The 246,032-nt window shown below is 47.2% G+C and overlaps 8 protein-coding genes and 1 long non-coding RNA gene across 17 annotated transcripts in view; 3 read left to right on the top strand and 6 right to left on the bottom strand.

The window, feature by feature from the left end:
* Positions 1-4,606: 4,606 nt before the first annotated feature.
* CLCN6 (chloride voltage-gated channel 6) lies at positions 4,607-38,016 on the bottom strand. The gene is made up of 23 exons (XM_081202981.1): positions 37,865-38,016; positions 34,695-34,754; positions 33,269-33,334; positions 32,156-32,221; positions 31,199-31,265; positions 30,298-30,404; positions 28,771-28,897; positions 28,573-28,640; positions 27,307-27,365; positions 26,327-26,459; positions 24,844-24,957; positions 22,962-23,128; positions 21,646-21,772; positions 21,059-21,188; positions 18,642-18,795; positions 18,363-18,522; positions 16,959-17,065; positions 16,671-16,857; positions 16,242-16,399; positions 14,083-14,239; positions 13,081-13,188; positions 8,938-9,063; positions 4,607-6,595 (listed from the first exon to the last, which is right to left on the bottom strand). The coding sequence occupies exons 1-23, from the start codon at positions 37,943-37,945 to the stop codon at positions 6,515-6,517; spliced, it is 2,610 nt and encodes an 869-aa protein (XP_081059107.1). The 5' UTR covers positions 37,946-38,016; the 3' UTR covers positions 4,607-6,514.
* Positions 38,017-47,831: 9,815 nt separating this feature from the next.
* On the top strand, positions 47,832-90,503 carry MTHFR (methylenetetrahydrofolate reductase). Of its 2 annotated transcripts, none has more exons than XM_081203057.1 (12): positions 47,832-47,988; positions 62,621-62,887; positions 65,017-65,255; positions 68,560-68,670; positions 70,179-70,372; positions 72,983-73,233; positions 76,755-76,889; positions 78,101-78,281; positions 83,445-83,627; positions 86,120-86,221; positions 87,574-87,693; positions 89,658-90,503. In XM_081203057.1, exons 2-12 carry the CDS (start codon positions 62,631-62,633, stop codon positions 89,853-89,855), a joined length of 1,971 nt encoding a protein of 656 aa, XP_081059183.1. In that variant the 5' UTR covers positions 47,832-47,988; positions 62,621-62,630; the 3' UTR covers positions 89,856-90,503. The 2 variants fall into 2 exon arrangements, with proteins under 2 accessions (XP_081059183.1, XP_081059184.1); XM_081203058.1 differs by lacking the exon at positions 47,832-47,988 and adding an exon at positions 59,720-60,064.
* Positions 90,504-96,213: 5,710 nt separating this feature from the next.
* LOC308591886 (uncharacterized protein C1orf167 homolog) lies at positions 96,214-129,904 on the bottom strand. Of its 3 annotated transcripts, none has more exons than XM_081202982.1 (15): positions 129,776-129,904; positions 128,211-128,430; positions 126,138-126,307; positions 125,023-125,120; positions 121,326-121,512; positions 119,787-119,968; positions 117,651-117,807; positions 116,940-117,153; positions 115,580-115,863; positions 113,962-114,214; positions 106,500-106,608; positions 105,064-105,295; positions 101,750-101,885; positions 98,029-98,139; positions 96,214-96,520 (listed from the first exon to the last, which is right to left on the bottom strand). In XM_081202982.1, the coding sequence occupies exons 1-15, from the start codon at positions 129,793-129,795 to the stop codon at positions 96,446-96,448; spliced, it is 2,448 nt and encodes an 815-aa protein (XP_081059108.1). In that variant the 5' UTR covers positions 129,796-129,904; the 3' UTR covers positions 96,214-96,445. The 3 variants fall into 3 exon arrangements, with proteins under 3 accessions (XP_081059108.1, XP_081059109.1, XP_081059110.1); XM_081202983.1 differs by having other exon boundaries at positions 117,651-117,804; XM_081202984.1 differs by having other exon boundaries at positions 121,326-121,509.
* Positions 129,905-130,427: 523 nt separating this feature from the next.
* On the bottom strand, positions 130,428-158,142 carry LOC308591499 (uncharacterized protein; the record flags this gene model as incomplete). Its single annotated transcript, XM_081202261.1, has 4 exons — positions 158,013-158,142; positions 156,753-156,905; positions 130,868-132,594; positions 130,428-130,469 (listed from the first exon to the last, which is right to left on the bottom strand). Exons 2-4 carry the CDS (start codon positions 156,811-156,813, stop codon positions 130,428-130,430), a joined length of 1,830 nt encoding a protein of 609 aa, XP_081058387.1. The 5' UTR covers positions 156,814-156,905; positions 158,013-158,142.
* Positions 158,143-160,048: 1,906 nt separating this feature from the next.
* AGTRAP (angiotensin II receptor associated protein) lies at positions 160,049-183,506 on the bottom strand. The gene is made up of 5 exons (XM_081203288.1): positions 183,349-183,506; positions 169,051-169,085; positions 168,470-168,581; positions 166,890-167,088; positions 160,049-160,893 (listed from the first exon to the last, which is right to left on the bottom strand). Exons 1-5 carry the CDS (start codon positions 183,373-183,375, stop codon positions 160,781-160,783), a joined length of 486 nt encoding a protein of 161 aa, XP_081059414.1. The 5' UTR covers positions 183,376-183,506; the 3' UTR covers positions 160,049-160,780.
* Positions 183,507-190,134: 6,628 nt separating this feature from the next.
* On the bottom strand, positions 190,135-216,725 carry DRAXIN (dorsal inhibitory axon guidance protein). Of its 4 annotated transcripts, XM_081203172.1 has the most exons (7): positions 215,768-216,725; positions 204,025-204,046; positions 196,904-197,386; positions 195,725-196,024; positions 194,022-194,105; positions 192,712-192,801; positions 190,135-190,784 (listed from the first exon to the last, which is right to left on the bottom strand). In XM_081203172.1, exons 3-7 carry the CDS (start codon positions 197,367-197,369, stop codon positions 190,672-190,674), a joined length of 1,053 nt encoding a protein of 350 aa, XP_081059298.1. In that variant the 5' UTR covers positions 197,370-197,386; positions 204,025-204,046; positions 215,768-216,725; the 3' UTR covers positions 190,135-190,671. The 4 variants fall into 4 exon arrangements, with proteins under 4 accessions (XP_081059298.1, XP_081059296.1, XP_081059295.1 ...); XM_081203170.1 differs by lacking the exon at positions 204,025-204,046 and having other exon boundaries at positions 215,768-216,724; XM_081203169.1 differs by lacking the exon at positions 215,768-216,725 and having other exon boundaries at positions 204,025-204,345.
* Positions 216,726-218,122: 1,397 nt separating this feature from the next.
* MAD2L2 (mitotic arrest deficient 2 like 2) lies at positions 218,123-231,020 on the top strand. Of its 3 annotated transcripts, none has more exons than XM_081203269.1 (9): positions 218,123-218,275; positions 219,338-219,431; positions 219,763-219,881; positions 220,761-220,832; positions 221,050-221,150; positions 222,921-223,015; positions 226,950-227,023; positions 228,288-228,380; positions 230,491-231,020. In XM_081203269.1, the coding sequence occupies exons 2-9, from the start codon at positions 219,392-219,394 to the stop codon at positions 230,530-230,532; spliced, it is 636 nt and encodes a 211-aa protein (XP_081059395.1). In that variant the 5' UTR covers positions 218,123-218,275; positions 219,338-219,391; the 3' UTR covers positions 230,533-231,020. The 3 variants fall into 3 exon arrangements, with proteins under 3 accessions (XP_081059395.1, XP_081059396.1, XP_081059397.1); XM_081203270.1 differs by lacking the exon at positions 218,123-218,275 and adding an exon at positions 218,292-218,446; XM_081203271.1 differs by lacking the exon at positions 218,123-218,275 and adding an exon at positions 218,453-218,571.
* LOC308592096 lies at positions 230,802-232,883 on the bottom strand. The gene is made up of 2 exons (XR_014010372.1): positions 231,936-232,883; positions 230,802-231,899 (listed from the first exon to the last, which is right to left on the bottom strand). It is a non-coding gene; the product is annotated as an uncharacterized lncRNA (long non-coding RNA).
* A 5,628-nt stretch (positions 232,884-238,511) lies between these two features.
* LOC308591987 (F-box only protein 44-like) overlaps positions 238,512-246,032 on the top strand; it is a 12,254-nt gene continuing 4,733 nt past the window's right edge. Inside the window, exons 1-3 of the mRNA XM_081203225.1 lie at positions 238,512-238,668; positions 242,688-242,957; positions 244,518-244,683. Coding sequence (XP_081059351.1) covers positions 242,714-242,957; positions 244,518-244,683 — 410 coding nt within the window. The 5' untranslated portion in view covers positions 238,512-238,668; positions 242,688-242,713. The remainder of the gene's footprint in view (positions 238,669-242,687; positions 242,958-244,517; positions 244,684-246,032) is intronic.

Raw genomic sequence — 246,032 nt, 5'->3', positions numbered from 1 at the left:
TTTTAGGGCAAAGAGAGGGGATGCTATGTGAGATCAACACATTAGGTACACTGGAAGTCAGATAATTGGTCTATCCAGTTCGGAAAACCTTTCCCAGACCTGCCTGAAGATGCCTGGGATTATAGCTGGGACCTTCTATAATAAAACAATAATAATAATAACTTAATAATAGTTTATTATGTATACCCCACCCATCTGGCTGGGTTTCCCCAGCCACTCTGGGCGGCTCCCAACAGAACAATAAAACATTAAACATTAAAAACATCCCTAAACTGGGCTGCCTTTAGATGTCTTCTAAAAGTCAGATAGTTGTTTATCTCCTTGACATCTGGTGGGAGGGCGTTCCACAGGGTGGGCGCCACTACTGAGAAGGCCCTCTGCTTGGTTCCCTGTAACCTTACATCTCGCAGGGAGGGAACCACCAGAAGGCCCTTGGAGCTGGACTTCGGTGTCCGGGCTGAGCAATGGGGGTGGAGACGCTCCTTCAGGTATACTGGGCCAAGGTCGATTAAGGGCTTTAAAGGTCAGTACCAACACTTTGAATTGTGCCCGGAAACGTACTGGGAGCCAATGTAGGTCTTTCAGGACCGGTGTTATGTGGTCTTGGCAGCCACTCCCAGTCACCAGTCTAGCTGCTGCATTCTGGATTCACTGTAGTTTCTGGGTCACCTTCAAAGGTAGCCCCACGTAGAGCGCGTTGCAGTAGTCCAAGCGGGAGATAACTAGAGCATGCACCATTATGTTCAAAGCAGGTGCTCTACAACTGAGCTATGGTCCTTCTGCTAACATGTAACACAAGATTCTAGTCCTCATGGCTCCAGGTAACAGGCTGATTTAAACAGAACCATGGGAAGTTGTGTCATACCATGAGTCAATCTGGCTCAATATTCTCTACGCTGACTGGCAGAGGCTCTCAAGGTTTTCCATCTGCCAGGGATGAAACCCAGGACCTTCTGTATGCAAAGCAGGTGCTCTAAGCAACGAGCTACTGCTCTCTTCTATGTCCAGGTGGCCGAAGGAAGCCAAGCAACTAGAAAGGTGATGCAGAACAGAAGGAAATAGTCATCACAAAAGATCCTTGAAGACAGATGCACGGGAGGAAGGGAGGAATTTAATTTATTTTCTTTCTCCCCCCCCCCCACAAAGAGGATGGCCATGGTTAAACACTACAGGTGGTCAAATACAAATAATAATAATTATTATTATTATCTCACTCATTTTTTAAAAAAATAAAAAATAAAAATTATATACACAACAGAATTAATTCCCATCATTTGGTCACAAACAGTCCCCTCAGGGGAAAAAATAAACACAAATTAGATTGGAGGAAGAAAACATTGAGAGGGTTTACCAGGGGAATGCACTGCGACATGGAGGAACGAGATAGGGGTTATGCCTTGATATGGCAATTTAACACTGTTTAAGAGGTCAGAGCGGGCAGTGAAAAGGAGAACGCATGAATATTTGCCCCAGATTTCTCTGCCCTGGGCTCAAGCTTAACACTGATCTGAGGGTTTAAGGGCCTTGTGTCTGTTTGGGAGTCTAGGCTTGACCGGGGGGGGGGGTGGAGAGAGAAGGGGTGGGTACCAGGTTTTGGCCAAGCCATCAGCAGACCTCAAGCAGTCTGGGGGGACCATTTCGGAAATGAGGGTTTGAGTGGCACATTTGAGACAGGGAGGCTAGCAAGTCTGCATCACTGACTTTCAATCAGCCAGACGGAAACAATCCTCTTGCAACGTGGGACAAAAGTGTTGCTTTCTGGGCAAACCAGGTGTGAAGAACCTCTGGCCTTCCAGGCGGTTGCTGAACAGCAACTCCCCATCACCCCTGGCCATTTGCTTGGGCTTATAGTTTGTCAACATCTGGGGAGGGGGCAAAGCTTCCCCACATCTGTGATAAACCCTTTTCTCCCCTGTAGTTTAACTTCACAAAATGAAAAGCACTGAGTAAAAATTCTGCCTGCTTCCTCCTCCTTTAAAAATGAAAGAGTTGAAGGGGATGAGATGCTCCCAGAATTATTCGGGAGGGAAGCAGAAAAGCAAAACCTTTCCTGTTGCTTTGTCCAGGATAGGAGGCATTTGGCGGTGGTGGGAAGTGGTCAGTGCCAAATGTGTGTGGATGTTGGGCTACGCGCATTTTTAAAATGTGCATTTAACTAAAGGCAAGACATGCCCACACCTCAGTGAACTGCAGAGGCCACAGAGTTCGGCGGTGGCAGGCATTAATCGGCATAGATTCCATCCGTTCAAGACTCTCCCAGGTAACATAGGAACACAAAGCCATTGTTGCATGGGTTACACACACACACACACACACACACACACACACACACCCTTTTTTAAAGCATGGTTGAATAGACTCAGAAGGCACGACCTGAAAGTAAAGAGACAAAGAATGGGCGTCTATCGGAGGGAAGTGAATAGAGTGGAACCAAGCCCAGCTTAGGAACTTAAGCTATGGTTCTTTGGACAACAGCGTGGGAGCAAAAACTCACATGCCCTTCCCCTACCACGCACGCCAGCAAATGCACACCATCATGATATACCCCTTTCCCCCCCAGACGCAAACGCACACACACCCTACAACCCCCCACCCACAAAATTCCCCCTGCACAAAAATCTCAGCGATCTCAAGCCCACGAGAAGCCCAGCAAAGAGAACAAGGGCATCACCTAGCAAGAAACCGAGACGCGCTGAAGCTCTGTATCTTAGCTCCGCTAACAAGCCCCTTGTTGGCATGTGCGGGAACAGTGGAACATCATGATAGAGAAGAGGAAAGATCCCTTAGAGAGAGAGAGAGAGACAGAGAGAGCACAGCTGCCCTGTCAGGATAGCTGACACTCCTCAGGATAGGAGTCCTAAAGCCACTGGGGCAAGTTTAGGTTTCGAAATGAAGCAGTACTTGATCTGGGCATCGCCAGGATGCCAAAAACAAATAAATCGGCTCGAAACACAGAAATGTATTGTCAAGCTCCTTCGAGCCAACAGCTCTGGGGAGCTGGGGAAGACAGTCCTTAATTGGTTCGACATCTTACGAGATCGCAGTGAAGGAAAAAAACCCGACACGTTCTGGGCAAGCTTTGCAGAGAAGTGGCAAAGCAGCTCACTTAACTGGCTGTTAAGTCAAGATGTCAACGATGCCGCGGCTGTTAGGTGCCAGGCTGCTGGACTTCGGGGGGGGGGGAGAGGAGTCTGCCCCTCCCCTTTCACAAGGGGGCAGCACAAAAAATCACACATGCCCCCCAACAAACCACAGACTTGTCATTTGGTGGCAATGAAATCTTCAACTCTCCCACTTTTTAACACGGCTTGCAGATCAATAAGTATCAGAGGGGTTCAAACTTGTGGCAACCTTTTTTTTTTTTTTTTTGTAAGAGCTTAGCAATTTAAGAGTAGTAGTTGCCGTCAAGGACAAAGGCTTAGGAAGAAAGTTGATTATGCCCCAGCTAAGAGAGAGAGAGAGATAATAATTTTAAAAAGTGGTTTGCAGAGCTGAGCTGATACCTGCTGCAACCAGAAAATGCCAGGGCCAAATTAAGGTTTAAAGATGTGGACTGCCCTCCTTCCTTCTTCCTCAAGGGGTCAAAGGAATAAAGCAGTGGGTTTGAGAAGCAGAAAACAGCTGGTCTTTCAATGGATTTAGAGGGACAGAGAGGAGGACCTGGTTCTGATTTTTCTGTCCCTTAAAAAAAAAAAAAAAACCCACACGCACCACCACACAATCACAAAGAGCTATGAAGAGACAGACTTTACACATTGTAAACACACATTACACATTTACATACACACACACACACACCCTTAATTCCTGGTTCAAGGAGATGAAATCAGAACTCGAAACCAGGCAATTTTGTGTCCCACCCCCCAGCTATACCCCGGGAGCCCAAACACATAATATAATTTCGGAAGACAGGAAACTGAGATGCCTGAATTAGCACAGAATGGTTTAAAAGAGGGAGGGGGCCACAAACACAGGGGTTGGCATCCAGCTGAGAGTAGACCCACTGAAATTCACAGGCCCGAACTTATTAATTTCAGCAGGACTATTGTAAGTAAAACTAACATTGGAGACAGCCCACGTTTTGGTTTTAAAGACACCGACAAGGCTGTGATGGGGTGAGACGCTCGACGCGATTCTTTCCCTGCCTGCCTTGTGGCACAGAACAGGTTTTAACAGGTGGGGTTACATGGAAGGAGGATTTTGTTTGATTTTTGTGTGCAGGCAGAGCTGTAGGGGTCCTTTTCTTGGAATGCGTTTTCTCTCCGGCTGTTCGGCCTGGGAAGAAAAAACCTGCAAAATCCACACTCCACAACTGTGCTTTATCAGGACCATCAGCATCAGGGCTGTCACCTTTCCAAACCGGAGAGATTTAGCAGAAGCAAGAACGGGGGGGGGGGGGGACCTACGGAGGCAGGAGTCCGCTGGAATAACTGCGAAGGGGGCAGCCGAGATGGGGCTTGCGAGAAGCCCGAGACCGGCCTGGGCTGGCTTGAGGCGACTCTGCAATTACATGAACTCTCTCAAGTGCTCCTGAAACTGCTGCAGACAGTCCCCCACCCACCCACCCTTTGCAAAAAAACAACAACACACAACCTATTTCGGTGTCACAATTGCAACTTTTCAAGACTTGCTAGTTAAAGGGAGGTCTTTCTATGAAAACTGAATTCTCAGGGAAACCCCTGGAAATCTACTGTTCGGAGGACTGAATTCCCCAGCAGTCCTTACAATCCCTTGCAGGAGGAAGGGAAAGATTGGACATCTGCTGTGGGGTGTGTGGGTGTCAAAAAACCCAACCAGATGTGTCACAGGTAGATTTGAGGGGACATGGCAGGGCCACGCTGCAAATTGGCGCCTCTGTAGAGACAGAGCTGTTGTCCCAATGTACACGACCCTCTCAGGTTTGCTTAGGGAATTGCTGCTGAATGCCTAGCGCATGCAGGAGAAAACCTTTAAACACTCCAGAAATATATTTAAGTTTGGTTTTCTATACAGTGGCAGCAGCCTGGTATGGAGCAACCAGCTGGTGGCAGTTTAAGGGGCTGAGACAGGTAGGAATTATGGGCACCGATCACCGGTGGGTTTGATTAGGGGAAACTTTCACCAATGAGTTTGATTTTCCCTGCAAAATATCTGCAGCAGGGTGTCAGCCAGCCACCCGCAAGGCAAGTGGCTTCTCAGTGATGCTGAACCGACACCGGCCATCAAGCCTACTGTGTACTGGAAACCCTTCAGGCAAACTGGTTCAGCTCAACTCCCAATGTCTCTCTCCCTCGAGAGCAGGGTTTTGCCCTCCAGAGGCCACTGGACTCCCAACTCCCATCAGCCCTGGGGCCAGAGATGATGGGAGTTGTAGTCCCAAGATCTGGAAGGCCACCGGTTCCAACCCTCTGCTCTAAAGCTTCCATACTACAATGCCAACCTAAGATGGCCCGGGAAAAGATAATGTGAGGTCCCAATTTCCAATTCAGGGTGCTGTCTTATTCTTTTTTTAAAAATTAAGCTTTTAGAGAGCTGGGAGACCTGAATCTGTTCTGTATGCCCATACCTGTTCCATCTTGGGTCTTCAAGGCAGGGTTGGTGAATCTGTGACTCCCTTCAGGGGCTGGACTACAAGTCCCAGCAGCCAGCAGTGGTCAGAGGTGATGGGAGTCGTGGTCCAGCAATGCCTGGAGGGTTGTAAGTGCAAACAAACCCACAGCACTCCAGCTGCCAAACCCTTGCAAAACTGACCCATGTGGCTTTCCTCACAGAGGCAAACGCTGCCTTTCACTAACACACACAAACACACCCCAACATACACTTACTTTTAGTGGCACGATTGTTCGTTCCCTTCCATATGCACCTATAACCTCCCCCTCCCCCCCAAAAAAAAAGATAATTAAGGATCAAGGGTTTGATTCACTCAAGTGGAGACTTTTCCCCACCCCCAAACATCAAGGATCCCAGCCTCTAGCCGAGAAAAAAACAACTCAAAAGTGCAGTTAAGTGGAATGAAAATGAAAATTCTACACAGGGAATTCCAGAGTCTCCGGTAAAAAAAAAAGAGAGAAAAAGTGTCTCTTCTTCTTAGCCTTACTGAAACTACGAATGCGAAATAGGAGGAAATTGCTGGCCCAAGCTTGAGATATAGCGGCTAAGTGCTGCGTTGGTCTTCTGAGTCTTTCGAGATGGTGAACACCTGGTTTTAGGATAAGGCAAGGAGAGGAGAAAAGGACAGGTGTTCCTTCCATCTGGAATATGGCATAGATATGAATCATGCCAGTGGGGCGATGAAATGTCGGGACGATGCCGATCGGAAGCCAATCGGGGCAGCAGGTGAGCGAGCCCCTAAGATTAGCCGGCGAGCGTTCAGACCACAACTCCCAGAGTCTTCCGGCCCCCCGAGAGGTCACTGGGGGGCCTCCCCCCAGTGAGAAAGAAGCCGGTCCGCTTTTGTTGCCTTTAAAGTGCACGAAAGTGAGCCAGGGGCCACGCGGGATCCGAAGCGGCGGCTTGGGAGGCGGGAGCAGAGGAGTCAGACGGTCCGGTAGTGCTGTCGTAGCCTGGCCTGCAGGAATTCGTGGGTCAGGTTGTGGCGCGTGATGATGCCAACGATCTGCGAAGAGGCGGCGGGAGAAAAAGAGGGCAGGGTAAACCAGTGTTACGGAGGAGGCTGGATCAGAGCAAAGGCCCATCTCGTCCATCTTTTAGTGTGGCAGCATCTACACAATGGAACTCCCTGCCTATTGATACCAGGCATGCGCCTTCGCTCTTTTCAGCCCTTGCTAAAAACGTTTTTGTTTAGACAAGCCTTCCGGTAACTTTGTTTTATTCTCTTTGTAAACTGGTTTAGGTTTTCGTTCTTTATTTATTTTTTTGTACAATCAAGCAATGCATATATTTTATTAAATAAACAGTCTAGAAGCCCATGACCTGAAAACTGCAATGTGCTCTCTGTAGAGCCGCCCTCGAGCCTGGCCTGAACTCTCCAGACATGGAAGTTCTGAACACGGAAGTTCTAATTTGCCAGTGCAAGAGCATTTTGCCTAGAAAGATAGAGACAGTCGTACCTTGGAAGTCGAACGGAATCCGTTCCGGTAGTCCGTTCAACTTCCAAAACGTTCAAAAACCAAAGCGCAGCTTCTGATTGGCTGCAGAAAGCTCCTGCAGCCAATCGGAAGCCCCATCAGACATTCAGCTTCCAAAAACAGTTCGCAAACCGGAACAGTCACTTCCGGGTTCGTGACATTCAAGAGCCAAATCGTTCGGGAACTAAGCTGTTTGACTTTCAAGGTACAACTGTAAATGCATCTGGCCCTCCCTCCATGAATCTCTTGGACTACTGAAATACCGTATTTTTTGCTCTATAAGACGCACCAGACCACAAGACACGCCTAGTTTTTGGAGGAGGAAAACAAGAAAAAAAATATTCTGAATCCCAGAAGCCAGAACAACAAGCGGGATCACTGCGCAGCGAAAGCAGCGATCCCTCTTGCTGTTCTGGCTTCTGTGATAGCTGCGCAGCCTGCATTCGCTCCATAAGACGCACACACATTTCCCCTTACTTTTTAGGAGGGAAAAAGTGAGTCATATAGAGCATAAAATACGGTATGTTGGCTGAGGCTGGTAGGAACTGAAGCCCAAAAGACCCAGAAGACAGGCAGACTTATGCCTCCAAACACCTGCTAGCTCATTGCACGATAACCTAGTGTATTGTGGTATAAAAAAGCATTATTCAGAATAGTGGTTTGCATGACCCACTAAGGAAGATAAAGGTAAAGGTAAAGGGACCCCTGACCGTTAAGTCCAGTCATGGTCGACTGGGGTTGCGGTGCTCATCTCACTCTATTGGCCGAGGGAGCTGGCGTACAGCTTCCGGGTCATGTGGCCAGCATGACTAAGCGGCTTCTGGCGAAACCAGAGCAGCGCAGAGAAATGCCGTTTACCTTCCTGCTGGAGGGGTACCTACTTATCAACTTGCACTTTGACATGCTTTTGAACTGCTAGGTTGGCAGGAGCAGGGACCGAGCAACGGGAGCTCACCCCGTCGCGGGGATTCGAACCGCCGACCTTCTGATCAGCAAGCCCAAGAGGCTCTGTGGTTTAACCCACAGCGCCACCCGTGTCCCTACTAAGGAAGATAGCAACACAGTAAAACAGTTAATTGCACATTTACTCAAAATCCAATAAAATATATTTTGTTTAATTTATTCAACAACACTGATAAGCTTGATCTAAAGGTACCAGCGTTTCAGAGTCAGATAGCCACTTATACCTCCAGCAACCCCCTGGGTAATCCCACCAACCCCCATGGGGCAGTACTGCCCACGTGGGGGACCCACTCCTTGGGAGAGCCGCCCAGATTTTTGCCTCCATACATCTGCTAGCAGTTTATGCCAGGATCATCTAGCCCAGGGTTTTGCAAACTTTGGGTCTCAAGCTGTTCTTGGACTACAACTCCCATCATACCTGGCTGGCAGGACGAAGTGTCAGGGATGATGGGAAGTGTAGTGCAAAAGCTGCCAGAGACCCAAGTTTGGGAAACACCAATAGCCTGGCATACTACAAACTGGCCCTCCTATGCTCTGCACTGTATGTTGGGATTGTTTGTTCTGGAGCACAGCAACATCTAGTGGTGGTTATTAGGCAGACACATTTGCCTTAAAGCTCTGGATCAGGCATCCCCAAACTTGGCCCTCCAGCTGCTTTGGGACTACAATTCCCATCATCCCTGACCACTGGTCCTGTTAGCTAGGGATGATGGGAGTTGTAGTCCCAAAACAGCTGGAGGGCTGAGTTTGGGGATGCCTGCTCTGGATTCTCCAGCAAGGCGGCCTCTGGATTTTAAACTCTTGGCACAAACCTAACTAGGTGGGAGAGGAAGTGGTGGGAGAAAAGTTACACCCAGACCCAGCTGCAAAATTCTTCCCAAAGACAGTATGTACAGGTTAAACTCACCTCCCCAACAGCATTCACCACGGGCAAATGCCTGAGCCCCATCGTCCGGAAGAGGTTGAAGACTTGCGAGACGTGAGTATTCGGCGAAACCGTGAAAGGGGAGGGATTCATGTAAGGCGTGATGTCCTGCCAGAGGAGTTAAGCAGACATGGGGGAAGATCATCAAAAGCAACCCAGCAATAATGCAGAAATACCGTATTTTTCGCACCATAGGACGCACTTTTTCCCTCCTAAAAAGCAAGGGAAAATGTGTGTGCGTCCTATGGAGCGAATGCAGGGGGGAGGCAGGCGGGAAAAGCCCCCAAGAGCCGCACACAAGCTCCGTGCGCTCTTGCGGGCTTTTCCACAGGAGGGAGAAGGGACTGACTGGCCGCATCAGTCCCTTCTCCCACCTCCCAGGAAAGCCAGGAGAAGCCGCGCAGCCCCTTTAAAGAGCTCACGGCTTTTGCAGGCTTTTGCGAGAGGTGAGGGAATTCCCCCACCTCCCAGAAAAGCCAGGAAAGCCCTGCGCAGCGTCTCCCGGCAAGGAGAGGCTGTACGGGCTAAAGGGAAAGGCAAAACAGCGAGCGGGATCCATCCCGCTCGCTGCCTTGCCTTCTTCCATAGCTGTGCGCAACCCCTCCGCAGGGAGACGCTGCGCGGGGCTAAAGGGCAAGGCAAAACAGCGAGCGGGATCCATCCCGCTCGCTGCCTTGCCTTCTTCCATAGCTGTGCGCAACCCCTCCGCAGGGAGACGCTGCGCGGGGCTAAAGGGGAAGGCAAAACAGCGAGCGGGATCCATCCCGCTCGCTGCCTTGCCTTCTTCCATAGCTGTGCGCAACCCCTCCGCAGGGAGACGCTGCGCGGGGCTAAAGGGGAAGGCAAAACAGCGAGCGGGATCCATCCCGCTCGCTGCCTTGCCTTCTTCCATAGCTGTGCGCAACCCCTCCGCAGGGAGACGCTGCGCGGGGCTAAAGGGGAAGGCAAAACAGCGAGCGGGATCCATCCCGCTCGCTGCCTTGCCTTCTTCCATAGCTGTGCGCAACCCCTCCGCAGGGAGACGCTGCGCGGGGCTAAAGGGGAAGGCAAAACAGCGAGCGGGATCCATCCCGCTCGCTGCCTTGCCTTCTTCCATAGCTGTGCGCAACCCCTCCGCAGGGAGACGCTGCGCGGGGCTAAAGGGGAAGGCAAAACAGCGAGCGGGATCCATCCCGCTCGCTGCCTTGCCTTCTTCCATAGCTGTGCGCAACCCCTCCGCAGGGAGACGCTGCGCGGGGCTAAAGGGGAAGGCAAAACAGCGAGCGGGATCCATCCCGCTCGCTGCCTTGCCTTCTTCCATAGCTGTGCGCAACCCCTCCGCAGGGAGACGCTGCGCGGGGCTAAAGGGGAAGGCAAAACAGCGAGCGGGATCCATCCCGCTCGCTGCCTTGCCTTCTTCCATAGCTGTGCGCAACCCCTCCGCAGGGAGACGCTGCGCGGGGCTAAAGGGGAAGGCAAAACAGCGAGCGGGATCCATCCCGCTCGCTGCCTTGCCTTCTTCCATAGCTGTGCGCAACCCCTCCGCAGGGAGACGCTGCGCGGGGCTAAAGGGGAAGGCAAAACAGCGAGCGGGATCCATCCCGCTCGCTGCCTTGCCTTCTTCCATAGCTGTGCGCAACCCCTCCGCAGGGAGACGCTGCGCGGGGCTAAAGGGGAAGGCAAAACAGTGAGCGGGATCCATCCCGCTCGCTGCCTTGCCTTCTTCCATAGCTGTGCGCAACCCCTCCGCAAGGAGACGCTGCACGAGGCTATGGCTTCTTTAGCCCTGCGCAGCGTCTCCCGGCAAGGAGAGGCTGCATGGGGCTAAAGGGGAAGCCAAAACTTGGCTTGCTCCATAGCTGCGCACAACCCCTCCGGCAGGGAGAGGTTGTGCGCACCCTGTACGCTGCTCTTTGGGGCTGGGGGGGGGGAAGATTTTTTTTCTTGATTTCCCCCCCTAAAAACTGGGTGCGCCCTATGGTCCGGTGCGCCCTATGGTGCGAAAAATACGGTAAGCACTTTTGTAATAAGCTAAGGAGAGCCAGCTGGATCAGACCAATAGCCCATCTATTATTATTTTTGCCTGTTTATGTATTTTTTTCAATTTTGTACTTTTCAAGTTTATACATTTCACTGATTTTAGAATCATTCTGACATTTCAAAACTTGACTTCCTTCCCCCTCTTTCTGCGGTTCCTCTGCATATCCAAATTAACTTAATTTGCTCATTTATTCTTCTTCTCTAAATATATACTCTTATGAAACTGCAGGTTATTACAATAATCCTGCCAACGTTCTTATCTGTTTATAATTTATCTGCAACTATTCAATAAACTATTTCCATTCTTTTATTTAAAAAACTGTTATCTTGATTTCTTATTTTTTCCAGTAAGTTTTGCCATTTCTGCATATGCCATAAGTTTTTGTATCCATTCTTCCTTTGCTGGGACTTCTGTTTCTTTCCACTTTGGGGCAAGTAACGTTCTTGCCGCTGTAGTAGCACACATGAATAAGTTTCTATACATTTTAGGTAGTTCTGTCCCTAGAATTCCCAAAAGAAAAGCTTCTGGGTGTTTTTTTTTACAAAGGTTATTTTAAACACCCTTTTCATTTCGTTACGTATCATTTCCCAGTAAGCTTTAACCTTACCACAAGAGCACTACATATGATAAAAAGAACCTTCTTTCTCTTTACATTTCCAACACTTCTTTGATTTAGATTTATATACTCTTGCCAGTTTGCTCCATGTTAGATACCATCGATATATCATTTTCGGGGGGAGAGAGCTCTTGGGTTTGAGTCCTGCTTGTGAGTCTCCCCCAGGATGATGGATTAGATGGTCCACTGGCCTGGTCCTTCAGGGCTCCTGTTATGTTCTTATGTGTTTACCAGCCAGCTAGTTCTTTGTCCCATTTCCTTCCACTGCTGGAATCTCTCAGTCCGCTTGTGGAAGCCGCTTCCCCAGAGAGATAAATAAAACGGGGAACATTTATTTGATTTAGATTTATACATTTTTGCCAATTTGCTTGGTGTTTGGTACCATCTAACGCAATAGCCCATCTAGTTCTGTGGCCCAATGGAAAACTCGCAAGCAAGATCCCTCTCTGCTCCTCTGGTTTCCAGCCACAGGTATTCAGATGCATTGCTGCCTTTGACTGTGGAGGAAGAGCACGGCCATTGTGGCTGGTAGCTATTGACAGCCTGACACTCCACAAATTTGTGCAAGCACACCCTATAATAATAAAATAATAATAATAATAATAACAACAACAACAACAACAACAACAACAACAACAACAACAACAACAACAACAACAACAACAATAATAATAATAATAATAATACTTTATTATTTATACCCCGCCCATCTGGCTGGGCTTCCCCAGCCACTCTGGGCGGCTTCCAAAAAAATATTAAAATACTGTAATACATCAAACATTAAAAGCCTCCATAAACAGGGCTGCCTTCAGATGTCTTCTAAAAGTATGGTAGTTGTTGTTCTCTTTGACATCTGGTGGGAGGGCTTATCACAGGGCGGGTGCCACCACCGAGAAGGCCCTCTGCCTGTTCCCTGTAACCTCACTTCTCGCAGGGAGGGAACCGCCAAAAGGCCCTTGGAGCTGGACCTCAGTGTCCAGGCAGAATGATGGGGGTGGAGACGCTCCTTCAGGTATTCTGGGCCAAGGCCGTTTAGGGCTTTAAAGGTCAGCACCGACACTTTGAATTGTGCCCGGAAACGTACTGGGAGCCAATGTAGGTCTTTCAGGACCAGTGTTATATGGTCTCAGCGGCCGCTCCCAGTCACCAGTCTAGCTGCCGCATTCTGGATTAGTTGTAGTTTCTGGGTCCCCTTCAAAGGTAGCCCCACATAGAGCGCATTTCAGTAGTCCAAGCGGGAGATAACCAGAGCATGCACCACTCTGGCGAGGCAGTCTGCAGGCAGGTAGGGTAGATCTGACCTGCGCCTCCATGGACAGCTGTGAGTCCAAAATGACTCCCAGGCTGCGCACCTGGTCCTTCAGGGACACAGTTACCCCATTCAGGACCAGGGAGTCCTCCACACCAGCCCACCCCCTGTCCCCCAAAAACAGTACTTCTGTCTTGTCAGGATTCAACCTCAATCTGTTGGCCGCCATCCATCCCTTACCACAATCATCCTGGGGTTCAGAAGCGTGAGGTCCAGATCATGGATGTCGGGATAGCGAGGGTAATCTTCCGCCATCTCGCCGTACGAAAGGCGAGGCTGGCTGGTGCTCTGGAAGGCAAATCTCAGTCAGGCCTCAGTCAGGCGGACACAGATCAAATCCTACGGCGTATCAAAAGTGGAGGAGAACAGGAAATCCTGGACTGTGAATTTCTATTGCAAGGGAAGCTGGGGGGATACTGGGGCAGGACCAGTAGGGAATTTCTGATCTTTGAATGAGAAGAGTCATCCCCACTTATTTGTAAAAATATGTACGTACCACTGTTGATTAAATAAATAACTAAATCAGAACAATGTACCAATTACAGTACAATAAAACTACAGTCATACCTTGGGTTAAATATACTTTGGGATGAATATTTTTGGGTTGCGCTCCACGGCGACCCGGAAGTAACGGAGTGCGTTACTTCCGGGTTCCGCCGCTAACACATGCGCAGACGCTCAAAATGATGTCACGCGCATGTGCGGAAGCAGCAAATTGGTTGTGTTCGCTTCGGGATGCGAACTGGGCTCCGGAACGGATCCCGTTCGCATCCAGAGGTACCACTGTACATAAAAAAGTTAAAATCAGATTATGCAGTGCGGAGGCACACCCGTCATTCATAAGCTACTCCCAATGAGCTGAAAAAAAGAACAGCTCTTTTAAGATTAAATTTGGGTTCTATTTGTCTTCTACGGATGTTTCAAACATATCAAGGCAGGACAGGAGAGGAATTTTCTTGGGAAACTCAATAAAAAATGTTAATCGTTTAAATAAAAAAAGGACAACTATCCACTGGGGAGGGGGGGGCCAGGAACATGGGGATATTTTCCCTTCAGGTGCAGGTGAGAAGGGAACACCTCCGTCAGGGACGCTGTCGATGCAAGGTCTCTTCCACACTACACAATAATGTCGCCCCAAGCCCTTCGCAGGCCCAAGTAATCCAATAAGCGGAACTGACTCACCGACTGATTCTCTGCGTAACAGACTCCTCGCACCAGCAAGGTGACCAGCTGCGAGCGCAGGATGAGGCCGTGGAAGGTCAGGGGCCGGAATCGCTCCTCCATGGTCCACTCTTCGCTGGGCGACTGGTCCGGGTAAAGGTTAGGATATGGGGTGTACCTGGAATGGGGGGGGGGAGAGTCGATCAGGTAACATACAGGTAATTATTGAGCAAGCCATTCTGGAGATGGATTGCAGGGGTGCCTGCAGGAAAAAGGGGCCGTCTCAGGCCAGCCAACCAGTCAGCTCCTGAAACATTTGCACGCTTTCACTAGCTCCCTAAGTGTCTGGCGTTGAGATGAAAAACTCACCGGCCTGGCACCAGCTAGATGCTTTAGACTACAGTAGTACCTTGGTTCTCAAACTTAATCTGTTCCAGAAGTCCATTCCAACACCAAAGCGTTCCAAAACCAAGAAAGTAATGCAAAATGGATTCATCTGTTCCAGACTTTTAAAAACAACCCCTTAAACAGCTATTTAACATCAATTTTACTATCGAACGAGACCATTGATCCATAAAATGAAAGCAAGAAACAATGTACTGCAGTCACACAATCAATCAGTAGCTGTACTGGGTTCCACAGTGTCAAAAAAACAAAACAAAAAGAGCCGCAAAAACGCAAAATAAATAGCAAAAACAGACAGACCTCAGCGTAACTCTCAAATCGGAAGCCCAACACTCAAAACGGAGCATGTTCGGCTTCCGAAAAGAGTTCGCAAACCGGAACACTTACTTCCAGGTTTGCAGTGTTTGGGTTCCAAGTTGTTTGAGTACCAAGGCGTTAGAGAACTGACTGTACATCTTCCATCAGAGGCGGGGGACGTAACGTCCAAGCCTTGCATGTGGGGCTCTCCCCAAGGCCAAGCCCTCTCTCTCCCAGAGGCGACACCCCTCACCCGCCCCCCTTGATGCTTTTGTCTGGCCTGAGTGAGTCCTGGAACTCTGTATGCCTCTTGTTTGCCCAGATGGGGGACAGAGAAGGGTATGCAAGTGTGTGCGTAAATGCTAGTTTGCTGCGTGCAGGAGAAATTGCTCCACCCAATTCTACCTCCAGCCCTGCCCACCACTGGCATGCCACAGCCCCAGAGGGCTGCTTGGGTTGGAATACTGCACTCAAGGCACCTTTTATCATATGTGGCGGAAATGTAAGGTAGTAAAAGATTTTAGGAAATGATATATAACGAGTTGAAAAAAAAGTTTAACATTTTCTTTTAAAAACCTGAAGCTTTCCTTTTAGGAATTCTAGGTGCCGAAATCCCAAAGGAGCAGAAAGGACTATTTATGTATGCGACCACGGGATACATTGCAGGGATGTTATTGGCCCAGAGATGCAAAGAAGATAAAGTCCATACCAGAGAAGAATGGCAGATCAAGTGGATTATGCCTAAATGGCTAAAATGACCAGACGAGTCAGAAATCAGGAAGACCAAAATTCTAATAAGGAATGGGGAGAATTTATAACTTATCTTAAAAACCATCGTGAACAGTTAAAGTCGTTAGTAGGATTGGAATATCAGTTGTAGTTTAAGAGTGAGTTTTGGACACAATGGAGAGATAAAAGACTTGGATTGCCATAAAAGATGCAGGTAAAAGGTAAAGGGACCCCTGATCATTAGGTCCAGTCGTGGCTGACTCTGGGGTATTGGGGCACATCTTGCTTTATTGGCCGAGGGAGCAGGTGTACAGCTTCTGGGTCATGTGGCCAGCATGACTAAGCTGCTTCCGGTGAACCAGAGCAAAGCACAGCAATGCCGTTTACCTTCCCACCAGAGCAGTACCTATTTATCTACTTGCACTTTGATGTGCTCTTGAACTGCTAGGTGGGCAGGAGGTGGGACCGAGCAACGGGAGCTCACCCCATTGCAGGGATTCGAACCGCCGACCTTCTGATCAGCAAGTCCTAGGCTCTGTGGCTTAACCCACAGTGCCACCAGGAGGAAATGATTAATAAAAGGACCCACAAAGGGAAGTCCAGGAGATTGCTTGGAATCTTGTTTTTATGTTGTATATCTCTTGACTGCAAAACTTTGATTTGGAAAACCAAATAATTTTTTTAAGGAATGTTGCACTCAGCCTGAAAAAGATGCCCCCCCCATCCCGTCCCGTTCTGTGTTTGCTCACCTGCGCTCCAGCATCTGCTGCAACATGTCCTCTGTCTCCGGAGGCTCCTCTGTCGCGATGTGGTCGTCGCAGACGTTGCGAAGCTCGCTGGATGGGTAGGACTTCATGGACTGGCTGCGTTTACGCTGCTCGCCGGCCCGCGTGAGGATGCTGGATTTCTGGCAAAAATAAATCACCACTGTTTCATCAGGTCCATCGTTACTGACTTCCAAGAGGAATTTGAAAAACATTGCTCTTCCCCCAGGCACTGGGTGGCCGAGGAATTAATACCACGAGATAGAATCATGTGAATTGTAGAGTTGTAAGGGAACGCCTCTAGTCCAACCTGCCTCATACCAATGGGCAGAGAGTTCCAAAGATCTAGGGGCTGCCATACTCAAGGAAAGCACTCCATTTGTTCCCCACAAGGGACTCCGCGCCAGAACCCACCTTGAACTTGATGTTGTTGCTGATCAGCTGGTCCCACTTCATGAACTCCCTCTCGTACGCCCGGTTTTCGGTCACCACCGGGAAGGCGTGGTGAACCGTCGTGCGCAAGATGCTCACGAGGGACTGGATCCGGGTGTGGGGGTAAACGTACATCAGGTTGGGCTCCATGATATCGCTGGCTCTCAGCCTGGGAAACATCAGAAAGAAGCAGGCTTGAGAGTTGCACACACACACATGCACAGAGAGCAAGCAATTTTAACTTAAAGATTGTTGAGATTGGGGACTGACTTGTCCATTTCTGCCTTGGTTTCCCACTCGAGAAGCGGCACCCCTCTCAAGTTGACGTAGATGTCGTAGATACCCTTGTTGAAGAGGTCTCCAGTCCATTTGGCTACCTGGAAAGAGGAGGATGAGGAGGAGCTGGTACAACAAGCTCCTACACACAGGAGAAAAACCTCCAGATTAGATCACTGCAATGCGTTCTACATGGGGCAGACCTTGGAGACGACTCGGAAACCTCCATTGGTTTCCACAATGGCCAGACTGTTGGCTGGGCTCCCTTTAGATCTCATATAAGGTAAAGGTAAAGGACCCCTAGGGACACGGGTGGCGCTGTGGGTAAAACCTCAGTGCCTAGAACTTGCTGATCGTATGGTCGGCGGTTCGAATCCCCGCGGCGGGGTGAGCTCCTGCCGTTCGGTCCCAGCTCTTGCCCACCTAGCAGTTCGAAAGCACTCTTAAGTGCAAGTAGATAAATAGGTACCGCTTTATAGCGGGAAGGTAACGGCGTTTCCGTGTGCTGCGCTGGTGCTGGCTCGCCAGCTGCAGCTTTGTCACGCTGGCCACGTGACCCGGAAGTGTCTTCGGACGGCGCCGGCTCACGGCCTCTTGAGCGAGATGAGCACACAACCCTAGAGTCAGACACGACTGGCCCGTACGGGCAGGGGTACCTTTACCTTTAAAGGACCCCTGGATGGTTAAGTCCAGTCAAAGGCGACTATGGGATTGCTTTCAGGCCAAGGGAGCCGGCATTTGTCCACAGCTTTCCGGGTCACGTGGCCAGCAGGACTAAACCGCTTCTGGCACAACAGGAAACTGTGATGGAAGCCAGAGATCAAAGAAACGCCATTTACCTTCCCACCGGTGGTACCTATTTATCTACTTGCACTTTGACGTGCTTTCGAACTGCTAGGTTGGCAGGAGCTGGGACAGAGCAACAGGAGCTCACCCCGTCACGGGGATCGAACCGCCGACCTTCTGATCAGCAAGCCCAAGAGGCTCAGTGGTTTAGAGCACAGCGCTACCCGCATTGCTTCTAGATCTCATAGAAGAAATTTTAAAGCAGCTACAGTGGTTTGCCAGTTCATTTCTGAATTAGGGAGTTCTGCTTTGCGAAGTCCTCAGGGTAGCTGAGGAGGCTTTCTGTCCAGCAATCCTCATTTTGTCAATTTGTGGTCTGATGCAAACCACACCTACAAAGGGGCTTGGCACAACTGCCGAGGTAGCTCCACGGGGTGGTGGTGGAGGATTATAGAACTGGAAGGGATCCCAAGGGTCACTGAATCCAACCCCCTCCAATGCGGGTATCCCAACACACAGTCCCCCATCCAATTTGAAACCGTACCGAACCCTGCTTAGCTTTGCAATTGCGCTGGCCGTTGGGAGATTCGGTGCCGCTGCTAACAGGCTCACCATAAGCGTGATCATGATGGGGAGTCCGTAAGTGATCTCGTTCGTGGACTCGATCAGGATGACAGTGAGGCTGATTGTCATGCGCACCACCCCTCCCAAGAAGGCAGCTGCCCCGATCAGGGCAAAGGTCCCCGAGTAGATGTGGTCCAGGCCGATGTAACTAGGGGAGAGGAGACAAGTCGGAGGTGTCAGGATGCAGCGGAGACAAGCAGGGAGGGTCTGGGGACAGAGGGAGGGGGGTCCTGCCCCATAGCGCCATGCGCGAAGCAGAGGAGGCACCTTTTGAGGAGGTTGGCCACCAGGCGTCCGAAGGCAGCCCCGCAAAGCAGCGATGGGACAAAGAGGCCGCTGGGCACAGAAATCCCGTAAGTCCAGCAGGAAAGGAGGAAATAGAGGAGGAAGAACAGGGAGAGGGTGACTGGGCTGAAGGTACCTGCAAAGACAACAGGGAAAGAGGCTTGGGTGGCAGCCCACAGGAGCCCTGCCCACTGACACGAGAGGCCATGCCCCATTCAGGAAGAGCTCTTCCCCCTGCCCCAAAAGAAGCACCCTGCCCACAGAAGCCGTCTTACAGCACTCCGGTTATTCTGAGTGGCTGGGGAAAAGAGGCGGTTTAAGTGGCAGCCAGCAGGAGCCCCGCCCACTGAAGTAAAAGGCCACGCCCCTTTCAGCAAGAGCTTTGCCACCCCAAGAAGACTCCCACCCACAGAAGCACCCTGCTTTAGGATGCTAAAGCACTCAGGTTATTTTGATACTGGGCGTTTATCGCTCTATAGGAAGGCTGGAGAAGATTCAGTGCCTCATGGTGTCGTGAGTCCAGCTCCTGTCGTACCCTTCCCATTAGAGCCCAGCAACATCCGGGGGACCCTCAGGTGTTCCCCAGACCCTTATATATATAAGGAAGAGCATTTGGTTTTGTTTTCTAAATCCCTGGAGTCAGGTGGGGGGGGTCTATGTAAGGCTCCATGAGAAATTGCCCTGGAAACATCCTCTGCTCTGGGCAAAAAACAGACACCCAAATCTTGCCCTGAAACTGCAATGTTGTAATGGCAACTGTGCCAACCTATCTCCATATCAGCCTTCTCAAAGACCCCATCTCAACTGTGAGCTTCTAAAAAGCAGTTTTTGCTCATGAGAAGAAAAGGTTCTTAAGTTCTTCTCAATCCCTCTCTCCTGTGCACCAGCACAGTTACATTCCCTTCCCTTGCAAAAAAATTGCAGAAAGGGTATCATTCACACCACCTGCCATTCCCGGCATTATCTTCAGCCTTGATCAGCTACTACCCAAGGACATGGTAATGTCTTTGTGTTTATGTGAATATGTGTGTGGACTGAGAGCACCCGGAAGTGGACACAGGTGGAACTGCCGTAGCGACAAAATCCTCACTTTCAGAAGAGCTGTTCTAGGGCGGTCCATGGCAGTTCTGCTTTACTAGCTTACAGACTCACTGGACATTACCGTAGATTCCGGCGTATAAGACGACTTTTTAACCCCGGAAAAGAGGTTTAAAAGTTGGAGGTCATCTTATAACACTTATACACTCCGAAGCAGCAGCAGCAGCGGGCAGCGGGCTCAGCTCTGCACTGGGCGGCTTTCTCCTGACGTGGAGCTGCCCAGCGTATTAGGCGACTGGGCTTATAAGACAAATCCCCAAATTGCAGCTGCCAATTTGGGGGGGTCGTCTAATACGCCCAGTCGCCTAATACGCCGGAATCTACGGTATATGTAAGTTATTAGCAACTCCAATAGTAAATCCACAGTAGCAATGGTAGCTCTTCTTGACACAGTAAGTCTGTATGCTAGTAAATTAGTAGTACAGTGGTACCTGGGGTTACAAACACCTTGGGTTACAAACTCCGCTAACCCGGACGTAGTACCTCGGGTTAAGAACTTTACCTCAGGATGAGAACAGAAATAGCATGCTGGCAGTGCGGTGGCAGTGGGAGGCCCCATTAGCTAAAGTGGTACCTCAGGTTAAGAACAGTTTCAGGTTAAGAACGGACCTCCGGAACGAATTAAGTTCGTAACCAGAGGTACCACTGTAAGGCTAATCGTCTAGCTGAGAAACAGCAGATCTGCTTTATGCATAACACCCAGTAAGTTATTAACATAAGCTACTAGTCTAGTAAATAGCAAGTAACAGCAGCAGCTGTCCAATAGGAAGTTTAATAGATAAAACAAGAGCTAAAAAACTAAACTAATGGGAGATGTTGCAGTGTAGAGTCAGCCATGACAACCCCACTACTTCTCAGCTAGCCAGCATCCTGTTGGTCCTTCCTGTGCTATTCTGGGGTATTCTGCTTGAGAATTACCATATTTTTTGCTCTATAAGATGCACCAGACCACAAGACGCACCTAGTTTTTGGAGGAGGTAAACAAGGGGAAAAAATATTCAGAATCCAAAGCCAGAACAGCAAGAGCGATCCCTCTTGCTGTTCTGGCTTCTGGGATAGCTGCGCAGCCTGCGTTCGCTCCGTAAGACGCACACACATTTCCCCGTACTTTTTAGGAGGGAAAAAGTGAGTCTTATAGAGTGCACTGGTTTTCCTCCCCACCCCCACCCCTTTTTGGCTACAATGACACTCACAGCCTGAGCACCCAAAAATATCCAGGGTGTGGTTTTCAAGAAGCCAGCAGCAGCCTTTTTCGCTGCACTGCCAGCATGCCCTCTGCGCTCCTCACAGCGACCACTCACCCTCCTGGTGGAAAAGCTGCAAGATGGCGGACTCCTGAGGGTTAAAGAAAAGGGTTGCCATGTCGTTGTAAGTGTCGTTTGGGCAGAAGAATGTCTTAATGCTGGAATTCACTTCGTCAGATGAAGAATCCTAACCCGTAACAAGACAGCAACAGTTAAAAATAAAATAAAAAAGGATGAATTAATATGTTTAATGCGGAATTGGAAAGAAAGAAAGATGTTAAGCGATTAAGTTAATTTTATAAGAATATTGGTTTTGGAAAACCGTTAAAATGATATACACTGAAATTCAACGAGGGGGATATGAGGAAGTCACTTAACAATGTTACTAAGTTTGGTTTTAATACAGTTGAGATTTATGTTTATTTGTTTGTTTAAAAAATTTTTTTGGAAAATCAATAAAAAAATTGGGGGAAAAATAAAAATAAAAATAAAATAAAATAAAAAAGGAACGGCACTCACACACTGAGCGTCGGTAGTAGAGGGACCGAGGGATGTGCACTTCAAACTAAGGGCAGAGGAATGTGTTCACTGTCATCATTTTTACCCCTCTCTTCAAGGAAAGGGCCTACGGCTCTCGCTCTTACCTGCAGGCCAAGAGAGCTGTTGCCCCCGTGGTTGGTGGAAGACAGCGGCCGGCATTCCCCTAGAACCATGGAAGCGACAAACACCACAAGGGTGGTCGTTAGACACACCAGCAGGCTCTCCAAGACTCTGCAAGCGAGAAGAGGCAAGAGAAGCGTGCAAGGGAATTCGGTGGCTCAGAACCGCTCGCTGCTGCTGCCCAACCTTCCACACTGCTGCCGCCCACCACCGGTCCCTCCACAGGGAAGCCACAGAAATCCCTGCCACAGGCTGTCCCAAGATAGTCCAGGGGTGGGGAAATGGGAGATGTAGTCCCAAACATCTGGAGGAGACCAGATGTGGCTCCCCAGGCCTTCCTATCTGGCCCTTGGGCGACCCTCCCCAGGCTACGCCTCCCGACCACTGACCCTGCATCACATCTTTCCCAAAAGACAAAGGAGCTTGTGGTGGACTTCAGGAGACAGAAGAGCAACATCCAGCCACTTTTGATTGATGGGGTCTGTGTGGAAAGGGTAACAACGTTCAGATTTCTGGGCATTGAATTACAAGAGGATCTGTCCTGGAGTGTCAACACAAGGGGGGCTTGTGAAGAAGGCGCAGCAGAGACTGTACTTTTTGAGAATACTAAGGAAAAACCATCTTCCGCAGAAACTGCTGCTTGCCTTCTATCACTGTGCCATTGAGAGCGTGCTCACTTATGGCTTATGTGTGTGGTACGGAAGCTGTACTACCCAGGACAGGTTGGGGTTGTGCAGGGTTGTTAAGGCAGCAGAGAGCATTGTTGGCTGCCCACTCTCCACCTTAGAGCAGATTTATGCCACAAGGTGCCATAGGAAGGCACTGGACATAGTAAAAGATCCATCGCATCCTGGTCACTGTCTCTTCAAGCTCTTGCCGTCGGGACGGAGATACAGGATGATGAAGACAAGAACGAGCCGTCTTAAGAACAGCTTCTTCTCCAGAGCGATCTCGGCCCTGAATGGGAAGCCCGGACTTTGAAAGTCATCTAATCTCCCTTGGTGTATTATACTGTATTGTTTAATTAGTGTTTTTATGGAGCAGTCAAGTAATTTCGTTGTCCCCGAAGGGGGCAATGACAATAAAGATATTCTTATTCTTATTCTTAAAAACTCTTGTCTTGCTGGTAAGTGCCCTTGGCCTGTAATAATGCGCTCGTTTTCCTGGATGGAGAGCATCCAATATGTGTCAAGGCTCCCACCCCTGACCCCCTTCTTGCAAACACACACACACAGCAGCAGCAGCAGCAGCAGTGGAACAAGAAGACGACAACGACAGGCAGGGTAAAGGGGGCAGGTACCTGACCAGCTTGGGCTTGGGGTGGACGTTCCGCATGCGGTACTTTGCAAGCCTCTTGTTGATGCAGTTGAAGGTAGCCCCCAAGAGGCCTCCCAGGATCCCCATCAGGATGAAGATGCCCAAGTCCACGGCCGTCCACAGGTGGCATTTTTTGTCAGATTCCGGGCACTAGAGGGAGTGGAGTCGAAAGGAAGGGAAACAGGTGAGTCGACGGGGAGAAAATGAGGCAGGTGTAGCGGTTTCATTTTATGCTTCAAGGAGGGGAAAAATCAAGAAGCAGGCACATGGTGAAAAAAGAGGACGCAACCTCTTTTTGGGGCGAAAGGGGTGGGTTTTCCACTCCGCTTGCTTGTTAACCGTGTCATGTTATGTTAAAGCCTCACTCTGGGTTGCTAGTAAGTTATGCTCGTTTCTTTCCTGCAGAGGCTAGAGACAGCCTGTGCTTTATGTACTGACATGCTGTTAATTTTCATGGCCACTTTTAATAACTGCACTGTTTCTAAATAAGAACCTAACTTTAAAGCCCTAAATGGTCTTGTACAGTGGTACCTCAGGTTACATACACTTCAGGTTACATACGCTTCAGGTTACAGACTCCGCTAACCCAGAAATAGTGCTTCAGGTTAAGAACTTTGCTTCAGGATGAGAACAGAAATCGTGCTCCGGCGGCACAGCAGCAGCAGGAGGCCCCATTAGCTAAAGTGGTGCTTCAGGTTAAGAACAGTTTCAGGTTAAGAACGGACCTCCGGAACGAATTAAGTACGTAACCCAAGGTACCACTGTATACCTGAAGAAGCGTCTTCACCCCATCGTTCAGCCTGGACACTGAGGTCCAGATCCGAGGGCCTTCTGGCGGTTCCCTCCCTGGGAGATGTGAGGTTACAGGGAACCAGGCAGAGGGCCTTCTCGGTAGTGGCGCCCGTCCTGTGGAACACCCTCCCATCAGATGTCAAGGAAATACACAACTACCTGGCTTTTTGAAGATATCTGAAGGCAGCCCTGTTTAAGGAACCTTTTAATGTTTGATGTCTTACTGTGTTTTTAATATTCTGTTGGGAGCCGCCCAGAGTGGCTGGGGAAACCCAGCCAGATGGGTGCGTTGAATGGTCTCTTTAAATTTGAAGGTTCATTATTGTTCCACAAGATGTGTATTTCTTTAAAGGCCAGAGCAGATAACGTGACCTAGTTTCACAGCTGTGAAGCAGTATAGCAGGTGCTGCTAAGTTATGTTTATTAATCTGTTGGTTACGGTCTATAAGGAGCAGCATGTAGCTCTCTCAGTACCCTGGTGGATGGGTCATGCTTATTGATATATTGTAATTTAGTGTAAAAGGAGTTTTTGTTTTTGTTATTAAAACCTAGCAAAAGTTACTTTTGCGTTTCTTGAAATGTGTGATCTCCCCAGCAAGCCTTCTGCAGCGCAGCTAATCTGCAAATAGCCAACAGGGTGGGGTATAAATAATAAAATTGTTGTTTTTGTTGTTGTTGTTAAGGACCTTCTGGAGCCAGCCAGTGGCCCATCTAGTCTAGCATCCTACTCTCACACTGGCCAATCAGATGTCCACACACAGGACCCGAGAGCAAGCGCACTCTCCCCTCCTGTGGTTTCCAGCAACTGGTCTTCAGGACCATGACTGCCTCCAATCATGGTGGCAGAGCACAGAAATCATGGCTAGTACCTATTGATAGCCTTCTCGGTGACCATCACTGCCTCCTGCAGGAGTGAGTTCCATAGTTTAACTATGTGCTGTGTGAAGGACTTTTGTTTATCTGTCACAGATCTTCCACTGGATACCCACAAGGTCTAATGTTACAAGGGAGAAAAACCTTCCTTGCTCTGATTTCTCCATGACGCGCATCATTTTATGTCAAGCGATACCTACCTTGAACTCCCCAAAATTCAGCAATCCCGGGAGCTGGAAGGATCCCCAACTTCCAAACTGGATCCCGGAGCGGAAGAAGTTCAGAGTGAAGGTGGCAGACATAGAACAAAAGAGCTGGGGAAGGAGAGAGAAGGTAGCATTTGAAAGGGGTGGTGTCTATACCCGAGGGTCTCAGGGCGGATCACAGAAAAGATCACAGCATGTCTAATCAGAATAAAAGCAACAATCTAATAACACGTCCCCCCTCCAAAAAAGTCACCTGTCAGGGGACGGCCATTGGAACAGGGGAGGGAGGCAGGGGGGCCGCAGGGATACAGAGAGCCTCCAAAACTCCTGAGGAGCAGTTCCTCCTCCAGCAGTGGGAAAAGCCACACCTCCAGTGGAGAAGAAAAGGAAGGGGCCAGCCAAGCAAGGAAAAGGCTCAAGGATGCTGCTGAGAGCCCCAGTGCCTCACCTAGCCAGGAGAGACGCACGCCCCTTCCATCGCCCAGCATGCACAGAGGGGTGAAACGCAAAGGGGGGAAGTGGAGGCTTGGGGTACCGAAGTTCTTGTGCTGGGGGAGAAGCCGGAAGGGGCCACTCCCGGATTCTGCAAGTGACTAAGACGGACATGAACTTTGTGGTTCTGTGCTGTAAATAGTTTGCACAATAAAACCTGTAAGACAGGTCGGAGTCCTGCCTGGTTACTCACGAGCAACCACCACCCGCACCTGACAGTCACCACATTTTTAAAGGGCATAGGATGTCAAGCAAGTCAACCAAAGGCCTGGTTAAAAAGGAATGTTTTTGCCTGGCGCCTAAAGGTGTATAATGAAGGCACCAGGTGAACTTCCCTGGGGAGGGCATTCCACAGATGGGGAGCCACTGCAGAGAAGGCCCCGTTCTTGTGTTGCCACCCTCTGGACCTCTCGAGGAGGAGGCACATGAATACAGGTCTCAGAAGATGATCTCGGGGTCTGGGTAGGTTCATATGGAAAGAGGCGGTCCTTGAAGTATTGTGGTCCTGAGCCATTTAAGGCTTTATAGATCAAAACCAGAACTTTGAATTAGAATCATAGAATCATAGAATCATAGAGTTGGAAGAAACCACAAGGGCCATTGAGTCCAACCCCCTGCCAAGCAGGAAACACCATCAGAGCACTCCTGACATATGGTTGTCAAGCCTCTGCTTAAAGACCTCCAAAGAAGGAGACTCCACCACACTCCTTGGCAGCAAATTCCACTGTCGAACAGCTCGAATTGGGCCAGGAAACTAATTGGTAGCCAGTGCAGTCGGACCAGGATCGGTGCAATATGCTCAAACCATCTTGCTCTGGTGAGCAACCTGACCGCTGAATTCTGCACCAGCTGAAGTTTCTGAACTGTCTTCAGAGCCAGCCCTACCTAAAAGATTTGGTACAGTCTTCCTCCCAGAGACTCATTTTCAGTACAAACTCGTTTTTCAACCAGTAACTTGTGAGATATCATCCCTTTAGGGCCTCACCACTTTCCACGTCAGGCCCTGGTTCCAGAAGGACGAGCCCTCTTCGAGGCTGAAGAGCGTGCCACCAATTGGGGCCCCAAAGGCTGCGGCCACACCAGCAGCAGCTCCAGCAGACACAAAATCCCTCTTGTCCCTAAGAGAGAAAAATTGAGGGAGAAATCGGGAGATTGTTTTCCTTTTAAAGAATGTTTTGATCGGTTTCCAATTGAGCTTCAGATGCCGCGAGAACGTACGCCAAAAGTAGAATATAAACAGTCATTAGCGAGATGCATTATCCCACAACTGTTTATGTGTTAGTGGAGAATGCTCAGTCATGCATGGACTTTTAGTCAAAAATGTAATAGAAAGGTAAGCACTTGTATAAAGTCGCCAGAGTCTCGCATTCCATTTAAAGCTTTCACACGCTTAGTGAGCTTTTCTTAGGAGATGTTTCTTAACAAAAGAGGCTGGGGCAGGGACAGGGAACCTTTTTGTTCAGGGGTGGGGATCCATCACCTCACATCATAGTGAAATCAGGCAACGGTGTGCTTTGAAGCCCCAATTGTTGGGACTTCAAAGTGCAGCGTGGGGCTCTGGAAATCTGGAAGTTCAAAGAACAGAGCAAGGCTGTTTGCAAAAGGGCTTTCAAGCAGCCCCGTGCTGTGCTTTGGGCTGCAGGTGCCTGTTTGCAGCTGGGGAACAGGCATGCACAGCCAAGCTGTACAGGATTTAACCCCCATTTGTCAGCTGATGAATGTGCATTAGACCCAACTTCTTTGACTGTGAGCGCCAGTTCCCATGAGCATGTAAGAATAGCTCTCTCCTTTAAATGTGAATCAGGTTTTCTCCAGAAACTAGCCAGCGATTCGCCATCAGTCCACCCACTTACCTCCTTGCCCAAGCGTGGCATAAACCACAGATATGAAGATGCACCTCTTAAGATAGAACATTTGAAATCACCACCACCACCACAACATCCCCACCCTGATTTGGTAATGTACCTATCGCTGCGGAAATAGGGAAAGTTGAACTGGATCTTCCTCAAAGAGATGCTCTGGAACTGGGCAGAGAAAGAGAGAAATAACAATTCAGAAGCTGAAGAATACAGATACAAACACACACAATTACTGTAGACCGTGCTCTGCATATAAACCGTGATACCCTTTGAGGACACACACACAAATCACAGTAAATGAACTAGCTCAGGTCCTTAGAGGCAAGCACAAATTAATGAGACAGAATTCTAAGAACAGAGTTCCACTTCTTGGAATCTTGAAAAGGGTTACGTCTCTAAGCTCTCATGAGACTTGAAAGCCTGCAGGGAATCCCTGTTGCAAGCTCAGAAATGGGCACGGACTGACCACCTGTATGGGCAATCTATGCGGAAGATATTTGTAATTTCGATGAGTTTAGTGATCTGACATGGTCATCTCTTCCTGCCCGTTTCATTCCTGCATCTGTTTACTTCCTCTCTCTATCTCGTTAAAGTTCTTTGATGGCTGATAGCAGTGTTTAATGTATAATCTGGTGGAAGGAAGAAGTGATAATGTAGGGTACCTTCTGACCTTCTCTGATGTTAGACATTGCTTGGAGGAACATGCAGTATTGGAAGAGGGGGCTACCTAATTAATAATCTGCAGTAGCTAGTTGGGCAAGGCATGTAGGCTAACAAGTTAGGATCTACAGTGGTAGGATCTACAAGACGAATGCCTCGCAAGACGAAAAACCCGCTAGACGAAAGGGTTTTCCGTTTTTCGATGTGCTTCGCAAGACGAATTTCCCTATGGGCTTGCTTCGCAAGACGAAAACGTCTTGCAAGTCTTGCGATTTTTTTCGCTCCCCCCCCTTTTTCTAAGCCGCTAATAGCCTTTTAGCCGCTAAGCCTTTAATAGCTGCTAAACTGCTAATCCGCTAAGCCGCTAATAGGGTTGCTTCGCAAGACGAAAAAACCGCTAGACGAAGAGACTCGCGGAACAGATTAATTTCGTCTTGTGAGGCACCACTGTATAAATCGGATGGTTTGGGGACATAGTTCTTTGTAAAGCTCGTGTACGAACTCCTAGCCAGAGGGTTACCTGGGAGTCACTTCACCACTTCTTGAGGGCTTCCCAGTGGCAGATCAAAGTGCTTGCTTGGTAATGTACATAATGATTGCTGTTCAGAATAAAACCTTTAATCTTCTCACTCACTTGTGTTTGTATTGCTCCTGAATCTCATTAAAGGAGCCGCCTTGCATTTGGCAAGACACCACCTCTGCTGGCACTCACCTGAGGCAGACCGGCTCCTACCACAGCACCGCTGTGGATCATGGGACCCTCCTTCCCTACAAAGAGACCTGGGAAAAAGAGACAGGTAGGTGAGTTCTCTAGACAAGCCAAGATCTGGGAGCTGGAAGGATAAGAGACAGAATAAAAAGTGTTGTGCGGGTGGGAGCAGAATCCCACAGGGGACAGGTCCCCTCTTACCTCCGGCGACGCTGAAGAGCACCCCGAGAGCTTTGCACACCAGAGTCCGGAGGCGAACAATCCCAGGAACCTTCACTCCATTCAAGTAACATTTGATCTCTGGAATCCCAGAACCGGCAGCCACAGGCTGAAAGGAGAAGGACCACAGCTCAGGAGCAGGGCACTTGCTTTGCACGTAGAAGGTCCCAGGCTCAAACCTTGGAAGCAACCTCCAGGGAAGGCTGGGGGTAACCACCCTTGCCAAAATCCCTAGAGCGCCAGTCAGAGTAGAGAACAAAGCGCTAGGTAGACCAGTGGTCTGACTCAGTATGATGAGCTTCCTAGGTTTCTATTTAAATCAGCCCTCTGCTCAGAATCATGAGGACTAGGATCTTAGTTTTTCTTTAGGGGAAGGACCAAAGCTCAGCCGCACATCACCTGCTTTGCACACAGAAGGGCCCAGATTTAATTCAAGGCTTTTAAAGGTAGGGCTGGGACAGAGAGCCCAATCTGAAACCCTGGAGAATCGCTGCCAGTCAGGGAACCAAGGCTGAACCGGATTTGACCACAGGGACCTCAAAATAAGACGGCTGCCTATATCCCTATGTACCTATATTTGTGTTCTTTTTCAAGTGTTCTTGATTTTGGTTTGTTTGTCTTTTTAATGATGGTGGTTTTAGGTATTGTTTGTTTTTAATTGGTTTGCGGATTTTACCCAGGTTTCATTTTACCATTTTGTTGGCAAGCTCTTTGATCAAATGGCGTATTAATCTTCCAAATGAATAAGGCGGCGTAATGCTTGAGACCCAGGCAAAATATGAATCAAAGGAGGTTCATATTTCTGACCCACAAATGTACTTACAATGGCACAAGTGGTGTTCTTGAATCGTTTAAGAGCACAATTCAAAGTGTTGGTGCTGACCTTTAAAGTCCTAAACGGCCTCGGCCCTGCATACCTGAAGGAGCGTCTCCACCCCTGTCATTCAGCCCGGACACTGAGGTCCAGCCTTCTGGCGGTTCCCTCCCTGCAAGAAGTAAAGCTACAGGAACCAGGCAGAGGGCCTTCTCGGTAGTGGTGCCCTCACCATCAGATAGCAAAGAGATAAAGAACTACACAACTTTTAGAAGACATCTGAAGGTAGTCCTGTTTAGGGAAGTTTTTAATGTTTGATGTTTTATTATGTTTTTTATGTTTTGGAAACCACCCAGAGTGGCTAGAGCAAACTAACCAGATAGGCGGAATACAAATAAAATAATAGTAATAGTAATTCTGAAGACTGGGCTCGGCCCAAGAGATGCCTCAACAGCTTTCCAGAGAAATGTGCTGGTAAAAAAGGTTGCTCAAATCCCTTAGTTTTAGTCCATGCTTGTAATTCAGGTGTAGGTAACCTATGACCCTCCAGATGTTGCTGAACTACAACTCCCATCAGCCTCAGCAAATGTATCCAATGGCCAGGGATGATGGGAGTTGTCATTCAGCAATAGAGGGCCTATAGAAAATTCTGCACACTGGAGAACTTTCAAGCCCGGCTGGCTCCTCCATATTACCTGGATCAAGACGAGGAGGCTGGCCAGGAAGATGAAGGTCATGTTAAAGCCAAGGAGCTCCAGTAGGGACACCGCAAGGCAGCCTTTCTCGCTGCACTCCTCCACCGCTGCAGGCCGAGAGTCAAGGAAATGGACGCAGCCAGCCTGGGAAGACCTCTCTGCTTTATCTAGCTGACCTATGCAACAAGAGTTCCTATTTATCGGCAAGGAACAACTGCTTCAACCTACGCTGCTTCAGGGACAGAGCCACAGAAATGGGCACGGCCAGCCTGGCCATGTTACAGGGGCAAGGAACTTGTAAATCAGTCCGAGGGCCACACTCCCTTCTGGGCAAGCTCCTAGGGGCCATGTGCAGGGCGGGGCCAGAGGCAGAAGTCAGCTGAGCAACCAATGTGCATTTTACCTTTTTATGGTAGGCTAGTTTCTACACGGGACGCAGGTGGCGCTGTGGGTTAAATGGCAAAAACCACCATCCACTTCACTTGATCCTTAAATCATTCTTTGGGGGAGTTGCTGCCAGTGGTGCTCTACAGCTCACAGCCACCAAGAATCATGTATTCAGTACTAGAGACATTTTAATTCCATCATGCATTTTGATTTTGAGTTTGGTTTTACAGTCTTAACTCGTTTTCATTTACCTGCACTGCTTTAAGAAATAAAATAAAATATTCTGTTAACACCGACCACCTCATTGGCTTACCCCAGTTTGGCAAACATGCAAGAAGCATCTCTAGGTGATCATTACTCCTTCCCACCCTGAATCTAAGTGATGTGGGCAGGTCAAATAAATCAAGCGTCTCAATCGAAGCCAGCGAGGCTTCGCAGACCAACTCTCAAAAATATTTCCTTGCCACTGCCTCAGTTAGAGAGGCCACTGAAATGACAAAACCAAGGTGGATACAATTCTGCACGATGTGGAACTTGAGTTTGGAGAAGAGTCGTACAAAGAAGTCCACAAAGAGACCAACCTGCGAGAGGAGAAGAGGAGGAGGGAGGTTAAGGAAAAGAAGACCAGTGCCATTACATTGCAGCAGAAAAGGGAAGGTTCTTCATCCTACCGGGGGCCGCATGGAAGTGTGGAATAGTGTGGCCTAGTGCCAGCCTAGGACCTTGGAGACCTCAGCCATGAAGCTTGCTAAGTAATCTTAGGCCTGTCACTGTCTCTCTGCCTAACCTACCTCAAAGGGTTGTTCTGAGAATAAAACAAGGAAAGAGGGGTGGAACCGCGTACATCACAATGAGATCCTTGGAGGAAATGAAAGATATAAATGCAATAATAGATTTCTAAAAATAAACAAACATGAGTGGTGAGCAGGTCCAGAGGCAAAAAAATGGGCAAATCAATACGTGTATAGTAGGATATGTTCAAGCCACACAAAAACCAGACGATTCTACTTCCCCCAAAGCATCCTGGGAGGTGTAGTTTGTTAAGGGTGCTGAGAATTATTCAGAGACCCCCTATTCCCCCTCACGGAGCTACAATTCCCAGAGCGATTTAACATATAAGTCTTCTTCCCCATGCCACGACATCATTATTAATAAAACAAATGCAAAGCAATAATGCCCTTTGAAAATGTGTGTGATGGAGAAGAATCAGTCCCTCTCCCCATGGAACTCTGGGAATTGTAGTTCTGCAAGGGGGAAAGGGGTCCCTTAGCACCCTTAACAAATTTCGGTTCCCAGGATCCTTTAGGCAAAGCTGCGGCTGTTTAAAGTGGCATCCTAGTGCTTTAAATGTATAGTGTAGACAGGGTCTACTCTGTGGAGGACAAGCACGGGATATAATGGGTCTACTCTGAGTAGGACTAGCACTGCATCTGCCCTTCACTGGAGGAAGCAAGCTAGCGAGGACCCTCACCATCCCAGTGCAGACTCCAATGGCAAAAACCACCATCCACTTCACAGCTTCATACCGCCAGCCTTTCTGTGAGAGAGGGGAAAAAAGACAGTGTTGGGAATCGTGTGTCGTCACCACTTCTCTGGGCTGAGCTACATACACACACACACACACACACACACACACACACACCTCTTTCAAAGGATTGGGATAAAAGCAGGGTGGATAAAAATCCATTATTTTTTTCATTTAAATCGGATTTTCAAAATAAAATGCTTTTGGAGGGAAAATCTTTCTAAAGATAGTTTTCTATTTAAGTTACATTATAGTCCAAAGGCTATTCATCAGGAAATAAGGATTTGTTATAAGTTTTTCATGTGTGCTAAAACTCAATCTAAGTTTTCTTTTTTAAAAAAATGTTTAACCACATCAGTTAACAAACATGGATAAGTATACTATAATGTTATTGTTTTAGTTAAATGGCTTAAATTGCTATTAAGGAAATAACTATTTTTCTCCTTCCAATAAAGTACAGCAGAACAGTTGTCCAAATATAAACAGTTAACTTATTAAACCTCACAATAATTTCATAATTATCTATGTATTTCTAATAGTATAACCAAATCAGTTATTTTTGATGTAACTGTAAAAACTACTCTGGAAATTTATTATTCCAAAAATGAAACCTCTACCTGGTTGTAAATATGATGATTATACCAGCAAGAATGAGTCTTTCTGTAAAAAAAATTGATTTCAATCAAGTCTTACTGACTAGTGATTTAAATCAGTTTGATTTAAATCAAATCTACCCAGAGCAAAAGTCAGATCCAGTAGAATTAATCTGAGCATTGAAAAGTCCACAGAACTGAAAGAGGAAGTGGGAAAGAGTGTCATCCTTCCAAATTCCTTCTGCAACTCTATTGCACTCTTCAAGGAAGGAAAAGGTAATAGCCCTCACCTCCTCATGACCAAGAAGGAAATGAATGGAGGATCTCTGTGGCTTTATGTGTAACTAAGGGGACACCTCAACTACAGCAACAAGTACCATGCTGGCAAGCCCTAAACTAGCTGATCAAGACTAAAACAGCAGAAACTGATTATTCCCATGACTGTAACTTCCCTACACCATCTTACCTTGCTGTCAAGGCTTTCCAGAACTTCCAGGTAGGGTTCGTTGATGCTACGATCATAGTCCAAACTCTGCAGGTGGGTGGGAAAGCAAAGCAAACACATTTGAACACAACCCATAATACAGGAGGAAGAGAGCAAAAACCCCTACATTCACACTCACATTTCCGAAAAGAAATTTCTTACTCCAGACAGAAGTTGCCGGGAGGGAGAAACTGTGACCCTCCAGAGATCATTAGACTCTGTTGACATGGCCAATAGCCCCCATCCTGCGTTAAAGATAGTTAGGGGGAGTAAAGTCAAGCAATGGTCTAAGTTCAGAGAAGGGTTTAGAAATTAGCCAGGCCCCCTCTTTCCTTTTGTGATGGAACTCCTATTTGGGGACTCCCCTGGCTTTTTTCTGGCCCACGTAGGACCAGTCTGAATAGTTGGCCTTGGTGAAGATTTGACGTTTTCATCCCCAAAACGTTTTTGATTTGAGTTTCTATTGAAATGAGGCTGTGTTTTAATGTTGTATTTTAATCTTGTTTTTAAGTGGTATCTTAATCAATTGTTTTTTATCTGGTGTTAGCCGCCCTGAGCCCAGTCTTGGCTGGGGAGGGTGGGGCATAAATAATTTTTATTATTATTATATTACTGGCACGGGGTACAACTGCAATTACGTGGAGATTTCCAGGCACCAGTTTGGCAACCACAGTCTAAGAAGCTCTGCCTTAAAAGGTAAAGGGACCCCTGACCATTAGGTCCAGTCGTGGCCGACTCTGGGATTGCTGCGCTCATCTCGCTTTACTGGCCAAGGGAGCCGGCGTACAGCTTCCGGGTCATGTGGCCAGCATGACTAAGCTGCTTCTGGTGAACCTGAGCAGTGCATGGAAACGCTGTTTACCCTCCCGCCGGAGCGGTACCTATTTATCTACTTGCACTTTGACATGCTTTCAAACTGCTAGGTTGGCAGAAGCAGCGACTGAGCAACGGGAGCTCACCCCATCGCGGGGATTCGAACCACCGACCTTCTGATCAGCAAGTCCTAGGCTCTGTGGTTTAACCCACAGCGCCACCTGCGTCCCTAGCCTTAGTTCATGGTTAATCTCATTTCCATTTCTTCTGTGTGCATTTCTCCTTCTTGCATCCTGGGACAAGTGAATTGTCACAAGAGCAAGCTACAGTCAAGCAATGGAGTTGAGGCCATAGAACCATAGAATTGTAGCGTTGGAAGGGACCCTGAGGGTCATCCAGTCCAACCCCCTGGCAAACAGACATCCTGTTGTGGCAACTGTAACCTAGATTTAAGGTGCTGTTTGGTACCTGGCTTATATATCCAACATTTGTGGATGCACACATACCCTTCACAGGAGCCTATGCGTCTTAATCCCCACTCATCTGTTTCTTTTAATTCTTTTAATTGCCCATTGACAACACCGTCACTGCTCACCTCATAGTCCTTACGTGGGAGAATCTCGTCATCTTCTTCCTCAGTTTCTCCAAGGATAGTCTGGGAAACAAATCAAAAGTTTCAGAAGTGAATGAATGAAATTTATCACGGTCCCAGACCAGATTCACATACCGTACTGAGCGAACATCAAACACAACAGAATCAAGTTTGAATTAATAATCGAATATGACAATAAACAATACTAATATGACAAGTCATTAGAAATGTGATTTAGGTCTTAGTCCCTAAATTATTATCTATAGTTTGCATCTGAGGCCTTAGTCTTTGTAACAGCACAGCTTGTTCCCTGAGTTTTATGGCAGCCGCGCAAAATTTGGCCACCCTTAGCGTGATCTCTGGATCCTTATCCTCGATCAGCGATTTTAAGCATTGAGGTTCAGACCCACTTGGATTTTTTTGTATAACAGGGGTGATAAAGACCGAACACATATCCTCATAAAAACATCGTAGCAAGACATGAGAGACGGTTTCCACCTCTATCAGCTCCGCATATGGTTTACCCACATATCTGCCCTGTAATAAGGCAGGTGGCAGCATGTTGAATATAGCGATGGTGAACGACCATCTCTATTTAGATATTTGTAATTTTGTCAGATATACTGCTGGGGTAAAACCTCTCCCATTGTCTTTGATTGCTGGGTGCTTATTCCTCTCACTCACATGACTCTGAAATTCCATGTCCCAGATTCATTGGCAAATGGTTGCTCTGGCTTTCTCATATCCTGTGGCTATCAGTGCCTATGGCGAAAACCCCAGCTTTTTATATAATGTAGCTTTCTATTTTGATTGATAGGGATCCAGTAGGGTTAAGGGTACTAAGTCTCAGAAGTAAATGGAAGTCAAGTTGATCCACAACAATTCTTTTTCAAAGCATTGTTGTTTGATACTGGGGTAATCCAGTGGTCCCCAACTTTTGGGAACCTGGAAGGTACGCTGGAAAAATTTGTTGTGGGCACCCATTTCACAGAAGGAAAACTGAGTAATAGTCAGAGCTTGCTGCCCCAAACAGGCAAACCACCTGCAGTCTCGAACTCCCCCAAATGGATAAAAAAAAAACACCAGGAAACACTTTCCACAACCCCTGTGGTGTAATGGTTAAGAGTGTCAAGAACTAGGTCCTAGGAGACCAGGGTTCAAATTCCCAGTCAGGCATGACGCTTACTGTGAGACCTTGGGCCAGTCACTGCCTTTCAGCCTAACCATAAGAACCATAAATAAACCATACCCTGCAAAACGCCTCAGTTTAAGAACAAAATAAAATAGGGAGATCAATATGCAACAAGGAGACAATAAAATGCAACCTCTTAGCCACACACACACATATAAAATTATTAATTAATTAGTTGCTTTTTGCCATGGCAATTCAAAGCGACTTACAATATTTTAAGCAAACATATAAATTAAAACCAGCATTTTTGTTTGTTTTTTAAAAAGGAGCTAATATATGGAACAGCCAGTATAGTTTGACAAACAGGTGGTATCCAGAAACTTTGGACTACAACTCCCATCAGTCCTGGACAGCATTTGTAGCCATGAACATCTGGAAGGCACATGGGTGGTACCCTAAACTAGCTTATACGGTCTGTGCTGGTGTAGAAAGACCTAAATTGCTTGGGACTCAAGTACTTAGAGGAGCAGATCTCTCACAGTATCAACTGTGTGTCCAAGACACATTGCATTGCCAACAGACATCACCATTAACTCACACAGCTTACAAACCAAACCACACATTTCAGGCTGCCCAGAAAATTCTTAGACTCAGCACTGACAATGAATTGGCAACCCCGGATCTAAGACAATCAGCCTTTAATTTCCTGTATTTTGGGTTAACTTTAAAAAAGAAAAGAAAAAAGAATGAACTGTGATAGTAAGGCCCCATCTGCTCTACACATTTAAAGCACTATTATGCTTCTTTAAAACAACGACTCCCTGAAGAATCCTGGGAATGTAGTTTGTTATGGGTGCTGAGAATAGTGAGGAAAGAGACCACTCTCCTCAAACAGCTACAATTTCCAGAGTGGTTTAACAGTCATTCCCATCTTCCCAGGGAACTCTGAAAATTGTAGCTCTGGGGGGTAAATAGAGGGTCTCCTAAGAACTGTAAGAGATTCAATAGACTACAGCAAAAATGTTTGTCAGGAACCTGCATTCTGACACCCCAGAAGGTGACATCTGTACATTTACCAAAGGTGCTCAGTGGATTCTCAACTGGTAAATATCAGAATTCTCCAATATCACCCTCCAATATCACTGAATGTATTTCCATTACTGCATACCCCCATTTAAAAGTTTGCATCTTTCAAGAAAGCACTAGTTCTTTATCAGGGTGTAAACAGTCGCAGAAATGTTTAAGTACATGCTGTTCCATACATTTGAAAACAAAAAAGGGCTTTCAAGTTATTACATTAGATGCTGCAGACACCTCACTCCAGTACCCAAGATGGGCTGCTTCCAACAACAGCCTATTGAGAGTAAACCCATTGAAACTAATAGGCTTCTAGGAAAACATGCCCAACGATTTGAATGGTTCTGCTTTGACTAGAACTAACGTGGAATATATTCCTGTCTATACATGTGAGATAAACAAGTATTATTGCAATGACCCATTGGAAAGGAACTCTGTACATGCACAAAAGCATCCCCCTTAAGAGATGTATGCTCCAAGACAGAATATTTATATAGACATGACAAGCAGGTGCCGTCTCTGAGCATGTAGGGTGCAGTTTTCCAATGAGTCACTGCAATGCCCCCTCCCAGTGCCAATACATATAGAGAAAACCCTCAGATATATTGGGGGGGGCTTCAGAGTGACCCATTGGAGAAGCACTCTGCACATGCACAGAAGCACCCCCTCCCTCAGACATGCATGTCTCAAGGGACAAGATTTTACAGCTGCAGCAACGCAGGTGGGCTGCCTCTGAGCATGCACAGAGCGGTTTTTCCCTTTCCAGTGAATCGCTGCAAACACACCCACGTGCATATCTGCAGGAGCTGAGGGTTTTACATAGAAGAGGGAAGTCCACTCTGCCCATGCTCAGAGGCTTTGCTACGGCCACCTCCCAAGACCAAGCACACTGCAAACAATGGAGACAGGCAAGGGTGTTGGCTGCAGCCAGGCTCTCACGGCCCCCCCGGCGCCCCTCCCTCACCAGCTCCTCCGGGGTGCGGCTCTCCCTCTCCCCGCAGCAGCAGCAACAGCAGCAAGCGCCGGCCCCGCAGCCGGCCGCCATCTTCCTCGTAGCCCCAGGCAGACGCCAGCCGGAGAACCCCGCGCATGCGCCCTGCCGCTCGAGGAGCAAGGAGGGGCGCGGTCGAAAAACGGAAGTGCTAGTAGCGAAGCCCACAGAGATACGAAACTCAGAAAAAGTAAGAGAGGTCCAACTTTTTTTTTTCTCTGCATGGGAGATTTCCGGGTACGCGGCAGCCCTGTTCAGGGGAGTTTTTAATATTTAATGCTGTACTGTTTTTAACATTTGATTGGGAGCCGCCCAGAGTGGCTGGGGAAACTCAGCCAGATGGGCGGGGTATAAATAATAAATTATTATTATTATTATTATTATTATTATTATTATTATTATTATTAGCCCCGACCACCTGCAGCAGGGAAAGCGCGGCTCTGCTTAAGCGAGTCCCTGAGGACTAGGATCTTGCTTGCATTCATTCCTAAGGGATGGGCTGCAACTCAGCGGCGAAGCATTCGTTCCCATCTGCTTTGCGCAGTGGTTTAGACTGAGGCCGCAAGCTGCCCTCGACTTTTAAAGCACCCCGCCTCCCAATTTTCATGGGAATCCTAAGGTCTCCATTGCAGTTTAATGGTGAATTTTGGACACAATGGAGCGGTAAAAGACTTGGATTTTCATACAAAGAGGCGGGGTGAAATGATTAACAATAGAACCCACAAAGGGAAGGAGGGAAGTCCCAAAAGGTTCCTTGGAATCTTGCTTTTATGTTGTATGTTGGATATGTGACTGTGAAATTTTAATCTGAAAAACCAAATAAATAAAATTTTTACAAAGGAATTCTAAGGTCTCAGATATAGAATAAATGTTGATAATTGCACAAGGTAAACACACATACATAAGTATATAAACCACATGTCTAAAATAGTACAGGAGAGCAACCCAAAAGAGACTCAATATTTCCTCTGCCTCCTTACACTTGAGAACAGATAGGGAGATAGCAATTCCGGGAAGTTCCTGAAGGGATTCCTCTCCTATATATATAAACCTCCTTTGTATTAATTGTCATCGTTTGTCCAGATGTTCTGCATTGAGGGATGTCTGACGGGCATCCTGATTGTCATATCAAATGCAAATGTTTTCTTCTTCTTCTTCTTCAAATCCAAATGCAAATGTTTTGTGTAAAATGTTTCTGGAACTATGTAAAACTTGCTCAGTCCTCAGGAATATCACCCCTTGGCCTGCCTGAGCCACATCAACCCCACCTTATATGTGATTTCTGACTGTTTGTAGAGGAGGGGTGCCAAAATGCAAACCCTTAAAAGAGATGTTTCTTCTTGGTTCTGGATCTCTCTTGCCTTCTTGCCAGGAGGGGAGAGAACTCTGTTGCAACAGAAAAAATAAAGATCAGCCTTGCTTTCACTGCATCCTGCCTCCATCCATTCATCTCCGACTGATCGTGGACTTAGGGGACTCAGCGGCATTGCAACGGGGGGGGGGGCGTGGGAGCCATATGGCGCTGGAGCGTCACCGCTGCAAACCGCTATACAGCACATGTGCGGCATCGCTACATACGCACATGCGCCCTACGTAGCGACGCCTGCCCCGGGTGTCACAACGCCTTCCTTCACCCCTGAGGACTCAGTCTCTTGGGGAGTTGAGCAGCAAAAACCAACCACCCCTATTTTTTCTATATCACAATTAATCCTGGCAGCTGTAAGGTTTTCCCCTCCTGAACCACCTTTGCTTTTGACACCTAGCGCCTAACACTTTACAGTACAGTAATTACATTAAAAAATAAGAATAATCTGTGGTTGTACGTCTGCTTCGCCACAAGGGGGCAGGCTCCAATAAGAGAGAAAGGAAATTTGCAAAAGAGGTAAGAGATGAACTGTAGCCTGTGGGAGTTTTTAGAGAAACAGCAAGATCAGCTTTTGCAGGGATTTTATAAGCTGAAAAAGGGCAGATCCTGCCCACCTGTCCAAGGTGGTTTGCAGAGTGTCAGGAAACAAAGATCTAGCCCTCTGAGCCATAAAATTCCCATTCCCCATTTTTGTAGGGTAGAGTAGCTTTTGTTTTTTGAGTTTTTGGGGGGATTTTATGGATTTGTTAGATGCTTTGAGACATCTTTTTGTAAAAAGTGATGAATAAATGGAATAAATAATAGTGAGGTGCGGGGAGAAGCTGCCTATGGGAGGCCTGAAAATACATATTGAAAATTGCTGTGACCCCCCCCCCAAAAAAAAAAACCCTGTAGCAACTTAAATTAGCTACAGGCAAAGCTAAAAAGATTTGATGTTTATTTGTTAGCATAACAATTTTATCTTGCATTCAAATCAGGGACATGTGCAAGAACATTAACCCAAACCTTCCCACAGATTAAGAAATGTTTAATTACCAAGTATAACATTATGATAACGTATACAAGAAAATCTCCAAATTGCCAGTGGATCTTGCATAAATCCTTACACACATGTCTAAAAGCATCACCTTCTCTTAGTCATTTTGTGTGGTTGTTTCTTTTTGTATAGAAAAAAACACACTGGAGGAGGTGCACCTAATATTTTCAAGCCACTTCCAACCGTGGGAAAATTTTTATAGGAGCTGGAGTAGGGCAGGGGGCAGGGGAGATATGTGAGATTACCTGTTGCGGATCCAAATGACTGATATCCTTGTATTCTCTTAGGCATCCCTAATTATTTTCGGTTCTATTAAGAGCCTCCAAAGTCTCTACTGGGTGAAAACTGCCCCGGAAAACCTGATGGACAAGAATTGTGTGTGACAGAAGTTAAGAGAGTTAACCTTCACTCAGGTGACACTAGTGACTGTATGACATACAGAATGAACAAGACTCAATTCCTATGGAAATTGTTGTGTTATTGGTTATTACATTTATATCCCATCTTTCACTGGAGCAGAGCTTTCCAAACTGTGTCTCATCGCTCCTTCCAGGGTTGGAAAGGGGTTAGTTTAACCTCCAGTTTGGTAGGAAAACTGATTTACCGTGTCGCGAAATGTTAACGGAGAAATCTGAGGGCTCCCTTGGACAAAAAACAAGGACACCAGCCAGGAATACCAGAGCAAAACAGCAGCCAGTAGGCTTGGTCTTTATTGAAGACTGTCGCGACAGGACTCCCACCTGCCACAAGGTAGAACAAGATGGAAGCCCCGAACAAAAGAGCCCCCCAAACTTTTATTAGCTGCTAATCCCCATGTTACACCCCCCCAAACTACATCACTAATACATCATGAAAGGGGAGGTCTGGTGGCAGTAATCTGAGCATCCTGGATCCTGCCCCATGCTTCTCCTTGCCCTCCACCAAACACCCATCAAGTGTAACAAAATAGATATTTACATTTCCCTGTTTCCCAGCCAAGTTAATCACACCCTTTTGTCTTCATCTGGGTTTGTTATTTCTGGAATGGCTACCTGTCTGGCATCGGGATGCCAGGGATTATCACTCAGGCAGAGGGGTTGCTGAGTAGCTGAGCTCACAGGTCTATATGAATTTCTGAAGTTTTCCCAGTGAGCCAGTACATAGACACATCTATCAGTGAATTGCTACATTTGGTATCGTGCAGCAGAGGCCCTTTGAATAGATAGGAAGAAACGGTGATGAAGTGTTTTGTGGGGACAAATCACAAAAGTCACAAAAGCGATTGTGCTGATTTTGGTAGTGGGCTGCACGCGCATGATATCTGCTGGAGGGGCAACCCCCCCCAACCTATACATAAATTCCTGCAACTGAAATGATGCTTGTCTCAGAAGTGTGTCGCCAACACGAAAAGTTTGGAGAGCTCTGCAACAACTCTGTAAGGTAGGTTAGACTAGTGGCGGAGTGTTTCTTGACGCCGCCCGAGGCAGGCATGTCACGGGGTGGGGAGCGCTGCCAGAGCGACCCCCGCCCATTGGAGCTAAAGGGGGCCATGCTGCACCCGCTTTGCGAGACACACAAAAGCAATGCAAGGCTGGCAGGGTGCATGCCTGTTGCGTTGTTCTCAAGTCACCCTCCAACTAGAGGAGTGGTTCCCAACCTTTTTTGGCCATGCCCCACCTAAAGGTAAAGTTAAAGGGACCCCTGACCATTAGGTCCGGTCGTGACCGACTCTGGGGTTGCGGCGCTCATCTCGCTTTATTGGCCGAGGGAGCCGGCATACAGCTTCCGGGTCGTGTGGCCAGCATGACTAAGCCGCTTCTGGCGAACCAGAGCAGCGCACGGAAACGCCGTTTACCTTCCCGCCGGAGCGGTACCTATTTATCTACTTGCACTTAGACGTGCTTTCGAACTGCTAGGTTGGCAGGAGCAGGGACTGAGCAACGGGAGCTCACCCCATCGTGGGAATTCGAACCACTGAGCTTCTGATCAGCAAGCCCTAGGCTCTGTGGTTTAACCCACAGCCCCACCTAAGCATCTCTAGAATCCTGATCCCCACTCCCACCCCGCTTGACATATAATTCTTCTTATTCAAAAAGTGAACTCCTATTCACACAACAGCTCTCAACGTCCTGCCCTAAGTCCTACTCAGAGAAAATCCACTGAAATTATTGGACCTATGCTAGTCAACCTCAATGGGTCTACTCTGAGCAGGCAGAGGTTTGGTTGCAAACCTTTGTCGTTGTCCCAAAACAGGGACAATTTGCAGGACAGGATGACTGCAAGTTCAAATGCTCGATACCGCCCACCGAAGAGGTTGCCTCCAGTTAAAGAGAGATCAGAGGCTCCAATTCCTATGTCCATATTCTAAGAAATGGTCGGTGTGCAGCTTCTAAGGCAGAGCTTGAATGCAAGAAGCTGGATAAAACCAGAGAAATATCAATTTCTTCCCCATTTGCACAAAATATGAAAGAAAACTAGGTGGCTTCCTTGAATACCTCTTCCTCTCTCTCAAAATCCAACCAAAACACAGAGGTATGGCGGTGGAGACTAGCCAAATTTTTGCCCCTGGTAAAACCTCCAGAGGGGTGCCATTGAGGCTCCCAGCCTCTGTGTGTGTGTATGTGGGGTGTGTGCCAAACTGGGTCTTTGACTCGGGTGAAATAAAGCCTAGTTTTGCACCTGCAGAACCAAGCCAGAGATTCCCACTTCTAAAAATAAAGCACAGCTGTTCGTAACACCAGCCCTTGAAAGCCAGCCAAACAAGATATTGCAGCATTCTTGGAAATCCCTAGAAATTGCTGTTAGGGGTTTTGATACTGCCTCACCCTTTCCACAGTGACCTGGTTTCCTCCCCCTCGGCCCCTCCACCCGCCTGCCAGATAACCACCACTGCTCATGCAATTGTCACAGTAACCCTGTAGGGGAGGTCACTGTGATTTCAGCCTCCCTCCCTTTTATTAAAAGGATGGAGGCTTTCAACTGGCAGAAGGGGCCCCAGGGAAATCTATACATGTTCAGAGTGGAATAAATGCCTTTCAGCACCAGGGTGGCAATCTCTAGGTCCTGTGCCCACTAGTGCATTAAATTCATGCATGTGTATGTGTCACAGAGAGAGAGAGAGAGAGAGAGAGAGAGAGAGAGTCCAGAGGGTGAGATGTCTTACAAATACATCTACCAATGCTACTAGGACACCTTTTTAACTGGTAAGTTAATAGCAAGAGCTCCCTGATGGAACCCACTGAAGATCCATCTCTCCCAGTAGCCCACAAACAAGGTTTGAAAAGACAGCATCCCTCTCTTGCCTATTTATCTCCAACAGCAGAGAGGTAGACTGCTTCTGAACATGAAGGTTCCATTTACACCACCCTAGCTACTTGATTAGGCTGTCCTCCATGGATTTGTTTGACCCCTTTTAAATACTGCCTAAGCTAGTTTGTCCATGGTTTTCCCAGTAGTGATGTATGGAAGTGAGAGCTGGACCATAAAGAAGGCTGATCGCCAAAGAATTGATGCTTTTGAATTCTGGTGCTGGAGGAGACTCTTGAGAGTCCCATGGACTGCAAGAAGATCAAACTTCTCCATTCTGAAGGAAATCAGCCCTGAGTGCTCACTGGAAGGACAGATCCTGAAGCTGAGGCTCCAATACTTTGGCCACCTCTTGAGAAGAGAAGACTCCCTGGAAAAGATCCTGATGTTGGGAAAGATGGAGGGCACAAGGAGAAGGGGACGACAGAGGATGAGATGGTGGGACAGTGTTCTCGAAACTATGAACGTGAGTTTGACCAAACTGCGGGAGGCAGTGGAAGACAGGCGTGCCTGGCGTGCTCTGGTCCATGGGGTCACAAAGAGTCGGACACGACTAAACAACAAGAAAGCTACCGGTAGTTTGTGTGGTCACACAAACCCACCCACTCTGTATCACCTCTCATGCAAAATCTTTCTTGTTGTGGTCATTTAGAAGGCGATTCCTACTCACCAAAGGTCCAAAGCCAACCAGGAAAGTGGTTGTTTGGAAACTGCAACCACAGACTTTCCTAGAGGATAGACGATCCCATTGATGAAATCCAGAACCCCTTTGGAGCACAAGATAGGAGCATCCACGTGTTACTTTCAATGAGTGCATAATCTGTGTACCTGTGTATAGAAATAGTTAAGCTGTTCACTCATGCAGTTATTTAAATGTAAAGACTTAATATGAATGTATAGTCTGTGTACCCGACAGTAAGGGGGTACACAGCCGAGAGTGCAAATCAAGGGCACACAGTTTCACACAAACCCTTGTACGTGTGCAGAGACACTTCATACCAGTGCAACATGTGAACAAGCCCAATCTCATGATATGAATTAATAACATGCAAGTCAATTTTACCTGTGAGATTGCCTTAGACCACATATGCCTACACAACTGCTCCAATCTGAGCAACTGGCAGCATTAAAGGTCCTGCATAAAGAATACTCATTCTACTCATTCTGCATTTGCATTTGCAATAAATCAGTATTTTAGTGTGGCAGCACATACACTTTGTATCTCCCTGCCTATTGATCTTCACTGTTCCCAGCACCTGCTGAACCTATCCAGACCTGTAGAATGTTGACATGTGTTTTAATCTGTTTTTTTAGCTTATGGTTGATATCTTTTGAAGATTTTATATGGCTGTTTTTCACTGTGTTTTACTGATAATTTCATTGTTTCATTCTTTTTGTAAACTGCTTGAGTTTTTGTTTGTTTGTTTGTTTTTACGATCAAGCAGCATATTTAAAAAAAATTATGGTTTATTTAATGCGGTCTCAGCATGGGGAAATAATCAGAAAATAGACAGAAAGTTCCAAGTGGTTTGTTTTGCTTCCTTGCAGACACAATAACAGAATATGAATGTTGCAACGATTGGCGTCTGAGTTCAACAAGTCTTGTTAATAAGTAACCACCATGTATTCAACAGGCTTGTGATGACCTAGGGTTCAGGCAGATAAACGGGCTTATGTTTCACCGCAGGCAGAAGCAACTATTTTAGCGCCACTTTTAGACAAAGGGAGCTATTTTAAATCCACTATTTTTAGATCTCCCTGGCAGTGTCCGTCAGACACGCTCAAGACACTGGACACCACCGTCTAAAAGAGCTTTCGTCTCTGTGATCACCACAAGACAGAGCGCAATATTATGCTAGAACTTTTCTTATTTTTATGCAATGAACTCATGTGCATAAAATTTTTTGAAAAGTAATTCTCATGGTGGCTAAGCAAAGAAAAAAATTATTTAAAGTACAATGCAGAGTAAATGGGCCTAACACATTTTGTTGGTTGAGGTGGACCCATCTCTTCCTTGTAGCAGGAACCCCCCCACCCCAATCATTCTGTTTGTACAAACTTCACACACACTCACACTCACACATTACATACGCCACATTTCTGTTATAAATTCATAGAAAAATCAACCATACATCGGATTTGCACTGTTCCATTTTTATTTTACTCCATATGACAAGGACTATCAGAGGGGGGTGGCTTGGTTCTGGTCAGCCATAATCCCTTCACCATCCCAGCACATCCACAGGAGCCCTGCCCAGTTGCTATGTCAACCCTGATGATCCCAGACAGAAGACCATCAGGATCACAAAGAACTTGCATATGGGAGTGGATTCAGCACGGACTGAAACAAAGGACAATGATCAGATCTTCCCTCTGGGGGCAGGAAACTGCCAACTCCACTTTGTCTCCTGGAAGTGACTCATGGGCAGGGGGAAAGGAAGAACCAGCCAGGTGACAGGACACTCAGGTTACCACCACAACTCCTCCCTCAGCCCCTCCTTTCTGTAATGTATGCATGATGTCAACCCCTTCTGTAATGTATGCATGATGTCAACCCCTCCTTTCTGTAATGTATGCATGATGTTTCTGGGGGTGGGCTTGAGCTAGAGGAGGGGAATTTCAAAAAGTTTTTATAAGGTCTTGCACACCATCTTTCTGGGTCTTTCCTCTCTCCTGCAAGTGAGGGGAACACCCTGTTGCAACAGTTCAATAAAGGCCAAGCCTACAGGCTGCTGTTTTGCTCCAAGTTATCCTGGTTGGTGTCTTTGTTTTTGTCCAAGGGAGCCCTCGGATTTTTCCAGTAACATCCTGAAGCAAAAAGTGTTTATTCTCGTGGCTGTAATTTTTGAACCTATATATATAGGTTCCGTCTTAAAGAACAGCTTCTTCCCCAGAGCGATCTCGGCCCTGAATGGGAAGCCTGGACTTTGAAAGTCATCTAATCTTCCTTGCTGTTTTATACTGTATTGTTTTAATTAGTGTTTTTATAGTTGATTTGATTTTGTGTGGAGTGCCCTACCTGGGTGGATGGAGCAGCCAAGTAATTTCGTTGTCCCCGAGAGGGGGCAATGACAATAAAGATATTATTATTATTATTATTATTATTATTATTATTATTATTATTATTATATATATTTATTGCTGTAACTTACTCTGGGAGCTTATGGTGAAGGGCAGGGAATAAACGGAAAATAATAAAAATAAGAATACCATAGCCTAGGCTGACCAAGCTATTTGGCAAGTCAAGACAGAAAATCCAGGAAAATTCTCTTCTGGAATGTAGGAAAGATACAACCCTTCTGTATCTATTAATTTGTGGCCCTTTTCTGATGCTCAATAAACAGCCACCTGAGGCGCCCTTTGGCCAGATTATAGTGAGCTTGCCGCTTTATTTAAAAGCATGACTCTTAAAAGCAACTATTTAAAAGCATATATACCGTTTTAAAGTTTTGCTCACTTAAGAGATATTTGAAATATGAAGCACTAATGTTTTAAAAGTCTGTAAGTGGTATGCAACTTAAAAACAAGAAGCAGTATCATCATTAAAGAAGACTGTTGGTGTTCGAGTCTGCAAGGAAGTCAAAAACTTTGCAGAAATAAAAAGTGTGTGTGTGTGTGTGTGTGTGTGTGTGTGTATGTATAAGTATATATGTATATATGTGTGTGTGTGTGTGTATGGGATTGTAAAAAGACAAGCAGGCACTAGGCAAAAAAACTTTCTTTTTTTCTCCTGTCAGGCCTTTGGCTTTTAATTTTTCTGTGGCCTCTTTCAGTGAGTAGGATGTTAGTCCTGCCTTTTAAAAATATGAACGTTAGATTTTTTCTGGTTTTGTTGCTTTTTATCTACGTGTGGCTTGGAGTTACTGTACTTTTGTATAATAATAATAATAATAATAATAATAATAATAATAATAATAACAACAACAACAACAACAACAACAACAACAACAACAACAACAACAATAAATTTAATAAAATAATAATGATGACAGGAGAGAAATTAGACCCTGCTGACCAAGTTAAAAGGAATTGTTCCTGCATTGATTATTATTGTTTGTTTATGTGATTGTGATGAAATTGGGCAGCTGAGAGAAAAGCGAGGCGTTTGGGGCGGTATCCAAGCAACGCTATAACGGCTTCCATCTTTGTTGTGGCGTGAAGCCGGGCGGGGCGGGGCAGCCCTTTATTGGCCGCCATCTTGGAATCGGGCACAAAGTAGCATTTAAAGGAGGGCGTGGCTTCATAAATTTTCAATGAGGAGGGAGGAGCGAGGGACCGAAATCGTGCCTGTGTGCGTGCACGTGTGGGCGCGAGAGCAACTTTTTCCTCCTCGCCCCCCCCCCCGCCTCGGATCGAGACCCAGACAACCCTCCGCTCCCCCACCCCACAGGGGGAGACGCCGGAGAAAAGGTGAGTGAGGGAAAGCGAGCGAGCGAGCGCGGGGGTTGCGCGCGCGCGTGTGTGGAAGGGTCCAACTTTCAGGAAGAACGGGGGGGGCGGCTCTCGACCCGGAGTCCCCTTTTCTCATAGCGGTTTTTAATTAATGGAAGAGACCATTTTGGGAAGTAAAAAGGGGGGGGGGAGCGAGGAGCCTAAACCCTCGTTTCCTCTCCCCCCACTCTTATAATATTTAATATATTTAAAAATATTAAAATAGCAACACATAAGCACCACAAAATATGATATAATAATTATAATGTAATAATTACATTATTTTATTATATTGTACAGTGGTACCTCGGGTTACATACGCTTCAGGTTACAGACTCCGCTAACCCAGAAATAGTACCGCAGGTTAAGAACTTTGCTTCAGGATGAGAACAGAAATCATGCTCCGACGGGGCGGCAGCAGCGGGTGGCCCCATTAGCTAAAGTGGTGCTTCAGGTTAAGAACAGTTTCAGGTTAAGAACAGTCCTCCGGAATGAATTAAGTATCCCTGTACTAATTATAATATTGCAAAGTAAGGAGGGAATACAGACTTTTCTTCCTCTTGTAAATCCGTCGAAACTTTTTCTGCAAGCCAAAAATAAGCAGACCTCATGGCCAAACTTGGCCCGCCTGCTGTTTAGGGACTACAACTCCCATCATCCCAAACTAACAGGACCAGTGGTCAGGGATGATGGGAATTGTAGTCCCAAAACAGCTGGATGGCCAAGTTTGGCCATGCCTTTATGGGAGAAGGCTTTGCCCCCCCCCCCTCAGGAAATATCTCCGCATAGCTTTTTATAAACCCAGGTACAACTAAACTAAATGGTGAGCCTTTATAAAAGGATGCTGTGATGACTGAGAACCAGCGTGGGCTTATCAAAACAAGTCATGCCAGACAAATCTCATTTCTTCTCCTTTTTTTAAAAAAAGAGTTACAAGCTTGGTGGATTAGGGGGATGCTGTGTGCGTAGTGTATCTTGATTTTAGCAAGGCTTTTGACAGAGTCCACCCACCCACCCTCGATATTATTGTAGAGAAGTTGGTAAATTGTGGACTGGATGAGGTTGCTGTTAGGTGGTTTTGTAGCTGGTTGGCAGACCAAACCCAAAGAGTAGTCATGAATGGCTCCTTTTCATCCTGGAAAAAAAGTAACAAAGTGGGATGCCACAGGATTCTGTCCTGGGCCCGTTTTCATTCAACGTATTCATAAACCAGTTGAATGAAGGAATTGAGGGGATTCTCCTCCAGTTTGGAGATTGCACCAAACTGGGAGGGGTAGCTAATGCCGCAGAAGACACAATCAGGATTCGGTATTAACAGATTGGAGAACTGGGCCAAAACCAACAAAGCGAATTTCAATAGGGACAACTGTAAGGTTTTGCACTTAGGCAGGAAGAACTGGCTGCCCTAAGATAAGGGACACCTGGCTTTCCACAATTTAAGGAAGGATACTGATAAACTGGAACATGTGTAGAGGACGACGACCAAGATGATTAAAGGTCTGGAAACCAAGACTTTTGAGAAACAGTTGAGGGAGTTGGGTATATTTGCCTGCAAAAAAGAAAAAGAAAAGAAAGGTGACTGAGAGGGAGATATGATAGGTAAAGGTAAATGGACCCCTGAACATGAGGTCCAGTTGTGACCGACTCTGGGGTTGCGGCACTCATCTCGCTTTATTGGCTGAAGGAGCCGGCGTACAGCTTCTGGGTCATATGGCCAGCATGACTAAGCCGCTTCTGGAGAACCAGAGCAGCGCACAGAAACGCCGTTTACCTTCCCGCCAGAGTGGTACCTATTTATCTACTTGCACTTTGATGTGCTTTCGAACTACTAGGTTGGCAGGAGCAGGGACCGAGCAACGGGAGCTCACCTCGTCGCGGGGATTTGAACCGCCAACCTTCTGATCGGCAAGTCCTAGGCTCTGTGGTTTAACCCACAGCGATAGCCACCTTCAAAAGGGCTTTTTCATAGCTGTCATAGGGAAGAAGGAGCTTGTTTTCTCCTGCTCTGGAGGGTAGGACTCGAACCAGTGGCTTCAAGTGATAAGGAGATTCTGACTAAACATCAGGAAGAACTTTCTGGCTGTAAGAGCTGTTCGACATTGGAACTGTCTCTCTCAGGGGGTCATAGACTCTACTTTGTTGGAGGTTTTTAAGCAGAGGTTGGATGGCCATCAGACATGGATGCTTTAGTTGAGATTCCTGCATTGCAGGGGGTTGGACTGGATACCCCTCAGGGTGCCTATGATTTACTGAAAAAGCTTTTTAAAACCCCCCACAAATTATTAGGAAATGTTACATGGCTGTTTATACAGTATTTCTGTTTCTCCTCAGGAAATGCCTCCATATTCCCCTCTTACCGTAATTCTCCTCTGCCATATTTCTTCATTCCCCCCTTTATAGTTTGCCAACTTTAAAGAAATATTTTGCCCCATCAGCCCTATCCTACAAGTTTTAAGTATCTTCCCTCATAATCGTTGCCCCTTTGGTTTATTAATTTATACATATACTTTGATCCAACATATGCAGTTCAGTTTCACTTTTCCTTGTGGGCTGTGCAGGAGCAACTCTCATATGTATAAATGCAGGGCTGTATCCTTTATTAGACCTACTCAGAGTAAGCCCACTGAAACTGACGGACATTACTGACTTCTGTGTGTAAATTTCAAGGGTTCTGTTCTGAGTAAAACTTGGTTGGTTACAACCTGTTATCTTGAAAATGCTTATGACTTTTAAATGGAGAGAGAGTCTCCAACAACCCTTGTTCTGCCTCATTATTTTCTTCATAATTTTTTATATATTCCCATATATGGCTGGGCTGAGAGGTGGAAGGGGCAGACTGGCAGCATCTTTGGGGGTGAGGGCAGGGAGCTGAACATAAATATGACTCTTGGATCCTCCTAGTTTGAGGGTAGGGGGCCATATTCTGTCAGAATGATGCAAAGCACCATTATGAAAACTCTGCAGGGAAGGAGGTGATTTTACACTCCAGTTTTTCAGTCTGGCAAATGACTCCTGCTGTGATGCATGAAAGAGAAACTATCTTATTTATTCAAGAGATGTATGCTTCCTTTGTTTGCATTGCCCATAGTGGCTTGCAACAATTAAATGCAATATCCCATTGTTATTATTATTCATTTCTTATATTTTGCACCTCATGTTGAGCCCAGAGTGCCTAACAACTTACTGCTATTATTGAGAGCATCTGTACCCCGCTATTCAACCAAAAAGGCTCCCATGGTGCCTTGCATACAGTCAGTTAAAATAAGACAGTTCCTGTTCTCAGGCTTACAGTCTTAAAAAAACAACAACACAACATGCAAGGGAAAAGGGACAAGGAGGGGAGAGGAAAAAATAAAACTCAGGCCCTAAGCTCTTAAAAATATGGAATGGAAACAGAACAACTAACTTCATATAAAAACACAATTAACAACTCTTAAAACTGCAGCATTAAGGCATTAGACACTGACACCAGTACCGATAAAGACAGGATATAATTATAAAAGTTAACCAGGTGACAATAAACAGATGGACGCAGGCTTTTTACATTAATTTTAATGCAATTAAAGGGAGAGCTGCCACCCTCTCCAAAACTCTTCTTTTTATTTGAGAGTGGGATGAGACCTTTTCAGCAATGGTGCATAAGAAGATATGCTGCAGAATCTATGGCTCTCCAGATTGCCAGATGTTTTTTTTTTTTTTACTGCAGCTGCCATCATGCTTGACCATTAACCATGCTGGCTTGGGTTGATGGGCAACTTGAGTCTATAAAGGTAAAGGGACCCCTGACCATTAGGTCCAGTAGTGACCGACTCTGGGGTTGTGGCGCTCATCTCGCTATATTGGCCAAGGGAGCCGGCGTACAGCTTCCGGGTCATGTGGCCAGCATGACTAAGCCGCTTCTGGCGAACCAGAGCAGCGCACGGAAATGCCGTTTACCTTCCCGCTGGAGCGGTACCTATTTATCTACTTGCACTTTGATGTGCTTTTGAACTGCCAGGTTGGCAGGAGCAGGGACCGAGCAACGGGAGCTCACCCTGTCATGGGGATTCGAACTGCCGACCTTCTGATCGGCAAGCCCTAGGCTCTGTGGTTTAACCCACAGCGCCACCAATTTGAGTCTAGAGAACCGTAAATGCTCTCAGTGCTTCCTACAGTGGAAAAGCTCCCCCAGCATTTCAGTGTGAAAGAGGAGCCCCTTCATTCTCTAATCGGAGGAGCACATCATCTTATGGTAGCTGAAATGGGATGGACATCTCATAACCTGATTTTGATCCTGTGGGGTGCAGGGAGAAAGTGTGTGTATCCTGACCACCAGGCAATGGATGTAGACTTTACCCTTCATGAAATTACAGTGGGAAATTCCCCTGAAATAAATACTGGAGCTATATGAGAATTATCATTATAGTCCTTGGTGTTTCTTATTTTGAGGAAACCTGGCACGAAATCAGCACCTAAGAAAGACCACACAGTACTTTTATTTATATATATTTATAGTCCCATCATCCTGGCTGTAGTTGCAAACATCAAAACAGCTTGCGGGTGTAAAGAGATTTTAAGATACAATGTATAATTCCCCCTCCCCTAATTTTAAAATATTTAAAGCACGAAGCAGAAGAATAGGTTAACAAATGCAACTTTGATAACCATCGCCACATACCTGACTTGTTTCTGAAGAAGCTTGTTCTGCAACTCAGCCAACAAATCTGAAAGTTACTTGGCCATTGGTCTTGCAAGCTGGGGCTTGATGAAGTCGCTGGACTCTAACTGGAGGATTGCATGTTAGCCATCCCCAAACTTCAACACCAGTAAAAACATTAGTAAATGCAGAGACTTGGTCCACCATGCATTTAAAACAATATGATAGTAGTTTAAACAGGCATGACTTCCCCCAAAGAATGCTGGGAGCTGTAGTTTAAGGGTGTGGAGAGTTGTTATGACCTAGCACTGAGATGGCTCAAACTCTTAAAGCACCATTAAGAAACCTTAAGAAGAGAGTGTTTTTAAGGCCCATTTAAAAAACTCGTCGTACCTTGCATCCCGACCGCCTTGCGAGTCGAACGTTTTGGCTCCCAAATGCCACAAACCCGGAAGTGAATGTTCCGGTTTGCAAACGTTATTTGAAACCTGAACGTCCTCCATGGCTTCTGATTGGCTGCAGGAGCTTCCTGCAGCCAATCAAAAGCCGCGCCTTGGTTTCCAAACATTTTGGGAGTTGAATGGACTTCCGGAACGGATTCCATCTGACTTCTGAGGTACCACTGTAGTAACTTTGGTGTTCAATTTGCAGCTTTGCTTGGGACGGAAGTGTGGCAAGTCTGCATACCCTCCAAGTCTGAGTTGTTGGGAACAAGGGCAGCGGCAATTGGCTCCTCTTTCCACCTCCTTCTCTCATTTTTATTATACATTTTTATTGGGGTTTTTTAAACATATCATTTCCAACAATCATTTAAGATAACTTCTTATCTTATACAATATTTTAGACTTCTGTCAACAACTTCTGAAGATTTTCCGTTCTTTATCACTTGTTCTGCATTTCTTAATTTCTCTATTACTTTTAATTATCCTTAACTAATAATTCTCATCATAGTCTTTCTTGCAATATTTCAAATAGTCCTCCTTACAGAACGTCTTGCAGTCCTACTAGCGTAATCTGACTATTACAATTGCTTTTCAAATAGTTCAAATATTTACTCCAGTCTTCTAAGAATCTCTGATCCCGCAGATTTCGAATCCTTCCTGTTAATTTATCTAATTCTGCATAGTCCACTTTCCACATCCTTCTTGCCAGCTTTCCAGTAGCATTTTTTTTTGGAAGCTGGCAAGAAGCCCTGCTAAATGGACGTTTGGTCTATCCATCTCAGCAATTCTAATGAATTAAAGCTAACCCCTCACCCTGTTCACTGCTTCTGTTACAATTGCGGTCCATGCATTTAGAAGAAGTTTCGGTCACGATGCCACCACCTGAAATTAGATTCGGGAATGAGAAACAGGATCTGGGTGTCTCCTCAGCAGAGCTGCTGCTCACATAACCCTTTCAGAGCTGGTTTCTGCTCCAGTTGTAATTGCTCTTGGCTTTTCTTGGCACCAGTACTATTTTTTTTCTCCAGAGTGGCTGCCAGCTGGAGAGAGTCCCAGTCACGGAGCCAGGATCAGGCTCCCTCCTTAGCAAACTTTGATCCGTATCAAAAAAACCAACAGCCCTAACTTTGATCCATACCCACAGTGATAACTCCAGCAGGAATGCAGTCAGGCTGCTAGGGGTTAGTTGAGGTGACGGAGCAAGTGAGTTTCTCTGTCTCTGTCTCTCTCACGTCCACACAGCAGAGGTGAAGCTCGGGTGATAAAGATGACTAAAGCAGTGAATGTGTGTCTGTGACAAAGATGTTTGTGCAGTTTGGACTCGGAACCTGCTTGCTATCCTTCCCGCTGCTAAGCAAATCAGTCTCTTAAGCTTAAGCCAAGAAATAGTATTCTCTATGAAATTGAATATCAATATACGTATCAAGGCTTTGAGATTAGGCCACTGAAGAAGCCCGGAAAACTACCTTGGGAGTGTGCTACCTGCAAGCCCCAGTAAAAGGGCCTCATCGGGGGCGAACAGCGGCCTCTTGATTACTGGGACTGCCAGGGTGAAACAGGTGCAAAATGCCGGCACCCTGTCTACAACTTCGTTAACATCCATCTACAACTTCACTAGCATCTCTCAATATTGTGAACAACACCAGACTTATCTTTTGTTGGTATCACTTTGAGAAGCCAAGTTACAGGGAACCAGGCAGAGGGCCTTCTCAGTAGTGGCAGCCGCCCTGTGGAATGCCCTCCCACCAGATGTCAAATAGAAGAACAACTACCAGACTGTTAGAAGATATCTGAAGGCAGCCCTGTTTAGGGAAGCTTTTAATGTTTAACAGACCACTGTATTTTTATACTTTGTTGGAAGCCGCTCAGGGTGACTGGGGAGACCCAGCCAGATGGGCGGGTATGTATGTATGTATGTATGTATGTATGTATAAATAAATAAATAAATAAATAAATAAATAAAATATTTATTATTATTATTTATTATATCTTCATGAACTTACCTAAAAAGATAAAGAAAACAAAAGACTGAGTTAAGCATTTGAAAAATCTGTTGAAATCAGACATTGTAAGTTCATCTGGATCCAAACTACAAGAAAGAAGATTCCACCTAAACATTAGGAAGAACTTCCTGAGAGTAAGAGCTGTTCGACAGTGGAATTTGCTGCCAAGGAGTGTGGTGGAGTCTCCTACTTTGGAGGTCTTTAAGCAGAGGCTTGACAACCATATGTCAGGAGTGCTCTGATGGTGTTTCCTGCTTGGCAGGGGGTTGGACTCGATGGCCCTTGTGGTCTCTTCCAACTCTATGATTCTATGATCTTAGACTTGGCAGTTCGCAAGTTTCTGTGACTTTGCGCAAGGTTTTGTATTTTTCTCAAAAGATTGATAAAGAACGTGTAATTATTTTGGTAATGATTGTGTGTATATTAGTCGCCAATGCGTCGCAGGAGTCGTACTACATCCTTCCTGCTCCAGGTTAGCCACTGTGAGAAGAGGATGCTTCCTTATAACAGCTAACAGATTGAGGTTGAATCCTGACAAGACAGAAGTACTGTTTTTGGGGGACAGGAGGCGGGCAGGTGTGGAGGATTCCCTGGTCTTGAATGGGGTAACTGTGCCCCTGAAGGACCAGGTGCGCAGCCTGGGAGTCATTTTGGACTCACAGCTGTCCATGGAGGCACAGGTCAATTCTGTGTCCAGGGCAGCTGTTTACCAGCTCCATCTGGTACGCAGGATGAGACCCTATCTGCCTGCTGACTGTCCTGCCAGAGTGGTGCATGCTCTGGTTATCTCCCGCTTGGACTACTGCAATGCGCTCTATGTGGGGCTACCTTTGAAGGTGACCCGGAAACTACAACTAATCCAGAATGCGGCAGCTAGACTGGTGACTGGGGGCGGCCGCTGAGACCATATAACACCGGTCTTGAAAGACCTACATTGGCTCCCAGTACGTTTCCGAGCACAATTCAAAGTGCTGGTGTTGACCTTTACAGCCCTAAACGGCCTCGGTCCTGTATACCTGAAGGAGCATCTCCACCCCCATCGTTCAGCCCGGACACTGAGGTCCAGCGCCGAGGGCCTTCTGGCGGTTCCCTCATTGCGAGAAGCAAAGCTACAGGGAACCAGACAGAGGGCCTTCTCGGTAGTGGCGCCCGCCCTGTGGAACGCCCTCCCATCAGATGTCAAAGCGATAAACAACTACCTGACATTCAGAAGACATCTTAAGGCAGCCCTGTTCAGGGAAGTTTTTAACGTGTGATATTTTACTGTATTTTTGGTTTTTATGGAAGCCGCCCAGAGTGGCTGGGGAGGCCCAGCCAGATGGGCGGGGTATAAATAATAAATTATTATTATTATTATTATTATTATTATTATTATTATTATTATTATTATTATTATTATAAGGCAATCGTTCTCCTGATCCTACAGGCTCCCCTTAGGACTCCAGCCCTGGCACTGACTACATCTCTGGGTAGGACAAGTGAAAATCCAGTATAAAATGTGCCGTGGGTCACCTCAGCTGCTTTTACTGTTGGGTATTGATTTGGTAGGGGACGCTGTTGGTGCTGTGGGTTAAACCACAGAGCCTAGGACTTGCCGATCAGAAGGTTGGCAGTTCGAATCCCCGTGACGGGGTGAGCTCCCGTTGCTCAGTCCCTGCTCCTGCCAACCTAGCAGTTCGAAAGCACGTCAAAGTGCAAGTAGATAAATAGGTACCACTCCAGCAGGAAGGTAAACGGCGTTTCCGTGCGCTGCTCTGGTTCGCCAGAAGCGGCTTAGTCATGCTGGCCACATGACCCGGAAGCTGTATGCCGGCTCCCTCGGCCAATAAAGTGAGATGAGCGCCGCAACCCCAGAGTTGGCCACGACTGGACCTAATGGTCAGGGGTCCCTTTACCTTTATTGATTTGCAAATGTTCCTGGCCTTCCAAGATCCACCTGCTTCTAAAATGACTGCCAGCATTCTGACTTGGAGGTTGCTGGGGGCAGCAGCTGGCTGTGTTCCTAAGATATGGGGCTGTGTGGAGGGAGCGAGTGGAAAAAAGAAGCCCTAGCAACCAGCAACACGGAAATTTTCATCCTGTGCTAAATCCTCTGCAGTACCAACTTGTTAGAATTTGCAAACATCCCCCCCCCCCCAGCTCACCTTAGATGGCTTTTGTTGCTTGGAAGAAGGCATGAGGGTTGAGGAGGTATTTGTCAGAAAGAACTAGTTAGCTCAGCCAGCCAGGGCATTGCTCGAAAGACCTTGAATCTTTGCTGCTCTTGTTTTTTTCGAGATTGGAGAAGGCTAATCTGCTGCCTTGGGCTACAACTCCCATCAGCCACAGCCGGGCCAGAGGCACCCTGTGTACACTCCTTTGGAAGGCTTATGCCCAGGCCCAGACAGAGGGGGTGGGTGGCCATAGGGGCCATTTGGCCCGGGCCTCCGATTCCAATGGCGACCTCAGTCAGCATATTCACAATCGCAGGGGATGCACTGGGGCAGAGGCGCAAAGGCGGTGGGGGCGGTGGGCAGAGGAGCGCGGAGCGGGCGCCGGGTGGGATGAGCTTCAATATATTAAATTAAGTCTTTCTTTCAATCAACAATGGCTCAAGAAATCCTAAATGGTTTAGCAATAATAAACATAAACCACGATAAGGCGAAGTTGCTTGATTTTTCCTTCGTAATTCAAGAATTCGCAGAAAAGAAAGCCAGGAAAGCATTTTTAAATGTAAATACTTAAAATAATCCTTTTTAAAAAGCACTACTGTATATCTATCTTTTCCATTTTGTCTTTATATGCAGATAGGTTCAAGCCTTGAAATAAAATTATTTGTCAGCATATCTTTTGTGAAAATTATTTATATACCGGTACTTATTTATAAGACTTCAGTTATCCCCAGGGTAAAAAAAAGGGGGGGCACATTATCTACTTGTCCCAGGCCTCCGCCTGGCTCTGCAAGGCCCTGCTTATTCCATAACAAATAAGCCAGCCCAGGGATGTGTTAGCCCAAGGGGGCTGTTATTCCCATCAGGGCAGCCTTCTGAGGGCCACGTGCCCGTAGTGGGTGGGGCCAGAGGTAATAGTGGGTGGGGGAGCCAATATAAATTTTATCTTTGCTGCTAGCAACAATCACTTTGCTCTGCCTCCACAGCTGGATGCAGTAAGTCATCTTCATCCCAGTTGCTGGAAACTTAAGGAGGGGAGAGGGCTCTCGAACTCAAGTCCTGCTTATTGGGGCTTCTGGGTGGCCACTGTGAGAATGCTGGACTAGACGGGCCATTGGCCTGATCCAGCAGGCTTTTCTTGTTTGTTCAGTAGGCCGGTTTTTGCATGTTCACCCCCCCCCCTTTCATCCAGACAAGCCAAGCAAAATGCATTACAGTGATACCTCGAGTTACAAACGCCTCAGGTTACAACCTCCACCAACCTGGAAGAGTTGCCTCGAGTTGAGAACTTTGCCCCAAGGATGAGAACGGAAATCGTGTTCCGGTGGCGCAGCCAGTGGCGTAGCGTGGGTTGTCAGCACCCGGGGCAAGGCAAGTAATTTGCGCCCCCAAACCCGTGGATTTGCGCCCCCTAACCCTAACCCCCAGGTGTTGCGCCCGGTGCGGCCAGCCCCCCTGCACCCCCCACGCTACGCCACTGGGCGCAGCGGCGGCAAGAGGTCCCATTAGCGAAAGCATGCCTCTAGTTAAGAACAGTTTCAGGTTAAGAACGGACCTCTGGAACATATTAAATTCATAACTAGAGGTACAACTGTATTGGGGTTCAAAGACAACATTCCAGCCAGGTCAAGGAAAAATTGGTGTGTGGAGAAGCAAGGCCAGTGATGGGTGTGGTCTGCAGAGAGTTTGAGGGCCAGGCAGAGAGATGCAGGGGCCACATTTGTTCTCTGGGAGCCTGAGGTTCTGCACCCCAAGTTAGCCTTTTGGGTGCCGCAAAGTTCCTTGCCGGTTTTGTGGCTGTGTGATTCCTTCCTTCCTTCCCTCCCTCCCTCCCCTTCCTTTTTTATTAAAAATGCCGTAAAATGGCTACATACAAATTCAATAAAACCAAGAATACAGCACAAAGTGATACATAGTTTAGCAATTTCAGTTCCAGAGCCACAATGTGTTGACTAAAACCTGAGAAAATAAAACAGTTTTCTGACCACCTGCCTATATTATACGAAGCAGGTGCCAGGCAAATGTCATTTTACATGGTCTTAAGTCAGTCCGTATAGGTTCTCCACGGACGGGTTTGTCAGGAGGAGAACTTTCCTTTCCTCTTCTCTTAAGTATGAAAAGAAGGGAGACACTGTGCGGTTCCTACGCATAACAAAAGTACCTTTTTGGTGACGTTGTCTTTACTGTAAAAAGGAGGAGAGGCCCTAATTTTGATTCCTTTTGAGGGGGTCAGCAGGGAATATATGGCTCTGCTCTCGGAACTGAAAACGTTTTGCAAAAGAGAGCACCGTGCACAGCAGCCCTTGTTCAAACAACGGAGCATTCAGACTAGGCAATCAAAGGGAGCGTTTATGCTTGACAAACAGAAGGCTTTCTGTAGAGGGCTGGATCTCCACTGCCCATTGGAGCAGCGGGCAGAGAACCCTGCCCCTCCGATTGGAGGGAATGCCAGGGCCGGCCTCTCATTGGCAAGCCAGGTCTGGCATCCGGCAGGTCTGGGCTGGGCTCTGGTTGGAGCAGGAGGGAGCCTTTGAATGCACACCTTAGTTGGCTTTGTATGTGCAGTTACTGAGAGCCCAAGCGGTGTCTCTGTTTGCATAGCTATAGAGCGGAGGCTTAGAGTCTGCTGCTGTTGTTGGCGGGAGTCCATTTTGGAGAGTGGCTGTGCACTTGATCCAAGCGAGGTCAGCGAGCCTGAGAATCTCACTGTGTGTGCACGTGGACAGCTGCAGGAAATAACCTGGAGCGCAGCAAAAAGCCTGTCCAGCTGGAGAAACACTCCAAGCTGCAGTGGACAATTGCATGGAAGGATCACTCCACCAGGCAAGTGTTGCGATGGGCCTTGCAGGTTTGGGCTTCTCCCTGCCTTGCTGCTTGCCCAGCCCTGATCTCCGCCTTGGAAATATCCTTTATTGTAAACGACCTCCTGCTCCAACTCCCTTTGCTGAGAAAGTCTCGCCTGGAAAAGGCAAGCGGTTTCTTAACCCTTGTTCCCTTGCAAAACCCCTGAATGTTTAGATTTGTGTGCGATTTGTGACGGCTATGGAAAGGGAAGAGTCTTAGTTCGGTGGTGGAGGAAATCTTGCTTTGTGTCCCAGGTTCAAATCCCCAGTGTTCAAATCCCCAACCATCTCCTGGTAGGGCTAGAAATGTAGGGCTGGAAATGTTCCGTGCCTGAAGCCCTGGAGAGCTGCTGCCAGCCAGTGTTGACAGTCCTGGGACTGATGGGCTGAGTCAGCCTAGGGCACCTTGCTATGGGGGTCCTGGTCTCAGGGACTCCTTGGCTGATGTGTGTGGCGAAAACGAGGCAAAGTGGCTCTGCAATGTATGTTTTTATTAGAAGTAAGGTTGTCAGCAACTATACCTGACTCAGAGTAGACCCACTGAACTTGGCCATGTCCGTTAATGTCAACGGATCTGCGCAGCTCATAACGTTTGTCTAGCTAACAGCTGAACAACTTTCCCTGAGGAAAGGATCGCGTATGGAATTACTCATTTAATAACAATTACACCTTATCAACCTTGCATCTTATCTGCTGTAAATATGTGCCCTATTTTTCTTTCTTTCCTGGATGTGTGCGAGATAGTTAATTGCAATTAAACCTGTTAATTAGGTATGTGTTTGTGTAGCTCTTGGATGTGGATTCTCCTCTCAGCTGAGCAGCTACTAGGTATTTTCATGCCACTCGTCAGTCAAAAAAGGCTTACAAATGTCGCTGAGAACACAATCCCCTCCCTCGCAATCTAAGGTCACATCCAAACCAGACATGATTTAAATCCCATTTCCCTCCTCCAAAGGATCATGGGAACTGCACTTTGTTTAAGGGTGCTGAGAACTGTGAGGGGTGAACTACAGTTTCCAGGATCCTTTGAAGGAAGCAACATGCGTTTAAATATATGGGTGTGGGTGTGGCCTATGAGACATGACACAAAAGGAAAGGGGAGTGGGAGGGAAGAGGTGGTGAAAGCAGGTCCAGGCTCTAATTCTTAGTTATAGTCAGTGCTTTTTCGAGGGGGGGTATTAAGGGTACCTTTTCCCCTAGCTTAGAAGAAAAGCACTGGTAACTTGCCGCAGCCAGAATGTCAATGGTTGCAGTGAATAAAAAATCAGAGGGAGAGGAGCATAAAATTGCTGGTCTTTTTAGCCATATTAATAGAGCAACCCTCCTGTTCCAACTCTCTTCCTTTGCCTGATGGAATGGCTGCTGAGCTGACTGCTCTTGTAGTCCCTGACCATTGGCTGTGCTGGCTGGAGCTGATGGGAGTTGTTGATAAAAATGGGTAAAAAGGTAAAGTCCAGTTAAGTCCAGTCAAAGGTGACTATGGGGTTGCGGCACTCATCTTGCTTTTCAGGCCGAGGGTGCCGGCATTTGCATGGCGAGTTCCCGCCTCCCACCAGTAGAAATAAAGACACATGACACCATTATTTTAGGTAAATGGGCTAAAATTGGCCACAACTTTATTGGTTACAGGTAAAGGTATTGGCTTAGGCATTGGTCCTATCCGGCTTCAGCCTGTTTGCTTGAAGACCGGGAAGGGTTAACACCAGCAGAGGGGTGTTCGGACGTGGCTTCCGACGAGGCCACGCCCCCCAGAATCCTTTACCGGACTACCCTTCAATATTTGGGGGAGTTGATGGCGCTCCTCCCCCCCCCAACTCATCTGCATAACAATACCCCTACCAATGCCTAACCGCCAAAACCGAAGGAGTTGTGACGATTTGCTATGAGGTAGGCGGAAAAGTAAATGGCCTGTGCCAATTTGCCAAGTGGAAAAAAATCCTACCAGGCCCCTTGACGGCGACCGAGGTCCATAGCAAGGTCAGAAGGGGAACCTTAAAGGGTGGGTGGGTGGGAAAACCTCAACAGCTGAGCGGAACCAAAGAGGGAGATCCCGGGGCTGCGCTTGCCTTAAATGAGCCGATTGGCTGGCTCAGGGGATGACACGGCCCGAGGATTCCCCTGATCACGCGGGGGCTCGCATGTGTTGGGGGCGTGAAGCCCGCAACACCACCACCTCCCGAGGTCAGAAGTGGCTTTGTCCACAGACAGCTTTCCAGATCATGTGGCCAGCATGACTAAACTGCTTCTGGTGCAACGGGACACTGTGACTGAAACCCGAGCAAACAGAAATGCTGTTTACCTTCCTGCCACAGTGGTACCTAGTTATCTACTTGCACTGGTGTGCTTTCGAATTGCTAGGTTGGCAGGAGCAGTGACCGAGCAACAGGAGCTCACCCTGCCACGGGGATTCGAATCACCAACCTTCGAATCGGCAAGCCGAAGTTGTTGATAAGCAGCTTCCAGTGGGGGCACCTCAGGCTAGCATATGTGGCCTCCTGCTTGCTTAACCTTTCTCCCCACTTCCTGTTTCCCCCAGGTCTCTCGCCATGGTGAACGAGTCCTTCGGCGCCGGCAACGGGGTGGCCGTCCTCGGCAACGGGGCAGCCATCGTGAGGTCTGACGGCAGCAGTGGCAGCGACAGCTCTAAGGACAGCTCGCGATGCTCCACCCCTGTCCTCGACACCGAGCGGCACGACCGCCTGTGGGAGAAGATGCGGAGGCGGCAGGAGTCCGGGGACAAGTGGTTCTCCCTGGAGTTCTTTCCTCCGAGGACGTCCAACGGGGCTGTCAACCTGATTTCCAGGTGAGGGGGGTGCTCCCGGGCAGGCTGTTGAAATCCGAGCGTTGTGTAGAAGCCACCAGTGGGAGAGGGATGGCAGGAGCACGGGGTTAAACTATGGAACTCGCTAGAAACACCATAACCAGACACTGGAGAGACCTGTCAGGAGTAAGCATGGACCAGTGGTACCAAATAGTATGGGAAACAGCCCTACTAGAAAAATTAACCAGTAAACTGACACGGGGACAAACAGAAGAAGACTCCTTCACCCCGGTATGGCTCCCCTTTATCACATACACAGCCCAACAAGACAAAGACAATAATCCACCAACAGCATACAGTATGGCTAACCTGATCCAAAACACCCACCCACCCCACTCACACATGAAAACAAAGATCACCACAGCCATTCACAAACAAACAACCACAACCTAGGCCAACCCCAACCTCTCTCACCACCAAAGGAACACAAGTGAACAGCACAAGCAACGCTCACACCAAACCCTACACACATTAAGCAAAATAGAAACATCGCCACCCCACCCCCACCCATCTTCCCCCTCCCCCCTCCCCCTCTAATATCTCAACAAATGAAACTGATTTGTAAAAATGTTACATGGAAAAAATACGAGAGACATTACACATACTTCTATAAAACAAGAAAATCTTTAATAATAATAATAATAATAATAAAAGCTTAGGGTTTTTTTTAAAAAAAACAAAAACCCAACAACTATGGAACTCACTGCCACAAGAATGTATGGTCGCCTTGTGAGAGCTTAAGAATCAGACATGTTGGCCCATCTAGTGCACCATCCTCATCTCAATGGGAAGCCCAGAAGCAGGACCTGAGCTCAGCAGCAACTCAGCTCACCACATGTGGTCTCCAGCAGCTGATAGGGTGGCACTGTGGTCTAAACCAGTGTTTCCCAACCTTGGGTCTCCAGCTGCTGTTGGACTACAATTCCCATCATCCCTGACCATTGGTCTTGCTAGCAAGGGATGATGGGAGTTGTAGTCCAAAAACAGCTGGAGACCCAAGGTTGGGAAACACTGGCCTAAACCACTGAGCCTCTTGGGTTTGCCGATTGGAAGGTCGGCGGTTCAAATCCCCGTGACGGAGCGAGCTCCCATTGCTCTGTCCCAGCTCCTGCCAACCTAGCAGTTCGAAAGCATACCAGTATGAGTAGATATTTTTTCTTTTTCTTTTTTGAAAGAGTTGCAAGCTTGGTGGATTGTGGGGATGCTGTGTGCTGTAGTGTATCTTGATTTTAGTAAGGCTTTTGACAAAGCAAATCACCGTGACGAGGTGAGCTCCTATTGTTCTGTCTCAGCTCCTGCCAAACTAGCAGTTCGAAAACACGCCAGTGCAAGTAGATACCGTATTTTTCACTCCGTATTTTTCATTCCATAAGACACACTTTTTTCCTCCTTAAAAGTAAGGGGAAATGTCTGTGCGTCTTATGGAGCGAATGTGTGGTCCCTGGAGCCGAATTGCCCAGGGGCAAAAAGCAGATCATGGTTCTTCTTTTTTAAAAGAGGGAAGTAGGTGTTGAAACAAAGCCACAAATCTGCAAGCAATGGGGGAGGGAGATAAGGGAGGCTAGCGATAAAGGAGGCTGCCTGGGAAGTAAAAGCCCATGTATCCTCAGGATTTTTGCATTGGGTCACCCCAAATTCACCATCAGATCACATAGCATGTCCATGGCTACAGCCTGCACCAAAAAAACCACACGCATCCACTGTTTCGTGGGGCCGCAATGGCGCAAAAATGCGGTTACAAAGCACGGATCCACATGGATTCGCAGGATTTTTGCAGTGGGCTACCCCAAACTCACCGTCACTGTCTGTGGCCACAGCGTGAACCACAAAAATCATACATCCACTGTTTCGTTCAGAATATTTTTTTTCTTGTTTTCCTCCTCTAAAAACTAGGTGCACCTTATTGTCAGGTGCGTCTTATGGGGTGAAAAATATGGTAAATAGGTACTGCTACTAGCTACCACTAATACCTAGTAGAAAAGCCTCTGGCTTTCCCCCAACCTTTAAACATTTTTTTCGACTCATTGTAAATCATTCCCCGGAATGCTTTTGTGATCTTTCACGTCCACCACAAACTTTTTTATTTGTTTCTGTTGGGTGGCCATCTGCAGGCTTGACCGCATGGGGGTGGGCGGCCCTCTCTTCATCGACGTGACCTGGCACCCGGCTGGCGACCCAGGGTCCGACAAGGAAACCTCCTCCATGATGATGGCAAGCACAGCGCTCAACTACTGTGGCCTGGACACCGTCCTCCACATGACCTGCTGCAACCAGACCAAGGAGATGATCACGGCGCACTTGCAGAAGGCCAAGCGGCTAGGTCTCAAGAACATCATGGCCCTGCGTGGAGGTGAGTTGCCTCTGGGCCCGCTTGTAGTAAATCGAGGAAAGATGGTAGCTAGATAATCAAGCTAGATAATCCCTCGGGTCTGAGAGTGATGGGGTTGTGGGGCCTCTCCATTGGCTCTCTTCAACCTCTTTTCTGCTGGTCATTCCACAAGTGAGGAGGAGTGCCCGCATTTTCTGTTTTTCCTCTTCCCTCCTCATCCATCTTCCTTTTGTGTCGAGTCTGTTTTAGACATAACAAAGAACAAGTGCTCGCTTTGACTTTCCGCCCTCCTCCATCCCCATCTTTCTTTCATCTTTGGTTCAGATTGTAATAATTATTTTAACGGAGAACGAGTTTGTTCCCCTCCTCCCAGTTCCTTTTTGTGTTGTGTCTCTCTTTAGTTTGTAAATCTGGGAGCAGCCTTATTGTTGGATCTGCTTATTCGGCTCTGGGAGCCTAATTTGCTTTATTTGTTTTGGCCGAAGGAAGAGGTAGTGATAACAGGACTAAAACCAGGCCCATCAGGAGCAGACATGGATTTCCATCTGGGATGGAATTTTTCAATGCACTGAGCCTCTGCTGTCTGTCGGAGGGACCAGAAAAGCAGTAGGCAGAAGTTCCTGCTTTGTTGATCCATATCAGGGGTAGGCAAACTAAGGCCCCGGGGCTGGATGCAGCCCAATCACCTTCTCAATCCGGCCCATGGATGGTCTGGGAATCAGTGTGTTTTTACATTAGTAGAATGTGTCCTTTTATTTACAATGCATCTCTGGGTTATTTGTGGGGTGTGTCTGGTGTTTTTACATGAGTAGAACGTGTGCTTTTATTTAAAATGCATCTCTGGGTTATTGGTGGGGCATAGGAATTCATTCATATTTTTTTTCAAAATATTGTCCAGCCCCCCACATGGTCTGAGGGACGGTGGACCAGCCCCCTTCTGAAAAAGTTTGCTGACCCCCTGATCCATATGGAAGGAGGAGGCCTAATTTTTAATACACATCCATGTTTACTGGATGTCTTGTCCAGGGCTTGTTTAACCATTAAGGAAAATAAGTACAGCGGTACCTTGGGTTGAGTACCGTACTTACCGTATTTTTTGCACCATAACACTCACTTTTTTCCTCCTAGAAAGTAAGGGGAAATGTCTGTGCGTGTTATGGAGCGAATGCCTACGGATGGCAGGGGGATCTGCTGCAGTCGCGAGCAGAGGATCCATAGTTCCCCTTCCTTCCCTCCTCCGTGGTTACAAAGCATGGATCCACATGGATCCTCAGGATTTTTGCATTGGGCTACTCCAAACTCACTGACAGATCACATGTCTGTGGCCACAGCATGAACCACAAAAATCATATATCCACTATTTCGTTTAGAATATTTTTTTTCTTGTTTTCCTCCTCTAAAAACTACGTGCGTGTTATGGTCTGGAGCGTGTTACAGAGCGAAAAATACGGCAATTCGTTCCGGAGGTCCATTCTTAACCTGAAACTGTTCTTAACCTGAAGCACCACTTTAGCTAATGGGGCCTCCCACTGCCGCCGCACCGCCAGAGCACGATTTCTGTTCTTATCCTGAAGCAAAGTTCTTAACCCGAGGTGTTATTTCTGGGTTAGCAGAGTCTGTAACCTGAAGCATATGTAACCTGAAGCGTCTGTAACCCAAGGTACCACTGTACGTGCTTAGAGCATCAAGGGACAGGGGGCATCACAGAAAATTTCCGTTGTCAGATTTACCATGGACCATAAGGTGCAGCTGAAGCAGCTTCCACAAAAAAAGACTCTCTCTCCACATACACACAAAATGAGCTGAGCGTTCATTTTCTCAGTTGAAGTATGTTAAAAATCCCAGCTGAGCAACTATGTAATGAGGCCGGCTGGACGCCTTATCTCTGCTAAGTACAGAAGCAGGTGCGTTACGTAAGATTAATTTTGAGGATCTGATCAAAGACTTTGCAAAAGCAGGAGAAAATTCTTTTCATATATATATAAATAAAGTAGAAGTATACAAAAATGAACATAATTTTCCATCTTACGTTACGTTTCCTTTCATTTCGAAAAATAAATTTTTGTTTTATGGTTTATGGTTTGTATTTTGGATTGGATATACCGTATTGGCCTGAATATAAGCCTCACTTTTCTTTTCTTTTCTTTTCTTTTTTTGCAAATTCCAACCGTGAAAAGTTAAAGTGTGGTTTAACTTTGCAACCTTACAAAAATTGGCTTTTACAATATTGCTGCTGAAATAGACATATGGTAAAACGGAACAGGTGTGAGTGCCTGCGGAATTTTAAGGGAGCAGCTTATATTTGGGTATTGTCTCCTCCCCTCCTTGATTTTTAAAGGTGCAGCTTATATTTGGGTGCAGCTTATATCCGGGCCAATACGGTGTGTGTGTGTGTGTGTGTGTGTGTGTGTGTGTGTGTTTGTAAGTATGTATATATATATGGGGGGGACACCCCCAAACCTTATAAGTGCTTAGGGCTTCTAAAGGGTTTAATCCGGCTATGGATCTTGTCCAGGAGAGAGCGAGAGAGAGAGAGAGAGAGAGAGAGAAAGGTAGCATGAATGAAGTAAAAGAGATTATTGTGGGCTTTAGGAAATGTAAATTGAATATTCAGCCACTTATTATTGAGGGGAAGTGCATGGAACAGGTCTCGGTGTTTCAGTTTTTGGGAATGGAGTTGAGAGATGACCTAACCTGGGGAGAAAACAGCAAAGACCTGAGGAAGAGAGCACAGCAGAGGTTATATTTTCTGAGAATCCTCCAGAAAAGCAATCTCTCAAAGGACCTGTTGATGGCATTTTACCAGTGCACTGTGGAGAGTGTATTAACATGGTCTATGTGTGTGGTTTGGGAGCTGCACGGCCAGGGAAAAAACAGTGCTGTCCGGGGTTGTAATGACTGCGGAGAGAATAATTGGCTGCACTCTTCCCACCTTGGATCAAATCTATGCTTCCAGGTGCCATAAGAAAGCTGCAGAGATAGCGCAGGATAGTACACACCCCGGAAATGATCTCTTTCAGCTTCTGCCTTCTGGAAGAAGGTTCAGGGTTATAAAGACCAGGACTAGCCGCCTGAGAAACAGTTTCTACGCAAATGCAATTCTGGTTCTAAACGCAGCATAAGGAGTCTCTATAGTATATTGTACTTTAAATTGGGGTTTCAGAGTTTTTAGGGGTTTTTCAATGTCTTGTAGATTTTTCAATTTCATTGTTCTGTATGGGACAATGACAATAAAGATAACGTATCGTATTGTAAAAGCTGGTACTGTGGGGAGTGTGTGTATTTACAAAAGTGTTGACCTGGCACTTCCTGTCTCTCCCCACAGACCCCATTGGGGAAGAGTGGCAAGAGGAGGTTGAGGGTTTCAACTACGCTGTTGACTTGGTGAAGCACATCCGCTCTGAGTTTGAGGATTACTTTGACATCTGTGTGGCAGGTAAGAGAGAGAGAGACTGGCAGTGTCTGTGCACACATAGTAATAATAGTAATAATAATTTTTATTTATACCCCGCCCTCCCCAGCCAAGGCCGGGCTCAGGGCGGTGAACAAGCAATAATAAAAACAAGTTGAATGAATACAACTTAAAAACAAGATTAAAATACAACAATTAAAATATTGAAATATTAAAATGCAGCCTCATCACAGGAGGAGAAAGGAAAAAGAAAAAGAGGGAGAGGGAATCAAATTGGCTCCAAGCCAAAGGCCAGGCGGAACAACTCTGTCTTACAGGCCCTGCGGAAAGAAATCAGATCCTGCAGGGCCCTGGTCTCATGAGGCAGAGCGTTCCACCAAGCCGGAGCCAGTGTTGAAAAGGCCCTGGCTCTGGTTGAAGCCAATCTAACTTCCTTAGGGCCCGGGACCTCTAGGGTGTTGCTATTTATGGACCTTGAAGCTCTCCATGGGGCATGCCGGGAGAGGCGGTCCCGTAGGTACGAGGGTCCTAGGCCGTGAAGGGCTTTAAAGGTCAAAATCAGCACCTTCAATCTGACCCTGTACTCCACTGGGAGCCAGTGCAGCTGGAAAAGCACTGGGTGAATATGCTCCCATGGCAGAGACCCCGTGAGGAGTCTCGCTGCAGCATTCTGCACCCGCTGGAGTTTCTGGGACAGCTTCAAGGGCAGCCCCACATAGAGCAAATTACAGTAGTCAAGCCTGGAGGTGACCGTCACATGGAACATGCCAGTTCTGAAAGGATTACTAAAGGAATGTGAGAATCTGAGCTAGATAGAGTACGTTTCCGAGCACAATTCAAAGTGTTGGTGCTGACCTTTAAAGCCCTAAACTGCCTTGGTCCAGTATACCTGAAGGAGCGTCTCCACCTCCATCGTTCTACCCGGACACTGAGGTCCAGCACCGAGGGCCTTCTGGCGGTTCCCTCACTGCGAGAAGCCAAGTTACAGGGAACCAGACAGAGGGCCTTCTCGGTAGTGGCGCCCTCCCTGTGGAACGCCCTCCCACCAGATGTCAAAGAGAAGAACAACTACCAGACTTTTAGAAGACATCTGAAGGCAGCCCTGTTTCGGGAAGCTTTTAATGTTTGATGTATTATAGTATTTTAATATTCTTTTGGAAGCCGCCCAGAGTGGCTGGGGAAGCCCAGCCAGATGGGCGGGGTATAAATAATAAATTATTATTATTATTATTATTATTATTATTATTATTATTATTATTATTATTCGCTCTGTGAACCGACTTTAACTCTGGTCTGGGTACATAAGAAAAGCCTGCTGGATAAGGCCAGTGGCCCAACTAGTCCTGTTCTCGGATCCCTGTGGGAAAACGGCAAAGCAGAATTCGAACACAAGAGCAACAGTATTTGCCTTTCATTCACGAGCCACACTTTTGCACAGTTGGGTATCATCCGAATAATTTGTAACCTTTGGTAAAAACAAAACAACCAACCTCCACCCCTGAATTCCCTTGTCTTTCTTGTTGGCCCTGAAGGTTACCCCAAGGGACACCCAGAAGCAGAGAGCTACGAGGAAGACTTGAGGCACCTGAAGGAGAAAGTGTCCGCAGGAGCCGACTTCGTCATAACGCAGCTGTTCTTTAGGTCGGAGACCTTCCTCAAGTTCTTGAAGGACTGCCAGGCTATTGGTATCACCTGCCCTGTCGTGCCCGGGATATTCCCCATACAGGTGAGTTGTGTTTGGGTCATGCTTATGGGATTCTCCCATCAGGGCATCTAGTTGGCCCTTGATTCTCGAACTTAATCTGTTCCAAGAGTCCGTTCGACTCCCGAAACCATTCAAAAACCAAGGCACGGCTTCCGATTGGCTGCAGTATCTTCTGCACTCAAGCAGAAGCCGCGTCGGACATTCGGTTTCCGAAAAATGTTCGAAAACCGGAACACTTTACCGTATTTTTTGCTCTATAAGACTCACTTTTTCCCTCCTAAAAAGTAAGGGGAAATGTGTGTGCGTCTTACGGAGCGAATGCAGGCTGCGCAGCTATCCCAGAAGCCAAAACAGCAAGAGGGATTGCTGCTTTCGCTGCGCAGTGATCCCTCTTGCTGTTCTGGATCCTGAGATTCAGAATATTTTTTTTATTGTTTTCCTCCTCCAAAAACTAGATGCGTTTTGTGGTCTGGTGTGTCTTATAGAGCGGAAAATACGGTACTTCCGGGTTTTCGGCATTTGGGAACCAAAATGTATGAGTACCAAGGCACGACTCTCTCTCTCTCTCTCTCTCTCTCTCTCTCTCTCTCTCTCTCTCTTGTGTGTGTGTGTGTGTGTACAGTGGTACCTCAGGTTAAGTACTTAATTTGTTCTGGAGGTCCATTCTTAACCTGAAACTGTTCTTAACCCTGAAGCACCACTTTAGCTAATGGGGCCTTCAGCTGCCACCGCGCCGCCGGAGCACGATTTCTGTTCTCATCCTGAAGCAAAGTTCTTAACTCGAGGTACTATTTCTGGTTAGTGGAGTATGTAACCTGAAGCGTATGTAACCTGAAGCGTACGTAACCCGAGGTACCACTCTGTGTGTGTGTGTGTGTGTGTGTATTGCTGTTTTTTGTGTTTTTAACTTTTTGCTTTTTTCCCCACTGCCTTGAGACTTGAAACAATTGTATAGAGGGTGATTAATAAATTGATGATCTGAGTAGGGCTGGGCGATATACAGTGGTACCTCGTGTTACAGACGCTTCGGGTTACAAACTCCGCAAACCAGGAAGTGGTTGTTCCAGGTCAAGAATTTTGCCCCAGGATAAGAACGGAAATCGTGCGCCAGCGGCAGCAGGAGGCCCCATTAGTGAAATCACGCCTCAGGTTAAGAACTGTTTCTGGTTAAGAACGGACCTCTGGAATGCATTAAGTTCTTAACCCGAGGTATCACTGTATCAACATATCATCCGAAGCCAGTAAGAAGTCTATATTGTGATATCGATTTCATAGCTTTTGACCTGGCAATATATCGCGAATCATGATGCATGTTAGCGCTAGCCAATACGTTGTCCAAAATGGGTTTCCAAGTCCGTATCATGAGACCAGTTTCATCATTTTTGACCTGGCAATATATTGTGAATCATGGGGTGTGGGGGTGTGCTATGCAAAAAAATGGCAATGCAAGAAAAACCGTGAAGCTGGCCAATGCCTCTAAATAGTTCCATCCTTATTTCAGACATTGTGATATATCAGTATATTGCCATGTTCAGATGGGGATATATTGCGATGTTGAAAACCACATGTCAGAAGCAGAAGTCCCAGCAAAGGAAGAATGGATAAAAAACCTGATGGAATATGCAGAAATGGCGAAACTTACTGGAAGAATAGGAAATCAACATTTTTTAAATAAAAGAATGGAAATGGTTTATTGAATATTTACAGATAAATTATAAACAGACTGGCAGGGTTATTGTAATAACCTGCAATTTTATAGGAGTATATATTTAAAGAAGATGAATAAATGAGCAAATTTAGTTGATTTGGATATGCAGAAGATGTTAAAAATAAATTTAAGGAGCCACAGTGTGCTGGTCCCGAGGGTTAACCGTGCGGCGAGGTCCAAGTCCAGTCCGAGGTCGAGGGTGTGGTATGGAGGCTGTCCGTCAAAGCTGAAGCAGGGTCCAAGGCAGGGAGTCGGGTGAGGTCAGGAACTCTGGCAGAAGAGCAGGACAGGGTGCAGGCAGGAACAGGCTACCAACAATGTTGCTCCCGCAACCAGGGACTTGGCTGGCTGGCTTTTATCTGCTCTGAGGCATAGGGTGGCCCCGGTCCACAGGTGACTCGCCTCTCCTGGCCTGGAGGCGAGCACTCCTCCTGCGAGAACTTAGTTCCCTCCGCCTCTCTGCCCTGAGCGTCTGCAGCTCAGGAGAGGCTGGAGGGTTACCGGACCCAGAGACAATGTCAGCTTCCCCTGACGGGGCTGAGAGTGGAGCACCTGCAGGCAATGGGTCCTCCATCATCTCAGGAGCCAGAGCAGACTTAGCTGATTCCTGTACCTGAGGATCCAGCATAGGTGAGGACCCCAGCCCCGGCTTAGCTGGTTCCGGAGGCAGGGACTCCTGTGCAGGCTGGGATCCCTCAGGTTCGGCCTCCGAGTCCGAATCCCAGGCCATCACACACAGAAAGAGGGGGGGGGGAGGAAATCAAGTTCTGAAATGTCAAAATGATTGTAAAATCAGTGAAATGTATAAATTTGAAAAGAATGAATGAATGAATACCAGACATTGTCCAGCCCCAACTCTGAACAGGGCTAGCATTCGATCCAACCCATAACCTCTCTCTCTCCCCCCGCCTTCTCTGCTGTAGGGCTATCATTCCTTGCGCCAGCTTGTGAAGCTTTCGAAGCTGGAGGTGCCGCAGGAGATCAAGGACGTCATAGAGCCCATCAAGGACAATGACGCTGCAATCCGGAACTACGGCATTGAGCTGGCTGTCACCATGTGCCGGGAGCTGCTGGACAGCGGTCTGGTTCACGGCCTGCATTTCTACACCCTGAACCGGGAAGTGGCCACCGTGGAGGTCCTCAAGCACCTGGGTCTCTGGAAGGAGGACCCTAGGTGAGCAGCTCCATTTTTTCCTCCTATTCCTAAAAGAGCCAATCTGTGTAAAGCAGGTTACAAAAGCTAACCACCGTATTTTCTGCTCCATAAGACGCACCTGACCATAAGACGCACCTAGTTTTTAGAGGGGGAATGCAAGAAAAACAATATTCTTTAAAGGGAGCGCTGAGCAGAGTCTGTATGCACCCCAGGCTCTGCTCAGTGCTCCCTTTCACGAGCCGCGTGGAGCGTGTGTGCGGCGCTTGCAGGCTTTTCGACGAGGAGGAAGAAGGGCAGCCCGTCACTGATGGGTTGCCCTTCTCCCTCCTCAGGGAAACGCCCCCAACATGCTCCACGCAGCTCTTTAAAGGGAGCGCAGCTCTTGCAGACTTTTCTGGGAGATGGGGGAAGGGACAGAGCGTGACTAAGCCAGAAGCTAGAACAGCGAGAGGGAGCGCTGCGCAGCGATGTCTCTCACTGTTCTGGCTTCTGGGATAGCTGCGCAGCCTGCATTCGCTCCATAAGACGCACATACATTTCCCCTTACTTTTTAGGACGGAAAAAGTGCGTCTTATAGAGCAAAAAATACGGTAGCTTGCAACATCTTTTTTAAAAAAAAGGAAAACCAACTTATTTATTTGTGTTGCTGTAAACAATGCAAGTGCAGGAATGGAAACAAACAAGATTCCGGTCAATAATTGCACAGTTTTGCAAAGATGCATCAAGGTTAAACAAACAATTGCTGTCACAATCCGAAATCGAGTATGTGCAAATGGGAAATAAAAAAGTGAAGGAGAGGGAGGGAGAAAAGGGGGGCGAGGAAAGAAGCCAGCAAAGTAATAAGGAAAGGTATCTGGTGGAATCAGAGAATTGTACAGTTCGAAGGGACCCTGAGCATCATCTAGTCCAGGGGTCAGCAAACTTTTTCAGCCGTGGACCGGTCCACTGTCCCTCAGACCATGTGGGTGGCCGGACTATATTTTTTTTTGGGGGGGGGGGATGAACGAATTCCTATGTCCCACAAATAACCCAGAGGTGCATTTTAAATAAAAGGACACATTCTACTCATGTAAAAACACCAGGCAGGCCCCACAAATAACCCAGAGATGCATTTTAAATAAAAGCACATATTCTACTCATGTAAAAACATTCTGATTCCCGGACCATCCGCGGGCCGGATTTAGAAGGCGATTGGGCCACATCCGGGCCCCGGGCCTTAGTTTGCCTACCCATGGTCTAGCCCAAACTTACAACTTACAACCTTGGCATTATCAGCACCACAATCTAGCCAACTGAGCTATTTAGTGGGTGGACCCTTTTCATTTATATATTTATGATCTTTAAGGACAATATTCATATGCTCTCAACAGAATTTCAAAAGGATTACAGTGGTACCTCGGGATGCGAACCGAATCCATTCCGGAGCCCCGTTCGCATCCTGAACAGAACGTAAGATGTGTCTGCGCGTGCGCGGGTCACATTTTGCCGCTTCCGCGCATGCGTGCGACGTCATTTTGATCGTCTGCGCATGCGCGAGTGGCGAAACCCGGAAGTAACGCGCTCTGTTACTTCTGGGTTGCCGTGGAGCACAACCCGAAAATACTTATCCTGAAGCGTATTTATCCCAAGGTATGATGGCAGTCATGAAATTAAAAGACGCCTGCTTCTTGGAAGAAAAGCAATGACAAACCTAGACAGCATCTTAAAAAGCAGAGACATCACCTTGCCAACAAAGGTCCGTATAGTGAAAGCTATGGTTTTCCCAGTAGTGATGTATGGAAGTGAGAGCTGGACCATAAAGAAGGCTGATCGCCGAAGAATTGATGCTTTTGAATTATGGTGTTGGAGGAGACTCTTGAGAGTCCCATGGACTGCAAGAAGATCAAACCTCTCCATTCTGAAGGAAATCAGCCCTGAGTGCTCACTGGAAGGACAGATCGTGAAGCTGAGGCTCCAATATTTTGGCCACCTCATGAGAAGAGAAGACTCCCTGGAAAAGACCCTGATGTTGGGAAAGATGGAGGGCACAAGGAGAAGGGGACGACAGAGGACGAAATGCTTGGACAGTGTTCTCAAAGCTACCAGCATGAGTTTGACCAAACTGCGGGAGGCAGTGGAAGACAGGAGTGCCTGGCATGCTTTGGTCCATGAGGTCACGAAGAGTCAGATACGACTAAACAACAACAACAAATAACTGTATATCTAATCCCCCTCTGTCTGACCTTCCAGAATTCTTTAAACATTGCCCATCCTTGCTAGAATCTGTTTATCTTCTTTTCCCTCGTTGAACCCAAAGGAATCCATCTTGCCACATTCTTTACGAGCTTGTGGGAATTGTTTCCATGCTGGCTGCGGGGTAAGGGAAACTTCCTCCTCTGCAGCCTTCATGGATGTGAAGGCTAGAAATATCTTTCTAAAAAATTGTCCTTCTAGCCAGCAGACTGGCAAAAGAGGAGCAGAGGGCGATTCTCTACCACCAGGTGCTTGGTGGCCCAAGCAAGGGTAGGCTGGACAGGCAACAGCACCTTGGAGAGCAGCCTAAGGTTTGGGTTAAGGACCACGGACAGCTCTCCTGCAAGTGGGGCCAGCCATACAAGTTGTCTCAGCGAGAGATTGCTTTGACTAGCAAACTCCACTGGCCTCCTCCAGTCAGCCTGTGCTAGGAATGTGTAATTCTCTGGAGTGTTCAGTCACTCCCAGCACAAAGACAGAACAGGCAATCTCCATGGATGGGAGGTTAATTCTTCTGTCTCTGTGCCTGCCACTGTTCTCCCCTGAGCTTAGCTTCTCCCAGTTATGAGGCATGCTCAAAACAGTCATACATCTCCAGAGACGGAGAACTTTAAGGTGTTAAGATCAGAAGGCGGAAAACATGTAAACAACAAGAAGAGGCAGGAACGAAGATTTGGAGATATGCTTCGGAGGTCCAGACTATGGGGAGCCCGGAAAAATTAATTCAGAGGTCCAGACTATGGGGAGTCCGGAAAAATTAATAATTACAATTTGGACTACAATTTGGCCATTTTTTATTTTAGTTTATTGTTTTTAATCAGATTATGATGCGGATATGTTGATTGGCTGTTTTTATTGGAAAATTAAGAAAAATGATTTTAAAAAAACAAGTCATACATCAGGGTGCAATTAATTCTTCCTTACTTACATGCTGTAAAAGTAAATCTCATTTATTCACTTGTGTATATATTCCAATTTTTGCACACAGTTCCCCCCCCATTTAATCCCTACAACAATCTTGCGAGGCAGGCGAGGCTGAGAGACAGTGACCAGCCCAAGGTCCCCGTATGAACTTCAGGGTTCCAGTGGGGATTTGAAATTTGGCCTACCACATCCCAGTCCAACCACTACAACCACACTGACTCACTTGCTGGGTATAAAAATGAGCCACCCCTTCAGTTTTTAATTAGGGGGGGGGGACAAAACACGTGTAAGCTACCGGGAAGTGTTTAAAAAGATGCAGCACGCAAGTATAGGTGCAAATAAATGTTTTAATTTTCTCTCCTTCCTTCTCCCTCCCCTGCAAGGCGTTCCCTGCCCTGGGCAGTCAGTGCTCACCCCAAACGGCGAGTTGAAGATGTCCGACCCATTTTCTGGGCCTCCAGGCCGAAGAGTTACATCTACCGAACTCAGGAATGGGATGAGTTTCCTAATGGCCGCTGGTGAGTGTGGCAGGGGGGTGGCAGGTGGATGTATCCCTCTGGAAAGAACTGGTTGAACTGGGAAGCAATGGGAGGCGTATCTGAATTAAAACAGAAGATGCCAGAAAGATGCAATGGTTATAGACCCGCTGAGGTTGTTATATATAATTTTTATTAAATGTTACATTTCAAAATATTCTTTTAAACAACCTTAAATCAGTGACATCCCTTCTTCTCTTTCCGTGGTTCATTTTGCATATCATACATCCCTGCATATTTTGCATGAATTGAACCATTCGGTAATCCATTGTTACATCCATCCAAACTTATTTACACTTCTGAATTTATCTTAATGCTGTCAGCGTTTTTAAATGAACACAATTTTCACCCATATATTCAGTAAACATTTTCCAGTCTTCTCTAAACGTATGTTCTTCTTGTTCTCTTATTCTATATGTTAAATCTGCAAGTTGCGCATATTTCATCAGTTTAAGTTGCCATTCTTCTTCAGTTGGGACCTCGTTTGTTTTCCATTTTGGGGCTAACAAGACATGGGCTGCAGTAGTAGCCTACATAAATAGTCTTTTTTGACACCTGGGAATTTCCCTCTACTGATAGGTTAATGGAATGACTTATCTCTTGGGCCTGTTAATTTCAGCGGGGCTACCCTAAGTAAAACCTAGTTGACTGAAACCCATAGGATTGTCTCCTCCCAAGTCCAGAAAAGACCCTATACTTTCTGGGCAGATTTCCTTGTTTCGTTCCCTTGTTCGATTCATTATTTCATGAAATGGATACACCACTTAACTATTAAAAAAAGCAAACGAGCCTCAAAGCGGCTTATGAAAAAGACAAAACGATAAAATTTATCAGTAAGAAAAATGTAACAGCAATAATGTAAGACTTTCAAGAGCTCAAGTTCACAACTGACTAAAAACAGATGGAAATCGGCATCAGTTTTCTAAACCTCTGGGTGGGCTTCACGAATGATTCTAGCACAGAGTGCAGTGAAGGCACCTGCTTGATGTCAGTAGGCAGGAAGTTCCAGGGTTTGGGTATTGCCACACGAAAAGGTGGACTTCTTATAAATTTAGAACAGGGATTCTGTGGTCCCTGCAACAGTTCTGCTGATGGAAGCAGTCAAGTGGGCGAATGTGGGGGGAGGCCATCTTGCCCGTAAGGGGGCTTGCTCCTGCCCTGCCCTAACACGCCTTCTCTCCCGCAACCCTCAGGGGTAACTCATCCTCCCCCGCCTTTGGGGAGCTGAAGGATTATTACCTCTTCTACCTGAAGAGCAAATCTCCCAGGGACGAGCTGCTGAAGATGTGGGGAGAGGAGCTGACCAGCGAGGAAAGCGTCTTCGAGGTGTTCAGGTGTTACATCGCCGGAGAGCCCAACAAGGAGGGGCACAAGGTGAGAAATTCAGGGAGGACCCTGGCCCACGAACCTCCACATAGGGGGTGAACAAGTGTGGGCATCTGGTCTCTGGAGTCCTGACACAAGTCTCACGTACCCTCCAATATTTCTCCAGTGAAAATGGGGGTGTCCTATTCCGTTGTTGTTGCTGTTGTTGTTATACCCCACCCATCTGGGCATCTTCCAACATAAATAAAAACACAATAAAACATATATACACACACACACACACACACAGTGGTACCTCGGGTTAAGAACTTAATTTGTTCTGGAGGTCCGTTCTTAACCTGAAACTGTTCTTAACCTGAAGCACCACCTTAGCTAATGGGGCCTCCCGCTGCCACCGCACTGCCGCTGCGCGATTTCTGTTCTCATCCTGAAGCAGAGTTCTTAACCCAAGGTATTATTTCTGGGTTAGCGGAGTCTGTAACCTGAAGCGTCTGTAAACTGAGGTACCACTGTGTGTTTGTGTGTGTGTGTGTAAATATAAACACACACACACACACACACACACACACACACACACACATATATATATTCTGATTTACAATTTAGAATATTCAAACCACCTTAAAATATCAATGGCTTTTCTTCTTCTCTTTCTGTGGTTCATTTTGCATAACATAAATCCCTGCATATTTTACATAAACTAAACCATTCAGTATTCCATTATTACATCCGTCAAAACTTATTTACACTGGTGAATTTATCTTAATGCTGTCAACGTTTTCAAGTGTACACAATCCCACCCCACCCCCCATATATTCAATAAACATTTTCCAATCTTCTTTAAATGTGTTTTTCTTGTTCTCTTATTCTGTATGTTAGGTCCACAAGCTGCGCATATTCCATCAGTTTTAAACTGATAAAATATTTTTAAAACTTCCCTCTACAGGGCTGCCTTCAGATGTCTTCCAAAGGTTGCGTAGTTACTTATCTCCTTGGCTTGGGGGAGAGGGTTGCATAACTCCATACCCTCCAACATTTCTCTGAAAATTTTGTTGTTTAGTCGTGTCCAACTCTTCATGACCCCATGGACCAGAGCACGCCAGGCACTCCTGGCTTCCACTGCCTCCCGCAGTTTGGTCCAACTCATGCTGGTAACTTCGAGAACACTGTCCAACCATCTCGTCCTCTGCCATCCCCTTCTTGTGCCCTCCATCTTTCCCAACATCAGGGTCTTTCCCAGGGAGTTTTCTCTTCTCATGAGGTGGCCAAAGTATTGGAGCCTCAGCTTCACGATCTGTCCTTCCAGTGAGCACTCAGGGCTGATTTCCTTCAGAATGGAGAGGTTTGATCTTCTTGCAGTCCATGGGACTCTCAAGAGTCTCCTCCAACACCATAACTCAAAAGCATCAATTCTTCGGTGATCAGCCTTCTTCTGATGAAAATAGGGACTCTCTAAAAGGGGGACATTCTGGAATCAAATCAGAAACCAGGGCGGCTTCTGTAGATCCAAAACTGCCCCTGGAAAATAGGGACACTTGGATGGTCTTGTTTCAGGCGTTGCTTTCTGCTCCTCAGCTGTGAATTGTAGGAACAGAACCAGCTGCTTTGTTCAAAGTCTGAACTTTGGTTCCATCTACCTCAGTATTGCCTACACTGACTGGCAGCAATGGCTCTCCTATTCCCAGCCCTACCCAGCCAGGGATTGACCCAGGGCCCTTCTGCATGCTGAGCAGGCCCTTCTCTACTGCTGAGCTACAGCCCCACATTAAAAGGTGCTTGAAGGGACTTGGAAAATCAGGTGTCAGGGAGATGAGTAACTGTACAACCTTTAGAAGACACCTGAAGGCAGCCCCATATAGAGAAGCTTTTTAATGTTTTTTTTGCCCTCCTTCGTGTGCCTCCGCCTCGGGAGGTCCAGAGGGTGGCAACACGAGAACGGGGCCTTCTCTGCAGTGGCTCCCTGTCTGTGGAATGCTCTCCCCAGGGAAGTTCGCCTGGCGCCTTCATTACACACCTTTAGGTGCCAGGCAAAAAAGTTCCTTTTAAACCAGGCCTTTGGTTGATTTGATTTGTATCCTATGCCCTTTTAAAAGGTGTGGGGGTTTTTGTTTTTGTTTTTTGGAGGGGGGGGACTATTGGGTGGTTGTTTTTATTTTTTATTTTGTGGTTTTATATCTTGATATTTTTCTGTGAATCACCCTGAGACCCCTGAGTATAGGGCGGTATATAAATTCAATAAATAATAATAATGCTTTTAATATATGTTGGAAGCTGCTCAGAGTGGCTGGGGCAACACAGACAGAAGAAGAAGAAGAAGAAGAGTTTGGATTTGATATCCCGCCTTTCACTCCCCTTCAGGAGTCTCAAAGCGGCTAACATTCTTCTTTCCCTTCCTCCCCCACAACAAACACTCTGTGGGGTGAGTGGGGCTGAGAGACTTCACAGAAGTGTGACTGGCCCAAGGTCACCCAGCAGCTGCATGTGGAGGAGCGGAGACACGAACCCGGTTCCCCAGATTACGTGACTGCCGCTCTTAACCACTACACCACACTGGGCAGAGTACAGTGGTACCTCGGGTTACAAACGCTTCAGGTTACAGACGCTTCAGGTTACAGACTCCGCTAACCCAGAAATAGTACCTCAGGTTAAGAACTTTGCTTCAGGATGAGAACAGAAATCGCACGGAGGCAGCGGGAGTCCCCATTAGCTAAAGTGGGGTACCTCAGGTTAAGAACAGTTTCAGGTTAAGAACGGACCTCCAGAACGAATTAAGTATTTAACCTGAGGTATCACTGTACAAATAAATTATTGTTGTGGTTAACACATGTGTGCGTCTGCTTGAGGTATAACGGGGGAAGGAATTTTAAATTTTTTTTATATATATATATAAATTTTTATTGGTTTTACAAAAATTTTTAAAACAATACAAACATATAAAAAGACATACAAACACGTATAGTTTCATGACCTTTTTTTCATAAACCTTGTTTCTCGGACTCCCCCATACCTCCCCTTTCTGCATCCCAATGTCCAAAATTTTCCAGCAACTTCTAAGTAGTTCTGTCAAGCATGTGTCTTCTTAATCTTTCCCTCAGTCTAATCTTATATCGCTGTAACCCTTTCATTCTCCAAACCTCGACATTCTAACATTCATCAAGTTTATAATAGTCCTTAAGATAGATTTTAAATTTCTTCCATTCTTCTTCCGCCGTCTCCTTCCCCTGGTCGCGGATTCTGCCAGTCATCTCAGCCAATGTCATATAGTCCATCACTTTCATCTGCCATTCTTCCAGAGTAGGTAGATCTTGTGTCTTCCAATACTTTGCAATAAGTATTCTTGCTGCTGTCGTGGCATACATTAAAAAGATTCTATCTTTCTTTGACACCGATTGACCGACAATGCCCAAGAGAAAGGCCTCTGGTTTCTTAGGGAAAGTACATTTAAGTACCTTTTTCATTTCGTTATATATCATTTCCCAGAAAGCCTTAATCTTCGGGCACGTCCACCAAAGGTGGTAGAAAGTACCTTCAGTTTCTTTACACTTCCAACACTTATTATCAGGCAAATGATAAATTTTTGCTAGCTTGACTGGGGTCATGTACCACCTATAGATCATTTTCATGATATTTTCCTTTAAGGCATTACATGCCGTAAATTTTATACCGGTGTTCCACAACCATTCCCAGTCAGCAAACATAATGTTATGACCAATGTCCTGTGCCCACTTAATCATAGCCGATTTAACTGTTTCATCTTGTGTATTCCATTTCAGCAGCAAATTATACATTCTTGACAAATTCTTGGTATTGGGTTCTAACAATTCAGTTTCTAATTTTGATTTCTCCACCTGGAAGCCAATTTTTCTATCTTGTTTGTAAACCTCCATTATTTGATAATAATGGAGCCAATCTCGTACTTTAGGTTTCAATTTCTCATGACTTTGTAATTTCAGTTTATCTCCATCTTGTTCCAAGATTTCCCAATACTTTGGCCATTCGGCCTCCATATTGAGTTTCTTCAATGCCTTAGCCTCCAAGGGTGACAACCATCTAGGGGTTTTGTTTTCCAACAAGTCTTTATATCTTATCCAAACATTAAATAGCGCTTTTCTGACAATGTGATTTTTAAAGGCCCTATGCACTTTGATTTTATCATACCATAGATAAGCATGCCAACCAAATGCATTATTGAAACCTTCTAAATCCAAGATATCTGTGTTCTCGAGGAGCATCCACTCTTTCAGCCAGCAAAACGCTGCTGCTTCATAGTACAGTTTTAAGTCCGGCAGGGCAAATCCCCCTCTTTCTTTTGCATCTGTAAGTACTTTAAATTTTATTCTGGGCTTTTTGCCCTGCCAAACAAATTTCGCAATGTCACCTCTTGAAACAGTCCATCTTGTCAAGAATCTGCAAAGTTTGAAACAAAAATAACATTCTAGGCAATACATTCATCTTGATAACTGCAATTCGGCCTAACATTGACAATTTCAAATTTGACCATATTTCTAGATCTTTTTTAATTTCTGACCAACATTTTTCATAGTTGTCTTTATACAAGTTCAAATTTTTAGATGTCAAGTGAACCCCTAGGTATTTCACCTTCTTAACCACTGTCAAACCTGTTTCTTCTTGAAATTTCTCCTTCTCCATAACTGTTAAATTTTTTTCTAAAACTTTAGTCTTTTGTTTGTTCAGTTTGAATCCGGCTACCTGGCCAAATTGTTGAATTATCTCCAACACCCTTTTCGTACTAGTGTCTGGCTCTTGTAAAGTCAATACTAAGTCATCTGCAAAGGCCCTTAACTTGTAATGTTTAGCTCCGACCTGTACACCTTTAACCTGCTGGTCATTTCTAATCATATTTAGCAACACCTCCAGAACAGAAATGAAAAGCAATGGGGAAATTGGGCACCCCTGTCGTGTTCCTTTTTCTAAAGTTCCTCTGTTATCACATTATTTACAATCAGCTTAGCTTTTTGTTCGGAATATATCGCACCCATACCATTCTCAAATCCTTGGCCTACCCCCATCCCATGAAGATTCTTTTTCATAAAACTCCAAGAAATATTGTCAAAGGCTTTCTCCGCGAGGAATTTTAAAATTTAAGGGGATTTGGAAACATGGGAGAAAGCTGTGCATTTGTGTGCACACACAACCTGCCCTTTCCAAAATATTGATAGTTTTTTTCTCTCTCCGCCCCCCCCCCCATAGGTGACCTGCCTGCCTTGGAACGATGATCCTCTGGCGCCAGAGACCAACCTTATGAAAGAAGAGCTTGCCAAGGTGAACAGGAGAGGGATTCTGACCATCAATTCCCAGCCGAATATCAACGGCAAGTCCTCCACCGACCCGATTGTGGGCTGGGGTCCCGACGGAGGCTACGTCTTCCAAAAGGTAACATGGCTGGGGACATTATGCTCTTCTCTCCTTCCCTTCCATCTCTCAGTCCAAGCAGTTCCGTCCTCTTTCGTGGATTGTGAGTGTTAACTTCAAGCTTGCCTTTTTCTGTGAAAGGAAGAACCACACTGCCTTTCGTGGCAAAGCTTTAGGCACTTCCGGGGGTCAGGCTGGATGACCCCTGGGGGCCCTTCCACTCCACAGTTCTGCGATTCCAAGTCTTGTGCTATGGCAAATTAGGAAGGTAGATTTGTTTGACATGTTTATAGGCTGCTGCTCAGGGTCCGGTTTCAGGAGATGGTATACATTGCTCAGTAGGGATAGGAACACAGGAAGTTAGTTGTCTTTTAACATGAAGTCATATACAGTGGTAGCTTGGTTCTCAAATGCCGAAAACCTGGGAGTAAGTGTTCAGGCGGCTAGTCCTAGTCTTTATAACCCTGTACCTTCTTCCAGAAGGCAGAAGCTGAAAGAGATCATTTCCGGGTAGCGCACTATCCTGCGCTATCTCTGCAGCTTTCTTATGGCACCTGGAAGCATAGATTTGATCCAAGGTGGGAAGAGTGCACCCAGTTATTCTCTCCGCAGTCTTTACCACCCTCGACAGCATTGTTTTCCCCCTGACTGTGCAGCTTCCTAACCACACACACAGACCATAATACACTCTCCACAGTACAATGGTAAAATGCCATCAACAGGTCCTTTCAACCCTTCTCTTTAGACACAGGAACATAGGAAACTCTGTTCTGCTTAGTGAAGCCATTGCTCTGTTCAGCTCAGTCTCATCATACGGACTGGTAGCAGCTCTCTGACGTTTCAGACCAGACTCTCTCCCAGGCAGACCTGGAAATGCTGAGGGTTCAACCTGGTCCCCGAGGCCTTCTGCATGCCAGGCAAGTGTTCTGCCACTGGGCTGTGGCTCGTCCCCTTGTCCTTTAGCTTGAAAAGTTGATCTGTAGCTGCAACTTGGCCCAAGCAATTCTCAAGCGGCAGGGCGTAGCCAAGGCCGGCTAAATCAAAGAAGTCTGGCCGCTCGGTGCCGGCAGGTGTCAGAAGCAGTAGAGGGAAAGAAAGATTCCCTGCCTCAAAAATACTGAAGTGTGGGGACAGGGCGGTGTGTGTGTGTGTGACAAGCCCCTTACAATGAGCGAGTAAATAGTGGGGGGAGCTGTGATCCTCAGCGCCAGCTGGCTACAAAGCAAGCGGTGGGGTGATTAAGCAATGCTAGCAGGGGGATAGCAGATCTGCCGTTTGCGAGACAAAAGGCTGCAGGGCTGCGGATTTCAAAAGCTCTCATTATGAGCCCATGGGGCGCTGTGTCACCGGCCCCCATTAAACGGGGACCCCCGCTGCGAAATTGCTCCCCTCCCAGTGAGCCACCAGAGCACTTGTATTATTTGTCTTGCTTTCGAAAGCAGTCTCTTGATCTTCGCCACACACCCCTTCCCCCCCCCCTTTTAAAACTCTGACCACAATGAGAAACCCAGTCTGTCTAGTTTACCTTTCCGTTGAAACAAAAAAAGCATTACTAATAATATCCAGGTTTTGGATCAACTAGTTCATTTTTTATTTTTTATTGATACCGTCTCCCTTCTCTCTTAATCCAAATAAGATTAAGGTCAAGTGAGACTTTTGCTCAGTGCCCCAAAGCTAATCCCAATGTGAACTGGGGGGCGGGGAGGGGGGTCTTTTTCTTCAGAGAGGCAACCGGCGTTGCTGTTTCTAAGCTGCTCTGCTCCACATGGGAGCAGAAACACTGAAGTAGAGCAAAATCGATTTAACACAATCACAGACCAATAAAGGGACAGCCAAGCAATAGTAAAATTTAAGGTCTTATATATATATAAGAAATGTTCATAAATGTACCAACCAAGCACATACATAGATCAGCACAGGAAGACCGTCCTGAAACCATTTTGACTCCCAAACTGACCAAATGTTTTCTCTGCAAGGAGGGAGGGGGTGAGGGAACCTTCCCATTGTCTTAGGAATTGAGAAATTACCATCTCAAAGGAATGGCCAGACTACCAGGAAACGCAATCAGATGGGGCATTATCAGATAACCTGGCAGACAGGAAAAACAACAGCATTCAAATTTCTGTTGTAGACCACCTTTTCTGTGATGTAGACATGATGTTTGTGGGGGGTGGGGTCTTGGGTTACACCCCTTCTGTGATGTATGTATGATGTATGGACGGGTGGTCTTGAGTGACAGGGCAGGGAATTTAAAATGTCTATATAAGGCCTTGCACGCCATTCTTCTGGGTTCCCTATTAGGGACTTTGTCTTCTTTCCATCTCTGGGCCAGTAACAACCGGGTGGCTGTCATCGCATACATAAAAAGTATTTTCTGCTCCCTTGGAATATTGGCACCTACAGTTCTTAATAGAAAAACCTCTGCTCCCCCCCCCCAAGTTAATTTAAACATTTAAATTGTGCCATTGCTGGGATTCTTTGGTGTCAACATCTCCTCTCTCGACTCCTTCCAGGCTTACCTGGAGTTCTTCACCTCTAGCGAGAACGTCAGAGCCCTCCAAACAGTGTTGAAGAACTACGGCCAGCGAGTGAATTACCACATTGTCAATGTCAAGGTGCGTCCTTCCTCAGTGCCAGATTACCAAACAGACAGACTGGGCACTGGCCTAGGGTCCCCTCAACAACGGATCAAAATAATATTGATTTGATCTTGAAAGAAAATTGGGAGATAATTTGTGAGGGGCCCTGCGAGATTCTGACTGCCTAGGAGACTCCACAGGGTTTAATCCGCCACTGGTCCTTCCTCTGGTAGGCTGGCAGTGAAAATGTTTCCGTGGAAACTTGGGATGCTTGGACTGAGAGCGTATGTGGGGAGCAAACCCTCTGCTTGTGATCTCTGAAGAATATTTTGAGAATTGTTCAGCCTCTGCTAGGACAATTGGCACTGGGTTCATGGCTCCTCCTTGTGGCCCAGTTTCAATGCCTCCTGTTTAGCCAGAGAATCTGATCAGCTGAGCATATCGTTCCCTGGAGGAGTTTTCTGGGTTTACTTCGCCCAGCTGGATGCAGGGAGGAATAATAATAATAATTATTATTATTATTTATTATTTATACCCCGCCCATCTGGCTGGGTTTTCCCAGCCACTCTGGGCAGCTTCCAACAGAACACTAAAATACAATAACCTATTAAACATTAAAAGCTTCCCTAAACAGGGCTGCCTTCAGATGTCTTCTAAAAGTTTGGTAGTTATTTTTCTCTTTGACATCTGGCGGGAGGGCGTTCCACAGGGCGGGTGCCGCTACCGAAAAGGCCCTCTGCCTGGTTCCCTGTAGCTTTGCTTCTCGCAATGAGGGAACCGCCAGAAGGCCCACTGGCACTGGACCTCAGTGTCCAGGCAGAACAATGGAGGTGGAGATGCTCCTTCAGGTATACTGGACCGAGGCCTGTTCAGTTGGGCCTGAGATCTGTGAAAAAGAAAAAGAAAAAAGGTAAAGGACCCGTGGACGGTTAAGTCCAGTCAAAGGCGACTATGGGGTTGCAGAGCTCATCTTGCTTTCAGGCTGAGGTAGCCAGTATTTGTCCGCAGACAGCTTTCCGGGTCATGTGGCCAGCAGGACTAGACCGCTTCTGGCACAACAGGGCACTGTGACGGAAACCAGAGCGCACGGAAACGCCATTTACCTTCCTGCCGCAGCAGTACCTATTTATCTACTTGCACTGGCGTGCTTTCGAACTGCTAAGTTGGCAGGAGCTGGGACAGAGCAACGGGAGCTCACTCCATCGCAGGGATTCGAACCACTGACCTTCTGATCGGCAAGCCCAAGAGGCTCAATGGTTTAGACCACAGCGCCACCCGTGTCTTGAGATCTGTACAGGCCTGGCAGCAAGTTAACAGGTGTATACAAAACCGTGATGCAGGTGCTTCCCTCTCTTCCTTCTAAACACCTTCCTGTTTCCCATCGGTAGGGTGAGAACATCACCAACGCACATGAAATGCAACCCAATGCTGTAACGTGGGGCATCTTCCCCGGCAGAGAGATCATTCAGCCGACGGTTGTAGATCCGGTTAGCTTCATGTACTGGAAGGTAAGAGGGTTATTGTTTCCTGCCCTGCCCCGAACATCCAGGAAACTCTTAGCCTGTTGGTACAGATCTGGGGCTTTGGTAAATTTCCGTGGAAAATGTATGTGGACAGAAGTACAAGGTGCCAATTACTATCCCCTAGAACTTGTGGTACCGGGGTACCTCTGCTCCTCTAATAACAAGTTGGGGGTACAACCCCCACTTTTGCCTGCACAGGTTCAGTGAACTCATAGGTCTGTATCAAGTCATAAGAACATAAGAACCAGCAGGATCAGAGCAGTGGCCCATCGATGATGGTGGTGGTGGTGGATAGGCAAACTAAGGCCTGGGGGCCGGATCCGGCCCAATTGCCTTCTAAATCCGGCCCATGGATGGTCCAGGAATCAGTGTGTTTTTACATGAGTAGAATGTGTCCTTTTCTTTAAAATGCATCTAGGTTATTTGTGGGGCATAGGAATTCGTTCATTCCCCCCCCAAAATATATAGTCCAGCCCCCCAAAAAGTTTCAGGGACAGTAGACCGGCCCCCTGCTGAAAAAGTTTGCTGACCCCTGATAATGATGATTGATTGATTGAGTTTATATACCGCCCTATACCCGGAGGTCTCAGGGCGGTTCACAAATATAATCAGAATAAAAACAGCAACCCAATAATACCCTACTCAGAAAAGAGCCACATTTTAAAAGGGTATAGGATAAGGTTACCAGACGTCCTTGTTTTCCTGTGGACAGTCCCCAGATTTACAAATCAGTCCCCTGACAAAATCGTATCATTCCTATTGAAATTGAAAAGTGTCCCCAGATTCATTGAAAAAAATCTGGTAACCTTAGTATAGGATATTAAACAGATCAGCCAAAGGCCTGGTTAAAAAGGAACATTTTTGCTTGGCGCTTAAAGGTATCAAATTGAAGGCACCAGGCGAATTTCCCTGGGGAGAGCATTCCACAGACGGGGAGCCACTGCAGAGAAGGCCCCGTTCTCGTGTTGCCACCCTCTGGACCTCTCGAGGAGGAGGCGCACAAAGGAGGGCCTAAGAGGATGATCTCAGGGTCCGGGTGGGTTCATATGGTCACATCTAGTCACACTGGCTAAGCAGGTGCCTCTAAGGGAAGCCTGCAGGTCCTTTTCTGAATGCTAAGGGCCATAGCTCAGGGGTAGAGCATATGCTTTGGCCTCAGGTTCATTTCTCAGCACCTCCAGGTAGAGCTGGGAAATGTCCCTGTTTATGCAACACTGGAGAGCTGCTGCCAGTTAGTAGAGGCAGTTCTGAGCGTGACAGACCAAATAGTCTGGCTCTGTCTAAGGCAGCTTCTTCTGCCTGTAGCTCAGCGCAAGGGTATCTGCTTTGCACGCAGAATGCCCCGAGTTCAGTCTCTGGCATCTCCGGGTAGAACTGGGGGAGAACCCAGCCTGGAACCCTGGAGAGCCACTGCTGGCCATAGCAGGCAACACTGAGCGAGTTGCGCCGATAAGTCTGAGTCTCCATAATGCAGCCTCCTCCATACGCTCATCCTCTGAGACCCTCCTTTGTGCGCCTCCTCCTCGAGAGGTCCGGAGGGTGGCAACACAAGAACAGGGCCTTCTCTGCAGTGGCTCCCCGTCTGTGGAATGCCCTCCCCAGGGAAGTTCGCTTGGTGTTTTCATTATACACCTTTAGGCGCCAAGCAGAAACGTTCCTTTTTAGTGCAGGCCTTTGGTTGATCTGATTTGCATTCTAGGCCCTTAAAAATTTTTTTTTAATGTATTTTGTGGTTTAATATCTTGATTTTATTCTGTGAACCGCCCTGAGACCCCCTCGTATAGGGCAGTATATAAATTCAATCAATAATAATAATAATAATAATAATAATAATAATAATAATAATAATAATTAATTTGTTTCCCATAGTTCCTCCTGCACTCCCACCCCCACCCCGAGTTGTTTTTAAGTGTGACCCGCTTCTCTCTCTCTCTGCCCCCCTCGGACAGGATGAGGCCTTTGCCCTGTGGATCGAGCAGTGGGCCAAGCTGTACGAAGAGGAGTCCCCCTCTCGCATGATCCTCCAGTACATGCACGACAACTATTACCTGGTCAACTTGGTGGACAACGACTTCCCCCTGGACAGCTGCCTCTGGCAGGTCTTGGAAGACATGCACACACTCTTGAACTGTCCGGCAGAACCGTGAATGGGAGAAAAGGCACGCCACCTCCCAGATTTGGCTGGCAGCACGGTCAAAAACCTTAGGGATGCGAGGTTGGAACCACAGTGGCCCAGACACTCCTCTAGGGGGCGCCGTTGGCTGAATTTCCCCCCATTGCCTTCAAAGCGGGAGGCCGGTTAAGACAGGCACATCTCCCTTCTGATCCAAAAGACTCTGAGGATGTTTTCGAGCCCTTCTTGGGTTATTACAATCCCTTTTCCCCTTATACTAATGGCAGCTAGAAATCCTTATCCCCTCCACCCCAAATCTCTGTCTGGCCCACCCCCCCTTGTTTCTGGGTTGCACTCTAAAAAAGAAAGCTTTCAGCTGCTGCTTCAGTGCACACCCTCTGATAGATGGGACTGATGGCTTCACAAGCCTCTAGTTCAGAACTGGAGTTGCAGAAAATCAGGATGAGCAGAACCTCCTGCGACGCAACTGCCCTCCTCTGGGGAGCCGCAACGTGTGGGCGGCTATTTATTTTGTTTTTATTTTATTATAAAGGCGCAGGATCGTGGTCTTCTTCCTGCGTCTTCTCGTTTTCTCTTGCAGGGGAGGGGGAAGTATTTAAAATGCTTGTAAAGGGAAGTAGAGAAGTGAAATCGAAATGAAATAAAATGTAGTTGATGCCTATGTGACTTGCCTTTTAAAAAAGAACGAGAGGAAGAGCTTGGGACTTACTAGGGACTCACGTTGTAGCAGTGTGGCTGGGCACAGCATGGTGAATGCAGGGAGTTATGGTAACGTGGTCCCCCCCAAAAAAATCACCCATGGCTGGTGTCCATTGGGACTTGTGGGGCAGAAACACATGGGCGCCGGGCGCCATTTTGAATCAAGATGGCGGAACAAAACATGACGCCGGCATGACACTACCCATTTGGGGGCATAGTTTCTTGTGATATTGTTGCCAAACTTTACATTAGGGGTTCCTGGAGGGAGTGGGGGCACACTTTTTTAAGCTGTTGGAAAGCTGGGCACCATTTTGCAACAAGATGGTGGACAGAAGAATCACTTTTGCACGGCTTAGGCCACAGGTTCAGCGGCATCTTGAGATAATACAAGAGTTCCTGAGGATTGACGTCAATGTTTGGGTGCCTTTTTGAACCAACATGCCAAACGGAAACATAACTTCAGCACACCTTTGCCTGATTTTTGTGTGGCTGGTCCAAACTCAACAAATGACACTATCCGTTTATAAAAACATCTCTTTTCATTTTTTAAAAAAATTCCAAGCACTTTATGCTAGTCTGTAATAATCCGTTTTGAGGCTTAGGGTATATAAACTTCATGAAATATAAATAAAATAAGAAGGGCTATGAACTTTTTCTTTCTCTCTTTTAATGTTTTATTTTCAGTTTTTAAACATTATTATACATTCACATAATTTTCAATTTCTACACTTCTGGGATCGCCCCCTCCCCCATCTAATTACATTTTTCTAATCCATTTTATCTCCTTTTTTACCTTAAAAAAAAAAAGGTAAAGGACCCTTGACAGTTAAGTCCAGTCGCAGACGACTCTGGTGTTGCGGTGCTCATCTTGTTTTACTGGCCAAGGGAGCCGACGTTTGTCTGCAGAGTTTTTCTGGGTCATGTGGCCAGCATGACTAAGCCGCTTCTGGCGAAACCAGAGCAGCACACAGAAATGCCGTTTACCTTCCCGACCTATTTATCTACTTGCACTTTTTGGTGTGCTTTCGAACCGCTAGGTTGGCAGGAGCAGGGACCGAGCAACGGGAGCTCACCCCGTCGCGGGGATTCAAACCACCGACCTTCTAATCGGCAAGCCCAAGAGGCTCAGTGCTTTAGATCACAGCATCACCTGCCTTAGCTTGGCTATAAACCTTTCCTTTCAACCTGAACGTAAGCTGAAAGTTTCGGTGCCCTCAAAATACGTGATGTCTGTTACATTGCATTCTTGAGTATTAAGCCAAATTTTGCACAATCCTTTGTCTTCCAGGTGCAATCTCCCTCAGTCCCCTATTTTAAGGTCCTTTTGGGATTTGTAGGCGCTTATCCACCTTTCTGGTCCGGATAACAGAGCAAGCATGAATTTATCTGGTACTTTTTCTTTCTCCTTCTGCTCAGTATCTCCCCCTCTCAACCCTAGAGTCCAGGAGCAAACGGCTGATGGCACAAGTTAATCCCAACCCGATCGATTACAGGCGGGAGCTAATGAGACGAGAAGCATGTCCCTGAAGACGTAGAAGGAAGCTTCACTTTTTGGGGGTGGCAAAGGCTCAGCTGTTCCCAGCAGGCTCCTTCATCATCAGCCTAATCAGCGGGAAAAGGAACCCAGGGGTGTGAGGAAGAGGAGGCGGAAAGGTCGCCTGCCTATCCAAGCATTTAATGAAGAGGTGATGGATGTCACAAAGAGAAGGGAGTTGGGGGTGAGGATTTCCAGCTGAGAGGCAGGCCCTGCAAAAAATACACACATACACCCATCATCTCCCTTTGTGCCTTGCTGCAGGCAAGTATTCTACTAAATACAGAAAAGCAGCAAGCAGGCCTTAAGTGGGAGGTTGGTGCAGGTGTGAGAGAGATAAAGTCTCGTTTCGTTCTTTTCCAAGGCTGTGTGGGGACACAGGTGGCGCTGTGGTCTGAACCACTGAGCCTAGGGCTTGCCGATCAGAAGGTCGGTGGTTCGAATCCCCGCGACGGGGTGAGCTCCCGTTGCTCGGTCCCTGCTCCTGCCCACCTACCAGTTTGAAAGCATGTCAAAGTGCAAGTGGATAAATAGGTACCGCTCCGGCGGGAAGGTAAACGGCGTTTCCGTGCGCTGCTCTGGTTCGCCAGAAGCGGCTTAGTCATGCTGGCTACATGACTCCCTCGGCCAGTAAAGTGAGATGAGCACCGCAACCCCAGAGTCTGCCACTATTGGACCTAATGGTAAGGGGTCCCTTTACCTTTAAACAATGCAGGTGCAGGAATGGAAATAAACAAGATTCCGGTCAATAATTGCACAGTTTTGCAAAAATGCATGGCGGAGCTTTAACGAACAATTGCTGTCACAATCCAAAATAGAGTATGTGCAAACGGGAAATAAAAAAGTGAATCCCTGTGACGGTGTGAGCTCCCATTGCTTTGTCCCAGCTCCTGCCAACCTAGCAGTTCGAAAGCACACCAGTGCAAGTAGATAAATAGGTACCACTGCGACGAGAAGGTAAGCAGCATTTCCATGCGCTCTGGTTTCTGTCACGGTGTCCGCCAGAAGTGGTTTAGTCCTGCTGTCCACATGACCTGGGAAGCTATCTGTGGACAAGCGCCGGCTCCCTTGGCCTGAAAGCGAGAGGAGTGCTACAACCCCATAGTCGCCTTTGACTGGACTTAACCGTCCAGGGGTCCTTTACCTTTTATACCTACCAAGGCTGCATAAGAACCTAAGAGCAGCCCTGATGGATCAGGTCATTGGGGCATGAAATAATTGAAATACTTTGTCACTTGTACAACTTGTATACAGTGAGATTACATGAGCACCCCCCACTCAGCTCTCTAAGTCTTAATTCCCCACAAACCCTAAAGTCAGTTGCCTTGTTGTTATCTTTTCATTCAGCAGCCCAACAGCCCACGGATAGAAGCTGTTCTTTACCCTGTTGGTGCATCTAATCCTGCTTCTATATCTTCTGCCTGAGGGCAGGAGATCACGAAAGTGCCGGCCAGGGTGTGAATGCCTCTCCTGAGGCAACGTTCTTCTGCCGTTTCATCCAGCGGATTCACGGGACAGCCCATAATATCTTGTGCTGTGTTCACCACCCTCTGTAGGCACCTCCTATCAGTTGATGTCAAACCAGCGTACTACACCGTGTTGCAGTATGAAAGGACAATCAAATGTTGATTGGCATCGTTCTTTCGCAATACTCTGAGGAGATGGAGTCTCTGTTGGGACTTCTTAACCACCTGGGTTGTATTGATTTTCCAAGAAAGGTCTTCACTGAGATAGAAACTCCTAGGAATTTAAAGGAAGAGACTCTCTCCATTCAGCCCTCCCCGATGTACAGCGGGGCTAGTTCTCCTCTCTTCCTCCGAAAGTCCAACACCATCTCTTTTGTCTTGCTTTAAGCCCACAAATAAGACCAGGGCACAGTTCCCAGCGACGGGCATTGAGAAGCACAACTGCCTTTGACTGTGGAGGCAAAGCATTGCCAGAATGGTGGTTAAGTCAATAGCTTTCTCCTCCATGTATCTGTCTGGTCCTCTCTTAAAGCCATCCAAGTTGGTGGCCGTCACTGCCTCCTGTGGCAGTGAGTTCCATAGTTCAACGGTTCCACAGCTGTGTGAAAAAGCATTTCTTTCTCTCTGCCCTGACTCTTCCCACATTCAGCTTCGCTGGATGACCATGATGTTGTGAGAGGAGGAGAAAAACTTCTCTCTTTCCACCTCCTCTGAACTGTGCATCGTTTTATAAGCTTCTATCAATGTGGCCTCTCTTCCTCACTTTTCCTCTGAACAAAAAAGTCCCAAAAGCTACCCCAAAGGAATCCCAAAAACAGAAGTTTATCCCTCACGCAACTATAATTCCTAGCACCCTTAAACTACTGTTCCCAGAATTTTTTGGGTGAAGCCCATGCTTTAAATGTAGGCTGCCATCACAGCCATGGGTTAAGTATTTAGGTGTATGGGCAACAGCAAACAATATAAATTTGTTTAAAGATAATTATTTGAAAACCTGGGAAGATGATGTTGTTGTTTAGTCGTGTCTGACTCTTCGTGACCCCATGGACCAGAGCACGCCAGGCACTCCTGTCTTCCACTGCCTCCTGCAGCTTGGTCAAACTCATGTTCATAGCTTCAAGAACACTGTCCAACCATCTCGTCCTCTGTCGTCCCCTTCTCCTTGTGCCCTCAATCTTTCCCAACATCAGGGTCTTTTCGGGAAGATATTAAATTTGCAAATTTGGAGCAGAATGGATCTTTCACTACTAGGTAGAGTGTCGACTATAAAGATAACTGTATTGCCAAGAATATTATTCTGTTTCAATTGATTCCGGTGATTGGCTAGACAGATGGTTTCAACACATGGCTAAAAGGTATTTCTAAATATATTTGGCAAGGGAAAAAACCAAGAATAAAATATAAAAGAATGATAGATGCAAAAGAAAGAGGTTTTTCCCTGCCAGATATGAGACTATACAGTGGTACCCCGCAAGACGAACGCCTCGCGAGACGAAAAACTCGCAAAACGAAAGGTTTTTTCGTTTTCGAGTTGCCTCGCAAGACGAATTTCCCTATGGGCTTGCTTCGCAAAACGAAGCTTGCCCCGCAAGCTCCGGGAACAGCGGGTCTTCCCCGCTGTCCCCGGACCTCTTTTGAAGCAAGGGGCGGCGTGGAGAAGCGATCTTCTCCCCACAGCCCCAGGTCCGGGGACAGCGGGAAGCGCTTCCCGCTGTCCCCGGACCTCTTTTGAAGCAAGGGGCGGCGTGGAGAAGCGATCTCCCCGCAGCCCCTTGCTTCAAAAGAGGTCCGGGGACAGCGGGGAAGAAGCAATCTTCTCCCTGCAGCCCCAGGTCCGGGGACAGCGGGAAGAAGAGAGAAGTCTCTGCTGTCCCGGGGAGATTTTAAAATGCTGGGGGTCGGCAGCGAACGCTTCGCTCCCGCCCGCCAGCATTTTAAAATCGCCCCGGGACAGCAGGGGCTTTTAAAATGCTGGCGGTCGGCAGCAAAGCCCTCCTGTCCCCGGAGCTTACGGGGCGGGAGGTGGGAAGAAGGGCTTTTCTTCCCACCGCCAGCCTTCAGAACAGCCTTCTGAAGGCTGGCAGTGGGAAGAAAAGCCCTTGTTCCCCCCCCCAGCCTTCAGAAGAGGTCGGGGGACAGACTGTCCCCGGACCTGGTCTGAAGGCGGTTTCCCTAGGAACGCATTAATTGATTTTCAGTGCATTCCCATGGGAAACCGTGCTTCGCAAGACGAAAAACTCGCAAGAAGAAAAAACTTGCGGAACGAATTAATTTTGTCTTGTGAGGCACGACTGCACTATGAGGCATCCTGTCATTGTTGGTTGAAGGAATGGATGACATTAGAGAATTCACATTCTAGACTTAGAAGGTCATGACAATATTTTTGATTGGCATGATTATTTATGGTATGAAAAGGTGAAAGTTCATAAAGGATTTACAAAGGCCTGACAAAGTAGGGATGCACCAGGTGGCTCTGGGCATCATGTCCTCGGTTTGCTACCTATAAAATGGGCACAGGAGTGCAGGGGACACAAACAGCACTGAATTCCAGCCATCGAGAGAGGGGAATGTGCTTTAATGTATAGCAGCCTATGACTCAGTTGCCCAGCTGTGATTTGAAGGCAAGCCGATTGGCACTGTTCCTTTGCAAGGAAGGAAGAAAAAAAAAGACATTGAGGCTGCTAGTGTTTATTGAGCAATAGAAAATTGACGAGTGCTCGTTCCACCAGAGAGAGAAGAGATTTGTGATGGGAAGCTCATGCTTCCTATAAAGGTTCTGGGCTTTTCCAAGTGGTAATCTTTTAGGCTGGAGAATTTTCAGTTGCCAAGGCTTTTGCAGGCAAAATGGGGGTGGAAAGCTGCCGTTTCCTTTTGCCTGCAGACTCACTCGCTGCCCCGGAAATCTTAAAAAACATGTTTAGGCCTGTCACCTCTGCCCTCTGAACGGGAGGCTGTCAGCTGCCGCCACCTTCCAAAAGCCTAAGGGGGGGAAAGGATGGAAAGGGTCAGAGATAGCAGGTACTCTCACTGCGGAGTTTGGGGGAAGCAGCTGACTGTGACCCCAAGGCAGTGGCATAGTGTGGGGGTGCAGGGGGGCCAGCCGCACCGGGCGCAACATCTGGGGGGGGGCACGCTCACACTCTCAGGTCTCTGCCCCTACCTGGCTCTCTCTCTCTCTCTCACTGCAGTGCTGGCTGTGCGAATCCGATCCGAGCCGCCAGGTCGTCGCACACTGTGGAGGGGGTGGGTGCCAGGCGTGCGGAGAGAGAGCGAGGGACTATCTGGGGGAGGGACAGTGCAGCGGCCACCCAGCGCAGCACTGAGCGCGGAAGAGAACCACACCAGACCAGACCAGGCAGCAGCAAGAAGAAGCTGGCAGCGGTGGCAGGTTAGGGGTTAGGGGGCGCAAATTACTTGCCTTGCCCTGGGTGCTGACAACCCACGCTACGCCACTGCCCCAAGGGGCCAACATTCCAAGCCCTATTGTCAAATATGCTCCCCTGAGACACAGATGATCCTTTTCTTTCCTCTTGGCCAGCTAGATGGGACAAAATAGCCTGACCTCGTTGAATAAGTTTTTCTTAACATTTCTGTTAACACTTCCCTGCTTTGGTATCTAGAAATTGAAACACTAAAACTGCCCCAGCTTGGATAATGGGGTCTTTCTCTGCATCCGATTTACTTATTTCATAACATTTATATTCTGCCTGATTGTTTAGCTGTGATTAATAGCAATATTTATACCCCGCCCATGTTGGCTGGGTCCCTTCCAACTCTAGGATGCTAGGATTTTAAGATTCAAAGCGGTTTACAAAAAGAATACAACAAGGGAATTTTCAAACAATTCTTTGCAACGGTCAAAAAATAAACGATAAGCTAAACCAGGGTTTCCCAAACTTTGGTTTTCAACTATTTTTGGACTACAACTCCCATAGTCCCTAGCTAGCAGGACCAGTGGCCATGGATGATGGGAATGGTAGTCCAACAACAGCTGAAAACACAAATTTGGGAAACACAGAGCTAAACGGATTAAAACACACATCGACATTCTGCATATTTGGGTAGGCCTGCCTAAGCAAAAATGTCAATAGGCAGGGAGTTCCATAGTATATGTATACAAGGCTGAAAAAGAACTGTGCTTCTGCCCAAGTCACCGAATGGCAAGAGTCTGGGCCCAGAACAGTGACTCACTACAGAGCTGCAACAGCCAACCTCCAGGGGGAATTGCTTTGGGAGCTAACTCAAGACTCCTTGGCAGAGGCAGGAAGAGCATCCGCCAAAACCACAGCGGGGCGCAATGTTGGAGGAGCGTCGTGAAGCATGCAGAGGCACAGCGGGCAACCTCTTCTGAGGGAAGTTGTGCTTTAGGTGCCTGGGAGGGAAGCTTTTGCTTGCTGGACTCCTGTCCCGCAGCACACCACCGGTGGTTTTTGGGTGAAACCCTAGCACTCCCCCAGCGCCCAGTTTGGGAAATCGCTCGCCCTTACCTGCTCAAGAAGCCGCCTCTCTTCGCCCGCCAGGAAACGCTCAGCCACCCAGCTCTGCAGGCAGCGCCGCCTCCAGACTGCCCAGCTCCACTGCACCAGCCTCTGCCTCACCTGTGGGGAGAATTCAGAAGGGGCTTGGACTCCACAACAATGGGGCCTTGGAGTCCAAGGCATCTTGCAGCCTGCCTCCCCAAGATGGATCCCAATCTTTCTTCTTCCCAGCTCCTCTTGCTCAAAAAATCTTTTCTCCTGCAACCTCAAACACACAGCCCATCTTGGCAGCATCTGTCAAAAGGATTCCTCTGGGATGGCCCCGTCAACTCCTTTTGTTGTATTAACATGATTCACCCTTTGTTAGGCCAGCCAGGGTTTTTTGCCTAAGCTAGCCTAGGGATGCGGGTGGCGCTGTGGGTTAAACCACAGAGCCCAGGACTTGCTGATCAGAAGGTCAGCGGTTTGAATCCCCGCAACGGGGTGAGCTCCCGTTGCTCAGTCCCTGCTCCTGCCAACCTAGCAGTTCGAAAGCACGTCAAAGTGCAAGTAGATAAATAGGTACCACTCCGGCGGGAAGGTCAACGGCATTTCTGTGCGCTGCTCTGGTTCGCCAGAAGCGGCTTAGTCATGCTGGCCACATGACCCGGAAGCTGTACGCCGGCTCCCTCGGCCAATAAAACGAGATGAGCACTGCAAACCCAGAGTCGGCCACAACTGGACCTAATGGTCAGGGGTCCCTTTACCTTTACCTAGCCTAGGGATTCCCTGTCCGGCACAGCTCTACAGTTTGTACTTTCATCATCCATATCCCAATTAAATCAAAACCCTACCATTTATCAATTTCTAGAGTTTGGGTTCCATGATCACTGCAGATGGTGACAGCAACCACGAAATTAAAAGACGCCTGCTTCTTGGGAGAAAAGCAATGATAAACCTAGACAGCATCTTAAAAAGTAGAGACATCACCTTGCCAACAAAGGTCCGTATAGTAAAAGCTATGGTTTTCCCAGTAGTGATGTATGGAAGTGAGAGCTGGACTATAAAGAAGGCTGATCGCCGAAGAATTGATGCTTTGAATTCTGGTGCTGGAGGAGACTCTTGAGAGTCCCATGGACTGCAAGAAGATCAATCGTATCCATTCTGAAGGAAATCAGCCCTGAGTGCTCCCTGGAAGGACAGATCCTGAAGTTGAGGCTCCAGTACTTTGGCCACCTCATGAGAAGAGAAGATTCCCTGGAAAAGACCCTGATGTTGGGAAAGATGGAGGGCACAAGGAGAAGGGGAAGACAGAGGACGAGTTGGTTGGATAGTGTTCTCAAAGCTACCAGCATGAGTTTGGCCAAACTGCGGGAAGCAGTGGAAGACAGGAGTGCCTGGCGTGCTCTGGTCCATGGGGTCACGAAGAGTCGGAAACGACTAAACAACAACAACAACAACAACAGAGTTTGGTGGTGGTGGCGGGAATACTCCCCAAATCTATAACAATACTTAAGGCTTGGGGACTGCATGCCAGATGTGAGAAGATGGACTCGCCTTCTAGTCCATCCCTCCCCAAAGCCACCCCCTTTGCACCCTCCTCAGGTGTTGTTGCCTGACTGCAAATGTGTTCTCAAACTCGGATCGTGCCCCTCAGTTGCCTGGATGGAGCTTAGAGGGGTGTGTAAGGCAGAAAACAGCCTACTGTTCAGCGGTAAAAGTATATATTCATTGCTCTGGCACCCAGCCCCATGGAAGGGAATCTAGCCCCAGGGCTGGGAAAGGTTAATCTGTAAACAGTGTTCAAAACTCAAATATCCTTTATTGGGTATAGCAAACCACACGTTATCAAACAGACACCGTATACAAATTGTGCAAAATGCGAGCTCAGCATAACAAGGTTTGTCCCAATCAGATCTTTAACTCCAGAGAAAATCAATTTGCATAAATAATATAAGACAACACTACCACATCACCGATCAATTAAGAAGCACTAAATCTCTTTATAATGACCCAGTCTTTCTACATGGACAGCACTCAAAAATTCAGCCACTATTAAAGTAATTTGATCATTCCTGTCCAAAAGCAGGTCCTAAACTGTTGGTAGCACAGAAATCAGCCTATTGAGTTGTAAGGCCTCTAATAATTGTCTTCTGTCATAAATCCCAAAATCACAAGAAAAGGAAATATGCTCCAAAGTATCAGGTTCCTGATGACAGCAGCCACGAAATTAAGAGACGCCTGCTTCTTAGGAGGAAAGCAATGACAAACCTAGACAGAATCTTAAAAAGCAGAGACATTACCTTGCCAACAAAGGTCCGTATAGTAAAAGCTATGGTTTTCCCAGTAGTGATGTATGGAAGTGAGAGCTGGACCATCAAGAAGGCTGATCGCCAAAGAATTGATGCTTTTGAATTATGGTGCTGGAGGAGACTCTTGAGAGTCCCATGAACTGCAAGAAGATCAAACCTCTCCATTCTGAAGGAAATCAGCCCTGAGTGCTCACTGGAAGGACAGATCCTGAAGCTGAGGCTCCAATACTTTGGCCACCTCATGAGAAGAGAAGACTCCCTGGAAAAGACCCTGATGTTGGGAAAGATGGAGGGCACAAGGAGAAGGAGACAACAGAGGACGAGATGGTTGGATAGTGTCTTCGAAGCTACAAACATGAGTCTGACCAAACTGCGGGAGGCAGTGGAAGACAGAAGTGCCTGGCATGCTCTGGTCCATGGGGTCACGAAGAGTCGGACACAACTAAACGACTCAGCAACAACAACATCAGGTTCCTGTTTACTACATTTGCAGAGATGCTCTGATTCTGGGAGAGCTAAATATCTTCCTCTCACTATCATTGAGGGAAACATATTAAATCTGGCTGTAAACAGTGATCGAGATTTGCCAGTGGCATTTTGCAATCGAGTGAAGGTGCCTGAGCGCCAGGATAGTGCCTGATGTCGCCTCCATCTGGAAGTGTATGCCTAGGGATCCCCAAGTCTTGCCTGTTTTCACACACCAGCAACACATCCTGTAGAATTCTATCTGCGATATTTTATCCGAACAAATTTCAGGAACCAAAAAAAAAGCACTGAATAACATAACTTTCGAGCTGCCTGCTCAAAAAAGGCTACTGGGCCTTCCGTTTCGGCGACTAACCCTGGTTTAAGGAGCCTAGCTTATATATCTGAGTTTCTAACTCTGTTGCAGACTCCCAGCACATAAGCTGCAATGACTGCTCAGCGGACAGCAGGTGTTGTATAACCTTCCCACGAAAAGAATAATCTTCCCATCTGAACGCAACCCTGGGCCTAAAAAAATAATAGTGCTAATTACTTTTCCACCCTAAGAAAGAGGCTGCAGGTGCTTATAAACACCTCACCTACATCGTCCCAGCAAGTATTGACAACAACAAAGGCAAACCAGTATTACCTGCGCCCATTCTACAGATGGAAACCTGGAGAAAGGCAGTGGGGGGAATGATTTGCTGTGCGGTGGGGGGGGGGGAGGCAGAGATTTGGACTGGGAGACAGCAGCCCAGCTCATTATCCTGACTGCTGCACCACCCATGATTTATCAAGCTTTTTATATCCCTTATGGACTAGAAACTTAAAAACAGTGGGTTTTTTAAAAAAACAACACCACACCACTGAAGTTCCTTTTACTGCAGATCGCTTCCCAGGAAAAGAGTGGAGGTTGAACAAAAGCGACAGGGTTATTCACTTCATCCCGCCTTGAGTTTCTCATACACACTCACCAAAGCTTGCACTGCCAGCTCTGTTTGGCAGCTATCCTTCCAAACCACCCATGCCCTTGCCAGGCACCGCTTCTCCCTTCTGTGTTGGAACCGGCGCAGGAGGACGTGGTGTCTCCACCGTGCCAAATACTTCCTCCTGCAGCAGAGAGGGAAACCGCTTATTCTCAACATTTATAACTGCGTATTATTATTCCATAACCTATATTTTCTATCAATCCGTATTATCCATGGTTACATTACAAGTGAGATTAAAATCCTGCTAATGTTTCCATCTGCTTGCAGGCGGTCTCCTAAATAACTTATACATTTTTCCCATTCTTTTTTAAAAGTTTTTATCCTCTTGGCTCCTGAGTTTTCCAGTCAGTTTTGCCATCTCGGCATAGTCCATCAGCTTAGCTTGCCGTTCCTCTCTGGAAGGGACTTTGTCTTCTTTCCATCTCTAGGCTAGTATCATCTGAGCGGCTGTTGTCACGTACATAAAAAGTATTTTCTCATCTTTTAGGATGTAGGGACCTATAATTCCTAATAAAAAGGCTTCTGTTTTTTTAACAAAGGTAATAATTTTAAAAGTTTTTTCCCCCATTTCATTATATATCATCTCCCAGAAAGCTTTTATTACCTTACACGTCCCCCACATATGATAAAAGGTACCTTCTTTTCCTTTACATTTCCAGCAGATCTTTGTACCTGTTCTAAACATTTCTGCTAACTTACTAGGAGTCAAACACCACCGGTACATCATTTTCATATAATTTTCTTTCAGCGTACAACAACATGCCGTGAATTTCAGGGTGCCAGAATTCATATATCAACACAGCCTTGCAGATTTGCCGTATTTTTTGCACCATAACACTCACTTTTTTCCTCCTAGAAAGTAAGGGGAAATGTCTGTGCGTGTTATGGAGCGAATGCCTACGGATGGCGGGGGGATCTGCTGCAGTCGTGAGCAGAGGATCCATGGTTCCCCTTCCTTCCCTCCTCCGTGGCTTGCTTTGAAACAGCAAAGCGGGAGAAGAGCTGCTGAGTGGGGAGGAGAGAGGGACAGAGAGCCTGCTTGCTTTAAAGGAGCAAAGCGGGAGAGGAGAGGAGCCGCTTATACGGGTCACCCCAAATTCACCAGCAGATCACATAGCATGTCCATGGCTACAGCTTGCACCAAAAAAATCATGCACCCACTGTTGCCTGGGGCCGCAGTGGTGCAAAAACGTGGTTACAAAGCATGGATCCACATGGATCCTCAGGATTTTTGCATTGGGCCACCCCAAACTCACCGTCAGATCACATGTATGTGGCCACAGCATGAACCACAAAAATCATACACCCACTGTTTCGTTTAGAATATTTTTTTTCTTGTTTTCCTCCTCTAAAAACTACATGCGTGTTATGGTTGGGTGCGTGTTATAGAGTGAAAAATACGGTAAATGTCCTTTTCCTCCAGCCTCTCACCAGCGGGAGGCTAGCAGCCTGCGTTTCCATGATCCTAGTCCTCATGGTTCTGAATCAAGGGCAGGTCCATCTGGCCCAGTATTGTGTACACCAGTTGGCAGCAGCTCTTAAGAATTTCAGATTGGGAGATGCCAGGAATCAAACCTGTGACCTTCGGTATGCAAGGCAGGCGATTTCCCACTTTGCTAGAGTTCTTTCTCCACTGAGGCCAGCACAGAAACGAAAGCTATTACCCTCGTAGAAGGCATGTTTCCCCACTAGACTTCTACCAAGTAGCGACAGAGGAGTGGCAAGACGTTCTGTTCCCCACCAGCATTTCTGTGGAGGAACAGACGCCCTTTCTAGTGCTCTATGTGGGGCTACCTTTGAAGGTGACCCAGAAACTACAACTAATCCAGAATGCGGCAGCTAGACTGGTGACTGGGAGCAGCCGCCGAGACCACATAACACTGGTTCTGAGAGATCTACATTGGCTCCCATTATGTTTCCGAGCACAATTCAAAGTGTTGGTGTTGACCTTGAAAGCCCTAAACGGCCTCGGTCCAGTATACCTGAAGGAGCGTCTCCACCCCCATCATCCAGCCTGGACACTGAGGTCCAGCTCTGAGGGCCTTCTGGCAGTTCCCTCACTACGAGAAGCAGAGGTTACAGGGAACCAGGCAGAGGGCCTTCTTGGTGGTGGCGCCCACCCTGTGGAACGCCCTCCTGTCAGATGTTAAGGAAATACCGTATTTTTCGCCCTATAGGACGCACCGGCCCATAGGACGCACCTATTTTTTGAGGGGGGAAATCAAAGGAAAAAATTTGATTTCCCCCCAGGTTTGCGCAGCCATCCCCAAGCTAGAAGAGGGAGACGGAGTGCTCCGTCTCCCTCTTCTGCCTTCAGGGACAGCTTGGCCCGCTTGCTTCTCCCACCCCCAGCCTCCAGATCAGGTTGGGGAATAGCGGGATGGCGGAGCGCCGCCATCCCGCTATTCCCCGACCTGATCTGGAGGTTGTGGGGCTGGCGGGGGGGAGAAGCAGGCTTGCTTCTCCCACCCCCAGTCTCCAGATCAGGTCGGGGAATAGCGGGATGGCGGCGCTTCGCCATCCCCCTATCCCCCAAGCTTGTGGGGCTGGCAGGGGGGGGGAGAAGCAGGCTTGCTTCTCCCCCCGCCAGCCTCCAGATCAGGTCGGGGAATAGCGGGGTGGCGGCTCTGCGCCTCCCCGCTGTCCCCAGCTTTTGGGTGCAGGCTGCTGCCCGCAAGCCTTGCGAGCCCGCGGGACATCCCGCCGGGCTTGCAAGACTTGGGATAGCTTCCTGAAGCCTGGAGAGCTAGAGGGGTTGGTGCGCACGGACCCCTCTCGCTCTCCAGGCTTCAGCGAAAGCCTGCATTCGCCCCATAGGACGCACCCAGATTTCCCCTTCATTTTTGGAGGGGAAAAAGTGCATCTTATAGGGCGAAAAATACGGTAAACATCTACCTGACTTTTAGAAGACATCTGAAGGCAGCCCTGTTTAGGGAAGTTTTTAATGTTTGATGTTTTATTGTATTTTTAATATTTTGTTGGAAGCTGCCCAGAGTGGCTGGGGAAACCCAGCCAGATGGGCAGGGTATAAATAATAATTTTTATTATTTTTATTTTTCTTCTTCTTCTTCAGATCAGATGGAAACCAAAGGAGCTGGTGAGGGAGGAGTGGCAAGATTCTTTCCACCTCCCCTGCCTGCTTACTCACCTGCACAGAAATTCCTGATCACCTCTGGCGACCAGGCAAGATTTCAAATGCGAGGCTACGTTGACCCAGCTGAGGGGTGCGCTCTCTCTCTCTCTCTCTCTCTCTCTACTGCCTCTTTGCACACTACAGACTTGACAGCTCACAGCCTTACCCAAGCCACCTCCTGCCCACCACGGATGGGGTTGTTTCGGGCCTCGTCTCCTGGTTCCACCCACATATGCTGACTTGTCCTACTGCCTCCGGATGCATGGGGGTCCGCTGTGGCCCCAGGGTTTTGCTTTGGCATCTGTAGAGCGTCAGCCAGATGCGGAAAGAGCTGGAGGTCAGCCTGGAACGGAGGGCTAAGCCTGGCTGAGGAGCCTCGTCGCTCGTCCGCCTGCACCCTTAAAAGAGGAGAAACCCGGTTAATGCACAATGGATGAGCTGGGTTCAGCCGGTGAAAGGGTGGTGGAAACAGGGGGCAAGGAGAGAGGATGCCCCGCCCACTTTCTGCCCTGCCCCTGCTAACCGCTGACATAAATTCAAAGTGCTGGTTTTGAGCTATAAAGCCTTAAACGGCTCAGGACCGTAATACCTCAAGGACTGCCTCTTTCCATATGAACCTACCTGAACCCTGAGATCATCCTCTTAGGCCCTCCTTTGTGCGCCTCCTCCTTGAGAGATCCAGAGGGTGGCAACACGAGAACGGGGCCTTCTCTGCAGTGGCTCCCCATATGTGGAAGTTCGCCTGGCGAACTGTTTCCTGTTCTGGCTCCTTAATAAAACTACTAACTGAAAGCTAGCTGGTGTAGCCCTGTCTCTCTCCCTCTGATCCGCGCCAAACTGTGCTACATAGCAATACTCCCAGGGGGGTCACATTTCCTTTTGCACTTTTTTTTTTTTGCAAATAAGTTTTTATTATTTTTCTAAAATTCCCCCAATAATAGCCATCTTATAGCAATATCAATTATTATATTGCAAATAAGTTATAATTATTATTCCAAATTTCCCCAAATAATAGCCAGTTTATAACAATATCAATTATTAATTTGCAAATAAGTTTTTATTATTTTTCCAATATTCCCCCAATAGTCAAATTCTAACAACGTCAATTGTCATCATGATGATTATACAAATAACTTTTATTTCCCCCAAATACCCCCAATAACAGCCAAATTATGACAAGATCTATTATTGTTAATAATATGCAAACAAGTCCCCCCCCAAAAAAATTCCCCCAATAATAGCCAAATTATAACAATATCATTAATTGGGGGGGGGGGTCCCATTTCCTGCTCACGGTTGCTTGGACAAGCGGCAAAAGCAGGCAGAGCAGGAAATCCCAATTTTTAATTTTCCACGGCATGCTAGTTTCCACAGACTCAAACGCTCTCCTCTAGCCCTGTCCTCCATCTGGGCAGGTAGGAGGCAGGCCCCAAATTTAAAGTCCCATTTCTGGCCGAGCAAAAAAACCTCAAGGAAGGGCGCAAAGGGGGGTAGGCTGGAAAAGTCTGAGAGAAGCCCAAAGGGCATTGCCCCAGCGACAAAAAAACTTTCTGTGCACCTGCAAATTCCCCAAGAAAACAACAGACATGGGGAGTTCCTTACTGCTTGGCCAAAGAAGGGGCGCTTTCAGGAATTTCCGGGCTCCGATGAAGCCGCTCTGCCGCCGGACGCACTGGCGGAAGGTGGCCGCTCTCGTCCAGTAGTTGCTGTCCTGGAAAGAAGGAAGGGATAAAGTCAAATTTGATCTCCTTACAAGAAAACAGGGTTAGGATCAGGGTGGATTTGATTCACCATATTTTTCGCCCTATAAGACGCACCAGACCACAAGACGCACCTAGTTTTTGGAGGAGGAAAACAAGAAAAAAAATATTCTGTGTGGGAAAATGATTGCTTGTATATGAGAGCATGAGCAAAGTTCTTATTGTTGCAGGGTGATCTCATAGCTAGAAGCATCCTTGGAGCATGAACAGCTCGTGCTGTCCTATATGATTGGCTAACGTAGCATGGCCTGATCGCTCGCACGGTCTAGTACGAAGGTCTTTATCTACTGGCTAGAACAAATTGCTTGGCTTGTATTTTGTATCTTTCCTTGGCTTGTATCTTTCTGATTTCACACAATAAAAGCTGTGCTGCATTAGCCCTAGGAGCAGCCATATTAGCCCTAGGAGCAGCCATATTTCGGAACCCCTCTTGGTGTGAGACTGATTTTTCCCTGGATGCCGAGCTGCAACTCGACATTTGGTGCCCCGTGTGAGGCAACTCGACATTTGGTGCCCCGTGTGACTGCCTTCGGACTTCACGTTGTTTTTCATTATTCAGCACTCACCAACACGTCGTTCATCCACGCAGTGGATCCCTGGTGAGTGCTCCCGTGTGACTGCCTGTTTTTCATTATTCAGCACTCACCAACACGTCGTTCATCCACGTAGTGGATCCCTGGTGAGTGCTCCCGTGTGATTTCTTTCGGACTTCATGCTGTTTTACAACGTTCAGCTCTCACCTCGCCCCGCAAGGGCTGCAGACGCGTCGTTCATCCACGTAGTGGATCCCTGGTGAGAGCTCCCGTGTGAATGTGATTCTGGACTACGTTACGGACTTATCAGCACTTATCTCCGCCCGGACAGGGCAAAAAGGCGCCTCCCTCATCCTCCTAAGGATCCCTCGGTAAGTGCTCCCTGCCTTTTTTGCAACTCTTGCAATCATGGGAAAATCTCTCTCTGCACCACAGAAAAAATTTTATAAAGACCTTAAATTCCTTTTGGCCAGTAACAACCTTGCTGTTCGGAAAGCTGACCTTAAGTCCCTTATAAAAGCCCTGGACACTCACTGTCCGTGGTTCCCCCAGGACGGAACTTGGGGGTTTGATGATTGGAAAAAAATTGGACACTTCTTTCAAAATCATCCACAAATTGATGTCAAGGTTTTGCATGCCTGGTGTAACGTCTACAAAGCTATGTCGTGTTTAACTCCTTCAAACATTCTTCTGGCTGCTGCGACAGCTTCTTCGCCCGCCCTCCCGGTACCTGTTTTGCCTGCCTCAAACCTACCTCCTAAACCGCCGGACATTTTCCCTCCGGCTCCTCCAGTCGTCCCTCCCCTGCATTCTCCGCATTCTTCACTTCCTGCACCTCCCGTTACTACTCCTCTCCAAGAATCTTCGCATTCAGCACCCCCCACTCTTCCAACTCCTGCGCCCAAGGCCTCTGGCACCGCTGTTACTACTCCTCTCCAAGAATCTCTCCGTGCCGCTGCCCCATTGTTGGGTTTTGACTGTGCAACTCCTAATCTCTTCCCTGTGATTGCTCCTGCCGCGCCAGGGGGAGGCCCAGCCCGGCACGAACAGTTTGATTTGAGATTCATAAAGGAACTGCATTCCTCTGTCAAGGACAATGGTTTACAATCTCCTTACACCCTGGGCTTGTTTGGCACTATTTTTCAACAAAATTTGATACCAGAGGATGTTAAGCTGTTGGCCCGCACTGTAATGCAGCCTCATCAAATGATTTTGTTTATACAAGCTTGGCACTGGGCCTGCCACCGTCGTGTTGATGGGATTCGGAATAATCTTAATAATGTTGCATTGGCTAATCATCAGGCTGCTTTGGCTGCTGCCGCTGCTGGTGCCGCCCCACCCCCAGCCCCCGTCATGTTAACCCAAGCTGATGTCCTCGATGGGTTAACGGGAGGAGGCAATTTTCTTACTATTGCCCAACAGCTAACTCTCCATCCTCAGTATTGGGCAGCCACCACTGCTGCCGCTCAAGAGGCTCTGGCCTCTGTCCCTGATGACAAGAATGAGCGCGATGGCCTATTGGGAAGCATCAGACAGGACCCTACAGAGCCCTATGGACAATTTGTTGATCGCTTGTACAATACCTTCAAGCGGCAAGTTCAGGACCTGGCAGCACAAGAACTGACTGTACGCCAGCTTGCATTTGCTAATGGAAATGAGGACCATAAGCAAGCGCTGCGCCTTCTAATGGCAACATCAAATATAGCCATTGCTGATATGCTTAAAGCCTGCCAGTCAGTGGGCACTGCTAGCCACGGTCTGCTAGCCACGGCCTTGTCCTCCGCCGTGTCCAAAAATCCTGCAAAGGCTACAACCTGTTGGATTGACAGTGGCTAAAGAAAAAATCCAGCGGACTTTACCCATTACGTACCTGGGACACAAGCTGACAGCATCTGCAGCCATTCCAGTTACGCCTCAACTACAGTTTCCTGGTTATCTTAGATTGGTGGATTTACAACAAATTCTTGGACAGCTGCCCACCTCTACTTTGTCTCCACTATTTTCTGCCCTTAAAGGACATAAGGATCCAGCAGACAAGATCACAGTCATTCCTTTTGATGCAGTCAACCCTAGAGGCCTGCATCCCCTGGCAATTTGGCAAATGGATGTCACCCACACGCCTTCTTCGGCTCCATTTTCTAAGGTACATCTCACTGTGGACACTGCCTCTGTGTCACCACGTTTCATTGGGCTTGGACTTTTGACTCAGCAGTACAAGGAGCAATACATCAGACTTATTTACAGCAAATGGGCTCCTGTATCTGCAGAAATGGTTGTGTGACTTCTTCTGGATTGTGGATTTTACATGCCAATAATCGAACCACGAAATATCACACAGGTTGCTCGGAAACAACCATTGGACTAATTTACCATTCTCATCCTTATTGGCATCACTTGGATTTTACCCCCCATATTTTTTTTTCTCCTCCCTCAGGAGTCCTGCCTTATGATGTGTTCCCCTGAGCATGTACAGAGGGCTGTCTTGGAACTATTGTGGACTCTTGGCAAGGGAGGGGGTGAGGGGATTTTAGTGTGTTCCAGTTGTTTCATTTTTGTGCTTTGGCATGGTTCCCGGACAGAGAGCGGGTTGCAATGTGGTTCTTTAACAGGGCCTGAGAAGACAATGGGCTCTGTTCTCGACCTTGTTGCAATCTTTTTAGTTACAGCAAGTGGAATATGCTTAGCTAGTGCCTTTTTGCTGCTGAGAAAAATGATTTTAAAAAGCTTCTCAAAGCTTTGAACCTTTTTTTTTTGGTGATGCTATTCTAGCATTCCAGTAAACGCTTCATATAAGATTAGCAATAATATGAAGGACAATCGTATAAGTTTATCGCCTGTGTTTTGTTGCTTGCAGAAATAGCTCCTTATTGTTTTCGTTTTAATCATAATAGCAAAAAAATTTTAGGTCATTATCCATATTGTAATTGGACCTATGAGTATGTTAATGGATCTTCTTATTTTTTTTAATATTACCACTGTGAGTGATAAGCCTACAAAGAAATAACCTTTGCCTTTTCTGGAACCTACACTCTAGGAATACTGATACCCCTGATAGATAAAATGTATAAGCTCCCAGAGGTTTGTTTGCGTAACAGAAGGGAAGTATAATCACCTATTTCTCATTATACAGGAACAGCCATTTCTAGATCCTTTTTCCCTCTTTAGATGTAGGGATGAATTACCGTGATTTGCATAGATTGGCAAATTGCACTGAAGCCTTGTTTAATTCTACTATCTTGGCTTTAAAAATGATTAACACAGAAATGTCAGAAATAAGAGAAGTTGTTTTATACACTTTTTATGCTTTAAATGTAATCTTTGCCTCTAAAGGTAGAATTTATGCCTTAATTCATTCTCATTATTGTATGTATATAACTGATCAATCGACCAATATCTCTGCTACTATTGATTATATGGAACAAATGATAACCATAATCCTTTGAATCCGCCTGAAGGTTTTGATCCATGGGATTGGTTATTTTCTTGGTTACCTAATGGATTATGGTTAAGAAAAATATTATTGATTGTAATTGCATGTATTGCTGGCTTCATTATGGTGTGTTGTTGCATTCAATGCATACCCTCTTTGATTTCCCAATGCACTGCATGGTGGTACCGACCACGGCCCACCACAGGGGTTACAAGAGGAATTTATGTTGCAAAGTGTAGACGCTTAGGCAATGAAGTGTACGATTTGGACTAATGGTCCCTCTTTTTTCCTCTAACAATATAAACAAGAAAAGAGGACATGTGGGAAAATGATTGCTTGTATATGAGAGCATGAGCAAAGTTCTTATTGTTGCAGGGTGATCTCATAGCTAGAAGCATCCTTGGAGCATGAACAGCTCGTGCTGTCCTATATGATTGGCTAACGTAGCATGGCCTGATCGCTCGCACGGTCTAGTACGAAGGTCTTTATCTACTGGCTAGAACAAATTGCTTGGCTTGTATTTTGTATCTTTCCTTGGCTTGTATCTTTCTGATTTCACACAATAAAAGCTGTGCTGCATTAGCCCTAGGAGCAGCCATATTAGCCCTAGGAGCAGCCATATTTCGGAACCCCTCTTGGTGTGAGACTGATTTTTCCCTGGATGCCGAGCTGCAACTCGACAATTCTGAATCTCAGAAGCCAGAACAGCAAGAGAGATCGCTGCACGGTGAAAGCAGCACTCCTTCTTGCTGTTCTGGCTTCTGGGATAGCGCAGCCTGCATTCGCCCCATAAGACGCACACACATTTCCCCTTACTTTTTAGGAGGGAAAAGTGAGTCTTATAGAGCAAAAAATATGGTAAATCATATCAATTTAAATCATGATTTAAATCACTAGTCAGTAAGACTTGATTTAAATCACTAGTCAGTAAGACTTGATTTAAATCATTTTTTTTACAGAAAGACTCGTTCTTGCTGGTATAATCTTAATATTTACAACCAGATGAAGGTTTCATTTTTGGAAGAATAAATTTTCAGAGTAGCTTTTAAAGTTATATCAAAAATTACTGATTTGGTTACACTATTAGAAATACATAGACAGATAATTATGAAATTCTTGTAAGGTTTAATAAGTTACGGTAATATTTGGACAACTTTTCTGCTGTACTGTGTTGGAAGGAGAAAAACAACCATTTCCTTAATAACAATTTAAACAATTTATATAACTAAAAAAATAACATTATAGCATATGGATATGTTTGTTAACTGAAGTGGTTAAACGGTTTCTTTAAATAAAAAACCTCCAACTGAGTTGTAGCACACATGAAAAACTTTAATGTAACTTAAATAGAAAACTATCTTTAGAAAGATTTTTCCTCCAAAAGTATTTTATTTTAAAAATCAGATTTAAATTTTAAAAACTCTGATTTTTTTTATTAATTTTTTATTAATTGTTGATTTTTATCCACCCTGGTTAGGATCCACCCAGGGGTCAAGAGGTCATGACAGGATTTGCACAGGGAGCCAAATCGGCAGAGGCTCTCTGGGATTTTGGGCACGGGGTCTTCCCCATCCCTGTCACAAGATGCTGCAGGAGATGGAACCCAGAACTTTCTGCATGCCAAGCAGGGTCCCTGCCCCTGAGCTTCCTAGTGGATAAACTCTCTATCGGAAGAATCATTGCCAGTGGCGTAGCGTGGGTTGTCAGCACCCGGGGCAAGGCAAGTAATTTGCGCCCCCTAACCCGTGGATTTGCGCACCCTAACCCTAACCCCCAGATGTTGCGCCCGGTGTGGCCGGCCCCCCCTGCACCCCCCACGCTACGCCACTGATCATTGCCTCCAGCTGTGACTCTGCTCTCCTTCCACAGCTGGAAACTTATAGCGGGGAGAGGGCTTTTGTGCTCAGATCCCGCTTGACTACTGCAACGAGCTCTACGTGGGGCTACCTTTGAAAGTGACCCGAAAACTACAACTACAGTGGTACCTCGGGTTACATATGCTTCAGGTTACAGACTCTGCTAACCCAGAAATAGTACCTCGGGTTAAGAACTTTGCTTCAGGATGAGGACAGAAATCGTGCTCCGGCGGCAGCAGGAGGCCCCATTAGCTAAAGTAGTGCTTCAGGTTAAGAACAGTTTCAGGTTAAGAACGGGCCTCCAGAACGAATTACGTACTTAACTTGAGGTACAACTGTAATCCAGAATGCGGTGGCTAGACTGGTGACTGGGAGCGGCCGCCAAAAGCATATAATACCGGTCTTGAAAGACCTACATTGTGGTGGTCACGTGGGATTGCTATGAGGAATTATGGAAAATGAAGCAATGCTTTCATCTCTCACTTGGACTACTGCAATGCGCTCTACGTGGGGCTACCTTTGAAGGTGACCCAGAAACTACAACTAATCCAGAATGCAGCAGCTAGACTGATGACTGGGAGCGGCCGCCGAGACCATATAACACCGGTCTTGAAAGACCTACACTGGCTCCCAGTACGTTTCCGAGCACAATTCAAAGTGTTGGTGCTGACCTTGAAAGCCCTAAACAGCCTCAGTCCAGTATACCTGAAGGAGCGTCTCCACCTCCATCGTTCAGCCCAGATACTGAGGTCCAGCGCTGAGGGCCTTCTGGCAGTTCCCTCCCTGTGAGAAGCGAGGTTACAGGGAACCAGGCAGAGGGCCTTCTTGGTAGTTGTGCCTGCCCTGTGGAACACCCTCCCATCAGATGTGTAGTGTACACAATTAGCTGACTTTTAGAAGACATCTGAAGGCAGCCCTATTTAGGGAAGTTTTTAATGTCTGATGTTTTATTGCGTTTTTAGTATTCTGTTGGGAGCCTCCCAGAGTGGCTTGGGAAACCCAGTCAGATGGGTGGGGTATAAATAATATATTACAGTGGTACCTCAGGTTAAGAACTTAATTCGTTCCAGAGGTCCGTTCTTAACCTGAAACCATTCTTAACCTGAAGCACCACTTTAGCTAATGGGGCCTCCCGCTGCTGCCGCGCGATTTCTGTTCTCATCATGAAGCAAAGTTCTTAACCTGAAGCACTATTTCTGGGTTAGCGGAGTCTGTAACCTAAGGCGTCTGTAACCTGAAGCGCATGTAACCTGAAGCGTATGTAACCCGAGGTACCACTGTATTATTATTATTATTATTATTATTATTATTATTATTATTATTATTATTATTACTACCATAAGGGGCATCTGGTCATCCACTGCGGGAACAGGATGTTGAGCAAGATGGGCCTCATCCTGCAGGCTCCTCTTACGTTCTTGTTCAAGCTCTGGAACCCCAGATACCATCCGCCTGTGGAACCCCCCCACTCCACCCCCAGCTCACCTGGCTGACGGAGGTAAAACGCAGAGCCCGGGATCCCCTGATCACTTTCCTCCATCGCCACATCGCCCCGTACCCCACCAGTCTCCGCCGTGGGCGTCCGTCTATCCGTCGCCGGTCAGCTCTCAGGAACTCCGCCTTCCACCTCCCGAAGCAGGACGCCAGAAGACGCTGCCCCCTGGCACTCTCCAAGCACACTAGAGTCGTGCGCCAGGTAGAAAAATGGGCGGCTGCTGCAGACCAGGAAGTGAAGGCCCTGGTGAATTTCATATAGAGAAAGGGATGAAAAAGCCTATCCATTTCCATTCTCCGTCTTCCCAATCTTAACTATCCACATCTGTAATTTAAACAGGCCATCAACAACCGAGTGTAAATTTCTCCTTACAAGTGCATTTTTTGCAATTTTGCCCATTTTTTAATACAAAGCAACGTTCCCTAATGTTGTTGGAAGTTTAGATGCAACTCAGGGGTTTGCATGGGGCTTAAGCAGATAGAGTAAGAGACCTCCAGATTCTCAGACTATCCCTTTACCTTCAACCTCTATGCTGACTACTCTCTATTCCTTTGAAGTTTTGACTGATACATTTTACGTCGCTCCCTGTTTAAATTTCTTCCTCCCCTCTCACCCTTCCTCCGGACTTCAATGTAATTCTGGGTGGTTTCTTGGTTTCTCCAACTAGACAGCTAGGACTACAGAACTTTCCCCTGTAAACAATGTACAGTGGTATCTCGGAAGTCGAACAGAATCCGTTCCGGAAGTCCGTTCAACTTCCAAAACATTCAGAAACCAAGGCGCAGCTTCTAATTGGCTGCAGGAAGCTCCTGCAGCCAATCAGAAGCCCCGTCAGACATTTGGCTTCCAAAGAACGTTCACAAACCGGAACACTCACTTTTGGGTTTGTGGCATTTGGGAGCCAAAATGTTTGACTCGCAAGGCGTTCGGGATCCAAGGTACGACTGTACTTCCCTAAGCAAACACAAATTTCTGTATTTTATACCGAGTCTCAACCTGAATGCCTTCCAATAAACGGAATCCCTGCTTGCTCAAAGCAAGGATTCAGCTCACTAAAGGTGATTTCTGCGGTTGAATGCAAAATCTATACATTAACAAATATAATACATCTTTGGATGCCTTTTTTAAAAAACAACAACTAATAAATGCATTTTAATGCCTTTCTCTAGCCCGACATTTGCATTTCTTTTACTTGCCTGGAGAACTGCATTGCAAAATTCAGAGAAAGGCAAATGTCAAAGGAAGGCTGGATTTTGATCCCCGTATCGTTTGAAAAATTGTGAATTAGGTAGATTCGCCTTCAAAGGCGAACAGTATCAGATTTCGCCCCCATCCTTCATTGCCCAAGACCAGGGGTCAGTAAGGTTTACCTCGCCTGGGCTGGTCCACTCCAGCGGAGATTCCTCCCTGGGCTAGATCGTGCACGCACATGTGATTTTCGGTGTCTGCACAGACGTGATTTCCGGTGCGGCGGAAGTGAGTCCCTGCGTCGCGCTGCTTTAGTGCAGCGCGCGGGGACTTGCCGAGCGGGCGTACAGTTAAACGACCCCCGTGGGCCGCTTGTGGCCCGTGGGCCTTAGGTTGCTGACCCCCGCCCAAGACTCTTACCTGGAGAGGAGAGCCCGCTTGCGGTGTTGTTCTGCCTTCAGGTTCTGCACCGCCCTGGCCGACCAAAACGCAAAGCATTTTGCCAGCAGCTGCCTTCGATTCTGAGTGTGGCCATAACCCAGAGGGAACGGAGCTTGCATGAGAAGATCTGCGGCAGCGAGATCTTGCGAGGCACTGGGGAAATGGCTGGGAGTTGGGGAACCGTGAGGAGGAAGGTGCCCCGAGACTTCAATCGTCAACGACGAGGAGATGCTGGCCTGGCTACTGTCCTCCGAGCTGCCTTCCTATTCCCAGTCATGAAATGACAGACGTATTAATTTTGTGCTTCTAAATGCTGCTTTATTTAAGATTATATACAGAGAGAGTGAGTCTCTACTGCTAGTCCTACCCGGAAGAGACCCACTGAATAATAATAATAATAATAATAATAATAATAATAATAATGATAATAATAATAATTTATTATTTATAGCCCCCCCATCTGGCTGAGTTTCCCTAGCCACTCTGGGCAGCTTCCAACAAAATACTGAAATACAATCATGCAGCAAACATTAAAAGCTTCCTTAAACAGGGCTGCCTTCAGATGTCTTTTAAAGATAGGATAGCTGCTTATTTCCTTCACATATGAAGGGAGGGCGTTCCACAGGGCGGGCTCTTTTTTTGGAGGGTGTGTGTGTGTATTATTGTTAGAATTCCTGCTCCATGATTGCAGTAATGGGATTGTTGCCTATCACATGACGGTATATGTTTTGACTCCACAGAGTGGGAAGCAACAGAGACAGGATGGCTGTGCTACTGTGTTCCGTGAAGTGGGACTATTGTCCTTTCTCTTTGCTCTCTGATGCTAGAGAGAGGGAGCCATGTTGCAGTGCTCCGTGTGTGTTTATATGTAAATAAAGTAGATTAGCCAAAATGCTGAGTTGCTGAGGTCTGTTACGCAACTGTGAAGACTCTGCGGATCCCTAAGTGTGCCGATGTCTGCTGGCATCAGTTGCTGTGATGTTCGGGCAGAAGAAAGCTTTTGAAGCTCCTGAATGATCGACCAGGAGGGAGAGAACATGCCAGTCGGGCATGTGTCCCTGCCGGGGTCCTACTCGAGTGTAGGCAAAGCTCCTGACAGTTATTGGGTTATTGTTATTGTTTTTATTTCGCCCTGAGACCTCCGGGGTTAGTGCGGTATATAAATTCAATCAATCAAGCAAGCAAGCAAGCAATCAAGCAATCAAGCAATCAATCAATCGTGTGTGGGTAGATGTGTGTATATCTATCTATCTGTTGCCCCTGCTTGTTCCGCTCCCACCTATGCACCAAAGCATTGGCCCCGGGGTCAGAGGGAAGCCTGTCAGCGAGTTGTCCTCACCTTGTCCAGCGAACCGCTGGAGAGAGGCGGGGCAGGCACGTTGCTATGGAAACCAGAGGACAGGGAAGACTCCTCGGAATCCGGCAATGCAAGGAGAAGGACCTCAGTGAGGTCCCCGGGGCCGAGTCCAAGAGGATGCGGGCAGAGGGTCTTCAGGCGCCAGAGCCCAAGAGCTTCTCTCAGCTGCTGCCTTTCCGAGACTCGGCGGAAAGCGCTGTAAGGGAAAGACCTTTGTGAGCTTTCGGAGAAAAGTACAGTGGTACCTCGGGTTAAGTACTTAATTCGTTCCGGAGGTCCTTTTTTAACCTGAAACTGTTCTTAACCTGAAGCACCACTTTAGCTAATGGGGCCTCCTGCTGCCGCTGCGCCACCGGAGCACAATATGTCCCCAAAATAACTGGTATGGGAAAGAGGAAGATCCTGCCAGGGCCTTTTGCCTACTCCAGAAAGAAAAAGTAAACAAAAAATTTCTGCAACCAGAATTCTGCAACTTCCCATACGGCTAGGCATGGGAGGGGGAAACCAGTCCCTCGCAAACCGGATTCAGCCGCCTCTCTCTGGCTTCCAAAATTTCGCCCTCTATCAATGAGGACTAGAAGCTTGCCTTTTCAAAACAACGAAACGTGAAAGCTGTGGTTTGGATACAAAAAGACCTCTCTGTGCCTGTTACCCCCGACTGCTTTGCTCTTAGGTCAGGGTCTGAGCACTTACGTCGCCCGCTGGGATTCCCGCCACCTCAGTTCCCAAGTCCGGAACGCCTGCTGCAACGTCAATGCGTGGTAGAAGTCGTCCAGGGCATCGGAGCCACTCTTTTGGGACCACCTTGCGGGGGCTGCAGGAACCTTTTCAGCTGCATCCATGTTCTCTGCTTATTTAAGTGCGGGAGGGAGAGGGAGAGGGGGGGGGAAAGCATTTAGAAGGAATTTCAAGCATAGCTGTCAACCGTCCCTTATTTGGCGGGAAAGTCCCTTATCCCAGCACCGTGTCACGCTGCTGTCCCTTATTGATGATGTCCCTTAAATTTCCCGGGTTTCAAGGGAAGCAGCTCCTCTCCCTCCCTCCCTGCCAGCCAGGGAAGAGGGAAGCTCCAACAGTGTTGCTTGGCTGCCCGCCCCCCCGGCCTCCTCTCACCAGCCTCGGCCCCCAGGAGCCCCTCCCCGCCGGGACTGAGGAGCCTTGAGATGAGAGCGAGGGCAACCATAGAGAAAGCAGTTCAGAGAGAGGAGGAGGAGGTGGAGGTGTGGGCAGGTGTTCCAAGGGCTAACCATAGAGGGGGAAAGCGGAGGAAGGACCGCAAGCGCTTCTCCCATAGATTTGTTGTGGTAGACTAACATAGATGGTCTGATCTGTGGGTTTACTTCAGGCGCTATTCCCCCCTCTCTTCCTCCTGCCCCACCTGATGGAACTGAGAGCTGCAGATGGAGCACGAGAGAAAAGATACAGAACTGCAGCAGCATCTTCGTAGCTTGGACTTCGTTTTGCGCGAAAAGTGGTTGCTGCTTGTATTTAATTGCAGTGTTTCATCAGTTGGAAATGAAAGGCTAAAAACTGGCACTGCTCTCCAAAATTATCTGGTCCCTTTTAACTTCGTATTTCAGCTGGCTGACTAAAATCCCTTATTTTGGCTGCCGATCCCTTATTTTCAAGGCTGCTGGTCCCTTATTTTCAAATCTGTAAGTTGACAGCTATGATTTCAAGTACAGGAGATGCTCGGGTTGCAAACATGATCCGTGCAGGAGGCATGTTCGCGACCCACAGTGCAGCGTCTGCGCACACGCGGGTCGTGATTCGGCGCTTCTGCGCATGCACAAAGTGTGATTTAGTGCTTTGCACATGCACCGAAACGCGGAAGTAACCCGTTCCGGTATTTCCGGGTTTGGTGTGGTGCGTAACCTGAAAACGCAAAACCTGAAGCATCTGTAACCCGAGGTATGACTGTACACAAATGATGAGGTTTTTCTAAACTTCCAGAAAGCTGCCCTGGGAGTAGCTCAGTGGTAGAGAACCTGCTTTGCGTGCAGAAGGTGGCAGGTTCAATCCCAGCGTCTCCAAGGAAACCTGGAAACCCTGCGGAGCTGCTGCCAGCCAGTGTGGGCAACGCTCAGCTAGATCATAGCTGTCAACCGTCCCTTATTTGGTGGGAATGTCCCTTATCCCAGCGCTGTGTCCCACAGCTGTCCCTTATTGATGATATCCCTTAAATTTCCCGAGTTTCAAAGGAAGCAGCTCCTCTCCCTCCCTCCCTCCCTGCCGGCCAGGGAGGAGGGAGGCTCCAACTATGTTGCTTGGCTGCGTTGCTCACCCAATAAGGAGTCTAAGAACGACTGGAGGGTGGAGCTTGCATGCCTTGTGCCAATCAAATCGGCCGTGTTGCCTGGGGACTCGCCTTTGCTCAGCGCTTCCCAGCGGAGAGGTGACGGTGGTTTTCCTTGCTGCATCCCCTTTGCTGGGTTGCTGCGCTGTGGGAACCACCGCTTGAGGCTTCGTTTGGCTGCTGGCTGGGCTTTCTGCCTTTGGCTTGGAGGGGCTCAGAAGGTGAACATACCTGTGCTCTGAAAATCCCTTATTTTGGCTGCTGATCCCTTATTTTCGAGGCCTTATTTTCAAATCTGTAAGTTGACAGCTATGAGCTAGATGGAACAAGGACCTTTCCTTGTAGATTTCCTAATGAAAGCCAGCCCTTTATTCAAAACCATGAGGACTAGAATCTCAGTTCCTTTTTTCAGGGGGAAGGCTGCAGCTCAGAAAGAGGAACCTCTCTCTGAAACCCCAAAGAGATGCTGCCAGTCAGTGCAGGCAATCCCGAGCAAGTTGGACCCGATGGCTTAACTTTGCTACAGTTCTCACCGTGGGCTCTCTTCCGCTTCAAGTCCCACAGCTCCAGCAGTGTCTTCCTGGCCTTTTCCCGAACTTGCAACATCAGGGCCCATTGATGGAAATGCACCCTCAGGGATTCGAGTCGCAGGCGTTCCCTGCTGTGTCTGCACAGCGCCTCCCGGTCTGCCACGGACTTCCAGGCCTGGAAACAGCTTGAGGGGGGTGGGGAAAGGAACAGAACGGCTTAGGAAGAGCCTGGCAGCAGGACCCTGTTTAGGGAAGCTTTTAATGTTTGATGTACAGTGGTACCTCGGGTTAAGTACTTAATTCGTTCTGGAGGTCCATCCTTAACCTGAAGCACCACTTTAGTTAATGGGGCCTCCTGCTGCTGCCGCGCCGCTGAAGCACGATTTCTGTTCTCATCCTGAAGCAAATTTCTTAACCCAAGGTATTATTTCAGGGTTAGCGGAGTCTGTCACCTGAAGCGTATGTAACCTGATGCGTATGTAACCCGAGGTACCACTGTATTACAGTATTTTAATATTTTGTTGGAAGCTGCTCAGAGTGGCTGGGGAGGCCCAGCCAGATGGGCGGTAAATAAATAAATAAATAAATAAATAAATAAATAAATAAATAAATATTGTTGTTGTGAAAACTGCAGGACAGCAAATACTGGCCTTCCTTGCAAGGCTCTTGTGAAGAATGCAGAACTGCATCATGCAAGGCTAACTTTTTTTTTTTAAATTTTAATCTGTAGCAATAATACAAAACAGAGACACTGACCTACCTCACAAGGTTGCTGTGAAAGCTGCAGAGCAGCAAACGCTGGCCTCCCTTGCAAGGCTCTTGTGAAGGCTGCAGAGCACCCTCTGGCAAACTAATCATGCAAAGACGTAGAGCAGCATTGCGTGGTGCTAATGCCTTGTTTCAGAAACTTGGGTCTCCAGGTTGTTTCGGGACTACAATTCCTGCTAGCTAGGGATGATGGGAGTTGTAGTCCAAAAGCAGCCAGAGACCTATTGAAAAGAACATGGTACCAGCAATTTAGTTGATACCTGAGACTAAGTAATGTTTAAGAAAAAGATGAAATTTGAAGTAATATTATGTTTGAATTATATTGATAAGTATTGGACAAAAGTTATTTGAAGTTTGAGACATAATACTTGAGAAGCACAAATTAAGAGCTGAAACAAGGTAATAAATTGCTGTTTATAACTTTAAAATTGAGAACGCAGGGAAGGGAGATGTGAGGAAGTCCAGTTAGTTATGTAAAAATGTGTTAGGAATTGTTATGTTGTTTTTTATTATAGATTTATGTTTTTGTTTTTGTATGGGTTTTTTGTTGTTTTTGTTTGGTGAAGGGATGGTATATGTTTGGTGACTTTTTTCTGTTGGAAATTTGCAATAAATTTTTTTTTAAAAAAACAACAAAAGCAGCCAAAGACCTGAGGTTGGGAAACACGGTGCTAATGCAAACCTACCCTGGAAAGTTGTCGCAAAGAGGTAAAGAACGTAAGGTGCGACCAAGAAGCCCACATATAAAAATTATCATCACTGTGCTCTGCTCACCGGCTTAGCAGCCCTCTCTGCAACTGAGCCACCAGCGGCAGGATCCGCCGGGCTGCCTTGTAGCGGAAACGCCAGGCCTCAAATGCGCTCACCAGCCTCTTTTTCTCTAGGAGGGCGAGAGCTTCCTGGGCGCGAATCTCCTCTTTCTCCAGACGCTCCTTCTGAAGGCGCCACAATCTGAAAGCTGCTGCGTTGCAGGGGAAAAGAAGGGGGGAGACAACGGGGGTGAGGAGAGCGCCAGGCAGGTAGATTTTCGTTTCCAAGCACAATTCAAAGTGTTAGTGCTGACCTTGAAAGCCCTAAACAGCCTCGGTCCAGTATACCTGAAGGAGAGTCGCCACCCCCATCGTTGAGCCCGGACACTGAGGTCCAGTGCCGAGGGCCTTCTGACAGTTCCCTCGCTGCGAGAAGCCAAGTTACAGGGAACCAGGCAGAGGGCCTTCTCGGTGATGGTGCCTGCCCTGTGGAACGCCCTCCCGTCAGATGTCAAGGAAATAAACAACCACCTGACTTTTAGAAGACATCTGAAGGCAGCCCTGTTTAGGGAAGCTTTTAATGTTTAACCGGCCACTGTATTTTAATATTTTGTTGGAAGCCGCCCAGAGTGGCTGGGGAAACCCAGTCAAATGGGTGGGGTATAAATAATTATAATTATAATTATTGTTCTAAGCTTGGGGCAAATACTTTGCGTGCTGTAAGAACGCCTAAGAAGACCTCTTACGGCCCCATGAGTGGGGAGCGCTTTTTCAGCCCGGGGGCCGTATTCCTTTCTGAGGGCCATTGGTCGGTGGAGCCCGAGGCACAATGGAGGTAGCGATTCTTGAATTGCAGCAGGTTGGACTGGATGACCTTTGGGGGGTCCCTTCCAAATCCACAAATCTATAAAATTTTATTTGAGGGATCAGAGTACAAGGGCATATCCCCATCGCACACACACACACACTCAAGGAGGGTGTGAGACAGGGCCAGTAAAAGGTGTGGTTATGGCAGTGGCGTAGCGTGGGGGGTGCCAGGGGTGCCAGCCGCACCGGGCGCAACATTTGGGGGGGCGCGTTTGGCCGGCTCTCCTTGAGGAAGCAGGAACCCCACTGTCCAGGCGGAGAGACCTCCTCCCGCCGCCAGCCTTCGGAAGGCTGCTCCGAAGCCTGGCGGTGGGGCGGAGAGCAGTGGCGTAGCGTGGGGGGTGCAGGGGGTGCACGCCGCCTGCCATGCCGCCCTGGCTGCTTCAACCGCGTCCGACAGCCGGCTCGAGGCTCCTTCCGGCCGGGTCTCCCGACGGGGCGCTGCGGGCGGAGGCTCCGGCACCAAGCGCCACGCCGCCCAGGCTCGGGTCGCTGTCTGGACGCGCGCAGCCCGCCAAACGCACCATCGGCGGCGCTCTAGTGCCTGCGCGCCCAGACCGCCCACCCGCCCCGACGGCCCCCCCCACCCGCGCCGGAGGCCGGCCGACGCACTGGCCCCAGAGCCGCCCCCTCCCCGCGCCAGAAAGAAGCCCCCTCCCCGCGCCAGAAAGAAGCCGCGTCGGGACTAGCCGGGCCGGGGAGGGAGACTGAGAAGGCTGCGCCGCGACGCCCAAAGATGCGCGTCTTGACGCAAAGGGGCCCGCGGCACCCAGACGCGGACGGGACCCTCTCCCCCTGACCCGCCACTGAACTGCAATTTCCAGCTCCCTTGGCAAATCCCAGTCCCCAATCCCCAAGATGCTTTATTTGAGGCAGGGGTCCTTTAACTGCAAAAACAACACCACGGAGGGCAGTAGTCACCACGACGTTTGCCCCAGAGTAGAGCCGTCAGTATTAATGACCATGGTTAGGGGTTAGGGGGTGCAAATTACTTGCCTTGCCCCGGGTTTGGGGGCGCAAATTACTTGCCTTGCCCCGGGTGCTGATAACCCACGCTACGCCGCTGGGTTATGGGGAATTTTAGGGATGGGGGGGACGGGGACTGGAGGGTCACTTTTGGCCTCCAAACCTGAGATTCACCCACCCCGATCTATGCAAACAAGTAGCCCAGGGGGAGAACTTCTGAAATAACAATGGAATATTAGCTCTGCCCAACGGCTGGGAATAGACAGACGTAACATTTTAGAAGGACAGGAAGGAACACCATAGACAGAATAATTGTCACACACAGAAGGAATAAGGATATAGTTTGAATGGTTCACCTATGGCTTTATAAATCATTTAATGTGTCAAGGCGAATGGATGCAGTTGTCGTATAAGGGATTATTTTGACTGGAATGTAACTGAGATGAACAAGGTTTTGGAACGCGGAAACAAAGCAAATCACCAAACCATCCATTCTAGCACGCGGGAGGCCACCCAAATTATATAATTTGGCATCTGAATGACTGAGATTAGTAATCGCATTATAGTTTGGCACTGTTATAACGAGGCTACCATTGGATTATTCTAAGTGAAAACTAATAAAAATTATTGCATTTTAAAAAAAGTAGTCCGGGGCATCTCAAAACTTGCAGAAGTACAAAATATCTGAGGTTGAGGTGTGTGGGGGGGGGGAATTAAGGGAGGGAGAAGCCCCCCCCCAAGCAGCCCATGGAGGAAGGAGCATGCTCAGTGGTCCGCTGTCATCGTCGGTGGGGGGGGAACGGAACGGAACACCTTGGGAAAGGGTGTGGCTGGCGGAGCAGGCATCCTGCACAGAGGGCACCCCCACTGCAAGCTTCCTAACCGAAGTGAAGGACATGAGGCAGGAGTTGATAATACAGGTGAGCTGTGCATAAGCAAGCTGCCAGCTAGCTCTGCCGAGGCTCTTTTTATTAGCACAATACGCAAAACCAGTCAGATACATTTTGGACTGTGCCCTTTACACGTCTTCCAATCACCCAATTGTGGTGTGGTACAAAGTTATTTTGGCACCTGTTTCCACCGCGTCACTTTCCCTTTGCACAATGTTTAATCAAAAGAGTCAGGGCACAGCAGACTACTAAGAGAGCAAAAGGTTAGACAGCTGTGGCTTGTCTGCGGGTGGAAGTGTGCTCTCTTCCTTCTCTCTCTAAGGAAGGGGGAGAGAGGGAGAGAAGAAAGAGAGAGAGAGAGAAGGAAGGGGGAGAGAGAGAGAGAGAGAAGGAAGAGAGAGAGAGAAAGAGAGAGAGAAGGAAGGAAGGAAGGAAGGTAGAGTGATATGGAAGAGAGAGAGAGAAAGAGAGATGAGAGAAAGAGAGAGAAAGAGAGAAGGAAGGGGGAGAGAGAGAGAGAGAGAAAGAGAGAGAGAGAAGGAAGGAAGGAAGGAAGGAAGGAAGGAAGGAAGGAAGGAAGGAAGGAAGGGAGGGAGGGATAGAGTGATATGGAAGAGAGAGAGAGAAAGAGAGATGAGAGAAAGAGAGAGAAAGAGAGAAGGAAGGGGGGAGAGAGAGAAAGAAGAGAGAGAAGGAAGGAAGGAAGGAAGGAAGGGATAGAGTGATATGGAAGGGAGAGAGAGAGAGAGAAAGATGAGAGAGAGAAGAAAGGGAGAGAAAGAGAGAGATAAGGGGGAGAGAGAGAGAGAGAGAAGGAAGGGAGAGAGAGAGAGAGAGAGAGAGAGAGAGAGAGAGAGAAGGGAGAGGGAGAGAGAGAGAGAGAGAGAGAGAGAGAGAGGCTTGTCTGCTGGTGGAAATGTGCTCTACACCTGACAGTCACTCCTTCCCAACTTATCTCGAGCCACTATATAAGCAGCTGCTCAGGGGCAACAGCCTTACCAGCCAAGCGCCTCACATCCCGCAGAGCCACAGCCTTTCTGAAGCTCTCGCCCCCTCCCTGCTGGCGACGAAGCTGCGTCCAGAGATTTCCCTCCGCCCTGAAAAAAAGGAGAGGTGGAAAGAAGGTAAAAGTCCCTACCAGAGAAAAATGGCAGATCAAATTGATGGATTATGCCGAAATGGCCAGAATGACCAGAAGAATCAGAAATCAGGAAGACCTAAAATTTTAATAGGGAATGGGGAAAATTTATAACTTATCTTAAAAACCATTGTAAACAGTTAAAACCGTTAGTAGGATTGGGATATCACTTGTAGTTTAAGGGTGGATTTTGGACACAATGGAGAGGTAAAAGATTTTGGATGATCATAAAAGTTGCAGTAGGAAATGATTAACAATAGGACCCACAAAGGGGAGGAGGAAAGTCCAGGAGATTCTATGGAATCTTGTTTTTATGTTGTATGTTGGATAAAAGGTAAAGGGACCCCTGACCATTAGGTCCAGTCGTGGCCGACTCTGGGGTTGCGGCGCTCATCTCACTTTATTGGCCGAGGGAGCCGGTGTACAGCTTCCGGGTCATGTGGCCAGCATGACTAAGCTGCTTCTGGCGAACCAGAGCAACGCACGGAAACACCATTTACCTTCCCGCCAGAGTGGTACCTATTTATCTACTTGCACTTTGACATGCTTTCGAACTGCTAGGTTGGCAGGAGCAGGGACCGAGCAATGGGAGCTCACCCCGTTGCAGAGATTTGAACCGCCGACCTTCTGATCGGCAAGACCTAGGCTCTGTGGTTTAACCCACAGCGTCACCCACGTCCCTCTGTATGTTGGATATGTGACTGTAAAACTTTAATCTGAAAAACCAAATAAATAAATTCAAAAAAGAAAAAAGGCACGGTGGTTCTGTTTATCCTCCCAAAGTGCGTGTCTGTGTGCAGCGGCCAGTTTCAGACTGAGGAGGCCGGGATGCAGATTCCTGCTCACCTACAGAGATTAGATTGGCGCCATCTCTCAGAGCCAGCCTACCTTGCAGGCGTGTTGCAATCTATTTAATGCTACAATCCCGAGCAAACTATCCGAATCGGGATTCCTGTCTTTCTCCTCTTTTACGTACCTGCTATACCGGGCAGCGTCTTCCAGGTGTTCCGCAAGTAGGTGGCATAGGTTGGGGGACATCCTTACGCCCCCTGCTTCTGGGGTTGTCGGAGGGCCTCTGCTGGGGCTCGCTGCCTCCAGTTGCCGGGAAGGTTGTGCCTCCCGCTGCTTCGCCAAAGCATCCTGCCACTAACAAAGAACCAGGCTTGGAATAATTAATAAACAACAACAACAACAACAACAACAACAACAACAACAACAACAACAACTTATTATTTATACCCCACCCATCTGGCTAAGTTTCCCCAGCCACTCTGGGCGGCTCCCAACAGAATATTAAAACCACATTAAAACATCAGTCATTAAAAACTTCCCTAAACAGGGCTGCCTTCAGATGTCCTCTGAAAGTCAGATAGTTGTTTATTTCCTTGACATCTGACGGGAGGGCGTTCCACAGGGCAGGCGCCACCACCGAGAAGGCCCTCTGCCTGGTTCCCTGTAACCTCACTTCTCAAAGGGAGGGAACTGCCAGAAGACCCTCATAGCTAGACCTCAGTGTCCAGGCAGAATGATGGGGGTGGAGGCGCTCCTTCAGGTATACAGGACTGAGGCCGTTTAGGGCTTTAAAGATCAGCACCAACACTTTGAATTGTGCTCGGAAACGTACTGGGAGCCAATGTAGGTCTTTCAGGACCAGTGTTATATGGTCTCGGTGACCGCTCCCAGTCACCAGTCTAGATGCCGCATTCTGGATTACAGTAGTTACATTTTCCGGGTCCCCTTCAAAAAGCGCACTGCAGTAGTCCAAGCGTCCAGAGCATGCACCACTCTGGTGAGACAGTCTGCGGGCAGATAGGGTCTCATCCTGCGTACCAGATGGGAGCTGGTAGACAGCCGCCCTGGACACAGAATTAACCTGCGCCTCCATAGACAGCTGTGAGTCCAAAATGACTCCCAGGCTGCGCACCTGGTCCTTCAGGGGCACAGTTACCCCATTCAGGACCAGGAAGTCCTCCACACCAGCCCACCCCCTGTCCCCCAAGAATAGTACTTCTGTCTTGTCAGGATTCAACCTCAATCTGTTAGCCGCCATCCACCCTCCAACTGCCTCCAGACATACAATCATAGAATTACAGAGTTGAAAGGGACCCCCAGGGGTCATCTAGTCCCCTGCAATGCAGGAATCGCAGCTTCAATTTCACGCTTCATAATTTTTTCACATAGTTCTAGCCTTCAATAAAAAAATATACCTGAAAAAAATAACCCTACATCACCCAGGAAGGACTGAGGTGTGGTTCGTTCTAAAACAGGAGCAGGAAAGCAAATGAGTAAATGTCAACTACGGGATTGGTTCTTCTGGATACAACCCACAAGGGACCTGCAACTAATTAGGAACACCCAATTGGTATCCTCTCTTGAAACACAGATTTTGGACCATAAAGAAGGCTGATCGCCGAAGAATTGATGCTTTGAATTATGGTGCTGGAGGAGACTCTTGAGAGTCCCATGGACTGCAAGAAGATCAAACCTATCCATTCTGAAGGAAATCAGCCCTGAGTGCTCACTGGAAGGACAGATCGTGAAGCTGAGGCTCCAATACTTTGGCCACCTCATGAGAAGAGAAGACTCCCTGGAAAAGACCCTGATGTTGGGAAAGATGGAGGGCACAAGGAGAAGGGGACAACAGAGGACGAGGTGGTTGGACAGTGTTTTCGAAGCTACAAGCATGAGTTTGACCAAACTGCGGGAGGCAGTGGAAGACAGGAGTGCCTGGCGTGCTCTGGTCCATGGGGTCACGAAGAGTCGGACACGACTAAAAAACAATTGCCTTAATACAAGTTTGACATGGCCTTTGGCTAGAAAAAAATACTGGCGAACTTGGAAACTTGAGGAACTTACCATCTGCAGATTGGCATATTCATGCATCTAACTCATGATCGGCTGCTCTGACTGACAGCAGCTCTCCAAATTTAATGATTTATCAAAAAACCAGAGAGGGTGTGTGTTCTACCAGTGAGGCGTAGCTGGACCCAGAGGCTGGGCCCATCTTGCTTGCACCCTGCTCTCTTAACGCACCCCCAAGCCCTCTTACCTTGTGGAAACTGGCAGCCAGCGCCACCAGAATGTGGTTCCTCTGGGCAATGCCTGCTTGAAACTTCCTTAACTGCACGGCCCACCGCAGGGCAGCAAGACCCTTGCGCAACAGCTGGTGCTCATACAGAGCCCGGGCAGCGGCCGTCTTCCCAAAGACGTGGTTGCGCCAGGCCACAAAACATTTCTCCAGCTGGGGGTCCACCCTCTGGGGCAAAGGCCTGGGAGAGAGGGGATGGAAGGAAACAAGAGCTAGCGTTTCGTTTAACCAATTAACCCCCACAAATTTAAGTTGATTAAGTGATCAGCTCGAGTTGATTAATCTAATCGGATCTCTTTAAGGGAATAGGCGATACTTCTAAAGAGAAAGCAGGTTTTGGAGACAATGTGCACATCGCTTGGGATGGACAGGCGTTCACCCCACCTACAGCTTTTTAAAATACATGCTGCTATTAAAAAATATTTATTTACTACAGCGGTACCTTGGTTCTCAAACGCCTTGGTTCCCAAATGACGAAAACCTGGAAGTAAGTGTTCCAGTTTTGGAACATTTTTCAGAAGCCAAACATCCAATATGGCTGTCTGCTATTGTTTCTGGGGCGCCTGCACCAATCAGAAGCTGTGCCTTGGTTTTCAAACATTTCAGAAGTCAAACAGACTTCTGGAACGAATTACGTTTGGCGCTTTTGATTTTGCTATTTGTTTTGTGTTTTTGAGGCTTTTTCGGTTCACTTGTTTTTGTGACTGTGTGGAACCCAGTTCAGCTACTAATTGATCGATTGGTTTAATGATTGAGTGACTACAGAAATGGATAAAAGCCCCCCATCCAAACAATGACTATCATCAGTGCTGGTAAGAAGAAAATTAATTTTAATTTTTAATCATCTACAAAACTGTCTTATTTATTTTATACTACAGTACATTGATTATTAGGGACACGGGTGGTGCTGTGGGTTAAACCACAGAGCTGAGGACTTGCCAATCAGAAGGTCGGCGGTTCAAATCCCTGCAATGGAGTGAGCTCCCATTGCTCGGTCCCTGCTCCTGCCAACCTAGCAGTTTGAAAGCACGTCAAAGTGCAAGTAGATAAATAGGTACCACTCCGGCGGGAAGGTAAACGGCGTTTCCGTGCGCTGCTCTGGTTTGCCAGAAGCGGCTTAGTCATGCTGGCCACATGACCCAGAAGCTGTACGCCGGCTCCCTCGGCCAATAAAGTGAGATGAGCGCCACAACCCCAGAGTCGGTCACGACTGGCCCAAATGGTCAGGGGTCCCTTTACCTTTACATTGATTATTGCTTTATGGCTCAATGGTCTCATTAGATAGTAAAATTCATGTTAAAAAGGGGTTGTTTTTAAAAGTCTGGAACGGAAGAATCCATTTTACATTACTTTCTATGGAAAAGCGCGACTTGGTTATGGAACGGGCTTCCAGAATGGATTAAGTTTGAGAACCAAGGTACCACTGTATTTGATTTAAATGGAGGAGGGGTATCTTTAAAAAAATGTAAACACATTTGGTAACATTTACAACACCAAAAGCGTTTAAAGACGGGAAAAAGCATTACCTGTTTCTCTTCTTCTCCATCAATTCCAGGTCCTGTAAGAAAAGAAAGAAAAATCAAGACAATATGTTGGAAGAAGCTCATCCTGCCTCTTATGGAATCTCTGGGCACCACGCAAGGCTTGGGACATTCCACACCCACAAGATTCTAAATTCTGCGCCATGGTAACCTGAATTGGACTGAAAAAGCCTGAGGAAAGCAGAAATCTACCACCTGAATCCACAGCGCAGATCGAAATAAAATAACATACACACCCTGGCATACATCAGCTTATCTCACACAATTTAGTTTTGTTTCCAACTAACTTGTGGAACTCACCGCCACAAGCTGGGAGTGAAGGCCACGAGCCACAAAACTCAATGTACATCCAACATGCCGCTCCGTTAGCTGATAAGCAGAATGGCTGTATCAATTTGGACTTCAGGTGGTTGGCAGGAGCGGGAGAAGGGGGGATCTCTACGTTTAGGGCATTGCTCCTGAATCCAATAATAATAATAATAATAATAATAATAATAATAATAATAATAATAATTTATTATTTATACCCCGCCCATCTGGCTGGATTTCCCCAGCCACTCTGGGCGGCTTCCAACAAAACACTAAAATACAATAACCTATTAATCCAAACTTTAATTTTTTAAAAACTAAGATTTTATTAAGACTTTTCATAATACTTGACAATAAAAAATGAAGTAATCTAGACAAAAAGAAAAAAAAACAGAAAAAGAAAGAAAAAGAAGAATACAAAGTCTTCTCTCACAGGTAAATCTTAACTCTTACCCCACCCAGAAAGAGGTGGATTCTCCCAGTTCTCACGTGGGAGCTTCTCCTTACCCCAGAGGACATAACAAAGACAAAAGAAGTCAAACAGGAAAAGAAAAACAGAGGGAAACAAAGCAAGGAATGAAACGAAAAAATCCAAGCTTTAGTTTCAGGCATGGGCAAACCTCCAGAGGTTTTGGAACTACAATTCTCATCATCCCTAGCTAACAGGACCAGCGGTCAGGGATGATGGGAATTGTAGTCTCAAAAACATTGGGAGGGCCGGAGTTTGCCTATGCCTGCTTTAGTTAGTAACAGACAGACTGAGCTCACCTTTTGCTTATCATCCATCCTGTTGTTGCTTTCCTCGTCGTACAACGCTGTGGTCCTTTTCTCGGTCTCTTCCGTTGAAAGCCCTCCTCCCTGACTATTTTCCGCATCAGGCCAACAGTCGTCGGGCACGGAATTTGAGGAGCCGTTGCCACTTCTCCCAACAACGGCCGCACCTATACTATTGGCAGCCTGCCAATGTTCTCCAAAGTGGCTGAGCTTCCAATGGGGCAGATCTGCAGCGTGCTCCCCTGCGGAGAGTGTGGGGCCCCCGCCGTCCTCTCCTAGTTCGCCCCCAGCTTCATGGACGTCAGAATCCTGGGCGCCGTTCCTAAACCGGCATGCAGGAGAATGCACTGCCAGGCTGACGCACACAGGAGACCCCAGGTTTGCCGGAGAATCGGCGCACAACGTCTTCAGGGAGACCTCCAAGCTGTCGAAGGAAAGGAGACTCAAGGCATGGTCTGAGAGACTCAACTCCGAGCGACGCAACGCTCCGGAGGCGAGCTCTTCCGGATCAGCCGCCTTTCGGTGGCAGCAGGTTTCGGAACAACCCGTTCTTTCTGGAGTCCGCCATCCGCCGCCCAAGCAACCTCCGAGATAGCGAATGGAGGTTTTGGAACAGAGGTCTTCTCCCCGAAGGGCCAGCGAGGTCAGATCAATGGCGCCACGGAAACCTGACTGGTCCAAGGCCTCCGTTGGGCACGTCTGCAGTCCAGCGTTGTCGCACCTGTAGACAACGGAGGTGGGTTTGCCCACGGTGGAAGTGCCGCCCCAGTCCCTGGGAAAAGGGGCTCGCCATTTGACGCTGGCCTGCCTGGCGTAGCTCTCTCCCACCGAAAGATGCTCCACAGCACTCAGCACGGTCGAGGCAGAGACCTGAGGATTGCGGAGCGGGTGGCAAGGGAAAAGAGGACGTTTGGATTCCCAGGGGGAGGAGCCCAATGCCCCCATTGAGGTGGCGGCTTCTCGCTTGAGCTGCCTGATGGAGCGGTGCAGGTCAGCAGACGTCCGGGAAGACTTCAAGAGGGTCTGGAGCGCTGCAGAAGACCCAGCGCTCTCCACCAAAGTTGAAGAGTTCAAATGGTCCAAGGTAAGGCCTGGCCCACGATGGAAAGAGTCGTCGCTCCTGCCAGGGCTCGTAGGAGGACACCGGCAGGAAACGGAGCCAGGAGGCGATGTCACGGGCAATTCGGCCGGAGAGAAGCACGCTCCGCAGTCCCTGAGATGCCCGCAGATTCTTCTCGACGCACAAACGTGGCTTGGTTTTGACCCATACTGGTCCTCGCTTCCCATCCTGTTCTTTGGGAGGGTGCCGCAGTCATGAGAGACATTCTGGCTTCTACTCGAGAGGTGGCTGGGAGGGTTGCCCTTTAAACCGAGCTGCTCTGAGCATGAGCAGAGAGAGGGGCAGGAAATCGGTGCATCGCTGGTAAATTTGGAGTCTCCAGATGCACCCCTCTGCAGTTTCGATGCAAGGTTGCTTTGCCGTTTGGGTAAAGAGCCTCCGGTGGCGTCCTGGAAAGGCCAATAAGGGCAAGAGAGGTTGGTCTGAACCGCACGGTGTTGCTGCAGGTCATTGCTTCCCTTTCCCGTGAACGCAGCCCGTTTCCCCCCCTGGACACTCGCTCCTCCGCAGTCTGGCCTGCGGACAACGGAGTCGGCTGCTACATTCCTTTCCGTGGACAGGTACAGATTGATGTTGATGTTTCTCTGGACGTTTGTTTGCTCTGCAGAGGAAGAAAGCTGTTTGTGTTAGGGCTCAGCATGCATGTCGCATACCTTTCCATTCCTTCCAGTGCCTGACGTTTAACCATGACCCCACATCAGATCCTTCAACTTTGCAAGTTGGGATGTGCGTGAACATTCCGTGACTTCACAAAAGCAAACAAGGATTACCGACGTGCTGCAATGTCTAAAAACAGGGAATCTGAGCCGAAGGAGGAAGAACGTGTGGAAAACTGACATACATTTACTGAATGCCACATCCGTACTGCACATTTAAATCGCATGGCTTCTTTCAAGGAATCCTGGGCACTGTCATTTCTCCCTCACAGAACCACACTTCCCAGCACCTTTAACAAACTACAGTTCCCAAGATTCCTGCGGGCAGCCATGTGCTTTAAATGTGTGGTGCAGGTGCATTGTGGGAAAGCAAAGCACACTGTTACAGTCGTACCTTGGAAGCTGAACGTAATCCATTCCGGAAGTCAGTTCGACTTCCAAAATGTTTGGAAACCAAAGCACGGCTTCTGGTTGGCTGCAGGAAGCTGCTGCAGCCAATCGGAAGCCGCGAAAGCCCCGTCGGATGTTTGGCTTCTGAAAATCGTTCGAAAACCAGAACGCTTGTTCAGGAGCCAAGGTGTTCGAGATCCAAGGTACAACTGTATTCTGATAATAATAATAATAATAATAATAATAATAATAATAATAATAATAATAATAATAATAATAATAATAATAATACACTTACAATGAACACTGTAAATTGACGCAACAATCGAGGAACATTTAAGTTTCTAAAAACGGCGAGAAAGTGAAACATTACAGAGGTTTGTAAAATTACGCTGTGTTTGCAGAAAGCGAATAAGGTTTCCCCCTTCTCTCATAGTACTGGAACCTAACGGGGCTAATTTAATGAAGCTGAAACCTGCAAGATTCAGGGCAGACATTAGGAAGGACTTATTCACGCCGTCAACCCCTGGGCTTCAAATGCACGCCGTGATTCTCTAGGTGTTGCACGGGGCTGACTCTGTCCTAGAACAGTCCGTCCCTGGATTTCAGATTAGCGAGCAATACACAGCCAATCCCCAGAGAGGCTGTGACAAACCCACTCCTTCTCACAGGCTCAGCCACAAATAAGAGTCTTTGGCTATGGTTCGCCCCTCCCTTTAACAGAAAACTCAGGTGCTCGGTGCCAACCGAAATGGAGCAAAACGAGGCTAAGTATAGACCTGAGCAGGAAACTCCCCAAATATAGGTCGATAGAAAGATGGGGAAGATATATACAGTGGTACCTCGGGTTACATATGCTTCAAGTTACAGACTGCGCTAACCCAGAAATAGTACCTCGGGTTAAGAACTTTGCTTCAGGATGAGAATAGAAATCGTGCTCCGGCGGTGCGGCGGCAGCAGCGGGAGGCCCCATTAGCTAAAGTGGTACCTCAGGTTAAGAACAATTTCAGGTTAAGAACGGACCTCCGGAACGAATTAAGTACTTAACCCGAGGCACCACTCTACGCGGGTGGCACTGTGGGTTAAACCACAGAGCCTAGGGCTTGCCGATCTGAAGGTTGGCGGTTTGAATCCCCGTGACGTGGTGAGCTCCCGTTGCTCGGTCCCTGCTCCTGCCCACCTAGCAGTTCAAAAGCACGTCAAAGTACAAGTAGATAAATAGGTACCGCTCCGGCAGGAAGGTAAACGGCGTTTCCGTGCGCTGCTCTGGTTCGCCAGAAGCGGCTTAGTCATGCTGGCCATATGACCCGGAAGCTGTATGCCGGCTCCCTTGGCCAATAAAGCGAGATGAGCACTGCAACCCCAGAGTCGGCCACGGCTGGACCTAATGGTCAGGGGTCCCTTTACCTTTACCACTGTATATTCATTGAGAACAAGGCAACCTCAGTAGCTGTAGGATTCTGAGCGCTGGCTAGGGCACCAAGATACTCTGCCACATTTTGCTGCAGTTGCCACTCGTCCCTCTGCTAAATTGAGCAGAGGGTGCCCACCTCCCCAGCCAAACACTATTTGCCTGTGCCTGAGCTAAGCTGCCGTATGCCTCTCTCAGCGCATCGTAAGCGTGCGGCTTTAAGACGCACCTCCTGCAGCCAAACTGCCTCTCTTCCCGCAGCGGCCTTACTCACTCCGATCGGCACCGTGGGACATGCTCCCGGCTCCGTCCGGATCTGTGGGGTAGGGTGTGGGGCAGAAGCAGATGCCCCTTTGTGTTTGCTTCTCTGACCTTGAAGGGTTGGGGCAGCGGAACAACGAGAACACCCCACCGTGCTGACGGCACGCTTAATGCTCGAAAGCCGAAATGTGCTAGCCAGCTGAGTCGCTCTAAGCAGCTTAGACCCCACGATTTAAGATCCCAGTTAGTCATTGTGGAACCAGATGTCCAGCATGCAGGGCGGTGGAAAAGAGGAGCAAGGAGGCTTTGATCCACTTCTAATTAGAGCTCCGTCCTCAAGACGAGCCGGGCAAATTAGCTCCAGAACAACCCAGTCTGTCTGGCCGGCGGCGGCAGAAGAACCGCATGCTGATGTCTTGCCTGTAGAAAAATATCTTCTGTGAATTATTTCCAGCAATTCTCAAATGCCCGCAGTACAGTGGTACCTCGGGTTAAGTACTTAATTCATTCCGGAGGCCCGTTCTTAACCTGAAACTGTTCTTAACCTGAAGCACCACTTTAGCTAATGGGGCCTCCTGCTGCTGCCGCTCCGCTGGAGCGCGATTTCTGTTCTCATCCTGAAGCAAAGTTCTTAACCCGAGGTGCTGTTTCTGGGTTAGCGGAGTCTGTAACCTGAAGCGTATGTAACCCAAGGTACCACTGTAATCATTGCTCAAGAGCAAAGACATACAACTTCAGGGATCCACACCCTGCCTCTTTAGCCAAACATGGCTCTCACCAGAGTGACTTACGAAAATCAACGCTAAGCGGGTCCCTGCCCTCAAGTTTTACAGTCTAAAAGGACATAACGTACAAGGAAAAAGGGAGGAGGAGGGAAGAGGGGAAGCGAGCTCAGGGGACACCCTTACACAAATATTTTTCTGATTCTAAGGCAACGCACTCCTCAGGACACACCATAATCGTGCATCTTACCCCATGTCAAGACGTAGAAAGACAAATAACATATTTAATTTCTAATTCTCATTACTTCCTCAATATATTTTTTTTAAAAACCTCCATCCAAGTATCAACAGCTGCTTGCTGGGAACATTGCTAATGTGCCAGAACATCTGGGGCTGTTTCGTTTAGGAAAAAAGTGAACAAGGGTTTATGAAATTATTCACAATGTGTAAAAGCAGACAGAGAGATGTTTCCCCTCTTCTGTCTCTTATAAACACTAGAATTCAAGCTCATCCAATGAAACCATGGGGTCCTAGAATGGTGAGGTTGGAAGAGATCCAAATTCTGCAGGAGATTTAGGATAGATAAAAGGAAGTACCAATGTTAAACGAAATAATAAACTTCTGGAACTCAGTGCCACAAGACCTAGTGATGACTGCTTGTATCAATGGCTTAGGAACACAGGAAGTTGCCTTCCACTATCTACAAAAGATGATCTACAGATGGTACTTCACCCTGACTAAATTGGTCAAAGTGCATAAAAGGGATCTAAGATGAGTTGGAAATGCGAAGAAACAGAGGGGACATTTATACATTCATATGGCCCTGACCATGATCCAGCAGGATCTTCTGTTCTTAGTCAAGGTTTAGGCAAATCCCACTGCTGGAAACAGGACGTAGGACTGGACTGGCCCTTGGTGTGGTCCAGTAGCACCTTCCTTGCGCTTTGATGGACTTAAAAGGGAGGAAAGTTCTCATTCCCCACACCTTCTTAGAATAGCGCTGCTGTAGAAATCAGAGACTCGATTTATCCCAGCACGGCAGTCTAGCGTAGAAATTTCCTTCCTGCAAGGCCTTTCACAACCAGTCACTTTCTCGGTCCAGAATGTCACCCAGACACTTCATCTTCAAGGTTAGAGACACTTTCATGATTAATCGCTCTGTCTTCTAAGACCTTTGCCATCACTGGCTTGGTCAAGTGCTAATTAACCCAAGTCTACAGTTCTGGAAGATGCTTCTGACCTTGATAATGACTCTCCCTCACAGCCAGCTGTGTCGTGGCAGCGAGTGAATGTCTTGTGCGTCCTCTGGGTGCCAAGGGCAGTGAGCAGAAGGTCACCCAGGGTCTCTGACTGTAGGAACATGAACAGCGATAATAACTTTGGACTGAGCGCTGGTGGTTTGTGGGTAGCAGTGGATCTTTTGGTTTCTTCCTTCAGATTTTGTAGCGGCAAAACCCAACAGAAGACTCTTACTTGAGGAGCTGCAAGCCTACACTTGGTACACCATGCAGATAATGGATGACAACATGCCCAAACCGAGTGCAATTGATTTCTTATATGTCACGTGATTTTGCTTATAGCTTTGCCAGTTCCAGAACATAAAGGGGTGAAATCATTTTGTAAGATAAAATTAGCACAAAAGAGGACTCTGCTCTCTTGTGGTTTCCAACAAGTGCTATTCAGAAGCATTGCTGTCCCTAACTGTGAAACCATTGTGGCTAGTAGCCATTCAGATCCATCTCTATGAATTTGCCTAATCCTCTTTTAAAGCCAACTAAGTTGGTGGCTATCGCTGCTTCCGGTGGCAGAGAGTTCCATCGCTTAACTATGTGCATGGCAGGAGTCTGTGCATGTCAACATGGACTTCACTACGAACTGGGAAACGAATGCTATTGAGGCAATAGTGATCAGATGTTCAAAGGCACGGAAACACCTGGAGTTTAAGAATCTTTGAGTCACTTCAGGCATTAATGGAGTTATTGGAAATACTCCGAAAAGCGTGTTTCATCTCTGCATCAGAAGACAGATTCCTGTTGGGCAGGTGAAAGTCTCCCTGCTCCCCCCCCCTTGCAAAATGCTATTATCAGCATGAATGCAACTGATGGGATGGCCTGGCTGCCAGTTGGTGGGAAATTATCACAACTGTGGGAGAAGAAGAGTACGGTAACTGCCTTGGATCAATGCATCAAGTTTCCTTTGCATACCTGCAGGCTAGTCTGTCTGTGGGCAGCAGGTTACAAGGCACTGGGGTGGTGGGGACATATAAGGACACAAGAAGAGCTTGCTGGATCAGGCCAATGGCTCATCGAGTTCAGCATCCTGGTCTCGTGGTGGCCAGCCTGATGCCCGTGGGAACCAGGGAGCAGAACATGGGCGCAAGAGCAATCTCCATTTCTGGGGTTTCAGTCTGTGGAATCCAACAAACCATGCCAGATTCTCCCTCAGTCACACTGAGCAATGGGATCCTTTCACTGCCAAGGGACAAGATGCAGGCAAAACCTTACCTGGGCAAGGACCACCCATGTTGAACATGGGCAAATTTGCTTGTGAATCGGCCCCCGGTGAGCTCACAGTTGATCAGAGGTTTAATAATAATAATAAAATAATAATAAAATTTTATTTATATCCCGCCCTCCCCAGCCGAAGCTGGGCCCGGGATCTCCAAGATGGTTTTGTTTGAAGACCGTAAGTTCCTGTGTGGGACATACCAGGAGAGGCGGTCCCGTAGGTACGAGGGTCCTAGGCCGTATAGGGCTTTGAAGGTTAAAACCAGCACCTTAAACCTGATCCTGTACCCCACCGGGAGCCAGTGCAGCTGGTATAGCACCGGGTGAATGTGATCTCGCAGTGAGGACCCCGTAAGGAGTCTTGCCGCGGCATTCTGCACCCGCTGGAGTTTCTGGGTCAGTCTCAAGGGCAGCCCCACATAGCGCGAGTTACAATAATCCAGTCTGGAGGTGACCGTCGTGTGGATCACAGTGGCTAGGTCAGGGCGAGAGAGGTAAGGAGCCAACTGCTTAGCTTGGCGGAGATGAAGAAATGCCGCCTTTGTTATAGCTGCAATCTGCGCCTCCATGGAAAGGGAAGTGTCTAAGATTACACCCAAACTCTTAACGGACGGTGCTGGCACTAATTGCACCCCCGCAAGAGATGGGAGTTGCCCCCCCCAATCCCATACTGTCCTGACCCAGCCACAGGACCTCTGTCTTCAAAGGATTTAACTTCAACTTGCTCCCACGTAACCATCCAGCCACAGCTTCCAAACATCTGGTCAGTGTGTCTGGGGCCGAGTCAGGATGGCCATCCATCAACAGATAGAGTTGGGTGTCATCAGCATCAGTTGGGTGAAGACAGAGGCAAAGCAAGTGTTGAGCAGTTCTGCCTTTTCTCTGCCACCCAGTAGTATTTCTCTGTGCTCCCCACCACTTGCTTGCTTGTCATTCTTGTTCTTCTTGTTCCTGATGTTCCAATAAATCCTTTTTTTAGCTGAATCTTGGTCTCAGGTCATGCCTGAACCCACCTACACTTCACCGGCCGAGTTAAGGAGGGCTTGCTTTGTGAAACACCCCTCCAGCCCCTACCTCTGCCGTACGGTTCTGTGTAATAACATGAATTAAGTCCTGGGAATTAGCTCCCTTTGTGTGCGCTTTGAGGTGCCTCAATGGAGCCCGCATTAAAATGATAGGCATATCGTGACTTTGGCTTAATGGCTCTGGCCATTCAAATGACACAAGCAAGCCGCAGCCAGAAAGCTCTTTTCACCTCCCCGTCTTTCTTCTCCTCTGCCTAGTATTTCCCCATTTTTTCCTAAACATGATAATTTGACAAGTCCTTCACATGGCTGGGAGCCCGAGCACAATAACCTTAGCTGCATCCAGGAGAATGTGATAAGCGAGAGCCGGTCTGTGGGGGCGGATAATGCCATTAAAATAGCTCCCGTTTAATGTTAACAACTTTGACGTACTTGTCCAATAAGGCAGGAGTAGCTGCAGGCCTCTATTTTTTTGAAGAAAAGGAGGCTCTCTGCAAAAGCATTAAAATTAAATTACCCTCTTTTAACAAAGTGCCGGTTGAAGTTTATTACCCTGATTCACTTCACCTGCGTGCGAAACGCAACCCAGGCTGTAATGTATGCTGGCAGGGGAGGGGACTTCACTATTGCACCCTTCTGACTCCCACAGCACGGGGGCTCGGTGGAAAGGGCAGCTTCCAAATCACTGATGGATTTGGGGAAGACCAACCCTTTCTCTCTGAACGGGAGAGAAACAACAGTGACCTTCTTGTGGGCGTCTGCTACAGACCTCCAAGCCAGACTGAGGACTTGGATGGTGCTTCCCATAGCATATTACCAAACTGTAATAGGTATGAGTTACTCGTGCGTAAACTGGTGCCTTTCTCGGTTAATTTGCCTTGTTAAACCTTTCTGACTGCACAGCCCCATCTCATGGTGGCTGCCTCAGTCACTGGCAGAATCCGTCAGTGGGCGTTTCTTGAACCTCTTCCAACATAAAAGTTGTTTGACACCCAGTCTCCTCCTCCTCTCACTGCGCGGGAGTCTTCTGCGCAGGGAAGGCGTGGGTAGCGGAGGACCTGGGCTCTCCTCACTGATGTCCAGTGAAGAGTCCTGGAGCCCTCTCTCCACTTTCCCCGTCTGCCCCCCTTTATCCCTGGTGTTGCGCTGATTGGATTCCCCCTCTACTGAGCTGTTTCTCCCCCTGCTGCTGGGTCCTTCGCCAGCATCATCTGGGAGCCTCCCCTTTGCCTCTCGCTCCGATGTCAGTTCCCTGACACAAACATTCAAAAAGGAGAGATATAGCAGTCATGGGTCCTTCATGGATCACAGCCTTGCCATGGCAAAGGGGCTTGAATAACTCAGAGAAGCTATGAGCTATGCCGTGCAGGGTCACCCAGGATGGACAGGTCATAGTGGAGAGTTTTGACCAAACGTGATCCACCTGGAGCAGGAACCGGCAAGCCACTCCAGTATCCCTGCCAAGAAAACGCCATGGACAAAGAAGATCAAAACTATCCATTCTAAGAAGATCAAACCTATCCCTTCTGAAGGAAATCAGCCCTGAGTGCTCACTGGAAGGACAGATCCTGAAGCTGAGGCTCCAAGACTTTGGCCACCTCATGAGAAGAGAAGACTCCCTGGAAAAGACCCTGATGTTGGGAAAGATGGAGGGCACAAGGAGAAGGGGACGACAGAGGATGAGATGGTTGGACAGTGTTCTCGAAGCTACCAGCATGAGTTTGACCAAACTGCGGGAGGCAGTGGAAGACAGGAGGGCCTGGCGTGCTCTGGTCCAGGGGGTCACAAAGAGTCGGACACCACTAAACGACTAAACGACAACAAGCAGTCATGGGAGACTTCAAGTACCCCGATATCTGTTGGAAGTCAAACTCTGCCAAGAATGTAAGGTCCAACAAATTCCTCCATTACATCACTGGCAGGGCTGTCTTAAACATATCTGGCACCGTGGTGCAAAGCTTCCTCCGGCAGTGGCGGCGCAAGTCCCCCCCCCCCCGTTTCCCAGAGTTGTTGACCCTTTTTTAGGGAAGACGGCGCTGCCGGCGGGGCTGGAGGAGGTGGGCAGTGGATGCAGGGCAGCTCCTCCTGCAGGGAAGAAGCAGGGACTGGACGCGGCACCTCTCGGCTCAGCTGGCCGCTTCGTGCCACGGTGGCCACAGCAGACGGAGCCTCCAGGCATGGTGCTGCTTCGGTGTGGCATGGCTGAGGCGGGCGAGGGCGGTGAGCTGATGCCGGGATGTGCCGCATCCAGCCTCCACCTCTTCCCTGGCACCCTCCAGAACTTGGCAGCCCGGGGCCCCGCGCCACTAGCCTCTATGGGTAAGATGCCCCTGCTCGCTGGCCCTGTCTCAGCAGGGACGAGCAGCCAGCCAGCCAGCTACCAGCAAATGTCATTGGAGGGTTTTAGAATCCTCTCTGTCTTTTGTTATGCACATGAAGCTCCCGGACTCCAGGGCCTGAAGGCTTGGAGTGCATTGCATGCCTACAGCTTGGCTTCAGCCTACGGGACATTTTTTGCCAGGCAATTTAAGCTCCCAGTTCATTATTACATTCTTATGGGTTTTTAGCTTGTGCTCCACAAAAGGCTTTGATTTTTTAAAATGTAGCGCTACTTCCGTTTGACAAAATGATATCGACGTCAGAAGAGTCCTGCTGGATCCGGCCAAAGAGGGCCCATTTAGTCCAGCATACTGTTCTCCCTGTGACCAACCAGATTCCTAGGGAAAACTCACGAGCAGGATTCAAGCACACTGGATTAGATCTTCTTTATAGAGCTTTCCACAGCAGTAATTGTTACTACTCTGGGGAGATTTTGCTGCTCCTTTACCAGGAACTGTTCCTGGTGATTTTTGCATGGAGCAAGCTTTTTCTGTGTTGGATATTAAACAGTTACACAGCGTTACACAAAGACCTTTTCAGGTTATGACACCAGTGGTCAGTGGTTGACAATTTGCTCCTGGGCCAGGTTCAAAGTCTTAATATACAAAGCCCTTAACAACTTGGGAGCAGTCGACCTGAGAGATCGCCTCACCCCATACGCGCCCATTCGACTGCTTCAATCTGCGGAACTAACATGGTTATTGATGTCACGCAATACCCGTTTTGGATTGGGAAGGAATCAATCTTCTACCTTCAGAACTCCCTCCCTTTTGACAACAGGCAAGCCTACCCAAATATTTAGAAGGCTAGTGTGTTTTTTATTTATTGCTAGTTTTAATTTTTTTTACTTATTTTTATTAAGGATCTTATTGTTTTATTTGTTTTGTCAATCACTTTGAGGTTTTCCACAATCAAGCAACATATAGAATTTATGAAATACGGTCATACCTCGAGTTGAAGTAGCTTCAGGTTGAGCATTTTCGGGTTGCGCTCTGCAACAACCCGGAAGTAACAGAATGCATTACTTCCGGGTTTCGCCGCTCGCACATGCAGATGCTCAAAATCATGTCACTTGCATGCGCGGAAGCAGCGAATCGCAACCCGTGCACGCGCAGATGCAGGTTGCGTTCGCTTCAGGATGAGAACAGGGTTCCGGAACGGATCCCGTTCGCATCCAGAGGTACCACTGTATACAGATATATGCGATGCTCTCTCTAGAGAAGTACAAGTCCCACAGTTCCTTGCGACCTGCAGGCATTCCTGTGCACAGGCAGGAGGCAGTGCAAAAGCAAGAACAGCCAGGGCCATTGAGGTCCCAGGGAGAGTAGGAGAAAACCGGTGCTGCTGATAGGATTTATGGGCCCTAGAATACTTGGGGACAACAGAGATTCAGGCCTGTCATTGGCCACTCAGAAAAAGAGGGGACAATTGTCTCACCTCCTTGCTAAATGAGACAGGAAGAAGGAACTCTGGTGCCACCTAGTGACTAAACTGTATAATGGCACTATCCACATCGGGCTCCTGTTCTCCAGAATGTAACAATATGAGATTCTGGCGACAGCAGACAGGGCCTGAAGGACATTTGTCACTTGTGAATAATTGCTGTACATGCATGCTGTGCTGTGCTATGCTGTCCTGTCAGGTCTGGCTATAAATACAAATCAATCAACCAGAAACATAAGTTGCTTAAACGAAGGGAAGTAAAGGATAACAATCAATTCTCCATTCCCACAAAACGAACATAAGGACCAGGGGCTGTGAGGGAAGGCCTGTTCTACAAGTTTGTAATTCACCCAGATAAATGGAGGGCCGCTGGAATGAGTCATCACCTGGAAGGGCCGTAGCTCAGGCACTGAGCATCTGCTTTGCAGACAAAAGGTCACAGGTTTGATCCCTGATGGCATATCCAGGTAGGGATGGTAATCTCACTTGCCTGAAACCCTCGAGATCGGCTGTGTAGGCAGTCCTAAACTAGGTGGACCAATGGCCTGACTCAGATTTAAGGCAGTTCCTGTGTTATCCTGTGTGTGCTGGAAATTGTCTATCTCGGAGTAGTCTAATCCACAGCTTGCGGGTTATAGGCCTCGGCAACATTCAAGAAAAAAAATCTTAAAACTTTAAAGCTTTATTTTTTGTGTCATGTGTTTCTAATGAATGTGTATAGATCTGTTTGTGTATTAAATCTGCTTAATAATTGAATATATGAAATCTATTGTGTATTTAATTATAGTTGGAGAACAGCCTTTACCAAACGTGTCATGGGCTTTGAAGACACTCGAACTCAGGACACAAGAGGCAGGCACGCTAGGCAAATCCACACCGTGATCAACTCTCACCCGGAAACCAATGTCCCCACTGTGGAAGGACGTGTGGATCCAGAATTGGCCTCCACAGTCATTTATGGACTCATTGCTAAAACCGTGTTTATGGAAGACAATTTTACTCAGCTATGAGGGATGGCCAAAGAAGACTCTACAAGGATGCTGTAGGGCAGAGCTGGAGAGCCCATCTTCTAAAGGGAGTTGCACTCCAGCTCCTATTAGCCCCAGCTGGCATGGCTGCAGGTTCCTGCTCCCTGCTGCATTCTCTCTCTCTCTTTTTTTTAAATAAAATATTTATTAAAGGTTTTAAACAATACAACCAACTTACAATCAATGAAAAAGAAAAAACCAAAAAAAGACAAGAAAACCATACAAAGCGTACAAAGAAGCAAAAACAAAGAAAAAACAAAGCATAAAATAGACATGCAAAAAAGTTCAGTTTCTCAGATGCTATTTCCATAACCCTCTTTCTTGACTCCCTCACATCTCCCTTTTTTGTGTTCCCATTTAGAAAATCTTATTCAGCAATATTTCACCTTCTTTCAAATCTTATTTTATATTATATATTTCAACTATTATGCCTCCAATTTTCCCCCTTTTTTATCAGTTATTTGAGCTTGACATAATATTGTTCAAGTTTTAACTTTGTTCTTATAACCCAATTTTACTTATTCTTTTCAAATATGTCACTAGTGCCACCTTATCTTTCTATCCTGCATCATTCTAACATTCATACAGTTTACAATACTTTTACAAATAATCCTTAAATTTCTTCCAGTCCTCTTCCACAATCTCTTCTCCCAGGTCTCGGATTCTGCCAGTCATTTCTGCCAATTCCATGTAGTCTATCAGTTGCGTCTGCCATTCTTCCAGAGTGGGCAAATCTTCTGTCTTCCAATACTTTGCGATAAGTATTCTTGCTGCTGTTGTCGCATACATAAAGAAAGTTCTATCCTTCTTTAGCACCATTTGGCCGACAATGACCAAAAGGAAAGCCTCTGGTTTCTTAAGGAAGGTATATTTAAATACCTTTTTTAGTTCATTATATATCATTTCCCAGAAGACCTTAACCTTTGGGCACGCCCACCAAAGGTGAAAGAATGTTCCTTCAGTCTCTTTACATTTCCAACACTTATTGTCTGGCAAATGGTATATTTTTGCAAGCTTGACTGGGGTTATGTACCACCTGTATATCATTTTCATAATATTTTCTTTCAAGGCATTACATGCCGTGAACCTCACACCGGTGGTCCATAACCGTTCCCAGTCAGCAAACATAATATTGTGACCAATGTCTTGCGCCCATTTTATCATAGCTGATTTAACCGTTTCATCCTGAGTGTTTTATTTTAACAGCAAGTTGTACATTCTTGAAAGTACCTTAGTTTTTGGTTCTAACAATTCTGTTTCTAGTTTCGATTTTTTCCACCTGGAAGCCTGTTTTTTTTATCCCTATTAAAAACCTCCCTAATCCGACCATAGTGTAACCAATCTCGCACTGAAGGGGTACAGTTAGGGTTACCCCAGAAAGCCCTAAAAACTGTTTGTGAATTCCCCCCCCCCCAGCCAGGCCTCGGCGTACGCATTTCAAAAACTGCATTTTCCTCTAAGACAAAAAGCATGAGCTAAGAAGTCCTCTCTGTAACAAAAATGCTGTAACAAACCCATAGCTGAGAACAGAAAAGCTTTTCGCTTCCCAGATCCAAGATAACCTTGTCCTGGTACATTGATTTGCAACATACTTCCGGGAACAGAGAACGAAAAGCAACATTTCTATGTAAGAATCTGTGAAGGGGGAGAGGAAAAAAGGGGTTTGAAAAAAGGATAAAACCTGCTTGTAAAATGTTTTCGGTGCGGCCTGTCTTTTGTGAACTGAATCACACAGGTGCCTCTGCCCCCCCCCCCATGGCAGAATAAAACGCTCTTTCTCTGGATTAACCCCTTGGTGTCGTTTGGCTCCTTTTGTCTCTGCTCGGGTGCAACAATTATTCCGACCCATGGATTAATAAGGCTACATTTCTGGTGCATTGGCCGGGAAAAGCACGTTCCCCGAGATCGAGGGACAAAGAGGTCCAGGGCGTCACTGCAAGGCGAGCAGCTCGGGATACCGGGTCAACAGTTCCAATGCGCATCCTGCCAACTTCGTGGGAGGGACTGGCCACCCGTTCCTGAGTGGACACGCGACAAAGTGACGGAGAGAAAGAGCAACGGCCGTGCAGAAAGAAGGTACCTCGAGGAAAAAGGTAAGCTCCACAGGGTATAGGTTTTGAGAACAGCGTGGGACAGGGCAACAAAACATGTAGAGACACTTAAATCGAAGGCTTTGTCCAAGCCCACTGTGGTGGCCCCTCTCCGGCAAGTGTATGATCCTTTGGAACAGCCAAATGATCGGGGTGTTCGACCCCCAAGGACCTTTACCATTCAGCATGTCCCTTTTACAAGCTCCGATATTTGCAATTGGAAAAATCAAAATCCTTCTTTTGAGGAAAATCCTGCAAAAATAATTAGACTTTTTGAAGGTGTGTTCAAAACCTATATGCCTACTTATGATCATGTAAGTCAGCTTTTGGACACAATTCTGACCACTGAGGAGGTCCGCAAGGTAAATGCCTGTGCCAGGGAACAGCTCAAGGCAGAAAATAATACTGACGCTGCAATTGAGGTCTCTTACCCCAGAAGGACCCCCCCTTGGGATTACAATACTACAGAGGGAAGGGCGGCCTTAGAGACTTATCACAGAAATGTTTTAGAAGGTATGAGACGGGCAGCGAAAAGGCCTACAAATATGGCGAAATTATCTGAGATTTTTCAGCTGCCCAATGAGCCTCTAGGAGTATTTTTGGAGATTAAAAGAGGCATTCCGCAAGTACACCCCCATAGACCCTGATGATGATGCCCAAGAGGTGATTGTAAAAACCACCTTTGTGATGCAAGCAGCTCCTGACATAAGACGTAAAATTCAAAAAAAAATGAGAATTTCATAGGGAATCGACTTGAATGGATGTTAACCCTTGCACAGACCACTTATAATCAGAGGGGTGAAGAAACAGAAAAGCAGAGAGAAAAATACCAGACCAAAAAATTAATGGGACTAAGAGCTGGCCAGCAGCCAGAAACAAGAAGCCCATGCGAGGGGCAGCAGAAGACGCCTAGGGAAGAAACCACTGCGCCATCTGCAGGCAAGAGGGTCACTGGAAAATGGAATGCCCACAGGCCCCACGCCCTTTTGTCTCTGCTCGGGTGCAACAATTATTCCGACCCATGGATTAATAAGGCTACATTTCTGGTGCATTGGCCGGGAAATAAGCACGTTCCCCGAGATCGAGGGACAAAGAGGTCCAGGGCGTCACTGCAAGGCGAGCAGCTCAGGATCCCGGGTCAACAGTTCAGCCTTTTTCTTAAAAAGGCTCGTCCCAGGAAGGAATAATAACTGATGTCATAGAAGCTTCTGAAGTTCTGAAGCTTCTAGAACAACATGGTAGTTATTAGCAACGGAAAGGAAGGAACACATTGGAGGAAGGCAGCCACACTCAGAATGAAGCACTAAGTCGCAGGGCTTTTAAATATAAGAGCCATGAATCCATCTGAAGAACAGGGAGATAATGATGGAATCAAGGAGGAAATCAAGGAGGAAATTGTTGAAATGAATGAAGAAGAAGAGGAGGAGTTGAGAAATGAGATTGCTGACTTAGATAAACTACAAGAGGAAATAATAGACTCTATCGCAATGAACGAACTGAAACAGAGAGAAGTTAATTTAAGGTTGAGGCAAGTACCGGAAATACAAAATGAAAATATAAAAGATAGATTAATAAAGGAAATTGCGCAGTGGATGGAGCTATCGGAAGAAGAATTGGCAAAGACAATACAAAATGCATATAGAATGAAAATCAAACCAAGTAAGCTAAAGAAATTCCCGGGTGACTGTTTAATTACTTTCAAGGATAGAGAGATGAGAAATTTGATTTTGCAAAGGAATAGAGAGAAGAGACTATACATTGACGGGAATTATATAATCATATTAAAAGATATTCCAATAAGGCTGCTGAAACGAAGAGAAGCTTATAAACCACTGGTGCAACTACTTAAGAAAAATAAGATCAATTTCAGATGGGAATTTCCGGAAGGCATCTCATTCTTTTACAAAGGAGTAAAAAGAAGACTGTTAAGCCCTGAGGAAATAGGAAAATTCACAAGAAGATATAAGGAATTACAACAAGGAGAGGAAGAGGTCAAAGGAGCAGGAGGAGGACTAAGATTGAGGGAGGAACTTGAATCAGGAGAAGAAGAAGAACAGACTGGGAGAGAATCGGAAGAAGAGGGAGAAGAAGAAGAACAGACTGGGAGAGAATCGGAAGAAGAGGGAGAAGAAGAAGAACAGACTGGGAGAGAATCGGAAGAAGAGGGAGAAGAAGAAGAACAGACTGGGAGAGAATCGGAAGAAGAGGGAGAAGAAGAAGAAGGAGAAGAGACAGAAAGACTACAAGACTAAATTTCAATAAATATAGTTAACCTTATCGAATTTCTGTCCGATTGGTGTGATAAACCAGCAAGTTTAATTTTTGTAGACGCGGAGAAAGCTTTCGATAATGTAGTCTGGGATTTTATGTTGAAAAATTTGGAGGTTATGGAGGTGGGCCAGGAATTCTTGAATGGTATAAGGGCAATTTACACAGAACAGAAAGCAAGATTGATAATCAACAATGTTATTTCTGAAGATATTAAAATAGCCAAAGGAACAAGACAGGGGTGCCCGCTTTCGCCACTGCTATTTATAGTGATCCTGGAAACCTTATTAAATGCAATAAGACAAAACAAACAAATTAAAGGGGTTACACTAGGTGCCAATGAGTATAAAGTTAAAGCTTACGCAGACGATGTGGTTCTGACTGTGGAAGAGCCAATAGAAAGCACAAAGGAGATTTTGGACGAGATGGGAAAATTTGGAAATATAGCAGGATTTAAATTGAATAAGAGAAAGACTAAAATGATTGTCAAAAATTTGGATCAAGATAAGATTGAATTACTACAGCAACGAACAGGGATTGAGGTAGTTAGAAAGGTTAAGTACTTGGGAATTTGGCTTTCTGGAAAGAACATTGACTTGTACCAAAACAACTACACCCCAGTTTGGAATGGAATAAAAAAAGATTTGGAGGTCTGGGCCAGAATGAAACTATCATTCTGGGGAAGAATATCAATGGTCAAAATGATGGTGCTCCCTAAGTTGTTATTTTTGTTTCAAACTATACCCATAATAAAAGGTACAAAAGACTTTAAAGATTGGCAAAAGGTGATCTCAAGATATGTCTGGGAAGGGAAGAAGCCCAGAATTAAATTTAAGTTATTGACAGACTTAAAAGAAAGAGGTGGCTTCTCCCTACCAGACATGAGACTGTATTATGAGGCAGCATGTCTGTGCTGGTTAAAAGAATGGGTAAAGTTGGAACATAAAGAACTTCTAGATTTGGAAGGGTTTAATAACAAATTTGGGTGGCACGCGTACCTATGGTGCGACAAAAAGAGGGTCCACAAGGGGTTTGGTAACCATGTTTTCAGAGGTTCATTAATAGAGGTTTGGGATAGATATAAAAATATACTAGAACCAAAAACTCCTCATTGGCTATCCCCGTTGGAGATAATGGGGGTAAAGAAAATCAACATGAGAGGAAAGTGGGGAAAGTATGAAGAAATGGTGACCAATGAAGGAGGGAAGTGGAAAGTAAAATCATATGACCAGGTCAAAGTCTTTACATACGACTGGCTGCACTACTTTCAGATCAATGAAATGTTTAAAAAAGAGGTGAAGGAAAGGGGTTATGAATCTAGATACCAAAAAGATATAATAAACAATGAACATAAAAATTTGTCAAAAATGTATAAAATACTGTTGGAGTGGAACACGAAGGATGAAGAAGTGAAATCAGTGATGGTTCAGTGGGCAAGGGATTTTGGATATAATATTCAATTGGAGGACTGGGAAAGGTTGTGGAAGGTGAACATAAAATTTACGGCATGTACGCTACTGAAAGAAAATATGATGAAAATGCTTTACAGGTGGTATATGACACCAGTAAAGTTGGCAAAGATGTACAAGGTAGACAATAAATGCTGGAAATGTAGACAGAAAGAAGGGACATTTTACCATCAGTGGTGGGAATGCAAAAAAGTTAAAAGCTTTTGGGAGGAGATTTACAATGAAATGAAAAAGATGTTAAGATACACCTTTGTTAAAAGACCAGAAGCCTTCTTATTAGGTATTGTAGGAAAGGATATTGGAAGAAAGGACTGCAAACTTTTCCAGTACGCGGTAACGGCTGCCAGAATTGTGTTGGCTCAGAAATGGAAGCAGGAGGAAACCCCAACGGTAGAAGAGTGGAGAGAAAAATTGATGGAATATGCAGAATTGGATAAATTAACAGGGAAAATCAGATATACTAAAGATCAAAAGTTTATTCAAGACTGGGGAAAATTTGTGGGTTATCTGGAAAATAACTGTGCTGTAAATACAACGCTAGTGGGATTTAAAGAGGCACTGTAAAGAATTAATAAGTATTGTCTATTAGAAATAATGAAGGGAGGGAGGAATAAATGGCAATATGTAAGAATGGAATGCGTATGAAAGGTATAACTACGAATGATTGTCAGTAACGTTGAAGGAAGTCTAAAATGGATAAGATTTGTTGTGATATGGATAAAATGTATAACCGGTTGGAAACCAATAAAATTTTAAAATGCAAAAAGAAAGAAAGAAAAGAAATTAATGAAGAAGATGCACATGAAATCAATGAGGAAAAGAAACAAAGTGATGAAATCAAAGATAGTGAGGAGGAGAAACATAATGATGAAATCGAAGAGTTGACACCACACCAGGAGAGTGGAGATAATGGCCTAGCAATGGACCAAGATGTCCCAAAGACAGCAAGTTCTGATAAAGGTGAGGTAGAGCGACCTGAAAGCAAAATCAGCATTATTCAGCATAAGGAACTGATAGAGGAAAACCAGCAGCCTGACTTGCCTCCTGGCAGCACAAGTGCTAGCATGTCATCTCTCAAAAAGGAACTTGGTCATGACTCCCGTTGTGGCAGCCAGCATAGCCAGCACCTCCCGGGCCATGAATCCCGCCGAGGCAGTCAGAGTCAACCTTTAATAGGCCAGGAATCCAGGCATAGCCAGCAGCAACCAGGACATGAATCCCGCAGAGGCAGTCAGAGTCAACCTTTAATAGGCCAGGAATCCCGGCATAGCCAACAGCTCCCAGGACATGAATCCCACCGCGGAAGTCAACAGCTCACAGGCCAGGAATCCCGGCATAGCCAACAGCTCCCAGGACATGAATCCCACCGCGGAAGTCAACAGCTCACAGGCCAGGAATCCCGGCATAGCCAACAGCTTCCAGGACATGAATCCCGCCAAGGCACTCAACCAGTTGTAGGCCAGGAATCCCGACACAGTCAGCAGATCCCAGGACATGAATCCCGCCGAGGCAGTCATCAATCCATTAACCACCAGGTCCTACAAAGCCATAGCCCTTCCACAACACAACCTCTAAATGAAGTTGAAGCCAAGGAGGACATGACATGGATTAGCCAAAGGACTGGAAAAGTTATGAAATGCGAAAGCCAGCAGACCAGTAGAATTTGGGAGCACAAGCCACTCTCTGAAATTCTGCAACCTCTTGGTTACCCGAAAAGTGTAGAGAAAGCAGCAGGAAAACCAGCTGCAGTAGCTCGTGTCAGCAGCCAAGAGTCAAAGCAGCAGCAACCGACAGAGGATGGGTCTTGGATCAGCAAAAAAACAGGGAAGTTATTGAAATGCATAGGTCAGCAGACAAGTAAAATCTGGGAGCGAAAGCCTCTGGCAGAAGTTCTTCGTCTTTCTCGCCAACCAGATGCCGATAGTGATGCTGGAGAAAAAGTGAAAACTGCCGAAGAAGTGATTGCTGCTCCCAAAGATTCAGAAGCTAAACCAGTAGCTAAACCAGTAGAAGTGGCAGAGGTTCAGGAATCCCAGCAAGGTGACCAAGAGGTGGAAGGAAAGGAATCACAGGTGGAAGGAAAGAGAAAAGCTTCTAATAAAATGTCCGTAGACAAAACACTGCAGACTGATAGCAAAATAAGTGTTTTTAGACATAAAGAACTGGTGCATAAAAATGAACAGACAGACTTTCCTCCTGACACTTTACCCAGCAGTAGAACCTCTCTCAAAAACCAGCATGAATCCTGGCATAGTAATCAACAAGCAGAAGGACAGGGATCCAGACGTGGTAGTCAACAGGTAGAAGGCAAGAAGTCACAGCAGGAGAGTCAACAACCAGAAGGGCAGGAATTGATGGATGAAAGCCAGCAACTGGAATTGTAGAGACCTGAGTGGCACAGCCACCTGTATCCCCAAGAGATATCCCCAGGAGTCACCATGTCCTGTTTTCTGAACAGAAGGCACAGTGGCTAGCAAGGGGAAGCGAAGTTCCTGGGAGCATGGTGGGCCTCTTTCATCAGAAAAGCAAAGCCTTAGGCTGAAAGAAGCGGAATAAAAAACGAAAATGGGAAACGTGTACCTTCCTTTGTCTTTCAACGTATGCAAAACTGTTGTCCTTCTGGTTAATTTTTCAACATACCCAGGAAGCTCTTAAGAGGCAGGGGGTTTTAGCTGAGGAAGAAATGCAACACAACCACATCATGGGCACATTTAACTCATGCAGTTTTGACCTTATGTGGTTGAATGGCGGCTGGTTGAAATCTTGCAAGTTTTCCTGGTCGGTCAGGGAGGAGGGAGGCTCCAACTGTGTTGCTTGGCTGCGTTGCTCACCCAATAAGGAGTCTAAGAACGACTGGGCGGTGGAGCTTGCATGCCTTGTGCCGATCAAATCGTTGCCTGGGGACTCGCCCTTGCTCAGCGCTTCCCAGCGGAGAGGTGACGGTGGTTTTCCTTGCTGCATCCCCTTTGCCGGGTTGCTGCGCTGTGGGAACCACTGCTTGAGGCTTCGTTTGGCTGCTGGCTGGGCTTTCTGCCTTTGGCTTGGAGGGGCTCAGAAGTTGAACATACCTGTGCTCTGCTGGTCCCTTATTTTCAAATCTGTAAGTTGACAGCTATGCCTAGGACCCTCATAGCTACGGGACCGCCTCTCCTGGTATGCCCCGCGGAGGACCTTAATGTCCACAAATAACAACACTTTAGAGGTCCCAAGTCACAAGATTAGTCTCAACTAGGGCCAAGGCCTTTTCAATACTGGCTCCGACTTGGTGGAATGTTCTGTTGCAAGAGACCAGGGCCCTGCGGGACTTGACATCTTTCCACAGGGCCTGCAAGACAGAGCTGTTCCGCCTGGTCTTTGGTTTGGAGACAGTCTCATCCTTATGTTTCCCTTCCCTTATGGTCTTGATCTGTGGACTACTTTTAAAATGAGGCTGCATTTTAAATTGCATTTTAACCTGTATTTTAAATTGGTTCTCCCCCCCCCCCATTGTGTTTTTACTGTGATTTTATTGGTGTTAGTCACCCTGAGCCCGGCTCTGGTCGGGGAGGGTGGGGTATAAATAAAAATTATTATTATTATTATTACAATAGGCCCTCCAAGTTTTCCTGTTTTGCAAGAACAGTCCCAGATTTACAGAAGCCATCCCGGTTTCTGATTTGATCCCGAAATGTCCCGTTTTTCCTTAGGATATCTCTATTTTCATCGGGGCAACCCAGTTATGTGGGCAGGGTATAAACAATAAATTTACTACTACTACTACTGCTATAGAACAGGATGTCCCTATTTTCATCAGAGAAATGTTGGAGGGTGTGTTAGAATATTGCATCCGAAATAAGCTTTGGCCCACCGTATGCCATACATCTCCATAGGCCAAGGGATTCTCTCTTTTGAGAACCACCAAAAACACCCACAATGGAAATGGTTGGCTTTGTGCAGCAATCCATGTTTGATGACCACAGGTGACAATGACAAATCTGGAACTGAGGCCGGGCACTCCACCCTTTGGGTCCCTTCCAGCCCTATTAGTCTATTACAGTGGTGCCTCGCAAGACGAAAAGAATCCGTTCCGCGATTCTCTTCGTCTAGCGGTTTTTTCGTCTTGCGAAGCAAGCCCATTGACAGCCTAGTGGATTAGCGCTACAGCGGTCTAGCGGCTTTCCGTGATCAGCTGTTAAGCGGGTTTTCAGCGGAACAGCTGATAGGCGGCTTAGGAAAAGGGGGGGAGCGAAAAAAACCCGCGGGGACGCGCAAGATTTTTTCGTCTTGCGAAGCAACCCCATAGGGAAATTCGTTTTGCGAAGCACCTCCAAAACGGAAAACCCTTTCGTCTAGTGGGTTTTCCGTCTTGCGAGGCGTTCGTCTTGCGGGGCACCACTGTATTCTGTGAATAGATACAGTATGCACAAGAAAAGAAATAGCTTAGTTTTGGCACTTTTAGTTCGGCTTTGTTGTTGTTGTTAAGCCGTTTAGTCATGTCCGACTCTTCATGACCCCCTGGACCAGAGCACGCCAGGCACTCCTGTCTTCCACTGCCTCCCGCAGTTTGGCCAAACTCAAGCTGGTAGCTTCGAGAACACTGTCCAACCATCTCGCCCTCTGTTGTCCCCTTCTCCTTGTGCCCTCCATCTTTCCCAACATCAGGGTCTTCTCCAGGGAGTTTTCTCTTCTCATGAGGTGGCCAAAGTATTTGGAGCCTCAGCTTCAGGATCTGTCCTTCCAGTGAGCACTCAGGGCTGATTTCCTTCAGAATGGAGAGGTTTGATCTTCTTGCAGTCCATGGGACTCTCAAGAGTCTCCTCCAGCACCAGAATTCAAAAGCATCAATTCTTTGGCAGTCAGCCTTCTTTATGGTCCAACTCTCACTTCCATTCAGCTTTAGAACGTGTCTACTGGGGACCAAATAATGGGCGAAATTTTCGGATGGGGGAACAGATTAACAGTAAATTGTTTGGAAATCTTAGGATGGTATTCAGTTACCTCATCCTGTCGGCGCAAGGATTTCTGCTTATGTAATGGGACTTTAGCCCCTCTGCTCCCATACCCCACCTTCCCCAAATCTGCTCCAAGGGGATTATTATTATTATTATTATTATTATTACTTGGAAGGCACAGAGGAGAAGGCATTTCTGCGCAACCAGAAATCCTTCCACTGACAGAATGTCCACTCAACGCTACGTTGGATCCTGCCCTTGGCATCAGACGACCTTCTTTTGCTGACTTTGAACAGGAGAAAGATGATAAATTCTTAATGGATATTATGAGGAGCAAAGCTAATCTGCCAAAAAAGCTTAGCAACTTTTCAGCCTGGGTTTTCCCTGTTTGAAATAATGGAATGAAATAATTCATTCTGGAGGTCCGTTCTTAACCTGAAACTGTTCTTAACCTGAAGCACCACTTTAGCTAATGGGGCCTCCTGCTGCTGCCGCTCCGCCGGAGCGCGATTTCTGTTCTCATCCTGAAGCAAAGTTCTTAACCCGAGGTACTATTTCTGGGTTAGCGGAGTCTGTAACCTGCAGCGTCTGTAACCCAAGGTACCACTGTAATCATTGCTCAAGAGCAAAGACATACAACTTCAGGGATCCACACCCTGCCTCTTTAGCCAAACATGGCTCTCACCAGAGCGACTTACGAAAATCAACGCTAAGTGGGTCCCTGCCCTCAGGTTTTACAGTCTAAAAGGACATAACGTACAAGGAAAAAGAGAGGAGGAGGGAAGAGGGGAAGCGAGCTCAGGGGACACCCTTACACAAATATTTTTCTGATTCTAAGACAACGCACTCCTCAGGACACACCATAATCGTGCATCTTACCCCATGTCAAGACGTAGAAAGACAAATAACATATTTAATTTCTAATTGACATTACTTCCTCAATATATTTTTTAAAAAACCTCCATCCAAGTATCAACAGCTGCTTGCCTACTATACTATGCCAATCCTGAAACTACTCACCCACTTGTCTTCCACAGGCCCCTCCTTCCTTAAACTTGATAAACGATGTGACTAGAAACCTTTCCAACCAATTCCTAAGAATTTAATCTCCCCTTTCGCAAATGCGAGCACATCTATTTCCTACCTGAGTTGCCAATGACTTTGCTCCCAATACAATTTCATTTATTTACTTATTCAAACAATCTTTGTCTGAAGATCCCAGCATAAAAACGCAAGATATATATTTACATATGCAAATACACATACACACACATATATAAAACAGGAACAAAAACAAAACAATGGGCCCCCTCCCCTGCATCTCTTACTCTATCTCTTTCCTTTTTTATGATTTTTATTAAATTTTCTGTTATACAATTTAAAGTACTCATTTTTACATCCTTAAAATATCAATGACCTTCCTTCTTTTTCCATGGTTCATTTTACATATCACAAATCCCTGCATATTTTACAAAAACTATACCAATCGGTTTTCCATTATTGCACCCATCCAAACTTATTTACACTGTTGAATTTATCTTAATGCTGCCAGCGTATTCAGCTGTACACAATTATTTCCCATATATTCAATAAACATTCTCCAATGTTCTCTAAATTTATGTTCTTCTTGTTCTCTTTTTCTATATGTTAAGTCTATGAGTTGTGCATATTCTGTCAACTTAAGTTGCCATTCTTCTTTAGTTGGGACCTCGCTCATTTTCTATTTTGGGGCTAACAAAACAAGGGCATACATAAATAACCTTTTTTGACACCTGGGAATTTCAGTCTGAACTATCCGCAACAGAAAAGACTTTGGGTTTTTTGGGAAAGTACTTTAAAACATTCCCCCCCCCCCCAATTCATTATGGATCATTTCCCACTATCTCTTTCCTAACCCTTTCGGAAAACATAATAAAAAAAATTAATAGGGTCACTTGAGCTTGATTGACACACCAGCTACAGTCCAGGGGGGCAGTGGTTGGCTGGTACCCTTTGGCACCAGTGGAGGCCAACAGCAGGGGGCGCCAGAGCCAATGGCAAGTGGAGACAACTTATTCCAGATCTGCCTCAACCTCCTGCCTGCTGGGCTCTACAAGGGGCAACCCTGAGACTAAGCAAGGAGGGAGCCGACAGTCAAGGCCACCCCGCCCTAGTGGACTCCAGGGAAGCCTCAGCTTACCAGACGCCACATAGCCGCTCAGAAAAGGAGGGATGTTTTCTTTCTTCTTGCCTCTCAGCATCCTGTCCAGGTGCTCCACACCTGCATCGTCCCTTTAAACCCAAGACCAATCCTGCAACAGGAAACCCCGGGTGACGCCACAGCACCAACTGCCTGGAAGATCAAAGCAACAGGAGGTAAACAAAGCGATCTTCTTCGCTGCTATTCGTGCATCGCAGTGGGGTTGGACTAGATGACCGCACTGGGTCCCTTCCAACTCCATGCTGCTATGATTCTAAGGCAAGTGACAGCTCTGAAAGTCAGTATGGGCTACTGAGCGGCCATACATTTAAAGCACACCCTCCCCCCCCCCCAAAGAATATTGGGAGCTGTAGTGCTTACTGTTAAGTTGTGGGTGAACATACCAGACGACACAGCAATTCTTCAAACAGCTCTTGTTTTTTCACAGGCCAGAAATAGTACCTTGGGTCAGTGGCGTAGGGTGGAGGGTGCAGGGGGGGCCGGCCGCACCATCTGGGGGTTAGGGGGCGCAAATTACTTGCCTTGCCCCGGGTGCTGACAACCCACGCTACGCCACTGCCTTGGGTTAAGAACTTTGCTTCAGGATGAGAACAGGAATCGTGCTCTGGTGGCACAGCGGCAGCAGGAGGCCCCATTAGCTAAAGTGGTGCTTCAGGTTAAGAACAGTTTCAGGTTAAGAACGGACCTCCAGAACGAATTAAGTACTTAACCGGAGGTACCACTGTACTCCTAATCACGTTCCTTTTTAACCAAGCCTTTGGCTGATCTGATTTGCATTATATGCCCTTTTTAAGTGGGGGGGTTTTTTTTGGGGGGGTGCTATTGGCTTTTTGTTTTTATTATGTATTTTGTGGTTTTATATCTTGATTTTATTCTGTGAACTGCCCTGAGACTCCCCAGGTATAGGGTGATATATAAATTCAATTAATAATAATAATCAGCACCAATCTGTTTGAGGCTTGGTGGCCCCAATCTTGAATTGGATAACCTCCCTGCTCCCAGATCCGCATTTGTCTTAAGGGGGTTTATTATTCCTGATTCACCCCCTTCCGATTTGCATGATGCGAGTGGCTTTCTGGTGGCCCTAGGCCATTGCATTCAGGCCTGCTTTGCACTCCTTCTACCTAAGAACGGAAGAAGAGCCCAGCCGGAGCAAATCGGGAAAGCCTCTCCTCCTAACCTAGTATCCTGTTCCCGACGGCGGACAGCCTTGACACCGCTCGGGTGGGGAAATCTCACCTGTGTCCCTGCCAAAGAAATAACCGAGCCAAGCGACTGTCGCTCAGTGAGGAGGGAGGACAGGAGAGAAGCCCCCGAGACGAGGCGGAGGAAGAGACTCCCTTTCCGTTGCAAACCAAGCTCCCGGGCCTTCCTTTAAACCGACGGAAATGCAACGGGGGGAAGCCAAGTGGGCTCGGACAGCCCACAGCTGCCGCGCCGGCTTCGCAGCCTCTCCGATGGGGCCGCGGCAGGGATCTCGAGAGGGGCGCGCAAGGGCCGGAAAGGCGCCGCTTTGCTGCACATTTCGCGGGGCTGACTTGCCCCATATTTATTCACTTACTACTTCAAGATATCCCCTAATGCAAACACGCTCGTTTGTTGGTATGCCTCTGTGTCTCCCATCGCTTGGGAAATTAGAGCAAATTATATAGCCAAGATAGCCACCAACTGTAAAGGAGATGAATTTATTTGACCCTATCTAAATAAGCTATATTCTATCTTTATCACCAAACTCCGAATGTAATTGCACATTGTATTAACATTTTTTTTAAAATATATTAGTGGCCATGTGGTGATTTTAGCCTATACATTTTATTGTTTAATGTCTTAACCTGTATATTAAGGTACTTCTATAGCTCTGTTTATAGCAGGTAATGTCTTGATAATATAAATGTTTTAAGCTTTCTGTATTAATCCAGCATATTTTATTTTAATTGTTGAATGATCCTGTGTACACTGCAGCAGCCTTTGGCTATGTGCAATAAAACTGACTATTCACTTACTGAATTTATAAAGCTGCCCCATACATCAGGAATTTTTTTTTGGGGGGGGGGGAGAACTGAGTTATCTGTGAAGCGATTGGTCAGTTAGGTAAGTGTTTTTATTGACTTACTTGATTTATTTTTTTGGGAGGGCAGCTGCACACACCCACACCCCGGCTGTGCCCATGGCCCCATAACACGAATACTCTAGGGAAGCCAGAGTGGTGTAGTGGTTAGAGTGTCGGATGTGGACCTGGGTTCAAATCCCCCCACTCAGTCATGAAGCTCACCTGGGTGACCTTGAGCCAGCCACCTAACCTACTTTGCAGGGTCGTTGTAGGGATTAGCTGAAAACTGGGGTGAACCACATGGGAAAAGCAGTGGGATATAATTGCAGCAAATGAGCTCTTCGGCTTACCTGCCAGCCGGATGGAGGTGTCATTTGGCAACCTGGCACCCACATAGTCGCAACTGGAACTGTGCCAGTCGCAAAAAAGGCACCTGGCAAATTTCTAACACTGGAAAGAGCAGAGGGAGATATCCCGCCCCCTCCCTGCGATCTCATAATGCTTAAGCTCCGGGGTATCCAATGAAACTGAATGTGATTCAGCAAAGACGAAAGGAAGTCATTCATTGATTTATTGGCTACTAAAATGAGGCTGCATTTTAACCTGTATTTTAAATTGCCTCCCCATCTCTTTCCCCCCTTTTAGGTTTTTACAGTGATTTTATTGGTGTTAGCCACCCTGAGCCCGGCTCTGGCCAGGGAGGGTGGGGTATGAATAAATTATTATTATTATTATTATTATTATTATTATTATTATTATTATTGCAGTGCACAAACTATGGAACTCACTCCTGTCAACTTGGATGGCTTTAGAAGAGGGTTGGACAAATTCATGCAGGACAACTAGGTATTATGGTTTATTATTACGGGGAGAGTGCTTTGGAGCTTGAGTTCTGCTTGTGGGTTTTTCCTTGGGGCATCTGGTTTGCAACCATGGGATGCTGGACTAGATGGCCCTTGGAGCAGCTCAGTTGGTTAAAGCATGGTGCTGAGAATGCCAAGGTTGCAGGTTCAATCCCCGTATGGGACAACGGCGTATTCTTGCGTTGCAGGGGGTTGGACTAGATGACCCACAGGGCCCTCTATGATTCTTCCATGACTTCTGTTTCCCCCCCATCCCTCCCCATTTAGCAACCACCCAGCTCCGTTCACCTGTTACAGCTCAAACCAACAAGTGAGCCTAGCAGAAAGAAGCCAGCGCCATTATCAAACTCAAGACTGGAATGTTTTATTAAAAAGGTTCTTTAATTTTCTTCAGGAAAACAACCATACATACAAAGATCATGGGAAGAAAGGAAGGCTGTGTGTTTTCTCTAAGGCACAAAAGTGTTTTTGAGAGAGAAAAACGATCAGCACACCTACAGCAGTCATCAGAAGGTGCGTTCCTGCAGCAAATCATCGGCAGAAAAATGGCACAGTTGCAGCAACGGGCGAGGGCATGGATTGCTCTTTGGAAATAATATTAGCTGGCTCCTGTAAGCAGACAGATCCTCCAGCTAACAGCTCTCTTACTGAGTCTTTTAGTGAGGGGAGGACTATTTTATTGGGGGGGGGGCTACTCTTCCCAGGGTAGCCTTGAGAGGCTCAATCGATCAGCATCAATGTGGCTGGAAAAAAATACAGAGAACTTTGCTATTGCAGAAGGAAATTGCAGAGAGTTGTACATATGACATTTCTGGGATCGGGGGGGCGGACTTTAAAACATCGTTGTCCAAGGTGCGCTCTGGATTTGCAGGAGAAACTATGACAAAACCCTCAAGTCGTTCAGGACGAACGAGAAGCCACAGGTTGCTTTGTTTGCAAAGTTTTTTTCCTCCCCTCCTAGACTGGTTTTTAGAAACCACGCTTCCTCTGGTGGGGAGGAAGAAGTGGGGTTGGGGCTAAGTGGTGAAGACGGTTTTGTTCCCCAGTGCAGCAAGGAAAGGGCCCAGTGTTCTTTGGACAGTTCAGGGGACGCCTCAATAAGGAGGAGGTGGGGAGGCCTTGGTAGCCACGTCTGGGTAGGGGCGCGGCGGCTCCGGGTGGTCGATGGGCTGGTACGAGCTGCGGTCCTGCCCGACGTTGAGGACACCTGTGCAGAAGGAAAGGGGAAAGCGACAGCTTTTAGTCTTCGGATGCAGCACCCAGGGTTCAAGGTGTTCCCAGCAAGAATCTAAGTGCTGGGATGAGCTGCAGCTGGAGAGCTAGCTGTAAGTTTCCAAGCTGTGAATTAGACTATCACTTGCCTTTACAGCCCCCTATACCTTGCATCAATGAGACGCGGGTGGCGCTGTGGGTTAAACCACAGAGCCTAGGACTTGCCGATCAGAAGGTCGGCGGTTTGAACCCCCGCGACGGGGTGAGCTCCCGTTGCTCGGTCCCTGCTCCTGCCAACCTAGCAGTTCGAAAGCACATCAAAGTGCAAGTAGATAAATACCGGGAAGGTAAATGGTGTTTCCGTGCACTGCTCTGGTTCGCCAGAAGCCTCTTAGTCATGCTGGCCACATGACCCGGAAGCTGTACGCCGGCTCCCTCGGCCAATAAAGCGAGATGAGTGCTGCAACCCCAGAGTCGGTCACGACTGGACCTAATGGTCAGGGGTCCCTTTACCTTTTATACCTTGCATCACAGCTCTAGCCATTGGCCACGTTGGCTGGAGGGCTACTGTTTCTCAATCTCTGAACTAGACCATCACTTATCTTCACTACCCCTAGGGACCACTGAGCATGGCAGCTGCGGCTGATGGGAAGTGGAATCTCATCTCAAATGTTGCAGGTTCCCCATCAATGAACCAGACCATCACTTGCCTTTACTGCCCCTGCTTCCTTCTCAGTTCTGCCTTTTTTTTTAATGCATGGCCAGGCAGCCTGGTTGATGGACAACAAATCCCATCCTTGTCCCTATTGGCCATGCTGGCTGATGGGAGTTGGCAATCCAACCATGTTTGGAGAGTCACAAGTTCCCTTAGCCATTGCACTTTGTTGTCCATTGCCAGTGATCAATTTCCAAAATGAGGGATAGGTGCTTTGTGTCCAGGAAACCTTGCCTCTCAGGTGGCACTTTTGGTTGCTGTGAGCGACTAGGTGGAGAAGCACTCTGCACATGCTCTACGGTACCTTCTTTATGCAAACACTCTAGACTCCATTGGCCCAGTCTTAGATGACTTTAAAAATACTTGGGTCTACCTATGGTAAGATAAAAGGTCAAAGCCCCCTTGACTGTTAAGTCCAGTTAAAGGCGACTATGGGGTGCGGCGCTCATCTCGCCTTCAGGCTGAGGGAGCCGGCATTTGTCCGCAGACAGCTTTCCAGGTCATGTGGCCAGCATGACTAAACCGCTTCTGGCGCAACAGGACACCGTGACGGATGCCACAGCACACAGAAACGCCGTTTGCCTTCCTGCCACAGCGGTACCTATTTATCTACTTGCACTGGTGTGCTTTCAAACTGGTAGGTTGGCAGGAGCTGGGACAGAGCAACGGGAGCTCACCCTGTCGCGGGGATTCGAACCGCCAACCTTCTGATCAGCAAGCCCAAGAAACTCAGTGGTTTAGACCACAGTGCCACCCGCGTCCCTAGGGTCTATCTATGATGGAGCTGTTGACCACCAAAGCTAAACTGAGCCTCCTAAACAAGAGACAGTCTACCTCTAAAGGCCAGCTTTTAGAACAGGGGCAGGCCCCTGTGACCTTCTGAATGTTGCTGAACTTCCAGCACCCATCAGCCAGAATGGTGCTGGAATCCAGCAAAATCTGGAGGGTTACGGGTTCATCATCCATTAAAAGAGAGCAGAATTGTGACGGAGGTGGCCTGGGCCAATAACGGCACATGGCAGTAATAGAATTACAACAGAGGCAGCTAGGGGGAAGTAAAGGCAAGTGATGGTCTTTGTGCCTGAGGAAGAATCTGTAGCCCTCCAGCCTCCATTAACCCCCAGGCAGAAATGATGGGAGTTGTAGTTCATGTGTAGTTCAGCAACCATGAGGGACAAGTGTTCACCACACCTGAAATGGGGGGGGGGGGGAGAGACACCATTACAGACAAATGCCCCACTCGTGTGATTTCTAGTCATTGATAGCAACAGGACACTGGATTAGGTAGGCCTTTAATAAGATTTCTGTTTTTGTTAGGTTTCAATTCAAGTGTTGCTTTGTTTAAATGTGTAAAATATCACAATGTTTCCTAGGACTTAAATCATTCCAAAGAAAAATAAGTTATTCTGGTCAATGAAAGTTGAGCCTCCATGTTCAGAGGCAATCTATCCCTGGATATCAGGTGCTGTTGACAAACAAAATGGCATTGAATGCAGCTCCCCCCCCAAAAAAGTACCGCATCTGGTCACTGTTGGGGAAAGGATTCAGCCCTCGATAGTGACTTAGTCCAAAGCCATCAGAGCTTCACATTAAAGTAAAATCTCTCAGAAGCACACTTTGGACATTCATTATTATTATTTTTTACTAAAGAGTTGCTTGGCAAGAGATGGAGGAGTCTGAACTCAGCAATTCAGTGGGAGTAAGGCCCACTGAACACAGTGGAACTGTGCCTTTGGAGAGATGAATTCACCAGCCCATGAGCAACAAAAATCCATTCCAAACTGTTGACTTATGGAATCTCTCCTTCCGATATACTAAACTTAAATCTAATTACAGCAAAAAAAAGTCATCAAACAAAGATTGGAGGAGGTTGACTTGCAACAAAATCTTACTACAGGTGGTGGTACATGTTCCCCGATAAACCAGGGCATTACATTTATGTCCCAGATACCTCGATATCTGTCTACCTTATCGGTTGTGTTGCATAGATTCGCTTTTGTTAGAGCCAGATTTAATGTGTTCCCCTCAAATGTGCTGAACAATAGATTTTCTAACGGTAAAACCTCTGTTTTATGCGCATGTGACAACAAATCAATAGAATCCCTTCATCATATCTTGTTTAATTGTCCTTTATATATTGTTCCCCGATCAAGGATTCCGAGTTCAATCATTTTGGAAACTGTTGCTAAACCACCTGAATTACATCTAGCCTATCTACTCCAGGACACTGACTCTTATAGAACATTACAGGTTGCAAGATTCCTGAATTCTGTTCTTTCATATAAAAGACTTCATGGAATGCTGCATGACTATTAAAATCTAGTAAACTCTATCCACCATCTTTATATTCAAGGCCACAATATGGTGCACCTAGAGACTGTATGTAATGTGAAGGAGATTATGCGTTGAAATATTTTAGTTGATATTTTAGAATGTAAAATGCTATTTTATTTACTGATTGGTTTTACCTGGTGGGCTTATAGCCGAATAAAGTATTCTCTAGCTCAGTGTTTCCCAACCGGTGTTCCGCGGCACACTAGTGTGCCGCGAGACGTCGGCTGGTGTGCCGTGGGAGGGAGGCGGGCGAGTCGGGCGGTGAGAGGCGGCGGCGGCGAGGATCCGCGTCGAGCCGGGGGCGGCTCCGCGGTGGTGGTGCCGAGCGGCGGGGCAGCGCGTGCAAAAGGGAGGAGCGCGAGACAGCGGAGGAGGAGGAGGCCGGCATGTCCGGGCAGCAGCAACAACAACAGCAGCAGCAACTCCCGCCGCCGCCCCCTCCTCCGCCCGCTATCGCCGCCACCACCACAACAGCCGCCACCGCCTCAGCTGCCGCCGTCCCTCAGTCCCTCGCTCTGCTGCCTCCTCCCCCCCCCCACCCCCAAAGCTTGGAGGTTCCCCGGCAAGGGGGAGGGAAAAAAATTAAAAACTTTCACTTTCGTGCGTCCCTCCCGGCGTGACGCTGCGCGCTGACGTCACGGGGCTGTAATGGTGGTGTGCCGCGAGATTTTTTTTCATTAAACAGGTGTGCCGTTGCCCAAAAAAGGTTGGGAAACACTGCTCTAGCTATCTACAGTGGAACTGGTTTGTGAGTAGACAAATTGCCAGCCCATGCATTTTGTTCAGAAGCAAGCACCACTGAGTTCAGCTTACATTCAGGTAAATGTACATAGGACCACCAAGCCTTCCTCAGGAGATATATATAGAAAGCACGCTGTCCAAATACAAGAACTCATTTTTACATGAGATGGGTTGTAGCCAACACTAGTTGAATTCAGAGTAGACCCACTGAAATTAATGAATACAACTTAGGCCCATTAATATGAATGTGTGTCCTCTTAGCAGAACTAAGTAGAGATCTGCACCATATATTCAAAGCACATAACTTTCACACAAAGAATCCCGGGAACTGTAGTTTAAGGGTGCTGGGAACTATAGTTCTGTGAGGGGGGAAAAAGTTCCCAGGATTCTCCGGGGAAATTTGTGTGCTTATTTAATTGCATTTATATCCCACATTTACCTGAGGAACTCAAGGTGCCACACATGGTTCACCTCCCCACCCTCATTTAAACATGAAACTCATTTTTTAAAAAACGTTTTTATTAAAAAAAAATTCATAATACAATAACCACTGTACTACAATGGCTCTCACAAGTGTGCAATGGATGTGTTTAAAATTTGTGGTGTACCTATGACTTTAGTTTGATATTATATATGTGTGTATGATTCTTTCAGGCGGTCGTGGTTAAGACTCCTCCTAATATACCCACTGACCTCATTCTCTGCAGTTTGCAAAACAGACCCAGAAGCAGAAAGGTCCAAATATGGCTCAGAAAGGACACTGCTATCAACAAAATGATGGTTGAAAATGATGAATTGGCACTAATAAGATGCCATCAGCACTCCTTGCTTCTTTGAAGAGACAATGTGCTCTGGTCTATAGGACCGACACCTTTATTTGAGTCCCAAAAGGTCCCCCCATCAAAAAAACACCCAAAAAACACAGAGAAATTTCATCATAAAAGGTGAACCAGTCTTTACAGATCCCCAAAATGTTCTTACAAATCAGGAGCAGGAAACCAAAGAGCTAAAGGTACCCCATATCTGTTTTAAATAAATTCTTCTTTTTTGCAGAATACAGATATGGAGGGCACCTTTCTGAAAAGGAGGGTGTCACGGATTTGCACCAGGGGACAAGGACATAAATAAAAAGGCTGCACAGAGCAAGTTGACAGGATTTTATTCCCTTCTCCGCTGAATACTGTGATCATTGAAGCTTAATTCTCTCATTGCAGCTGGGGGATACCTGAATCCAACCAGTGCAAGTTAAAACAGCCATTGTTGCAAGAACCTCGGCCCTAAGCTGATTCCGGAGAGATATATGGCTTCCCTCTTGGAATCGTAGCTTGCTAAAGGGAATCAAAGAAGTCTAAAAAAAAAAATTAAGAACCTCAAAAGCCACAACAGTTTCTACACTAGGAGTAGCTGGCAGGTGATGTCTGGACTCCCAAATCCCATCAGCCCCAGCCAGCATGGCTAGCGGTCAAGGGATGATGGGAGTTGTAGTCCAACATCTAGAAAACACCACATGGGCTACCCCTGTGCTTACACTTCTGTTGCCAAGGCTACACACCCTCATATCAAAGGGCCTATTTTACAGAGCAATTCTTCATATCAACAGACCTCTAGTGCCTTAAGGGCGGCCATTTTGCTCTCCAAGATATTCTTCATGTCAAAAGGCCTCTACTGCCTTATGGGCTGCCATTTTGCTCTCCAATATATTCTTCATGTCAAAAGGCCTCTACTGCCTTAAGGTCGGCCATCTTGCTCTCAGAGACCTTTTCTCCTCACATTTGTTGACCTTCATTAAAAAGTGTTTTTAAAAAGCTTCCAGGAGGAAGATGGAGGCTAACGCTTGTCTCCAAATGAGCAGGAATGCATACAAAGGCAAGAAAACTTGATAAACAAAAGAGAAAGGCATTTCAGTAATGGCAAATGAGGGATAAAGCAGTGGAGTCAATACCATCCTGGGCAGAATATCGCTCCGACGAAGCCTCCCAGTCTGCAAGGGAAAAGAAATCAAACAGAGGGAGAAAAGGATGCACGACTTAAGAAGGAAGATGAACGGGAAGCTGACAAGAGAGAAAAAAGAAGGGGGCGGTAGTTTGGCTAAGATCGGCAGGGCCAAAGAACATGGTGGGCCGCATGGGAGAGAACATGAAGGCCAGGACCGTCCACAGAGGACCAAAACCCAGGCCGCCGATTGAGCGATGGCCGCCTACCTAGGTTGAAGGCATACTCTCCTCCACGTTCCCGGTACATCTGGTAGGCGAAGAAGCAAGACAAGGGCTTGAGGAGGAGGCTGAAGATGGCCATGCCGGCGCTGAAGCGGGTGGTGTCAGGCAGCGAAGACGACTGAGGGTAATACAGGCTGAAGTGGATTATGTCCGTCAGGATCGTCAGCAGAAGTCCAGTGAGGAACTGGAAGGAGAGAAAGGGGTACAAGACACTGCTCACCCTTCCCTTCATTCAACTATAGCCTATAAAGCCAAGGACGGTGATCATCTGTGGCCTCTCCGGTTGCGATGGAGGCAGATGGGGGCAGTGAAGGCAAGCGTTTCTGAACTACCACTCCCATCAGTCCCAGCCAGCATGGCCGACCGTCAGGGATGATGGAAAGCATGAGTTCAACCATGGACAGAGGACCACAGGTTGCCCAACTCTCCATGAACAAAGATGGAGGTCACCGGGGGCAGTGAAGGCAAGCAATGGTTGCCTTTCTGAACTACCACTCCCATGAGTCCCAGCCAGCATGGTCAACAGTCCAGGATGATGGGAAGTGGAGTTCAACCACAGACAGAGGGTTCACAGGTTGTCCAGCTCTCCATGAACAAAAGGCATTGTTGTGAGGGAGATCACCGGGGGCAGTAAAGGCAAGTAAGGGTCTATTTCAGGGACGGAAGACCAACCAATATAGCCTATAAACCAGGGAACCTGCAGTTCTCCAGATGTCGTTCCACTCTCGTCAGCCTCAGCTGACGTGGTTCAACAGCCAGGGATGATGACGGTTTGTGGTTCAACAACAACTAGAGGACAACCGGTTTCCCATCTCCGGTGTACAGTGGTACCTCTGGTTACATACTTAATTCATTCCGGAGGTCTGTTCTTAAACTGAAACTGTTCTTAACCTGAAGCACCACTTTAGTTAATGGGGCCTCCCGCTGCTGCTGCCGCGCCGCCGCACGATTTCTGTTCTCATCCTGAAGCAAAGTTCTTAACCCAAGGTACTATTTCTGGGTTAGCGGAGTCTGTAACCTGAAGCGTATGTAACCTGAAGTGTATGTAACCCGAGGTACCACTGTATACCAATAGCGGGCTCATTCGTTTGAGTGCCAAAAAAAAAACAATCACGCATGCACAAGAAGGCCATCAGCAGACATGGAGATGTTCAACGGTTTGCAGAAGCACAACCCGCGTATCAAAATCCCCTTGTGCAACATTTCCAAGCACTGCCAGGACACCTGGGAACAGGCAGCACCTCCAGAGCCTTTTTGCTGTAAAGGGGGGGGGGGGAGATGTGAAACTGGAAGGAGTGGAATGGAGTCTCCTGAAACGAGGGTACAGCTGGCTGGCTGGCTGGCTGGCAGGCAGCCTGAATAAAAAGATGCCAGGCAGCAAGGCTTTGTTACAAGTCCTAATTGTACCATGGTGACCAGCCCACCTCTCATAGGCATGTTAAAACTAGGGACAACCACCTTGAAATAAAAAAAAATAATCCACCAAAATCCTTTTTCATCAGGCAAATGTATTCGTAAAACGGTGATTTGGGTGAGTTTTTTAAACAACAGCAACAACAACTTACCATGAGGATTGCATCAATAGAATCCCTTTGGGCCACTGCCCAGACGCCCAGGGCGAGAATGGTGAAGTTGCCCCACGGGTAGGAAATTGGCAGCCAATATGCCATGCAGCCCCTGTCCAGGGCAGAAGAGGATGATGAGCAAAAGAAAGAAAATAAAAGAATGTGAGAAGAGCCTGCTGGATCCGGCCAATGGCCCGTCTAGTCCAGCATCCTGTTTACACAATGGCCAACCGGATGTCTCAACAGGAAACCCAGAATCAGGATTTGAACAAAAGAGCAGCTCCTGCCTCCTGCCCTTTCCAGCAACTGGTATTCAGAAGTATTGCTGCCTCCAACTGTGGAGGCAGAGCAAAGCCACCCTGGCTAGTAGCCAGTGACAGCAGGATTAAATCATTCCAAAAGCACTTAAAAACAACAACAGTATTCTTCAGCCAGCAAATGCAACTGGGTTACAAGGAACATTTTCATATTCTTCCTGAAAGTTAATAGGGACGGAGACAGGCACCCCTCACTAGGGAGGGTGTGCCACAAATGAATTAATCAACCGGTTATCGTAATTAAACGCGGTATTACTAACTTACCATGTCGTCAACAGCCAGTGTACCAGGATGATAGCCTGCGAGTGGAAAGGAGAAAATAATGTAGCCTGATTATTAATCTCCCAAAATATCTAGATAGCGTTGTGCCATAGGAATTTATCGCAACAGTTTACAGCAGTATAAAATAAAACCATAAAAAGTTAAAAAACAAGTTAAGAGCAAAAGAGTTAAAAGCTAATATCAGTAGAACATTGTGGGGGAAGTACTCTTAATTGCCTACATCAGCCTGGAATAAGCGCACCTGGCTGAATCTCTAGTGGCAGAGAGTTCCACAGGACTGGGCCGATAGCACTAAAGGCTCAGTTACTCATTGTTGTCAAATGAGCCTCACCAACTTGAATAACAGCGACACTCCTGCAGACGATCTTAGTGAGGGTTCAGGCGATCCTTGCGTTATCGTGGACCTAAGTTGTTCAGAGCTTTGCAAATTACTGGAAGAATCTTGAACCTGGCTTGGTAGTAGATGGGCAGCCAGTGCTTTTACAAAGGCGTCCCAAATTCTTGATGAGAAGCTCCTGTCAGCTATCTGGACGCAGCATTCTGAACCAGACCCAAGGGCAGCCCCACACAGAGCGCATTGCAGTAATCTAGCCCCAAAGTCACCAGTGCAGAGACTACAGTGGTCAGGCTATGTTCGCCAACCGAGTTTGCACCGCAACTAGGGCGATGGAATAAAAACTTGCCTGCAGTATCTTTGCTTATCTTTTATTTTTAAACAATAATCAAACAGCTGTAACTCACCAGCCAGCACCATACAAAGCATTTGGTCAACTTAAATACAGTTTTCAAAATAATCAATTACCCTATCACATTACTGCACTCGGTGCAGCAGGTAAACTACCCCTGCTAATTAGTTAAATTGTTAAAATACCTCAGGTGTGCTGTATTGTCAAGAGCTCACAGGTGTGCTGCCATGCAGGTTATACAAGACCATCGCTCACAACAAAATCTCAACCATGCTGAAAGGAGAGCCACAGACAATCTCAGGAACAACCCAGACATTATAATTCAGGAGGCAGACAAGGGTGGAGCTGTTGTCATCATGAACAAAACTGATTACATCCAGGAGGCTCACAGGCAACTCTCCAGTACTGCCTTTTACAAAAAACTGGACTCAGACCCCACAAAGGAATACAAAAAAGAACTGAGCAAGATTGTTAAAGAGATACCCCCCTCCACATCCAAGAACAGATCCATTCAAACACACCAACAGAACCTGGACCAGCTACCTTCTATCTTCTTCCCAAAATACAGAAAGCAGAAAATCCAGGATGCCCCATCATCTCAGGTATTGGCACTATCACAGTAGGTGTTTCTGGGTATAATTACAAACACACACCTCTGAGTAGCACCAGTGACCACCTCAATATTAAGAAAACCCAACAGGCTGTCCCATCTAGGAAGAGCTGTAGTTGGTGAACCAGATGAAGCTGGTAAAAGGCAACTTAGCCACACACTTGGGCCTTTAGTGACACTGATGTATTCAGGAGTACCCTCAGGCTATGCCCCTGCTCCTTCAGAGGGAATACAACCCCATCCAGAACAGGTAACTTGCCAATTTCCTGAACATGAGAAGCCCTCCCACCCCAAAGGAGCCTCTGCCTTCCCAGGGTTCAAAGGCAGATAAGGGATCACAATGGGAATTTCAGCAGTGGCTGGGAAGTGGGGGTGAAGAGAGAAAAAAGAGCTACCAGAAGGTATTAAAGGGAAGGATTTGAGGAAATGAAGGTAGCATTTCGGTTGGGTTTCATCTGTTTCCCCCCCCCCAAGATATTTATTAAAGTTTTTTAAAATATAACAATATAAAAAATAAAAAGAAACAAAATACAAATACAACATAAAAAGTTAAAAAACAAATAATTCTCCATAACATATCTTCCTTACGCTTATTTCCCCAGACCTCCTCATACCTCCCTTCTTTGTATTCCACTTCAATTTGTTAGTTCAGCAAATCCTTACCATTAAACTTTTACCCATTTATAAACCTTTTTCCCCCCGTATCTCCTAAAGCATTACAGCTGGAAACCCCTTAGTTTCTATCCAACATCCTTCTAACATTCATTAATTTTACAATATTTCTGTAAATAGTCTTTAAATTTCTTCCAGTCTTCTTTCACCAACTCTTCTCCCTGGTCTCGGATTCTGCCAGTCATTTCTGCCAATTCCATGTAGTCAATCATCAGTTAGGTTTCATCTGAGGCAACACCTGCAGAGCCACAGATGCCCCGCCAAAGCTTTAAGGAACTACAGTAGTACCTTGGAAGTCGAACGGAATCCATTCCGGAAGTCCGTTCGACTTCCAAAACTTTCGGAAACCAAAGCGCGGCTTCTGATTGGCTGCAGGGAGGTCCTGCAGCCAATCGAAAGCTGCAGAAGCCCAGCCGGACATTGAGCTTCCAAAATGCATTCGCAAACCGGAACAGTCACTTCCAGGTTTGCAGTGTCCAGGAGCCAAAACATTTGAGAAATAAGCTGTTTGAAAACCAGCCACTCTGAGAGCCACAGCTGAAGAGCAGCTACCATACACTTTAATAAACTAATTGTATTTTATTTGGGGCTCTATGCAAGTTCTAAACAAGACCTGTTTTCTCAGTGATTTTGCAATGTTTGAAAGCAGCGCCGAATGCACTCATAACCCATTTCCTTCTTCCTGGTATGAGGCAGCATTAAATAAAATTGCTAAGAAATAATTGAGAAACCGGAAGCAGAAAACGTACAAGGGTGTTTGTGTTTTAGGAGCAATGTGTCCTTTCTGACCTGCGATGACAAGAGAATGTAGATTTGTTGTTATTGACACAATTGGGCAAACATCCCAGTCCAGAAATTTGTGCCAAGCATCCGTTTTCCACAGCTTCCTTCCTATAGGATTCAGCCTAGGGTTTAAGACAATCCTGGGGGACAGCCCCTGTGGTGCAAAAGCAACACAAAAGTACCCCCAAGCTGATTAAACCAGCTTGAATGGCTTTCTAAAATTTGTTTTATGGGGGACAGATGGAGAGACCCAGGGTTGGTGTAGTGGTTAAGAGTTCTGGACTAGGACCTGGGAGACTGGGGTTCAAATCCCCCACTTGGCCATAGGACGTTCACTGAGTGATCCTGGGCGGCTTGCTGCCTGTCATAGCATAACCAACCTCACAGGGTTGTTGTGAGCTTAATAATAATAATAATAATAATTAATAATTTATTTATACCCCGCCCATCTGGCTGGGCTTCCCCAGCCACTCTGGGCGGCTTCCAAAAGAATATTAAAATACTATAATACATCAAACATTAAAAGCTTCCCGAAACAGGGCTGCCTTCAGATGTCTTCTAAAAGCCTGGTAGTTGTTGTTCTCTTTGACATCTGGTGGGAGGGTGTTCCACAGGGAAGGCGCCACTACCGAGAAGGCCCTCTGTCTGGTTCCCTGTAACTTGGCTTCTCACAGTGAGGGAACTGCCAGAAGGCCCTCGGTGCTGGACCTCAGTGTCCGGGTAGAACGATGGGGGTGGAGACGCTCCTTTATAAAATAAGGAGGGGAGCAGGTGGAGAAAACCACACATGCCTTTCCTGAGCTCCTTGAAGGAACAGTGGGATAGAAATTCATTAAATTTGTTTCTTTCATTGAACAAAATTTATATACGGCACTTGATGGCGCAGCAAAACCTCTAAGCAGGTTACAAAGACATATTAAAACCATCAATAAAGAAACAGGTAAAGACAATGAAAAGCAGCTACAAATAATTGAAAAGGATTGAAACATGTCAGCATCCATGTGTCTGGATGCAATAACATTTAACATGTTTTAACGGACACATAAATAAAATGTAATAATAGATAAACAAATCTTTTACCAGTTATGAGCCCAACAAAACCTCCATTGACAGGTGCAGTATACCTCTGAATGCCAGATGTTATGGGCATAGGCCACCCCCCATTTGTGAGCTCTTCAGAGGCATTTGGTTAGCTGCAGTCACAAAACAGGATGCTTGATTTTTGGTGCCGTCCAGCAAAATAATCCTTAATATTCTTAGAAGTGCCTCTGAGCATGTGAGAAGGACCCTTCCCTCCCTATTAAGCCTCTACCACCACATGCTTAAGATATTCGGTTGTCTCCCACGTTAGTCTTACTTAGGTTGATTAACTTCAATGGGTCTACTTTTGAGTAGAGCTTAGTTATATCCACCTAAATTGGATACAGCCCAATGTCTTGGCATATTAAAATAATATACATGCAAATAATAAAATCCTTGAAAGTTTCTGGTCCAGTGTAAGATTCGGCGAGAGCCAATCTTGATTGAAAAGTGGAGTAAAACATCATCTGTCAAAGTATGGAAAAACAACAACAGAGCACATATATAAGATATATACAAAGGCAAGTGAAATGCCACTGGAGATTTGTCAATTTCCTGAACCAGTAACATGTCGCAATGCCATTATCACTACGGTAATTCTCTTTAAGAAGCCCTAAGCAAACAGGGAAAATATAATTTTGTATATTAATCATTGAAGCCAACAGCGTTTAATATATTCAACGTCTAAGCTGACAGCTTTTTAAAAAATGTCCAATTACATTAAGCAGCAACGCTTCTGGGGACGGGGGTGTTTAGCCAATATGCAACAATCATTAAAAAAGACTTGGCTAATTAAAAATCTGCCCCCCCCCCCCGCAGCCATCCACTCAATATGCAACATTCATTAAAAAGAACCTCAGCTAATTAAAAAAATTTGCTCCTCCCCAAGCTCTGTAAATGCCCTCGAGACCACCACATGATTAACACAGAGACCCTCTGCAAACACAGCTGGACTTTTGACAAAATTAATTGCCCCCTTATGGCTTACAGAATGAAAAACTGGAAGGGAGTGGTGGTCTCTGCCTGCAGGAACCTGGTAAACATTTTATAACCTTTGATGCATAATTGCTTGCCGGTCTGGGGGGTGTTTTTTGGTGCGAGGGGAGGGAAAGAAACTCTCACAACAGCCAAGGATGATGGTTCGCAAGGAGTCAGGAATAGCTGGGAGTTTTAGAATTCCTCAAGGCCTTCTTGATTTTTTTCCCCTCCCCAAAACTCACAGAGTAGGATTTTGACAGCCTATTTGCAAATTGATCCATAAGCACAAAGTGCCCCACACAACCTCTCCCTCAAGGCTGCGGGGGGGGGGGGGGGGCACTGATGAGATGCCAAAAAATGGAGATCAACTTTCAAGGACTCTGTTTTATTCATTATTGGCCGCAGACCAAAGAAAACAGACCCATAAAAATCTCCAGAGCTAAGACTCTTATGATCTCCCAGGAGCTGCCTTGTCTCTCTCTGACATCACAGCAGCTAAGCCAATAGCAGCTAGCTAGGGACCATCCTCACTTTTGATTTTCAGGTGTCTCTTGAAAAACTTTTTTTAATGACAGCAGCCCTGTGAATTTTTCTTTTAAAAAAATAGTGAGTAGCAAGTCATTTTAATGGTTGTTTTGTGCTTCTCGTAATGCTTTAAAAACACACTGATACTGCTGCAAGCTGTTCTAATATTTTGTTAGGGGGTGGTACAGAAATATTTTTGTAAATAAATAAACACCTACTTGCCACTTCTCACCCTAGTGAGACCAGCAAATGAAGCTGACCAGTAGAACTTCAGGACCTTGATGCAGTACCATGAATCTAAAAGAACAGGTATTTCACACTGCACCCAAGGAACAATAAAATAAAATAAAAACCAGCGTTTGAGGAAAGTTACTACTTTCATGAGTTATGCACCAGCAGGTATGTTTTGCATTCTTTAGGGGAGCTCTTAAAAAGGCAGGTTTGCAAAACAATCTGGATTACACTTTTAGTTTCATTTTTAAGAAAACCCCAGAATGACAAGACCAGTGACTGGTCATGATTGGGCAAATCTGTGGAGCACGACGACATCAGAGAGGACACACAGAGAGAAGTGGATGAATGACGTTTTCTTCCCAGCTCAGGAAATAGTGAAGTAATCACTGGCCATCATGTAAAAGGAATCCAACCTGAAACATCTGTTCTCTTTTTGGTTCTCTGTTTGCTCAGTCGCTGCCATTTCCTTGTTCTCTTTTGCCTAGGTGATTGTTGTGAAATTCAAGAAAGGACACCACCACTAACTCTCAAAAATGTGCCAAGTGGTCAGGACAAGGATAGCCTAACTTCTGTTGTCTATGCTCTGGTAACCTCTAAATTAGATTACTGTAACATGTTATATGTGAGGCAGCCTCTGAAGATGGTTTGGAAGTATCAGCTGGTGCAGATTTCGGCAGCCAAGTTGCTCACCGGGCAAGATGGTTTGAGCACATAATGCCAGTCGGGGCCTGACTGCACTGGCTGCCAATAAGTTTCTGGGTCCAGTTCAAAGTGTTTTGACTTATAAAGCCTTAAACAGCTCAGGACCACAATACCTCAAGGGCCGCCTCTCCCCATATAAACTGACCTGGACCCTGTGATCATCATCTGAGGCCCTTCTTCCTCTGCGAGAGGTCCTGAGGGTGGCAACACGAGAACGGGGCCTTTTCTGCAGTGGCCCCCATTTGTGGAAGGCTCACCTGGTGCCTTCATTACATCTCTTTAGGTGCCAGGCGAAAATGTTTATCTGGCCTTTTCTATGTGTCTGTGGGAGGGGAGTTATTGATTTTGATTTTGTTTATTATGTATTCTGTGTTTCCATTTTGTATTTTTATATTGGGAACTGTCCTGGGATCTTTGGATGAACGGCAGTATACAAATGTAATAAAGACGAACGAAAGAAGAACAACTATTTAATAAGTGCCCAAGTTTGATTTCCTCCTCTTCCCTCCCTATCCCTGTTTCCTCTTATGCCGTTTGTTTGTTTCTTTATTTCTATATGTAGCCTGCCTTGTCTTAACTGATTGTATGCAAGCCACGCTGGAAGCATTTCTGGCTGGAAATGCTGTAAATAAACAAATGTGAGGATAGTGACATGTTAAAGAAAAACTTGGTTCCCTCTCATAATACTAGAACTTGGGACCATCCGCTGAAGCTGAATGTTGGAAGACTCAGGGCAGATAACAGAAAGGCCTTATCTGCACGGCACAGAATTAATCTACGGAACTCACTCCCACAGGAGGCAGTGACAGCTTTAAAAGGACTGCTTTAAAAGAGGATTAGACAAATTCATGGTAAAGGTAAAAAAGGTAAAGGACCCCTGGATGATTACATCCAATCAAAGGCAACCATGGGGTTGCGGCGCTCATCTCGCTTTCAGGCTGAGGGAGCCGGCGTTTGTCCACAGACAGCTTTCCGGGTCATGTGGCCAGAGGACTAAACCACTTCTGGCGCAACAGGACACCGTGATGGAAGCCAGAGCGCACAGAAATGCCGTTAACCTTCTTGCCACAGTGGTACCTATTTATCTACTTGCACCGGTGTGCTTTCAAACTGCTAGGTTGGCAGAAGCTGAGACAGAGCACCCCGCCGTGGGGATTCGAACCACTGACCTTCAATAGGCAAGCCCAGGAGACAGCTATTGATGGCTACTGGTCCTGATGTTTACTCTCTGCCTCCTAGGGCTGCCACCTTTGGTCAGGCAAAATACAGGATGGATCAGAGGGTGGGGATTGGGGGGCAAAAACACACTCATAATACCAAATGTTCCACTTTCCTGCCTCCCTCACCACCCTGGCCCCGCTTTCCCCCTTGACTCACGAGGATGGGCAGGGGCCAGAGGTAGACGGCCGGTTCCCACGGCTGACTTGCACTGCAGCTCCAGCCTCTCGCCCATGCTGGCATCGGAAGAGACTCAAGCGCAGAGGGAGGAGGAGAGGTCAGTTCAGGTCAGGGCGGTGGAGAGGGCCAAACAGTGGCGGACTTTTGTTTTTGTTTTTTTTATATATAATATTTTATTAGGTTTTGACAATAAAAGAGTTCAAAAAAAAGGGGGAAAACGAAGAAGATACAAAGTTATAAAAAACAGAAATACAAACATTAAGCACAAAAAAGAAAGGGAAAAAACACATTAAAAAAAGACAAAAATTCCCTCCTTCTTAATTTCTCCTCTTTAGTTAACTTATTTTCCTGACTTCCTCACGTCTCCCATTTTTGTATCCCTTTTAAAAGTTAATTCAGCAAATTCATGTCCTATTAGTCTATCTATTATTAATCCAATCTTACATTTTACCTTGTTGCTAGAACCCCTGCAATTCATTTCAATGTCCTCAACATTCAAAAATTTTACAATATTTCTGCAAATAAGTTTTAAATTTCCTCCATTCTTCTTCCACCAACTCTTCTCCCTGGTCTCGGATTCTGCCAGTCATTTCCGCCATCTCCATGTAGTGTGGCGGACTTTTGTCCCAAAACAGGGCGACCCCGTCTTTCCAGGGACAGGTGGCAACCTTAGCCTCCAACGTCGGTACTGTAAATCTTCTGAAATTTCTGAATACCAATTGCTGGAGAACAGGATGCTGGACTAGGTGGGTAACTGGTCTCTCAGTCTTCTGTTATCAGTAAGTCCTTGCTTAGGGGTCAGCAAGGTTTGTCTTGACTGGGCCGGATTGGACCCACGGAGATCCCTCCGTGGGCCAGATCAAGAGAGAGAGAGAGCACGCCCACGATTTTCAGCGTCTGCACACATGCGATTTTCGGCACCGCGAAAACAAGTCCCCATGCCACGCTGCGGCAGTTTAGCGCAGCGCCAGACTGGGCAACTTGGTTCGGGGGTGGCTCCTGGGCTGGTCAAATGACCTCTGTGGGCTGCTTCCGGTTCATGGGCCTCAGGTTGCTAACCCGTCCTTGCTTATTTAACATTGGACACACACACACACACAGAGAGAGAGAGAGAGAGAGAGAGAGAGAGAGAGAGAGAGAGAGAGTTCCCCAAAGAAAATATACAGTAACCCATTTTATCTAGCCTTGAGACAGAAAAAAACCAGCTGCTTGGGAGTTTGCTGGCAGCCCTAGAAGAATGTAGGGGGCAGGCATGGATTTACATAAAAGATAAGTTAAGAATTCCCGTGTTGGACCGAGCCAAAAAGCCCTGTAGACCAGCTTCCAGTTGTCAGCCCAAAATCATAAACGGGGCACGGAGATAAAAGCTCCTGTTTTGCTTTTTTCCTGAAGCAACTGCTAATTCAGAGGTATACTGTCCCTGAAGAAGGAGGCTCCATCAGTTCAGCTTTGTTTCCTGGAGACAGGGGCACAACGCTAGCAAGCACCTCTGAAAATACTTGTCCACTTTGCTCATTGTCAGTCCCGACAACTCATCAAGGGAAAATTCAGTGGTACCTCGGGTTAAGTACTTAATTCATTCCAGAGGTCTGTTCTTAACCTGAAACTGTTCTTAACCTAAAGCACTACTTTAGCTAATGGGGCCTCCTGCTGCTGCCACGCCACCGGACCACGATTTCTGTTCTCATCCTGAACCAAAGTTCTTAACCTGAAGCACTATTTCTTCAGTCTGTAACCTGAAGCGTATGTAACCCAAGGTACCACTGTAATCTGAAGTTTAAGGCTGCAGTTGTACATAGCACTCACTTATCTGGGAGCAAGCCCCACCGAATTTACTTCTGAGTACATATTACAGGGCCACTGCACCTTTAATGGCAGGAGGAAACAACTATTAAGGGTGCACAAGCTCCATCCTCGACAACCTAGTTTCAATCCCATGATTCATGCAAAAAGGGTCGCCTCTTCAGAAGCAGACTTTGGAAGTTTCAGGCACAGCTTTCTTGCTTCTCTCAAAATCTCCTAAAAACAATGCTGCAGGGATTTTAGGATTCGCCATGTAAGAAAATCAAACCAACCCTACTCTCTTGGGGATCCCCCCCATAAAAGGGGGAGATATATAAGCAAACTCTGCTTAGACATGTGGGGGGGGGTTGGGGAGAGAGGGAAAGAAAACCTGTTTTTAGTAGCACTTACGTTTTAATAATTAACCAAACCGATCATAGCACAGAACCTTTGATTTGCAAGGCTGCCAAAATACAAAGCAGTTTTAAATTCCGTCTCACAATGCCCTCCCCAAGTTAAGGGCCATGCTCTCGCTCTCTAAATTTCAACAGGCACTATCCATTTAGAAACTTTATCTGCACATTTGTCAGTAGACACGGAGAAACAAAGCCCACTCTCCCTGCAGCTAGAAAGCTAACACATCAAGGAAGAGGACCCGTGCTCAGAAATCATCCTGATGAGCTAGGTTTCTACGGAAGAGGGGGGGCATTAATAAAGGACATCTACCATTATGTGCATTTTGCTAACCAGATAAATCAGCTCAGCAGGCAGGCACGCTGAGAGGCCTAGGGACGCATCTGATATTGGTGCTGTGTAATAAGATCACCTTCAGCATGACCCTGCAAGGTAGGCCACCGTCACCTCCATTTGACAGAAAGAAAAAACCAGGCTCGGAAGCTACTCAAAGCCAAATATCAAGTCTGCAGCAAATTAAGACAGCATTCAAACTCATGCCTGACAACTTCAGCTTCTTATATCACACCAAACTACGGTTTGGAAATTTAAATGATGGTACAGCACACATGTCAGCAACACAGACCTGGCATGTGGCCCTCGGGGGGGGGGTCCGAGCAGCCCCCCGGGGGCCCAAGTGGTACTTTCTGTGTGCCCTTGCATATGAGAGCGCGCTACAATCACCAGCCACAGCCTCTACCCCTGGCATGCGGCCCTCAACTGCCCATCCATCATTGCAAGTGGCCCTCGAGGAAGGTTGCCCGCCCCCAATATAGCATAATGTACAAACTGCTCAACCCAAGCCTACAATTAGCTGTTACACCAGAACAACCACCTGTGGTCTGAAGTTGGTTTTGCAAACCCTAGTTCATGCTAACTGTGGTTTGCTGCAACCCAATCGTGTACAGGGGGGGTAGTTTTTGCAGCGGCTGCTCTGCCTCGTAAGGCCACTGCACCTTAGAACTGGCAGAGCCAAGCAGACAGAAGAGGAGAGCTAACTGGTGCCTGTAAACAATTGTTTGTTTATAATATAATAATAATAATAATTTATTATTTATACCCTGCCCATCCGGCTGGGTTTCCCCAACCACTCTGGGTGGCTTCCAACAAAATACTAAAAATACAATAAAACATCAGACATTAAAAACTTCCTTAAACAGGGCTGCCTTCAGATGTCTTCTAAAAGTCAGATAGTTGTTCATTTCCTTGACATCTGATGGGGGACGTTCCACAGGGCGGGCACCACCACCAAGAAGGCCCTCTGCCTGGTTCCCTTTAACTTGGCCTCTCACAACGAGGGAACCACCAGAAGGCCCTCGGAGTTGGACCTCAGTGTCTGGGTAGGACGATGGGGGTGGAGACGCTCCTTCAGGGATACTGGACCGAGGCCGTTTAGGGCTTTCAAGGTCAGCACCAACACTTTGAATTGTGCTTGGAAACGTACTGGGAGCCAGTGTAGTTCTTTCAAGACCGGTGTTATGTGGTCTCGGCAGCCGCTCCCAGTCACCAGTCTTGCTGCTGCATTCTGGATTAATTGCAGTTTCCTGGTCACCTTCAAAGGTAGCCCCCCGTAGAGTGCACTGCAGTATTCCAAGCGGGAGATAACCAGAGCATGCACCACTCTGGAGAGACACTCTTGTTTGTATCTCTGGAAGTGCAAACCACAACAGGGTGGGGTTTATAGTTCCAGTCTACCGTTAGATAGATACCATTTTAGATACCAGATATCATTTGAGATACCAGGCAAAAGGACAGAAGCAGGATAATTTTTGATATTGTTGCAAAAACATATTGAATGTGAATGAAAATATGAATGCGAATGGAATTGGAGGATGTGCTGCTTTTACTAGAAAGATTTTTACTTCGTTATTTCGAGGATGTACTCAGTATCTACAAAAACCCAGGGAAATAAAGCAAAAACAAGGCAGCGTTAGAACCTTGCAGGCCTTTTCCCACCTGCCCTGCGAGACCGGGCCCCTGACTGACTCCAGCTGCAAAAACTGAGGCTGCTGAACAGACTCTTCGGCTGGGGTATTGCTTGGGGGCAGTTTGTTGCTGTTATTTGTATTAATTTTTTGTCTCTTTGTTTTAGATCTTATTATGATTTATGTGGAAATTGTTCAATTCCGTTGTGTATTTTTTACGTTTATTGTTTATGACTACTTCTGTTATGGGACACGGGTGGCGCTGTGGGTTAAACCACAGAGCCTAGGACTTGCCGATCAGAAGGTCGGTGGTTCGAATCCCCGCGACGGGGTGAGCTCCCATTGCTCAGTCCCTGCTCCTGCGAACCTAGTAGTTCGAAAGCACATCAAAGTGCAAGTAGATAAAGGAAAACGGCGTTTCCGTGCGCTGCTCTGGTTCGCCAGAAGCAGCTTAGTCATGCTGGTCACATGACCCGGAAACTGTACTCCAGCTCCCTTGGCTAATAAAGCGAGATGAGCGCCGCAACCCCAGAATCAGCCATGACTGGAGCTAATGGTCAGGGGTCCCTTTACCTTTACTTCTGTTATGTCTTTAATGATGTATTTTTTCATGCTGTAAGCCGCCTTCAGCATGGTTTGAACTATGGAAAGGCGACATACAAATAAAATGATGTATGTATATATGTTAGCCCAAACTAAGAACAGAACCTTAAACGTGATCAGATCATCATGTGACGACCTCCAAACTTAACCACAAGCATTGCAGGTTTTGGTTTCCCCTAGAGATGACAATCTAGGCCAGAGACAGCAATAAAAACTGCCACTAACAGGAATTTTGTGGGTCATGGCCTAGTGTGGATTTCGACATATTGGAGGACAGTGTTTTGCATCACATGGGGTGTCGGGGTGGGGAGCAGTTCCTTGGGGGAGGCTGAAATATCTGAACGGTTGTCACATGGACAGTGGAGGAAGCTCATTTTCTGCTGCTCCAGAGGCTAGGACGTGAACCGATGGATTCAAATGGCAGGCAAGGCAATCCCAACTAAATATCTGGAAGAACTTTCTGGTGGTGAGAGCTGTTTGAAAGTGGAAGGGACTCCCTTGGAAGGTGGTAGTGGACTCTCCTTCCTTGGAGGTTTTGAAGCAGAGGTTGGATGGCCTTCTGTCAGGGATTCTTCAGCTAAGATTCCTACATTGCAGGGGGTTGGACTAGATGACCCTTGGGGTTCCCTTCGCACTCTACCACTCTTTGATGCTATAAAGCTGTCCGAGTACATCAGCCCGGGTGTAGGGGCAGAGAAAAATTCAAAGGGGAACAAGAGTCATGGAGCTGCCCAGAGCAGCTGAGGCAACCCAGTCAGATGGGCGGGGTACAAATAGATGATGATTATTATTATTATTATGGACTTCGTGTTTAGAGAGCCAGTGCACAAACATTGCACATGGATGCACATTCAGGACCCAAAACCCGGATGCAATGGAAAAGCAGGGAACGATCCCTGCTCTCAATCCAAGTCACACCCTCCCCCTCCCAAAAATGCACCAGCTATTCCTCGCTTACTTATCTTTCACAAGCAATAGAATACAGTGGTACAGTTAAGTACTTAATTCGTTCCGGAGGTCCGTTCTTAACCTGAAACTGTTCTTAACCTGAAGCACCACTTTAGCTAATGGAGCCTCCTGCTGCCGCCACGCCTCTGGAGCACGATTTCTGTTCTCATCCTGAAGCAAAGTTCTTAACCTGAAGCACTATTTCTGGGTTACCAGAGTCTGTAAACTGAAGCGTATGTAACCCGAGGTACCACTGTAGAAGAAGAGGTTCAATGCGTGTTTTACAAACCATTGCCCGTAACAAAGAATATGCGTCCTAAACATCAACTCCTCTAGGAAATTTCCCAGGCTGCCAAATATACAAGTTGCCCCGGATGCTTCTCCTTACTAGCATTGCCAACTTACTAAAACCGTGTTCTCGGGCTCACACGCCCGGTCTGCAGGGCAGCGTGGTGCAGGAGTTAGAATGTCAGTCTCGGTCCAGGGTTCGAATGACAAGTTGGCCATGAAGTTCACTGGGTGACGTTGGGCCAGTCACTTACTCTCAACCTAGGCCTACCTCGCAGGCTTGTTGTGGGGATGAACTGATGAAACCATGCCAACCACCTTGCGCTCCATGGCTCAAAAGGTGGGATAGAAATGCAAGCAAGCAGTGCACCCCCCAGCCTCGTACCTGGACACCAGCCCATCTCTGACACACCCACTGCCTCCCCCCCCAGCCCCCCAGTCCTTTCTCTTGCGCCCCCGGACACACCTGCCTCCTACTCAGTTGCCAACTGCACCCAGGTACCAGGCCTTGCGCCCTCCCTTGCGCACGAGCCCCTCTGCCAAGGGAAAGCCCCTTGCGCCATCGCGCCTCGCACCTCCTCCTACCCCGCTCGCTTTCCTCTCCTGCGCCTACCTTCAGGTTCACCGCGGGCACTTCCATGACGCCCCGCCAGCCGCCCCAGCGCAGCGTTCGCGCCGCGCCGCTTCTGGCTCCCAAATTCCACTTGGCATCACTTCCTCGCCTTCCGTTTTTCCCTTCCCGGCCGGGCTCCGCCCCGTCCAGCTCTGCCGAGGACCCGTGACTCCCTCCAGGCGGAGAGGGAGGGAGGGAGAGGCTCCTCCTTCGGCAACAGGGCAGCGCCAAAGCCCGGCCAGCTCCAGGAACCGGAGCCGCTCCGGAGTGGCGCCCCTTTTGGCCACCGCCGCTCTCTGGCTCAGAGCAAAGCCACCTCGTGGTATGCGACAGTGCCGGATTTAGTACAGTGGTACCTTGCCAACAAGGCTGTATATTGTCTCCCTGCTTATTTAACTTAGATGCAGAATTCATCATGCGAAAGGCTGGGCTAGATTAATCCCAAAGCGGAATTAAGATCCCCGGAAGAAATATCAACAAGCTCAGATATGCAGATGACACAACCTTGATGGCAGAAAGTGAGGTGGAATTAAGGGACGAACCTTTTAATGAGGGTGAAAGAGGAGAGCGCAAAATATGGTCTGAAGCTCAACATCAAAAAAACGAAGATCATGGCCACTGGGCCCATCACCTCCTGGCAAATAGAAGGGGAAGAAATGGAGGCAGTGAAAGATTTCACTTTCTTGGGCTCCATGATCACTGCAGATGGTGGCAGCAGTCATGAAATTAAAAGACGCCTGCTTCTTGGGAGAAAAGCAATGACAAACCTAGACAGCATCTTAAAAAGCAGAGACATCACCTTGCCAACAAAGGTCCGGATAGTTAAAGCTATGGTTTTCCCAGTAGTGATGTATGGAAGTGAGAGCTGGACCATAAAGAAGGTTGATCGCTGAAGAATTGATGCTTTTGAATTATGGTGCTGGAGGAGACTCTTGAGAGTCCCATAGACTGCAAGAATATCAAACCTCTCCATTCTTAAGGAAATCAGCCCTGAGTGCTCACTGGAAGGACAGATCCTGAAGCTGAGGCTCCAATACTTTGGCCACATCATGAGAAGAGAAAACTCCCTGGAAAAGACTCTGATGTTGGGAAAGATGGAGGGCACAAGGAGAAGGGGAGGACAGAGGACGAGATGGTTGGACAGTGTTCTCGAAGCTACCAGCATGAGTTTGACCAAACTGCGGGAGGCAGTGGAAGACAGGAGTGCCTGGCGTGCTCTGGTCCAGGGGGTCATGAAGTGTCGGACACGACTAAACGACTAAACAACAACAACAACCCCGGGTTAAGAACATAATTCGTTCTGGAGGTCTGTTCTTAACCTGAAACTGTTCTTAACCTGAAGCACCACTTTAGCTAATGGGGCCTCCTGCTGCAGCAGCACGATTTCTGTTCTCATCCTGAAGCAAAGTTCTTAACCCAAGGTACTACAGTGGTACCTCGGGTTACAGACGCTTCAGGTTACAGACAGTTCAGGTTACAGCGGCAGCAGGAGGCCCCAATAACTAAAGTGGTGCTTCAGGTTAAGAACAGTTTCAGGTTAAGAACAGATCTCCAGAAGGAATTAAGTTCTTAACCCGAGTTACCACTGTATTTCAGGATTAGCAAAGTCTGTAACCTGAAGCGTCTGTAACCCGAGGTACCACTGTATAAGCTAAACAAGCTATAGCTTAGGGCCCCACTCTTTTGGGCCCCTGCCCAAAAAAGCACAAAGGAAAAAAACTGGATGTACATTTCCAAAATATAAGGTAAAAAACAAATAAAATAAAACCTATATACAGCAACAGTGTTTTGTTTTGTATTGTGTAGGCTCCTATGATGTACGTAATGGGCCCCGCTTGCTAGCCTGCTCCCTAAAATATCACTGCTTTCCTCATTTCTATATATAGGGTGCCTACATTCTGCATGGCAACATGCAGCATGCCTATATTATTATTTACTAGTACAGTTCCCTGTTACCCCCACGTGCTGCTATAATACTATATATAAATATTATAATTATATTAATATTTTTACTTTCTTATAAAGGGCCCCATTACCTTCAGTAGCTTAGGGCCTCATCAAACCCAAATCTGGCCCTGGATGCGAAGGGGCCTCTCTGAGCATGTACAGAGAGCATTTCCCTCTTCCTCCAAGTTAGGATTTCAGGGCCGGCACCCTGAGAAACACACACAAAAACCCCAGTTTATAAAACCAAACTCTCAAATCTGAATTATTTCCTGCCTTTGTGAGGGCGGAGTGATGTCTCCACGGAATTCATTGATGTGGTCGCCTTCTGCCGCCCAAAAGAATGCAACAATTATTGGTGCCTCTAGCTGTGAGGTGTCTCTGACCATGGGCAGAGCGCCATCCCACCTACGCCTTGAACAAAAGGCTTTTTTGACCTTTTAGAAGACTTTTAAGGTCTGTGTTCCACTGAGCATATGCAGAGTAACCCCCCTCCCCCAGGGACTAAAACCCAAAGGGGTTTAAGGTAAAGGTAAAGGGACCCCTGATCAATAGGTCCAGTTGTGGCCAACTCTGGGGTTGCGAGCTCATCTCGCTTTATTGGCCGAGGGAGCCGGCGTACAGGTCATGTGGCCAGCATGACTAAGCCGCTTCTGGTGAACCAGAGCAGCGCACAGAAACACCATTTGCCTTCCCCTATTTATCTACTTGCACTTTGACGTGCTTTCGAACTGCTAGGTTGGCAGGAGCAGGGACCGAGCAACGGGAGCTCACCCCGTCGCAGGGATTCGAACCGCCAACCTTCTGATCGGCAAGTCCTAGGCTCTGGTTTAACCCCCAGCGCCACCCGCGCCCCTCCAAAGGGGTTTATGGGGGGAAATAGAGCGTGTACAGAGAACCTCGGCTGTGGCTCATCCTAAACCCCACTTTCCGAGGCTAGCAAAATTCCCCCCCCCCCCCAATGCCAACCGAAGCAATGTAGCGATTTTAATCTGTTTGTGCCCTGGGTATCATTTCTTTGCGGCCTTGCAGTTTTCGCACCCAGTTTTCTTCTGCAGGAGTGATAAAGCAGGACAGTGAGAATCCCTGCAGGAAAGATAAGGGTCAGAGTGTTACAAAAAGGGGTTTGCACCAGGAGTCCTTTGCGGAAGGAGAGGTCGCCGGTCCGTGGCAGAGCGTCTCCTTTGCCCGCCCAGGCTCCCAGCTTCATTCCCCAGTATCTCCAGCAAGGATTGGCCGTGTCCCCTGCCTGAAACCCTGGAGAGCTGCTGCCAGTCAGTGCAGGCTCTACTAAGCTCTTTCCTGTTACAAAGCAGCTTCCTAGGAGCGGTAGAGTGTCTGTTTTTCATGAAGATGGTCCTGAGTTCAGACTCCAGGAATGGCTGGGAGAGACTCTTGCCTGAAATCCCAGAGTGCCCTTGCCTGCCTGCCTGCCAGTCATCATCACCATCATTTATTACTTCTACCCCACCCATCCGGCTGGGTTTCCCCAGCCACTCTGGGCTGCTCCTAACAGAATATTAAAAATACAATAAAACATCAGACACTAAAAACTTCCCTAAACAGGGCTGCCTTCAGATGTCTTCAACCACCTGTGGTCTGAAGTTGGTTTTGCAAACGATAGTTCATGCTAACTGTGATTTGCTGCAACCCAATTGTGTGCAGGGGAAGTTATTTTTGCAGCCACTGCACCTTAGAACTGGCAGAGCCAAACGGACAGAAGACAAGAGTTACAACTAGTGCCTGTAAACGATGGTTTGTTTATAATATAATAAAAATTTATTATTTATACCCTGCCCATCTGGATGGGTTTCCCCAACCACTCTGGGTGACTTCCAACAAAATATTAAAAATATAATAAAACATCAGACATTAAAAACTTCCTTAAACAGGGCTGCCTCCAGATGTCTTCTAAAAGTCAGGTAGTTGTTTCTTTCCTTGACATCTGACGGGAGGGCGTTCCACAGGGCGGGTGCCACTACCGAGAAGGCCCTCTGCCTGGTTCCCTATAACCTCACTTCTTGCAGCGAGGGAACCACCAGAAGGCCCTCGGTGCTGGACCTCAGTGTCCGGGCTGAACGATGGGGGTGGAGACGCTCCTTCAGGTATACTGGGCTGAGGCCATTTAGGGCTTTCAAGGTCAGCACCAACACTTTGAATTGTGCTCGGAAATGTTCTGGGAGCCAATGTAGGTCTTTCAGGACTGGTGTTAAATGGTCTTGGCAGCCGCTCCCAGTCATCAGTCTAGCTGCTGCATTCTGGATTAATTGTAGTTTCCGGGTCACCTTCAAATGTAGCCCCACGTAGAGCTCATTGAAGTAGTCCAAGTGGGAGATAACTAGAGCAGTCTGTGTATGCAATACTAAACCAGCTAAAGCAATGGCCTGATTCTGCATAAGACATTGTCTTATGTTCCTATTTAAATCAACCCATGCTTTCAAAGCCACGAGGACTAGAATCTTGCTTTATTTATTGGGAAAGGGGCTAAGTTCATTTGGGGTGGGGAAACCCTCTGAAACCCCAGAGACTGCCAGACAGTGCAGACAGGTCTGACTGAGCTAGATGGACTGATGGTTTAACACAAAAACAAAACCCTGGCCATCTGTTGGCTCAGCATGCAATGATCTTGGATGCTGTTATGAACTGAGTTGAATAGGATCCAAAAGGCAGCAGTCTGATTGGTCCTAGAACAATAGGATTCAGAATGCAGCAGTTTCTATCCAAGAGCTGTGGCCTTTTTGAATGCTGTAACTCGATAGTGAGATCTGGGAGTTTTTGGGGGTGGGTGTGGGTGTGGTTGGAAGGTGGTTTGTTTGATTGTTGTTGTTGTTTTGCTTTTGTTGTTTTTAAGGGATGGCATCCAATTTCGTTGCACTTGTGCAATGTTGCACTAGTGTAATGACAATAAAGAATCTATCTATCTATCTATCTATCTGATTGGTCCTAGAACAATAGGATTCAGAATGCAGCAGTCTGATTGGTCCTAGAACAATAGGATTCAGAATGCAGCAGTCTGATTGGTCCTAGAACAATAGGATTCAGAATGTAGCAGTATGATTGGTCCGCAGGAGCCACCCAATCCAGCTCCAGATGGAAGTGAATCCACAACCTGATTGGCCTACAGGAGAATCCCGGAACTAGCCAATCACGTGCAGCCCATTGTGTAAATAATGTATACAAAGCAGATACTGTGGGGGAACTTCCATTCCTCCTCACCACTATGAGCTGAATAAAGAGCATGAAATCCACTCTCGACTCCGAGTATATTTCAGGTGCTCTGCTGGCACAGGGAGGGAGAAAGGACTGGTCACAGAAAGTTGAAGGGCAGCGCAGGTTCCGAAAGCAAAGTGCGAGGTCAGTTTGGCTGGGTGGGTGAGGGTGGCAGGAGGGCACTTGTGAAACAGCCCAGATCTTAGGGGGGGGGGTGAGTTTGCTTGCAGCCAGCTCATCTGATTGTTTAAAGAAAAAGGAGCCCGGATGCGGTTGTGTGAAGGATAGCTATCTCTTTATTTACATCTCATCAAAACAGGAACATGCAAGCACATCACGGCATTGACTAAAGGGATAACAGGAGGCGATCCACTCCCTGCAACCTGAAACATTCTTATGCTCTTCACGTGGCAAATATCCCCCCCTTCCCCCACCAAAGGACCCCCCCCCCAAACTCCTCCTAAAATAATGATAAATAACTGAGATTGGAGGGTGCTAACCAAATGAATTAGACGCTGAAAGCCGGCAGGGAATGATTCATTGATTTAAAAAAAAGAGACAATGTCCTGGATGAGAAGGAGGGAGGAAGTTAAGAACCAGGTGCTCATAAGCCATGCCATGGCTGCTGGGATTCAAGTTTCTAGACCTGATGGAGGTAAGCTTGGCAATGAACAGGAACCTCTGGGTGAAGAGATGGGGCAGGACTTTGCAGACCTTCTCCCAAATGACAGGAAGCAGAAGCAAATTGATGTGTGCAGACGAATGGATAATAAGCAAAAGTACTAGGAATTGGCTTGATCAAACGCACGAGGTGTGAAATTCAGATTCTCGTGGTGCATCGTTTGAGTGATGTCTACGTCCTTCTGAATTTGGGGTCCTTCACACAGATTGGTGCAGTTATAACAGTGCCTGGCTTGGACATGTATATGAGGTGTCTCTTTGTTCTGGTACATACACCCCAGTCAGTACACCCAACTGTATACAAGCCAAAGTCTCAAAGCAGCAGACCTGCAGCAGACAGCTCAGGCTGCAGGATTTACCGTATTTTTCGCTCTATAACACGCACCCGACCATAACACGCATGTAGTTTTTAGAGGAGGAAAACAAGAAAAAAATATTCTAAACGAAACAGTGGATGTATGATTTTTGTGGTTCATGCTGTGGCCACAGACATGTGATCTGACGGTGAGTTTGGGGTGGCCCAATGCAAAAATCCTGAGGATCCATGTGGATCCATGCTTTGTAACCACGTTTTTGCACCACTGCGGCCCCAGGCAACAGTGGGTGCATGATTTTTTTGGTGCAAGCTGTAGCCATGGACATGCTATGTGATCTGCTGGTGAATTTGGGGTGACCCGTGTAAGCGGCTCCTCTCCTCTCCCGCTTTGCTCCTTTAAAGCAAGCAGGCTCTCTGTCCCTCTCTCCTCCCCACTCAGTGGCTCTTCTCCCGCTCTGCTGTTTCAAAGCAAGCCACGGAGGAGGGAAGGAAGGGGAACCATGGATCCTCTGCTCACGACTGCAGCAGATGCCCCCGCCATCCGTAGGCATTCGCTCCATAACACGCACAGACATTTCCCCTTACTTTCTAGGAGGAAAAAAGTGAGTGTTATGGTGCAAAAAATACGGTACTCCTTGCTCCAGACTTCCCAGTTGACACGAGAGGGGTGCAACCCTTGCTGATTCCTTGCTCTAGCTTCCAACAAAAGTTTATCGTTCTGCCCCATGGCTCACTGAGTGTGTATCTGTGTGTGCTTATAGTATTCAATCGCTCCCGATACAGACACTCCCAGAGGAGTCTGCCTCCAATAAAGAGGGGTCTCTCCGCCAGGAACAGCGACTCAGAAAGAGCAGCAACAGGCATACTCCAGCAAGCTCCTCTTGGGAGTGTTTAATTCTTAATTCTAGCAGACCAAATCTGCTAAATCCTTTGGGGAGATGTAGAATTGTGCCTCCAGATTTCATAGCAGCGTAGAATCGATGAGTTGGAAGGGCTGTGTGCCCCAGCCCTCTGCAACTGAATTTTGAAAATCTGCCCCTGTTACGCACTTGTCTCAATCCCAGCTTAGCCTACAGCGTCTAAGTCAATTGGTCTGTGTCCCTCCCGGGTGGCACTAGTTATAAATTAATTCCTCCTGCTTCCAGGCCCAGAGAAAGCACCCTGGTACCCTTCTAGACATTAATAAAGGATCCTTGATCTCCATCAGCGGACTCCGGTTCCACGCAGCGGCCTTTTCGCCGGGTCACCCTGCGGTTGCGGTGAAATTTGGCGTAGCAGCGCAGGCCTAAATTGGGAGAGAGGGGGAGGCCTTGAGTGAGGAGAACGGCAAATTTGTGATGAGGAAAATTCAACGTTCCCTCACCCCAAGGAGAAATCAACTTTCTCCCGAGGAAAACAAAAACAGATCTATACCCCTGCTATTGAATATTTAAAAGGTCTAACTGGATATCTAATTTCCAGTCAATAAATCAAAAGCATCATTCCCTCCCCTCCACACATTTTTTATCCTCACAACCACCCTGCAAGGCAGACCAGTCTGAAAGTGAGGCTGACACCTCTAAGCAGATGCCTCTGTGGTTGTGCTGGCCCTGCCTTGTTCTCGGTGTCTGATGGCAACTCCTCACTCATCTGAGCACCCCATAGGAGAGGCTTGCTCCCCAGTGCTCCCCCCCTCCTTTCTCCCCTTTTATTGTTATGATTATTTTATTTTGACAAAGTAATAATCATAAATAAATAAGAATAAAAATGTGCGCCCCCACCACTGAGACCATTCCATTGTAACTAGCCAACCTCCCAAAATTTCAACACCTCTTGCGATGGTTTGACCCCTTTCTGTTTTAACAGTACACATTCGACAAACACCTTCCACATCTCCTCAAAATCATTTCTCCTGCACACTCATAGGCGCCGACTCCATGGGGCCTGAGGGGGCTTGAGCCCCCTCAAAAATTTTTTGGGGGGGCTCAGCCCCCCCAATAATCTCGGGCGCCCTTCCAGCAGAGCGCCGCCGCCGTCCCCCGACTCCTCCCCACCTGCTCCCTCGCCAGCCAGCCAGCCAGCCAGCCGCGCGCCCTAGTCGGAGAGCCCCGGCCGTCCCCCGCGAGATTAGGGAATCCCCGGGGGCGGGGGCTCCTGCCTCGCTGCTTCGCAGCACCACCGCCACTGCCAAGGCACTGCCGGGGGGAATTTCCTTCCTCCTGGCGGTTTCAGCCCCCGCGAGAACGACCGGGTACCAATCGGCTGGCTGGGGGTGTGTGGCTTGCCCTATTTAGGGCCGGAGCGGAGGGGGCTCGCCCTCTCTTCTCCGGCTAGCCCCACGTTTCCCGCATATCAGCTGTTCCGGAGCTGATTAATAGGCGCAGCACGCTCTCCCCTATTCGCTCACGAGGAGGCGGCGCCACTTTATTTGCATATTCACGAGCTTATTTATTATTCGTGAGCTTTCCCGGGCCCCCCCCAATATTTTTTATAAGTCCGCGTCCCTGTGCACACTCCCTGTCTTACCTTAATGGCACATGTTAATTTATCATTCATAGCTATATCCCACACCTCTTTATACAGTGGAACCTCGGGTTGTGGACGTAATCCGTGATGGAGGCACGTCCGCAACCCCGGTGCGATTTGGTGCTTTTGTGCATGTGTGAATGGCAAAACCCAGAAGTAACCCGTTCCAGTACTTCCGGGTTTCCCACGGTCTGCAACCTGAAAACACATAACCTGAAGCGTCCGTAACATGAGGTATGACTGTACCACCCTTCCATTTTATATTCTACTTGCCCCTTCCGCTTCCTAGCTATCATAATGCGTGCAGCTGTCAATAAATTTGTGAGCAAGTCCTTCATAGCCTGCAAACCTTCCATGCCATCGTAAATTGATAATAATGCTATCTCTAGACCAGGCAAAGGCAAACTCGGCCCTCTAGATGTTTTGGGACTACAATTCCCATCATCCCTGACCACTGGTCCTGTTAGCTAGGGATGATGGGAGTCGTAGTCCTAAAAAGATCTGGAGGGCCGAGTTTGCCTATGCCTGCTCTAGAACCCAGTGATTTCTGTTATCTCCTTAAACACCCTATGCCAGAAAAATTGTACATATTTACACCCCCACCACACATACACATAATTCCCGGTTTCCTGGCGCTCCCCAGTGCTGTGTCACTGGGGAGGGGGACAGCTTCAACCCTCTCCCACCAGGCAAGCGTCAGCCCTCACCTTCTGTGCACATACAGTCATCGTAGCATTTGTTGTTAAGGCCGCGGTTGTGGGGTTTGCAAAGGTGCTCCCGTAGATCACAGCAACATCCTGCCAATTCAAGGAGGGAAGAAGTTAAGAAGCATCCAAACGCTCTTCTCTAGCGGACCACAGTGTTATGGGTTTTGGGGGGGGAAGGGGGTCAGTCTGGATGGCCTCTGAGGATCCCTGCCAAAGGGATCTCTGGCCTCAACCAGAGCCAGGCCTTTTTCGGCTGTGGTTGGAACGCTCTGTCACAAGAGACCAGGGCCCTGCGGGACTTGACATCTTTCCGCAGGGCCTGCAAGACAGAGCTGTTCCACCAGGCCTTTGGCCAAGGCGCAGCCTGACTCCCTCCTTCGGTAATCCTCACAGAACTCTAGCCCAATGGTTGCCATTTGATTTTGAATTGATTTTAGAATATCAATTTTAGAATGCTGTGTTACTTTTATTGCTGTTAGCTGCTCTGAGCTCGGCTTCGGCTGGGGAGGCTGGGATATAAATACAATTATTATTATTATTATTATTATTATTATTATTATTATTATTATTACTATTATTATTATTATCAAAGTTGTGATCCTGCGTATGGGAGACTACAATCTACAGAAGAATTGGTCCAGGTCCGGTCAAGATAATGAATAGCTTTAGCAGCTCAGCTAATTACCCACCACTTGCATCTCAAAAGAGTGGGCTCCGTTGCCATGGAGACAAATAGGTGGGCCCTTTCCTACCTCACCTGGATGGAAGCCACTGTATCCTAAGATGGAGAACAACAGGCCAAGGGGGACTGTGATTTGCGTGAGAGTTTTTTTGGTCGGTGCTGGAAGCTGAAGACACAGAAATGTCTTGCTCCATGCCGTACTTGGGGTGCTCCCCTGGAAACCTAACGGGGAAGCAAGATTCTTTTGGGCTTGTAAATGCCATTAGCTCTTCCATCCCAAGCCCAGGTTGCAGGTGTAAATAAAGCCATATATCTAAAGACACCACAGTCTCCGTCAACAAGGAACCCCCTCAATGCCTGAAGTTTGGGATCATCCACAACGATATAGTCACAGACTCCTGGGTACTATAGTTTGTTAAGAGTGCTGGGAACCTCTATGAGGGGTAAACTACAGTTCCCAGGGTGCTTTGGGGGGAGTCATGTGCTTCAAATGAGCCATGGTGTGGATGTCTTTGCTCTTCTGGATTGGTTGAGGGGGGGCAGGAGGCAGGGCCTGCTCTGCTCAAGACACCACACACAATTCTGCTTGCCTCCACCGGCGCTAGTCCTCATGAAAGCTGCTGCTCACCTGGGAGGCAGTCGAGGTGATGGTCGCAGGACTCTCCCTCGGCGGGGGTGGTTTCGTTGCCCCCGTTCTTACCACGCTGTTTGTCTAGCGGGGGAGAAAGCGAGAAAGGATGAGAAGGGGGGGTAAAGGTAAAGGTAAAGGGACCCCTGACCATTGGGTCCAGTCATGACCGACTCTGGGGTTGCGGTGCTCATCTCGCTTTACTGGCCGAGGGAGCCGGTGTACAGCTTCCAGGTCATGTGGCCAGCATGACTAAGCCGCTTCTGGCCAACCAGAGCAGCGCATGGAAACGCCGTTTACCTTCCCGCTGGAGCAGTACCTATTTATCTACTTGCACTTTGATGTGCTTTCGAACTGCTAGGTGGGCAGGAGCAGGGACCGAGCAATGGGAGCTCACCCCGTTGCGGGGATTCGAACTGCCAACCTTCTGATCAGCAAGTCCTAGGCTCTGTGGTTTAACCCACAGTGCCACCCGCGTCCCAAGGGGGGGGGTAGTGGAGTATAAAGACCTGCATTTTACATGGGTAGGATTCCCATTCATTGCCCCACCCACTTTTGCCTCTTGCCACACCCACTTTTTATTCTGGCCACACCCACTGCCGGGAAATGAGCCCAGGAAGGTTGTTCACAAACATATGAGACCCTCAGGCCTGGTTGCAGTTCTGCAAGAAATTAATCTTTTAGCATTGATAGTATCCTTTGGAACTCCCTGCCTAGTGATGTTAGGCAGGTGCCTCCACTGTACTTCTGGCCAGCTGGTGTTTGTTTTAATCCAGTTTTTAGCTTATTGTCGAGTTTAATTATCTTCAGGAAGGTTTCCCATAGTTGTTTTAAGTACAGTGGTACCTTGGTTCTCAAACGCCTTGGTACTCAAACGCCTTGGTTCCCAAACGCCGAAAACCTGGAAGAAAGTGTTCCAGTTTTTGAACGTTTTTCAGAAGCCGAATGTCCGATGCGGTTGTCAGCTATTGTTTCTGGGGCGCCTGCACCAATCACAAGCCATGCCTTGGTTTTCGAACATTTTGGAAGTCAAACGGACTTCCAGAACGGATTAAGTTTGAGAACCAAGGTACCATTGTATTTGGCACTTTTGTTTTTGCTATTTATTTTGCTTTTTTTTTTTTAAAAAAAAAGGCTTTTTCGGTTCATTTGTTTTTGTGACTGTGTGGAACCCAGTTCAGCTACTGATTGACTGACTGACTGCGGAAATGGATAAAAGCCCCCCATCCAAACAATGACTATCATCAGTGCAGGTAAGAAAAAAAAACTAATTTTAATTTTTATCACCTACAATACTGTCTTATTTATTTTATAGTACATTGATTATTGCTTTCATTTTATGGATCAATGGTCTCATTAGATAGTAAAATTCATGTTAAAACTGCTGTTTTAGGTGTTGTTTTTAAAAGTCTGGAAAAGATTAATTCGTTTTGCCTTACTTTCTATGGGAAAGCACGCCTTCGTTTTGGAACGGACTTCCAGAACAGATTAAGTTTGAAAACCAAGGTACCACCATACGGGTGTTTATTGTTTTATTCTTTCCGTAAACCGCTTCGAGGGTGTTTTTGGTGGTTTTTTTAAAAAGCAATCAAGCGGCATAATTTTTTTGTGAAATAAATAACCTGGAGTCCCCCAGGTATCGGGAGCTTCTGAGCTACACCCCCACCCACCCCGCAAAAAGGAGATGATAAAACAGGACACACCTTTCTTCCGGATTGAAGGCCACATATCCGGCCGGAGATCTTCGTAGTCAGTCCAGTCAAAGAGCGTCATGTCCAGGGTGGGCATAACGTCGCCTTCCTGCCTGACTCGCACCCGAGGCCGGGCGGACGTTGCGTGGAGGGCAGGGGGCTCCTCGGTGGATGTCTTTACCGTGGGGCCCAGGAAGGAGGTGGGAGGCAAGCCGGCCGAAGACCCTTCCCCGCCGTGAAGGGTCTGAAGCTGCTCCTCAAAGCTTTCAGGTTTCTTGTACAGGGCGCTTGGACCCGGGTCGGAAGCTTTTCCTACAGGAGGTGGAGAGTGCGAAATCAGAGCGAAAAGAACTAATGGACGCAGAAAAGTTTATTTTCCCTCTCTCATAGTGCAAGAACCCGATGGCATCCCGTTATTCTTTTTATTACTTGATAAATTTCTATTCCACCCTCCATCCGAGCATCACGGGGCAGTTTACAATATAAAAGCACAAAAATACATAACGTTGTAATGAGAGAAAATAATAACGCACTTGAGTTGAAGTTGAATGTTGGAAGGTTCAGGACAGGAGGGGGGGAATACTTTTCCAGTTAAACTGTGGAACTCCCTCCTGCCAGGAAGCAGCAATGGCCATCCGCTTGGATGGCGTTAAAATAATAATAATAACAATAATAATAATAATAATTTATTTGTATCTCGCCCTCCCCGGCCAAAGCCGGGCTCAGAACAGCTAACATCATACAGTGGTGCCTCGCAAGACAAAAAGAATCCGTTCCGTGATTCTCTTCGTCTAGCGGTTTTTTCGTCTTGCGAAGCAAGCCCATTGACGGATTAGCGCTATTAGCGGCTTTTAGCGGCTTATCAGCTTATCGGATCAGCTGATAAGCGGCTTAGCGGCTTAGAAAAAGGGGGGGGGAAACCCCGCAGGAACTCGCAAGACATTTTCGTCTTGCAAAGCAAGCCCATAGGAGATTCGTTTTGCGAAGCACCTCCAAAACGGAAAACTCTTTCGTCTAGCGAGTTTTCCGTCTTGCGAGGCATTCGTCTTGCGGGGCACCACTGTATTAGCAGAGTCTGTAACCTGAAGCATATGTAACCTGAAGCGTATGTAACCCGAGGTACCATTGTACAGCATTAAATATTAAAAACTTCCCTAAACAGGCAGCCCTCCACCCCCCCTCAAAGGATACCTCTGTGCTGCCTCAACCTGTCTCTCCGGCTGTGTCGCCTGTGGTCACGGTTCTGCTTCTTCACCCGTTCGGACCCAGGGGCATGGTTTTCCTGCTCAGGATACGGAAACTCAAAGCCCAGGAAAACGTCCTTTTGCCGGAGGCCCGCCGGCCGGTCCGTCCGCCCCGGGTCGTCGACCGATGCCGGCCGGCTCAGCACCCGCAGGCCGGGCCCCTCCCTGCCCCCTCTGGGCGCCGGCATGCCATAATGGGCCCGGTCGTGTTTGCCCAGGCCGCCGTGCCCGCGGTGGTGCGCCGTGGTCCGTATCATCGGGTGCGGCCAGGCCTCCTGGCTCGGGAAGCTGTTGCCAACCTCAGGGAGGCTGGGAGGTGCGGCGGGCCCAGGGTCGAGGGAGTCCGTGGGGCAGATGGTCAGGAGGCAGAAGGCAAAGATGGTGGAGGCAGAGGAGGCGGCGGTGCAGGCCATGCTTCTAGGTGCCTCACCTGTAACGGAAGAAGCAGGGTGTCAATTTGTGGTTCCCCAATTGCATTGATTTCCCACCGGTACACCTGTTCAACATCAACTTCATTGGACTGGTCATGTTGTGCAGATGCCTGATGATCGTCTTCCAAAGCAACTACTCTATTCTGAATTTCAAATGGAAAGCATAATGCCAGTAGAAGAAACAGACGCAGGTATAGCAAGAGAAGATCAGAAAATATTCCTCTATGCTACAGGAGCGGCAAGGATCCTAATTGCTAAAAACTGGAAAAAAGAGACTGTGCCAACAAAAAAGGAATGGCAAGACAAACTGTTAGAGTATATTGAACTGGCTAGATTAACAGAGGCAATTAGAGAGCACATGGGGAAAATGCAGAGAATACTTCACAAAACAGTGCCCTAAAATTCATACCTGGACTTGTTTCGATTAATGTCTGCAGGAGACTTTGTGGATATTTAAGTTATAATTAGAAAAATCTTAATAAAAGGAAACAGCTTATAAGAAGTAAATAAGGATGCCAGAAACAAGATAAAGGAAGTCTTTTATTTGGTTGTTTGTATTGTTGTAAATTATGCTAGTTGTTTGTTAGGTTTGTGTCTGATGGGGGTGGATTTCTGTGTTGGGGGTGGGGGGGTTTGTGTTATGTTGTAAATAAAATTTCCAATAAAAAATTATTTTTTTATAAAAAGGAAAGCATAATGCCAGAGGTCAACAAAAGAGTGGTCAACAAAACAAGGCAGTTCTTAAAAAATGTAGTATAAACACCGACAACTACGAAACACTGGCCTGCGAGTGCTCCAGTTGGAGAACAGCCTTTACCAAAGATGTCATGGGCTTTGAAGACACTCAAACTCAGAGAAACGTGCTAGGAGGAAGGCACGCTTGGCAAACCCTCACCGTGATCAACTCCCGCCCGGAAACCTATGTCCCCACTGTGGAAGGATGTGTGGATCCAGAATTGGCCTCCACAGTCACTTACGGACTCACTGTTAAAACCGTGTTTATGGAAGACAATCTGACTTGGCTACGAGGGATAGCCAAAGAAGAATACACCCGTCAGTTCAGGACACACAAGCCTTCTTCTCCCCTTCCCTGATTTTATTCTCACAACAACCCTGTGAGGTCTGCTAGGCTGAGGGACAGTGGTCAGCCCAAGCTGTGTTCACGCAAGACACTTTTGTAAAGTTCTGTTTTTGAAATCAAGTGGTGTGTACTGCAATGCACTCTCGGTGGGGCCTACCTGTGAAGCGGATTGGGGAACTACAACTAATCCAGAATGCAGCAGCTAGATTGGCACTGGGAGCAGCCGCCGGGACCTTATAACACCAATCCTAAAAGACCTACGGTGGCTCCCAGTACATTTCCGAGCACAATCCAAAGTGTTGGTGCTGACCTTGAAAGCCCTAAACAGCCTTGGCCAAGTATACCGGAAGGAGCTTCTCCACCCCCATCGTTCTGCCCGGACACTGAGGTCCAGCTCCGAGGCCTTTCTGGCGGTTCCCTCCCTGTGAGAAGTGAGGTTACAGGGAATCAGGCAGAGGGCCTTCTCAGTAGTGGCACCCGCCCTGTGGAACGCCCTCCCATCAGATGTCAAGGAAATAAACAACAATCTGACTTTTAGAAGACATCTAAAGGCATCCCTGTTTAGAGAAGTTTTTAATGTTTGATGTTTGACTTTTTTGTGTGTGTTGGAAGCTGCCGTGTGTGTGTGTGTGTGTGTGTGTGTGTGTACACACATGAGTCCCCGCAGAGAATCTTGGGATCTGTAGTTGCAAAGGGAGCTGTAGCTCTGGGAGGGGTAAATTACTAGCCATGGTGAGTCTACTCTGCCTCCTCAGTCGGAGGCAGTGAATGTTTCTGAATACCAGTTGTTGGAAACCACAGGAGAAGAGAGAGCGCTGTAGTGGCTGGGGAAACCCAGCCAGATGGGCAGGGTATAATTAATAAATTACTGTTGTTGCTATTATTATTATTATTATTATACTCAGGTCTTGTTTGTGGCTTTCCCATTAGGCCACACTGAGAACAGGATGCTGGACTACATGGTCCAGTGGCCTGATCCTGCAGCCTCTTCTTAGCTTCTGAAAGGACATTCCTTTCCCCACCTGGGAATTGTAGTTTGTTCAGGGTTCTGTGCATTCAAGCTCTGTTTTGGGAAAACTACAGTTCCCATCATAAAAAGCAGAGACATCACCTTGCCAACAAAGGTCCGTATAGTTAAAGCTATGGTTTCCCCAGTAGTGATGTATGGAAGGGAGGACTGGACCATAAAGAAGGCTGATCGCCAAAGAATGGATGCTTTTGAATTCTGGTGCTGGAGGAGACTCTTGAGAGTCCCATGGACTGCAAGAAGATCCAACCTCTCCATTCTGAAGGAAATCAGACCTGAGTGCTCACTGGAAGGACAGATCCTGAAGCTGAGGCTCCAATACTATGGCCACCTCATGAGAAGAGAAGACTCCCTGGAAAAGACCCTGATGTTGGGGAAGATGGAGGGCACAAGGAGAAGGGGACGACAGAGGACGAGATGGTTGGACAGTGTTCTCGAAGCTACCAGCATGAGTTTGACTAAACTGCGGGAGGCCGTGGAAGACAGGAATGCCTGGCGTGCTCTGGTCCATGGGGTCACGAAGAGTTGGACACGACTAAACAACTAAACAACAACAACAGTTCCCATAATTATTTTCCTGGTGGGAAAAAATTGGACACACACACAAGCACAAACACACAGACTTTAAATGCTAAGTCTGCTTTCCTGCACCCAAGAATCAGGTGCAAAGGCAGCCCCAGAATGCTTTCATGTGCAAATGAAGGCCATTAATCAACCCAGCGTCTCCCTGTCATAGAAGAGTGACCCTGTGTGCGCAGGGGTGCCTCCCAATAATGCATTGCCGCACGCTAGCTGTTGCGCCCTGCCACATCAGGGCTGTCCTGCCAGATCTGGTTGGCACTCCCGGCCTGCCTGTGCTGCACAGCTGGCTTGCCTTCAGTGGAAAAAAGTCAGGAAGTTGAAGATGCTGAAGCAGATGGTGAGCAGGTGGCCACCCGACTTGTCACTCACGCATCCGACCTTGGAGCGAAAAATAAAACTCCAGAGGGGAAATCCCTGGCCTTCCCAAAATCGAATGCCTAGTGATAATCAACCTGCGCCTGGACTGTGACCGCCTTCACACTGATGGAATGAGCCTCCAAATGACGACAAATGCCTTGCATTTAGAAATCTAGTATAAATGCATTGCACTTAAAAATCTAATGTAAATGCCTCACATTTAGAAATCTAATATTTCAGGGAGAAGGGTTCAAACTTAGCAGAATCCCTCCGCTGCTATTTACAGTGGTACCTTGGGTTGCATGCGCTTCAGGTTACAGACTCCGCTAACCCAGAAATATTACCTCGGGTTAAGAACTTTGCTTCAGGATGAGAACAGAAATTGTGCTCCGGCAGCGCGGCAGCAGCAGGAGGCCCCATTAGCTAAAGTGGTGCTTCAGGTTAAGAACAGTTTTGGGTTAAGAATGGACCTCCAGAACGAATTAAGTACGTAACCAGAGGTACCACTGTATTTACTTACGGTGTTGATATACTGTTTCATCATTGGCATTTGCAAGCAGTGTGCATCAGACAAACCATACAGAGTAACACAAGAAGATCACCATGAAACAAACGTTACCTTCAAACACCTACTGGAATACAAAAGCCTTTGTTGTATGCCTGATGTGCAGATAGGAAGTTGCCTGCCTAATCTCATGGGGGTGGGAGTTCCGCAGGCTTTGGGCATAAAACAATGAATGCCCAGCCTCTGGTCATTACGAGCCATGCAACCAAGCCATATGGCAGTGTTTCCCAACCTTTTTTGGGCAAAGGCACACTTGTTTGATGAAAAAAATCTCGAGGCACACCACCATTACAGCCCCGTGACGTCAGCGCGCAGCGTCACGCCGGGAGGGACGCACGAAAGTGTAAGTTTCAATTTTTTTCCCTCCCCCTTGCCGGGGAACCTCCAAGCTTTGGGGGTGGGGGGGGAGGAGGCAGCAAAGCGAGGCAGGAAGGAGAGCGCGGCTTGGCTGGGTGAGCTTTGGCAGGGGCAGGGAATGAGAGCCGCGAGGCGGGCGCTGCGGACGGAGGCGCTGCCCGCCGAGCTCGCAGGCAGCCAGGCAGGCAGACGGCGAGAGCCCCGCGCTGGGTGGCCTCTCCTCGCCGTCGCCGCCCCGCCTCTCGCCGCCCGACTCGCCCGCCTCCCTCCAGGCAACATCTCGCGGCACACTAGTGTGCCGCGGAACAGTGGTTGGGAAACACTGCCATATGGGACCGCCTGTAGACTTCCCCCAGGATTTCAGTGATAGGGTAGGGATATAAGTTGTTAAAGGTAAAGGGACCCCTGACCATTAGGTCCAGTCGTGGCTGACTCTGGGGTATTGGTGCTCATCTCGCTCTATGGGCCGAGGGAGCCGGCGTAACAGCTTCCGAGTCATGTGGCCAGCATGACTAAGCCGCTTCTGGCCAACCAGAGCAGCGCACGGAAACGCAGTTTACCTTCCCGCTGGAGCGGTACCTATTTATCTACTTGCACTTTGATGTGCTTTCAAACTGCTAGGCTGGCAGGAGCAGGGACTGAGCAACGGGAGCTCACCCCGTCGCGGGGATTCGAACAGCCAACCTTCTGATCTGCAAGTCCTAGGCTCTGTGGTTTAACCCACAGCACCACCCGCATCCCTATAAGTTGTTAAGGGCCTCATAAATTAATGCGAGCATTAGCTTTGGAGCCCTGGAGTTATATGCTCTCAATAGCTTACCCTATCTACAGTCTAGCTGCAGAATTTTGCACAAGCTGGGGCTTCCAGTCTAAGTCCAAGGGCAGCCCCACACAGAACACATTGCAGTAGTCAAGCCTATGTACCTACCTGAACCTTAAGGAGGCCTTTCTCTGTGTTGTTCTCCATCACTCTGAAGTCCAGAGCGAGTTTTGGGTGGCGGCGTCCCTAGCTATGGAATGCCCCACCTAGCAGAGCCCACAGAGACACGAGCGCTGCCAGTTTTAATACTTTTCTGTCCTCCCAGACCTATTTTTTAAAATGTTAGCCTCTGTTGTACTTCTGGTGGTTTTTCATTCCTGTATTTGATGGTGATTTTTCTCCCGCCTGGTTGCCTAGAGAGGCGTTCTAGTGCACCATAGGCGACCAGCCAAGTTGCAATTTCCCTCGGCTCGAGTTTTTCTATGAAAATTGACAGATCACAGCGGAAGCAACGCCTTGCCCTGAAAGGAAATGGGGGGGGGGGCGTTGTCAGCCAACACATTAACGGCAGCCAAGTAAATGTTCCAGGATTTCTCCTCCACCAGAAACGACGTGTAAAAAAAAGAAAGAAAGAATCGAAAATGACGGAAACCAGATTGGCATCTGTTACTTCACCAAGGCCAAAGAAACAGAGGAACATTATCAACAGCAAGAAATAAGTTGTATCAGCACACACACCCCGCACGTTCTTCCACAAAGCCCCTTTTCTACAAAGATATATCCGAAGGAAGAATTAGATTCTGTGATGGGCGATCACAGTGGCTGGCTCCATGCCATTGTCTTCCCTGATCATCTCACATGCCTGCAGCAGAAAACTTTGGTGGAATAGCAGCAGGGGCTGGTGCAGGTACAGATTTGGCCCTCCAGGCCGAACTACTTGGCCCTTCTCACTCCAGGCCACCCCACTTGCCAGTCCGGTTTTGAAACCTCCTAGAGCAGAGGTTTTCAACCTTTTTGGGCCCACAGCTCCCTTAGCCAACTACATTATTTCTGCGGCACCCTTGTGGTGCTTCAGAAGCCTAGTTATGTCACACCTTGCCTGTTTTTAATTCTGAAAGTTAAATTGTTGTAAGCTGGCCCAGGACCTTTTGGTGAAGCACAGGTAAAAAGGTAAAGGACCCCTGGATGATTAAGTCCAGTCAAAGGCGACTATGGGGTAGCGGCACTCATCTCACTTTCAGGCCAAGGGAGCTGGTGTTTGTCCACAAACAGCTTTCTGGGTCATGTGGCCAACAGGACTAAACCGCTTCTGGCGCAACAGAACACCATGACAGAAACCAGAGTGCACAGAAATGCCATTTTCCACTGAGCCTCTTGGGCTTGTGGATCAGATGATCGGTGGTTCGAATCTCCGCAATGGGGTGAGCTCCCGTTGCTCTGTCCCAGCTCCTCCCAACCTAGCAGTTCAAAAGCACACCAGTGCAAGTAGATAAATAGGTACTGCTGCAGCGGAAAGGTAAATGGCAGATTAAAATGTATTATTAATATTAATAATTTTATTATTTATACCCTGCCCATCTTGTTGGGTTGCCCCAGCCACTCTGGGCAGTTTTCAACACATATTAAAAATATAATAAAACACCAAACATTGAAAGCTTCCCTATACAGGGCCTTGATGAATCTCTCCTTGATGAATCTGATCAGAGGACTTTCCTCAGGGAAGGTGCCACTGCTGAGAAGGCCCTGTGCCTGGTTCCCTATAACCTCACTTCTCACAGCGAGGGAACTGCCAGAAGGCCCTTGGAGCTGGATCTCAGTGTCTGGGCCGAACGAGGGGGGTGGAGATGCTCCTTTAGTACTAACACTAATTATAATTAATTCCATTCATAATATAATCTCTAAATTCACCTGCTCTTTTCCCAAGCCAGATCTGAAAACAAGAAAATGTTTTAGAATTCATCTATAATCGGGGAAATTATGCCTAATTTGAGATTTTGACAAGCGCTAGAACTTCCAGGCATTTTTAATATGATTTGGCTCCTTTTCTTACATATACAATGGAACCATCTTTATGAAGTGTCCCATGCCTGTGGCAAATCTGGAGCTATACTTGATAATCCAATAACACCGATAGTCTTTCCTTGGACTTTTGTTACTTTAGCCCACGTGAAACTGCTTAATCATAGAATTATTGAATCACAGAATTGTAAAGTTGGAAGGGGACCCTAAGAATCACCCTACGGCTGCCCCATACGGGGATGGAACCTGCAACCTTGGAGTTCTCAGCACCACACTCTGACCAACTGAGCTATCCAGCCTCTATTTTATACTTTGGGTTTTTCGTCTTTTCAGCTGTTCTCTCGGTTCTATATACATTCCATAATGAAAAATTAAAAAAAAAAACTTTGAGCACCACCCACAAATAAAACATAATAATGAATAGTGCAACCTCTGGGTCCACTCGCCCTTTCCCCAAGCCGGATCATCAAAGAACCAAGCATGGTTAAAAACTGGGCCAGTTGCACCAGCCAAGACTTATTATCCTCCCCACCCCTTAAAAATATCCCACTATGGCGTATATATATTTGCACAAAGCCGCTTGGCAATCCATCAAGCGAGTTGGCATTTTCGCCGGGCCGGAGGAACAGGTGCGGCGTCGTGCTGACTGCGCTTTCTCCACGGCGCCCGGGCGAGGGAAGCTTGCGCGCGTCCTTGGGGAAGCGCATTTGAAAGGGGAGAGAGAGAAAGAGACAGAGCTTGTGCTGAAAAGACGGAGGGAGCCCTCCCCATTTTTATATTTTCCAAAGGGATGAGAGGAAGGAGTCCACCTCCCTCCCTCCCTCCCTCCCAGTCCCCCGGGTCCCCCCATTGCGCGTCCGAGGCGAGCCCCAATGCGCCACCAGCGGCCGCGCCGTCCGTGCCAAAAACTCCAGGCGCGTCAATGGGACTTGGCAGGGGCGCGCCGGATGATGGACGAGCGTCTCGGGAAGCGCCCGTCGGGCCCCGCGCGCACCAGCAGCCGGGCGGCAAGAAGGTTCTCGCAGGAAGGCGGCGAGAGCAGGCGAGACAGGGTCCCATTGTGCCGGGCTCAATGCGGCGAGCCTGCCCCGCTGCGCCGGCCTCCATCTGCTCGCTGCGCGCCCGGGCCTGGGAGAGACGGGACATGTTTGGAGAGTTCCCGGGACCCCGCCGAGCGCGCGAGGCCTCGGCGCCCCCAGTCCGCTGGCTTTGCAAACTTCCCAAGAGCAGAGAAGAAAAGCGCCCCCTAAGAATCCATTGGAAGCCCCTCTTCTTCTTTTCTGGGGACTGGTCTATTATATCCCACCCCCGACCGTTTCCTGCGCATTCAGCCCGCTCTGAAAGCCGAGGTCGCCCCCTTTGCTTCAACCAGCCTCTCTGTCTTTTAAATTCCTTGCCAACTCCGGCAATTCGTTCTTCACAAACGGCCCACCAAGGACTCCGGACAAGCGTGTATCCTTTCCAACTTGGCGGGGGGGGGGCGTCCCCCCTTCCCCAACTTCCCTTTCAAGAACAGAAGAAAAACGCGACTGGATCAGGCCCACCGCCCATCTAGTCCGGCGTCCTGTTCTCACAGTGGCCAACCTATTTATAATAATAATTTATTATTTATACCCCGCCCTTCTGGCTGGGTTTCCCCAGCCACTCTGGGAGGATATTTCTCCCAATCTGGTCATGAATGTACGGCTGATTCTCCTTTTGTCTTATGTTTTTTATTTCATTTTATTTCATTCCAACTCTTCGCATACCACTTAACACTGCCGTTCCCTTTTTGCTTGTATACGGTATTTTTTTCTCTTTTGCCTGTATAATTTTTTATTAATTTTTTCAATCATTTTCACAATAATCTTCATACCCAATGGTTCCCTAAATTAGCTTTCCACCCCCACTTCTGCAGAGTTTTTCCTGAAACCTTTTCTACTGCATTATATCTCGATCTATTACACAATGTTTCCCCCAGATAAAGGAAAACAATAGAAATACTTAACTGACCGATCACATCGGTTCTGCCCCCCCAACAAAAACCCTGGCTACGCCCATATTTATTTTTATATTTTACTTTTTATTTCATGTGATTGATATAACTTCCAAGCGGTTTTCAAATAATACAAAAATTAACTAGTAAAAATACCAGTTTAACAGTAAAAAAATTAATTAAAACCAACAGTAAAAAAGAAAAGAAAAACACATTGGCAGCTATGTGTCTGGATAAAGGTAAAGGGACCCCTGACCATTAGGTCCAGTCATGACCGACTCTGGGGTTGCAGCGCTCATCTTGCTTTATTGGCCGAGGGAGCCGGTGTACAGCTTCCGGGTCATGTGGCCAGCAGGACTAAGCCGCTTCTGGTGAACCAGAGCAGTGCACGGAAACACCGTTTACCTTCCCGCCGGAGCAGTACCTATTTGTCTACTTGCACTTTGACGTGCTTTTGAACTGCTAGGTTGGCAGGAGCAGGGACCAAGCAATGGGAGCTCACCCCATCACAGGGATTCGAACCGCCGACCTTCCGATCGGCAAGCCCTAGGCTGTGTGGTTTAACCCACAGCGCCATAGGTCTTCCTAAAGGAAAATGTTTTAAGCATACAGCAAAAGGATCTGCCTGGTGTCAACAGGCAGGGAGTTCTACAGTTGCCACACTGAAATATCTATTTCTTATAATAGCCGAATGAGTATTACGTGGTACCTGTAAGAGTTCCAGTACTGCAAATCAAAGTGGTCGAGTGGGCAACAGATATAGGGCAATGCATGAAAGTAAACCAGCCCCAATATGTTAAGGGCTTTGTCTACTAATAGGAAGACATTGAACTTGGCTGAGTGCACATTTCTGAGCTGAAAGAGCCTCACTCCTGTCAGCAACTGGGCTGGAGTGTCCTGCACCAACTGCAGTTTCCCAGCATTGGAATTTAATATCAACCTACTGGAGAGACGAAGGGACGTGGTTGGCGCTGTGAGTTAAACCACAGAGCCTAGGACTTGCCGATCAGAAGGTGGGCGGTTCGAATCCCCACCACGGGGTGAGCTCCTGTTCCTCGGTCCCAGCTCCTGCCAACCTAGCAGTTCGAAAGCATGTCAAAGTGCGAGTAGATAAATAGGTACCGCTCCAGCGGGAAGGTAAACGGCGTTTCCGTGCGCTGCTCTGGTTCGCCATAAACAGCTTAGTCCTGCTGGCCACATGACCTGGAAGCTGTACGCCGGCTCCCTCGGCCAATAAAGCGAGATGAGCGCCGCAACCCCAGAGTCGGCCATGACTGGACCTAGTGGTCAGGGGTCCCTTTACCTTTTACTGGAGAGACAAATCGACTTTGATACGATGACTTCTTCTGGAGAACAAAATTGTGGGTAGATTCAGCTCGAAATGCAATGAAATTGACAAGCTGAACTCAGGTGGATCATGCAAGTCAATTCAAATGAGATAATGTGCAAATGAGAAGAGAAGACTCCCTGGAAAAGACCCTGATGTTGGGAAAGATGGAGGGCACAAGGAGAAGGGGACGACAGAGGATGAGATGGTTGGACCGTGTTCTCGAAACTACCAGCATGAGTCTGACCAAACTGCGGGAGGCAGTGGAAGACAGGAGTGCCTGGCGTGCTCTGGTCCATGGGGTCACGAAGAGTCGGAGACGACTAAATGACTAAACAACAAATGTTCAAATGCGGGAAACCAAGAGGCTGTGTTGCCTGCAATCACTCCTGTTTTCCTATTTTAATAGATCTGTATTATCCACATGTATTTGATGTGCCAATGTCAGGGTGCGGTCATTCATCGTTTGCTCTTCTGCAACATTTGGGGCTGCATTACACACCACACATTTAAAGAACACCCAAACACCCAAGAGTGAATCCTGGGAGATGTAGATTATCCCTTACAGAACTACATATGCAGCACACTAAATATACTAGAGTTCCCAGGTGGGAGAAGGAATATGCTTTGAGAACATAAGACGAGCTTGTTGGATCAGGCTAGTGGCCCATTGAATCCAGCATTCTCTTCTCACAGAGGCCAACCAGGAGCCTTTAGAAAACTTTCCCAGGCACAACACAACAATTGGCGTCCCACAATGCATTATGGGAAGGCACACCCCAGCCGCGACTATAAGCAGGGCTGCTCTTCTACGGCAGGAAGATGCTGAGTTGATTAATGGCCTTCATCTGCACATTAACGGCCTCGGTCCAGTATACCTGAAGGAGCGTCTCCACCTCCATCGTTCTACCCGGACACTGAGGTCCAGCGCCGAGGGCCTTCTGGTGGTTCCCTCACTGCAAGAAGCCAAGTTACAGGGAACCAGGCAGAGGGCCTTCTCGGTAGTGGCGCCCTCCCTGTGGAACGCCCTCCCACCAGATGTCAAAGAGAACAACAACTACCAGGCTTTTAGAAGACATCTGAAGGCAGCCCTGTTTAGGGAAGCTTTTAATGTTTGATGTATCACATTCTTTTAATATTCTTTTGGAAGCCGCCCAGAGTGGCTGGGGAAACCCAGCCAGATGGGCGGGGTATAAATAATAAATTATTATTATTATTATTATTATTATTATTATTATTATTATTATTATTATTATTATTATTATTATTATAGCATTCTGGGGCTGCCTTTGCACATTATTCTTGGGTGCAGAAAAGCAGACTCAGCATTCCGCTCCCAGAAAAAGAATTAGGGGAATAATAACAATAACAATAAGAGCAACAATAACTCTAGGTGGCTCCCAGCAGAATATTAAAAACATGATAAAACATCAAACATTAAAAACTTCTCTAAACAGGGCTGCTTTCAGATGTCTTCTAAAAATCAGATAGTGGATTATTTCCTTGACATCTGGTGGGAGGGCGTTCCACAGGGCGGGTGCCTCTACCAAGAAGGCCCTCTGCCTGGTTCCCTGTAACTTGGCTTCTCACAGCAAGGGAACCACCAGAAGGCCATCAGCACTGGACCTCAGTGTCCGGGCAGAACGATGGAGGTGGAGACGCTCCTTCAGGTATACAGGACTGAGGCCGTTTAGGGCTTTAAAGGTCAGCACCAACACTTTGAATTGTGCACGGAAACATACTTTACCCCCCCCCCCCTCCACAGAGCTACAATGCACAGAACCTTGAACAATCTATGGTTCCCAGGTGGGGGAAGGAATGTGATTTTAGAAGCTAAGTAGAGGCTGCTGGATCAGGCCAATGGCCCATCTAGTCCAGCATCCTGTTCTCAGTGTGGCCCGATGGGAAAGCCACAAGCAAGAGCCAAGCACAAGAGTTGTCTCCGTTCCTGTGGGTTCCAGCAACTGGTATTCAGAAGCATTACTGCCTCCGACCATGGTAAGGTAAAGATAAAGGACCCCTGGATGGTTAAGTCCAGTCAAAGGCGACTATGGGGTTGTGGCGCTCATCTCGCTTTCAGGACGAGGGGGCCGGCGTTTGTCCACAGACAGCTTTCTGGGTCATGTGGCCAGCAGGACCAAGCCGTTTCTGGTGCAACAGGACACTGTGACAGAAGCCAGCGTGCACGGAAATGCTGTTTACCTTCCCGTCACAGCTGTACCTATTTATCTACTTGCACTGGTGTGCTTTCAAACTGCTTGATTGGCAGGAGCTGGGACAGAGCAACGGGAGCTCACCCCGTCGCGGGGATTCGAACCGCCGACCTTCTGATGGGCAAGCCCAAGAGGCTCAGTGGTTTATACCATAGCGCCACCCATGGAGACCCAGCATAGCCATTGTTGCTAGTAGACATATTGTCCTACAATAATTTGTCCAGTCCTCTTTTGTAGCCATCCACATTGGTGGCCATCACGGCCTCTTGGGGGAGCAAGTTGCAATGGGTGAACAAGTCCCTCCGCATATGGGAGATGATCAGCCTGGCACCTGAATCTTATCTCAACCCTGGCAATGGAACGAAACCCTTCACCACACCCAAAGGCAAACAGGCTAGCTTAGGGGCCACAGGCCAGGTTGTATTACACAACACACAGAGCGCTCTGTCCTCCTACAAAGGGGAACAGTTGGCTGGGGGGCCCTTAGGAGTAGGGCTGGGCGATAATCCAGTTTTCAACATTGTGATATATCACCCAGTTAAACATCACAATATACCAAAATACAGTGGTACCTTGGTTATTGCCTGTTGTCTTTGTCCAGCTGGACCATAAAGAAGGCTGATCGCCGAAGAATTGATGTTTTGAATTATGGTGCTGGAGGAGACTCTTGAGAGTCCCATGGACTGCAAGAAGATCAAACCTCTCCATTCTGAAGGAAATCAGCCCTGAGTGCTCACTGGAAGGACAGATCCTGAAGCTGAGACTCCAATACTTTGGCCACCTCATGAGAAGAGAAGACTCCCTGGAAAAGACCCTGATGTTGGGAAAGATGGAGGGCACAAGGAGAAGGGGACGACAGAGGACGAGATGGTTGGACAGTGTTCTCGAAGCTACCAGCATGAGTTTGACCAAACTGCGGGAGGCAGTGGAAGACAGGAGTGCCTGGCGTGCTCTGGTCCATGGGGTCACGAAGAGTCGGACACGACTAAACAACGACAACCTTGGTTATTGAACTTAATCTGTTCCAGAAGTCCGTTCGACTTCCAAAACCATTTGAAAACCAAGGTGCGGCTTCTGATTGACTGCAGGAGCTTCCTGCACTCAAGCGGAATCCGTGTTGGATGTTTGGCTTCCGAAAAACGTTCAAAAACTGGAACACTTACTTCCGGGTTTTCGGTGTTTGGAAGCCGATTTGTTCAACAACTAAGCCGTTCAAGAACCAAAGTACCACTGTATGTCTAAAATAAGGATGGAGCTCTGAAGAGGCATATGCTGGCTTCATGGTTTTCCCCGCATGTGATTTTTTGCCATTGTCTGCTCTTATGATTTGTAGCAGGCAAGGGAAAGCTGAGCCTGCAGAGTTAACAAGGGCTGCAGGAATCAAGAGAGGCTTTGGTCCCCCCCAAGTCATGCTTCAAAATACATTGCCAGGCCAAAAATTATGAAACTGATATCATGATATGGACTTCAAACCTGATTCACATCTGATGTCAGGACTCCATGACAATGGAGTTGGGGAACAATGATGGGGAACGGCACAGAGAGTCAAATGTGGGTGGGGCGGCAGGGCAGGGCAAGGCGGCAACCCTGGTTCACTTTGAGCAGCAAAATGGGACACACCAGCCCAGATCTGGAGCTTCCCCATCCCTCTCTAGGACAAGAATGGGAAGGCTGCATCCCTCCAGGACTTACTGTACTGCAACTCCCATCAGCCCTGCCCGCTGGTCGTGCTGGCTGCGTCTGATGGGAGTTGGAGTCCACCGAGTCCTGGAGGGCACCCAGGTTGGGGAAACCTGAGTTGAAGAATGGAAAGTTGGTTTGGTATGGCTGGCTGGGCTCTGAAATGTTTGATGCTCACCATCCCTAGACCACACAGTACACTTCCAGTACAGTGGACTAATGCCAGTGTCCTGGAAGAAGCCAAGATCATCAGTGACGAAGCAATGGTTCTTCAACATCAACTTCGTTGGACTGGTCATGTTGTGCTGATGCCTGATTATCATCTTCCAAAGCTACTACTCTACTCTGAACTTCAAAATGAAAAGCGTAATACTGGTGGTCAACAAAAGAGGTTTAAGACTCTCTCAAGGCAAATCTTAAGAAGTGTAGTATAAACACTGACAACTGGGAAACACTGGCCTGCGAGCGCTCCAGTTGGAGAACAACCTTTATCAAAGATGTCATGGGCTTTGAAGACGCTCGAACTCAGGACGGAAGTGAGAAACATGCTAAGAGGAAGGCACGCTTGGCAAACTCTCACTGTGATCAACTCCCGCCCGGAAACCTATGTCCAGGGACGCGGACTTATAAAAAATATTGGGGGGGCCCGGGAAAGCTCATGAATAATAAATAAGCTCATGAATATGCAAATAAAGTGGCGCCGCCTCCTCGTGAGCGAATAGGGGAGAGCGTGCTGCGCCTATTAATCAGCTCCGGAGCGGAAATTGGGTGGAGCTTTTGCTCGGGAGGGAGGGCAGGAGGCATGCAGCCCGACCCTGTGCATTTTGGGCTGGGGGAGGGGCGGCGATGGCGCTCTGCTGGAGGGGCGCCGGAGATTATTGGGGGGGCGGAGCCCCCCAAACGAATTTTTGAGGGGGCTCGGGCCCCCTCAAGCCCCATGGAGTCGGCGCCTATGCCTATGTCCCCACTGTGGAAGGACGTGTGGATCCAGAATTGGCGCCCGCAGTCACTTACAGACTCACTGTTAAAAATGTGTTTATGGAAGACAATCTTACTCGGCTACGAGGGATCACCAAAGAAGAAGAAGACAACCACACAGCAGACTACAGTTAAGCCCCTAGGCCAGGGGTAGGGAACCGTTGGTCCTTTGACTGTTGCTGAACTATAGGCAGGGCTGTCCTAATATCCTAATGTCCTAAGACATTTTGGCACCTGAGGCTAACCACAGAATACTGCCCACCCCTGCCAGGGAAGAAGTGGTGAGTGAAGATGTACATCAGGACCAAGGAGATAATTAAAATCTACATCAGGGCCAATTGGGAACTAGGGTTGGAGGAGACCAGTAGCGCCCCCTATTTGCCAAGAGGCTGCATTGCGGGGGCAGATCTCATCTCCAAGGATTGTGTCTCAGTTGTCAGCTGAGGAATGCCCCCAGAGGCCAAATTTTCTGCCTCTGTGGATCCTGCCACCCAAGGCAGTCGCCTCTCCTTGTCTCATGAGTGACTCTCATAATCCCTGGGCATTGGCCATGCTAGCTGAGGCTGATGGGAGTTGTAGTTCAGCCACATCTGGAGAACCCAAGATTCCCCACACCTGATCCGAACCATGAATTAATAAACCATGGTTAAGCATTCTGTGTGAACCAAGTCCTTAGCAGAAATCCGTTAAGCCTTAACCATTAAGAATTCCAGAATCTCTGCCGTCTTTCTTTGCAAATTTAATCCGCACCAGTGGAGCACCATGATTCTTTTCTTTCCCTCTTTTTAGTATATCATGCAAGACTGGTGTATGCCCAACACAAGATCTCCTCTGGTGGATTTTGCTATCGGTTTCTGACTCCCACTCCTTTTAACAGCTACAGGAAAATGACTTTTCCCACCTCAATTAGGCTGCTGAGATGAAGACAGCCCACCAGGAGGGGGGCTGCATCTGAAAGGATTACAAGTTCAGTCCTGAAAATAAACCGCCAGGCTCTGAGTGTGCTCAGAAGCACTCTGATTTGTTTATTTTTTAAATTAAGAGTATGTCTTTTGCACCCCTCTCCGGTTGTTAGGTTTTGGGGGTCCCAATATAAACTAGAGTAGATCTGACAAGCCTGAAATTGTACCCTTCCTGACCTAAGGAATCCCCATTGACATTTCTTCTTGCATTTCAAATGTCCCTTGTGGCAAAACATTGGGAACATTAATTTTGAATGGTGCATCTTAGTATTTTTATATTTTTAAATCCTAATAAGATTCATGCCTAGGTCCAAAGTGTGGGATTCCCTGATGCCTTTCATTTTATAATTTGGACAATTTTGTACCACTTAATGACAGCTGTCTCTATGTGCAGGACACTCAGTGAAACAAACAAACAAAATGAGTTAAAACTCTCGTATCAACATTCAATTAAAAAGCCGTATTAGAAGGAGAATCTTGCATTTTTAAGTACTCACCCCTAATATTTTATTTTGTGAAGAAAAGTCAACATTTAAAGAAGTGTATTGCTCTGGTTTCAAGGACAATATTTATAATTGGTTTCAACTGGATGTGTGTGTGCATGTAATCTTCTGGATTTTGAAATGTATGGGAGTTAATGAGCAAATTTTTACTCCTTATAGCCCCCTTTTCCTCCAGCCCCCACCCAAAAAGAATCCAACAAGCCCCCAAAAAAGTCTCATCACAAAGATGCAATCATATTTCTAATCAAACCATCTCAACTGGAGATTCTGTGATGAAAGGACTCTTAAACGGAAGAGGCAAGACTCTCGATACGTATAACAGCCACTTCATGTCCGTATCATTAAAAAAAGGGGGGGCATCTTCCAAAGATGGGGTCGCTAATACTTCCCTCCTCTGAAACTGACCTATTGCCACTTTTACAAGTTCCCGTCTGCAGCATGAAACATTTCATAAACACACACATTTTACTGTCTTTCAAACTGCAGCCGCGCTCAATCTAGGAAACCTTTTTGGCACAAACTCCCAGAGATCCAGAATTATCCCTTGGAGACAAATTGGCTCAGGTGAGCAGAAAACAGGGGTGGGGGTGGGGGGAGAGAAAAAGAGAGAGAAACAGACCCCCTCCCCATGCAAAAGCTCTGAAATGTGTCTTTGTCTCAGTTCTCCAAGGAAATGGGGTGTCCCTGTTCAAGGGGGGGTGGAGCTATTCCAAAAGAAAGGGACTGGATATTTGCTATTTCATTTTATTTGACTTGAAAAGTGTCCAGGGTTGGGGATTTGTGGGTGAAGGCGTCTGGCCACGATCCAGGGAGGAAGGGAGGCAACTTCCACCTCGTGCCTTAATTGCTTTATGAAATTATGGGTTGGTAACGGATCCAAGATAAGCAGCCTGTAACCCTGAATTTAAGACTACTATTGGTAACGAGGGTCTTAATCCCCACCAACTCCCTAGGCTCCCCATCTAAAGCAAACCTCAGCAAGTTACTTCATATGTCAAGATTTGTTCGCCGTCTGTCGTTTTTAAAAATACACACGCGTCCCAGGGAGTTGCACAATAACAAGAAGTGTGTGTTAAAACCTCGTTCACATCCCACACAACATATACGTATGTGCAGTTTGAAGCCAACACAGAAAAAAGTCGAATTTAAATTAAATGAAAACTGGAGCGACTCAAGAGCAAACTGATATGTACAAGGATCTAGGCTGCTAGAACTATAACGTGCAAAAGGGAAGCTGGAGACTTGTTCTGCCTCCGGGGGCTGTTAGTTCCTACTCAGAGTAGACCCACTGAACTCCATCCAAGATGACGAACTTGAGTCCATTCATGCTCCAAGTGCAACTTGGTGGGCTTACGATTTGTTGGACCTAAGGCAGCGATGCCCATTAATTTCTGTCTACTCTGAGTAGGGCTAGCATCTGCACCATTCACATGCCCTAGATACACATCCTACCGTGGATTGGGAGCGGGGAGGGAAAAAATTGATACGGATAAATAGGTTATATATAGGAGATACACACACACACACACACACACACACACACACACACACACACACACACATATAACCTCACTTCCGTGGTACCTTCTGGATTTCTCATTCTCAAAAAGCCCCAAATCTCCTATCATCTATCTATCTATCATCTATCTATCTATCTATCTATCAAAGCGACTTACGAAAACATTTATTTCATAAAATTTATATGCCGCTTGCTCGCTTTAAAAATCCCCGACGACTCCTCACATGTCTAAAATGACCACCTTATGGGGAGATAATCCGAACATTATTTAAAATTCTATGCCAGAACCCTCACCTTTTTAAGAATAAAGAACCCAAGGACAGCTTAGGAAAGGCATCCACCCACCAAATATTCCCCCTGTTCAAAAATTTAAAAAATCTTTTGCTCGGAGCGAAGTCTGGGGAGATAAAGAGTTCCCAGCACGCGCCAGGCTGCCGCGCAGATGCCGCGGTAGATGCGCGCGTGCGGAGCTTACCTGCTTGCTGCTAAGCCAGCGCTGGGAGGCAGCTCGGCTGGTCCAAGGCGGCGCTGCTTTCTCCTGAATCCCGAAGTGCTGAACGGGAGGGAGAGGGGAAAATAGAGGGGAGGGGAGAGAGGGGTTGGGTTTAGGAGTATATTCCCCCCCCTTCTAAAAAAAAGTGAGGTGCCGGGGATTTTCAAGAGCAGGGGGAAAACTGGGAGGACTTTTTCTAAAGCTCCCAGACTTAGAAAGAAACAGTGTTTGAAAAGGAGCATGCTTTGATGCAGAGAGGGGTGTGGTTTTGTGTGTGTGTGTGTACGATTAGGAGGGGGGAGTGACGGATTTCTATGAATTGCAAAGAGGGGAAGGCGCGTTCCCGTCGCCAGGCGCGCCCCCCCCCAGCAGTGCCGGGGAGCTGCTGCTCGGTCTAGAGACAAACGCACACTCACACAAAGGAGACAAAGGGAACTGGTACCCAATAGCCTAGATGTTTTAAAAAGGCGACAGTCCAGCAATTATATGTAATATTCTCTCTCCCAGGGAGATGACGGGAGTGGGGGAGAATTGGCTTGCTGTGGGGTGGGAGAGAGGGGGGTGGGTCTAGCCTGGCGCTCCTTTCCCTCTGGGTGGTGGTAGGGGGTCGTTTTCTCTCCCCCTCTTCACCTCCATCATCTTCATCCCGCCTTCCTCCTAGAGGATTGTGGGAAACTCCCAAAGGGTAAATTGATGCCTTTGAGGCAGGGAGAGGCGTAATGACAGCGAGACCCAGAGGGTCCTGCTGAGCTGGTTAAAACGATTCTCTCTCCACTTTCCACGCACACTCCCCTACCTCTACCCAGGAGAATAGAGGGGAGGGGTCTCCACCTGGGTCTCCCGCCTCTAGATCGACTTTATTCATTGTGAAAACTGATGACACCCTTGCTACCAGTTATGTGCATCGGGGTTTTTTTTCCTTCGCTGTTCCGCGGTTTTTCAGCTTTGCTAAATCAATTCTAAACCCGCTTAGCATTAAAAAAATAAAATAAAAACTAAGCGAGGTGCAATAGGCAACAAAAAGCAAATATAAATGGTGCTCGCTTTTCCCTGTTCAGCTTTATGACCCCCCCACTTTTGTTATAACTAACAATACCCCCCCGCAAAAACATAACACTTCTAAACTGCTCCACATTAAAAAATATATAGATTAATCAATATACTGTGTACGATATTCAGCCAGGAGAAACCCCAATACCTGCTATGACTACGCTGATACCAGCTGTGCGTTTTAAATTCGCAGTTTTGTGCAACTGAAATCTGCGGGTGACGAGCAGCTGTTAAAAGCAGAGGTGCGGGTGAAGAGAAGAAAAGTTGGCAACCTTTCTCCGTTCAAAACCATTGCGTGCCAAATTACTCATCTGCCTAGGTTTGCACCATGAGCAGCAGAGGGTCGTAGCCATGGGCTGCCCCCCTAAATAAATAAAAATTATTAAAAATACGTAGCAAACTGAGGATCTGCACCCCCAAAAAAGGCCTGCCCGCCTAACAAAAGGCCTGCCGATATTCTCGGAGCCCACCATCAGAAATGGACATGACTTACTTAGGCCCGTTAAACTCAAAAGGTCTACTCTGAGTAGGAACTGGAGACCACCCAGGGTGTGGTATCTGGATGCAAACTGGGGCACCCTAAGAATCTCATTTCTAGTCGAACCGAAAGTTGCTACTAGTCCTCAGGGCTAATTTAGGTCCATTGATTTCAATGCGCCTACTCTGAGTAGGACTTAAGTTGGATGCCACCTGTTAGATAGTGGGTAGACATAGCAGACGACGCAGCGTTTTCTACAAAGCAGCTCTTTATTTGTAAGCTGGAACAGAACTGAACTGAAGGGTTCAGTCAGCCTGCTTATATAGAGCTCCAGTACAACGTAACTATAACAATTTTCTAAAACTATCCAATCACTGAACGTCACTTTCGATCCCTTACTTGCATAACTATCTACAGTATCCCCCTGCTGGCCCAGGGTGAGAACTTCAGTACATAACACCACCCATCCAGAATCGTCTCTCTCCCCTTCCTCATCCCAAATATCCAGGGGGTGTGCAAGCGAGTGAGTGAGACAGTAAGATTCATCTGCGAAATTCTTCGGCTCAGGTTTTTTTCTAAAGGCATAGGAGCAGGGCAGGGGGGAGAAGTTGGCAACCTTTAAGCCATGAGCAATTGAGAGGCGGACGAGGAGAGTTAATAAAATAAAATAAAATAGCCCCACTGTTGGAGAGGCGCGCTTAAGTCTCCGCTGGACAGACGGCGCGCCAACGCCATGGAGATGGGCGGCGCGCACGGGTGCCAAAGCGCCCCGGCGCTAAGACCTGCGAGGCGAAGAGAGGAGCGCGGCTAGGACGTCAGGCGGCCGCGTCGTTGGGTCGGCAGCTCCTCCTCCGGCTGCTCCGCCGTCATCAGCCTTCCCGGCGGGGCGGAGGCGCCGTTGTTCCCCGCCGCCGCGAGCTCGGGGTCGGGCGAGAGGGATCCGCGCTGCGCCCTGGAGAGAGGTACGGTGGAACCGGTGGAGAGGCGTTTCGGGGTGCGCTCGTGGCGCACGGAGTGCGCGCGGCTTCGCGGCCCGATCCGGAAGCTCTTTACTCTGGAGTAAACCCAAAGGGTCTCCAGTGAGAGGCTGGCTCCCGAGCAGATGTCTGCCTTGCGTTTTGCAGGGGCTGAAGGTGTTTTTTTTTTGGGGGGGGCAACCTTTAATGGTGCGTTTCGATCAGGCATGTTTACGCAGAGAGAAGCCCCACTGGACTTACTCCCGTGTACGCCCACCGGATTCAAGGAGTCTTTGTTCCAGGTATAATAAGATGCATAGGAACCAACTCCTAAGGGCCAAGGTCCTTTTGGGCCCCCCTAAAATATTTGAGGGGGCTGGCTGGGACCCCCCCCCTCCAAAGTTGATGGGCATGGTCATTCAAATTGTGTATGCCCGCCACGTCTGGGCGGGGCTTACTTGAGCCCCCCCCACCATATTTTATTCAAATTGGCCCCTCTGAAAGGCAATCCTATCTATGGAGTAGCAAAGCATGGGCTGGCGTGGGCGGGGGGGGGGGCGGCGGCAAGGCAAAGCAGCTTGAGGGCACCGGTCTCAGTTGGTTACTTCTGAGCAATCTGCATAAGTTGATGATGATGATCAGAATTTATATACCGCCCTATACCCAGGGGTTGCAGGGTGGTTCACAAAATAAAATCAAGATATAAAATCACAAAATACATAATAAAAATAAAAACAACAACCCAATACCCCCCCCCATTTACATTGCACTGTAAATCCCACTAGCATGCCTAGTGTTGCAGTCTCTAAATTGGGTTCCTTTCAGGTTAACCTTAGGGGGTGGATCCAATTTAAGTTATGCTCAGAGTAGACCCATTGAAATGAATGGACGTCAGTTATACCTATCTACTGTGACTAGGACTAGCTTTGCATGCGACCCCACCTGCTTTTAAAAAGAAAGTTACTAGTCCTCATGGCTAATTTAAGACTGGGTCTACACTGAGTAATACTTGGTTGAATACAATCCAGAATCTCCTCCCTTCCCCTCCTCATATCTCCATGCTATCAGTCTTTCAGGTACCGAGACTCCCTTTGTAACCATCTTTAAAAAGTTGCTGCCGTGATGACCACTTTAACCCGACAGGATCTCAACTTCGGACAAGGTACTGGCATGGTTTTTCTCCAAATTTTTCAGAACAGAAACCTACTTTGACTCCCAGCTCTATTAAAAATCAAGGGGAGGGGAACCCGTGTATCAGGGCTGCGCAACAGACCTGCATCCATCTCCCAGTGACCAACCTTCACCAGTATTTTCGGTAGTGCCTTCCAATTGCACCAAAACAAACACCACCCACTTCATTTTTTATTTAATAATTTTATTTAATAATTATATTTTGTCCATCTGAGGACAGTATAAAACCACAAAAGTACATAATATAATAACAAACAACACAATAACCCTCCACCTGTTACATCCATACCCTTCCCTTCCAGTTGTAGCTGATGTCCTTTCTGAGTTCCTGGAAGTAGCCATTCACCTCATCCTTTATGTCCGAGAAGTCTACCCCACCGGGATCTTTCAGAAAAGGAAAAAATACAATGTACCTGTCCAGGTGAGTGATGTGACTGTCTTTCGGGTGGACCACGCAAACATACCTTTTAAGGTTGGCCAGTTACTCATCATATCATTTTACCGTTATCCGATTCCCAATTGTTATTAAACCGCTTTGCTGCTAAATGCTTTGCTGAAATAATTTTTAAAAAAAATTTAAAAAAATACTTTTCAGGTTTATACATTTCATTAATTTTACAATCATTTTAACATTTCAAAACTTGACTTCCTTCCCCCTCTTTCTGTGGTTCCTTAAAGTTATTTTCTAATAACTTCTGCATATCCAAATTCATTTAATTTGCTCATTTATTTATTTACTTTAAATATATACTCTTATGGAACTGCAGGTTATTACAGAAATCCTGGCAATGTTTTTATCTGTGTGCAATTTGTAGATATTCAAGAAACCATTTTCATTCTTTTATAAAAAGTTTGTTATCTTGATTTCTTATTCTTCCGGTAAGTTTCGCCATTTCTGCATACAGTCAAACCTTGGTTCCTGAATGGCTTAGTTGCCAAACAAATCGGCTCCCGAACGCTGCAAACATGTGTTCCAGTTTGTGGTCGTTTTTCAGAAGCCGGACGTCCCACGCAGCTTCTACTTGATGCAGGAAGCTCCTGCAGCCAATCGGAAGCTGCACCTTGGTGTTCGAACAGTTTCGGGAGTGGAATGGACTCCCGGAACAGATTAAGTTCAAGAACCAAGGTTTTTGTATCCATTCTTCCTAATGCTTTGCTGAAATCAAGTTAAATTATGTCACTCGCATTCCCCCAATCTGCTAATTTGTAACATTTCTTTTAAAAATCAGTCTGGCAGGATTTCCCCCCCTTGACAAAGCCATGCATATTTATATGCAACTTGAGATATTTGTTTGAACAGATGTCCTGCCACCCGGAGCTGAATCAGTACATCCAAGACACACTCCATTGCATCAAACCTTTGCTGGAGAAGGTAAGTTTTTGATGGTCAGCACAAGATCAGGGAATTACTGGAACTCGGTGGTTCATTTTATCCAGCCCCAAGACGTTTTGGTGATGGTAGGTATAATAATATTGGACCAATGTAACTGGGTGTGGGTGTACGCAGACTTTGGTGTTGCACAGAGCTCTTCCGCAAACAGACTCGGAAGTAAGAAAAAAACAAGTTCTTGTCCTCTGCTGCTTTTCAGAATGACGTGGAAAAAGTGGTGGTGGTCATTCTGGACAAGGAGCATCATCCTGTGGAGAGATTTGTCTTTGAAATCACGCAGCCACCCCTGCTGTCTATCAGGTGAGGCCTTTCTGCCCCCAAAAGGCTATACCAAACTTTGCAGAGGCAGTGTGGTGTAGTGGGTAGAGCTTTGTGGCTTGGTGGTGATTTGAACCTGGATCTCCCCGGCGCTGATCCAATGCTCTAACCACTGCAGCATGTTGTCTCTCATCACATGCCTGTATTGAACTAACCACACACTCTTCCAACATCCTGGTTGTGGACAAAGCACCTAAAGGAAAACCTGAATGGAGCAGTCTTATTAATCTGCCTTTCAGAACACGGCTAACTCCAACTCCCATCCCCACTGGCCATGTTGGAAGAGGCTGAGGGGGCTTTTGAACCAAACAATGTTCTCCCCACTCCTGCCTTTACTGCCCCTGGCTGCCCCCATCACATCTCTGCTTCCTCTTAATGTAGAGATGGAGCAGCTGTGGCCCTCTAGATATTGCAAAACTCCAACTCCCATCATCCCCCACCTTTGGCCATGTTGGCGGAAGCTGTTGAGAGCTTCAGTCCAGCAACGTCCTTGACTTAAGAATTTCCACTGTAGAGCTATTTTCAGACTGGAGGCTTCCCCACTGCGGGGGGCAGCACATTTGGAAACGTAAAGAGCTGTTACGCACATTTCACCTTCTCTCCCAATAGGCAAAACATCTACATCTCCAAAAACCAAAACACAGATAAACAACAAAACAACAAAAACAGGCAGTGCTGCTCTGGAAAAAAAAACCCAAAAAAACTTGTCTTAAAAAGAATCTTCCCCCAAAGACCCCCTCCCCCAAGGGGGGGGGGCTGAATGGCTGGTGCCAAGGTTGTGTGTTTCTGACAGTTTTGAGATGCCCACAAGAGTTATTTTGAGGACCCCACCTTTTTCAGATGTCGTATTTTTTGCTCCATAAGACACACCTGACCATAAGACGCACCTAGTTTTTAGAGGAGGAAAACAAGGAAAAAAATATTCTAATCGAAACAGTGGATGTATGATTTTTGTGGTTCATGCTGTGGCCACAGACATGATATGTGATTTGACAGTGAGTTTGGGGTAGCCCAATGCAAAAATCCTGAGAATCCATGTGGATCCGTGCTTTGTAACCATGTTTTTGCGCCATTGCGCCCCCACGAAATAGTGGATGTGTGGTTTTTTTTGTGCAGGCTGTAGCCATGGATATGCTATGCGATCTGATGGTGAATTTGGGGTGACCCAATGCAAAAATCCTGAGGATCTACGTGCTTTTACCTTCCCCCTCCCAGGCAGCCTCCTTTATCGCTAGCCTCCCTTATCTCCCTCCTGATCACTTGCCGATCAGCTGCTCAGCGCCTTCGTTTCAACACCCCCTTTCTTCTTGTTTGCCTTAGCGTCTTTTCCTTAGCTGGCGCAGTTTTTTGTTCCTCCTTTTCTTCCAATTTCTCTCCTCATTGTTTGTTTTAGTATTCCTGTCTCCTCTCCTTGCAAGTTCGCTGTCTTTACCTCCCCCTCCCAGGCAGCCTCCTTTATCGCTAGCGTCCCTTATCTCCCTCCCGATCGCTTGCCAATCATCTGCTCATCAGCTTCGTTTCAACACCCCCTTCCCTCTTTCTTTTAAAAAAAGAAAAAAAGCATGATCTTCTTTTTGCCCCTAGGCAGGGACCATGCATTCGCTCCATAAGACGCACAGACACTTCCCCTTACTTTTTAGGAGGAAAAAAGTACGTCTTATGGAGTGAAAAATACGGTAGCTTTTTAAAATCTATATAACTACATTTCCACCATGTGATTGAGTTCTGCCCTGCCACCTCTTCCTTCCCCAGCTCCGACTCCCTCCTGAACCACGTGGAACAGCTTCTGCGCGCCTTCATTTTGAAAATTAGTGTCTGCGATGCAGTTCTGAACAACAACCCTCCAGGTAGGCCAGCCAACCATGCTTGTGTTTCCAAGTTAGCTTGTTTAGATGTTTTGAGCCTGTTTTCCTCCTCCTCAAATGCAAGACACAAACCATAGGCATGATTTAAATTCCATAAAACCAGCTGGTGTTGTTTTCTTTCTTGTTACTTACCTGCCCTGCAAGCTGTCTCAACCGTTGGCTGGAGCTGCTGTGATGTCACAGCCAAACGATCTTGAGTTGGTGAAATATTCTGCTAGGTGAATATTTATTAGAACTAAGCAGTCTGATAACAGATGAAAATTTAAAGTTACAGTATATTAAGTTAAAGGATCATGAGAAAACAAAGAGGGAAAGAAATTGCTGACTTAAATAATTGAACTGGAATACAAAAAAGGGAGGTATGAGGAGGTCAGGGAAACAAGGATATGAATGTAAGCTTTAGAAAGATTGATTCATTTTCCTTTTCTTCTTTTTAAGTGTTTTTTATTCCTTTTTTGTTTTTTGTATTTTCCTTGTATTTTTGTTTTTTGTTTTTGTGTAATTCATTTTTTCTCTGAAATTTTAATAAATATCATTTTTTTAAAAAATAGAACTAAGCAGTCTGAACATTCTGGCTTGTGCTACCCCAAATTAAACTTTCCTTTTAAAGCAGAGAGATCAAGACAAGAAAATGCCCATTATCTCCCAGCAATCTTGTTCCAACCCAGAAATTACCCTCAGGTTTTGCTCTTTTAAAGCCGTCAAACAAATCTCTTTTGCATCACACAAATAAGCAGATGTTCTTCTTCTGCAGAACCTATTTAATTCCTTAAGGACTAGAATGTTATAGCTTCTTTCCTCCAGTGTGTGCTGAGATAGTCATTATTCCTGAACCCAATTCTAATTTCCATTTTTTATTTTTTAAAAAACCCAACCTGATCAGATCTATCGCCTTTCTGTACTATGATCCCCACTTTAATTGGGGCTAGATGTTCTCCCTCTTCAACAAATATGCCAGTCGCTCAAATTGCTTAGAACCTACGATTCTCTGACGGCTGGGAGAGGGAGAGAGAATACTTTGGAGATTGTCTAGCAATCGTGTACAATGCTCCCTCGCTAATTATGATTTAGTGTAGCAGGACAGCAGCTACGGCTCCTGCAGTTTCTTTCTCCCCTCTCTTCCCAGCTTTTCAAGCTCCCACTACAGAACTGGGGGAAAAGCAGCCATTTAATATGGACCGACGGCTAACACTGAGCTGTCTTGAGTTTCCACCCACAGTTCACAGGGTATTGGCACAGCTTTCAGCATTGCTCTGTTGGCGTCCCAGGACTGTGGGCCTGCTGTAGCCTTGGAGGATGGAGCAAGTTTGTGTTCTCCTGCTCTGGAGGGTAGGACTCGAACCCATGGCTTCTAGTTCCCAGAAAGGAGATTCTCGCTAAACACCAGAAAGAACTTTCTGGCTGTCAGAGCTGTTTTGACAGTGGAACGGACTCCCATGAGAGGTGGAAACCTCCTTCCTTGGAGGTTTTTAAGCAGAGGTTGGCTGGCCACCTGTCATTGATGCTTTATTTTTTTTTTTAATAATTTTTTTGTATTGGTTTTACAAAATTTTTTAAGACAATACAAACATATAAAAAGACATACAAACACGTATAATTTCATAACCTTTTTTTCATAAACCGTGTTTCTCCGACTTCCCCATACCTCCCCTTTCTGCATCCCAATGTCCAAAAGTTTTTAGCAACTCTAAATATATCTGTCAATCCTCTGTCCTCTCAATCTTTCCTTCAATCTAATCTTGTATCGCTGTAACCCTTTCTTACTCAAAACCTTGACATTCTAACATTCAACAAGTTTATAGTAGTCCTTAAGGTAAATTTTAAATTTCTTCCAATCTTCTTCCGCCGTCTCCTTTCCCTGGTCGCGAATTCTGCCAGTCATCTCGGCTAATGTCATATAGTCCATCACTTTCATCTGCCATTCTTCCAGGGTGGGTAGATCTTGTGTCTTCCAATACTTTGCGATGAGTATTCTTGCTGCTGTTGTGGCATACATAAAGAAAGTTCTGTCCTTCTTTGACACCAATTGGCCGACAATGCCCAAGAGAAAGGCCTCTGGTTTTTTAGGGAAAGTACATTTAAGTATCTTTTTCATTTCATTGTATATCATTTCCCAGAAAGCCTTAATCTTCGGGCATGTCCACCAAAGGTGATAGAAAGTGCCTTCAGTTTCTTTACATTTCCAACACTTATTATCAGGCAAATGATAGATTTTTGCTAGCTTGACTGGGGTCATGTACCACCTGTATATCATTTTCATAATGTTTTCCTTTAAGGCATTACATGCCGTGAATTTGATACCGGTGTTCCACAACCATTCCCAGTCAGCAAACATAATGTTATGACCAATGTCCTGTGCCCACTTAATCATAGCCGATTTGACTGTTTCATCTTGTGTATTCCATTTCAGCAGCAAATTATACATTCTTGACAAGTTTTTAGTATTGGGTTCTAACAGTTCAGTCTCTAATTTTGATTTTTCCACCTGAAAGCCAATTTTCCTGTCCTGTTTAAAGGTCTCCATTATTTGGTAATATTGAAGCCAATCTTGTACTTTAGATTTCATTTTCTCATGACTTTGTAATTTCAGTTTATCTCCCTCCTGTTCCAAGATTTCCCAATACTTCGGCCATCCGACCTCCATATTGAGTTTCTTCAATGCCTTAGCCTCCACGGGTGACACCCATCTAGGGGTTTTGTTTTCCCCTGTCATTGATGCTTTAGCTGAGATTCCTGCATTGCAGGGGGTTGGACTAGATGACCCTTGGGGTACCTTCCAATTCTACGATTCCCCAGACTTCTAAAGAGAAACCCCTGTCTCTCCTGCCCTTCTTTCTGGCTTCTAAAAATTCCACCCCACCTTCCTTCCTTCCTTCCTTCCTTCCTTCCTTCCTTCCTCTCTCTCTCTCTCTCTCTCTCTCTCTCTCTCTCTTTCTTTCTCCCCCCTTTCTCTCCCTCCCTCCCTCTTTCTTTCCCTCCCTCCCTCCCTCCCTCCCTCCCTTTCTTTCTCTCTCTCTCTCTCTCTCTCTCTCTCTCTCTCTCTTTCTCCCCCTTTCTCTCCCTCCCTCTTTCTTTCCCTCCCTTCCTCCCTTTCTTTCTTTCTTTCTTTCTTTCTTTCTTTCTTTCTTTCTTTCTATCTATCTTTCTATCTCTCTCCCCCCCCGCCTCTTTCCTTCCTTCCTTCCTTCCTTCCTTCCTTCCTTCCTTCCTTCCTTCCTTCTTTCTCTCCATCTCCCCGTCTCTTTATCTCTCTCTCTCTCTCCCTCTTTCTTTCTTTCTTTCTTTCTTTCTTTCTTCCTTTCTTTCTTTCTCTCTCTCTCTCTCCCTCTCTCTCCCCTTTCTCTCCCTCCCTCCCTTCCTCCCTTTCTTTCTTTCTTTCTTTCTTTCCCTCCCTCCCTCCCTCCATCCCTCCCTCCCTCCCTCCCTCCCTCCCTCTCTCTCTTTCTCTTTCTCTTTCTCTCTCTCTCTCTCTCTCTCTCTCTCTCTCTCTCTCTCTCTCTCTCTCTCCCTCTCTCTCTCCCTGCCTCTTTCTTTCCTTCCTTCCTTCCTTCCTTCCTTCCTTCCTTCCTTCCTTCCTTCCTCCTTCCTTCCTTCCTTCCTCCTTCCTTCCTTCCTTCATTCCTTCCTTCTTTCTTTCTTTCTTTCTTTCTCTCCATCTCCCCCTCTCTTTATCTCTCTCTCTCTCTCTCTCTCTCTCTCTCTCTCTCTCTCTCTCTCTCTCCCTCTTTCTTTCTTTCTCTCTTTCTCTCTCTCTCCCCATCTCTCTCCCTCGCTTTCTCTCTCTCTCTCCTCCTCCCTCTCTCCCTCTCTCCCTCTCTCCCTCCCTCCCTCCCTCCTGGATTCAAAAGCGACATTCCCATCTCTCCTCCTTTTCTAAAGATTCCATCCCACCCACCCCGTCCTCCCTTTCTTTCAGGCTGTACTTTTACCGTCTTGGTGCACACCCGAGAAGCTGCCACTCGCAACATGGAGAAGATCCAAGTGATCAGGGTAGGAGGCGATAGAATACGCGAGTTCTGCAACAGGGAGGGTGCCGTGAATCACGGGAGCCTCTCTCTTCTGCCAGGAAGCTTCTTGGAACTCCTGAATGCCTCAGATGTATTTGGCGAGTCTTCCCATCATTTAAATCTGTGATGGGGAATACTGGACAGCTTTCTATTTTGTCCCCCCCCCCCCATTTTTACAATAAATCTTTATTGTGCTGTTTGTTAAAGTTACAAAACAAAAGAATAAATTAATTGTTTCATCCAAATATATGAAAAGAAAAAGAAAAAATGCAAAAGAAAAGAAAAAACTGAGTGGTTTCTTATTAATTATGTCATTTTGGGCAGCTTTCTGGATGTTGTTTGACTCCAGCTCCCATCACCACCGGCCAGCATGGCCAGTGGTCAGGGATGTTGGGAGTTGGGAGCCCCTTCCTCATTATCTGATTTTTAGAAGACATCTGAAGGCAGCCCTGTTTAGGGAAGTTTCTAATGTCTGTTTGATCGCTTTTTAATTATTATTCTCATTAATTCTGTTGGGAGCCGCCCAGAGGGGCTGGGGCAGGGGTCTGCAACCTTTAAGACAAAAAGAGCCACTTGGACCCGTTTCCGAAGAAAAAAACACCTGGGAGCCGCAAAACCATTGCAACATTTAAAGCATGCACGCCGCTGCCCTCCGATCTGACAGCGGGCGGGAAGGTGACGTCGGGACGGTGCGTAACTAACGTACGCACTGCCCCCATGCGATGTCACAGCCAGTACAGCGCCCGCCACAGTGGGAAGTGTCGGGGCGCACAATGCGCCTCCTCCCCTCACTAGTATCCGTCCCGGAGCCGTGGCAAAGGTATAAAAGAGCCACATGCGGCTCCAGAGCCGCGGGTTGCAGACCCCTGGGCTGGGGAAACCCAGCCAGATGAGTGGGGTATAAATAATAAATTTATTATTATTATTATTATTATTGTTATTGTTATTGTTATTGTTATTGTTATTATTCACTAGTTATTGGCTAAATTGTTTCGGTCCCAGCTCCTTACCCTACTTTTAAGGCCCCACCAGCACCCTTTAACACCACTTTAGAAAGCTGTAGCTCTTCCCAAAGAATCCTGGGACTTGTAGTTTGCAGGTCTCTTATGTTTCTGTCCTGATGAGGCCTTTTTTTGTTAACCGTTTTGAGGTTTTTCTCTACATTCTTGTGGTATAGAAATTTAGTGAAGCGAAATAAAAATATGAAATAAACAAATAAAGCAAATTATTTGCATCTTTAACCCCAGGATTTCCCCTGGATTCTCGCCGATGAGCAAGATGTCCATATGCGTGACCCTCGACTAATCCCACTGAAGACGATGACGTCGGACCTTTTAAAGGCGAGTTCAGCAGGAGGGTGCTGTTTCTTAAAATGAAATTTGTTTGAAGAGCAATTCCTTTTCCCCCTCTGGGACTGTCAGGCTCCTAGATCTGCCAACAAGGCTCACCATCTCAGGTGTGTGTGTGTGTGTGTGTGTGTGTGTGCAACAAGCTTCTGAGACCATCTACACTCAGCAAACAGCTGCCCCATCTTTTATAGCACATGGTTTCTTGGGATTGGCTCTCTGGCCTCAGCTAATATCTGTTGCGTATGTTATGTACTGAAGTTCTCACCCTGGGCCAGCAGGGGGATACTGTAGATAGTTCAGGTCCACATATGCAAATAAGGGATCAAAAGTGATGTTCAGTGATTGGATAGTTACAGAAAGTTGTTACAGTTACGTTGTACTGGAGCTCTATATAAGCAGGCTGACTGAACCCTTCAGTTCAGTTCTGTTCTGGCCTGTGAATAAGCAAGAGTTGTTTGAAGAATCGCTGTGTCATCTGATATGTTCACCCACAACTTAACACTGGCGACGAGGATGGGATCAATGGACATCAGAGCACAGCCAGACGCGGCCACCCTCTGAGATGAGCTGATACACTGAGCGAAATCACTGAACGTCACTTTCAATCCCTTATTTGCATATGTGTACCTGAACTATCTACAGTATCCCCTTGCTGGCCCAGGGTGAGAACTTCTTAACAGCGTATTTAGCAGATTAATTGCACTGCAGAAAGCGTGCTGGGGAGACCACACGTTCAGGAAACAACGAAGAAACGCAAAAATATCTTTTGCTTGGCTTTAATTACAAAAACAAAAACTCCTCTTACATTAAATCTGTAAGTATGACCTATTCACCAGGGTACTGAGAGAGGTACACGCTGCTCTTTATGTACTATGCCCAATTGCTGACACAGCTTAATTAACACAACTTAACTGCACCTCCTATTCTGCTTCACAGCTGTAAAACTAGGTCATGATATTTACTCTGGCCTTTAAAGAGATACACATCTTGTGAAGCAATAATGAACCTTAATATTTAAATAAACCATGCAACAATCTCAAGACCAGATAGGTAATGTTTGCAGCTGTTTCTAATAGAGTGGTACCTCGGGTTGCATACGCTTCAGGATACAGACTCCGCTAACCCAGAAATAGTACCTTGGGTTAATAACTTTGCTTCAGGATGAGAACAGAAATCGTGCTCCGGTGGCGTGGCAGCAGCGGGAGGCCCCATTAGCTAAAGTGGTGCTTCAGGTTAATAACAGTTTCAGGTTAAGAACGGACCTCTGGAACGAATTAAGTACTTAACCCGAGGTACCACTGTATATTGGCTCGAACTTCCTGCAGTTCCCCCTTTTGGCCAGTAGGGGCAGGGTAAGGGACTACAGGACTCCGCATTCTTACCTGCAGTATGTGAGTGGAGCTTTGGCATTTGTGGCCACACCCATCTGCAAGGCGATTGGATGGCAGAATGGGCGAGGCTTAGCTGAACCAAAGTCTCATATAATACCTGCTGCTTAGTTGTCAACCAGCAGTGGGCGGGGCCTGAGCCAGAGGTGGGCGGGGCAAAAGGTTCTAATTGTAGTATTTTATATTACTAGACTGGTTTCTGCATATACTCTCTCCCCATCCTCTGTCCAGGCAAGCAAGAGGCATGTGGTTTACTCCCCACAAATTTTCCAACTTTTAAACGTTTCTTAAACTCAATTAAGATTCTCCCCTTTTTTCTCCTGCATGATGTTTGCTCTAAGGCTGTGTCAGTGTGGACTTCATCCCTTTTTAGTTGCTGAGTAGACCTTAGTTTAGTCAATATTAAATAAAATATATAAAAATTAAAATATTAAAAATTTAATGAAAGTGCTTGAGAGAGAATGAGTTTTATTATTACACCCCTATCTCATCTTCTCAAAGGAGTTCAAGGTGGCGTTTATGGCTCCTCCCACCCTGTTTTACCCTCACAACAACCCTGTGAGGGTGGCCTAGAGGCAGGGACTGGCCCAAGGAGACATTTGGCTGAGTGGACAGTCGAACCCTGGTCTCTTCCAGGCCCTCATCCACGACCCTAACCACTACGCAACACTGCCTTCTGTTTAAAAGCTTTTCTCGTCTGCCTCCATTTACAGATGCAGCTCTACGTGGAAGAGAGAGCCCAAAAAGGCACCTGACTCCCAGCACTTCCTCACCGTACCTTTGGACCTTAAATACTCTCCAGGCGCAAGGCATCTCTGAGCTGTCGCTCGCTCTGCTGCTGTTAACACTGGTGCTAAAAACAGGCGGTCCTTGGTGACTTGGCACACTCTGCCAACCATTCTTCCACAAAATGTGTGCGAGCAAGTTTTTGGTTTTTTTAAAAGCGTTCTTTCTCTTATGTAAGGAGAGAATAGATCCTGGAGGAGCAAACTTTTACCTCCTCTGGCAGGTTTTGTGTGCCTGGGTGCGCACTCAGACCTGAGTGAGGCCTGCCTTTCCAATTTATTGTGCAGAAGGGGGGCTATGTTTGGAGCTTCGAGAGGGGGCTCGCGGTGACTCTGTGTTGTCGTTTGTTTGGGAGCCCGTATGTGTGATTTCTGAAGGTGTCCTGAGTGGACCTCTTGTGACTGTCCACTGTGAGATATATATTTTTTTCTGTTGATCAATAAATAGGAAGCACTTACGTTGTTTGCCAGCTTCTTGTGGGACTCCTGCAAGGAGACTTGAAGTGGGGTACCCCAAAATGACAACAGCTTGACCCCGGGGCTGGGGGGAAACTTTGACCATCTTTTGACCATGTTGCTGGACTCATCCTCTCCTGCGGCTGGGGGCTCTGGGGTCTTGGAAGTCCTTCTCCTATAAAAGCATCCTCCTGCCTCCGCTATCACAAAAACAGTAAAACAAGAGATCTTTTTGAGATGTCTTCGGTACCTTTAGCTACCCTATTTTCCCGAAAATAAGACATCCCCCCAAAATAAGACCTACTTCCAGTTTTGTCTCTCTGTAATATAAGGCACCCCCCTGAGAATAAAGGGATGCGGGTGGCACTGTGGGTTGAACCACAGAGCCTAGGACTTGCCGATCAGAAGGTCAGCGGTTCGAATCCCCGCGACGGGGTGAGCTCCCGTTGCTCGGTCCCTGCTCCTGCCAACCTAGCAGTTCAAAAGCACGTCAAAGTGCAAGTAGATAAATAGGTACCACTCTGGCGGGAAGGTAAACGGCGTTTCTGTGCGCTGCTCTGGTTTGCCAGAAGCGGCTTAGTCATGCTGGCCACATGACCCAGAAGCTGTAGGCCGGCTCCCTTGGCCAATACAGCAAGATGAGTGCCGCAACCCCAGAGTCGTCCGCGACTGGACCTAACGGTCAGGGGTCCCTTTACCTTTACCCGAAAATAAGACCTCCCCGATAATAAGGCCTCCCCCAAACATAGGGCCTCCCCGGAATATAAGGCCCCCGAAGCTACTGTAAGGTGTCTGACTCCTCTGGACCGTAGCAGCGGGCACCGCCACGCAGCTTACGGATTGGCCCCAGCGCAGCCGGAGCTGTTCAGGCAGTGCAAGATCTCTTTAAATCAGAGAGCCCATGCCACTGCCTGGACAAGCTGCCGCCTGCTGCTCGCTGTGCCCTGACGGAGTCTGGCTGACTCACAATTAGACAATAAATGTGTACTGTATTCTTCTTCATGGAAAAATAAGACATCCCCTGAAAATAAGGCCTAGTGCATCTTTGGGAGCAAAAATTAATATAAGACACTGTCTTATTTTCGGGGAAACAGGTATCAGGAAGAGAACAAGAAGTAGCTCGTTGGCCACCAAAGGGCAGCAAGATGCATCCAAGAACATTTGTTGCGTATAGATAAGCCAACAATCACCTACCCACAATGCCTTTCTTTTAATACCACACCCATTTGCAGGAACAGGCAAGCGAGTTCCTTCGATTCAGATGCTGCTGTCAGGAAGGCAAAGGGACTTCCGGAAAAGGGATGTCTTTGGCGTGGTTGTGTTCGATGCTGCTTTCCCGCATTGCAGGGGGTGGAACAAGATGACCCGGGGGGGGGGTATTTCCAACTCAGTTCTATGATTCTTTGGAAGATAACCACCTAGCCGCTGCTTAAATACTGCCAGCAAAGTCTGCCACTTCCCCTATTTCCTCCCTCCCTTTCCCATGTCAGAGATGTCATGATTTGCCACTATTATTACACTGGGCAACAATTTTTTACTTTTTGAATGTTGTCTAGATTTCTACAACTGATTTAGGGTATTTTTGCATTGCTGAATCAGGAAATGGCATCCGTTTCTCTCCATCAGGTCAGGTTTTCTGTAAACTGAATGGTGGGCATTGATAAAGGTAAGTACACGTAAATTGCATGTTGCTTCACCATTTTTCAAACTTTAGGGCTTGAACTTCTGTTTCTTGGAACTCCTGGAATGCTCAGCAGCACAGAGGTCTCTCTTCAGAGTCCAACAGTAGTCAGCCATCATGACTACGTCCCAGCGACCCTGATACCTGGTCTCCATCTCTTTCATGTCCTGATGGAATCTCTCCCCCTGCTCGTCACTCATTGAACCCAGGTTCTCATTAAACCAGTCCATATGTGAAAATAGGTAGTGCATCTTGACGCTCATGTTGCAGCCCAGGTTTCTGAAAGCAGTCAGCATGTTGTTGACAAGTTCTGCGTAGTTTCTGGCCTTATTGTTGCCAAGAAAGTTCTTCACTACCAGAACAAATGCCTTCCACGCTTCCAGCTCCACTTCGTTCATTGAGTTTCCGAACTCTGGATCTCTGATGAGCTGACGGATCTGAGGATCTTCAAAGATGCCAGCTTTCAACTTCTCCATGGTCAATCCTGGAAAAGCCTGGCACAAGTAAATGAAGCAGTCACCATCCTTGTCCAGAGCCTTGGTGAACTGCTTTATTAAGCCGAGCTTGATGTGCAGCGGTGGGAAGCGTATTCTGTCTCTGCCCACCAGAGGGTCGTTGATGACCTTCCTTTCTTTGCAAGGCACCAATTCCTCCCCCACAGGCCAGTCCTTCTTTGTGTAATGCTGAGCACGGTCCCTACTATCCCACATGCACAGAAAACATGGGTACTTGGTGAAGCCAGACTGTTGTCCCAACAAAAAGTTCACCATCTTCAGGTCAACACAAATAAACCACTTATGATGATCATAACCAATTTTCTCCAGCACATACTTCACCACTTCATAGTTCTCCTTCAGTGTACTCGAGTGAGCCAGGGGTATGGAGGCAAACTGGTTGCCGTTGTGTAGCAGAACACATTTCAGTGATTGCTTGCTGCTGTCAATGAACACTCTCCAATCTTTGGGTTCGTACTGTGGCACTCCAAGCTTGAGCAGAAGCTGCGCAATATCTGCACAGTACACCAAGTCCTCCTCTTCCGAGAAAATACGGAGGTACTCTTGATGCCTGTTGCGCAAGAAGCTGATGTGAGCACTGTCAGAGAGGAGGTTTTTTTCCTTCAATCTGGATGCCAACAGTTCGGCAGAGTCCTTTGACAAGCTGAGGTCGTGAACTAGATCATTCAACTCCTTTTGGGAAAATGGATGTGGAGCATCATCTTCAAGAACCACTTCTTCTTCATGTCCTTCAACACCGGAGGCATCTTCGTTACTAATGTCAAGAAGTTCTCCGAAGACAGGCACTGGAATTTCATCACAATGAGCTACAGGACGACGTGCTGATTGAAGATCAGGATACTTCGTGGGGCGGCTGCCCCATTAACTTAGTTTTGATCCCCCAACTTTATGCTTTGCTGGACCAATTTATGGAAGATTTCGAGGTTTTATGACTTCAAACTGATCCCTTTTCGACATAATCACCCAGAACTATCGGACCTGAATACTTCTTGTCATTAAAATAATCATTTCCAATCAAAACAATTATTTGACAAGGCATTTACCCCCACCAACTTCTTCTAAAATGCTCCACACAAGCGTACATGTGAACAAAAACGTAAAAAAAGACATGTGGCCATAGCTCAAAAACTTGACCTGATTGAGCAAAACCAATGTGATTTTTGGATTCAGCGCATCAGATTCATCCTAAATCAGCTGAAAAAACGCAGACAACAAATTTGTTGTTGACCAGTGTTATTTGTTGAATTTATATACCTATCTACAACCATCATCTCTTGCCACCCTCTCCTTACTTCCCTCCAGCTTCATTTGCCCCCTGTTCCTACCACACCTTTCTTAGGCTGCTCGTTTACCCCCACTGTTCATTTTGCCTTGGGTCACTCTTATCTGCAGCGGTGGCTTCCAACAAAGATTAAAAATACATTAAAATGTCACACTTTAAAAATTTCCCTAAACAGCTGCCTTCAGATGTCTTCTAAATGTCAGGTATTTGTTTATTTCTTTGACATCTGATGGGAGGGCGTTCCACAGGGTGAGCGCCACTACCGAGAAGGCCCTCTGCCTGGTTCCCTGTAGCTTTGCTTCTCGCAGGGAGGGAACAGCCAGAAGGTCCTCGGTGCTGGACCTCAGTGTCCGGGCTGGACGGTGAGGGTGGAGACACTCCTTCAGGTATACTGGGCCGAGGCTGTTTAGGGCTTTAAAGGTCAGCACCAATACTTTGAATTGTGCTCGGACACGTACTGGGAGCCAATGTAGGTCTTTCAGAACTGGTGTTATATGGTCTCGGCGGCCGCTCCCAGTCACCAGTTTAGCTGCCGCATTCTGGATTAGTTGTAGTTTCTGGGTCCCCTTCAAAGGTAGCCCCACATAGAGCGCATTTCAGTAGTCCACGCAGGAGATAACTAGAGCATGCACCACTCTGGCAAGACAGTCTGCGGGCAGGTAGGGTCTCAGCCTGCGTACCAGATGGAGCTGGTGGGCAGCTGCCTTGGACACAGAATTGACCTGCACCTCCATGGACAGCTGTGAGTCCAAAATGACTCCCAGGCTGCACACCTGGTCCTTCAGGGGCACAGTTACCCCATTCAGGACCAGGGAGTCCTCCATACCAGCCCACCCCCTGTCCCCCAAGAACAGTACTTCTGTCTTGTCAGGATTCAACCTCAATCCATTAGCCGCCATCCATCCTCCAACTGCCTCCAGGCACAAACACAGGACCTTCACCGCCTTCACTGGTTCCGATTTAAAAGAGAGGTAGAGCTGGGTATCATCCGCATATTGATGAACACCCAGCCCAAACCCCCTGATGATCTCTCCCAGCAGCTTCATGTAGATGTTAAAAAGCATGGGGGAGAGGACGGAACCCTGAGGCACCCCACAAGTGAGAGCCCAGGGGTCTGAACACTCATCCTCCAACACTACTTTGTGGACACGGCCCAGGAGGAACTGTGAAACCACTGTATAACAGTACTCCCAGCTCCTCTAGACGGTCCAGAAGGATGTTATGATCGATTGCATCAAAAGCCGCTGAGAGATCCAGCAGATCTAGAAAACAGCTTTCACCTTTGTCCCTAGCCCGCCAGAGATCATCAAACAGCGCGACCAAGGCAGTTTCAGTCCCATGATGAGGCCTGAATCCCGGATGGAAGGGATCCAAATGGTCCGCATCCTCCAGGCGTGCCTGGAGTTGTTCAGCAACCACCCGCTCAGTCACTATGTCCAAGAATGGACATTTGAGACTGGGCAATAATTGCCCATATTGGCCGGGTCTGTGGATGTTTTTTAAAGAGGCGGTTTAATGACCACCTCTTTCAGAGGGTCTGGGAAGGCTTCCTCAGAGAGGGAAGCATTCACCATCCCGCAGAGCCCATTGCCCAGTCTTTTCCGGCTTGCTTTTATTAGCCAGGAAGGGCAAGGATCAAGGAGACAGGTGGTTAGTTTCACGAGTTCAAGCAGTCTGTCCACATCCCCGGGGGTAACGGATTGAAATTGATTCCATGCAACTCGACCGGGCTCTCCCGCCCCGGCCCTGATCCCACAGTGGTGTTTTACATCTCCATTATGTCCAAAATTCACCATTAAACTACAAGCCAGTATTTCCAATGCAGATTTTATTGCCATTCTATTATATTTCCTCTGTGCTTGCGTCCTCCTGGTCTTGTGACTCCGGCCCTAAATTGCAAGGCAAAACCATGGGAGATGGGCGCGTGTGTGGAGTCTGCCAGCCTCGAGTCCCTGATTAGATGATGAAATAAATAAATTAAGGTCTTATGTAGATAATAATGGTTCATAAATGTATCAAGCAAACACATACATAGATATATAGGCCACATGTCTGAAGCTGCACAGGAGAGCAGCCATGGAGCCATTTTGACTCCCAGGCTGTCCAGGTGTTTTCTCTGCAAGGTCAAAGGTCTCCCCATTGTCTCCTTCACAAATCCTGTCTTAAGGGTATGTCTGTGTATGAAGAGGGTGAGCCTGTGACTTGGCTCAGGAACTAAGTACTTATCATTACAAAAGATTGGCCAGGCTCCCCATGGTACCAATCCAGGAAACATTAACAGGTAACTTGTCAGACAGGAGGTAAACAACCCACTCAGATTTCTGCTGTAGACCACCCTTTCTGTGATGTAGGAATGATGTTTCTGGGGGTGGTCTTGGACTCCAAGGGGGGCAATTTAAAATGTATAAGGGCGGACACACCTTGGTTCTGGGTCCTCCTCCTTTCCTGCCTGTGAAAGTGTTGTAAATAAAAATATGCCCTTTCCCCTTATGGGGTATCCAAGAGCCCATATAGAGTCCTTACATAGGCTCCCTATTGGTAGGAGAAAATAACAGAGGCCAACCAGAGAATATTGAGAAGCAAAGCAGCTAGTAAGCTTGATCTTTATTGATCTGTTGCAACAGGGTGCTCCCCTCTCACGCAGGAGAGGAAGAGGACCCCCAAAATTGCTGTGCAAGGGCTTATAAAGACTTTTGAAATTCCCATCCTCTAGATCAAGACCACCCCCAGCAACATTATGCATACATCACAGAGGGGAGTAACCTAAGACCACCCCTCAGATACATCCCACCTACATCACAGAAATTTAAATGTTGTTTTTCTCCTGTCACAGTTTATCTCCTGTCAGGCAAGTTACTTGATTAGATTGCCTGGGGAGCCTGGCCATTCTTTTGTAGTGGTAAAATACTTATTTCCTGGGCCAGGTCACAGGCTCATACCTTATTCAAACAGACATATCCTTGAGACAGGATTTGTGAGGAAAGAGACAATGGGGAGGCTTTTCCAGTTTAACCTTGCAGAGAAAGGATTTGGTCAGTTTAGGAATCAAAATGGTTCCAGGTTGGTCTTCCTGTGTTGATCTATGTATGTGCAGTTATGAACATTACCATATATCTAAGACCATAAAATTCCTATCACACAAGGAGCACCCTGTTGCAACAGTTCAATAAAGATCAGGCTTACTAGCTGCTTTGCTTCTCAATATTCTCTGGTTGGCTTCTTGTTATTTTCTCCCACCAATAGGGAACCTACAAAGGACTCTATAAGGGCTCTTGTGTCCCCCATAAGGGAATAAGGGCAGATTTTTCGTTTATTACATGACATCCTCATCTCCATAGATGATTCCATCGTCCTTATAACAAGATGTTGGGTACCCCTTGAGCATCGTTGGTCATTTGTCACAGATGCCAACTCTCCTGAGCCAAGGAAAGGCTTGGGATGAGGTGTGTATGGTCCATGCTTGCCGGTAACCCTTATCCATTTGCAATGGTTTTGTTTTACTGGACGGAGTCTCCGGCCACGCTGCTCTTGCCTTTGCAAAGTTGGGTTCGAGATGCGCATTGGCTAGATATTTTTTTTAAAGTAATTTTTATTACGTTTTGCAATTTTCTATTCAACACAATCATCATTATCACAAAAAGAATATATAAATCCCAATCTCACCCCACCCCACCCCCCTCCTGTGACTACCCTCAACCACCTTTCCTGGTTCTTTAAGTATTTGCTTCTCCTGCCTGTTTTATTCTACCTTAGTTTTGTAATCATTTAGCTAAATATTGTTGTATTCTTATCAATTTTTTTACCATGTTTTCAAATTAGCTCTTACACTTTGTTGTTTTCCCGATTGTTGCATCTTGACTTTTATATTGTTTTCTTAATTGTAAGTGTTTACTCAAACCCTGCTAGTGAGTCCACTTCTTTACAATATTTTTGTAAATATACGTTGACTCGCTAGGGGCGCGTCATCTTATGCAAATATGACCCGGCGGGGATTCCCCTACCGGCCCCTCCCGACGAGAGGAACTGATGGCGGTGGGTGGGTTGTTTCTCGGAATTGAGATCCTGGACTAGGATCGCTTTCGGTTTCTCCCTGCTGCCTGGCGGTGGAGCGGGGCGGAGACAAGACTTGCTCTCGGAGGCGCCGCGCGGCTCCTGCGCTTGTTCCAGACCAGGTAAGACTCGGAGGGGATGGGGGGGGAGCGCACAGTGGCGTAGCGTGGGTTGTCAGCACCCGGGGCAAGGCAAGTAATTTGCGCCCCCTAACCAGTGGATTTTAGCACTCGAGTGCGAGCACGCCCTCGGATTTTTCCAGTAACACTTGACTTTATAGAATCATAGAATCGTAGAGGGACCCGATGGTCATCTAGTCCAACCCCCTGTGGTGATGATGATGATGATACATTTTATTTATACCCCGCCCTCCCCAGCCAAAATTACAATAGAAACATAATGGGGGGAGGGACCAATTTAAAATACAGGTTAAAATGCAATTTGAAAAGCAGCCTCATTTTAAAAGTAGCCCACAAATCAAAACTGTAAGGGGAGGGAAGACATAAGGGTCCCACTGAGTCCAAACTAAAGGCCAGGTGGAACAGCTCTGTCTTGCAGGCCCTGAGGAAAGATGCAGGACCACGCAGCTGTCCCGTGCGGGGATCGAACCTGCAACCTTGACATCCCTATTTCCATAGGGTTCGGGTTTCCGAGTGGCTAGGGAAACCAAGCTGGATGGGGAGGGGAAGCCACAAACATGAGTCTGACCAAACTGCGGGAAGCAGTGGAAGACAGGAGTGCCTGGCGTGCTCTGGTCCAGGGGGTCACGAAGAGTCAGACACGACTAAATGACTAAACAACAACAACAACAACAACAATAATGTATGAAGTTACATTGAAAGACCTACATTGGCTCCCTGTACGTTTCTGAGCACAATTCAAAGTGTTGGTGTTGACCTTTAAAGCCCTAAACGGCCTTGGTCCAGTATACCTGAAGGAGCGTCTCTACCCCCATCATTCTGCCCGGACACTGAGGTCCAGCGCCGAGGGCCTTCTGGCGGTTCCCTCCCTGCAAGAAGTGAGGTTACAGGGAAGCAGGCAGAGGGCCTTCTCAGTAGTGGCACCTGCCCTGTGGAACGCCCTCCCACCAGATGTCAAAGAGAAGAACAACTACCAGACTTTTAGAAGACATCCGAAGGCAGCCCTGTTTAGGGAAGCTTTTAATGTTTGACGTATTAATATTTTTTTGGAAGCTGCCCAGAGTGGCTGGGGAAGCCCAGCCAGATGGGCAGGGTATAAATAATTTATTTTTATTTTTATTAGACACCCCCCAAGCCAAGGAGATAAGTAACTCTACAACTTCAGAAGTCATCTGAAGGGAAGTTTTTTTAAATGTTTCATGTTTTATTATATTTTTATCCAAGGTGACTGGGGCAGCCCAGTCAGATGGGAAGGGTATAAATAATAAAATTATTACTATTATTATTATTATGGAATAGGGCGTCTCAATTTTCTTTGATGAAATGTTGCAAGGTATTCCAATTAATGCTTTTTATAGGATATTGGACACGGTGCGAGTTTATGGCTGCCAAGTATTGGCCTGAAAGGAAGCGCAGCCGGCGTCAGGGAACTGCTGGAGGATGGAGCTTGCAAGTGTTAGAATGCAAAACGCGGACAGGTTCAGGCACGCAAGAAGGTGGGGGAAAGGGGAGCCCGGATGGCTCAGTTTAAGACACGGCGCTGATAAGGCCAAGGTTGCAGGTTCGATCCCTTGTAGGGGGGCAGCGGGGTATTACTGCATTGCAGCGGGTGGGACGAGATGACCCTCGGCTCCCTTTCAGCTCGACAGATTCTATGAAAGCGCATGGAGCGCGGAAGTTGCATTGCAAGTAGTAGGGGGGGGGGCGCAAGGGTTGCAGAGAGGGAGGGAGGGAGGGAGGGGGGGGAACTGGCCCTCCGCTGGACAACTGACCCGGCCGGGCTCTGTTTCCCAGGGAAGCAGGAAGTTGCAATCCAAAGTTGCAGAAGCGCCCTGCTCCTTCTTCCGCGGAGGGAAACGCTCCTGCGGAGGCGAGAGACAGCGAGGAGGCGACGAGGTGAGGCTTTTGTGAGGTAGGAAAGACGGGGGAGGGAACCCAAGGAGGATTTGCATGAGAGGGAATGAAGGGGAAACGCGCCTCCCACGTGGAGCACTTTTCCCCGGGAAATGCACGGGGTGGGGTCGTGGCTGATCCGTGCTGTGCGCTCGCGTCGTGCGGCCCAAAATGCTGTAGGATCGCCAATGCAAGACCCCCTTTTAAAACCTCCCCCTCCCCAGCTCTGGAAAAAAAGGGGGAAGGGGATGGCGTCGGGGTGCGGAGGCTGCCCGTGCCCGGCCAGGCGTCGGTGGCGGCGTCAGCGCTGCTGCAGCGGCTGCTCCTCCTGCGAGCAGTGAGTGGAGCGCAGCGGCAGCGGGGGGCGCGCGCGCTAGGGCGCAAGGCTGGCGGTGGCGGCGTGGCGGCGGGGAGCCCGGCGGAGGAAGGAACTTGTCCCTTCCCTCTGGACTCGCGCCCCCCGCAGATGTTGCGCCCGGTGCGGCTGGCACCCCTGGCACCCCCCACTCTACGCCACTGGGAGCACATCCAAGAGGGTGGATCTTTCTTTTTACAGATAACATTTGTATTTAGGCATAATCAATTTTATACATCATGGGATTCCCTGAATCCCCGGGCTTTCCCCCCCCCCCCCATGGCTTCCAATATATATAATGTGTATCTTCTTCTTTTTTCCTTACTGCATCTAATTATATTTATCCAAATTGGTTTATATCCCCCTTTAACCCTACAAAATTACATTACAAGTCCTGCTAACGTCTTCAAGTGCTTACAGTGTTCTTTAAGATATTCTATAAACTTTTTTTCCATTCCTTAAATTTCTTATCACCTTGGTGTCTGATCTTCCCAGTCAATTTTGCCATTTCGGCTTAGTCCACCATCTTGATTATCAATTCTTCTTTGGTGGGAGTTTTCTCTTAATTCCACCCCTGGGCAAAAAGTGTCCTCGCAGCTGTCGCATACATAAAGAGTCTTATCAGGTCCTTTGGTATTTCTTCAAAGGGTGGGTCTTTACAATGGGGCAGGATCTGGGAAGGGCAGCCGACAGGAGTCCATTTGCACTTGGGCTCTCAGATAGAACTCTGCACATGCTCAAAGCGTCCCTCTTCACAAAGAGGCAGGTTCTGTGGAACGACACCCCTGTAAGGTAGACTAGTATGAGTGAAGATCGAACACACACACCACCCTTCAAAAAAAAAAGTATTGACTTTGACAGGGGTGCCAACTTGAATAAAATGTGGGGGGAGGGGCAGGTAAGCCCTGCCTTGCATTATCAATCACATGATGCAATGCCTTAAGGACCGCCTCTTTCCATATGGACCTTCCTGGACCCTGAGATCATCTTCTGAGGCCTCCTCCTCACGATGTCCAGAGGGTGGCAACATGAGAACGGGGCCTTCTCTGCAGTGGCTCCCCGTCTGTGGAATGCTCTCCCCAGTGAAGTTTGCCTGGCGCCTTCATTATACACCTTTAGGCGCCAGGCAAAAAGTTCCTTTTTAACCAGGCCTTTGGTTGCCCTGATCAACATCCCATACCCTTTAAAATGTGGCTCTTTTTAAGGAGGTATTGTTGGGCTCTTGCTTTTATTTTTAATTTATATACTGTGATCTTCTTATACGAACTGCCCTGAGACCTCCGGGAATAAGGCAGTGTGAAACTCGAAAAATTAAAATATCATGGAAAATTTCATTTAATTCAGTAATTCAACTTAAGAGGTGAAATGCTAAACCAGATGGATCAATAGGGGTCTGACTAGGTATAAAGCAGCTGAACTGAAGCACTTAACGCTGCAACATTTTGTTGCAGTACCCCGCTTTTCTTTGCCTATGGCCCACTTGCAGATCTAGTACAGTGGTACCTCGGGTTAAGTACTTAATTCGTTCTGGAGGTCCGTACTTAACCTGAAGCACAACTTTAGCTAATGGGGCCTCCTGCTGCCGCCGTGCCACCAGAGCACGATTTCTGTTCTCATCCTGAAGCAAAGTACTTAACCTGAAGCATTATTTCTGGGTTAGCGGAGTCTGTAAGCTGAAGCATATGTAACCTGAGGTACCACTGTATGTTTGCTCCTTCCCCTTGCTCCCCTCTTTCATGGTTCATCTCTGCAGGCAGCTGAGACCTCATTGAAGGGAAGATGGCAGCGAACATGGAAAATTTGCCCGAAAACCTTCTGTTGGATATCTTGTCTCTGGTTCCAGCAAGCGACCTCATTTGCAATTGCCGGCTGGTCTGCTCTCAGTGGCGGGACTTGGTAGACCTGCCGGTCCTGTGGAAGCGCAAGTTCCGGAAAAGGGACCATGACTCTTCTCCAAAGCCATTGGCTTTCTACATTTTCTCCCACCTAAAGAAGAACTTAATCAAGAATCCTGATGGCCAAGGTATGTCCCCATTTATCTGGTAGAATAAAACGCTCCTGGAGAGAAATATGAATAATAAAGCCTTTAGGAACATAGGAAGCTGCTGTACACTGAGTCCCAATATTGGTTCATCTAGCACAGTAATGTCTACGCTAGGGCTGGGCAATATATCATCCAAGACCGGTTTGAAGTTCACCTGATATTTTTTTCATAATATTTGAGCTGGTTTTCAACATCGGGATAACTCACTAGCTAAACACTGCAATGTTATCAGCAGCTAAACCTGACAATATCATCAGCTAAACATTGCAACCTATCACAATGTCCGAAATGAGGATGGAACTATACAGAGGCGAACAGGACAATGTCCTGGCAACTGCTACTATGTAGGGGTCTAAAACAGATAAATGACAATATTATCATCACACACTCAGTTTCATCTGCAGGCAAGCCAAAATGCAGCCCAACAGGACTACATCCCAGCGTGGTGTAGTGGTTAAGAATGGTGGACTTGTAATCTGGTGAACCGGGTTCGATTCCCTGCTCCTCCACATGCAGCTGCTGGGTGACCTTGGGCTAGTCACACTTCTTTGAAGTCTCTCAGCCCCACTCACCTCACAGAGTGTTTGTTGTGGGGGAGGAAGGGAAAGGAGATTGTTAGCTGCTTTGAGACTCCTTTGGGTGGTGATAAAGCGGGATATCAAATCCAAACTCCTCTTCTTCTTTTTTGTCTTTGGGCTTAGCTATCAAATGGTGGTATTCAGGACAATCCAAAGTGCGGTGGTGAGTCATAGTAAATACAAATAATCTGGGACTGCCAGCAGGCCTCTTAGGAGACAGAAGAAGCAGCAGTGGCAAAAACACCTTGCCATGACTGCGGTATCTATCTGTCTGTCTGTCTGTCTATCTATCTATCTACACACACATACACACACACACACACATACACTCTGTACCATTTGTATATAAATAATTGCATATTCTAAATAGCCAAGCACCGTGTCTTTTCCAGGTGTAAGAACCGAGAGGTTACTGAACTACAGCTCCCATCCACCCCAGCAATCGAGAAATGACCCAGGATGATGGAAATGGTAGTTTAGCAACATCTGGGGGGGGGCAAAGTTTCCCTACATCTGCTCCTCAGAGTAGATCTTTTGGAATTAATGGACCCAAAGTAATGTCAGTTAACTTCAGGGTGTCTACTACTTAATCATGCCAACCAAGGGTGATAATTTAACTACGGTCATTTCTGGACTGCCTGTTTTTTGCCCCTTCATCCTGATTATTTGCCCCACATTTAAGGATACTGGCTATTTATCGAGAAAATTCATTTGTGGGGAGGTTTTATGGCATTGCATCAATAAGTCTGATTTTGTTGTGATGCGGGTTGCTTGCACACCATCGCCAAACCAGCCTAAATCGGAGACCCTGAACTTGCCATTATGCGATTGAGTCCCTCTTGGAAACAGGGACAGTCTGAAAGTGGCCTAAGTCATTCTTGTTTTCTTTCTAACCCACGGGCTGCTTCACTCAAAGCCTCTCCCTTCATTTTCTGTCTCCCCGTCACACACGCTGCGCCAGATGGCCTGGACTCCTGGGAAATCCAGACACCTGCCGAGGGCCACTGGGAAACTCAGGAACTGTCCATAGAAGACTCAAAATATGTCAGTGCGACGCTCAGACATTTTTTTGAGAATGATGAAGATGCTCCTTTTCAGCTCTACAAATGCATTGCTGCACGTAACGGGTGAGGAACCTATCATTGTCCAAATTCAAATCCACTTAAAGATGAGGAAAGGGAGTTTTCATTTGCCCTGGTGCGAGTTCTTGTGTTTCACACTGTATTCTGCATAAGTAGACCCCCCCCCCCAATAAATACAACCCATAAAAATGCAATGGTCATAAAAAGGTGGAGCAATTTGCATCACCAAATCCTATTAAATGAGCTGTTCTTTTTTGTTGTTGTGGGGAGTGGTGAGAGACAGGCCCCAATGGCTTTCCCTACAATGGGTTGCTAGCAGACCATCATTCCTTGCCTCTGCATAAGAGGGGGCAAACTTTCTTTCCAGGGAGCTGGAGGTGGCCCACAATAGCCAGTTGCTGAGCCTTTTAGAACACGTGGTCCAAAAGCTGTGGATAAAAGGTAAAGGTCAAGGTGACTATGGGGCTGCAACGCTCATCTGGCTTTCAGGCCGAGGGAGCCGGCCTTTGTCCACAGACAGCTTTCCAGGTCATGTGGTCAGCAGGACTAGACTGCTTCTGGCACAATGGGACACCGTGACGGAAGCCAGAGTGCACGGAAATGCCATTTACCTTCCCGCCGCTGCTGTACCTATTTATCTACTTGCACTGGCGTGCTTTTGAACTGCTAGGTTGGCAGGAGCTGGGACAGAGCAATGGGAGATCACCCTGTCATGGGGATTCGAACCGCCAGCCTTCTGATGGGCATGCCCAAGAGGCTCAGTGGTTTAGACCATAGACCCACCTGCATCCCCCAATGCTGTAGGATAGTGATGGTGATGTGGGGTAGTGATGGTGTTCCTTAATGTCTCAGGCCCTGCAGCAAGTCTCAGCTCATCACCTTGAAGGACGAGGACTACTTGGACTGATGGATGAAGCCAGACCCACGATTGAGGTGAAGGACTGGTGAGTGCCAAGTGTCCTGTCCCAGCTGGGGCTCAGGGAGGGTGGACAACCCAAACCAAGTTCTCAGCGTGTGTGAGATCCCAAGAATAGATGTGGTCAGTGAATTGGAGGCAGAGAGGGGAAGGTCTGCTTGGACCTAGGCTTCAGCCCCAGGGGCAGTTGTCTAGAGGAAGGAAGGCTGCCATTGGCCATCACTTCCATGGCGTCACAGAGAGGGCAGTGGTTCTCAAGGGTTTCAGTCAGGGCGCATTCCCAGGCTTAGCTGGATTGAACAAGAGACCTTCTGTATGCAAAGCAGATGCTCCAACCACTGAGCTACTGCCAATTAGGGATTGCAGTTTGTCTCCACTTATTTAGAGTGGCACCCAGTCCAAATTAGTTACCACATGTGTTCATCAGGAAGGCACTGGAACCCATCTTTTAGTTTTATTTTGAATGTTAATGAGACAC

This window comes from Podarcis bocagei (assembly GCF_964188305.1).
Source record: "Podarcis bocagei genome assembly, chromosome: 7".
Lineage (NCBI taxonomy): Eukaryota > Metazoa > Chordata > Lepidosauria > Squamata > Lacertidae > Podarcis > Podarcis bocagei.
The sequence above is the reverse complement of the archived record's forward strand: the minus strand, read 5'-3'. Positions and strand labels throughout refer to the sequence as shown.

Excerpts from the sequence above, each read along its gene's own strand:
- CLCN6 (XM_081202981.1), bottom strand. The coding sequence starts at position 37,945 with ATGGCGGCCGGCTGCGGGGCCGGCGCTTGCTGCTGTTGCTGCTGCTGC. Across the intron at positions 9,064-13,080 it reads TGAACCCCAGGATGATTGTG|GACATCACGCCTTACATGAA; the intron begins GTAAGGGATGGA and ends CTCCTCTGGCAG. Across the intron at positions 6,596-8,937 it reads TGGTGAATGCTGTTGGGGAG|ATCGTTGGCATCATCACGCG; the intron begins GTGAGTTTAACC and ends GCCTCTTCGCAG.
- MTHFR (XM_081203057.1), top strand. The coding sequence starts at position 62,631 with ATGGTGAACGAGTCCTTCGGCGCCGGCAACGGGGTGGCCGTCCTCGGC. Across the intron at positions 73,234-76,754 it reads CTCTGGAAGGAGGACCCTAG|GCGTTCCCTGCCCTGGGCAG; the intron begins GTGAGCAGCTCC and ends CTCCCCTGCAAG. Across the intron at positions 83,628-86,119 it reads GAGGCTACGTCTTCCAAAAG|GCTTACCTGGAGTTCTTCAC; the intron begins GTAACATGGCTG and ends GACTCCTTCCAG.
- LOC308591886 (XM_081202982.1), bottom strand. The coding sequence starts at position 129,795 with ATGGAGAAGAAGAGAAACAG. Across the intron at positions 119,969-121,325 it reads CAGAGAGGGCTGCTAAGCCG|CTGTTTCCAGGCCTGGAAGT; the intron begins GTGAGCAGAGCA and ends ACCCCCCTCAAG. Across the intron at positions 98,140-101,749 it reads AGCTGGCAGTGCAAGCTTTG|GTGAGGCAGAGGCTGGTGCA; the intron begins GTGAGTGTGTAT and ends TTCTCCCCACAG.
- AGTRAP (XM_081203288.1), bottom strand. The coding sequence starts at position 183,375 with ATGGAAGTGCCCGCGGTGAACCTGAAG. Across the intron at positions 167,089-168,469 it reads CTATTGATGCAATCCTCATG|TTCCTCACTGGACTTCTGCT; the intron begins GTAAGTTGTTGT and ends CTCTCCTTCCAG. Across the intron at positions 160,894-166,889 it reads AGAGTATGCCTTCAACCTAG|GTGTCCTCAACGTCGGGCAG; the intron begins GTAGGCGGCCAT and ends CCTTCTGCACAG.
- DRAXIN (XM_081203169.1), bottom strand. The coding sequence starts at position 204,076 with ATGAATTCTAAAACATTTTCTTGTTTTCAGATCTGGCTTGGGAAAAGA. Across the intron at positions 196,025-196,903 it reads CAGGTTGAGGCAGCACAGAG|GAAAAGCTTCCGACCCGGGT; the intron begins GTATCCTTTGAG and ends CACCTCCTGTAG. Across the intron at positions 194,106-195,724 it reads GCCTTCAATCCGGAAGAAAG|ACAAACAGCGTGGTAAGAAC; the intron begins GTGTGTCCTGTT and ends CTCCCCCGCTAG.
- MAD2L2 (XM_081203269.1), top strand. The coding sequence starts at position 219,392 with ATGACCACTTTAACCCGACAGGATCTCAACTTCGGACAAG. Across the intron at positions 223,016-226,949 it reads TCTGAACAACAACCCTCCAG|GCTGTACTTTTACCGTCTTG; the intron begins GTAGGCCAGCCA and ends CCTTTCTTTCAG. Across the intron at positions 227,024-228,287 it reads AGAAGATCCAAGTGATCAGG|GATTTCCCCTGGATTCTCGC; the intron begins GTAGGAGGCGAT and ends CTTTAACCCCAG.